The 288,358-nt window shown below is 40.1% G+C and overlaps 3 protein-coding genes, 1 long non-coding RNA gene and 1 pseudogene across 9 annotated transcripts; 2 read left to right on the plus strand and 3 right to left on the minus strand.

Moving 5' to 3' along the window:
* The first annotated feature begins 77,913 nt into the window (after positions 1-77,913).
* Positions 77,914-90,660, plus strand: LOC139952218 (coiled-coil-helix-coiled-coil-helix domain-containing protein 7-like). The gene is made up of 3 exons (XM_071951278.1): positions 77,914-78,185; positions 88,317-88,415; positions 88,872-90,660. Exons 1-3 carry the CDS (start codon positions 78,075-78,077, stop codon positions 88,962-88,964), a joined length of 303 nt encoding a protein of 100 aa, XP_071807379.1. The 5' UTR covers positions 77,914-78,074; the 3' UTR covers positions 88,965-90,660.
* Positions 90,661-93,430: 2,770 nt separating this feature from the next.
* On the minus strand, positions 93,431-93,940 carry LOC139952690 (uncharacterized; the record flags this gene model as incomplete). The annotated part of the gene is made up of 1 exon (XM_071951892.1): positions 93,431-93,940. A coding segment is annotated over one exon (510 nt), but the record flags the coding sequence as incomplete, so codon positions are not given.
* Positions 93,936-94,973, minus strand: LOC139952394 (uncharacterized; annotated as a pseudogene).
* Positions 94,974-99,692: 4,719 nt separating this feature from the next.
* On the minus strand, positions 99,693-209,329 carry LOC139952051 (harmonin-like). 6 transcript variants are annotated; one of them, XM_071950977.1, is made up of 15 exons: positions 209,095-209,328; positions 198,151-198,218; positions 164,694-164,837; positions 154,189-154,330; positions 153,564-153,672; positions 151,987-152,069; positions 150,433-150,606; positions 144,067-144,183; positions 134,833-134,885; positions 132,167-132,341; positions 124,272-124,385; positions 123,222-123,378; positions 120,843-120,952; positions 115,399-115,460; positions 99,693-100,987 (listed from the first exon to the last, which is right to left on the minus strand). In XM_071950977.1, the coding sequence occupies exons 1-15, from the start codon at positions 209,137-209,139 to the stop codon at positions 100,975-100,977; spliced, it is 1,566 nt and encodes a 521-aa protein (XP_071807078.1). In that variant the 5' UTR covers positions 209,140-209,328; the 3' UTR covers positions 99,693-100,974. The 6 variants fall into 6 exon arrangements, with proteins under 6 accessions (XP_071807078.1, XP_071807080.1, XP_071807084.1 ...); XM_071950979.1 differs by lacking the exons at positions 198,151-198,218; positions 209,095-209,328 and adding exons at positions 166,494-167,358; positions 167,812-167,971; XM_071950983.1 differs by lacking the exon at positions 198,151-198,218 and having other exon boundaries at positions 209,095-209,327.
* A 2,666-nt stretch (positions 209,330-211,995) lies between these two features.
* LOC139952660 (uncharacterized) lies at positions 211,996-215,521 on the plus strand. Its single transcript, XR_011787906.1, has 3 exons — positions 211,996-212,798; positions 213,475-213,603; positions 214,142-215,521. It is a non-coding gene; the product is annotated as an uncharacterized lncRNA (long non-coding RNA).
* Positions 215,522-288,358: the final 72,837 nt, after the last annotated feature.

The following is a 288,358-nucleotide window of genomic DNA, read 5'->3' on the forward strand; positions in this document are numbered from 1 at the left end:
AAAACAAGATGGCCGCTCTTCCCTTTTTCCTGCCCGGGGAATAACCTTTTTAATTTTCGAGGCACCCCGAAAAGCCGAATTAGCGTGATTACTTCTTGCGGATACCCCACCCGAGTGTGCCCGTGCAAATTTGAACCCCGTCAATGTTTTACTTTGGCGGTAATCGACGATTTTTGGTCAAATTATGACGTCACTTTTGCACCAAAAAGTTGTATTTCCCTAGGTTTTGCAAATTTTGCATGACTCCACACAGGAAAGTTGTTCATGATGCTCAACTTGGTCGATTTGCACCGTCAAAACGCGATTTCCAGAGTTGACTATTAGAAAAACAAGATGGCCGCTCTTCCCTTTTCCCTGCCCGGGGAATAACCTTTTTAATTTTCGAGGCACCCCGAAAAGCCGAATTAGCGTGATTACTTCTTGCGGATACCCCACCCGTGTGTGCCCGTGCAAATTTGAACCCCGTCAATGTTTTACTTTGGCGGTAATCGACGATTTTTGGTCAAATTATGACGTCACTTTTGCACCCAAAAGTTGTATTTCCCTAGGTTTTGCAAATTTTGCATGACTCCACACAGGAAAGTTGTTCAGGATGCTCAACTTGATCGATTTGCACCGTCAAAACGCGGTTTCCAGAGTTGACTATAAGAAAAACAAGATGGCCGCTCTTCCCTTTTCCCTTATCGGGGAATAACCTTTTTAATTTTCGAGGCACCCCGAAATCCGAATTAGCGTGATTACTTCTTGCGGATACCCCACCCGAGTGTGCCTGTGCAAATTTGAACCCCCTCAATGTTTTACTTTGGCGGTAATCGACGATTTTTTGTCAAATTATGACGTCACTTTTGCACCAAAAAGTTGTAATTCCCAAGGTTTTGCGAATTTTGCATGACTCCACACAGGAAAGTTGTTCAGGATGCTCAACTTGGTCGATTTGCACCGTCAAAACGCGATTTCCAGAGTTGACTATTAGAAAAACAAGATGGCCGCACTTCCCTTTTTCCTGCCCGGGGAATAACCTTTTTAATTTTCGAGGCACTCCGAAAAGCCGAATTAGCGTGATTACTTCTTGCGGATACCCCACCCGAGTGTGCCCGTGCAAATTTGAAGCACGCCAATGATTTACTTTGGCGGTAATCGACGATTTTTGGTCAAGTTATGACGTCACTTTTGCACCAAAAAGTTGTAATTCCCTAGGTTGTGCGAATTATGCATGACTCCACACAGGAAAGTTGTTCAGGATGCTCAACTTGGTCGATTTGCACCGTCAAAACGCTATTTCCAGAGTTGACTATTAGAAAAACAAGATGGCCGCTCTTCCCTTTTTCCTGCCCGGGGAATAACCTTTTTAATTTTCGAGGCACCCCGAAAAGCCGAATTAGCGTGATTACTTCTTGCGGATACCCCACCCGAGTGTGCCGGTGCAAATTTGAAGCACGCCAATGATTTACTTTGGCGGTAATCGACGATTTTTGGTCAAGTTATGACGTCACTTTTGCACCAAAAAGTTGTAATTCCCTAGGTTTTGCGAAATTTGCATGACTCCACACAGGAAAATTGTTCAGGATGCTCAACTTGGTCGATTTGCACCGTCAAAACGCGATTTCCAGAGTTGACTATTAGAAAAACAAGATGGCCGCACTTCCCTTTTCCCTGCCCGGGGAATAAACTTTTTAATTTTCGTGGCACCCCGAAAAACCGAATTAGCGTCATTACTTCTTGCGGATACCCCACCCGAGTGTGCCGGTGCAAATTTGAACCCCGTCAATGTTTTACTTTGGCGGTAATCGACGATTTTTGGTCAAATTATGACGTCACTTTTGCACCAAAAAGTTGTAATTCCCAAGGTTTTGCGAATTTTGCATGACTCCACACAGGAAAGTTGTTCAGGATGCTCAACTTGGTCGATTTGCACCGTCAAAACGCGATTTCCAGAGTTGACTATTAGAAAAACAAGATGGCCGCTCTTCCCTTTTTCCTGCCCGGGGAATAACCTTTTTAATTTTCGAGGCACCCCGAAAAGCCGAATTAGCGTGATTACTTCTTGCGGATACCCCACCCGAGTGTGCCGGTGCAAATTTGAAGCACGCCAATGATTTACTTTGGCGGTAATCGACGATTTTTGGTCAAGTTATGACGTCACTTTTCCACCAAAAAGTTGTAATTCCCTAGGTTTTGCGAATTTTGCATGACTCCACACAGGAAAGTTGTTCAGGATGCTCAACTTGATCGATTTGCACCGTCAAAACGCGGTTTCCAGAGTTGACTACTATAAAAACAAGATGGCCGCTCTTCCCTCTTACCTGGCCGGGGAATAAACTTTTTAATTTTCGTGGCACCCCGAAAAACCGAATTAGCGTGATTACTTCTTGCGGATACCCCACCCGAGTGTGCCCGTGCAAATTTGAACCACTTCAATGTTTTACTTTGGCGGTAATCGACGATTTTTGGTCAAATTATGACGTCACTTTTGCACCAAAAAGTTGTATTTCCTTAGGTTTTGCAAATTTTGCATGACTCCACACAGGAAAGTTGTTCAGGATGCTCAACTTGGTCGATTTGCACCGTCAAAACGCGATTTCCAGAGTTGACTATTAGAAAAACAAGATGGCCGCTCTTCCCTTTTCCCTGCCCGGGGAATAACCTTTTTAAATTTCGAGGCACCCCGAAAAGCCGAATTAGCGTGATTACTTCTTGCGGATACCCCACCCGAGTGTGCCCGTGCAAATTTGAACCCCGTCAATGTTTTACTTTGGCGGTAATCGACGATTTTTGGTCAAATTATGACGTCACTTTTGCACCAAAAAGTTGTATTTCCCTAGGTTTTGCAAATTTTGCATGACTCCACACAGGAAAGTTGTTCAGGATGCTCAACTTGATCGATTTGCACCGTCAAAACGCGGTTTCCAGAGTTGACTATAAGAAAAACAAGATGGCCGCTCTTCCCTTTTCCCTGCCCGGGGAATAACCTTTTAAATTTTCGAGGCACCCCGAAATCCGAATTAGCGTGATTACTTCTTGCGGATACCCCACCCGAGTGTGCCTGTGCAAATTTGAACCCCCTCAATGTTTTACTTTGGCGGTAATCGACGATTTTTGGTCAAATTATGACGTCACTTTTGCACCAAAAAGTTGTAATTCCCAAGGTTTTGCGAATTTTGCATGACTCCACACAGGAAAGTTGTTCAGGATGCTCAACTTGGTCGATTTGCACCGTCAAAACGCGATTTCCAGAGTTGACTATTAGAAAAACAAGATGGCCGCTCTTCCCTTTTTCCTGCCCGGGGAATAACCTTTTTAATTTTCGTGGCACCCCGAAAAGCCGAATTAGCGTGATTACTTCTTGCGGATACCCCACCCGAGTGTGCCCGTGCAAATTTGAACCCGTTCAATGTTTTACTTTGGCGGTAATCGACGATTTTTGGTCAAATTATGACGTCACTTTTGCACCAAAATGTTGTAATTCCCAAGGTTTTGCGAATTTTGCATGACTCCACACAGGAAAGTTGTTCAGGATGCTCAACTTGGTCGATTTGCACCGTCAAAACGCGATTTCCAGAGTTGACTATTAGAAAAACAAGAAGGCCGCACTTCCCTTTTCCCTGCCCGGGGAATAAACTTTTTAATTTTCGTGGCACCCCGAAAAACCGAATTAGCGTCATTACTTCTTGCGGATACCCCACCCGAGTGTGCCGGTGCAAATTTGAACCCCGTCAATGTTTTACTTTGGCGGTAATCGACGATTTTTGGTCAAATTATGACGTCACTTTTGCACCAAAAAGTTGTAATTCCCAAGGTTTTGCGAATTTTGCATGACTCCACACAGGAAAGTTGTTCAGGATGCTCAACTTGGTCGATTTGCACCGTCAAAACGCGATTTCCAGAGTTGACTATTAGAAAAACAAGATGGCCGCTCTTCCCTTTTTCCTGCCCGGGGAATAACCTTTTTAATTTTCGAGGCACCCCGAAAAGCCGAATTAGCGTGATTACTTCTTGCGGATACCCCACCCGAGTGTGCCGGTGCAAATTTGAAGCACGCCAATGATTTACTTTGGCGGTAATCGACGATTTTTGGTCAAGTTATGACGTCACTTTTGCACCAAAAAGTTGTAATTCCCTAGGTTTTGCGAATTTTGCATGACTCCACACAGGAAAGTTGTTCAGGATGCTCAACTTGATCGATTTGCACCGTCAAAACGCGGTTTCCAGAGTTGACTACTATAAAAACAAGATGGCCGCTCTTCCCTCTTACCTGGCCGGGGAATAAACTTTTTAATTTTCGTGGCACCCCGAAAAACCGAATTAGCGTGATTACTTCTTGCGGATACCCCACCCGAGTGTGCCCGTGCAAATTTGAACCACGTCAATGTTTTACTTTGGCGGTAATCGACGATTTTTGGTCAAATTATGACGTCACTTTTGCACCAAAAAGTTGTATTTCCTTAGGTTTTGCAAATTTTGCATGACTCCACACAGGAAAGTTGTTCAGGATGCTCAACTTGGTCGATTTGCACCGTCAAAACGCGATTTCCAGAGTTGACTATTAGAAAAACAAGATGGCCGCTCTTCCCTTTTCCCTGCCCGGGGAATAACCTTTTTAAATTTCGAGGCACCCCGAAAAGCCGAATTAGCGTGATTACTTCTTGCGGATACCCCACCCGAGTGTGCCCGTGCAAATTTGAACCCCGTCAATGTTTTACTTTGGCGGTAATCGACGATTTTTGGTCAAATTATGACGTCACTTTTGCACCAAAAAGTTGTATTTCCCTAGGTTTTGCAAATTTTGCATGACTCCACACAGGAAAGTTGTTCAGGATGCTCAACTTGATCGATTTGCACCGTCAAAACGCGGTTTCCAGAGTTGACTATAAGAAAAACAAGATGGCCGCTCTTCCCTTTTCCCTGCCCGGGGAATAACCTTTTAAATTTTCGAGGCACCCCGAAATCCGAATTAGCGTGATTACTTCTTGCGGATACCCCACCCGAGTGTGCCTGTGCAAATTTGAACCCCCTCAATGTTTTACTTTGGCGGTAATCGACGATTTTTGGTCAAATTATGACGTCACTTTTGCACCAAAAAGTTGTAATTCCCAAGGTTTTGCGAATTTTGCATGACTCCACACAGGAAAGTTGTTCAGGATGCTCAACTTGGTCGATTTGCACCGTCAAAACGCGATTTCCAGAGTTGACTATTAGAAAAACAAGATGGCCGCTCTTCCCTTTTTCCTGCCCGGGGAATAACCTTTTTAATTTTCGTGGCACCCCGAAAAGCCGAATTAGCGTGATTACTTCTTGCGGATACCCCACCCGAGTGTGCCCGTGCAAATTTGAACCCCGTCAATGTTTTACTTTGGCGGTAATCGACGATTTTTGGTCAAATTATGACGTCACTTTTGCACCAAAATGTTGTAATTCCCAAGGTTTTGCGAATTTTGCATGACTCCACACAGGAAAGTTGTTCAGGATGCTCAACTTGGTCGATTTGCACCGTCAAAACGCGATTTCCAGAGTTGACTATTAGAAAAACAAGATGGCCGCTCTTCCCTTTTCCCTGCCCGGGGAATAAACTTTTTAATTTTCGAGGCACCCCGAAAAACCGAATTAGCGTGATTACTTCTTGCGGATACCCCACCCGAGTGTGCCGGTGCAAATTTGAACCCCCTCAATGTTTTACTTTGGCGGTAATCGACGATTTTTAGTCAAATTATGACGTCACTTTTGCACCAAAAAGTTGTAATTCCCAAGGTTTTGCGAATTTTGCATGACTCCACACAGGAAAGTTGTTCAGGATGCTCAACTTGGTCGATTTGCACCGTCAAAACGCGATTTCCAGAGTTGACTATTAGAAAAACAAGATGGCCGCTCTTCCCTTTTCCCTGCCAGGGGAATAAACTTTTTAATTTTAATGGCACCCCGAAAAACCGAATTAGCGTGATTACTTATTGCGGATATTCCACCCGAGTGTGCCGGTGCAAATTTGAACCCCGTCAATGTTTTACTTTGGCGATAATCGACGATTTTTGGTCAAATTATGACGTCACTTTTGCACCAAAAAGTTGTAATTCCCTAGGTTTTGCGAATTTTGCATGACTCCACACAGGAAAATTGTTCAGGATGCTCAACTTGGTCGATTTGCACCGTCAAAACGCGATTTCCAGAGTTGACTACTAGAAAAACAAGATGGCCGCTCTTCCCTTTTACCTGGCCGGGGAATAAACTTTTTAATTTTCGAGGCACCCCGAAAAACCGAATTAGCGTGATTACTTCTTGCGGATACCCCACCCGAGTGTGCCCGTGCAAATTTGAACCCCGTCAATGTTTTACTTTGGCGGTAATCGACGATTTTTGGTCAAATTATGACGTCACTTTTGCACCAAAAAGTTGTATTTCCCTAGGTTTTGCAAATTTTGCATGACTCCACACAGGAAAGTTGTTCATGATGCTCAACTTGGTCGATTTGCACCGTCAAAACGCGATTTCCAGAGTTGACTATTAGAAAAACAAGATGGCCGCTCTTCCCTTTTCCCTGCCCGGGGAATAACCTTTTTAATTTTCGAGGCACCCCGAAAAGCCGAATTAGCGTGATTACTTCTTGCGGATACCCCACCCGTGTGTGCCCGTGCAAATTTGAACCCCGTCAATGTTTTACTTTGGCGGTAATCGACGATTTTTGGTCAAATTATGACGTCACTTTTGCACCCAAAAGTTGTATTTCCCTAGGTTTTGCAAATTTTGCATGACTCCACACAGGAAAGTTGTTCAGGATGCTCAACTTGATCGATTTGCACCGTCAAAACGCGGTTTCCAGAGTTGACTATAAGAAAAACAAGATGGCCGCTCTTCCCTTTTCCCTTATCGGGGAATAACCTTTTTAATTTTCGAGGCACCCCGAAATCCGAATTAGCGTGATTACTTCTTGCGGATACCCCACCCGAGTGTGCCTGTGCAAATTTGAACCCCCTCAATGTTTTACTTTGGCGGTAATCGACGATTTTTTGTCAAATTATGACGTCACTTTTGCACCAAAAAGTTGTAATTCCCAAGGTTTTGCGAATTTTGCATGACTCCACACAGGAAAGTTGTTCAGGATGCTCAACTTGGTCGATTTGCACCGTCAAAACGCGATTTCCAGAGTTGACTATTAGAAAAACAAGATGGCCGCACTTCCCTTTTTCCTGCCCGGGGAATAACCTTTTTAATTTTCGAGGCACCCCGAAAAGCCGAATTAGCGTGATTACTTCTTGCGGGTACCCCACCCGAGTGTGCCCGTGCAAATTTGAAGCACGCCAATGATTTACTTTGGCGGTAATCGACGATTTTTGGTCAAGTTATGACGTCACTTTTGCACCAAAAAGTTGTAATTCCCTAGGTTTTGCGAATTATGCATGACTCCACACAGGAAAGTTGTTCAGGATGCTCAACTTGGTCGATTTGCACCGTCAAAACGCGATTTCCAGAGTTGACTATTAGAAAAACAAGATGGCCGCTCTTCCCTTTTTCCTGCCCGGGGAATAACCTTTTTAATTTTCGAGGCACCCCGAAAAGCCGAATTAGCGTGATTACTTCTTGCGGATACCCCACCCGTGTGTGCCCGTGCAAATTTGAACCCCGTCAATGTTTTACTTTGGCGGTAATCGACGATTTTTTGTCAAATTATGACGTCACTTTTGCACCCAAAAGTTGTATTTCCCTAGGTTTTGCAAATTTTGCATGACTCCACACAGGAAAGTTGTTCAGGATGCTCAACTTGATCGATTTGCACCGTCAAAACGCGGTTTCCAGAGTTGACTATAAGAAAAACAAGATGGCCGCTCTTCCCTTTTCCCTGCCCGGGGAATAACCTTTTTAATTTTCGAGGCACCCCGAAATCCGAATTAGCGTGATTACTTCTTGCGGATACCCCACCCGAGTGTGCCTGTGCAAATTTGAACCCCCTCAATGTTTTACTTTGGCGGTAATCGACGATTTTTTGTCAAATTATGACGTCACTTTTGCACCAAAAAGTTGTAATTCCCAAGGTTTTGCGAATTTTGCATGACTCCACACAGGAAAGTTGTTCAGGATGCTCAACTTGGTCGATTTGCACCGTCAAAACGCGATTTCCAGAGTTGACTATTAGAAAAACAAGATGGCCGCTCTTCCCTTTTCCCTGCCAGGGGAATAAACTTTTTAATTTTCGTGGCACCCCGAAAAACCGAATTAGCGTGATTACTTCTTGCGGATACCCCACCCGAGTGTGCCGGTGCAAATTTGAACCCCGTCAATGTTTTACTTTGGCGATAATCGACGATTTTTGGTCAAATTATGACGTCACTTTTGCACCAAAAAGTTGTAATTCCCAAGGTTTTGCGAATTTTGCATGACTCCACACAGGAAAGTTGTTCAGGATGCTCAACTTGGTCGATTTGCACCGTCAAAACGCGATTTCCAGAGTTGACTATTAGAAAAACAAGATGGCCGCTCTTCCCTTTTTACTGCCCGGGGAATAACCTTTTTAATTTTCGAGGCACCCCGAAAAGCCGAATTAGCGTGATTACTTCTTGCGGATACCCCACCCGAGTGTGCCCGTGCAAATTTGAACCCCGTCAATGTTTTACTTTGGCGGTAATCGACGATTTTTGGTCAAATTATGACGTCACTTTTGCACCAAAATGTTGTAATTCCCAAGGTTTTGCGAATTTTGCATGACTCCACACAGGAAAGTTGTTCAGGATGCTCAACTTGATCGATTTGCACCGTCAAAACGCGATTTCCAGAATTGACTATTAGAAAAACAAGATGGCCGCTCTTCCCTTTTTCCTGCCCGGGGAATAACCTTTTTAATTTTCGAGGCACCCCGAAAAGCCGAATTAGCGTGATTACTTCTTGCGGATACCCCACCCGAGTGTGCCGGTGCAAATTTGAAGCACGCCAATGATTTACTTTGGCGGTAATCGACGATTTTCGGTCAAGTTATGACGTCACTTTTGCACCAAAAAGTTGTAATTCCCTAGGTTTTGCGAATTTTGCATGACTCCACACAGGAAAATTGTTCAAGATGCTCAACTTGGTCGATTTGCACCGTCAAAACGCGATTTCCAGAGTTGACTACTAGAAAAACAAGATGGCCGCTCTTCCCTTTTACCTGGCCGGGGAATAAACTTTTTAATTTTCGAGGCACCCCGAAAAACCGAATTAGCGTGATTACTTCTTGCGGATACCCCACCCGAGTGTGCCCGTGCAAATTTGAACCCCGTCAATGTTTTACTTTGGCGGTAATCGACGATTTTTGGTCAAATTATGACGTCACTTTTGCACCAAAAAGTTGTATTTCCCTAGGTTTTGCAAATTTTGCATGACTCCATACAGGAAAGTTGTTCATGATGCTCAACTTGGTCGATTTGCACCGTCAAAACGCGATTTCCAGAGTTGACTATTAGAAAAACAAGATGGCCGCTCTTCCCTTTTCCCTGCCCGGGGAATAACCTTTTTAATTTTCGAGGCACCCCGAAAAGCCGAATTAGCGTGATTACTTCTTGCGGATACCCCACCCGTGTGTGCCCGTGCAAATTTGAACCCCGTCAATGTTTTACTTTGGCGGTAATCGACGATTTTTGGTCAAATTATGACGTCACTTTTGCACCCAAAAGTTGTATTTCCCTAGGTTTTGCAAATTTTGCATGACTCCACACAGGAAAGTTGTTCAGGATGCTCAACTTGATCGATTTGCACCGTCAAAACGCGGTTTCCAGAGTTGACTATAAGAAAAACAAGATGGCCGCTCTTCCCTTTTCCCTTATCGGGGAATAACCTTTTTAATTTTCGAGGCACCCCGAAATCCGAATTAGCGTGATTACTTCTTGCGGATACCCCACCCGAGTGTGCCTGTGCAAATTTGAACCCCCTCAATGTTTTACTTTGGCGGTAATCGACGATTTTTTGTCAAATTATGACGTCACTTTTGCACCAAAAAGTTGTAATTCCCAAGGTTTTGCGAATTTTGCATGACTCCACACAGGAAAGTTGTTCAGGATGCTCAACTTGGTCGATTTGCACCGTCAAAACGCGATTTCCAGAGTTGACTATTAGAAAAACAAGATGGCCGCACTTCCCTTTTTCCTGCCCGGGGAATAACCTTTTTAATTTTCGAGGCACTCCGAAAAGCCGAATTAGCGTGATTACTTCTTGCGGATACCCCACCCGAGTGTGCCCGTGCAAATTTGAAGCACGCCAATGATTTACTTTGGCGGTAATCGACGATTTTTGGTCAAGTTATGACGTCACTTTTGCACCAAAAAGTTGTAATTCCCTAGGTTGTGCGAATTATGCATGACTCCACACAGGAAAGTTGTTCAGGATGCTCAACTTGGTCGATTTGCACCGTCAAAACGCTATTTCCAGAGTTGACTATTAGAAAAACAAGATGGCCGCTCTTCCCTTTTTCCTGCCCGGGGAATAACCTTTTTAATTTTCGAGGCACCCCGAAAAGCCGAATTAGCGTGATTACTTCTTGCGGATACCCCACCCGAGTGTGCCGGTGCAAATTTGAAGCACGCCAATGATTTACTTTGGCGGTAATCGACGATTTTTGGTCAAGTTATGACGTCACTTTTGCACCAAAAAGTTGTAATTCCCTAGGTTTTGCGAAATTTGCATGACTCCACACAGGAAAATTGTTCAGGATGCTCAACTTGGTCGATTTGCACCGTCAAAACGCGATTTCCAGAGTTGACTATTAGAAAAACAAGATGGCCGCACTTCCCTTTTCCCTGCCCGGGGAATAAACTTTTTAATTTTCGTGGCACCCCGAAAAACCGAATTAGCGTCATTACTTCTTGCGGATACCCCACCCGAGTGTGCCGGTGCAAATTTGAACCCCGTCAATGTTTTACTTTGGCGGTAATCGACGATTTTTGGTCAAATTATGACGTCACTTTTGCACCAAAAAGTTGTAATTCCCAAGGTTTTGCGAATTTTGCATGACTCCACACAGGAAAGTTGTTCAGGATGCTCAACTTGGTCGATTTGCACCGTCAAAACGCGATTTCCAGAGTTGACTATTAGAAAAACAAGATGGCCGCTCTTCCCTTTTTCCTGCCCGGGGAATAACCTTTTTAATTTTCGAGGCACCCCGAAAAGCCGAATTAGCGTGATTACTTCTTGCGGATACCCCACCCGAGTGTGCCGGTGCAAATTTGAAGCACGCCAATGATTTACTTTGGCGGTAATCGACGATTTTTGGTCAAGTTATGACGTCACTTTTGCACCAAAAAGTTGTAATTCCCTAGGTTTTGCGAATTTTGCATGACTCCACACAGGAAAGTTGTTCAGGATGCTCAACTTGATCGATTTGCACCGTCAAAACGCGGTTTCCAGAGTTGACTATTAGAAAAACAAGATGGCCGCTCTTCCCTCTTACCTGGCCGGGGAATAAACTTTTTAATTTTCGTGGCACCCCGAAAAACCGAATTAGCGTGATTACTTCTTGCGGATACCCCACCCGAGTGTGCCCGTGCAAATTTGAACCACTTCAATGTTTTACTTTGGCGGTAATCGACGATTTTTGGTCAAATTATGACGTCACTTTTGCACCAAAAAGTTGTATTTCCCTAGGTTTTGCAAATTTTGCATGACTCCACACAGGAAAGTTGTTCAGGATGCTCAACTTGATCGATTTGCACCGTCAAAACGCGGTTTCCAGAGTTGACTATAAGAAAAACAAGATGGCCGCTCTTCCCTTTTCCCTGCCCGGGGAATAACCTTTTAAATTTTCGAGGCACCCCGAAATCCGAATTAGCGTGATTACTTCTTGCGGATACCCCACCCGAGTGTGCCTGTGCAAATTTGAACCCCCTCAATGTTTTACTTTGGCGGTAATCGACGATTTTTGGTCAAATTATGACGTCACTTTTGCACCAAAAAGTTGTAATTCCCAAGGTTTTGCGAATTTTGCATGACTCCACACAGGAAAGTTGGTCAGGATGCTCAACTTGGTCGATTTGCACCGTCAAAACGCGATTTCCAGAGTTGACTATTAGAAAAACAAGATGGCCGCTCTTCCCTTTTTCCTGCCCGGGGAATAACCTTTTTAATTTTCGTGGCACCCCGAAAAGCCGAATTAGCGTGATTACTTCTTGCGGATACCCCACCCGAGTGTGCCCGTGCAAATTTGAACCCGTTCAATGTTTTACTTTGGCGGTAATCGACGATTTTTGGTCAAATTATGACGTCACTTTTGCACCAAAATGTTGTAATTCCCAAGGTTTTGCGAATTTTGCATGACTCCACACAGGAAAGTTGTTCAGGATGCTCAACTTGGTCGATTTGCACCGTCAAAACGCGATTTCCAGAGTTGACTATTAGAAAAACAAGATGGCCGCACTTCCCTTTTCCCTGCCCGGGGAATAAACTTTTTAATTTTCGTGGCACCCCGAAAAACCGAATTAGCGTCATTACTTCTTGCGGATACCCCACCCGAGTGTGCCGGTGCAAATTTGAACCCCGTCAATGTTTTACTTTGGCGGTAATCGACGATTTTTGGTCAAATTATGACGTCACTTTTGCACCAAAAAGTTGTAATTCCCAAGGTTTTGCGAATTTTGCATGACTCCACACAGGAAAGTTGTTCAGGATGCTCAACTTGGTCGATTTGCACCGTCAAAACGCGATTTCCAGGGTTGACTATTAGAAAAACAAGATGGCCGCTCTTCCCTTTTTCCTGCCCGGGGAATAACCTTTTTAATTTTCGAGGCACCCCGAAAAGCCGAATTAGCGTGATTACTTCTTGCGGATACCCCACCCGAGTGTGCCGGTGCAAATTTGAAGCACGCCAATGATTTACTTTGGCGGTAATCGACGATTTTTGGTCAAGTTATGACGTCACTTTTCCACCAAAAAGTTGTAATTCCCTAGGTTTTGCGAATTTTGCATGACTCCACACAGGAAAGTTGTTCAGGATGCTCAACTTGATCGATTTGCACCGTCAAAACGCGGTTTCCAGAGTTGACTACTATAAAAACAAGATGGCCGCTCTTCCCTCTTACCTGGCCGGGGAATAAACTTTTTAATTTTCGTGGCACCCCGAAAAACCGAATTAGCGTGATTACTTCTTGCGGATACCCCACCCGAGTGTGCCCGTGCAAATTTGAACCACGTCAATGTTTTACTTTGGCGGTAATCGACGATTTTTGGTCAAATTATGACGTCACTTTTGCACCAAAAAGTTGTATTTCCTTAGGTTTTGCAAATTTTGCATGACTCCACACAGGAAAGTTGTTCAGGATGCTCAACTTGGTCGATTTGCACCGTCAAAACGCGATTTCCAGAGTTGACTATTAGAAAAACAAGATGGCCGCTCTTCCCTTTTTCCTGCCCGGGGAATAACCTTTTTAATTTTCGAGGCACCCCGAAAAGCCGAATTAGCGTGATTACTTCTTGCGGATACCCCACCCGTGTGTGCCCGTGCAAATTTGAACCCCGTCAATGTTTTACTTTGGCGGTAATCGACGATTTTTTGTCAAATTATGACGTCACTTTTGCACCCAAAAGTTGTATTTCCCTAGGTTTTGCAAATTTTGCATGACTCCACACAGGAAAGTTGTTCAGGATGCTCAACTTGATCGATTTGCACCGTCAAAACGCGGTTTCCAGAGTTGACTATAAGAAAAACAAGATGGCCGCTCTTCCCTTTTCCCTGCCCGGGGAATAACCTTTTTAATTTTCGAGGCACCCCGAAATCCGAATTAGCGTGATTACTTCTTGCGGATACCCCACCCGAGTGTGCCTGTGCAAATTTGAACCCCCTCAATGTTTTACTTTGGCGGTAATCGACGATTTTTTGTCAAATTATGACGTCACTTTTGCACCAAAAAGTTGTAATTCCCAAGGTTTTGCGAATTTTGCATGACTCCACACAGGAAAGTTGTTCAGGATGCTCAACTTGGTCGATTTGCACCGTCAAAACGCGATTTCCAGAGTTGACTATTAGAAAAACAAGATGGCCGCTCTTCCCTTTTCCCTGCCAGGGGAATAAACTTTTTAATTTTCGTGGCACCCCGAAAAACCGAATTAGCGTGATTACTTCTTGCGGATACCCCACCCGAGTGTGCCGGTGCAAATTTGAACCCCGTCAATGTTTTACTTTGGCGATAATCGACGATTTTTGGTCAAATTATGACGTCACTTTTGCACCAAAAAGTTGTAATTCCCAAGGTTTTGCGAATTTTGCATGACTCCACACAGGAAAGTTGTTCAGGATGCTCAACTTGGTCGATTTGCACCGTCAAAACGCGATTTCCAGAGTTGACTATTAGAAAAACAAGATGGCCGCTCTTCCCTTTTTACTGCCCGGGGAATAACCTTTTTAATTTTCGAGGCACCCCGAAAAGCCGAATTAGCGTGATTACTTCTTGCGGATACCCCACCCGAGTGTGCCCGTGCAAATTTGAACCCCGTCAATGTTTTACTTTGGCGGTAATCGACGATTTTTGGTCAAATTATGACGTCACTTTTGCACCAAAATGTTGTAATTCCCAAGGTTTTGCGAATTTTGCATGACTCCACACAGGAAAGTTGTTCAGGATGCTCAACTTGATCGATTTGCACCGTCAAAACGCGATTTCCAGAATTGACTATTAGAAAAACAAGATGGCCGCTCTTCCCTTTTTCCTGCCCGGGGAATAACCTTTTTAATTTTCGAGGCACCCCGAAAAGCCGAATTAGCGTGATTACTTTTTGCGGATACCCCACCCGAGTGTGCCGGTGCAAATTTGAAGCACGCCAATGATTTACTTTGGCGGTAATCGACGATTTTCGGTCAAGTTATGACGTCACTTTTGCACCAAAAAGTTGTAATTCCCTAGGTTTTGCGAATTTTGCATGACTCCACACAGGAAAATTGTTCAAGATGCTCAACTTGGTCGATTTGCACCGTCAAAACGCGATTTCCAGAGTTGACTACTAGAAAAACAAGATGGCCGCTCTTCCCTTTTACCTGGCCGGGGAATAAACTTTTTAATTTTCGAGGCACCCCGAAAAACCGAATTAGCGTGATTACTTCTTGCGGATACCCCACCCGAGTGTGCCCGTGCAAATTTGAACCCCGTCAATGTTTTACTTTGGCGGTAATCGACGATTTTTGGTCAAATTATGACGTCACTTTTGCACCAAAAAGTTGTATTTCCCTAGGTTTTGCAAATTTTGCATGACTCCACACAGGAAAGTTGTTCATGATGCTCAACTTGGTCGATTTGCACCGTCAAAACGCGATTTCCAGAGTTGACTATTAGAAAAACAAGATGGCCGCTCTTCCCTTTTCCCTGCCCGGGGAATAACCTTTTTAATTTTCGAGGCACCCCGAAAAGCCGAATTAGCGTGATTACTTCTTGCGGATACCCCACCCGTGTGTGCCCGTGCAAATTTGAACCCCGTCAATGTTTTACTTTGGCGGTAATCGACGATTTTTGGTCAAATTATGACGTCACTTTTGCACCCAAAAGTTGTATTTCCCTAGGTTTTGCAAATTTTGCATGACTCCACACAGGAAAGTTGTTCAGGATGCTCAACTTGATCGATTTGCACCGTCAAAACGCGGTTTCCAGAGTTGACTATTAGAAAAACAAGATGGCCGCTCTTCCCTTTTCCCTTATCGGGGAATAACCTTTTTAATTTTCGAGGCACCCCGAAATCCGAATTAGCGTGATTACTTCTTGCGGATACCCCACCCGAGTGTGCCTGTGCAAATTTGAACCCCCTCAATGTTTTACTTTGGCGGTAATCGACGATTTTTTGTCAAATTATGACGTCACTTTTGCACCAAAAAGTTGTAATTCCCAAGGTTTTGCGAATTTTGCATGACTCCACACAGGAAAGTTGTTCAGGATGCTCAACTTGGTCGATTTGCACCGTCAAAACGCGATTTCCAGAGTTGACTATTAGAAAAACAAGATGGCCGCACTTCCCTTTTTCCTGCCCGGGGAATAACCTTTTTAATTTTCGAGGCACTCCGAAAAGCCGAATTAGCGTGATTACTTCTTGCGGATACCCCACCCGAGTGTGCCCGTGCAAATTTGAAGCACGCCAATGATTTACTTTGGCGGTAATCGACGATTTTTGGTCAAGTTATGACGTCACTTTTGCACCAAAAAGTTGTAATTCCCTAGGTTGTGCGAATTATGCATGACTCCACACAGGAAAGTTGTTCAGGATGCTCAACTTGGTCGATTTGCACCGTCAAAACGCTATTTCCAGAGTTGACTATTAGAAAAACAAGATGGCCGCTCTTCCCTTTTTCCTGCCCGGGGAATAACCTTTTTAATTTTCGAGGCACCCCGAAAAGCCGAATTAGCGTGATTACTTCTTGCGGATACCCCACCCGAGTGTGCCGGTGCAAATTTGAAGCACGCCAATGATTTACTTTGGCGGTAATCGACGATTTTTGGTCAAGTTATGACGTCACTTTTGCACCAAAAAGTTGTAATTCCCTAGGTTTTGCGAAATTTGCATGACTCCACACAGGAAAATTGTTCAGGATGCTCAACTTGGTCGATTTGCACCGTCAAAACGCGATTTCCAGAGTTGACTATTAGAAAAACAAGATGGCCGCACTTCCCTTTTCCCTGCCCGGGGAATAAACTTTTTAATTTTCGTGGCACCCCGAAAAACCGAATTAGCGTCATTACTTCTTGCGGATACCCCACCCGAGTGTGCCGGTGCAAATTTGAACCCCGTCAATGTTTTACTTTGGCGGTAATCGACGATTTTTGGTCAAATTATGACGTCACTTTTGCACCAAAAAGTTGTAATTCCCAAGGTTTTGCGAATTTTGCATGACTCCACACAGGAAAGTTGTTCAGGATGCTCAACTTGGTCGATTTGCACCGTCAAAACGCGATTTCCAGAGTTGACTATTAGAAAAACAAGATGGCCGCTCTTCCCTTTTTCCTGCCCGGGGAATAACCTTTTTAATTTTCGAGGCACCCCGAAAAGCCGAATTAGCGTGATTACTTCTTGCGGATACCCCACCCGAGTGTGCCGGTGCAAATTTGAAGCACGCCAATGATTTACTTTGGCGGTAATCGACGATTTTTGGTCAAGTTATGACGTCACTTTTGCACCAAAAAGTTGTAATTCCCTAGGTTTTGCGAATTTTGCATGACTCCACACAGGAAAGTTGTTCAGGATGCTCAACTTGATCGATTTGCACCGTCAAAACGCGGTTTCCAGAGTTGACTATTAGAAAAACAAGATGGCCGCTCTTCCCTCTTACCTGGCCGGGGAATAAACTTTTTAATTTTCGTGGCACCCCGAAAAACCGAATTAGCGTGATTACTTCTTGCGGATACCCCACCCGAGTGTGCCCGTGCAAATTTGAACCACTTCAATGTTTTACTTTGGCGGTAATCGACGATTTTTGGTCAAATTATGACGTCACTTTTGCACCAAAAAGTTGTATTTCCCTAGGTTTTGCAAATTTTGCATGACTCCACACAGGAAAGTTGTTCAGGATGCTCAACTTGATCGATTTGCACCGTCAAAACGCGGTTTCCAGAGTTGACTATAAGAAAAACAAGATGGCCGCTCTTCCCTTTTCCCTGCCCGGGGAATAACCTTTTAAATTTTCGAGGCACCCCGAAATCCGAATTAGCGTGATTACTTCTTGCGGATACCCCACCCGAGTGTGCCTGTGCAAATTTGAACCCCCTCAATGTTTTACTTTGGCGGTAATCGACGATTTTTGGTCAAATTATGACGTCACTTTTGCACCAAAAAGTTGTAATTCCCAAGGTTTTGCGAATTTTGCATGACTCCACACAGGAAAGTTGGTCAGGATGCTCAACTTGGTCGATTTGCACCGTCAAAACGCGATTTCCAGAGTTGACTATTAGAAAAACAAGATGGCCGCTCTTCCCTTTTTCCTGCCCGGGGAATAACCTTTTTAATTTTCGTGGCACCCCGAAAAGCCGAATTAGCGTGATTACTTCTTGCGGATACCCCACCCGAGTGTGCCCGTGCAAATTTGAACCCGTTCAATGTTTTACTTTGGCGGTAATCGACGATTTTTGGTCAAATTATGACGTCACTTTTGCACCAAAATGTTGTAATTCCCAAGGTTTTGCGAATTTTGCATGACTCCACACAGGAAAGTTGTTCAGGATGCTCAACTTGGTCGATTTGCACCGTCAAAACGCGATTTCCAGAGTTGACTATTAGAAAAACAAGATGGCCGCACTTCCCTTTTCCCTGCCCGGGGAATAAACTTTTTAATTTTCGTGGCACCCCGAAAAACCGAATTAGCGTCATTACTTCTTGCGGATACCCCACCCGAGTGTGCCGGTGCAAATTTGAACCCCGTCAATGTTTTACTTTGGCGGTAATCGACGATTTTTGGTCAAATTATGACGTCACTTTTGCACCAAAAAGTTGTAATTCCCAAGGTTTTGCGAATTTTGCATGACTCCACACAGGAAAGTTGTTCAGGATGCTCAACTTGGTCGATTTGCACCGTCAAAACGCGATTTCCAGGGTTGACTATTAGAAAAACAAGATGGCCGCTCTTCCCTTTTTCCTGCCCGGGGAATAACCTTTTTAATTTTCGAGGCACCCCGAAAAGCCGAATTAGCGTGATTACTTCTTGCGGATACCCCACCCGAGTGTGCCGGTGCAAATTTGAAGCACGCCAATGATTTACTTTGGCGGTAATCGACGATTTTTGGTCAAGTTATGACGTCACTTTTCCACCAAAAAGTTGTAATTCCCTAGGTTTTGCGAATTTTGCATGACTCCACACAGGAAAGTTGTTCAGGATGCTCAACTTGATCGATTTGCACCGTCAAAACGCGGTTTCCAGAGTTGACTACTATAAAAACAAGATGGCCGCTCTTCCCTCTTACCTGGCCGGGGAATAAACTTTTTAATTTTCGTGGCACCCCGAAAAACCGAATTAGCGTGATTACTTCTTGCGGATACCCCACCCGAGTGTGCCCGTGCAAATTTGAACCACGTCAATGTTTTACTTTGGCGGTAATCGACGATTTTTGGTCAAATTATGACGTCACTTTTGCACCAAAAAGTTGTATTTCCTTAGGTTTTGCAAATTTTGCATGACTCCACACAGGAAAGTTGTTCAGGATGCTCAACTTGGTCGATTTGCACCGTCAAAACGCGATTTCCAGAGTTGACTATTAGAAAAACAAGATGGCCGCTCTTCCCTTTTCCCTGCCCGGGGAATAACCTTTTTAAATTTCGAGGCACCCCGAAAAGCCGAATTAGCGTGATTACTTCTTGCGGATACCCCACCCGAGTGTGCCCGTGCAAATTTGAACCCCGTCAATGTTTTACTTTGGCGGTAATCGACGATTTTTGGTCAAATTATGACGTCACTTTTGCACCAAAAAGTTGTATTTCCCTAGGTTTTGCAAATTTTGCATGACTCCACACAGGAAAGTTGTTCAGGATGCTCAACTTGATCGATTTGCACCGTCAAAACGCGGTTTCCAGAGTTGACTATAAGAAAAACAAGATGGCCGCTCTTCCCTTTTCCCTGCCCGGGGAATAACCTTTTAAATTTTCGAGGCACCCCGAAATCCGAATTAGCGTGATTACTTCTTGCGGATACCCCACCCGAGTGTGCCTGTGCAAATTTGAACCCCCTCAATGTTTTACTTTGGCGGTAATCGACGATTTTTGGTCAAATTATGACGTCACTTTTGCACCAAAAAGTTGTAATTCCCAAGGTTTTGCGAATTTTGCATGACTCCACACAGGAAAGTTGTTCAGGATGCTCAACTTGGTCGATTTGCACCGTCAAAACGCGATTTCCAGAGTTGACTATTAGAAAAACAAGATGGCCGCTCTTCCCTTTTTCCTGCCCGGGGAATAACCTTTTTAATTTTCGTGGCACCCCGAAAAGCCGAATTAGCGTGATTACTTCTTGCGGATACCCCACCCGAGTGTGCACGTGCAAATTTGAACCCGTTCAATGTTTTACTTTGGCGGTAATCGACGATTTTTGGTCAAATTATGACGTCACTTTTGCACCAAAATGTTGTAATTCCCAAGGTTTTGCGAATTTTGCATGACTCCACACAGGAAAGTTGTTCAGGATGCTCAACTTGGTCGATTTGCACCGTCAAAACGCGATTTCCAGAGTTGACTATTAGAAAAACAAGATGGCCGCTCTTCCCTTTTCCCTGCCCGGGGAATAAACTTTTTAATTTTCGAGGCACCCCGAAAAACCGAATTAGCGTGATTACTTCTTGCGGATACCCCACCCGAGTGTGCCGGTGCAAATTTGAACCCCCTCAATGTTTTACTTTGGCGGTAATCGACGATTTTTAGTCAAATTATGACGTCACTTTTGCACCAAAAAGTTGTAATTCCCAAGGTTTTGCGAATTTTGCATGACTCCACACAGGAAAGTTGTTCAGGATGCTCAACTTGGTCGATTTGCACCGTCAAAACGCGATTTCCAGAGTTGACTATTAGAAAAACAAGATGGCCGCTCTTCCCTTTTCCCTGCCAGGGGAATAAACTTTTTAATTTTAATGGCACCCCGAAAAACCGAATTAGCGTGATTACTTATTGCGGATACCCCACCCGAGTGTGCCGGTGCAAATTTGAACCCCGTCAATGTTTTACTTTGGCGATAATCGACGATTTTTGGTCAAATTATGACGTCACTTTTGCACCAAAAAGTTGTAATTCCCAAGGTTTTGCGAATTTTGCATGACTCCACACAGGAAAGTTGTTCAGGATGCTCAACTTGGTCGATTTGCACCGTCAAAACGCGATTTCCAGAGTTGACTATTAGAAAAACAAGATGGCCGCTCTTCCCTTTTTCCTGCCCGGGGAATAACCTTTTTAATTTTCGAGGCACCCCGAAAAGCCGAATAAGCGTGATTACTTCTTGCGGATACCCCACCCGAGTGTGCCCGTGCAAATTTGAACCACGTCAATGTTTTACTTTGGCGGTAATCGACGATTTTTGGTCAAGTTATGACGTCACTTTTGCACCAAAAAGTTGTAATTCCCTAGGTTTTGCGAATTTTGCATGACTCCACACAGGAAAGTTGTTCAGGATGCTCAACTTGATCGATTTGCACCGTCAAAACGCGGTTTCCAGAGTTGACTACTATAAAAACAAGATGGCCGCTCTTCCCTCTTACCTGGCCGGGGAATAAACTTTTTAATTTTCGTGGCACCCCGAAAAACCGAATTAGCGTGATTACTTCTTGCGGATACCCCACCCGAGTGTGCCCGTGCAAATTTGAACCACGTCAATGTTTTACTTTGGCGGTAATCGACGATTTTTGGTCAAATTATGACGTCACTTTTGCACCAAAAAGTTGTATTTCCTTAGGTTTTGCAAATTTTGCATGACTCCACACAGGAAAGTTGTTCAGGATGCTCAACTTGGTCGATTTGCACCGTCAAAACGCGATTTCCAGAGTTGACTATTAGAAAAACAAGATGGCCGCTCTTCCCTTTTCCCTGCCCGGGGAATAACCTTTTTAAATTTCGAGGCACCCCGAAAAGCCGAATTAGCGTGATTACTTCTTGCGGATACCCCACCCGAGTGTGCCCGTGCAAATTTGAAACCCGTCAATGTTTTACTTTGGCGGTAATCGACGATTTTTGGTCAAATTATGACGTCACTTTTGCACCAAAAAGTTGTATTTCCCTAGGTTTTGCAAATTTTGCATGACTCCACACAGGAAAGTTGTTCAGGATGCTCAACTTGATCGATTTGCACCGTCAAAACGCGGTTTCCAGAGTTGACTATAAGAAAAACAAGATAGCCGCTCTTCCCTTTTTCCCTGCCCGGGGAATAACCTTTTTAATTTTCGAGGCACCCCGAAATCCGAATTAGCGTGATTACTTCTTGCGGATACCCCACCCGAGTGTGCCGGTGCAAATTTGAAGCACGCCAATGATTTACTTTGGCGGTAATCGACGATTTTCGGTCAAGTTATGACGTCACTTTTGCACCAAAAAGTTGTAATTCCCTAGGTTTTGCGAATTTTGCATGACTCCACACAGGAAAATTGTTCAAGATGCTCAACTTGGTCGATTTGCACCGTCAAAACGCGATTTCCAGAGTTGACTACTAGAAAAACAAGATGGCCGCTCTTCCCTTTTACCTGGCCGGGGAATAAACTTTTTAATTTTCGAGGCACCCCGAAAAACCGAATTAGCGTGATTACTTCTTGCGGATACCCCACCCGAGTGTGCCCGTGCAAATTTGAACCCCGTCAATGTTTTACTTTGGCGGTAATCGACGATTTTTGGTCAAATTATGACGTCACTTTTGCACCAAAAAGTTGTATTTCCCTAGGTTTTGCAAATTTTGCATGACTCCACACAGGAAAGTTGTTCATGATGCTCAACTTGGTCGATTTGCACCGTCAAAACGCGATTTCCAGAGTTGACTATTAGAAAAACAAGATGGCCGCTCTTCCCTTTTCCCTGCCCGGGGAATAACCTTTTTAATTTTCGAGGCACCCCGAAAAGCCGAATTAGCGTGATTACTTCTTGCGGATACCCCACCCGTGTGTGCCCGTGCAAATTTGAACCCCGTCAATGTTTTACTTTGGCGGTAATCGACGATTTTTGGTCAAATTATGACGTCACTTTTGCACCCAAAAGTTGTATTTCCCTAGGTTTTGCAAATTTTGCATGACTCCACACAGGAAAGTTGTTCAGGATGCTCAACTTGATCGATTTGCACCGTCAAAACGCGGTTTCCAGAGTTGACTATAAGAAAAACAAGATGGCCGCTCTTCCCTTTTCCCTTATCGGGGAATAACCTTTTTAATTTTCGAGGCACCCCGAAATCCGAATTAGCGTGATTACTTCTTGCGGATACCCCACCCGAGTGTGCCTGTGCAAATTTGAACCCCCTCAATGTTTTACTTTGGCGGTAATCGACGATTTTTTGTCAAATTATGACGTCACTTTTGCACCAAAAAGTTGTAATTCCCAAGGTTTTGCGAATTTTGCATGACTCCACACAGGAAAGTTGTTCAGGATGCTCAACTTGGTCGATTTGCACCGTCAAAACGCGATTTCCAGAGTTGACTATTAGAAAAACAAGATGGCCGCACTTCCCTTTTTCCTGCCCTTTTTAATTTTCGAGGCACTCCGAAAAGCCGAATTAGCGTGATTACTTCTTGCGGATACCCCACCCGAGTGTGCCCGTGCAAATTTGAAGCACGCCAATGATTTACTTTGGCGGTAATCGACGATTTTTGGTCAAGTGATGACGTCACTTTTGCACCAAAAAGTTGTAATTCCCTAGGTTGTGCGAATTATGCATGACTCCACACAGGAAAGTTGTTCAGGATGCTCAACTTGGTCGATTTGCACCGTCAAAACGCTATTTCCAGAGTTGACTATTAGAAAAACAAGATGGCCGCTCTTCCCTTTTTCCTGCCCGGGGAATAACCTTTTTAATTTTCGAGGCACCCCGAAAAGCCGAATTAGCGTGATTACTTCTTGCGGATACCCCACCCGAGTGTGCCGGTGCAAATTTGAAGCACGCCAATGATTTACTTTGGCGGTAATCGACGATTTTTGGTCAAGTTATGACGTCACTTTTGCACCAAAAAGTTGTAATTCCCTAGGTTTTGCGAAATTTGCATGACTCCACACAGGAAAATTGTTCAGGATGCTCAACTTGGTCGATTTGCACCGTCAAAACGCGATTTCCAGAGTTGACTATTAGAAAAACAAGATGGCCGCACTTCCCTTTTCCCTGCCCGGGGAATAAACTTTTTAATTTTCGTGGCACCCCGAAAAACCGAATTAGCGTCATTACTTCTTGCGGATACCCCACCCGAGTGTGCCGGTGCAAATTTGAACCCCGTCAATGTTTTACTTTGGCGGTAATCGACGATTTTTGGTCAAATTATGACGTCACTTTTGCACCAAAAAGTTGTAATTCCCAAGGTTTTGCGAATTTTGCATGACTCCACACAGGAAAGTTGTTCAGGATGCTCAACTTGGTCGATTTGCACCGTCAAAACGCGATTTCCAGAGTTGACTATTAGAAAAACAAGATGGCCGCTCTTCCCTTTTTCCTGCCCGGGGAATAACCTTTTTAATTTTCGAGGCACCCCGAAAAGCCGAATTAGCGTGATTACTTCTTGCGGATACCCCACCCGAGTGTGCCCGTGCAAATTTGAACCACTTCAATGTTTTACTTTGGCGGTAATCGACGATTTTTGGTCAAATTATGACGTCACTTTTGCACCAAAAAGTTGTATTTCCCTAGGTTTTGCAAATTTTGCATGACTCCACACAGGAAAGTTGTTCAGGATGCTCAACTTGATCGATTTGCACCGTCAAAACGCGGTTTCCAGAGTTGACTATAAGAAAAACAAGATGGCCGCTCTTCCCTTTTCCCTGCCCGGGGAATAACCTTTTAAATTTTCGAGGCACCCCGAAATCCGAATTAGCGTGATTACTTCTTGCGGATACCCCACCCGAGTGTGCCTGTGCAAATTTGAACCCCCTCAATGTTTTACTTTGGCGGTAATCGACGATTTTTGGTCAAATTATGACGTCACTTTTGCACCAAAAAGTTGTAATTCCCAAGGTTTTGCGAATTTTGCATGACTCCACACAGGAAAGTTGGTCAGGATGCTCAACTTGGTCGATTTGCACCGTCAAAACGCGATTTCCAGAGTTGACTATTAGAAAAACAAGATGGCCGCTCTTCCCTTTTTCCTGCCCGGGGAATAACCTTTTTAATTTTCGTGGCACCCCGAAAAGCCGAATTAGCGTGATTACTTCTTGCGGATACCCCACCCGAGTGTGCCCGTGCAAATTTGAACCCGTTCAATGTTTTACTTTGGCGGTAATCGACGATTTTTGGTCAAATTATGACGTCACTTTTGCACCAAAATGTTGTAATTCCCAAGGTTTTGCGAATTTTGCATGACTCCACACAGGAAAGTTGTTCAGGATGCTCAACTTGGTCGATTTGCACCGTCAAAACGCGATTTCCAGAGTTGACTATTAGAAAAACAAGATGGCCGCACTTCCCTTTTCCCTGCCCGGGGAATAAACTTTTTAATTTTCGTGGCACCCCGAAAAACCGAATTAGCGTCATTACTTCTTGCGGATACCCCACCCGAGTGTGCCGGTGCAAATTTGAACCCCGTCAATGTTTTACTTTGGCGGTAATCGACGATTTTTGGTCAAATTATGACGTCACTTTTGCACCAAAAAGTTGTAATTCCCAAGGTTTTGCGAATTTTGCATGACTCCACACAGGAAAGTTGTTCAGGATGCTCAACTTGGTCGATTTGCACCGTCAAAACGCGATTTCCAGGGTTGACTATTAGAAAAACAAGATGGCCGCTCTTCCCTTTTTCCTGCCCGGGGAATAACCTTTTTAATTTTCGAGGCACCCCGAAAAGCCGAATTAGCGTGATTACTTCTTGCGGATACCCCACCCGAGTGTGCCGGTGCAAATTTGAAGCACGCCAATGATTTACTTTGGCGGTAATCGACGATTTTTGGTCAAGTTATGACGTCACTTTTCCACCAAAAAGTTGTAATTCCCTAGGTTTTGCGAATTTTGCATGACTCCACACAGGAAAGTTGTTCAGGATGCTCAACTTGATCGATTTGCACCGTCAAAACGCGGTTTCCAGAGTTGACTACTATAAAAACAAGATGGCCGCTCTTCCCTCTTACCTGGCCGGGGAATAAACTTTTTAATTTTCGTGGCACCCCGAAAAACCGAATTAGCGTGATTACTTCTTGCGGATACCCCACCCGAGTGTGCCCGTGCAAATTTGAACCACGTCAATGTTTTACTTTGGCGGTAATCGACGATTTTTGGTCAAATTATGACGTCACTTTTGCACCAAAAAGTTGTATTTCCTTAGGTTTTGCAAATTTTGCATGACTCCACACAGGAAAGTTGTTCAGGATGCTCAACTTGGTCGATTTGCACCGTCAAAACGCGATTTCCAGAGTTGACTATTAGAAAAACAAGATGGCCGCTCTTCCCTTTTCCCTGCCCGGGGAATAACCTTTTTAAATTTCGAGGCACCCCGAAAAGCCGAATTAGCGTGATTACTTCTTGCGGATACCCCACCCGAGTGTGCCCGTGCAAATTTGAACCCCGTCAATGTTTTACTTTGGCGGTAATCGACGATTTTTGGTCAAATTATGACGTCACTTTTGCACCAAAAAGTTGTATTTCCCTAGGTTTTGCAAATTTTGCATGACTCCACACAGGAAAGTTGTTCAGGATGCTCAACTTGATCGATTTGCACCGTCAAAACGCGGTTTCCAGAGTTGACTATAAGAAAAACAAGATGGCCGCTCTTCCCTTTTCCCTGCCCGGGGAATAACCTTTTAAATTTTCGAGGCACCCCGAAATCCGAATTAGCGTGATTACTTCTTGCGGATACCCCACCCGAGTGTGCCTGTGCAAATTTGAACCCCCTCAATGTTTTACTTTGGCGGTAATCGACGATTTTTGGTCAAATTATGACGTCACTTTTGCACCAAAAAGTTGTAATTCCCAAGGTTTTGCGAATTTTGCATGACTCCACACAGGAAAGTTGTTCAGGATGCTCAACTTGGTCGATTTGCACCGTCAAAACGCGATTTCCAGAGTTGACTATTAGAAAAACAAGATGGCCGCTCTTCCCTTTTTCCTGCCCGGGGAATAACCTTTTTAATTTTCGTGGCACCCCGAAAAGCCGAATTAGCGTGATTACTTCTTGCGGATACCCCACCCGAGTGTGCACGTGCAAATTTGAACCCGTTCAATGTTTTACTTTGGCGGTAATCGACGATTTTTGGTCAAATTATGACGTCACTTTTGCACCAAAATGTTGTAATTCCCAAGGTTTTGCGAATTTTGCATGACTCCACACAGGAAAGTTGTTCAGGATGCTCAACTTGGTCGATTTGCACCGTCAAAACGCGATTTCCAGAGTTGACTATTAGAAAAACAAGATGGCCGCTCTTCCCTTTTCCCTGCCCGGGGAATAAACTTTTTAATTTTCGAGGCACCCCGAAAAACCGAATTAGCGTGATTACTTCTTGCGGATACCCCACCCGAGTGTGCCGGTGCAAATTTGAACCCCCTCAATGTTTTACTTTGGCGGTAATCGACGATTTTTAGTCAAATTATGACGTCACTTTTGCACCAAAAAGTTGTAATTCCCAAGGTTTTGCGAATTTTGCATGACTCCACACAGGAAAGTTGTTCAGGATGCTCAACTTGGTCGATTTGCACCGTCAAAACGCGATTTCCAGAGTTGACTATTAGAAAAACAAGATGGCCGCTCTTCCCTTTTCCCTGCCAGGGGAATAAACTTTTTAATTTTAATGGCACCCCGAAAAACCGAATTAGCGTGATTACTTATTGCGGATACCCCACCCGAGTGTGCCGGTGCAAATTTGAACCCCGTCAATGTTTTACTTTGGCGATAATCGACGATTTTTGGTCAAATTATGACGTCACTTTTGCACCAAAAAGTTGTAATTCCCAAGGTTTTGCGAATTTTGCATGACTCCACACAGGAAAGTTGTTCAGGATGCTCAACTTGGTCGATTTGCACCGTCAAAACGCGATTTCCAGAGTTGACTATTAGAAAAACAAGATGGCCGCTCTTCCCTTTTTCCTGCCCGGGGAATAACCTTTTTAATTTTCGAGGCACCCCGAAAAGCCGAATAAGCGTGATTACTTCTTGCGGATACCCCACCCGAGTGTGCCCGTGCAAATTTGAACCACGTCAATGTTTTACTTTGGCGGTAATCGACGATTTTTGGTCAAGTTATGACGTCACTTTTGCACCAAAAAGTTGTAATTCCCTAGGTTTTGCGAATTTTGCATGACTCCACACAGGAAAGTTGTTCAGGATGCTCAACTTGATCGATTTGCACCGTCAAAACGCGGTTTCCAGAGTTGACTACTATAAAAACAAGATGGCCGCTCTTCCCTCTTACCTGGCCGGGGAATAAACTTTTTAATTTTCGTGGCACCCCGAAAAACCGAATTAGCGTGATTACTTCTTGCGGATACCCCACCCGAGTGTGCCCGTGCAAATTTGAACCACGTCAATGTTTTACTTTGGCGGTAATCGACGATTTTTGGTCAAATTATGACGTCACTTTTGCACCAAAAAGTTGTATTTCCTTAGGTTTTGCAAATTTTGCATGACTCCACACAGGAAAGTTGTTCAGGATGCTCAACTTGGTCGATTTGCACCGTCAAAACGCGATTTCCAGAGTTGACTATTAGAAAAACAAGATGGCCGCTCTTCCCTTTTCCCTGCCCGGGGAATAACCTTTTTAAATTTCGAGGCACCCCGAAAAGCCGAATTAGCGTGATTACTTCTTGCGGATACCCCACCCGAGTGTGCCCGTGCAAATTTGAAACCCGTCAATGTTTTACTTTGGCGGTAATCGACGATTTTTGGTCAAATTATGACGTCACTTTTGCACCAAAAAGTTGTATTTCCCTAGGTTTTGCAAATTTTGCATGACTCCACACAGGAAAGTTGTTCAGGATGCTCAACTTGATCGATTTGCACCGTCAAAACGCGGTTTCCAGAGTTGACTATAAGAAAAACAAGATAGCCGCTCTTCCCTTTTTCCCTGCCCGGGGAATAACCTTTTTAATTTTCGAGGCACCCCGAAATCCGAATTAGCGTGATTACTTCTTGCGGATACCCCACCCGAGTGTGCCGGTGCAAATTTGAAGCACGCCAATGATTTACTTTGGCGGTAATCGACGATTTTCGGTCAAGTTATGACGTCACTTTTGCACCAAAAAGTTGTAATTCCCTAGGTTTTGCGAATTTTGCATGACTCCACACAGGAAAATTGTTCAAGATGCTCAACTTGGTCGATTTGCACCGTCAAAACGCGATTTCCAGAGTTGACTACTAGAAAAACAAGATGGCCGCTCTTCCCTTTTACCTGGCCGGGGAATAAACTTTTTAATTTTCGAGGCACCCCGAAAAACCGAATTAGCGTGATTACTTCTTGCGGATACCCCACCCGAGTGTGCCCGTGCAAATTTGAACCCCGTCAATGTTTTACTTTGGCGGTAATCGACGATTTTTGGTCAAATTATGACGTCACTTTTGCACCAAAAAGTTGTATTTCCCTAGGTTTTGCAAATTTTGCATGACTCCACACAGGAAAGTTGTTCATGATGCTCAACTTGGTCGATTTGCACCGTCAAAACGCGATTTCCAGAGTTGACTATTAGAAAAACAAGATGGCCGCTCTTCCCTTTTCCCTGCCCGGGGAATAACCTTTTTAATTTTCGAGGCACCCCGAAAAGCCGAATTAGCGTGATTACTTCTTGCGGATACCCCACCCGTGTGTGCCCGTGCAAATTTGAACCCCGTCAATGTTTTACTTTGGCGGTAATCGACGATTTTTGGTCAAATTATGACGTCACTTTTGCACCCAAAAGTTGTATTTCCCTAGGTTTTGCAAATTTTGCATGACTCCACACAGGAAAGTTGTTCAGGATGCTCAACTTGATCGATTTGCACCGTCAAAACGCGGTTTCCAGAGTTGACTATAAGAAAAACAAGATGGCCGCTCTTCCCTTTTCCCTTATCGGGGAATAACCTTTTTAATTTTCGAGGCACCCCGAAATCCGAATTAGCGTGATTACTTCTTGCGGATACCCCACCCGAGTGTGCCTGTGCAAATTTGAACCCCCTCAATGTTTTACTTTGGCGGTAATCGACGATTTTTTGTCAAATTATGACGTCACTTTTGCACCAAAAAGTTGTAATTCCCAAGGTTTTGCGAATTTTGCATGACTCCACACAGGAAAGTTGTTCAGGATGCTCAACTTGGTCGATTTGCACCGTCAAAACGCGATTTCCAGAGTTGACTATTAGAAAAACAAGATGGCCGCACTTCCCTTTTTCCTGCCCTTTTTAATTTTCGAGGCACTCCGAAAAGCCGAATTAGCGTGATTACTTCTTGCGGATACCCCACCCGAGTGTGCCCGTGCAAATTTGAAGCACGCCAATGATTTACTTTGGCGGTAATCGACGATTTTTGGTCAAGTGATGACGTCACTTTTGCACCAAAAAGTTGTAATTCCCTAGGTTGTGCGAATTATGCATGACTCCACACAGGAAAGTTGTTCAGGATGCTCAACTTGGTCGATTTGCACCGTCAAAACGCTATTTCCAGAGTTGACTATTAGAAAAACAAGATGGCCGCTCTTCCCTTTTTCCTGCCCGGGGAATAACCTTTTTAATTTTCGAGGCACCCCGAAAAGCCGAATTAGCGTGATTACTTCTTGCGGATACCCCACCCGAGTGTGCCGGTGCAAATTTGAAGCACGCCAATGATTTACTTTGGCGGTAATCGACGATTTTTGGTCAAGTTATGACGTCACTTTTGCACCAAAAAGTTGTAATTCCCTAGGTTTTGCGAAATTTGCATGACTCCACACAGGAAAATTGTTCAGGATGCTCAACTTGGTCGATTTGCACCGTCAAAACGCGATTTCCAGAGTTGACTATTAGAAAAACAAGATGGCCGCACTTCCCTTTTCCCTGCCCGGGGAATAAACTTTTTAATTTTCGTGGCACCCCGAAAAACCGAATTAGCGTCATTACTTCTTGCGGATACCCCACCCGAGTGTGCCGGTGCAAATTTGAACCCCGTCAATGTTTTACTTTGGCGGTAATCGACGATTTTTGGTCAAATTATGACGTCACTTTTGCACCAAAAAGTTGTAATTCCCAAGGTTTTGCGAATTTTGCATGACTCCACACAGGAAAGTTGTTCAGGATGCTCAACTTGGTCGATTTGCACCGTCAAAACGCGATTTCCAGAGTTGACTATTAGAAAAACAAGATGGCCGCTCTTCCCTTTTTCCTGCCCGGGGAATAACCTTTTTAATTTTCGAGGCACCCCGAAAAGCCGAATTAGCGTGATTACTTCTTGCGGATACCCCACCCGAGTGTGCCGGTGCAAATTTGAAGCACGCCAATGATTTACTTTGGCGGTAATCGACGATTTTTGGTCAAGTTATGACGTCACTTTTGCACCAAAAAGTTGTAATTCCCTAGGTTTTGCGAATTTTGCATGACTCCACACAGGAAAGTTGTTCAGGATGCTCAACTTGATCGATTTGCACCGTCAAAACGCGGTTTCCAGAGTTGACTATTAGAAAAACAAGATGGCCGCTCTTCCCTCTTACCTGGCCGGGGAATAAACTTTTTAATTTTCGTGGCACCCCGAAAAACCGAATTAGCGTGATTACTTCTTGCGGATACCCCACCCGAGTGTGCCCGTGCAAATTTGAACCACTTCAATGTTTTACTTTGGCGGTAATCGACGATTTTTGGTCAAATTATGACGTCACTTTTGCACCAAAAAGTTGTATTTCCTTAGGTTTTGCAAATTTTGCATGACTCCACACAGGAAAGTTGTTCAGGATGCTCAACTTGGTCGATTTGCACCGTCAAAACGCGATTTCCAGAGTTGACTATTAGAAAAACAAGATGGCCGCTCTTCCCTTTTCCCTGCCCGGGGAATAACCTTTTTAAATTTCGAGGCACCCCGAAAAGCCGAATTAGCGTGATTACTTCTTGCGGATACCCCACCCGAGTGTGCCCGTGCAAATTTGAACCCCGTCAATGTTTTACTTTGGCGGTAATCGACGATTTTTGGTCAAATTATGACGTCACTTTTGCACCAAAAAGTTGTATTTCCCTAGGTTTTGCAAATTTTGCATGACTCCACACAGGAAAGTTGTTCAGGATGCTCAACTTGATCGATTTGCACCGTCAAAACGCGGTTTCCAGAGTTGACTATAAGAAAAACAAGATGGCCGCTCTTCCCTTTTCCCTGCCCGGGGAATAACCTTTTAAATTTTCGAGGCACCCCGAAATCCGAATTAGCGTGATTACTTCTTGCGGATACCCCACCCGAGTGTGCCTGTGCAAATTTGAACCCCCTCAATGTTTTACTTTGGCGGTAATCGACGATTTTTGGTCAAATTATGACGTCACTTTTGCACCAAAAAGTTGTAATTCCCAAGGTTTTGCGAATTTTGCATGACTCCACACAGGAAAGTTGTTCAGGATGCTCAACTTGGTCGATTTGCACCGTCAAAACGCGATTTCCAGAGTTGACTATTAGAAAAACAAGATGGCCGCTCTTCCCTTTTTCCTGCCCGGGGAATAACCTTTTTAATTTTCGTGGCACCCCGAAAAGCCGAATTAGCGTGATTACTTCTTGCGGATACCCCACCCGAGTGTGCCCGTGCAAATTTGAACCCGTTCAATGTTTTACTTTGGCGGTAATCGACGATTTTTGGTCAAATTATGACGTCACTTTTGCACCAAAATGTTGTAATTCCCAAGGTTTTGCGAATTTTGCATGACTCCACACAGGAAAGTTGTTCAGGATGCTCAACTTGGTCGATTTGCACCGTCAAAACGCGATTTCCAGAGTTGACTATTAGAAAAACAAGATGGCCGCACTTCCCTTTTCCCTGCCCGGGGAATAAACTTTTTAATTTTCGTGGCACCCCGAAAAACCGAATTAGCGTCATTACTTCTTGCGGATACCCCACCCGAGTGTGCCGGTGCAAATTTGAACCCCGTCAATGTTTTACTTTGGCGGTAATCGACGATTTTTGGTCAAATTATGACGTCACTTTTGCACCAAAAAGTTGTAATTCCCAAGGTTTTGCGAATTTTGCATGACTCCACACAGGAAAGTTGTTCAGGATGCTCAACTTGGTCGATTTGCACCGTCAAAACGCGATTTCCAGGGTTGACTATTAGAAAAACAAGATGGCCGCTCTTCCCTTTTTCCTGCCCGGGGAATAACCTTTTTAATTTTCGAGGCACCCCGAAAAGCCGAATTAGCGTGATTACTTCTTGCGGATACCCCACCCGAGTGTGCCGGTGCAAATTTGAAGCACGCCAATGATTTACTTTGGCGGTAATCGACGATTTTTGGTCAAGTTATGACGTCACTTTTGCACCAAAAAGTTGTAATTCCCTAGGTTTTGCGAATTTTGCATGACTCCACACAGGAAAGTTGTTCAGGATGCTCAACTTGATCGATTTGCACCGTCAAAACGCGGTTTCCAGAGTTGACTACTATAAAAACAAGATGGCCGCTCTTCCCTCTTACCTGGCCGGGGAATAAACTTTTTAATTTTCGTGGCACCCCGAAAAACCGAATTAGCGTGATTACTTCTTGCGGATACCCCACCCGAGTGTGCCCGTGCAAATTTGAACCACGTCAATGTTTTACTTTGGCGGTAATCGACGATTTTTGGTCAAATTATGACGTCACTTTTGCACCAAAAAGTTGTATTTCCTTAGGTTTTGCAAATTTTGCATGACTCCACACAGGAAAGTTGTTCAGGATGCTCAACTTGGTCGATTTGCACCGTCAAAACGCGATTTCCAGAGTTGACTATTAGAAAAACAAGATGGCCGCTCTTCCCTTTTCCCTGCCCGGGGAATAACCTTTTTAAATTTCGAGGCACCCCGAAAAGCCGAATTAGCGTGATTACTTCTTGCGGATACCCCACCCGAGTGTGCCCGTGCAAATTTGAACCCCGTCAATGTTTTACTTTGGCGGTAATCGACGATTTTTGGTCAAATTATGACGTCACTTTTGCACCAAAAAGTTGTATTTCCCTAGGTTTTGCAAATTTTGCATGACTCCACACAGGAAAGTTGTTCAGGATGCTCAACTTGATCGATTTGCACCGTCAAAACGCGGTTTCCAGAGTTGACTATAAGAAAAACAAGATGGCCGCTCTTCCCTTTTCCCTGCCCGGGGAATAACCTTTTAAATTTTCGAGGCACCCCGAAATCCGAATTAGCGTGATTACTTCTTGCGGATACCCCACCCGAGTGTGCCTGTGCAAATTTGAACCCCCTCAATGTTTTACTTTGGCGGTAATCGACGATTTTTGGTCAAATTATGACGTCACTTTTGCACCAAAAAGTTGTAATTCCCAAGGTTTTGCGAATTTTGCATGACTCCACACAGGAAAGTTGTTCAGGATGCTCAACTTGGTCGATTTGCACCGTCAAAACGCGATTTCCAGAGTTGACTATTAGAAAAACAAGATGGCCGCTCTTCCCTTTTTCCTGCCCGGGGAATAACCTTTTTAATTTTCGTGGCACCCCGAAAAGCCGAATTAGCGTGATTACTTCTTGCGGATACCCCACCCGAGTGTGCCCGTGCAAATTTGAACCCGTTCAATGTTTTACTTTGGCGGTAATCGACGATTTTTGGTCAAATTATGACGTCACTTTTGCACCAAAATGTTGTAATTCCCAAGGTTTTGCGAATTTTGCATGACTCCACACAGGAAAGTTGTTCAGGATGCTCAACTTGGTCGATTTGCACCGTCAAAACGCGATTTCCAGAGTTGACTATTAGAAAAACAAGATGGCCGCTCTTCCCTTTTCCCTGCCCGGGGAATAAACTTTTTAATTTTCGAGGCACCCCGAAAAACCGAATTAGCGTGATTACTTCTTGCGGATACCCCACCCGAGTGTGCCGGTGCAAATTTGAACCCCCTCAATGTTTTACTTTGGCGGTAATCGACGATTTTTAGTCAAATTATGACGTCACTTTTGCACCAAAAAGTTGTAATTCCCAAGGTTTTGCGAATTTTGCATGACTCCACACAGGAAAGTTGTTCAGGATGCTCAACTTGGTCGATTTGCACCGTCAAAACGCGATTTCCAGAGTTGACTATTAGAAAAACAAGATGGCCGCTCTTCCCTTTTCCCTGCCAGGGGAATAAACTTTTTAATTTTAATGGCACCCCGAAAAACCGAATTAGCGTGATTACTTATTGCGGATACCCCACCCGAGTGTGCCGGTGCAAATTTGAACCCCGTCAATGTTTTACTTTGGCGATAATCGACGATTTTTGGTCAAATTATGACGTCACTTTTGCACCAAAAAGTTGTAATTCCCAAGGTTTTGCGAATTTTGCATGACTCCACACAGGAAAGTTGTTCAGGATGCTCAACTTGGTCGATTTGCACCGTCAAAACGCGATTTCCAGAGTTGACTATTAGAAAAACAAGATGGCCGCTCTTCCCTTTTTCCTGCCCGGGGAATAACCTTTTTAATTTTCGAGGCACCCCGAAAAGCCGAATAAGCGTGATTACTTCTTGCGGATACCCCACCCGAGTGTGCCCGTGCAAATTTGAACCACGTCAATGTTTTACTTTGGCGGTAATCGACGATTTTTGGTCAAGTTATGACGTCACTTTTGCACCAAAAAGTTGTAATTCCCTAGGTTTTGCGAATTTTGCATGACTCCACACAGGAAAGTTGTTCAGGATGCTCAACTTGATCGATTTGCACCGTCAAAACGCGGTTTCCAGAGTTGACTACTATAAAAACAAGATGGCCGCTCTTCCCTCTTACCTGGCCGGGGAATAAACTTTTTAATTTTCGTGGCACCCCGAAAAACCGAATTAGCGTGATTACTTCTTGCGGATACCCCACCCGAGTGTGCCCGTGCAAATTTGAACCACGTCAATGTTTTACTTTGGCGGTAATCGACGATTTTTGGTCAAATTATGACGTCACTTTTGCACCAAAAAGTTGTATTTCCTTAGGTTTTGCAAATTTTGCATGACTCCACACAGGAAAGTTGTTCAGGATGCTCAACTTGGTCGATTTGCACCGTCAAAACGCGATTTCCAGAGTTGACTATTAGAAAAACAAGATGGCCGCTCTTCCCTTTTCCCTGCCCGGGGAATAACCTTTTTAAATTTCGAGGCACCCCGAAAAGCCGAATTAGCGTGATTACTTCTTGCGGATACCCCACCCGAGTGTGCCCGTGCAAATTTGAAACCCGTCAATGTTTTACTTTGGCGGTAATCGACGATTTTTGGTCAAATTATGACGTCACTTTTGCACCAAAAAGTTGTATTTCCCTAGGTTTTGCAAATTTTGCATGACTCCACACAGGAAAGTTGTTCAGGATGCTCAACTTGATCGATTTGCACCGTCAAAACGCGGTTTCCAGAGTTGACTATAAGAAAAACAAGATGGCCGCTCTTCCCTTTTCCCTGCCCGGGGAATAACCTTTTAAATTTTCGAGGCACCCCGAAATCCGAATTAGCGTGATTACTTCTTGCGGATACCCCACCCGAGTGTGCCTGTGCAAATTTGAACCCCGTCAATGTTTTACTTTGGCGGTAATCGACGATTTTTGGTCAAATTATGACGTCACTTTTGCACCAAAAAGTTGTAATTCCCAAGGTTTTGCGAATTTTGCATGACTCCACACAGGAAAGTTGTTCAGGATGCTCAACTTGGTCGATTTGCACCGTCAAAACGCGATTTCCAGAGTTGACTATTAGAAAAACAAGATGGCCGCTCTTCCCTTTTTCCTGCCCGGGGAATAAACTTTTTAATTTTCGTGGCACCCCGAAAAACCGAATTAGCGTGATTACTTCTTGCGGATACCCCACCCGAGTGTGCCCGTGCAAATTTGAACCACTTCAATGTTTTACTTTGGCGGTAATCGACGATTTTTGGTCAAATTATGACGTCACTTTTGCACCAAAAAGTTGTATTTCCTTAGGTTTTGCAAATTTTGCATGACTCCACACAGGAAAGTTGTTCAGGATGCTCAACTTGGTCGATTTGCACCGTCAAAACGCGATTTCCAGAGTTGACTATTAGAAAAACAAGATGGCCGCTCTTCCCTTTTCCCTGCCCGGGGAATAACCTTTTTAAATTTCGAGGCACCCCGAAAAGCCGAATTAGCGTGATTACTTCTTGCGGATACCCCACCCGAGTGTGCCCGTGCAAATTTGAACCCCGTCAATGTTTTACTTTGGCGGTAATCGACGATTTTTGGTCAAATTATGACGTCACTTTTGCACCAAAAAGTTGTATTTCCCTAGGTTTTGCAAATTTTGCATGACTCCACACAGGAAAGTTGTTCAGGATGCTCAACTTGATCGATTTGCACCGTCAAAACGCGGTTTCCAGAGTTGACTATAAGAAAAACAAGATGGCCGCTCTTCCCTTTTCCCTGCCCGGGGAATAACCTTTTAAATTTTCGAGGCACCCCGAAATCCGAATTAGCGTGATTACTTCTTGCGGATACCCCACCCGAGTGTGCCTGTGCAAATTTGAACCCCCTCAATGTTTTACTTTGGCGGTAATCGACGATTTTTGGTCAAATTATGACGTCACTTTTGCACCAAAAAGTTGTAATTCCCAAGGTTTTGCGAATTTTGCATGACTCCACACAGGAAAGTTGTTCAGGATGCTCAACTTGGTCGATTTGCACCGTCAAAACGCGATTTCCAGAGTTGACTATTAGAAAAACAAGATGGCCGCTCTTCCCTTTTTCCTGCCCGGGGAATAACCTTTTTAATTTTCGTGGCACCCCGAAAAGCCGAATTAGCGTGATTACTTCTTGCGGATACCCCACCCGAGTGTGCCCGTGCAAATTTGAACCCGTTCAATGTTTTACTTTGGCGGTAATCGACGATTTTTGGTCAAATTATGACGTCACTTTTGCACCAAAATGTTGTAATTCCCAAGGTTTTGCGAATTTTGCATGACTCCACACAGGAAAGTTGTTCAGGATGCTCAACTTGGTCGATTTGCACCGTCAAAACGCGATTTCCAGAGTTGACTATTAGAAAAACAAGATGGCCGCACTTCCCTTTTCCCTGCCAGGGGAATAAACTTTTTAATTTTCGTGGCACCCCGAAAAACCGAATTAGCGTCATTACTTCTTGCGGATACCCCACCCGAGTGTGCCGGTGCAAATTTGAACCCCGTCAATGTTTTACTTTGGCGGTAATCGACGATTTTTGGTCAAATTATGACGTCACTTTTGCACCAAAAAGTTGTAATTCCCAAGGTTTTGCGAATTTTGCATGACTCCACACAGGAAAGTTGTTCAGGATGCTCAACTTGGTCGATTTGCACCGTCAAAACGCGATTTCCAGAGTTGACTATTAGAAAAACAAGATGGCCGCTCTTCCCTTTTTCCTGCCCGGGGAATAACCTTTTTAATTTTCGAGGCACCCCGAAAAGCCGAATTAGCGTGATTACTTCTTGCGGATACCCCACCCGAGTGTGCCGGTGCAAATTTGAAGCACGCCAATGATTTACTTTGGCGGTAATCGACGATTTTTGGTCAAGTTATGACGTCACTTTTGCACCAAAAAGTTGTAATTCCCTAGGTTTTGCGAATTTTGCATGACTCCACACAGGAAAGTTGTTCAGGATGCTCAACTTGATCGATTTGCACCGTCAAAACGCGGTTTCCAGAGTTGACTACTATAAAAACAAGATGGCCGCTCTTCCCTCTTACCTGGCCGGGGAATAAACTTTTTAATTTTCGTGGCACCCCGAAAAACCGAATTAGCGTGATTACTTCTTGCGGATACCCCACCCGAGTGTGCCCGTGCAAATTTGAACCACGTCAATGTTTTACTTTGGCGGTAATCGACGATTTTTGGTCAAATTATGACGTCACTTTTGCACCAAAAAGTTGTATTTCCTTAGGTTTTGCAAATTTTGCATGACTCCACACAGGAAAGTTGTTCAGGATGCTCAACTTGGTCGATTTGCACCGTCAAAACGCGATTTCCAGAGTTGACTATTAGAAAAACAAGATGGCCGCTCTTCCCTTTTCCCTGCCCGGGGAATAACCTTTTTAAATTTCGAGGCACCCCGAAAAGCCGAATTAGCGTGATTACTTCTTGCGGATACCCCACCCGAGTGTGCCCGTGCAAATTTGAACCCCGTCAATGTTTTACTTTGGCGGTAATCGACGATTTTTGGTCAAATTATGACGTCACTTTTGCACCAAAAAGTTGTATTTCCCTAGGTTTTGCAAATTTTGCATGACTCCACACAGGAAAGTTGTTCAGGATGCTCAACTTGATCGATTTGCACCGTCAAAACGCGGTTTCCAGAGTTGACTATAAGAAAAACAAGATGGCCGCTCTTCCCTTTTCCCTGCCCGGGGAATAACCTTTTAAATTTTCGAGGCACCCCGAAATCCGAATTAGCGTGATTACTTCTTGCGGATACCCCACCCGAGTGTGCCTGTGCAAATTTGAACCCCGTCAATGTTTTACTTTGGCGGTAATCGACGATTTTTGGTCAAATTATGACGTCACTTTTGCACCAAAAAGTTGTAATTCCCAAGGTTTTGCGAATTTTGCATGACTCCACACAGGAAAGTTGTTCAGGATGCTCAACTTGGTCGATTTGCACCGTCAAAACGCGATTTCCAGAGTTGACTATTAGAAAAACAAGATGGCCGCTCTTCCCTTTTTCCTGCCCGGGGAATAACCTTTTTAATTTTCGAGGCACCCCGAAAAGCCGAATTAGCGTGATTACTTCTTGCGGATACCCCACCCGAGTGTGCCGGTGCAAATTTGAAGCACGCCAATGATTTACTTTGGCGGTAATCGACGATTTTTGGTCAAGTTATGACGTCACTTTTGCACCAAAAAGTTGTAATTCCCTAGGTTTTGCGAATTTTGCATGACTCCACACAGGAAAGTTGTTCAGGATGCTCAACTTGATCGATTTGCACCGTCAAAACGCGGTTTCCAGAGTTGACTACTATAAAAACAAGATGGCCGCTCTTCCCTCTTACCTGGCCGGGGAATAAACTTTTTAATTTTCGTGGCACCCCGAAAAACCGAATTAGCGTGATTACTTCTTGCGGATACCCCACCCGAGTGTGCCCGTGCAAATTTGAACCACGTCAATGTTTTACTTTGGCGGTAATCGACGATTTTTGGTCAAATTATGACGTCACTTTTGCACCAAAAAGTTGTATTTCCTTAGGTTTTGCAAATTTTGCATGACTCCACACAGGAAAGTTGTTCAGGATGCTCAACTTGGTCGATTTGCACCGTCAAAACGCGATTTCCAGAGTTGACTATTAGAAAAACAAGATGGCCGCTCTTCCCTTTTCCCTGCCCGGGGAATAACCTTTTTAAATTTCGAGGCACCCCGAAAAGCCGAATTAGCGTGATTACTTCTTGCGGATACCCCACCCGAGTGTGCCCGTGCAAATTTGAACCCCGTCAATGTTTTACTTTGGCGGTAATCGACGATTTTTGGTCAAATTATGACGTCACTTTTGCACCAAAAAGTTGTATTTCCCTAGGTTTTGCAAATTTTGCATGACTCCACACAGGAAAGTTGTTCAGGATGCTCAACTTGATCGATTTGCACCGTCAAAACGCGGTTTCCAGAGTTGACTATAAGAAAAACAAGATGGCCGCTCTTCCCTTTTCCCTGCCCGGGGAATAACCTTTTAAATTTTCGAGGCACCCCGAAATCCGAATTAGCGTGATTACTTCTTGCGGATACCCCACCCGAGTGTGCCTGTGCAAATTTGAACCCCCTCAATGTTTTACTTTGGCGGTAATCGACGATTTTTGGTCAAATTATGACGTCACTTTTGCACCAAAAAGTTGTAATTCCCAAGGTTTTGCGAATTTTGCATGACTCCACACAGGAAAGTTGTTCAGGATGCTCAACTTGGTCGATTTGCACCGTCAAAACGCGATTTCCAGAGTTGACTATTAGAAAAACAAGATGGCCGCTCTTCCCTTTTTCCTGCCCGGGGAATAACCTTTTTAATTTTCGAGGCACCCCGAAAAGCCGAATTAGCGTGATTACTTCTTGCGGATACCCCACCCGAGTGTGCCCGTGCAAATTTGAACCCCGTCAATGTTTTACTTTGGCGGTAATCGACGATTTTTGGTCAAATTATGACGTCACTTTTGCACCAAAATGTTGTAATTCCCAAGGTTTTGCGAATTTTGCATGACTCCACACAGGAAAGTTGTTCAGGATGCTCAACTTGGTCGATTTGCACCGTCAAAACGCGATTTCCAGAGTTGACTATTAGAAAAACAAGATGGCCGCTCTTCCCTTTTCCCTGCCCGGGGAATAAACTTTTTAATTTTCGTGGCACCCCGAAAAACCGAATTAGCGTGATTACTTCTTGCGGATACCCCACCCGAGTGTGCCGGTGCAAATTTGAACCCCGTCAATGTTTTACTTTGGCGATAATCGACGATTTTTGGTCAAATTATGACGTCACTTTTGCACCAAAAAGTTGTAATTCCCAAGGTTTTGCGAATTTTGCATGACTCCACACAGGAAAGTTGTTCAGGATGCTCAACTTGGTCGATTTGCACCGTCAAAACGCGATTTCCAGAGTTGACTATTAGAAAAACAAGATGGCCGCTCTTCCCTTTTTCCTGCCCGGGGAATAACCTTTTTAATTTTCGAGGCACCCCGAAAAGCCGAATAAGCGTGATTACTTCTTGCGGATACCCCACCCGAGTGTGCCCGTGCAAATTTGAACCACGTCAATGTTTTACTTTGGCGGTAATCGACGATTTTTGGTCAAATTATGACGTCACTTTTGCACCAAAATGTTGTAATTCCCTAGGTTTTGCGAATTTTGCATGACTCCACACAGGAAAGTTGTTCAGGATGCTCAACTTGGTCGATTTGCACCGTCAAAACGCGATTTCCAGAGTTGACTATTAGAAAAACAAGATGGCCGCTCTTCCCTTTTCCCTGCCCGGGGAATAACCTTTTTAAATTTCGAGGCACCCCGAAAAACCGAATTAGCGTGATTACTTCTTGCGGATACCCCACCCGAGTGTGCCCGTGCAAATTTGAACCCCGTCAATGTTTTACTTTGGCGGTAATCGACGATTTTTGGTCAAATTATGACGTCACTTTTGCACCAAAAAGTTGTATTTCCCTAGGTTTTGCAAATTTTGCATGACTCCACACAGGAAAGTTGTTCAGGATGCTCAACTTGATCGATTTGCACCATCAAAACGCGGTTTCCAGAGTTGACTATAAGAAAAACAAGATGGCCGCTCTTCCCTTTTCCCTGCCCGGGGAATAACCTTTTAAATTTTCGAGGCACCCCGAAATCCGAATTAGCGTGATTACTTCTTGCGGATACCCCACCCGAGTGTGCCTGTGCAAATTTGAACCCCGTCAATGTTTTACTTTGGCGGTAATCGACGATTTTTGGTCAAATTATGACGTCACTTTTGCACCAAAAAGTTGTAATTCCCAAGGTTTTGCGAATTTTGCATGACTCCACACAGGAAAGTTGTTCAGGATGCTCAACTTGGTCGATTTGCACCGTCAAAACGCGATTTCCAGAGTTGACTATTAGAAAAACAAGATGGCCGCTCTTCCCTTTTTCCTGCCCGGGGAATAACCTTTTTAATTTTCGAGGCACCCCGAAAAGCCGAATTAGCGTGATTACTTCTTGCGGATACCCCACCCGAGTGTGCCGGTGCAAATTTGAAGCACGCCAATGATTTACTTTGGCGGTAATCGACGATTTTTGGTCAAGTTATGACGTCACTTTTGCACCAAAAAGTTGTAATTCCCTAGGTTTTGCGAATTTTGCATGACTCCACACAGGAAAGTTGTTCAGGATGCTCAACTTGATCGATTTGCACCGTCAAAACGCGGTTTCCAGAGTTGACTACTATAAAAACAAGATGGCCGCTCTTCCCTCTTACCTGGCCGGGGAATAAACTTTTTAATTTTCGTGGCACCCCGAAAAACCGAATTAGCGTGATTACTTCTTGCGGATACCCCACCCGAGTGTGCCCGTGCAAATTTGAACCACGTCAATGTTTTACTTTGGCGGTAATCGACGATTTTTGGTCAAATTATGACGTCACTTTTGCACCAAAAAGTTGTATTTCCTTAGGTTTTGCAAATTTTGCATGACTCCACACAGGAAAGTTGTTCAGGATGCTCAACTTGGTCGATTTGCACCGTCAAAACGCGATTTCCAGAGTTGACTATTAGAAAAACAAGATGGCCGCTCTTCCCTTTTCCCTGCCCGGGGAATAACCTTTTTAAATTTCGAGGCACCCCGAAAAGCCGAATTAGCGTGATTACTTCTTGCGGATACCCCACCCGAGTGTGCCCGTGCAAATTTGAACCCCGTCAATGTTTTACTTTGGCGGTAATCGACGATTTTTGGTCAAATTATGACGTCACTTTTGCACCAAAAAGTTGTATTTCCCTAGGTTTTGCAAATTTTGCATGACTCCACACAGGAAAGTTGTTCAGGATGCTCAACTTGATCGATTTGCACCATCAAAACGCGGTTTCCAGAGTTGACTATAAGAAAAACAAGATGGCCGCTCTTCCCTTTTCCCTGCCCGGGGAATAACCTTTTAAATTTTCGAGGCACCCCGAAATCCGAATTAGCGTGATTACTTCTTGCGGATACCCCACCCGAGTGTGCCTGTGCAAATTTGAACCCCGTCAATGTTTTACTTTGGCGGTAATCGACGATTTTTGGTCAAATTATGACGTCACTTTTGCACCAAAAAGTTGTAATTCCCAAGGTTTTGCGAATTTTGCATGACTCCACACAGGAAAGTTGTTCAGGATGCTCAACTTGGTCGATTTGCACCGTCAAAACGCGATTTCCAGAGTTGACTATTAGAAAAACAAGATGGCCGCTCTTCCCTTTTTCCTGCCCGGGGAATAACCTTTTTAATTTTCGAGGCACCCCGAAAAGCCGAATTAGCGTGATTACTTCTTGCGGATACCCCACCCGAGTGTGCCGGTGCAAATTTGAAGCACGCCAATGATTTACTTTGGCGGTAATCGACGATTTTTGGTCAAGTTATGACGTCACTTTTGCACCAAAAAGTTGTAATTCCCTAGGTTTTGCGAATTTTGCATGACTCCACACAGGAAAGTTGTTCAGGATGCTCAACTTGATCGATTTGCACCGTCAAAACGCGGTTTCCAGAGTTGACTACTATAAAAACAAGATGGCCGCTCTTCCCTCTTACCTGGCCGGGGAATAAACTTTTTAATTTTCGTGGCACCCCGAAAAACCGAATTAGCGTGATTACTTCTTGCGGATACCCCACCCGAGTGTGCCCGTGCAAATTTGAACCACGTCAATGTTTTACTTTGGCGGTAATCGACGATTTTTGGTCAAATTATGACGTCACTTTTGCACCAAAAAGTTGTATTTCCTTAGGTTTTGCAAATTTTGCATGACTCCACACAGGAAAGTTGTTCAGGATGCTCAACTTGGTCGATTTGCACCGTCAAAACGCGATTTCCAGAGTTGACTATTAGAAAAACAAGATGGCCGCTCTTCCCTTTTCCCTGCCCGGGGAATAACCTTTTTAAATTTCGAGGCACCCCGAAAAGCCGAATTAGCGTGATTACTTCTTGCGGATACCCCACCCGAGTGTGCCCGTGCAAATTTGAACCCCGTCAATGTTTTACTTTGGCGGTAATCGACGATTTTTGGTCAAATTATGACGTCACTTTTGCACCAAAAAGTTGTATTTCCCTAGGTTTTGCAAATTTTGCATGACTCCACACAGGAAAGTTGTTCAGGATGCTCAACTTGATCGATTTGCACCGTCAAAACGCGGTTTCCAGAGTTGACTATAAGAAAAACAAGATGGCCGCTCTTCCCTTTTCCCTGCCCGGGGAATAACCTTTTAAATTTTCGAGGCACCCCGAAATCCGAATTAGCGTGATTACTTCTTGCGGATACCCCACCCGAGTGTGCCTGTGCAAATTTGAACCCCCTCAATGTTTTACTTTGGCGGTAATCGACGATTTTTGGTCAAATTATGACGTCACTTTTGCACCAAAAAGTTGTAATTCCCAAGGTTTTGCGAATTTTGCATGACTCCACACAGGAAAGTTGTTCAGGATGCTCAACTTGGTCGATTTGCACCGTCAAAACGCGATTTCCAGAGTTGACTATTAGAAAAACAAGATGGCCGCTCTTCCCTTTTTCCTGCCCGGGGAATAACCTTTTTAATTTTCGAGGCACCCCGAAAAGCCGAATTAGCGTGATTACTTCTTGCGGATACCCCACCCGAGTGTGCCCGTGCAAATTTGAACCCCGTCAATGTTTTACTTTGGCGGTAATCGACGATTTTTGGTCAAATTATGACGTCACTTTTGCACCAAAATGTTGTAATTCCCAAGGTTTTGCGAATTTTGCATGACTCCACACAGGAAAGTTGTTCAGGATGCTCAACTTGGTCGATTTGCACCGTCAAAACGCGATTTCCAGAGTTGACTATTAGAAAAACAAGATGGCCGCTCTTCCCTTTTCCCTGCCCGGGGAATAAACTTTTTAATTTTCGTGGCACCCCGAAAAACCGAATTAGCGTGATTACTTCTTGCGGATACCCCACCCGAGTGTGCCGGTGCAAATTTGAACCCCGTCAATGTTTTACTTTGGCGATAATCGACGATTTTTGGTCAAATTATGACGTCACTTTTGCACCAAAAAGTTGTAATTCCCAAGGTTTTGCGAATTTTGCATGACTCCACACAGGAAAGTTGTTCAGGATGCTCAACTTGGTCGATTTGCACCGTCAAAACGCGATTTCCAGAGTTGACTATTAGAAAAACAAGATGGCCGCTCTTCCCTTTTTCCTGCCCGGGGAATAACCTTTTTAATTTTCGAGGCACCCCGAAAAGCCGAATAAGCGTGATTACTTCTTGCGGATACCCCACCCGAGTGTGCCCGTGCAAATTTGAACCACGTCAATGTTTTACTTTGGCGGTAATCGACGATTTTTGGTCAAATTATGACGTCACTTTTGCACCAAAATGTTGTAATTCCCAAGGTTTTGCGAATTTTGCATGACTCCACACAGGAAAGTTGTTCAGGATGCTCAACTTGGTCGATTTGCACCGTCAAAACGCGATTTCCAGAGTTGACTATTAGAAAAACAAGATGGCCGCTCTTCCCTTTTCCCTGCCAGGGGAATAAACTTTTTAATTTTCGTGGCACCCCGAAAAACCGAATTAGCGTGATTACTTCTTGCGGATACCCAACCCGAGTGTGCCGGTGCAAATTTGAACCCCCTCAATGTTTTACTTTGGCGATAATCGACGATTTTTGGTCAAATTATGACGTCACTCTTGCACCAAAAAGTTGTAATTCCCAAGGTTTTGCGAATTTTGCATGACTCCACACAGGAAAGTTGTTCAGGATGCTCAACTTGGTCGATTTGCACCGTCAAAACGCGATTTCCAGAGTTGACTATTAGAAAAACAAGATGGCCGCTCTTCCCTTTTTCCTGCCTGGAGAATAACCTTTTTAATTTTCGAGGCACCCCGAAAAGCCGAATTAGCGTGATTACTTCTTGCGGATACCCCACCCGAGTGTGCCCGTGCAAATTTGAACCCCGTCAATGTTTTCTTTGGCGGTAATCGACGATTTTTGGTCAAATTATGACGTCACTTTTGCACCAAAATGTTGTAATTCCCAAGGTTTTGCGATTTTTGCATGACTCCACACAGGAAAGTTGTTCAGGATGCTCAACTTGGTCGATTTGCACCGTCAAAACGCGGTTTCCAGAGTTGACTATAAGAAAAACAAGATGGCAGCTCTTCCCTTTTCCCTGCCCGGGGAATAACCTTTTTAATTTTCGTGGCACCCCGAAATCCGAATTAGCGTGATTACTTCTTGCGGATACCCCACCCGAGTGTGCCGGTGCAAATTTCAACCCCCTCAATGTTTTACTTTGGCGGTAATCGACGATTTTTGGTCAAATTATGACGTCACTTTTGCACCAAAAAGTTGTAATTCCCAAGGTTTTGCGAATTTTGCATGACTCCACACAGGAAAGTTGTTCAGGATGCTCAACTTGGTCGATTTGCACCGTCAAAACGCGATTTCCAGAGTTGACTATTAGAAAAACCAGATGGCCGCTCTTCCCTTTTTCCTGCCCGGGGAATAACCTTTTTAATTTTCGAGGCACCCCGAAAAACCGAATTAGCGTGATTACTTCTTGCGGATACCCCACCCGAGTGTGCCGGTGCAAATTTGAAGCACGCCAATGATTTACTTTGGCGGTAATCGACGATTTTTGGTCAAGTTATGACGTCACTTTTGCACCAAAAAGTTGTAATTCCCTAGGTTTTGCGAATTTTGCATGACTCCACACAGGAAAATTGTTCAGGATGCTCAACTTGGTCGATTTGCACCGTCAAAACGCGATTTCCAGAGTTGACTACTAGAAAAACAAGATGGCCGCTCTTCCCTTTTACCTGGCCGGGGAATAAACTTTTTAATTTTCGTGGCACCCCGAAAAACCGAATTAGCGTGATTACTTCTTGCGGATACCCCACCCGAGTGTGCCGGTGCAAATTTGAACCCGTCAATGTTTTACTTTGGCGGTAATCGACGATTTTTGGTCAAATTATGACGTCACTTTTGCACCAAAAAGTTGTTATTCCCAAGGTTTTGCGAATTTTGCATGACTCCACACAGGAAAGTTGTTCAGGATGCTCAACTTGGTCGATTTGCACCGTCAAAACGCGATTTCCAGAGTTGACTATTAGAAAAACAAGATGGCCGCTCTTCCCTTTTTCCTGCCTGGAGAATAACCTTTTTAATTTTCGAGGCACCCCGAAAAGCCGAATTAGCGTGATTACTTCTTGCGGATACCCCACCCGAGTGTGCCCGTGCAAATTTGAACCCCGTCAATGTTTTCTTTGGCGGTAATCGACGATTTTTGGTCAAATTATGACGTCACTTTTGCACCAAAATGTTGTAATTCCCAAGGTTTTGCGATTTTTGCATGACTCCACACAGGAAAGTTGTTCAGGATGCTCAACTTGGTCGATTTGCACCGTCAAAACGCGGTTTCCAGAGTTGACTATAAGAAAAACAAGATGGCAGCTCTTCCCTTTTCCCTGCCCGGGGAATAACCTTTTTAATTTTCGTGGCACCCCGAAATCCGAATTAGCGTGATTACTTCTTGCGGATACCCCACCCGAGTGTGCCGGTGCAAATTTCAACCCCCTCAATGTTTTACTTTGGCGGTAATCGACGATTTTTGGTCAAATTATGACGTCACTTTTGCACCAAAAAGTTGTAATTCCCAAGGTTTTGCGAATTTTGCATGACTCCACACAGGAAAGTTGTTCAGGATGCTCAACTTGGTCGATTTGCACCGTCAAAACGCGATTTCCAGAGTTGACTATTAGAAAAACAAGATGGCCGCTCTTCCCTTTTTCCTGCCCGGGGAATAACCTTTTTAATTTTCGAGGCACCCCGAAAAGCCGAATTAGCGTGATTACTTCTTGCGGATACCCCACCCGAGTGTGCCGGTGCAAATTTGAAGCACGCCAATGATTTACTTTGGCGGTAATCGACGATTTTTGGTCAAGTTATGACGTCACTTTTGCACCAAAAAGTTGTAATTCCCTAGGTTTTGCGAATTTTGCATGACTCCACACAGGAAAATTGTTCAGGATGCTCAACTTGGTCGATTTGCACCGTCAAAACGCGATTTCCAGAGTTGACTACTAGAAAAACAAGATGGCCGCTCTTCCCTTTTACCTGGCCGGGGAATAAACTTTTTAATTTTCGTGGCACCCCGAAAAACCGAATTAGCGTGATTACTTCTTGCGGATACCCCACCCGAGTGTGCCGGTGCAAATTTGAACCCGTCAATGTTTTACTTTGGCGGTAATCGACGATTTTTGGTCAAATTATGACGTCACTTTTGCACCAAAAAGTTGTAATTCCCAAGGTTTTGCGAATTTTGCATGACTCCACACAGGAAAGTTGTTCAGGATGCTCAACTTGGTCGATTTGCACCGTCAAAACGCGATTTCAAGAGTTGACTATTAGAAAAACAAGATGGCCGCTCTTCCCTTTTCCCTGCCCGGGGAATATCCTTTTTAATTTTCGAGACACCCCGAAAAGCCGAATTAGCGTGATTACTTCTTGCGGATACCCCACCCGAGTGTGCCCGTGCAAATTTGAACCCCGTCAATGTTTTACTTTGGCGGTAATCGACGATTTTTGGTCAAATTATGACGTCACTTTTGCACCAAAAAGTTGTAATTCCCAAGGTTTTGCGAATTTTGCATGACTCCACACAGGAAAGTTGTTCAGGATGCTCAACTTGGTCGATTTGCACCGTCAAAACGCGATTTCCAGAGTTGACTATTAGAAAAACAAGATGGCCGCTCTTCCCTTTTTCCTGCCCGGGGAATAACCTTTTTAATTTTCGAGGCACCCCGAAAAGCCGAATTAGCGTGATTACTTCTTGCGGATACCCCACCCGAGTGTGCCCGTGCAAATTTGAACCCCGTCAATGTTTTACTTTGGCGGTAATCGACGATTTTTGGTCAAATTATGACGTCACTTTTGCACCAAAATGTTGTAATTCCCAAGGTTTTGCGATTTTTGCATGACTCCACACAGGAAAGTTGTTCAGGATGCTCAACTTGGTCGATTTGCACCGTCAAAACGCGATTTCCAGAGTTGACTATTAGAAAAACAAGATGGCCGCTCTTCCCTTTTCCCTGCCCGGGGAATAAACTTTTTAATTTTCGTGGCACCCCGAAAAACCGAATTAGCGTGATTACTTCTTGCGGATACCCCACCCGAGTGTGCCGGTGCAAATTTGAACCCCGTCAATGTTTTACTTTGGCGATAATCGACGATTTTTGGTCAAATTATGACGTCACTTTTGCACCAAAAAGTTGTAATTCCCAAGGTTTTGCGAATTTTGCATGACTCCACACAGGAAAGTTGTTCAGGATGCTCAACTTGGTCGATTTGCACCGTCAAAACGCGATTTCCAGAGTTGACTATTAGAAAAACAAGATGGCCGCTCTTCCCTTTTTCCTGCCCGGGGAATAACCTTTTTAATTTTCGAGGCACCCCGAAAAGCCGAATTAGCGTGATTACTTCTTGCGGATACCCCACCCGAGTGTGCCGGTGCAAATTTGAACCCCGTCAATGTTTTACTTTGGCGGTAATCGACGATTTTTGGTCAAATTATGACGTCACTTTTGCACCAAAATGTTGTAATTCCCAAGGTTTTGCGAATTTTGCATGACTCCACACAGGAAAGTTGTTCAGGATGCTCAACTTGGTCGATTTGCACCGTCAAAACGCGATTTCCAGAGTTGACTATTAGAAAAACAAGATGGCCGCTCTTCCCTTTTCCCTGCCCGGGGAATAAACTTTTTAATTTTCGTGGCACCCCGAAAAACCGAATTAGCGTGATTACTTCTTGCGGATACCCAACCCGAGTGTGCCGGTGCAAATTTGAACCCCGTCAATGTTTTACTTTGGCGATAATCGACGATTTTTGGTCAAATTATGACGTCACTCTTGCACCAAAAAGTTGTAATTCCCAAGGTTTTGCGAATTTTGCATGACTCCACACAGGAAAGTTGTTCAGGATGCTCAACTTGGTCGATTTGCACCGTCAAAACGCGATTTCCAGAGTTGACTATTAGAAAAACAAGATGGCCGCTCTTCCCTTTTTCCTGCCCGGGGAATAACCTTTTTAATTTTCGAGGCACCCCGAAAAGCCGAATTAGCGTGATTACTTCTTGCGGATACCCCACCCGAGTGTGCCGGTGCAAATTTGAAGCACGCCAATGATTTACTTTGGCGGTAATCGACGATTTTTGGTCAAGTTATGACGTCACTTTTGCACCAAAAAGTTGTAATTCCCTAGGTTTTGCGAATTTTGCATGACTCCACACAGGAAAATTGTTCAGGATGCTCAACTTGGTCGATTTGCACCGTCAAAACGCGATTTCCAGAGTTGACTACTAGAAAAACAAGATGGCCGCTCTTCCCTTTTACCTGGCCGGGGAATAAACTTTTTAATTTTCGTGGCACCCCGAAAAACCGAATTAGCGTGATTACTTCTTGCGGATACCCCACCCGAGTGTGCCGGTGCAAATTTGAACCCGTCAATGTTTTACTTTGGCGGTAATCGACGATTTTTGGTCAAATTATGACGTCACTTTTGCACCAAAAAGTTGTTATTCCCAAGGTTTTGCGAATTTTGCATGACTCCACACAGGAAAGTTGTTCAGGATGCTCAACTTGGTCGATTTGCACCGTCAAAACGCGATTTCCAGAGTTGACTATTAGAAAAACAAGATGGCCGCTCTTCCCTTTTTCCTGCCTGGAGAATAACCTTTTTAATTTTCGAGGCACCCCGAAAAGCCGAATTAGCGTGATTACTTCTTGCGGATACCCCACCCGAGTGTGCCCGTGCAAATTTGAACCCCGTCAATGTTTTCTTTGGCGGTAATCGACGATTTTTGGTCAAATTATGACGTCACTTTTGCACCAAAATGTTGTAATTCCCAAGGTTTTGCGATTTTTGCATGACTCCACACAGGAAAGTTGTTCAGGATGCTCAACTTGGTCGATTTGCACCGTCAAAACGCGGTTTCCAGAGTTGACTATAAGAAAAACAAGATGGCAGCTCTTCCCTTTTCCCTGCCCGGGGAATAACCTTTTTAATTTTCGTGGCACCCCGAAATCCGAATTAGCGTGATTACTTCTTGCGGATACCCCACCCGAGTGTGCCGGTGCAAATTTCAACCCCCTCAATGTTTTACTTTGGCGGTAATCGACGATTTTTGGTCAAATTATGACGTCACTTTTGCACCAAAAAGTTGTAATTCCCAAGGTTTTGCGAATTTTGCATGACTCCACACAGGAAAGTTGTTCAGGATGCTCAACTTGGTCGATTTGCACCGTCAAAACGCGATTTCCAGAGTTGACTATTAGAAAAACAAGATGGCCGCTCTTCCCTTTTTCCTGCCCGGGGAATAACCTTTTTAATTTTCGAGGCACCCCGAAAAGCCGAATTAGCGTGATTACTTCTTGCGGATACCCCACCCGAGTGTGCCGGTGCAAATTTGAAGCACGCCAATGATTTACTTTGGCGGTAATCGACGATTTTTGGTCAAGTTATGACGTCACTTTTGCACCAAAAAGTTGTAATTCCCTAGGTTTTGCGAATTTTGCATGACTCCACACAGGAAAATTGTTCAGGATGCTCAACTTGGTCGATTTGCACCGTCAAAACGCGATTTCCAGAGTTGACTACTAGAAAAACAAGATGGCCGCTCTTCCCTTTTACCTGGCCGGGGAATAAACTTTTTAATTTTCGTGGCACCCCGAAAAACCGAATTAGCGTGATTACTTCTTGCGGATACCCCACCCGAGTGTGCCGGTGCAAATTTGAACCCGTCAATGTTTTACTTTGGCGGTAATCGACGATTTTTGGTCAAATTATGACGTCACTTTTGCACCAAAAAGTTGTAATTCCCAAGGTTTTGCGAATTTTGCATGACTCCACACAGGAAAGTTGTTCAGGATGCTCAACTTGGTCGATTTGCACCGTCAAAACGCGATTTCAAGAGTTGACTATTAGAAAAACAAGATGGCCGCTCTTCCCTTTTCCCTGCCCGGGGAATATCCTTTTTAATTTTCGAGACACCCCGAAAAGCCGAATTAGCGTGATTACTTCTTGCGGATACCCCACCCGAGTGTGCCCGTGCAAATTTGAACCCCGTCAATGTTTTACTTTGGCGGTAATCGACGATTTTTGGTCAAATTATGACGTCACTTTTGCACCAAAAAGTTGTAATTCCCAAGGTTTTGCGAATTTTGCATGACTCCACACAGGAAAGTTGTTCAGGATGCTCAACTTGGTCGATTTGCACCGTCAAAACGCGATTTCCAGAGTTGACTATTAGAAAAACAAGATGGCCGCTCTTCCCTTTTTCCTGCCCGGGGAATAACCTTTTTAATTTTCGAGGCACCCCGAAAAGCCGAATTAGCGTGATTACTTCTTGCGGATACCCCACCCGAGTGTGCCCGTGCAAATTTGAACCCCGTCAATGTTTTACTTTGGCGGTAATCGACGATTTTTGGTCAAATTATGACGTCACTTTTGCACCAAAATGTTGTAATTCCCAAGGTTTTGCGATTTTTGCATGACTCCACACAGGAAAGTTGTTCAGGATGCTCAACTTGGTCGATTTGCACCGTCAAAACGCGATTTCCAGAGTTGACTATTAGAAAAACAAGATGGCCGCTCTTCCCTTTTCCCTGCCCGGGGAATAAACTTTTTAATTTTCGTGGCACCCCGAAAAACCGAATTAGCGTGATTACTTCTTGCGGATACCCCACCCGAGTGTGCCGGTGCAAATTTGAACCCCGTCAATGTTTTACTTTGGCGATAATCGACGATTTTTGGTCAAATTATGACGTCACTTTTGCACCAAAAAGTTGTAATTCCCAAGGTTTTGCGAATTTTGCATGACTCCACACAGGAAAGTTGTTCAGGATGCTCAACTTGGTCGATTTGCACCGTCAAAACGCGATTTCCAGAGTTGACTATTAGAAAAACAAGATGGCCGCTCTTCCCTTTTTCCTGCCCGGGGAATAACCTTTTTAATTTTCGAGGCACCCCGAAAAGCCGAATTAGCGTGATTACTTCTTGCGGATACCCCACCCGAGTGTGCCGGTGCAAATTTGAAGCACGCCAATGATTTACTTTGGCGGTAATCGACGATTTTTGGTCAAGTTATGACGTCACTTTTGCACCAAAAAGTTGTAATTCCCTAGGTTTTGCGAATTTTGCATGACTCCACACAGGAAAATTGTTCAGGATGCTCAACTTGGTCGATTTGCACCGTCAAAACGCGATTTCCAGAGTTGACTACTAGAAAAACAAGATGGCCGCTCTTCCCTTTTACCTGGCCGGGGAATAAACTTTTTAATTTTCGTGGCACCCCGAAAAACCGAATTAGCGTGATTACTTCTTGCGGATACCCCACCCGAGTGTGCCGGTGCAAATTTGAACCCGTCAATGTTTTACTTTGGCGATAATCGACGATTTTTGGTCAAATTATGACGTCACTTTTGCACCAAAAAGTTGTAATTCCCAAGGTTTTGCGAATTTTGCATGACTCCACACAGGAAAGTTGTTCAGGATGCTCAACTTGGTCGATTTGCACCGTCAAAACGCGATTTCCAGAGTTGACTATTAGAAAAACAAGATGGCCGCTCTTCCCTTTTTCCTGCCCGGGGAATAACCTTTTTAATTTTCGAGGCACCCCGAAAAGCCGAATTAGCGTGATTACTTCTTGCGGATACCCCACCCGAGTGTGCCCGTGCAAATTTGAACCCCGTCAATGTTTTACTTTGGCGATAATCGACGATTTTTGGTCAAATTATGACGTCACTTTTGCACCAAAAAGTTGTAATTCCCAAGGTTTTGCGAATTTTGCATGACTCCACACAGGAAAGTTGTTCAGGATGCTCAACTTGGTCGATTTGCACCGTCAAAACGCGATTTCCAGAGTTGACTATTAGAAAAACAAGATGGCCGCTCTTCCCTTTTTCCTGCCCGGGGAATAACCTTTTTAATTTTCGAGGCACCCCGAAAAGCCGAATTAGCGTGATTACTTCTTGCGGATACCCCACCCGAGTGTGCCGGTGCAAATTTGAACCCCGTCAATGTTTTACTTTGGCGGTAATCGACGATTTTTGGTCAAATTATGACGTCACTTTTGCACCAAAATGTTGTAATTCCCAAGGTTTTGTGAATTTTGCATGACTCCACACAGGAAAGTTGTTCAGGATGCTCAACTTGGTCGATTTGCACCGTCAAAACGCGATTTCCAGAGTTGACTATTAGAAAAACAAGATGGCCGCTCTTCCCTTTTCCCTGCCCGGGGAATAAACTTTTTAATTTTCGTGGCACCCCGAAAAACCGAATTAGCGTGATTACTTCTTGCGGATACCCAACCCGAGTGTGCCGGTGCAAATTTGAACCCCGTCAATGTTTTACTTTGGCGATAATCGACGATTTTTGGTCAAATTATGACGTCACTTTTGCACCAAAAAGTTGTAATTCCCAAGGTTTTGCGAATTTTGCATGACTCCACACAGGAAAGTTGTTCAGGATGCTAAACTTGGTCGATTTGCACCGTCAAAACGCGATTTCCAGAGTTGACTATTAGAAAAACAAGATGGCCGCTCTTCCCTTTTTCCTGCCCGGGGAATAACCTTTTTAATTTTCGAGGCACCCCGAAAAGCCGAATTAGCGTGATTACTTCTTGCGGATACCCCACCCGAGTGTGCCCGTGCAAATTTGAACCCCGTCAATGTTTTCTTTGGCGGTAGTCGACGATTTTTGGTCAAATTATGACGTCACTTTTGCACCAAAATGTTGTAATTCCCAAGGTTTTGCGATTTTTGCATGACTCCACACAGGAAAGTTGTTCAGGATGCTCAACTTGGTCGATTTGCACCGTCAAAACGCGATTTCCAGAGTTGACTATTAGAAAAACAAGATGGCCGCACTTCCCTTTTTCCTGCCCGGGGAATAACCTTTTTAATTTTCGAGGCACCCCGAAAAGCCGAATTAGCGTGATTACTTCTTGCGGATACCCCACCCGAGTGTGCCGGTGCAAATTTGAAGCACGCCAATGATTTACTTTGGCGGTAATCGACGATTTTTGGTCAAGTTATGACGTCACTTTTGCACCAAAAAGTTGTAATTCCCTAGGTTTTGCGATTTTTGCATGACTCCACACAGGAAAGTTGTTCAGGATGCTCAACTTGATCGATTTGCACCGTCAAAACGCGGTTTCCAGAGTTGACTACTAGAAAAACAAGATGGCCGCTCTTCCCTCTTACCTGGCCGGGGAATAAACTTTTTAATTTTCGTGGCACCCCGAAAAACCGAATTAGCGTGATTACTTCTTGCGGATACCCCACCCGAGTGTGCCCGTGCAAATTTGAACCACGTCAATGTTTTACTTTGGCGGTAATCGACGATTTGTGGTCAAATTATGACGTCACTTTTGCACCAAAAAGTTGTATTTCCCTAGGTTTTGCAAATTTTGCATGACTCCACACAGGAAAGTTGTTCAGGATGCTCAACTTGGTCGATTTGCACCGTCAAAACGCGATTTCCAGAGTTGACTATTAGAAAAACAAGATGGCCGCTTTTCCCTTTTCCCTGCCCGGGGAATAACCTTTTTAATTTTCGTGGCACCCCGAAAAACCGAATTAGCGTGATTACTTCTTGCGGATACCCCACCCGAGTGTGCCGGTGCAAATTTCAACCCCCTCAATGTTTTACTTTGGCGGTAATCGACGATTTTTGGTCAAATTATGACGTCACTTTTGCACAAAAAAGTTGTAATTCCCAAGGTTTTGCGAATTGTGCATGACTCCACACAGGAAAGTTGTTCAGGATGCTCAACTTGGTCGATTTGCACCGTCAAAACGCGATTTCCAGAGTTGACTATTAGAAAAACAAGATGGCCGCTCTTCCCTTTTTCCTGCCCGGGGAATAACCTTTTTAATTTTCGAGGCACCCCGAAAAGCCGAATTAGCGTGATTACTTCTTGCGGATACCCCACCCGAGTGTGCCGGTGCAAATTTGAACCCCGTCAATGTTTTACTTTGGCGGTAATCGACGATTTTTGGTCAAATTATGACGTCACTTTTGCACCAAAATGTTGTAATTCCCAAGGTTTTGCGAATTTTGCATGACTCCACACAGGAAAGTTGTTCAGGATGCTCAACTTGGTCGATTTGCACCGTCAAAACGCGATTTCCAGAGTTGACTATTAGAAAAACAAGATGGCCGCTCTTCCCTTTTCCCTGCCCGGGGAATAAACTTTTTAATTTTCGTGGCACCCCGAAAAACCGAATTAGCGTGATTACTTCTTGCGGATACCCAACCCGAGTGTGCCGGTGCAAATTTGAACCCCGTCAATGTTTTACTTTGGCGATAATCGACGATTTTTGGTCAAATTATGACGTCACTTTTGCACCAAAAAGTTGTAATTCCCAAGGTTTTGCGAATTTTGCATGACTCCACACAGGAAAGTTGTTCAGGATGCTAAACTTGGTCGATTTGCACCGTCAAAACGCGATTTCCAGAGTTGACTATTAGAAAAACAAGATGGCCGCTCTTCCCTTTTTCCTGCCCGGGGAATAACCTTTTTAATTTTCGAGGCACCCCGAAAAGCCGAATTAGCGTGATTACTTCTTGCGGATACCCCACCCGAGTGTGCCCGTGCAAATTTGAACCCCGTCAATGTTTTCTTTGGCGGTAGTCGACGATTTTTGGTCAAATTATGACGTCACTTTTGCACCAAAATGTTGTAATTCCCAAGGTTTTGCGATTTTTGCATGACTCCACACAGGAAAGTTGTTCAGGATGCTCAACTTGGTCGATTTGCACCGTCAAAACGCGATTTCCAGAGTTGACTATTAGAAAAACAAGATGGCCGCACTTCCCTTTTTCCTGCCCGGGGAATAACCTTTTTAATTTTCGAGGCACCCCGAAAAGCCGAATTAGCGTGATTACTTCTTGCGGATACCCCACCCGAGTGTGCCGGTGCAAATTTGAAGCACGCCAATGATTTACTTTGGCGGTAATCGACGATTTTTGGTCAAGTTATGACGTCACTTTTGCACCAAAAAGTTGTAATTCCCTAGGTTTTGCGATTTTTGCATGACTCCACACAGGAAAGTTGTTCAGGATGCTCAACTTGATCGATTTGCACCGTCAAAACGCGGTTTCCAGAGTTGACTACTAGAAAAACAAGATGGCCGCTCTTCCCTCTTACCTGGCCGGGGAATAAACTTTTTAATTTTCGTGGCACCCCGAAAAACCGAATTAGCGTGATTACTTCTTGCGGATACCCCACCCGAGTGTGCCCGTGCAAATTTGAACCACGTCAATGTTTTACTTTGGCGGTAATCGACGATTTGTGGTCAAATTATGACGTCACTTTTGCACCAAAAAGTTGTATTTCCCTAGGTTTTGCAAATTTTGCATGACTCCACACAGGAAAGTTGTTCAGGATGCTCAACTTGGTCGATTTGCACCGTCAAAACGCGATTTCCAGAGTTGACTATTAGAAAAACAAGATGGCCGCTCTTCCCTTTTCCCTGCCCGGGGAATAACCTTTTTTTATTTTCGAGGCACCCCGAAAAGCCGAATTAGCGTGATTACTTCTTGCGGATACCCCACCCGAGTGTGCCCGTGCAAGTTTGAACCCCGTCAATGTTTTACTTTGGCGGTAATCGACGATTTTTGGTCAAATTATGACGTCACTTTTGCACCAAAAAGTTGTATTTCCCAAGGTTTTGCAAATTTTGCATGACTCCACACAGGAAAGTTGTTCAGGATGCTCAACTTGATCGATTTGCACCGTCAAAACGCGGTTTCCTGAGTTGACTATAAGAAAAACAAGATGGCCGCTCTTCCCTTTTCCCTGCCCGGGGAATAACCTTTTTAATTTTCGAGGCACCCCGAAATCCGAATTAGCGTGATTACTTCTTGCGGATACCCCACCCGAGTGTGCCTGTGCAAATTTGAACCCCCTCAATGTTTTACTTTGGCGGTAATCGACGATTTTTGGTCAAATTATGACGTCACTTTTGCACCAAAAAGTTGTAATTCCCAAGGTTTTGCGAATTTTGCATGACTCCACACAGGAAAGTTGTTCAGGATGCTCAACTTGGTCGATTTGCACCGTCAAAACGCGATTTCCAGAGTTGACTATTAGAAAAACAAGATGGCCGCTCTTCCCTTTTTCCTGCCCGGGGAATAACCTTTTTAATTTTCGAGGCACCCCGAAAAGCCGAATTAGCGTGATTACTTCTTGCGGATACCCCACCCGAGTGTGCCCGTGCAAATTTGAACCCCGTCAATGTTTTTACTTTGGCGGTAATCGACGATTTTTGGTCAAATTATGACGTCACTTTTGCACCAAAATGTTGTAATTCCCAAGGTTTTGCGAATTTTGCATGACTCCACACAGGAAAGTTGTTCAGGATGCTCAACTTGGTCGATTTGCACCGTCAAAACGCGATTTCCAGAGTTGACTATTAGAAAAACAAGATGGCCGCTCTTCCCTTTTCCCTGCCCGGGGAATAAACTTTTTAATTTTCGTGGCACCCCGAAAAACCGAATTAGCGTGATTACTTCTTGCGGATACCCCACCCGAGTGTGCCGGTGCAAATTTGAACCCCGTCAATGTTTTACTTTGGCGGTAATCGACGATTTTTGGTCAAATTATGACGTCACTTTTGCACCAAAAAGTTGTAATTCCCAAGGTTTTGCGAATTGTGCATGACTCCACACAGGAAAGTTGTTCAGGATGCTCAACATGGTCGATTTGCACCGTCAAAACGCGATTTCCAGAGTTGACTATAATTAGAAAAACAAGATGGCCGCTCTTCCCTTTTCCCTGCCACGGAAAAAAAAATTTTAATGTTCGAGCTCCCGAAAAGCCGAATTAGCGTGATTACTTCTTGCGGATATCCCACCCGATTGTGCCGGTGCAAATTTGAAACCACGCCAATGTTTTACTCTGGCGGTAATCGACGATTTTTGGTCAAATTATGACGTCACTATTGCACAAAAAAGTTGTAATTCCCAAGGTTTTGCGAATTTTGCATGTCTCCACACAGGAAAGTTGTTCAGGATGCTCAACTTGGTCGTTTTGCACCGTCAAAACGCGATTTCCAGAGTTGACTATTAGAAAAACAAGATGGCCGCTCTTCCCTTTTACCTGGCCGGGGAATAAACTTTTTAATTTTCGTGGCACCCCGAAAAACCGAATTAGCGTGATTACTTCTTGCGGATACCCCACCCGAGTGTGTCGGTGCAAATTTGAACCCCATCAATGTTTTACTTTGGCGGTAATCGAAGATTTTTGGTCAAATTATAACGTCACTTTTGCACAAAAAAGTTGTTATTCCCTAGGTTTTGCGAATTGTGCATGACTCCACACAGGAAAGTTGTTCAGGATGCTCAACTTGGTCGATTTGCACCGTCAAAACGCGATTTCCAGAGTTGACTATTAAAAAAAACAAGATGGCCGCTCTTCCCTTTTCCCTGCCCACGAATAAACTTTTTAATTTTCGAGCTCCCGAAAAGCCGAATTAGCGTGATTACTTCTTGCGGATACCCCACCCGAGTTTGCCGGTGCAAATTTGAACCCAATCAATGTTTTACTTTGGCGGTAACCGAAGATTTTTGGTCAAATTATGACGTCACTTTTGCACCAAAAAGATGTAATTCCCTAGGTTTTACGAATTTTGCATGACTCCACACAGGAAAGTTGTTCAGGATGCTCAACTTGATCGATTTGCACCGTCAAAACGCGATTTCCAGAGTTGACTAATAGAAAAACAAGATGGCCGCTCTTCCCTTTTCCCTGCCAGGGGAATCAACTGTTTAATTTTCGAGCTCCCGAAAAGCCGAATTAGCGTGATTACTTCTTGCGGATACCCCACCCGAGTGTGCCGGTGCAAATTTGAACCACGCCAATATTTTACTTTGGCGGTTATCGACGATTTTTGGTCAAATTATGACGTCACTTTTGCACCAAAAAGTTGTAATTCCCAAGGTTTTGCGAATTTTGCATGACTCCACACAGGAAAGTTGTTCAGGATGCTCAACTTGGTCGATTTGCACCGTCAAAACGCGATTTCCAGAGTTGACTATTAGAAAAACAAGAAGGCCGCTCTTCCCTCTTCCCTGCCCGGGGAATAACCTTTTTTAATTTTCGTGCACCCCGAAAAGCCGAATAAGCGTGGTTATTTCTTGCGGATACCCCACCCAAGTGTGCCGGTGCAAATTTAAACCACGCCAATGTTTTACTTTGGCGGTAATCGACGATTTTTGGTCAAATTATGACGTCACTTTTGCACCAAAAAGTTGTAATTCCCAAGGTTTTGCGAATTTTGCATGTCTCCACACAGGAAAGTTGTTCAGGATGCTCAACTTGGTCGATTTGCACCGTCTAAACGCGATTTCCAGAGTTGACTATTAGAAAAACAAGATGGCCGCTCTTCCCTTTTCCCTGCCCGGGGAATAAACTTTTTAATTTTCGAGCTCCCGAAAAGCTCAATTAGCGTGATTACTCTTGCGGATACCCCACCCGAGTGTGCCGGTGCAAATTTGAAGCACGCCAATGTTTTACTTTGGCGGTAATCGACGATTTTTGGTCAAGTTATGACGTCACTTTTGCACCAAAAAGTTGTAATTCCAAAGGTTTTGCGAATTTTGCATGACTCCACACAGGAAAGTTGTTCAGGATGCTCAACTTGGTCGATTTGCACCGTCAAAACGCGATTTCCAGAGTTGACTATTAGAAAAACAAGATGGCCGCTCTTCCCTTTTCCCTGCCCGGGGAATAACCTTTTTAATTTTTGAGGCACCCCGAAAAACCGAATTAGCGTGATTACTTCTTGCGGATACCCCACCCGAGTGTGCAGGTGCAAATTTGAAACACGCCAATGTTTTACTTTGGCGGTAATCGACGATTTTTGGTCAAATTATGACGTCACTTTTGCACCAAAAAAGTGTAATTCCCAAGGTTTTGCAAACTTTGCATGTCTCCACACAGGAAAGTTGTTCAGGATGCTCTCTTTGGTCGATTTGCACCGTCAAAACGCGATTTCCAGAGTTGACTATTAGAAAAACAAGATGGCCGCTCTTCCCTTTTACCTGGCCGGGGAATAAACCTTTTAATTTTCGAGCTCCCGAAAAGCCGAATTAGCGTGATTACTCTTGCGGATACCCCACCCGAGTTTGCCGGTGCAAATTCGAACCCAGTCAATGTTTTACTTTGGCGGTAATCGACGATTTTTGGTCAAATTATGACGTCACTTTTGCACCAAAAAGTTGTAATTCCCTAGGTTTTGCGAATTTTGCATGACTCCACACAGGAAAGTTGTTCAGGATGCTCAACTTGATCGATTTGCAGTGTCAAAACGCGATTTCCAGAGTTGACTATTAGAAAAACAAGATGGCCGCTCTTCCCTTTTCCCTGCCCGGGGAATAACCTTTTTAATTTTTGAGGCACCCCGAAAAGCCGAATTAGCGTGATTACTTCTTGCGGATACCCCACCCGAGTGTGCCGGTGCAAATTTGAAGCACGCCAATGTTTTACTTTGGCGGTAATCGACGATTTTTGGTCAAGTTATGACGTAACTTTTGCACAAAAAAGTTGTAATTCCCAAGGTTTTGCGAATTTTGTATGACTCCACACAGGAAAGTTGTTCAGGATGCTCAACTTGGTCGATTTGCACCGTCAAAACGCGATTTCCAGAGTTGACTATTAAAAAAAACAAGATGGCCGCTCTTCCCTTTTCCCTGCCCAGGAATAAACTTTTTAATTTTCGAGCTCCCGAAAAGCCGAATTAGCGTGATTACTTCTTGCGGATACCCCACCCGAGTTTGCCGGTGCAAATTTGAACCCAATCAATGTTTTACTTTGGCGGTAACCGAAGATTTTTGGTCAAATTATGACGTCACTTTTGCACCAAAAAGATGTAATTCCCTAGGTTTTACGAATTTTGCATGACTCCACACAGGAAAGTTGTTCAGGATGCTCAACTTGATCGATTTGCACCGTCAAAACGCGATTTCCAGAGTTGACTAATAGAAAAACAAGATGGCCGCTCTTCCCTTTTCCCTGCCAGGGGAATCAACTGTTTAATTTTCGAGCTCCCGAAAAGCCGAATTAGCGTGATTACTTCTTGCGGATACCCCACCCGAGTGTGCCTGTGCAAATTTGAACCCCGTCAATGTTTTACTTTGGCGGTAATCGACGATTTTTGGTCAAATTATGACGTCACTTTTGCACCAAAAAATTGTAATTCCCAAGGTTTTGCGAACTTTGCATGTCTCCACACAGGAAAGTTGTTCAGGATGCTCTCTTTGGTCGATTTGCACCGTCAAAACGCGATTTCCAGAGTTGACTATTAGAAAAACAAGATGGCCGCTCTTCCCTTTTACCTGGCCGGGGAATAAACTTTTTAATTTTCGAGCTCCCGAAAAGCCGAATTAGCGTGATTACTTCTTGCGGATACCCCACCCGAGTTTGCCGGTGCAAATTTGAACCCAATCAATGTTTTACTTTGGCGGTAATCGACGATTTTTTTCAAATTATGACGTCACTTTTGCACCAAAAAGTTGTAATTCCCTAGGTTTTGCGAATTTTGCATGACTCCACACAGGAAAGTTGTTCAGGGTGCTCAACTTGATCGGTTTGCAGTGTCAAAACGCGATTTCCAGAGTTGACAATTAGAAAAACAAGATGGCCGCTCTTCCCTTTTCCCTGCCCGGGGAATAAACTTTTTAATTTTCGAGCTCTCTCTAGTTGGTAAGACACTGCCTTAGAATTGCAAGGGTCGTGGTTTCGAATCCCACCCGAGTAACATGCCTGTGATATTTTTTTCACAGGACTCGGGAAAGTACTGAGTATACAGTGCTAACACACATCGGTGTATGGGTAAAAAAAAGACTATACTTTCATGTTGGCAACCTTACATGTTGTTTGTCATCCGTGCTTTTCCCGGTGTTTATATAGCAGTTGTTGCTTGGCACCCTGAAGTGCCTTCTATTTTCTTGCTACTCGATAGACGAAATTTGTCTTAGCACATGATGTTTTTGGATAATTTTGACCATAGCTGCACTCTCTTGTTGATCACATTTGACAACCAGGCGTGGCACCCTAGACGCATTAGAGAGGCCATCGAGATCCACAAGCATGACACCGTACCCCAAGACATCGGCTTCCACATCAGCGACATCTGGCTCCCCCTTCTCCCGACCAATGGACATTCTATATCCACGGTCACCCCCTAGGCCCCAACATTAGACTGCTTTGGGTCATCTATACCCTCAGTCACCTAGGCCCCACACCCTCACTATCCCCTGTGCTTGTTCCTACTGACACGGTTCAGTGAGCACACCCCCCCCCCCACACACAACACCACAGGTTTCACCACGCATCATCGAGTTCACTTCCCGCCTACATTTCCCGCCTTCGTGCATCACCGCTGATCCACCCCCCTAGTACTTAAGCAGCATGCAGCATCAGAGTCCAGCATTCTCCAGAAGACGATCAGAGCATATTGATCGAAACGTCGAGTTAACCCAACGGTTCTTTTCAGAACCACCCCAACTCATTTAGAGATTGTTATTACATGGTGTTACCGCAAACTCTTCTATAAACCTTTTTATCACAACTCTATGCAGCCAATCCACCTGCAGCATCAGAGTCCAGCTTTCTCCAGCGATCAGAGCATACTGATCGAAACGTCGAGTTGAAACCAACGGTTCTTTTCGGAACCACCCCAACTCAATAAAGATAGTCATTACATGGTGTTACCGCATACCTTTCTATATCGTATTTCCACCATGCAAAGTTTCAAATCCTACAAAACTGATTCTATTAAGCTCCGGATTTACGCATGCTTCATCGCACATGAAAAGCGCTTTATATAAAGAACCTCTAAGCATTTTAGTGTGCGGGTCTTTTGTATTTTGTTTCTTTGTATTTCTAACTTAACTTATTTTGTAACTTAGTTTTTATATTGATTGTGTATACTTGTAATTTGGCCGGTGGATGTCAAGTTTCTATGTTTTTTAACGTGGACAATAAAATAATTCTCTAATTATCTTCTCAATATGAGCTCAAATTTTCACAGGTTTGTTATTTTATGTAAATGTTGAGATACACCAAGTGAGGAGACTGGTCTTTGACAATTACCTATAATAGTGTCAGTTGTCTTTAAACCGTGTTTGTATTCTGTTGAAGTTTGGCTGATATGACATTTCCCGATTTACTAATTTTGGCGGCCATCTTGGATCTCTAGTTTAAAACCCCGATAAACAAGAGATCCAAGAATTAGTAAATCGGGAAATGTCATATATCAGCCAAACTTCAACAGAATACAAACACGGTTTAAAGACAATTGATACTATTTCACAAACTCTTCCTAACTTAAGACTAATCTTAGGACTTAGGACGAGTCCCAACCCTGCACTCATGCAGACCTCAAGATTAATCCTAAGTTAGGACGAGTTACTCGTCTTAACATAAGACGAGTCCTACTCTTTGTGAAATCGACCCTGTATCCTCACTTGGTGTATCTCAACATGGTAGGAATGCTGAGATTTGAAAAAGTTGCTGGCTTTGCGATGCGAGAAGAGTGTGTGATGTACGGTGGCCCACAACTGTCACGGCAAAACAAAAAGCGCCACGGCAAAACAAAAATTCCCACGGCAAAACAAAAAGCGCCACGGCAAAACAAAAAGCGCCACGGCAATACGCAAAAGCGCCACGGCAATACGCAAAGAGCCACGGCAAAACAAAAAGCGCCACGGCAAAACAAAAAGCGCCACGGCAAAACAAAAAGCGCCACGGCAAAACAAAAAGCGCCACGGCAAAACAAAAAGCGCCACGACAAAACGAAAAGCGCCACGGCAAAACGAAAAGAGCCACGGCAAAACGCAAAGAGCCCCGGCAAAACGAAAAGCATGCGGGTTAAAGTTTGAAAGGAGTCGCGGTGATTCATGGGATATGATATAATGGTCAGCACGCGCAGTGTGCAGTTGATCTTTAGGCCCACGTAATGTGTACACACGTTCAGGTCCCACAGTTCCAAGCCAACTCGGTCCCAAGTCAACTCGGTCCCAGGTCAACTCTGTCCTTCGACCAACCTTTATGTTTTTAAAATCATTTTATTGTAGTTTCGTGTAAGTTAACTTGATAATATTATTATGTTCGTGTAAGTTTACTTACTTTTTTGTAAGTTAACTGGAAAGTTTTGTTTAGTATTATTTTTTTTTGTCACCTGGCTGGAAATAGAATTTTTTTTTCTTTCAAACATAAGAGTATATGCTTACAAACAGTAAAACATTTTTTTAGTAATTGTTTGTCACGATTTATATGTTTAAAAAATATATAAAGTTGATGGGGGCTGACTCCGCCTACCCCTTTTGTGACGTCAATCGAGGCAGACTTTGCCTGCAATGCGTATAGTAAACACACGTGCAAAGTACATGTACGTCCAAGTCGTGAATTGGTACATTTCAAAAAGTGTTTTTCTGCATTCAGCAGCAATACACCTGGTCGGCATTGCCGGAAAAAAAACATTTTTATTTTTTTTGAAACGTACAAACTCACGACTTGGTCCGTACATGTACTTTTGCAATTGTGTTTACTCTACGCATTACAGGCAAAGTCTGCCTCGATTGACGTCACGAACAGCGCCCTCTCGGGTCGGGGTCTACTCTTAAATTTGTAAATAACATAAGAACTGTTTTTTTTTAAACCTTAGTTAACTGTTTATTCACACCCCACTCATCAAAACACATATATTAGTGACAAAAGCTTTATTTTGAAAAAATACCACTTCCAGGTGACTTTAACCAAACATCAATTTTCTCATAAATCGTACATTGAACTCATTGTTTTTCAGTTGAAATTTATTCGCCCAACACAATTATTCACTAGTGAAACAAACACATGTTGAATATAAATGAGACGCTATTGAAGGTATCGAATATACCCTGGAGATCGGTACACACTCATCTCGTTTAATGTACAAAGTCAAAGGACGTCAAAGAACTTTCCGTCAACCATACGGACCGAGTTGACTTGGGACCGAGTTGACTTGGGACCGAGTTGACTCATAATCATAATTATAGCATTCACCGTTAAAGCCATTGGACACTTTCGGTAAACAGTATTGTCCAAAGGCCCACACACTTCGTGTATCACAACTTATATATAAAATAACACACCTGCGAAAATTAAGGCTCAATCGGTCATCGGAGTCGGGAGAAAATAACGGGAAAACCCACCTTTGTTTCCGCACGTTTCGCGGTGTAATGACACGTGTTCAAAATAAATCCGAAATTCTCGACGACGAGAATTGACAATTGTTTTACAAAAAGTAAAGCATTTCATGGAATAACATTTCAAGAGAAGTCTTTCACCATTATCTTCTATAAACCCTGTAAGTTATTTGTAAATATGTGAACTTTTTTTTCTGTTCCGAAAGTGTATAATTGGCTGACGTTAAAGCCATTGGACACTTTCGGTAAAAAACAGTATTGTCCAAGGCCCACACTTCGTGTATTACAACTTAAAGATAAAATAACAAACCTGTGAAAATTTAGGCTCAATTGGTCATCGGAGTCGGGAGAAGATAACGGGAAAACCCACCCCTTCTTTCCGCACGTTTCGCCGTGTCATGACATGTGTTTAAAATCAATCCGTAATTCTCGATATCGAGAATTAATATTGTTTTAATGTTTTCTCAAAAAGTAAAGCATTTCATGGAACAATATTTCTTGAGAAGTCTTCACCTTTACCTTATGTAAACCCTGTAAGTTATTTGAAATCTTCCGAAAGTGTCCAATGGCTTTAAAAACAAAAAAGGAAGAAAAGAAATAGAAAGGAAATGCCCTCCTGCAGTAACTGCGGGAATGAACTCGAGAGTGCAGAATTTTTTTAGGTGTTCGGGCCAACAGCCCGAAACACCTCTTATTTTTGTTCGTTTTTTTTTTCTTTTTAGGTGTTCGGGTATTGAACCCGAACACCTCTTATTTTTGTTCGGTTTTTTAGGTGTTCGGGCCAACAGCCCGGAACACCTCTTATTAGGTGTTCGGGCAACAGCCCGAACAACTCATTGATTTTGTTCGTTTTATTTTTTATTTTATTTTTTTGGGGGGGGTTTTCTTATTCTTCTCGCTGTCGATTGTCCGCAAGAAAAAGCATAGTTGCGAAGCTTGTATTAAGTTGAAACTTTGCACACAGGTAGACAATAACCAGTAGATGATGCAAAAGTTGTTACGTCACGATGACGTCATCAGTTGACGAGATACACTCATTCAAAGTTTATTATTTCAAAAAATCATAACTTTAGATCTACATGAGGGATTTTTACAATCCATACATCATCGGAAAGGGCAATTAAAACTCCGTAAACACCTCACAGACATGACCCCATTTTTATTTTGTCTTCCGGCTCAAACGAGAGGTTGAAAATATCAAAATTCATGTATAAAGAACTACAAAATTCCCCCATTGATTGCGCGTAAAGATTTTACGATTACATGTACACTTACTTTGTCACCACGTGTAAGCATGCGGTGCATTGCGGTCACCATGTGTTAGTATGCGGTGCATTGAGGAGCATAGTCACTCTCTGCACCGCGTTTTGATCGTTTTAGTCTGCGTTCGAGGCGTTCTCAACATAATGTCAGTTTTCTTCAAAAGTAATTAGTTTTATAAACGACCATACTGCGTTGATAACACCGGTTCTCGTCCGGTCACTGAGGTTAAGCAAAAACGGGCCCAGTCAGTATTTGGATGGGAGACCACGTGGCGACCAATATTTGTACTGTTTATTTTTGTATTTATTGTTTTCTTCTCCTATAAATAGCCTCCTTTGTAGTCTGTTTTTAAGGCGTTTTCAACATACATTTCCTTTCCGGCTAGTTAGTCTCTTCTCCAGTCGTCATTATGCATTAAGCTCCTAAATCCTCAACCACAAAAGTTATTTTGACAATCTATACATCATATGAAAGGGCTTTACGTATGTAGTCTGCTTTCAAGGTGTTTTCAACAAACACTTCCTTTCCGGTTAGTTAGTCTTTTCTCCAGTCGTCATTATGCATAGTTCCTATGTCCTCAACCACAAAAGCTATTTTGACAATCTGTACATGATATGAAAGGGCTTTACGTACGTAGTCTGTTTTCATGGCTTTTCAACAAACATTTCCCTTCCGGTTAGTTAGTCTCTTCTCCAGTCGTCATTATTCATCAGTTCACATTTCCTCAACCACAAAAGCTATTTTGAAAATCTATACATCATATGAAAGGGCTTTACGTACGTAGTCTGTTTTCAAGGCGTTTTCAACAAACATTTCCTTTCTGGTTAGTTAGTCTCTTCTCCAGTCGCCATTATTCATCAGTTCACGTGTCCTCAAACACAAAATCTATTTTGACAATCTATACATCATATGAAAGGGCCTCACGTATTCCACAAAAATGGGTATGTTGGTGACCTTCTCTTGACTTGTTGACCTTTTTAAACTGGAAGAGCCTGTAAAATGCTTTAAAAAGGCATTATTTAAAGGCTTTTAGGTTGAAATGTACACTTTTTGATGCTTTTTCCATAAAATCTTTACACATCGAGAAAACGCTTTGGTTTTGATTTCTTTGTAATTTGACGGGATACTTACAATACTTGTTTCATTTATTCAAACACTGACCCAACAACAGCCGAACACCTAGTGTTTGTTTTTACAAACACTATATCTAGTTTTTGTTCGTTTTTTTTTTTCTTTTTAGGTGTTCGGGCCAACAGCCCGGAACATCTCTTATTTTTGTTCGTTTTTTTTCTTTTTAGGTGTTCGGGTATTGAACCCGAACACCTCTTATTTTTGTTCGGTTTTTTTTACTTTATCTTCTTCTTCTTCTTCTTCTCAGCGTCCCTTGTCCGCTAACAAAAGCGCCTTTCCCAAATTTGTATGAACTTGAAACTTCACACATAGTTAGCGATTTATTAGGAGAAGAAACCGTGTGAGTTACGTCATGATGACGTCATCAATTCTTGAGTTATGAATATTCAAAGTTTATTAATTCAAAAAATCATAACTTTTGATCTACATGAGGGATTCTTACAATCGAAACATCATCGGAATCGTCATTGAAAACTCCGTAAACGCCCCACAGACATGACCCCATTTTGATGTTGTCTTCCGGCTCAAAAGAGAGGTTGAAAATTTCAAAATTCACGTCTAAAGAACAACGTAAATCCCCATTGGTATGTGCATAAACATTGCACGTAGGCATACACACAACGTGTAGTGTGTTAGTGGTGCAGCAGAGCACGCTCTAGTGATCATCCATTCTGCTTATTAGCGGCGATTGTCCGCTAAAAAAATCACACTTCCCAAGCACATATAAAGTTGAAACTATACACATAGTTAGATATGTATAAGGAGAAGAAACAGTTTGAGTTGTGTCACGATGACGTCATCAATTCTTGAGTTATGAATTTTCAAAATTTATTATTTCAAAAAATCATAACTTTTGATCTACAAGATGGGTTGTTACAATCGACACATCATCGGAAAGTTCGTTAAAAACTCCGTAAATGCCTCGCAGACGTGATCCCATTTTGAGCTCGTCTTCTGGTTCAAAATCGAGTTCGAAAATTCACAATTTCTTGTATAAAGAACTACGAAATTTCCCCACTGGTTGTGCGTAACACTTGTGGCGTACACGTGTAGTGTATTAGGCATAATTTATTTGGTGGCATGCTGCCAAGTTTGTTGTACTCTGTGCCATAGCGTGATACGCATAGAGCTATATAGCTATGCAGAACGCTGCGAAAACGATTTCATTTCAATCTTCAGCATCAAATTGTCCAAATGTTACCCTTCTGATGGCTTAGTGGTCAATGTGGAATTGAAGACGAAGTTTCGCTGAGATGGCCACCTACTTCAGTGATTCATGGGACTTTTAACAAAATGACGAACATTGGTCATGTTTTGGTTAAACACCGAGAAGAATAGAGACGTTACATCGATCGACCACTCCCCCCGGGTGAAGGGCGTTTTGGGCCCACGGAATTCACGTCAGTATTACGATATCTATTACTTCTTGAACTTAGCATAATCATCAATTGTTTTGATTATTTGTTAAAACAACTATCCAAGTTATTTTGAGTTAAATATTTTGAAGAAAAAAAATCTCTGGAATAACATAAGCCCTTTCGAACTTTCTCTAGTAGGAAAGGACGTTACGTAAACTAATCTATTTCTACCTCCATGCACAGACATGGATGTTACAATACAAAACATTCAAAGAAAACAGAATGGTTAAAGCATAAGGCCCAAGCAATTAGGAGTGGTCTTGCTAAAAAAACTGCCGGATTAAACAAAACTTTAGTACAAACAAATCAATAAAACAATCCAGATTTTCATCGTCTTCTTCTCTTCGTCCCTTGCCTCGAACAAAAGCACACTTCCCAAACTCGTATGAACTTGAAACTTCGCACATAGTTAGATATGCATTAGGAGTGGAATAATGTGTTAGTTAGGTCATGATGACGTCATCCATTCTTGAGTAATAAAAATTCAAATTATTATTTCAAAAAATCATTATTTTTGATCCACGTTTTCTTTTTTTTACTTCTTTTTTAAAATATTATCAATAGAGCGCGAAAAAGCTTCATGAAGAATAGTCTTCGTTCAAGGCGGTTAAAAAGTACATGCCCCTTACAGTATTTTCTTCAGTCGTCAGCCAATATTTCCTTAGTTCATATTTCCTAAACTACATAAGCTGTTTTGACAATCTGTACATCATATGAAAGGGCTTTACGTACTTGACAGAAATGGATATGTTTGTGAACTTTTGTTGACCTTTTGACCTGTTTAAACGGGAAGTGACTGTGAAATGATTTGAAAGGGCGTGGTTGATTGTCTTATAGGTCGAAATAAACATCCTTTGATGCTTTACCATCACACCATACAAGTTTGGCAAAGGTCTGGTTTAAAACAAATATTACCGATGACGTCACCAAACATACACTTTTACTAGATGACGTAATCATGTGGTTTTGACAGTTTTTGTAATTTGAATCATTTATTACAAATCTTGAGAACAAAGCAAGGTATAGTATTTGTTTTTTAATCCAGGCTTTTACTCCCAGAAACCGAACAACTTGAGTTTGTTCACAAACTCTCAATCTCTAGTTCTTCATACTTCTTCTTCTTCTTCTCCACGTCCCTTGTCCGCTAACAAAAGCGCCTTTCCCAAATTTGTATGAACTTGAAACTTCACACATAGTTAGCGATTTATTAGGAGAAGAAACCGTGTGAGTTACGTCATGATGACGTCATCAATTCTTGAGTTATGAATATTCAAAGTTTATTAATTCAAAAAATCATAACTTTTGATCTACATGAGGGATTCTTACAATCGAAACATCATCGGAATCGTCATTGAAAACTCCGTAAACGCCCCACAGACATGACCCCATTTTGATGTTGTCTTCCGGCTCAAAAGAGAGGTTGAAAATTTCAAAATTCACGTCTAAAGAACAACGTAAATCCCCATTGGTATGTGCATAAACATTGCACGTAGGCATACACACAACGTGTAGTGTATTAGCGGTGCAGCAGAGCACGCTCCAGTGATCATCCATTCTGCTTATTAGCGGCGATTGTCCGCTAAAAAAATCACACTTCCCAAGCACATATAAAGTTGAAACTTCACACATAGTTAGATATGTATAAGGAGAAGAAACCGTTTGAGTTATGTCACGATGACGTCATCAATTCTTGAGTTATGAATTTTCAAAATTTATTATTTCAAAAAATCATAACTTTTGATCTACATGATGGGTTGTTACAATCGACACATCATCGGAAAGTTCGTTAAAAACTCCGTAAATGCCTCGCAGACGTGATCCCATTTTGAGCTCGTCTTCTGGTTCAAAATCGAGTTTGAAAATTCACAATTTCTTGTATAAAGAACTACGAAATTTCCCCATTGGTTGTGCGTAACACTTGTGGCGTACACGTGTAGTGTATTAGGCATAATTTATTTGGTGGCATGCTGCCAAGTTTGTTGTACTCTGTGCCATAGCGTGATATGCATAGAGCTATATAGCTATGCAGAACGCTGCGAAAACGATTTCATTTCAATCTTCAGCGTCAAATTGTTCAAATGTTACCCTTCTGATGGCTTAGTGGTCAATGTGGAATTGAAGACGAAGTTTCGCTGAGATAGCCACCTACTTCAGTGATTCATGGGACTTTTAATTATGTGAAAAAATAACAGTACAAAATGACGAACATTGGTCATGTTTTGGTTAAACACCGAGAGGAATAGAGACGTTACATCGATCGACCACTCCCCCCGGGTGAAGGGCGTTTTGGGCCCACGGAATTCACGTCAGTATTACGATATCTATTACTTCTTGAACTTAGCATAATCATCAATTGTTTTGATTATTTGTTAAAACAACTATCCAAGTTATTTTGAGTTAAATATTTTGAAGAAAAAAAATCTCTGGAATAACATAAGCCCTTTCAAACTTTCTCTAGTAGGAAAGGACGTTACGTAAACTAATCTATTTCTACCTCCATGCACAGACATGGATGTTACAATACAAAACATTCAAAGAAAACAGAATGGTTAAAGCATAAGGCCCAAGCAATTAGGAGTGGTCTTGCTAAAATAAACTGCCGGATTAAACAAAACTTTAGTACAAACAAATAAATAAAACAATCCAGATTTTCATCTTCTTCTTCTCTTCGTCCCTTGTCCTCGAACAAAAGCACACTTCCCAAACTCGTATGAACTTGAAACTTCGCACATAGTTAGATATGCATTAGGAGTGGAATAATGTGTTAGTTAGGTCATGATGACGTCATCCATTCTTGAGTAATAAAAATTCAAATTATTATTTCAAAAAATCATTATTTTTGATCCACGTTTTTTTTTTTTTTACTTCTTTTTAAAAATATTATCAATAGAGCGCGAAAAAGCTTCATGAAGAATAGTCTTCGTTCAAGGCGGTTAAAACATACATGCCCCTTACAGTCTTTTCTTCAGTCGTCAGTCAATATTTCCTTAGTTCATATTTCCTAAACTACATAAGCTATTTTGACAATCTGTACATCATATGAAAGGGCTTTACGTACTTGACAGAAATGGATATGTTGGTGAACTTTCGTTGACCTTTTGACCTGTTTAAACGGGAAGTGACTGTGAAATGATTTGAAAGGGCGCGGTTCATTGTCTTTTAGGTCGAAATAAACATCCTTTGATGCTTTACCATCACACCATACAAGTCTGGCAAAGGTCTGGTTTAAAACAAATATTACCGATGACGTCACCAAACATACACTTTTACTAGATGACGTAATCATGTGGTTTTGACAGTTTTTGTAATTTGAATCATTTATTACAAATCTTGAGAACAAAGCAAGGTGTAATATTTGTTTTTTAATCCAGGCTTTTACTCCCGGAAACCGAACACCTTGAGTTTGTTCACAAACTCTCAATCTCTAGTTCTTCATACTTCTTCTTCTTTTCTTCTTCTTCTTCTGAACGTCCCTTGTCCGCTAACAAAAGCGCCTTTCCCAAACTCGTATGAACTTGAAACTTCACACATAGTTAGCGATTTATTAGGAGAAGAAACCGTGTGAGTTACGTCATGATGACGTCATCAATTCTTGAGTTATGAATATTCAAAGTTTATTAATTCAAAAAATCATAACTTTTGATCTACATGAGGGATTCTTACAATCGAAACATCATCGGAATCGTCATTGAAAACTCCGTAAACGCCCTACAGACATGACCCCATTTTGATGTTGTCTTCCGGCTCAAAAGAGAGGTTGAAAATTTCAAAATTCACGTCTAAAGAACAACGTAAATCCCCATTGGTATGTGCATAAACATTGCACGTAGGCATACACACAACGTGTAGTGTATTAGCGGTGCAGCAGAGTCACGCTCCAGTGATCATCCATAGAGCGCGAAAAAGCTTCACAAACTACATAAGCTATTTTGACAATCTATACATCATATGAAAGGGCTTTACGTACTTTACAGAAATGGAGATGTTGGTGAACTTTCGTTGACCTTTTGACCTGTTTAAACCGGATGTGACTGTGAAATGATTCGAAAGGGCGTTGTTTATTGCCTTTTAGGTTGAAATATACATCCTTTGATCCACAGCATACAAGTCCGGCAAAGGTCTGGTTTAAAAGACATACTTGCTAAGCTCACATAAACTTGAAACTTCACACATCGTTAGATATTCATTAGTAGATGAAACCGTTTTAGTTTCGTCATGATGACGTCACCAGGTGTCGAATTACAAGGTTTTTAGGTTCAAAAAGTGACCACTTGCTTTTCGCTATATGTCTTCGAATTTTACAGTTATGATATTTATAATTACGCATCTGATAGATCAAGACTGGGACTACATTTGAAAAGTTGACGTCAAAATCGTATGACTCCTCCTTCCGTTCGTACCGGAAGGTCAAAGTTTGCAATTGTATATTTTTCTTCAAAAATACATCTCCGTCCCTTGCCCTCTAACAAAAACACACTTCTCAAACCTGTATGACCTTCTAACTTCACACATAGTTAGATATTTATTAGGAGAAGAAACCGTTTGAGTTACGTCACGATGACGTCATCAATTCTTGAGTTATGAATTTTCAAAGTTTATTATTTCAAAAATTATAACTTTTGATCTACATGATGGGTTGTTGCAATCGACACATCATCGGAAAGTTCGTTAAAAACTCCGTAAATGCCTCGCAGACATGATCCCATTTTGATCTCGTCTTCTGGTTCAAAATCGAGTTTGAAAATTCATAATTTCATGTAAAAAGAACTACGAAATTTCCCCATTGGAAATTGCAAATTAAAACCTAAAGCCAATCTCACACAAAAATATTGCATTTGTGAAGAAAAAAAGGAGTCGTTAAAAACTGTGACCAGGTTTAACTATAAAAATTAACGACACGTTGTAGAAAAGTCATCGTTATGTTTATGGTTCAATGTTTTTGAACTACGTCATCACGTAACGCCCAACCGAACACCGTATTTTTGTAATTAACAAAAATTTTATGTCTAGTTGATACTTATTCTTCTTCTTCTTCTTCTTCTTCTTCTGTACGTCCCTTGTCCCTCTACAAAACATCTTTCTAAACATCGTATGAACTTGAAACTTCACACATAGTTAGATATTTATTAGGAGAAGAAACCGTGTGAGTTACGTTATGATGACGTCATAAATTCTTGAGTTATGACTATTCAAAGTTTATCAATTCAAAAAATCATAACTTTTGATCTACATGAGGGATTCTTACAATCGAAACATCATCGGAATCGTTATTGAAAACTCCGTTAACGCCCCACAGACATGACCCCATTTCGATGTTGTCTTCTGGCTCAAAAAAGGGGTTGAAAATTTCAAAATTCACGTCTAAAACAGAACGTAAATCCCTATTGGTATGTGCATTAAACATTGCACGTAGGCATACACACAACGTGTAGTGTATTAGCGGTGCAGCAGAGTCACGCTCCAGTGATCATCCATAGAGCAAGAATAGTCTTCGTTCAAGGCGGTTAAAACATACATGCCCATTACAATCTTTTCTACAGTCGTCATTATTTCCTAAGTTCATAAATTATTTTCTAAACTACATAAGCTATTTTGACAATCTATACATCATATGAAAGGGCTTTACGTACTGTACAGAAATGGATATCTTGGTGAAATGTCGTTGGCCTTTTGACCTGTTTAAACCGAAAGTGACTGTGAAATTATTTGAAAGGGCGTTGTTTATTGCCTTTTAGGTTAAAATCATGGAGGAATAAACAAATGTACATCCTTTGATGCTTTACCATCACAGCATACAAGTCTGGCAAAGGTCTGGTTTAAAACAAATATTACCGATGACGTCACCAAACATCTTTTACTAGAGTAATGCATGTTGTTTTGACAGTTTTTGCAATTTGAATAATTTATTACAAATCTTGAGAACAAAGCAAGGTGTAATATTTGTTTTTTAATCCAGGCTTTTACTCCCGGAAACCGAACACCTCGAGTTTGTTCACAAACTCTCAATCTCTAGTTGTTGTTAATGTGGAAAAGGAGGTGGAAGAGGTGGATAATTTTAACAGATTTTAAGTGACGCACTTAGTTTAGGCTAGCCTAACTTAACTGATGTTTTAAATTTAAATTTTAGTATTTTTTATAAATATGTTCTTTTGTTCGTTTTAATTTTATGTTGTATGCAAGTGAGCCTTTTTTCGAGTTGATAACAATGATTTGTACTACTACGTACTATAGTAGTACTATATATATAGTAGTATACAAAAAAGTTAAATAAGTTTAGAACAGAGTGGTCCACTACTAGCTGCTGGTTAGTACAAAAGTACTCTCCGTATTTTTAGCATATGTTTAGGAACACTGACTGACCACCACAGCTAGAAACGTCATGGTCCAAACTCCAATTGTCGTATCATGGAAACGTCTCATGAACAGTCACAAGGGCTAAAGCCCTAGAAAATGACACACTTGTCTGTACTGCCACTGGTGTACTGACATAAACCAACACGATTTCCGACAACACATTACGTGGGCCTAAAGATCAACTGCACACTGCGCGTGCTGACACTTATATCCTATCCCATGAATCACCGCGACTCTTTTCGACCTTTAGTCTGGTCCCCTGCCCAAAGATTCCTTGACGTCTCTTGTTAAAAATCTTAGGTCAGGTATCACCCACGGTTAAAAATAGAGCATGACGCAACCTGTCAGGGTCGGGGGGTCATCTCCAGGGAAACCATGTCTGCACGTACTAGTAGTTGCGATAACGTAACCCTCCTCCCAACGGCCGCCAGGCCGGAGGAAAATCTGGTTCAACACGTATAATTTCGACAGCTAGTCACCAGATTTTGCCCCATTTTTACCAATTTAAAAATCATGAAACTTAATCCTCAATCAATTCAATGTCTAATGAACACTCAAGTCAAAACACCTTTGAAAAAATATTTTTGAAGAAAAAGGACAAAAACTTACCAGATCCCGGAGCGATTTCCCAGGTTTATATTTTGAACTTGTCGCATCGCTTTGCAAGCGCTTTATTTAGGCACAACGCCTGCATTGGCAATAACTGGCTCAAAAACTCCTGGATCTACGGCCGACAGGACTGACATTACGAGTCCGTACCGAACATGAACGATACTGTCCGAATGTTGACGACAACACGTTCGGAACATTTCGGATAACTTCGAAAGAGGAGGAATTCCTCCTTTTTGGTCACGTGATTTTGGGTGATACCGGACCCTAAATTCGACAGAGCCTAGTCGGAGATTTTTGGGTCTGCGAACCAGACTATTCGACCTTTAACCCGCATGCTTTTTGTTTTGCCGTGGCTCTTTGCGTTTTGCCGTGGCTCTTTGCGTTTTGCCGTGGCGCTTTTTGTTTTGCCGTGGCGCTTTTTGTTTTGCCGTGGCGCTTTTTGTTTTGCCGTGGCGCTTTTTGTTTTGCCGTGGTGCTTTTTTGTTTTGCCGTGACAGTTGTGGGCCACCGTAGTACTGCTTTTTGACGAATGGTGCTCGGCCTTTACTGCGCTAGGAGAAAAAATGTCGGTCTTGGGGGGGGGGGGGGGGTATAGTCGGATGCTAGTTATCTCTACGACGGTGTCCTGACGTTGTTTGTGTGCATTATTGGTTCGTTGGTTTCTAGTCTCACACATGCACACGACATAAAACTACGTAATTACGATATAAAATTACGTAATCATGATGACTGTACATCCTAAAACAACGTTTTAACTGTTATGGAATCAGTCATGGGAGACTCGAAGGAAGTGATTTGGAAGCGACGCGGCGGTGGTCCGAAGACCAATGCGAAGAGGTGGACTGATCAGGACAACAACCCATGTGTTTCAGTGAGTTAGCTGTTTTTAACTATTGTCGTCGGATCGGGACGCACTAAAACCGACAACTCGCGACCCCTACCCTGACGACAACTAACACGACAATTTTCTTTTAAATACACTTTAAAAACATTTGAACATAGCTCTGCAGTGGTACTGTGGTAGGACGTCAGTCAGTCATCATGTCAGTTGGTGCATAGAGTAAGGAATGGTTGGTGCCACTTTTGCGTGCAACGGCAATGAACGGAGGAGTCCAACCTGGGCTAATTAACATAAGATAAGTCATTGGTAAATGAAAGAGTACCCTGGTGTCATGTGTTTTCAGTAGGATAACAGGAAAATTGTTCACAATCAAACACTAAAAAAAAAAATTTCAAATCATCTATCCAATTTTTTAACAATAACACTTACACTTCATGGTGTGTTGAAATTTGTAAAGTTTTGGTTTTACGTTGCGAGAGACAGTCCGCCATTAACAGTGCTTATGCATGCACGACATTGGAGCAACGTCATATGTTTTCACACCTTTCATTGGTTGGTATTTTGTTGAATATTCAGAAGCTAGTATTATGGCGTGCAAAATAAATCTAAAGTATTATTCAATTACTACTTAACAAATTTAATTACATTTTTGTCCTAAGGCATTTTGGCTACTATATTAGAATCCAGAGATATCATAACCCAGCAGGCACAAGTTGGTCATAGTAACGTTAAACCGACGTCACATCCCGACGTCGGATGACGGTCGGCTCATGGTTCTATGTGAAAGTTTGTAGGACGTCTGTTACCGACCATTACCGACGTCTGTTACCGACCATGATATAACGTAATTTTTCCGACCACAAACCGACGTCGACAGACGGTCAATAAATAAACGTCATTTAGACGTCGGCAAATTTCCCAAAACATGACGTCAAATCCCGACGTCGGATGATGGTCGGTTCATGGTTCTATGTGAAAGTTTGTAGGACGTCTGTTATCGACCATTACCGACGTCTGTTACCGACCATGATACAACGTAATTTTTCCGACCACAAACCGACGTCAACAGACGGTCAATAAATAAACGTCATTTAGACGTCGGCAAATTTCCCAAAACATGACGTCAAATCCCGACGTCGGATGATGGTCGGTTCATGGTTCTATGTGAAAGTTTGTAGGACGTCTGTTATCGACCATGATACAACGTAGTTTTTCCGACCACAAACCGATGTCGGCATATTGTCAATTAATGACATCGTTTAGATGTCATTGGAATACCCCAAACCTGACGTTACATTATCTACGTTTATTATTTATTAGTTAATTGATTTTTAATTATTAACATTATCAATTAATACAATGCATACTTACATACAATCCGCTTGATCTCCCTTCGTTGACCTCTAGTCACCGCACCTATTATACTATTCAATGGTACTGCATGTGTATATATACCGATCGGTTTCAAGAATTTTGCATTCATGGGTGTTATAGATTGTAATTAAAACTTTGTAGTTTTAATTAATATTTTGGAATTAAGCTGTCAAATTTAGTTCACACATTTAAGTTATTACAAAATCTATTGATATTTAACACATGCAAAACAAAACATGTGTTTGTAGTATCTAATTACCGCTTAATTTGTTGTATAATTGTTGCAGTATGTAACCACATCTAAGTCTGACCTCAAAATTTGCATAATATGCAAATGATGTCGTGACGGTAAATTGCCGTCACAAGCTAACCATAATATGACGAAATACTGATGTACATATTATGACGTCATAATAACGTCACAGGTTGACCAAAATATAATGACGCTACTAACTGGTTATGATACAAACAATAATATGACGTTTGTTTATGGTCGGCTTATGGTAATACAATTATGGTTACAAAGGGACATACAAAAAACGTCTATGCAACGTCTGCTCAATGACGTTACTATCTGGTTAAAATACAAACATTAATGCGACGTCTTATTATGGTCAGACTGTTGTAATAAAACGATGGTTAGACTATGACAATAAAACTACGTCTAAGCAACGTCTGATCAATGACGTTACTATTAAGTTATAAATCTACCTAAAATGTAACGTTCATTTTCGGTTACATTTTAGTTATTATAGTCATGACCATCTTACGACGTCCATACGACGTTATTAATTTACGTTTGATTCTTGTCGCCAATCTGACGTTGTATTTTAGTCACTTTTTGGTAATCTGACGTCGTGACTCAAAATCAACCATAATATGACGTCAGAAAGACGTCGTGTGCCTGCTGGGAAGGCATGAAAGTAAAACACCCCACCCCCCTTGAAACACACACATATCATAACAATCCGTTTTCCCCCATTTCAGACTAGTTATGTTTGGTTTTAGGAGATCAGAAACCAATCTATGATATTTTCTCTTTAAATGTAGACTTATTGATATTTATTACGCTTATCGGAATTTTTTACAGTCGTGCAGTAAATCAAAAAAAAATTGTGTCATTTTCACTTAAAATATTTTAATATTTTCCCCATATTGGCACACTATAGAATCCCAAATAGTAACCACCTCACGTGATCCATCCAGTGACTAAAGCAGAATGAAACTCAATCTAGCAGATAGTAATTTTGTTTTGAACTTTCGAGGTTGGATGATGTTTCTTTGACTCATTTGAATGTTGGCATAATAATGCACTAGTGATTAGTACCAAAAATCAATCATTTTATAAATGTTTGAGCATAACCAACGACAGGAACTTTTTTTCTCAGCATGATGATGAAAATACAGACTGTGAGTAAACTGCATAGCTTCCGTCATCGTTGCAGCTTGCACAATCTAGTAGTAAACGGGAATCAAAATTGGGGGTCCGAAAACATATGAGGGTCGATAACTTATGACGCTACGATATGTACTCATAATATACATCTACAAAATCACCTTTCCAAACTGTTGAAAAAATTGTTTTTTACCCCGAATTAGTATTACGACTGTTTTTATAACGACCGTAGTCACATGTAGTATCTGCCGATGTACTTGGATCACCATTTAGGGGTACCGCCATTAAAGGAACACGTTGCCTTGGATCGGTCGAGTTGGTCTTTGAAAAGCGTTTTTTGACCGTTTATTATAAAATGCATATGGTTAGAAAGATGATGTAAAAGTAGAATACAATGATCTACACAAATATGCCTCGAAATTGCGTGGTTTTCTTTTTACCTCGTCCAATAACACGGTCGGCCATTTATGGGAGTCAAAATTTTGACCCCCATAAATGGCCGATCGTGATAGTTCGCAACGTAAAAAGAAAACCGTGCAATTTTGAGAGATACTTGTGTGGATCATTATATTCTACTTTTAAAACATCTTTCTAACCATATACATTTAATAACAAACGGTTTCAAACGCTTTTTATAGACCAACTCATCCGATCCAAGGCAACGTGTTCCTTTAAAGCCATTGGACCCTTTCGGTACAGAAAAAAAAAAAAAAGTTCACAGATTTACAAATAATTTACAGGGTTTACAGAAGGTATTGGTGAAAGACTTCTCTTGAAATATTAGTCCATGAAATGCTTTACTTTTTGAGAAAACGGTAAAACAATATAAATTCTCGTTAACGAGAATTACGGATTTGTTATAAACACATGTCATGACACGGCGAAACGCGCGAAAACAGGAGTAAGTTTTCCCGTTATTTTCTCCCGACTCCGATGTCCGATTGAGCCTAGATTTCCACAGGTTTGTTATTTGATATAGAAGTTGTGATACACGAAGTGTGGGCCTTGGACAATACTGTTTACCGAAAGGGTCCAATGGCTTTAATTATACCGCAGTGTGGACTTTTTTTGTGGTAATACAAAATGCAAGACGATCATATGGCCATGTGGGTAGCGTGTGCGACCTGTCCATGTGTTGGCATCAGTTCACACAATTCTCCTGTAAAACGAATTTAAGTTTATTTTAAGGATCATTACAAATTTTGTATTATTTATTGTATTGTTTTTGAAAAAATTGCAGTACATGTACATGTAGTATTAAAATGATTATGATAAAAAAAAAGACAACTCAGCCCTCAGAAAGAGTTAGAACTTACCCCTGCAGTGTAATCGTCCCAAAAGTACGTCGAAAGACAACGGGGCGGATACTACCGGTCGTTTCTAACTCAGGGTAAAATTTTACATTCAAATGGTTTTTTAAAGTGTATAAAATTTGTTGTCGTCGGGGATCGTGAGTGTTTTGGTATTTAGTGTGACTGGTCGACGACCCCTAACTTACTCAAGGTCCGTGCTTTCGTCAGGCTTTATTATGGCTTTTTATGCATAGAATAAAGTTTCCCGTCGTACGTGAAGCTCAAATGTTTAAAAATGATTAATTTATGGTAAAGATCACTAAAGTGCATTAATATTATAATCAATATGAGTCAAAGAAACAACATCCATCCTTGAAAGTTCCTAACAAAATTATCGTCTGCTAAAGATCAAGTTTCATTTATCTTCAGTCACTCGATAGATCACGTCTGGTTGCTATTCTATGGCGTGCCAATATGGGTCAAAAATGAAAAATATCTTAAGTGAAAATGATTTTTTTCTTTTTTTTTTCTTGATTAACTCCAGCGTAATAAATTCTGAAATTACTGGAACCGCCTGGAAGAAAACGTCGATCAAGCTGATCGAGTCAGACGACGCTTTCAAATTCCTCCTTAGTCACAGTCCTCTCTCCTCCGATTGAACAATATACAACATCCTCTCTCTCACCCTTTGCGTTAATGCAAGTTTTGGTTTCTGCGACGTAAAGACATTTAAAACTAACAGTTATGGGGTTTTTTTTTCTCTCCTAGAACTACGAGGTTCATTCCGCTATCGTCTCCACGAAGACGATAGCATAATGAACCTCGTAGACTTTCTAGAAGTATCTTTTCTTCGGAAACAAACATGGCTGGTCTAAAATGGGGAAAAACAGAAGATTATGTTCAAAGTGTTTGTGCCGGGAAGGATGGGGGCGGGGGGGGGGGGGGGGGCGGGGTTGTCGTACTGTCATGCCCAGTGATTCATTCATCATTGGGTTATTCTTTAAAAACAAAATTCCCATGGCGACCAGAGGTGGAATTACAGGAAACTATACAGAGATTGAAAATTAGATAAAAATTACGACATTTTGGTTTTAAAGGTAGTGGACACTATTACACATATTGACTGGCAATGAGGTAACTAGTGTACGTCTATTCCCCCGAGGGACTTTGAGTGACCAGAAGAGTGACCTACATGTATTTCCCAAGGCCGAAGGCCGAGGGAAATAGGCCCCTCTTTTGTAGTTGCTGTTCACGGTCCAAGTCAAGAGAGGGCGCTGTAACCAGGCACTATTTTCAAAGACTTGAGCCCGGCGGGTCCTTATTCCCGCAAAATACGCGCACGCGATCACTACCCACATGACCGTGTTTCAGCCAACCAGAATACAGAACAAGCAAGAGGTGTGTTATAATGGTAATTACTCAAAATAATTATTACCATAAAACCTTACTTGGTAACGAGTAATGGGTAGCTGTTGATACTATAAAAAATTGTGAGAAACGGCTCCCTCTGTAAGTAAAGGTACTGGTAGTTTTCGAGAAAGAAGTAATTTTCCACGAATTTGATTTTGAGACCTCAGAATTAGATTTTGAGGTCTCCTTTTCGATTGCTGTGGCCATTGATTGGGTTCTGAAGAAAGCTACGAAGGATCGAGGAATCATTTGGACTGTCCGACCTTGATTTTGCTGATGATATTGCAGCATTGTCCAAGAGTACCCAGGGTCTCCAGACTGTAATGGACTCCATCAGTGATGCCTCAGCTGGACTGGGTCTTATGATCTATCTATCTATCTAGCCTATGAGTTTTTCAAATTTCACCCAATCTAACTGTGTTCTTCTTCGGACTTCTCCTTCCATTTCGTGATCAGGGTGATGTTTTTACCAAGGTATGTAACTATTCACCTTCTCGATTGTCGTTTGTTATTGTTTTGTCTTGTAGCTTGTTGCTAATCATTTTGACTCTCTGCACTCAACTCTTGAATCATTATCTGCAGCTCATCGGAATCGTGACTGACAAGCATGATGTCATCTGCAAGCCTTAAATGAGTTACATTAGATGTTCCCCATTTATTGCAATTCCTTTTGATTGCCAATCCAGGTTTCTGAATACATCCTCCATGGCTGCTGTAAAGAGTTTGGGAGAAATTGGATCACCCTGTCTGACACATTTAAGGATTTTGAAAACACTGGTGGTAGTGTTCTCCAAATAAATTCTGGCACTTGGATCTTTGTATAGCTTTGATGAGACGGATATATTTGCCATCACTGATCTGTTTCTCCAATGCATCAAGAAGTGACTGATGGTCTAGACTCTCAAATGCTTTCTCATAGTCCACGAAGCCTAGGAAGATGTTAAAACAATATTCGTTGGCCTTTTCAATTATCTGGCTTAAGGTGTGTAGATGGTCTGATGTCCTAAATCCTCCTCGAAACCCTGCCTGTTCTTTAGACTGAATATCATCAAGCTGTCTCTGGACTCTTGCAAGAATGATTCTGGTGAAGACTTTAGGTAGAAGACTGATTGGTCTGTAATTCTTGATGTCTTTCATGTCCCCCTTTTTGACTAATATGATGACCTTGGATTCATTCAACCGGGTAGGAACTTGTTCCAGTTGAAGGATCCTGTTGAACAACTCCTCTCCTCCCAACTTTAGAATGTCAGAAGTTACCTGGTCCTCTCCAGGAGCCTTTCCTTTCTTCATGGGGTTTAGAGCATTCTGCACTTCTTTCTTCAATAATGGGTGGTACACTACCAGCCTCTTTGTTCCAGTCTTCTGTTCTCCAGTCTGGTCTATCGATGTACTGCTCTCTATAGAACTCTTCCATGGTTTCTGTGATTTTTGTTTTTTCAGTAACTTCTGTCCCATCTTTTGTTTTCAGTGATAATAACAGCTTTTTCCTCCATTTAGTTTTTTTATTGATGATTTTTGGCCCTCTATTGCTCTCCAACACCTCTTTCACCATCTTGGTCCTGTGTTGTCGTTTTTGCTGCCGTCTCGGCTTGCGGAGCGTCTTGTTTATTTCTGTATACTCGATCTGGTTTTTTGCTGATGTCTGTCTGAAGGGTTTGAGAACACCTGACATTCTCAATGGGCAAGATTAAGTTGATGTAGTGGATGACTTTACCTACCTGGGAAGTTCCATCAACAGCCAGGGATCAATGGATCATGAAATGTATAGCTGCAGAATAGGTGAAGCCCCGCAGCCTTCAACCAGCTTAATAAGATCTGGACAAGCAAGAAGTTCTCTCTTCAAACCAAAGCTTCGCTTTTACAATTCCAACGTGCTATCTACTTTACTCTATGGCTGCGAAACTTGGTACTTAAAATCGAGTCAAGAGAAGAAACTTGATGCCTTCGACTCAAGATGCCTAAGGAAGATCTTGGTCATTAAGTGGAATGACTTCGTCAGCAACGAGGAGGACAGAGAGCGATCACAACAAACTCTAGTGTCCAGTACAATCTGTGGGCGGCGCATGAACTGGCTGGGCCATGTTTCGCGGCTCCCCCCCCCCCACCTCTTTGAGACTCGCAATCAAGTCCTGTGGTGGAACCGCCGGGAAGAAGGAGGAGAGGTCGATCTAAAATGAACTTGCACCAGACCATCTAGCGGGAGCTTCATAGGGTCAACAAAGGCTGGAGCTGGCCGTTCTGCCTGGAGAGCGTTGACTGCCTCATGCATCGGACGACCCAGGAGCCCCTTAGTCTAAGTAAGTAAGTGAAATCAAGCATCTGAAAGCACACAACTTGGTGTGACAAGGGTGTTTTTCTTTTCATAGTTATCTCGCAACTTCGACGACCAAGCGAGCTCAAATTTTCACAGGTTTGTTATTTTATGCATATGTTGATATACACCAAGTGAAAAGACTGGTCTTTGACAATTACCAATAGTGTCCACTGTCTTTAACTATGTTATGAACAACCTTATATAAATGCCAGTCACATAACAGCCCCGATCTATGGGCGCGGGAGAATAGTTTGTGTTTCTTATTTATGAGTTTTTAAAGTTCTGGTGTGATCCATGGAGAAAATCTTGACCGTCGCCTTGACATTGTAGGAATTGATTCGCACACGGCAGCAATGAGTAGGTCCGTGAAGATTTCTGCAAATGAGTTGATGTCATTAGGGTCCATAAATGCAGACCAAGGGATGAGATGAAGCAATCTTCCAAGATGATCAAAGTCCCCACGGTGAACTGTAGAAAAGAGCGAAGAATGCCGGACGAGGAGGGGGTTGCTTGACCGAAACGCAAAGTGTACTGCAAAATGGTTGGTTTCCACTGGACTGGGGGCAGTAGAAACGGAAGCGAATCTATAAGGACGGTTTTAGAAAACCAAGTCAATGATAAAACCAGCAGTGGGATTTACGAGGTGGGGGTGCATTACTGATGTAACGAGCTGCTCCAAGACGAACTCGGTAGCAATATCAAATAGTCGGGAACGATTAGGGCTAGATTGATTAGTGGGGTTGACGTCTACATTAAAGTCACCCAAGACAATACCCCCATCCAAGTCATTCATACTCACAGAGAATACCAACTAGCCATGATTCAGTAGAAATCTTTTCTGACATCCACATCAGTTCAGTGTCACCATGTTCAAGTTGTTTAAGCCTACATGTACATGGTGACAAGGACCCATTGATAGCAGCAAGTACACCACCTCCATGGCGTCCATGACAACGATCTTGCCGATGGATGACGTAATCTTCAGGCAGGCCAAGAATACGTTCATTGTCATGAGGTGTTAGCCACGTCTCAATGAATAGAAGGATGTCCGGTAGAAAATTAGCATATAAATACCACTCGAGCTGGGGTCCTTTGTTCCAGATGCTACGAGTGTTACATAAAATGCCAGTAATGTTATTTCGTTTAGGCCGATCATTCATGTTTTGATCAGGATGTTGAAGAGGAGAATGAGGCCCAGGGTTAAGTTCAATGTCACCACCAGCAATCAGGCCATATAACAGCATGTAGACAAGGCCATGACTGGTTATTGGCTGTTTAGGTTTCCCGCCGCACAAATGATGGAGATTACCTTTTGATAGCAGAGCCGATCCATACCCTAGACGGTTATGCAAAATAATGTCTGTAAATTTCAGGAAGGTCTTGGGGTTGAACTTGCCCAGGATAACAACGAATGGATCAAGGGTGTCATGATGACAATCAGATGTGTTTTCAGATTCAACAGCACGGTAGAAAGACGAAAACAGAAACAAAATACGGAGAGCCAAAACAAGAGACGTGTTGTTCGCCATTTTGGTCATGCGCAATCTGGGTGCTGTTCAATTCTTACCTACGTCTGGGTAACATACCTGCTTTGTGGCGGCAAGCCAACATTACTCCTGTGTTCAAAATGGGCGACAAGTCTTTTGTTACAAATTATCGGCCAGCTAGTTGCACTCACCTTGGTATTGTGCAAAGTTTTGGAAAAGGTTGTCTCTTCAGCCATCATTGAACACACGAGTATGTTTGGCTTGCTGAACAACCGTCAACACGGTTTCACCAAAAGTAGAAGTTGTGTTACTCAATTTGTTAATGTTTGGCACGAGTGGGCTTCCACCATTGATCGCCCGTGTCCTCTTCGAATTAGCATTCTTCTTCTATTTCAAGTGGTGTCCTCGGTCAATGATATTACCGCTGAGGTTTCTCCAGGTCTTCCTGTCCCCCATGCATGTGGACACTTCCCCAGCTGTCACAAATCCAGTGTCCTTTTTCAGCAGATCGACATAGGTCAGGTGGCCTCGACCTCTTTGGGCTTGACCTTGCTTGGGCTCCCAGAGCACAAGCTGAACAACAAAGCATTACCTGAATTAAAAAGTGCAAGGTCTATCCTGCCTCCTGTACAGCTCAGAGTCCTACATGCTATACCATAGACACATTCACTGCCTGTCCAGGGTCTTCCTACGGCACCTTAGAACCATCCTTGGTATCAATAGTGTGACCATGTGACAATGTTCACTTTTTACTTATTACAACCACCAATAATGCTTGAGACCTGAGCAATAAAAGTGCAATATGAAAATAATGTGAAACTTAGTTGTTATTGGTTTTGTTTGTGAAATGAATGTACAATTTTTTTGTTTTATTTTTTTTGTTTATAGGAAGCAAATGCATCATATGAGTGTCTCCATGAAACCAACTTTGACAGAAAGTTGTGCCAGACATATTTTGTTAATTATCAAAATTGTCAAAAGTTTTGGGTAAGCACCATACAATGTCTGTGGGGTCATTCCATGTCAAATCAACCAATAGGGGTATGGGTCACCTCTCATATTTGGCTGAAAATTCATTGAAATTCACTGTCTCTCAGTGAACTAATATAATTTGGTGACCCGCGATTGTGTTTGTTCGGGACTAGTGCCCGGGTCTTTTAATTTAGTGACTGGTTACAGCGCCCTCTCTTGACATGAACCATGAACAGCAACTAAAAAACTTCCTTTCTTTTCCAAATTTCTTTTCTTATTTCACATTTAAGACCTTCGGCGTCGGGAAATAGGTCCCTCTTCTGGTCAATCAAAGTCCCTCGGGACAAGACGTATACTACCTCATTGAGGTAACTACATAACATGTACCTCGTTGCCAGTCAATATGCGTATATTATTTTACTAAATTTTGCTATAATTAATATTGAAATTTATTTCTCAATTATCCAACAGCTGAATATTCAAAGAGAGAGGAGGAAACTTGGGATTAAACCATCACTTCCACCAGCAGAGGAAAGAAACAGAATTATTCAAGAGAGACAGTAATATTGAACCATGTACTGCCTGTGAGTACTGGTGGCAGGCCTGGGATTAAGCAAACGGAAGAATCAGAGACCAATTGCTTGAACCACACATTGGACAGCTCAGGGATTTGTTGAAGTGCCTCCATTGAACTCCTTCAAGTTGAGTTGTTTCATGCTGTAAGATTTAACCAACACAGGATGGTGGTTTTCACACATTGTCCAACGACTGTAAATGTACATGTAGTTTTACTGCCTGAAAAATGAGCATGTAGTGGAGTATGTCAATTTGGTTTTACCCCTATACACCGATACGTGTTAGCACTTTCCAGAGCTCTGTGAAAAAACCACAGGCATATTATTCAGGTGGGACTCGAACTCGCGACCTTTGCAATTCTAGAGCAGTGTCTTACCAACTAGAACATTGAGTTTGCCCGGTAGCAAGAGGCATTTTGAATCCTATACAATTTCATAGATGGAAATTTGCATTGGGGATAAAGAATATTTGGTTTTACCAATACATGTGTATATACACCAATGTGTGTTAGCACTTTCCCTGAGCTCTGTGAAAACAAAATATGCCTTTAATTTTTTGTTCACAGAGATTGGGGAAAGTACTGAGAATACAGTGCTAACACACATCGGTGTGTATTTAGTATACTTTATAACACACCTCTTGCTAGTTCTGCATTCTGGTTGGCTGAAACATGGTCACATGGGGTAAACTATTATACACATATTGACTGGCAATGAGGTAACTAGTGTACGTCTATTCCCCCCGAGGGACTTTGAGTGACCAGAAGAGGGACCTATTGTTGAATCGCTTTTTATGGTTTAATTGTTGGCTTAAAACATTAATTAGTAAAACCCTGAAAAATTATTTTCTTATTTCATATTTTAGACCGAGGTTTGGTCAATAGTGCATGTCTATTCCCCGTATACATGGTATAGGTCCCTCTTCTATTATTGCCAGCCAATTATGTTCCGAGTCCCAGTCGTGACACTTGTGTCCTTAAGCAAGGCACTTAACCATGCTTCGTCCTTCGGTTGGGAAGTAAGGCTGTGGTCCCGTTTGTTGTGTAACGCAAGTAAAAGAACCCAGTGCACTTATCAAAAAGAGAAGGGGTTCGCACATAGCGCTATGTAAACCATTACATAGTGCTATGTAAAAGGAGTAGATCTCCTAATTCAAACTTAGTCCCCTGTACCTAGCATGGAAAAGCTGTATGTTAAAGCGCCTTGAGCGTCACAGAGTGACAGAGAGTTTGGTCAGAATGCCCTTCATCCAAATTAATTCAATATACATGTATATGCTAAACATTCTCATCAAAATAATTTATAGTTTTGGCCTGGCTCAATCTTGCCCCTTTGAATTTTGATAAAGTCGAGGCCAAATTGGCATGCCCTAATTCCCTATATTAGTCAAGGCCTGGTGTTGACCTCACTCATCCAAACTTTCAACAGTTAGTGTATTTATAAGTGAGTTTCTGCCTAGTACAAAGTGTGTGGTAGCACAACAGGTGCTTATACATGTAAGAGTGTCGTGACATGCTGATATAAACTAGCAAATACGTGTAATAGTTAAACATCCATGTGTTGACTGAATTACAGAAAATATTGACTCCTCTGATTTTGTTATACTGTGGTTTCCATAATAAGCATCTAATCCCTATTTGTGTGTTGCACTACTAATAAACGAGGAGAAGTACAATGCAAACTGACATTTATTATGAGTGATTGGTTTATCGAGACTTAATAATTCTAAGGTTTTTATAACTCAAAACAGTGGGGTTCTTTTGGGCTTTTTAAACCATTAGGATCTCCAGTACATGTATATAATATCAATAACATTTTTTTGGGGAAGGTCAATCCTTTGAGTCTAGGAGATGCTAAGGCCAAGACCAAGGCCTTGCATATAGCGAGGCTGAGACCATTAAGTCTGCAACGCCATTAAATTTAGGGCAATTAAGTCCGTTTTAAATTAAAGGCAGTGGACACTATTGGTAATTACTCAAAGTAATTATTAGCATAAAACCTTTCTTGGTAACGAGTAATGGGGAGAGATTTTGAGAAAGAAGTAATTTTCCACGAATTTGATTTTGAGACCTCAGATTTAGAATTTGAGGTCTTGAAATCAAGCATCTGAAAGCACACGACTTCGTTAGCCCTATATAAGACTCTTTCTCTGTACACAGATACAGAGTCCTAACTATTGAGGCCCGTTCCTGGGGCGGAAAATTTTCAAAGCTTCATAACTCAAATCTTACCTGCAACAAGCTACTAATTTCAACAGATTCACATTCCATGGCGGCATACATTTTTCTGCGGTGGGTTTTGGTCGTCATACATTCTTCACAAATCCGTCATTTTCGTGAAATAATGCAGCTCCCAACGTAAAAAAATTCCCGTTTTGATCGTTTTCTCACAGTGTTGTCTGTTGGCGGGTGTACGCGTGTACATTCGCGTGCAAGACGCAAGATGCAAGACGCATGTATTCTGGCTCACCGTATCTTGACTGCACAGCGTTCAACACGCAAACACACTGCAAGATTTGGGCGTCTTGCGTACACACGGCAGACTGTGAGAGTACGAACAAAAAATTGAATTTCTTAACATTGGGAGCTGCATTATTTCATGAAAATGACGGATTTGTGAGGAATATATGAGGACCAAAACCCACCGCAGAAAAATGTATGCCGCCATAGAATGTGAATCTGTTGAAATTAGTGGCTTGTTGCAGGTAAGATTTAAGTTATGAAGCTGCGAAAATTTTCTGCCCCAGAAATGTACCCTGATGTCCAGGACGTCACTGTAGTACAAAACGAAAGTGTAAGGCTGCCAGGGCTAACAACTTTGTGAGACAAGGGTGTTTTTTCTTTCATTATTATCTCGCAATTTCGACGACCGATTGAGCTCAAATTTTCACAGGTTTGTTATTTTATGCATATGTTGAGATACAGCAAGTAAGAGGACTGGTCTTTGACAATTACCAATAGTGTCCAGTGTCTAATATACTGCTGTTTGGGAATGGTTCTCTAAACCTCCGATGATAAATTACTCCTTGACGCTACAGAATTGTCGTTGACAAATCACACGACCATTTATTCTGGCAAACAATACTCAATTGAACAATATACATGATTGGACAGATAATTAATTTATACACATGTAGGCCATTATCTGTCAAACTGTAGTCTGTACAATTGTCTTACCAACAATAGTTGCAGTTAACAGCAGCAACTACAGTTGAAGTAAATAACATCAATACTTTGAAGTAAACAACACTTGCATGTAACCATTGTGGCAACAACATTGATTTATGGTGATTACTGTAATAGAGCTATTACAGTAATCACCATAAATCAATGTAAACCCTTGGCATTTGTGTAACCAACTTAACTACCTCATCAGTGGATAGGTCATTGCCATGAGCACGGCTAGAACAAGCAATGCACTCAATATTGCCCACAAAACTTCCAGAAAATGTTGACATGGAAACGACATTACACCTACAGTCAGACAGTGTACTTTTATAAAGCATCCTAGCATGCTCTTAGGCATGTAGGGCTACTAGCAGGTCACAAATGTACACGTACATACAGTTCACATGATGAATTGGTACTACAAATTTCATTCTTTCCATACACCTGTATTCGCAGGTTGCCCTGAAATACTTCTGTCATACTCAACACCAAACTTGTGACCGACTTCCTCAACCAGTTCAAAGCATGTTGTCTAACAAGCAACAATGTGAATGCACCCTTGGTTTCCTCTACCCAATGCTTCTAGAAATCATCCTACATTTTACCTCTAAATCACATGTTAGTCCTCAACTCTAGCACAAGAGGATTAAGTGTAATTCCTTTTTTTTATTTTTTTAGAAGGGGCTGTTTGTTATGTCGCAAATTCTTTCTGGCAATGTTAATTAAAAATTTTAGGAAAATATATTTCTTTTAACATATTTACTTTGATGAATCACATTTCCTGTGTAAAAGTGCTTGACGAATAAGGCGCAGTACCCTTACAATACAAAAATAAGACTTGAGTATTAACAGATAAGAGTGCATGAGACGCAACACAACTTTTACACGCACATCTGTAGATACATGTGTAGGATGCAGTTAATTTTGTTTACCTTTAAAACTCAGATAAGACATGTCTTATAGTATATAGAAGAGTTTGCGGTAACACCATGTAATAACAATCTCTAAATGAATTGGGGTGGTTCCGAAAAGAACCGTTGGATTAACTCGACGTTTCAAAGGTATGCTCTGATCGTCTTCTGGAGAATGCTGGACTCTGATGCTGCATGCTGCTTAAGTACTGGGCATCGGATCAGCGGTGATGCACGAAGGCGGGAAATACAGGCGGGAAGTGTACTCGATGATGCGTGGTGAAACCTGTTGTGGAGCCTTGGGTGGTGTGTGGGGGTGTGTGCTCACTGAACCGTGTCAGTAGGAACAAGCACAGGGGATAGTGAGGGTGTGGGGCCTAGGTGACTGAGGGTATAGATGACCCAAAGCAGTCTAATGGTTGAGGCCTATGGGGTGACCGTGGATATAGAAGATCCATTGGTCGGGAGAAGGGGAGCCAGATGTCGCTGATGTGGAAGCCGATGTCTTGGGGTACGGTGTCATGCTTGTGGATTTCGATGGCCTCTCTGATGTGTCTAGGGTGCCACGCCTGGATTGGAGCGATGATTTCTGCTGCTTCCCAGTTCACTCGGTGGTCAGTGATGTGGGAATGCTTGACAATGGCGGATTTATCGAAGTCCCCCCTCCTTCCGTGTGCTCGGTGTTCCTTAAGTCTAGTGGGAAGGTTACGCCCGGTTTCCCCGACATAAACCTTACCACATTCGCATGGAATGCGATAGACTCCGGCACGGGTGGAGGGGTCCTTCTTGTCCTTGTGCGATTGGAGAGAGCCATGGAGTTTCTTCGGAGCGGAGTGATACACCTTGATTCCTGCTTGCTTGAAGATGCGTTGGAGGCGATGAGAGGGGGGACCTAGGTATGGTAAACTAACTGTGGGTGTGTGTGTTTGACCTTGGGTATAGGAGACCCTTTGGTCGGCGGGACGGGCTTGCTCGTCTTGACTTGCTTGGCGTTGTATCCATTCCGCTGTAGAGAAGTGGTGATGTGCTGCAACTCATGCTGGAGGCTATCCGGATCACAAATGGTATAAGCCCGTTGAACCAGCGCACGGTTGACTGACGACTTGATAGCTGGATGATGGAAAGACCGCTGATGTAGGTAACGGTCGGTGTGGGTGGGTTTCCGGTAAATGCTGTGATGAAGGGTGCCGTCTTGGTTTCTTGTGATGAGAACATCCAGAAAGGGTAACTTTCCGGAATGTTCTTGCTCCATAGTGAACTTGATACTGGAGTGTTGTTGGTTGAGGTATTGCAGGAATTCATGGAGAGAGTCCTGACCGTGGGGCCACACGACAAAGGTGTCGTCCACGTAGCGGAGCCACAGGCTGGGTCGGAGGTCAGCGGAGAGGAGTGATGAGGACTCGACTCTTCCATGAATATGTCAGCTAGAACCGGGGATATAGGGGATCCCATGGAGGTCCCAGCTGTCTGCTCGTAGTACTTGCCCTGGAATTGAAAACAACTGGAGGAAACGCATGTGTAAAGCAAATCATGAATTTGGTCAGGTGAAAGACCAGTACGATCAGGGAGGGATGGGTCATGTGATAATCTCTCCTTGGCCAAGAAGCAAGCTTCATCTGTGGGCACGTTGGTGAAAAGAGATTCCACATCAAAACTTACCAAGATATCAGTGGGTAGTAGGGTTAGGTTGCGGGTAATGTCAACAAACTGGGTGGAATAGGAAACATGGTGTTCAGTGAGACCCACCAGGGGTCGAAGTACTTTAGCTAGGTACTTGGCAGTGTCGTACATGTAGGTGGGGGAACCCCTCAAGGCAACTATGGGGCAGAGGGGAACTTCCGGCTTGTGAATCTTGGGATTGCCGAAGAACCTGGGACAGGTGGAGCTGGATGGGCGGAGCCTACAATAGAGTGGGACGGAGAGAGCTCCAGACCAGTGGATGGAAAGGAGTTTGCTGGCAACCCTCTTCTCGATGCTAGGGGTGGGGTCCTTGGGGAGGGGGCGGTATGAACCAGATGATAAAATGTTGCTTACCTTGTCAGTGTACTCCGTGCGGTCCATGATGACAGTGGCATTCCCTTTGTCAGCAGGCAAGATGTGAATGGATTCGTACCGGCGAAGTTCCCAGAGGGCTGCCTGCTCAACCTTGGAAAGGTTGGACTTGGCTGGTTTCGCCTTCCGCAGAACCTCGTTAATCTCGATCCGGACATCAATCTTCTCCGTCTTACTGAGGTGTTTGAGGGCTCGCTCTGTAACTGGATAATTTCTTCGGTGGGGATGGACTTGGGGGGCTGGGCAAAGTTCATACCCAGGGACAGGACGCTGGTCTCGGTTTCCGTGATGCTCCGGTTGCTAAGGTTAACTACGGTGTGTTCCTGAAAAGCGCGTTGACTACGGAGGTGAACTGGTGGCCGTAAGGATATAGGAGATCCTGTGGGTTGCCCAGGGACGCGATTGAATAGAGATATAGGAGATCTCATCTTCTTGGAGGGTGCGCGATTGAAGTGAGATATAGACGATCTCTGCTTCTGGTGGTATAACTTGTGGAATTTGGCTATCTGCTTCCTGCGGGCGGTCGCGAAGGCATGCTGGATGAACTGGAGAGGGCGCTGATCTTGGAGAAATCTCTCGGGTGTAGGGAGGATTGCAGTTCCCGCTCGGTGTGAGTGATGTCATGATCTAGACCAGCTAGAGATGATCTGGTAGATGATATCCGCTCCTTGAGAAGGGCAGAACTGGCGGCTTGAAGGATGGACGATGAACGGCGGCTGCGGACTGGATCTTGGAGGCGGAGTCCTTGCGGCAACAGGTTTGAGTCTCGGCAACGTTTAAGGAAGGCTAGGTTATTTATGAGTTTAGAACTTCTTACCGACATCCGTTCATATAACCTAACCGCCTTAAGGATAAGCTCCCCGTAGAGCGAAGATAAGTAGGATTTGAAACTTTGCATGGTGGAAATAAGATATAGAAGAGTTTGTGGTAACACCATGTAATAACAATCTCTAAATGAGTTGGGGTGGTTCTGAACAGAACCGTTGGATTAACTCGACGTTTCGATCAGTATGCTCTGATCGTCTTCTGGAGAATGCTGGACTCTGATGCTGCATGCTGCTTAAGTACTGGGCGGCGGATCAGCGGTGATCCATGGCCGTCTGCACTCAGTGGAAATGTTAAAGTTTTTGGTGTAAGTTTCAGTCTTATAGTCTTACATGTACATTGCAGGAAATCACTGTATCCTAGCAGCCTCACACTCTTTTAACTTATTAAACAAATGCTGGCCCCCACATTGTTTGACCACCAATCATGAAGCACACATTCTCACATCAGAAAGCTTGAGTATAAAATTTGATTTTACAAACTTTTTTTACCTTTTTAAATTTTTTGTACAGGCTTGAGTGTGTTTTTGGTGAGCTGCTTTAGCAGAATGCGAGCCTATGCAATACCTATTTTGTCCGGCCGGCCGGCCGTCTGCACTCAGTGGAAATGTTAAAGTTTTTGGTGTAAGTTTCAGTCTTTGAGTTGAGTTGTTTTTGGTATGTAAAAGCCCAAATGAGATTGTTATATATACTTGCCAGTCATTTTTTGTAATTTTCAGCTATGTTTTACAATAGTGTTGAAGTTTTTGGAATAATTTTTTTTAAAAGTTTTTGGAATACAAAAAATTTCAGGATCTGGATTTTAAAGAACAAACTCAAACTTAAATCTTGAAGTTTTGAAATAATTTGTTAAAACAAAAATCAATCTTTCTGTCACTGGTTCCAGTTGAACGAGCTGATCAACAATGAAAAAACCTTAAATGGTCATAACTCCTTGTTGCAATGATGTACTGATTAGAAACTTAAATCAAATATTGATACATATGAAAAGATAAAACTCAAAGAGTGCATCACTGGTTCCAGTTGAATGAGCTGAAACAATGAAAACCTTAAATGGTCATAACTCCTTATTGCAATGATGTACCGACTTAAAGGAACCTTACAGAATTGATAAAAAAACAGAAATTGTGAAGATCACAGATTTACATGAAACTTACATGGTCTTATGATGACTAGCGGGATGTCGCGCGCACGACAACCCCGCTAGAAATCATTGTATATAAACAAAATGCTGCAAATGTAGCGTCGTTGGTGGGGGGTAAGTGAAGGGCAGGGTCACAACACAATTCACCTTGCTTTTGTGAAATCGTATACACTTGCCCGTGTTTCTTTCGGTTTCTCACTATTTGTCGATCTCCCCATATGATATTTTCCAGTTTGCGGGTCCCGCAAGTGGTGCTTTACCAGTCCCGTTTATTTCCCGTTTTTTTTTTTTTCTAAGTTCAGTTTATTACTATTTTTTTCCATTTCCGTAGGCCTATCATATCCCCGGCCCGGTTAATTTGTTTGCCATTCCCAGTCCTGTTATACCCCGCTGCGGCAGCCGCTAGAAATCATTGCGAATATAATTCTGCAAGTAGCGTGGTGGGGGTGGTAAGTGGAGGGACACTCTGAGTCATGACGGACCTGTTAGTGCTTTGTGAAATTAGAAACCGTACACTTTCCCGTCTTTTAAGAAAGATGTTTCAAAAGATGTGTCAAGAATCGAGTTGTGGCGCCAGGTACATTGTAAATCTGCCTTGCTTGAGGGATATTGAGCAATGATTGAGAATATGGTGAATAGTTTCTCCGTTACCGCACAATTAACAATTAGTTTTGAGCTTTTGCCCCATGTCTTAAGATTAGTAAAGGTTGGCAGGATGTCAATTGAAGCACAGACTGCAAAACTCAGGACACCCCTTGGAAGAACATGAATTATGGATTTCCAAGTTTGGTCAGCATTTTCTGTCTCAATAAGTTTCAGAAGATTGCACTGTTGGACAAGTGGTTTGATGTAATTTCGCCAAAACAACACGATCGGTGGTTACAAGATCTTTGACCATTTGTTTGAACTTTGGCCAACCCATTTCACTCTGAATCTCGGCAGCAACTTGGTTGTACATGTATTTTTCGTGCCAATGACTCGAACCGTGTTTATTATTTTTCCGCTTCCATTTTGACTCCCTGGCAACCTTACATTTAAAAGCATTAACTACACGACTATCAGCTTTAACCATGCATTGGGCATGAGCCAGTGTATGTGATTCCATGTACATGCAAGTGGCAGAAAGATTAAGCCCGTCTGGGCTATGGATCACAGCTGGGGTTGGCCTTTTGATGGAAGACCAAGCATAGCCTTGATAGTATTGGTGTGGAAATGATCAAGTTTTTCCAGCTGAGTACCAGCTGAGTTCATGGACAGTCAACATGTACATATCTCAGAGATGGGGTGGCATACTGAGTAAAAGACCTTTAGTTTAAACTCATCCCATATCATACACTTATGGATGTTTTCAATAGTACCTTCAAGTTGAAAAATATCATGAATTTCCTTGGATTTACCCTTAAATGTGATATTACTACGGAGGAATTTTTCTGGCGCATCATTCAGGGACTTGAGGACAACATCACCAATAGCAAAGGTACACGCTTCAGCTTTGCCACCAGGGATGGAGTTGGACTTGCATTTGACCGGCTTAAGCGTGAGCCCCATAGATCGAGTGATATCATTGATTTCATTCATGATTGTTTGATGTCTTCTTTTGTGAGACGCAGCAAGACAAAATCATCAGAAAATGGGAGGATTATGCAACGACTTCCCTCTAGATCATAACCATATTTTTCTTTTTTTTCACTTTTTAGCAAATTTCAAGTTTTTCCGGTATTGGGTTTCATGAAATCTGGAAGTGCTTTGTTTACATTTATTTTCCTCAAGTTTTTTTACGGAAGTTGTGCATTTGAACAGCCTGGTTAAATAAGGGAATCAATGTGTGGTGAAGAGGTTTCAACTAGTGGTTTAATCCCAATGAGGCCTGGTTCTTGATAATTTTACCGAGACGAAGTCGAGGTAAATTATCAAGAACCAGGCCTTGGCGGGTTTAAACCACTAGTTGAAAACCGATTCAACACACTTTGATTCCCATTCATAAATACCTTTTCGGTCAAAAAACATCAACACTTATGGTCAAAAAATAAAATAAATTATTATTATTGTTATTATTATTTATTCGACCAATACAAGTTACAACAGTCAAGTTACAATAACACAAGACAGAACATTAACGGAAAAACATTTATAAAAAAGCAAGAAATTGCTTGTCATTGTTCGCTTGATTTTAAACTTATTTTTATATCTTGTTGTTTTTGCTGATTATCTATATTTTAAATGTTTCTCTGTATTAGCGCCATGGAGCATTGTTTTCGATGGATATGGCGCTATATAAATGTTTACTATTACTATTACTATTATCATTACCATTACCATTACCATTACCATTACCATTACCATTACCATTACCATTATCATTATCATTATCATCATCATTATCATTATCATTATCATTATCATTATCATTATCATTATCATTATCATTATCATTATCATTATCATTATCATCATCATCATCATCATCATCATCATCATCATCATCATCATCATCATCATCATCATCAATATCATTATCATTATCATTATCATCATCATCATCATCATCATCATCATCATCATCATCATCATCATCATCATCATCATCATCAATATCATTATCATTATCATTATCATTATCATCATCATCATCATCATCATCATCATCATCATCATCATTATTATTATAATTATACATATAAGAAATAAGGAAAATAAATACAGAATTAAATAAAAGAATAAATAAGGTTAAATTAAAAATTATAATTTTTCAATGATTTCTTTTAACACAACACCCCTCCAGCTATGAAATGGTAAGACCCAGTCAAGGCCCTTGGGTAAACAACTCTTTATAAGGGAATGCTGTGCGCGTCGCGCATATCGCGTGATGTGGCACAACTGTCTCCGCCGTTGATCTCGACCAATAGGAATGAAGAAACTGTCTTGCACAGGTGCAAGCTCGCGTGTCACGGCAATGTTTCAACACTTTTTACTAGTCATAACAAAGGTGTATACACACCCACGTGACGCGCGCTCTCCACCAATAGGAATAACGAAACTGTCCAAGGTATTTATGAATGCCTTTTTATCTTCCTTTGGAGCGTTTTTTCCAAATGCCTTTTTAGGAGTGCATTCCTGGCTGATCTTGCTTTTTTCAGGGCCCTTGAGTCATGAGCGATGAATATAGCTCGTGAGTTTTCCTCTTTAACGAATTTCAGTATAGAAACTAGAAACTCAGAAAGAGTTGATGTAAACCAATCACCTGCTTGGGCTGGAGTGATGTCCCAGGAAGAGACTTTGAAATGCAGTGGACCTAGTAGTGCCTTCACCTCTTGGTTGTATTGTGTCCAGGTGTTCGGCATTAAGGAAGGGCGGTAGCTCAAACACAAAGCGGCTTTCACATGGAACAATAGCTATCGACACAATAGTCATCCCCATGTAGACTAGTGTAGATTTAACACTGGGGGGTTTTCCCACTGGTGGAATCATGATGTTGTTCAATGACAGAACTAATGATGAAAAATAGGTGTCAAAATCTACCTTGTACAGTTCCGAAAGATAAATTCGAGTTCAGCACAATCCTGGTTATACTAGAAAACGGTGGTTATGTCGTTTCATGAAAACAGGGTGGCCACAGGTTCCCAAGCAAAATTTGCAGGAGCTGTTAATGGGAGCAGCTACATGTATCTAAGATATTGCTGACCGCAAAGGAAAGTTCTAATGTGATGTTTTTTTAGGTAAGGAATCCAGTAATAAACGCTTCATCTACCAGCCTAAACAACAGTTTCCTTATTCTGCTGCATTACTTCATCCAAAGCTTAAAATGGCACACTTCAAGTTTCTCTTTGATTTAATAGTTGAAGCCCTGACGTTATCAAAGGACTCAAGTCTTTACAAGTTGATGCAGTTGATCACAGGTCACTTAGAAAAACGTTCTGTCGCACAAACAAAACACAAGTAAAAAAAAAACAATTAAAGATGAAATCTTAAAAAGAATATTGAGACAGAATGATGTATGAATGAATGGACTGTACTATAACTGCCTCTTCATCATTCCTCCATGGAGACAGATGGTTGATGTATGAATGAATGAATGGACTGTACTATAACTGCCTCTACATCACTCCTCCAAGAAGACAGATGGTTGATTCATGAATGAATGGACTGTACTCTAACCGTCTCTACATCATTCCTCCATGGAGACAGATGGTTGATTTATGAATGAATGCACTGTACTCTAACTGCCTCTTCATCATTCCTCCATGGAGACAGATGGTTGATGTATGAATGAATGGACTGTACTCTAACTGCCTCTTCATCATTCCTCCATGGAGACAGATGGTTGATTTATGAATGAATGCACTGTACTCTAACTGTCTCTACATCATTCCTCCATGGAGACAGATGGTTGATGTATGAATGAATGGACTGTACTCTAACCGTCTCTACATCATTCCTCCATGGAGACAGATGATTGATTTATGAATAAATGGACTGTACTCTAACCGTCTCTACATCATTCCTCCATGGAGACAGATGATTGATTTATGAATGAATGGACTGTACTCTAACCGTCTCTACATCATTCCTCTATGGAGACAGATGGTTGATTTATGAATGAATGGACTGTACTCTAACCGTCTCTACATCATTCCTCCATGGAGACAGATGATTGATTTATGAATAAATGGACTGTACTCTAACCGTCTCTACATCATTCCTCCATGGAGACAGATGATTGATTTATGAATGAATGCACTGTACTCTAACTGCCTCTACATGTACATCATTCACTTATGGAGACAGATGGTTGATGTATGAATGAATGCACTGTACTCTAACTGCCTCTTCATCATTCCTCCATGGAGACAGATGGTTGATTTATGAATGAATGGACTGTACTCTAACCGTCTCTACATCATTCCTCCATGGAGACAGATGATTGATTTATGAATGAATGCACTGTACTCTAACTGCCTCTTCATCATTCCTCCATGGAGACAGATGGTTGATTTATGAATGAATGCACTGTACTCTAACTGTCTCTACATCATTCCTCCATGGAGACAGATGGTTGATGTATGAATGAATGGACTGTACTCTAACCGTCTCTACATCATTCCTCCATGGAGACAGATGATTGATTTATGAATAAATGGACTGTACTCTAACCGTCTCTACATCATTCCTCTATGGAGACAGATGGTTGATTTATGAATGAATGGACTGTACTCTAACCGTCTCTACATCATTCCTCCATGGAGACAGATGATTGATTTATGAATAAATGGACTGTACTCTAACCGTCTCTACATCATTCCTCCATGGAGACAGATGATTGATTTATGAATGAATGCACTGTACTCTAACTGCCTCTACATGTACATCATTCACTTATGGAGACAGATGGTTGATGTATGAATGAATGCACTGTACTCTAACTGCCTCTTCATCATTCCTCCATGGAGACAGATGGTTGATTTATGAATGAATGGACTGTACTCTAACCGTCTCTACATCATTCCTCCATGGAGACAGATGATTGATTTATGAATGAATGCACTGTACTCTAACTGTCTCTTCATCATTCCTCAATGGAGACAGATGATTGATGTATGAATGAATGCACTGTACTCTAACTGCCTCTTCATCATTCCTCCATGGAGACAGATGGTTGATTTATGAATGAATGGACTGTACTCTAACTGCCTCTTCATCATTCCTCAAAGAAGACAGATGATTGATGTATGAATGAATGCACTGTACTCTAACTGCCTCTTCATCATTCCTCCATGGAGATATGGTTGATGTATGAATGAATGCACTGTACTCTAACTGCCTCTTCATCATTCCTCCATGGAGACAGATGGTTGATTTATGAATGAATGCACTGTACTCTAACTGTCTCTACATCATTCCTCCATGGAGACAGATGGTTGATGTATGAATGAATGGACTGTACTCTAACTGCCTCTTCATCATTCCTCCATGGAGACAGATGGTTGATTTATGAATGAATGCACTGTACTCTAACTGTCTCTACATCATTCCTCCATGGAGACAGATGATTGATTTATGAATAAATGGACTGTACTCTAACCGTCTCTACATCATTCCTCTATGGAGACAGATGGTTGATTTATGAATGAATGGACTGTACTCTAACCGTCTCTACATCATTCCTCCATGGAGACAGATGATTGATTTATGAATAAATGGACTGTACTCTAACCGTCTCTACATCATTCCTCTATGGAGACAGATGGTTGATTTATGAATGAATGGACTGTACTCTAACCGTCTCTACATCATTCCTCCATGGAGACAGATGATTGATTTATGAATGAATGCACTGTACTCTAACTGCCTCTACATGTACATCATTCACTTATGGAGACAGATGGTTGATGTATGAATGAATGCACTGTACTCTAACTGCCTCTTCATCATTCCTCCATGGAGACAGATGGTTGATTTATGAATGAATGGACTGTACTCTAACCGTCTCTACATCATTCCTCCATGGAGACAGAGGATTGATTTATGAATGAATGCACTGTACTCTAACTGTCTCTTCATCATTCCTCAATGGAGACAGATGATTGATGTATGAATGAATGCACTGTACTCTAACTGCCTCTTCATCATTCCTCCATGGAGACAGATGGTTGATTTATGAATGAATGGACTGTACTCTAACTGCCTCTTCATCATTCCTCAAAGAAGACAGATGATTGATGTATGAATGAATGCACTGTACTCTAACTGCCTCTTCATCATTCCTCCATGGAGATATGGTTGATGTATGAATGAATGCACTGTACTCTAACTGTCTCTACATCATTCCTCCATGGAGACAGATGGTTGATTTATGAATGAATGCACTGTACTCTAACTGTCTCTACATCATTCCTCCATGGAGACAGATGGTTGATTTATGAATGAATGCACTGTACTCTAACTGTCTCTACATCATTCCTCCATGGAGACAGATGGTTGATGTATGAATGAATGGACTGTACTCTAACCGTCTCTACATCATTCCTCCATGGAGACAGATGATTGATTTATGAATAAATGGACTGTACTCTAACCGTCTCTACATCATTCCTCTATGGAGACAGATGGTTGATGTATGAATGAATGCACTGTACTCTAACTGCCTCTTCATCATTCCTCCATGGAGACAGATGGTTGATTCATGAATGAATGGACTGTACTCTAACCGTCTCTACATCATTCCTCCATGGAGACAGATGATTGATTTATGAATAAATGGACTGTACTCTAACCGTCTCTACATCATTCCTCTATGGAGACAGATGGTTGATGTATGAATGAATGCACTGTACTCTAACTGCCTCTTCATCATTCCTCCATGGAGACAGATGGTTGATTTATGAATGAATGGACTGTACTCTAACCGTCTCTACATCATTCATTCATGGAGACAGATGGTTGATATATGAATGACTGGACTGTACTCTAACTGTCTCTACATCATTCCTCCATGGAGACAGATGGTTGATTTATGAACGAATACACTGTACTCTAACTGCCTCTGCATCATTCCTCTCCATGGAGACAGATGGTTGATGTATGAATGAATGGACTGTACTCTAACTGCCTCTTCATCATTCCTCCATGGAGACAGATGGTTGATTTATGAATGAATGGCTGTACTCTAACTGCCTCTTCATCATTCATCCATGGAGACAGATGGTTGATTTATGAATTAATGGACTGTACTCTAACTGCCTCTTCATCATTCCTCCATGGAGACAGATGATTGATGTATGAATGAATGCACTGTACTCTAACTGCCTCTACATCATTCCTCTATGGAGACAGATGGTTGATGTATGAATGAATGGACTGTACTCTAACTGCCTCTTCATCATTCCTCCATGGAGACAGATGATTGATTTATGAATGAATGGACTGTACTCTAACTGCCTCTACATCATTCATTCATGGAGACAGATGGTTGATATATGAATGAATGGACTGTACTCTAACTGCCTCTTCATCATTCCTCCATGGAGACAGATGGTTGATTTATGAATGAATGGACTGTACTCTAACCGTCTCTACATCATTCATTCATGGAGACAGATGGTTGATATATGAATGACTGGACTGTACTCTAACTGTCTCTACATCATTCCTCCATGGAGACAGATGGTTGATTTATGAACGAATACACTGTACTCTAACTGCCTCTGCATCATTCCTCTCCATGGAGACAGATGGTTGATGTATGAATGAATGGACTGTACTCTAACTGCCTCTTCATCATTCCTCCATGGAGACAGATGGTTGATTTATGAATGAATGGCTGTACTCTAACTGCCTCTTCATCATTCATCCATGGAGACAGATGGTTGATTTATGAATTAATGGACTGTACTCTAACTGCCTCTTCATCATTCCTCCATGGAGACAGATGATTGATGTATGAATGAATGCACTGTACTCTAACTGCCTCTACATCATTCCTCTATGGAGACAGATGGTTGATTTATGAATGAATGCACTGTACTCTAACCGTCTCTACATCATTCCTCTATGGAGACAGATGGTTGATTTATGAATGAATGCACTGTACTCTAACTGCCTCTACATCATTCCTCCATGGAGACAGATGGTTGATTTATGAATGAATGCACTGTACTCTAACTGCCTCTGCATCATTCCTCCATGGAGACAGATGGTTGATTTATGAATGAATGCACTGTACTCTAACTGCCTCTTCATCATTCCTCTATGGAGACAGATGGTTGATTTATGAATGAATGGACTGTACTCTAACTGTCTCTTCATCATTCCTCAATGGAGACAGATGGTTGATTTATGAATGAATGGACTGTACTCTAACCGTCTCTACATCATTCCTCTCCATGGAGACAGATGGTTGATTTATGAATGAATGGACTGTACTCTAATTGCCTCAACATCATTCCTCCATGGAGACAGATGGTTGATTTATGAATGAATGCACTGTACTCTAACTGTCTCTACATCATTCATTCATGGAGACAGATGATTGATGTATGAATGAATGCACTGTACTCTAACTGTCTCTTCATCATTCCTCAATGGAGACAGATGGTTGATGTATGAATGAATGGACTGTACTCTAACTGCCTCTGCATCATTCCTCCATGGAGACAGATGGTTGATTTATGAATGAATGCACTGTACTCTAACTGTCTCTACATCATTCATTCATGGAGACAGATGATTGATTTATGAATGAATGGACTGTACTCTAACTGTCTCTTCATCATTCCTCAATGGAGACAGATGGTTGATTTATGAATGAATGGACTGTACTCTAACCGTCTCTACATCATTCCTCTCCATGGAGACAGATGGTTGATTTATGAATGAATGGACTGTACTCTAATTGCCTCAACATCATTCCTCTCCATGGAGACAGATGGTTGATTTATGAATGAATGCACTGTACTCTAATTGCCTCTACATCATTCATTCATGGAGACAGATGGTTGATGTATGAATGAATGCACTGTACTCTAACTGCTTCTACATCATTCATTCATGGAGACAGATGGTTGATGTATGAATGAATGGACTGTACTCTAGCTGCCTCTACATCATTTATTCGTGGAGACAGATGGTTGATTTATGAATGAATGGACTGTACTCTAACTGCCTCTACATCATTCATTCATGGAGACAGATGGTTGATGTATGAATGAATGGACTGTACTCTAACTGCCTCTTCATCATTCCTCCATGGAGACAGATGATTGATTTATGAATGAATGGACTGTACTCTAACTGCCTCTACATCATTCATTCATGGAGACAGATGGTTGATATATGAATGAATGGACTGTACTCTAACTGCCTCTTCATCATTCCTCCATGGAGACAGATGGTTGATTTATGAATGAATGCACTGTACTCTAACCGTCTCTACATCATTCCTCCATGGAGACAGATGATTGATTTATGAATGAATGCACTGTACTCTAACTGCCTCTTCATCATTCCTCCATGGAGACAGATGGTTGATTTATGAATGAATGCACTGTACTCTAACTGTCTCTACATCATTCCTCCATGGAGACAGATGGTTGATGTATGAATGAATGGACTGTACTCTAACCGTCTCTACATCATTCCTCCATGGAGACAGATGATTGATTTATGAATAAATGGACTGTACTCTAACCGTCTCTACATCATTCCTCTATGGAGACAGATGGTTGATTTATGAATGAATGGACTGTACTCTAACCGTCTCTACATCATTCCTCCATGGAGACAGATGATTGATTTATGAATAAATGGACTGTACTCTAACCGTCTCTACATCATTCCTCCATGGAGACAGATGATTGATTTATGAATGAATGCACTGTACTCTAACTGCCTCTACATGTACATCATTCACTTATGGAGACAGATGGTTGATGTATGAATGAATGCACTGTACTCTAACTGCCTCTTCATCATTCCTCCATGGAGACAGATGGTTGATTTATGAATGAATGGACTGTACTCTAACCGTCTCTACATCATTCCTCCATGGAGACAGATGATTGATTTATGAATGAATGCACTGTACTCTAACTGTCTCTTCATCATTCCTCAATGGAGACAGATGATTGATGTATGAATGAATGCACTGTACTCTAACTGCCTCTTCATCATTCCTCCATGGAGACAGATGGTTGATTTATGAATGAATGGACTGTACTCTAACTGCCTCTTCATCATTCCTCAAAGAAGACAGATGATTGATGTATGAATGAATGCACTGTACTCTAACTGCCTCTTCATCATTCCTCCATGGAGATATGGTTGATGTATGAATGAATGCACTGTACTCTAACTGCCTCTTCATCATTCCTCCATGGAGACAGATGGTTGATTTATGAATGAATGCACTGTACTCTAACTGTCTCTACATCATTCCTCCATGGAGACAGATGGTTGATGTATGAATGAATGGACTGTACTCTAACTGCCTCTTCATCATTCCTCCATGGAGACAGATGGTTGATTTATGAATGAATGCACTGTACTCTAACTGTCTCTACATCATTCCTCCATGGAGACAGATGATTGATTTATGAATAAATGGACTGTACTCTAACCGTCTCTACATCATTCCTCTATGGAGACAGATGGTTGATTTATGAATGAATGGACTGTACTCTAACCGTCTCTACATCATTCCTCCATGGAGACAGATGATTGATTTATGAATAAATGGACTGTACTCTAACCGTCTCTACATCATTCCTCTATGGAGACAGATGGTTGATTTATGAATGAATGGACTGTACTCTAACCGTCTCTACATCATTCCTCCATGGAGACAGATGATTGATTTATGAATGAATGCACTGTACTCTAACTGCCTCTACATGTACATCATTCACTTATGGAGACAGATGGTTGATGTATGAATGAATGCACTGTACTCTAACTGCCTCTTCATCATTCCTCCATGGAGACAGATGGTTGATTTATGAATGAATGGACTGTACTCTAACCGTCTCTACATCATTCCTCCATGGAGACAGAGGATTGATTTATGAATGAATGCACTGTACTCTAACTGTCTCTTCATCATTCCTCAATGGAGACAGATGATTGATGTATGAATGAATGCACTGTACTCTAACTGCCTCTTCATCATTCCTCCATGGAGACAGATGGTTGATTTATGAATGAATGGACTGTACTCTAACTGCCTCTTCATCATTCCTCAAAGAAGACAGATGATTGATGTATGAATGAATGCACTGTACTCTAACTGCCTCTTCATCATTCCTCCATGGAGATATGGTTGATGTATGAATGAATGCACTGTACTCTAACCGTCTCTACATCATTCCTCCATGGAGACAGATGGTTGATTTATGAATGAATGCACTGTACTCTAACTGTCTCTACATCATTCCTCCATGGAGACAGATGGTTGATTTATGAATGAATGCACTGTACTCTAACTGTCTCTACATCATTCCTCCATGGAGACAGATGGTTGATGTATGAATGAATGGACTGTACTCTAACCGTCTCTACATCATTCCTCCATGGAGACAGATGATTGATTTATGAATAAATGGACTGTACTCTAACCGTCTCTACATCATTCCTCTATGGAGACAGATGGTTGATTTATGAATGAATGGACTGTACTCTAACCGTCTCTACATCATTCCTCCATGGAGACAGATGGTTGATGTATGAATGAATGCACTGTACTATAACTGCCTCTACATCACTCCTCCATGGAGACAGATGGTTGATTTATGAATGAATGGACTGTACTCTAACTGCCTCTTCATCATTCCTCCATGGAGACAGATGATTGATGTATGAATGAATGCACTGTACTCTAACTGCCTCTACATCATTCCTCTATGGAGACAGATGGTTGATTTATGAATGAATGCACTGTACTCTAACCGTCTCTACATCATTCCTCTATGGAGACAGATGGTTGATTTATGAATGAATGCACTGTACTCTAACTGCCTCTACATCATTCCTCCATGGAGACAGATGGTTGATTTATGAATGAATGCACTGTACTCTAACTGCCTCTGCATCATTCCTCCATGGAGACAGATGGTTGATTTATGAATGAATGCACTGTACTCTAACTGCCTCTGCATCATTCCTCCATGGAGACAGATGATTGATGTATGAATGAATGCACTGTACTCTAACTGCCTCTTCATCATTCCTCCATGGAGACAGATGGTTGATTCATGAATGAATGCACTGTACTCTAACCGTCTCTACATCATTCCTCCATGGAGACAGATGGTTGATTTATGAATGAATGCACTGTACTCTAACTGCCTCTGCATCATTCCTCCATGGAGACAGATGGTTGATTTATGAATGAATGCACTGTACTCTAACTGTCTCTACATCATTCATTCATGGAGACAGATGATTGATGTATGAATGAATGCACTGTACTCTAACTGTCTCTTCATCATTCCTCAATGGAGACAGATGGTTGATGTATGAATGAATGGACTGTACTCTAACTGCCTCTGCATCATTCCTCCATGGAGACAGATGGTTGATTTATGAATGAATGCACTGTACTCTAACTGTCTCTACATCATTCATTCATGGAGACAGATGATTGATTTATGAATGAATGGACTGTACTCTAACTGTCTCTTCATCATTCCTCAATGGAGACAGATGGTTGATTTATGAATGAATGGACTGTACTCTAACCGTCTCTACATCATTCCTCTCCATGGAGACAGATGGTTGATTTATGAATGAATGGACTGTACTCTAATTGCCTCAACATCATTCCTCTCCATGGAGACAGATGGTTGATTTATGAATGAATGCACTGTACTCTAATTGCCTCTACATCATTCATTCATGGAGACAGATGGTTGATGTATGAATGAATGCACTGTACTCTAACTGCTTCTACATCGTTCATTCATGGAGACAGATGGTTGATGTATGAATGAATGGACTGTACTCTAGCTGCCTCTACATCATTTATTCGTGGAGACAGATGGTTGATTTATGAATGAATGGACTGTACTCTAACTGCCTCTACATCATTCATTCATGGAGACAGATGGTTGATGTATGAATGAATGGACTGTACTCTAACTGCCTCTTCATCATTCCTCCATGGAGACAGATGATTGATTTATGAATGAATGGACTGTACTCTAACTGCCTCTACATCATTCATTCATGGAGACAGATGGTTGATATATGAATGAATGGACTGTACTCTAACTGCCTCTTCATCATTCCTCCATGGAGACAGATGGTTGATTTATGAATGAATGGACTGTACTCTAACCGTCTCTACATCATTCATTCATGGAGACAGATGGTTGATATATGAATGACTGGACTGTACTCTAACTGTCTCTACATCATTCCTCCATGGAGACAGATGGTTGATTTATGAACGAATACACTGTACTCTAACTGCCTCTGCATCATTCCTCTCCATGGAGACAGATGGTTGATGTATGAATGAATGGACTGTACTCTAACTGCCTCTTCATCATTCCTCCATGGAGACAGATGGTTGATTTATGAATGAATGGCTGTACTCTAACTGCCTCTTCATCATTCATCCATGGAGACAGATGGTTGATTTATGAATTAATGGACTGTACTCTAACTGCCTCTTCATCATTCCTCCATGGAGACAGATGATTGATGTATGAATGAATGCACTGTACTCTAACTGCCTCTACATCATTCCTCTATGGAGACAGATGGTTGATGTATGAATGAATGGACTGTACTCTAACTGCCTCTTCATCATTCCTCCATGGAGACAGATGATTGATTTATGAATGAATGGACTGTACTCTAACTGCCTCTACATCATTCATTCATGGAGACAGATGGTTGATATATGAATGAATGGACTGTACTCTAACTGCCTCTTCATCATTCCTCCATGGAGACAGATGGTTGATTTATGAATGAATGGACTGTACTCTAACCGTCTCTACATCATTCATTCATGGAGACAGATGGTTGATATATGAATGACTGGACTGTACTCTAACTGTCTCTACATCATTCCTCCATGGAGACAGATGGTTGATTTATGAACGAATACACTGTACTCTAACTGCCTCTGCATCATTCCTCTCCATGGAGACAGATGGTTGATGTATGAATGAATGGACTGTACTCTAACTGCCTCTTCATCATTCCTCCATGGAGACAGATGGTTGATTTATGAATGAATGGCTGTACTCTAACTGCCTCTTCATCATTCATCCATGGAGACAGATGGTTGATTTATGAATTAATGGACTGTACTCTAACTGCCTCTTCATCATTCCTCCATGGAGACAGATGATTGATGTATGAATGAATGCACTGTACTCTAACTGCCTCTACATCATTCCTCTATGGAGACAGATGGTTGATTTATGAATGAATGCACTGTACTCTAACCGTCTCTACATCATTCCTCTATGGAGACAGATGGTTGATTTATGAATGAATGCACTGTACTCTAACTGCCTCTACATCATTCCTCCATGGAGACAGATGGTTGATTTATGAATGAATGCACTGTACTCTAACTGCCTCTGCATCATTCCTCCATGGAGACAGATGGTTGATTTATGAATGAATGCACTGTACTCTAACTGCCTCTTCATCATTCCTCTATGGAGACAGATGGTTGATTTATGAATGAATGGACTGTACTCTAACTGTCTCTTCATCATTCCTCAATGGAGACAGATGGTTGATTTATGAATGAATGGACTGTACTCTAACCGTCTCTACATCATTCCTCTCCATGGAGACAGATGGTTGATTTATGAATGAATGGACTGTACTCTAATTGCCTCAACATCATTCCTCCATGGAGACAGATGGTTGATTTATGAATGAATGCACTGTACTCTAACTGTCTCTACATCATTCATTCATGGAGACAGATGATTGATGTATGAATGAATGCACTGTACTCTAACTGTCTCTTCATCATTCCTCAATGGAGACAGATGGTTGATGTATGAATGAATGGACTGTACTCTAACTGCCTCTGCATCATTCCTCCATGGAGACAGATGGTTGATTTATGAATGAATGCACTGTACTCTAACTGTCTCTACATCATTCATTCATGGAGACAGATGATTGATTTATGAATGAATGGACTGTACTCTAACTGTCTCTTCATCATTCCTCAATGGAGACAGATGGTTGATTTATGAATGAATGGACTGTACTCTAACCGTCTCTACATCATTCCTCTCCATGGAGACAGATGGTTGATTTATGAATGAATGGACTGTACTCTAATTGCCTCAACATCATTCCTCTCCATGGAGACAGATGGTTGATTTATGAATGAATGCACTGTACTCTAATTGCCTCTACATCATTCATTCATGGAGACAGATGGTTGATGTATGAATGAATGCACTGTACTCTAACTGCTTCTACATCATTCATTCATGGAGACAGATGGTTGATGTATGAATGAATGGACTGTACTCTAGCTGCCTCTACATCATTTATTCGTGGAGACAGATGGTTGATTTATGAATGAATGGACTGTACTCTAACTGCCTCTACATCATTCATTCATGGAGACAGATGGTTGATGTATGAATGAATGGACTGTACTCTAACTGCCTCTTCATCATTCCTCCATGGAGACAGATGATTGATTTATGAATGAATGGACTGTACTCTAACTGCCTCTACATCATTCATTCATGGAGACAGATGGTTGATATATGAATGAATGGACTGTACTCTAACTGCCTCTTCATCATTCCTCCATGGAGACAGATGGTTGATTTATGAATGAATGCACTGTACTCTAACCGTCTCTACATCATTCATTCATGGAGACAGATGGTTGATATATGAATGACTGGACTGTACTCTAACTGTCTCTACATCATTCCTCCATGGAGACAGATGGTTGATTTATGAACGAATACACTGTACTCTAACTGCCTCTGCATCATTCCTCTCCATGGAGACAGATGGTTGATGTATGAATGAATGGACTGTACTCTAACTGCCTCTACATCATTCATTCATGGAGACAGATGGTTGATTCATGAATGAATGGACTGTACTCTAACCGTCTCTACATCATTCCTCCATGGAGACAGATGATTGATGTATGAATGAATGGACTGTACTCTAACTGCCTCTGCATCATTCCTCCATGGAGACAGATGGTTGATTTATGAATGAATGGCTGTACTCTAACTGCCTCTTCATCATTCATCCATGGAGACAGATGATTGATTTATGAATGAATGGACTGTACTCTAACTGCCTCTGCATCATTCCTCCATGGAGACAGATGGTTGATTTATGAATGAATGGCTGTACTCTAACTGCCTCTTCATCATTCCTCCATGGAGACAGATGGTTGATTTATGAATGAATGGACTGTACTCTAACTGCCTCTTCATCATTCCTCCATGGAGACAGATGGTTGATTTATGAATGAATGGACTGTACTCTAACTGCCTCTACATCATTCATTCATGGAGACAGATGGTTGATTCATGAATGAATGCACTGTACTCTAACTGCCTCTTCATCATTCATCCATGGAGACAGATGGTTGATGTATGAATGAATGGACTGTACTCTAGCTGCCTCTGCATCATTCCTCCATGGAGACAGATGGTTGATTTATGAATGAATGGACTGTACTCTAACTGCCTCTTCATCATTCCTCCATGGAGACAGATGATTGATGTATGAATGAATGCACTGTACTCTAACTGCCTCTACATCATTCCTCCATGGAGACAGATGGTTGATTTATGAATGAATGGACTGTACTCTAACTGCCTCTTCATCATTCCTCCATGGAGACAGATGATTGATGTATGAATGAATGCACTGTACTCTAACTGCCTCTACATCATTCATTCATGGAGACAGATGGTTGATTCATGAATGAATGCACTGTACTCTAACTGCCTCTTCATCATTCATCCATGGAGACAGATGGTTGATTCATGAATGAATGCACTGTACTCTAACTGCCTCTTCATCATTCCTCCATGGAGACAGATGGTTGATTTATGAATGAATGGACTGTACTCTAACTGCCTCTTCATCATTCCTCCATGGAGACAGATGATTGATGTATGAATGAATTCACTGTACTCTAACTGCCTCTACATCATTCATTCATGGAGACAGATGGTTGATTCATGAATGAATGCACTGTACTCTAACTGCCTCTTCATCATTCATCCATGGAGACAGATGGTTGATTTATGAATGAATGCACTGTACTCTAACTGCCTCTTCATCATTCATCCATGGAGACAGATGGTTGATTCATGAATGAATGCACTGTACTCTAACTGCCTCTTCATCATTCATCCATGGAGACAGATGGTTGATGTATGAATGAATGGACTGTACTCTAGCTGCCTCTTCATCATTCCTCCATGGAGACAGATGGTTGATTCATGAATGAATGGACTGTACTCTAGCTGCCTCTTCATCATTCATCCATGGAGACAGATGGTTGATTCATGAATGAATGGACTGTACTCTAACTGCCTCTTCATCATTCCTCCATGGAGACAGATGGTTGATTCATGAATGAATGGACTGTACTCTAACTGCCTCTGCATCATTCCTCCATGGAGACAGATGATTGATTTATGAATGAATGGACTGTACTCTAACCGTCTCTACATCATTCCTCCATGGAGACAGATGATTGATTTATGAATAAATGGACTGTACTCTAACTGCCTCTTCATCATTCCTCCATGGAGACAGATGGTTGATTTATGAATGAATGCTGTATACATGTACTCACACTTCCTCTGCATCATTTCCTAAAGGAGACACAGCTGTTATAAGTCGCACCACCTCAGTACCCTGTGTTTTGGAAACAGTCACTTACTATTATTTGTGTTATTTATTGGTTGTTATAGTTAATCTACTGTTCTTTATTTTGTTGTTGTTGTTATTATTATTGGTGCTTTGGTTGTTTCAGTTTTTGCTGCTGTTTGTTGTTGCTGTTATAATTTGTTTTATGTTATTATTATTTGATCATTACAAAGGGAGTTCTTTAACCATGCTCGGGCCTTTATTATACGGCAACGACCCTGCATGTTTTAAAGCCCGTTAAAGAACGAGTCACTACTCTTTTATTCCTATTCATAAATGCCTTTTTGATTAATACATGTTAGGTATAATAAATTAAGAAACTCTCTAAAACATATCCGTTTCCGACGTGCTTGAGCTTGGTATGTATATATATGACGTCCGTGTGTTGCATTGTTATGACTGGGACGTCTGTTTCTGACAGTTTCCAGTTCCGTTCGTGCGCATATAGTCATGGTGCAAGGCGTTCTCGTTTTCCTTTCACACACAGCGTGGCCAACTCTCCAACAGCGACGGATCGCTCATAACAAGAAACGTCTTGCACCAAGACTAGCGCGTAGTATCCGACTACAACCTGTAAGAAACAGAGCTCCAGCTGGTCATTATCAACTGTTTAAACACCTCCACTACACGTGACGCGCTCTCCACCATTAGGAATAGCGAAACTGTCTGAGGTATTTATGAATATAGGTTTTCACGGCCAATTTCAGCAAAAAAACATTCAACTTCATTTAGAGTTCCTGCCTGTAAGAATGTACCAAGTGGTGATTCATTGGTTCTCAGATCTTCTCTAAAAAATTAGAGTGATACATCATCATACATGTACCAAAGGATAAATCCAAAGCATGTGTTTGCTGACGCTTTCAGTTTTTGAGTTATATCAAAGTTTTTGCCAAAAAGTCCTCGTGAAACGAATAGTGCATTCCCTGTAAACACAAAAACGTCCCAACAAAAGTAAAACATTTTTTTAAACCTCCAGTTGGGCTTATAACAAAAGTGTAATTATAAAAATTTGGGATCTCGTTGGCGCGTTACTTTATGCGGACCTGAACCTTTGACGAAAAGTGCCCTCGTGCCAATTTCAACGCCTCATAACTCAATGCGCCTATAAGATCCCATGAATTAAACAAGTTCACATGAAAGAGCTTGTATCCCTAATAGTGCTGGGCGAATAGTGAAATTTTGTTATTCGGATACCGCTGGCCAACTATCCGAAATTAACCGGATATTCAAATGTTCGCCGCTAGAGGGCGCTATTTAAAAATATATATATATATATATTAAAAATTTGCCGCTAGAGGGCGCTGTTCGTTTGTGAATGAGATCTTATGGGCGGATTGATATTAGTTTTAGACAGTGTCACTCGGTTCATTCATAAAAATGACCGGATCTAATTTAAAGATGGCGATTTGCCTTTTTCTTTTGATCGTGATTGACTCTACGTGAAGGAAAACTTTTGTAATCTTTGAACAAAATACGTCGGAAATGTCATTGTATTAACTCTTCCTGGAGGTGAGCATAGTTAAATACTTAATTTATGCTGTTTTGTGCTGTCTTATAAGAAGTTTCATAAGGATTCAGACAAAACATTCATATCAGTTGTCGCCAGACGTCCGCGGATATTCGGATATTAAAGAATATCTGGTTACTTGGTTGTAATTACAGAACTATCCGGTTTAAAAATAGGTATTCGCGCCCTATGCGGATATCCAGTTAAGAAAAAAAAGCCATTCGCGATTACGGATAGGAAAACCTATTCGATATAACCGGATATTCGAATAATTCGCCCAGGCCTAATCCCTTAAACAAATTTAAGTGCAAAGTGCGTGGGATCTCATTGGTGCAGAGAGATAGTAGAGGTCAAAGTTCAAATTTTACCAATATGTTTACCAATATGTCTCCGAAACTTCGCGCGCCAACATCAAAAAAATGTTTTTATGGCAACCGGGTGTTGGAACAGTTTTCATCTAATGACAAATAAAAAAAAGAATCTTGGGATCTCTGCAATTTGCCTGTCAAATTTTTTTTTTTAAAGTATATTGCCATTCTACACATTTTGGCCTAGAATTGGCACAACATTCAATTTTCTCATCACTGTAAGTATCTGTGCCAACAAGATCTCATCAATGTTTTCTCGTATTTGGTTAAGTTGAGTGTTCCTAAACAGGTTTCAATGGGAAACTTTAGACTATCTGCCATTCCCAGGTCAAAACTGCAGTTGAACCCAGTAAACTGGGGTCAACTGGTTCAACTGGATAGTGACCAACTCGTCCATTTTCCATATTAACCAACTGGTTTGGACTAGGTTTAACTGTGTTCAACTAGGTTTAAATTATAAACCAGTTGGTGTCTGTCCATTTTCCATATTAAACCAACTGGTTTTAACTATATTTAACTAGTTTATCAACTAGTTCCAGTTAAACACAGTTTAACTAGGTTCAACTAGAATTTTGACCTGGGTCACCAAGAGAGGGCGCTCTTCACCAGGTAATGTCAACAACTTAGGAATAGGAGAAGCGTGGTGACGGTCACTGACAGCAAATACCTTGTGTTTTACGTGTTTTTGATTTTGTATTTAGATTTAGCCAAACTGTATTTTGTTTTTCATAACACAATGCCAGCATAAACCGCACTGTTCTGGAACAGGACGTACCGGACACGAGTTCCCCAAGGATAACAAGCGGTATGCATGAGTTTTTGGGAGTGTTTCTTCTAGGGTAATTAGCAAAAATTCCAAAATGCTGACCTACAAAAAAATTGAGAAGAAATCTGAAGTTTAGTGTAGAGAAGTTTAGTGTAGTTTTCAAGAGGCTGAGAGACTTCTAAATATTTTTTGAGTATTTTTGAATTTTTGGCATTTACCATTGTTTGCTATAGGAGTTGTGCACCCTTACCTGGTAGGTCTGCTGCCCTCTAGTGGCAGAGCTTTCAAAAAGTCTCCCATTGAACAATACTCGGGATCATGTTGGCCCACCAATATAACAAAGGTCAAAGGTCATATGAAACTACACATGCCTATTTCGGGCGATTTTGCATCGTCTAGAAATCCATGCGCCAATATGAGCTTATTAAATTGTCTGCATTTAATGATCAAATAGATTCTCAGCAACACATAAAAAGCAAACACCAAATAGGATTTGAGTGGTGCTAACAAATGTTACAGATCAAAGGTCACAATACGTGGCTACTTATGCATTGCTGTGGCAACCGAAAGTGAGAAATATCCCCCAATTTCAAAATGTTGGCAAACCATGAAGGGGATGGGTCTCCAAAACAATTTTTTTTTCAGATATAGATTGGATTTGTTTTCACAAATGGTGTTAGTTTAATGTTGGTGAGTAACTGTTGCCAAGGTCAAAGGTTACAAAGAATATGGGTGTTTTTGATATTTTCTTTGCTTTAGCCGTTATATATTGTTTGCACTGGTATGTTGTTTTCTTTGTTTTTCTGTTAATTTCGGGACCATTTTGAATTAGAAGTTAACAAATGTTTTAAAGGAAACAAAAGCTTACAATTATAAGGGGTCATTATACAATTTAAAAACAACTTAATGTTATTCTCGAATGCTTCAATTAGTCTGCCCCTACATGTATCTACATTATCCACTGCTCTACATTATCCACTGCTCTGTACCGTTTACAGGCAGCCACCCTTTCATTCAAAATTGCTTAGGCCTTTACTTGGAGATGCCAAACTAGTGTAGAAATAAGTTTTCCCACAAGTATCTGTGTTTGAATAGGCAGCTATACGAGTCAGAAAGCACATATATGTAAGAATTTGAATTTGAATGCAAACATTTGGAAAATGTTTGCTCATACTCATAACAAAATTGCTGCTGGCTTTTACGAAATTTAATGATTCTTGCGGCCTAGTGAAATTGAAAATACTCCTTTTGACTTTTGAATGCTGATACAACGGAGCATTTGTTTTCAAACGCAATTGAATGAGCCGGGAGTTACACTGTAAAATGAATGGATTTTTGTTGAAATTGGCCGTCCTGGGAAACCTTTATTATTATCATTATTGTATTTACTTTTGGGGATATTGGGGTTGTTTGTTGTATTGCTGACAATGTTTCCATTGCGGAAATCAGACTAGCAGTCAGGATTTTATGGGTACTGACTTTGACGTTATTTTAGACAGAAATAGTTATTTTGGACTATTGGTAAATGAACACCATGTACATGTACACATATAAACTTTATAACAAAAGAGCGTAAATCATGTTGAATGCCTCAAAATCAAGTATCAATGTAATTGTGGACATAGAGCAAGGACCTTAATGCGCTACATGTATGCTGTGGAGAAGCACACTATTGTAATGCAAAGTACAAACATTTTTAAAAATCATTCATGATATTGAATGAGTGACCACCTGTGACTTCAAAGCAAACAGTCATTTGTACATGTACATGTAGCTGTGCACAGCCCCAATCATGGGTACACATTTGTTCCCCATTTTGTGAACAAGTTTTAAAACCACTGATGTAGCAGTTATCTCAATGTCATTTACATCAAATAACAATCGCTGTGTCGATGATGAATAACAAGTGTTTTGAGTTTCTCAAAATCCAAGATCTTCAAAGAGTTACTCAAACTACATGCATTTATCTGCTGTTCGTTTGGTGTCTTAGTGACCAAAAGTGTACATGTGAATGTGGCTGTGCACAGCTTCTTCTGACGCAAAGCTTGCTGTAATCATGGAGGAAGGAAGAGAAGGAGCTCGAACGAAGGGACTTCAAAAGTCGAACGTGCGGTACCGCAGTCGTTTAACAACACCTCGTAATCACCGACATACCTTATACAGACAATGGGCGACCTGGCGTATGTGAGTTTGCGCGTGCGCACTTGGTTCTTCACTCAACCATGGTGTCGTATGTCGTATGGATATAATACAGAAAAAAACAACTTTTTTGAGACCTGATAGAAATTGTGTACACTTGTGCCCACCAAATCGAAAAACACAATTGAATACCAACCACCCTCGTGTGCTAATACCCAAATTTTGAACCACCGCTAGTGACCGTAAAGTCACAAAAAATGTAAAAATATGCCATGATGTTTCAGTGAAACACCACAAACGGTAAATGAAAACGTGTATATTCACAATTCTTGTCTCCAATGATTCAACTTTACACGAAGGCAACGGTGCAGAGCAGCGGTACCACACGTTCTGTACAAAGAGATCTAATCCTGCTCGTTAATCGGCGGTCCAGCTGGAGGTCTCCTATCTTTTTCCACTAATCAGACAGGGGCATTGTCAGGGTATTCTTTTGTTACTCTGCGGTTTTGCGGGTCGTTCGAGCTCCTTCTCTTCCTTCCTCCATGCTGTAATCAAACATGTGAGTATAACGAGTAGAAATCAAAACTCACATCCATGTTAGTCATTGCCTCTTTCAAGATATCTTGAGCAGACTTTAACGAGATATCCACCATACTCTTTCCATCCACCATCATCAATTGATCGCCTTTCAAAATTGCACCTGTCATCATAGTAAGAAATGAGACAAATCAGTGGTTTATGTAAGAAGTTCTCATGATATTATCAGGGGCACATGTACATGTATGAAGAGATTATAAAGCTTGCATTGGAAGTGTTTTATTCTTCCCTCTTAGATTTTGTATTCCTCTCATGGAGGAAGGAAGAGAAGGAGTTCGAACGGCCTGCCAAACCGCAGAGTAACACACAAGATGTTGCCTGGCCGAACCCAAAACGTAACTCAACCCATGCTCAGTCTAGTATTCTCTGACCTGGGCTGTGAAATTAAAGACTAAAGAAATGTCACTCATGGAAAAGAATGTACTAAATGGTCATTACATGTGTCACATCAAGTATCTGAACAAAAGGAACTGGTTCAATGGGTTTTGCCAAACAAAGTATACCAGGGATGCATGAATGTAAAAGTTTGATAAAGGAACACGAATTGAAAGGATACTAGCTGTCAATCTCAATAGTCACTGACCTGGACTAGTCCACATCCTGAGCACTCAACAATACAGTTGTATTTTCACTACAATTATGTACACCTTTTGATGCATTACCAATACAGAATACAACTCTGGCAAAGGTCTAGCTGGTTTAAAAAAGTAATACCGATGATGTCACCAAATGTAAGAGCGCCTTCTAGCAGCAGATTAAAAACATCTCAAAATACACATCTACTATATGTATATGTCTGTGGCAGAGTTTATAATTGTTTCAAAATTGGTATATATAACCTCATTCATAATAGTAACTTAGTGAAGTCTTAGCTTGATGACGTCATCCTTTTGAAAAGGTGCACTTTTCAAAGCTGTATTTCTGCCAAACCAAAAGTTTGACTGAGGTGAAACTTGGTGAATTGTTAGTCAAGGACATTCTTCTTGAACTCAAAATGACGTCATGATGTTGTTTTGACTATTTTTGCAATTTTGATAATTTATTACAAACCTTGAGAACAAAGCAAGGTGCAACATTTGTTTTTTGCACCAAACTCTTATTTTACTCCCAGAAACCGAACACATAGTTTGTGTCAAGACAAACTCTCAATGTCTAGTTTGTGTCAAGACAAACTCTCAATGTCTAGTTTGTGTCAAGACAAACTCTCAATGTCTAGTTTGTGTCAAGACAAACTCTCAATGTCTAGTTTGTGTCAAGACAAACTCTCAATGTCTAGTTTGTGTCAAGACAAACTCTCAATGTCTAGTTTGTGTCAAGACAAACTCTCAATGTCTAGTTTGTGTCAAGACAAACTCTCAATGTCTAGTTTGTGTCAAGACAAACTCTCAATGTCTAGTTTGTGTCAAGACAAACTCTCAATGTCTAGTTTGTGTCAAGACAAACTCTCAATGTCTAGTTTGTGTCAAGACAAACTCTCAATGTCTAGTTTGTGTCAAGACAAACTCTCAATGTCTAGTTGTGTCAAGACAAACTCTCAATGTCTAGTTTGTGTCAAGACAAACTCTCAATGTCTAGTTTGTGTCAAGACAAACTCTCAATGTCTAGTTTGTGTCAAGACAAACTCTCAATGTCTAGTTTGTGTCAAGACAAACTCTCAATGTCTAGTTTGTGTCAAGACAAACTCTCAATGTCTAGTTTGTGTCAAGACAAACTCTCAATGTCTAGTTTGTGTCAAGACAAACTCTCAATGTCTAGTTTGTGTCAAGACAAACTCTCAATGTCTAGTTTGTGTCAAGACAAACTCTCAATGTCTAGTTTGTGTCAAGACAAACTCTCAATGTCTAGTTTGTGTCAAGACAAACTCTCAATGTCTAGTTTGTGTCAAGACAAACTCTCAATGTCTAGTTTGTGTCAAGACAAACTCTCAATGTCTAGTTTGTGTCAAGACAAACTCTCAATGTCTAGTTTGTGTCAAGACAAACTTCTCAATGTCTAGTTTGTGTCAAGACAAATTCTCAATGTCTAGTTTTACATATTTTGACTCTTGTATTCACAATTAAACAGCAGCTTAAAATGACTTGAACACATGTTTGTGCTTATTAAAACATTTTTGTTTATTCTATAATACAAACCTGAGATCAAACTCTTTTTTTCAATACAATTTAACACCTTTATGCTGGCCTGGTCCAGAAACCAACTCATATAAGAGGCCAACATAGAAGGTTATTTTATGTAAATTTACAGTTCCATGTACATCACTGCAAATAAAACATGTACACTAACAAATGCATCTACACAAATGGTCATCATTAAAAATCAAAAATCAAAGTACATCTATAAAACAATAAAACTAAGGGCTAAAAATTAGTTACCACTTTGCTGAGCTGCTCCATCTGCATAGATTTCTGAGACAACAATCCTTCCAGCAAGAGGTGAACCAATGCCTCCTTCAATAAGCATCTGCAATGGTCTGTCCTTTACAATCTCAACCTTACAAAGTGTTCGTCCATCAATCACTCTGGAGCTAAACTACAAAATCAAAAAACAATATGACACAAAAACCAATTTCAGAAAGTTTATATCTTTTTATTCAGTTACTTCAAGGCAGTGGACACTATTGGTAATTACTCAAAATAATTATCATCATAAAACCTTTCTTGATTACGAGTAACGGGAAGAGGTTGATAGTATAAAACATTGTGAGAAACAGCTCCCTCTGAAGTGATGTAGTTTTTGAGAAAGAACTAATTTTCCACGAATTTGATTTCGAGACCTCAAGTTTAGAATTTGAGGTCTCGAAATCAAGCATCAGAGCACACAACTTCGTGTGACAAGGGTGTTTATTTCTTTCATTAATATCTCGCAACTTCGACGACCGATTGAGCTCAAATTTTCACAGGTTTGTTATTTTATGCAAATGTTGAGATACACCAACTGTGAAGACTAGTCTTTGACAATTACCAATAGTGTCCACTGGCTTCAAGCATCAAACTAAGTTTTAAAACAATAAAAAATGATGAATGATGGCTGTTTATTGCTTCATGAAGTACTTTAATCTTAAATGAAATTTACAAATTTAATCAAGTGAAAAAAATAGGTCACATGCAGTTTACATTTGAATTTGATTTAGAGACCTCAGAATTAGATTTTGAGGTCTTGAAATCAAGCATCTGAAAGCACACCACTTCGTTTGACAAGGGTGTTTTTTTTTCTTATTACTATTATCTCGCAACTTCGACGACCAATTGAGCTCAAATTTTCACAGGTTTGTTATTTTGTGCATACATGTATGTTGAGATACACTAAGTGAGAAGACTGGTCTTTGACAATTACCACTTGTGTCCAGTGTCTTTAGTGGACATAGCTTTTGTGTTTGTGGTATCATGCAATATGATTGAAACATTTTGAGCAGAAGATAATACCAGAGTATAAGGATCTTTGCTCCACCAAGGTCCTTGTCCATAGTGTGGTTGCTGCAGGGCTGAACCTTTGCTATCTCCCGTCTTTTTCTCAACACTAAAACCTCTGTACCTCTCCTGAAAATAATATCAATTACATAATATACATGTACCATAGTAAATGAATGGTACTATAATGATCAATTATTAATATTAATAACAAATGATGGTAATCACCAAGAGAACAAAAACAACAAATTGTACTGATATCTTCACAGCATATTATTTATATTATATAGTGATTTTGACCCCAAAATGTTGATGAATATTGAAGATATTTACATGAAAAGAAAATTTGGCTCTATACTGACCAAAAAAACCTGTGAAGTATGGCGTATGTGTGTGGCTAATTCATGGAGCGGCTTACAGTGGCATATTAGGAGTTCTATCGACGAAATCCTCTCATGGAATAAACATACATGTACAGATACCTTGCAATGCAAAATCTCAAAAAATATAGGTGTTATGAACAGATTGAAATTGTTTCTACCAAAATCCATCCTATTAATGTTATAAAATTCCTTTATCCTTTCCTATCTTAATTATTCAATACTCAGCTGGGGTAGCTCAAATTCACAATGTACGAAATTGTTTCTTTAACAAAAGAAAGCTGTTCGAATTGGTACAAAGTCTAGATTTCTAGAACACACAACTCCTCTGTTTGCAGAACTACGGGTGCTTAAGTTGGCTGACTGCTAAGCTTAAATTTAGGTAAATTCATGTACAAATATAAATGTGGTATATTGCCTGCCAATTTCAACGATTGTTTTACCCTATCTTTATCAGTACATTAACATAACACTCGTGGTGCATCAAAGGGTGATTTTCATATTACCTTCAACCGAACTTCATATTCTAAAAACAGTCTTATTTCAAATGATATGGTATTTTGGAACAACCTCCAAACCAGCATAAAGCAATCCCTCATGCTTGAAAGTTTCTCAAGGAAAATTAAAATGTCTTTCTTAAAATGTACATGTATTTACAAGGCCAAAAGTGATAACTGTCAAGTCATTGTAATCATCTTGTTGAGCTCAAACCAATGTAACTGGCTGGTCTCGTCCGTCCGTCTGTCCTTGTCTAGTCCTAGTCATGTCTGTCCCAGGGTAAATTTTTAAAAAGCCACATGCTTCAATTTTTCCCTGCATCTTGGTAATAATTTAACGGAGTATAGCCATGTTATAATTATGTCTCAATTCTGTAGACATTATGATTGAATTGCATTTGATGCTTTTGTTGTTGCAAATATTGAAATAAATGTCTAAACACATACTTACTCATGTTTACATTGTGGCATGGCTTATTCATGGTACAGCTTATACACGGTGGCATGTATATATGATGACATGGCTTGTTCATGGTATGGCTTTCATGGTGGCATGGCTTATTCACAGTACGACTTATACACGGTAGCATATTCATGGTATGGCTTATATGATGACGTGGCTTATTTATGGTATGGCTTACATGGTGGCATGGCTGCATGGTACGGCTTACACGCGGTGGCATGGCTCATTTTACGGCTAATACGGTGGCATGGCTTATTCGGTACGGCTTGTAATTAACTGTCAACGGAGGATCATGTGCAGGATCGAGAGTGTGGTCTATTATGAAACAGGTCACAGGTCAACTGAAACTACTGTATTCCATTTGTGACATCTCCTTTTCCTTCATGTTTTTTAAAACACATTAAACAATTTTTTTTTAAGTGTAATGTACATGTAAGCTACACAATTTTCCAACTGTCCAGAGAGCTCATAATTGATAGTTCTTGTAGTTGCAATACATGTGATGTCTATGAGCGAAAGCTGAAAGTTCAATCAACTAAAATACTTTCTCCTTTTTTGTTTAGGAAAACAAACCAAAAAAACGGTCAATCGCCTTTTTTTTGGGGGGGGGGGGCGAAACAGCATTTTTTATATTTTTTTTTAAATGGATGTGAAAAGTCACATAGTAGAGGACCAGATTTAGACTATTGAGTCACACTAATTGCAAAAGTTTGTTTTATTGTTGATTCTTGTTTATTGGGTGGTTATTAATGACATATCCAAAATCGGACAAGAGTTTCAAGCCAGAAGTGACCTAATTTGCATATTTAAATTAGGTGGTAATTAGCAATCTAAAGGTCAATCTTCAGCCAAAGTCAGAATACACCTTGATTTTCGGCCATTCAACATGGTTGCAAAGAGTCTCAAAGTGTGACAATCAAAATAACTACACCCAACATTTGATGACCAAGGTACCACTCATACAGGGTTTAATTGCAGACCAAAGTGTACAATGACTATGTACATGGAAACCTGATGATCTGGGGGGAGGGGTGAAGGTTTGCTACCAGAGAAAAGGGACAACAATCCAGCTCTGGTCGATTTTTGAAACACATGAAGTTGATACCTTGACCTTTGACCTAGCTGGTTAGGTAGCTAGGTCATTTGAATGAATTTTATTTCATGGAATGTCATTGATAGAGGTCGATTGGTACAGGGGGAATTCATTCATGGTATTTATTACAATGTCATTATATGCCATGCTATGCCATGCAAACGCATTTGAGTGGAGAAAACCAATTAAACGCATGTTTAACCCCTTGACCTTTGACCTAGTTATTTGGAAAGGGTCAATCGAGTATACAAATATGTTTTTTAGATTCTAAAGGTCAGGTTTCTATTCACCTCTAACACAAACCTTGTTCATAAAATGAATAGTTTTAGAGATAATTGACCTTAAAGATTGCTAATTACCCCCTAGTTTAAATATGCAAATTAGGTCACTTCTGGCTTGAAAATCTTGTCCGATTTTGGATATGTCATCAATAACCATCCAATAAACAAATCAACCATAAAACAAACTTTTGCAATTTGTGTGACTCAACATGAACAAAATGTCTAAATCTGGTCCTCTATAGGCTGGTGGGTTGTGGTGGGCTAGGGGTTTGGGCATTGACTTTGGAGGGGTGGAGTGTTCTTCTGGGGGTTTTGCTGCTGGGGTGTTTGCTTTGGTTGCAACTGATGTTGTTATCTGACAAGGTTACAATGGTCTGAATCTGCTGGAGTGCGATGAAGAGGTTTGTTAGCTTCATGCCTGGCAAGACGCAGATCTCTTCTATTTCTTCTGTATTTGCAGCCATTGTGTTGGACCACATAAGAGCGAGGTGTTGAGTGATGATCAACGACTGTTTCTGGGAACCAGAGCTTTGAACCAGGCAGTGGGGGACTTTTGGAATGGATCTCCAGAGATGAGTGCTGGAAGGTTCCAACCAGTTTTCCTGCGTAGTAGTACTATTGTCTGATTTTTTCATGGTTGAAGCAATGCTTTACCTCTGGGTTGGTAAATAGCTTCGGTTGTAGTAGTGACTTTGATGTACTACATGTAGCTTGTTATGGGTTGGTGTCCCATCAGTAGTTGGACTAGAGATAAGTTGCAGCTGGCTAACGGTGTTGTACAATAATCGAGAAGAGCCATGCATCTGTCTGGGCACTTCTTCCATAAGCATTTCACTGTTTGTACTGCCCATCCTGCTTCACCATTTCACTGTGGAAAGGTGATGAAGTGATGTGGTGAGTTTCATAGTCCTTGCAGAAATTGTTGAGCTTTGATAAAGAGTACTGAGTTCCATTTTCTATTCTCAATTTCTCTGGAATACCATGACGACAGAACTGTGTCTTCAGTGTATCTACGAAGGCTGCTTTGTTCATATATCGGGCAATAAGTCTACCTCTATTGATTTTGAGTAATAGTTGATGGTGACGATGTACGGCTGCCGCTCAAAATCAAATAATATGTCACAGGCTAGTTCGCTCCATGGTATGTCAGGAACCTTGGAAGGCTTCATCAGTTCTGCATGTTGATGGTTCTGGTTTGAGTTACACAGATGACAGTCTTGAACAAGGTTTCAAGTTTGTTTAAATTTCATCTCTTTAAGTCCAGAATTGTCTGATGGAGTGCAGAGTTTCATCCTTTGTGTTAGGCCATCCCTGATGAGGATTATGGAATGCAGCTCATATACATGTACATGTAGCTCGTCCACTGTGTGCACTTATGGAACTGTGCGTATCGTACTGGCCTTACTACAATGAAGTCAGTCATGTTTACTACTACTGGTTTTTATGTCTGATGGCTCGGACTCTGGTAGATTAGCACGATTGAGTGCGTCAGAATTTGTAGTAAGTTAGATAATAATGTATAACATAATAATATAATAATAAAGACTTGTTGTGCATGTGATATATTTGCTTTGGCCCACTTGGTCTTCTTATTCATTGGTGCAAGATTGTGCTAAGGAGAACTCTTGAGAGTAAATTCTGCCCAAAATTCTACGATGGTATGTACATATACACATTGACTTTCCGTTGTTGTTTGCCAACTCGTGTAGCGTCCACATTATACTGTCGTGTTATGTGACTGACCTTCCGATGAACTATGGCGTCTGTGAATGCACTCATCGGTAGGATCGTCCCTTTTGACCGTTCCGAGGAGGACTGGCATACATATGTAGAGCGCTTAGATCAGTATTTTGAGGCCAATAACATCAAGGACCAAAAAAGGTTCCTGCTTTTATTAGTTTAATTGGGCCCAAAACTTATGGACTGTTGAAGAATCTTCTCGCTCCGGAAAAACCAAGCACCAAGTCATACAAAGAATTGGTTGACATTTTGGGGAAGCACCTTGCCCCCAAACCACTTGTCATTGCAGAGAGATTTCGCTTCCACAAGCGTGATCAGCGGGAAGGCGAGTCTGTCACTGCATACCTTGCAGAATTGAGGCGGTTGACCGAATATTGTAAATTTGGAGACTATCTTAACGATGCACTTCGTGATCGTCTTGTGTGTGGTCTGCGAGCCGGAAACATCACTAAACGTCTGCTTGCAGAGGCAAAGCTCACACTCAAGAAAGCCATTGACATTGCTACAGCTATGGAAGCTGCAGCAAAGGACACAGTTGAATTTCACCAGCAATTTAAACCAGAGTCAACCGTTCATAAATTTGTGTCAAAGAAACCAACGTCTTCCACTGCATGTTTTCGCTGTGGAAGGGCGGGACATTCCCCGAATCAGTGTACATATCCACCCTGCTAGGTGTTCAAGGCACAGTGAAACAAAACAAAACAAAACGAAAGAAAACAGACACAACAAAATTAGTCCTTGAAAACCTGTGTCATAACATAAATTTTGAGAAGAGATTTATATTTGTGGTACAAAGACAAGATCTAAGATTAAGTGGGAGAGAGTTCCAGATGCATGGTGCATCTGAAGAAAAAGACCTGTCACCCCAGGTGACCCTTGTGGCACAGAGTAGTTCAAAACAACAGGGTCTGATATCGCAATGCCGATACACACATGCTGATGAGTTCTATTGGCGAGATACGATTTGCACCGTGTTAGCGCTGTGTCCTCTATGCCAAGGTGATTCTGGAGCCAAGCGATAAGGATGTTGTGATCAACAGTGTCACGGGCAGCACTCAAATCTAGCAGGAGTAGTCAGGTAGTATGTACATGTAGGTTACCTTTGTCCATTGCATAAAGAATATCGTTGCTCACACCGACTAGTGCAGCTTCTGTCCGATGGAAAGGCTTGTATGCTAACTGGAACACGTCGGACAGGTTTAAAGTATGAATGTGGCGTTTGCACAGATTACTTCTATTTAATTGTTAAATGGTTTGAAAAAAAATTATGTTCTAAATGTTAAGGAGCTAGATTATCTTATGGCAAACATGAGGAAACATAAAAACATTTAGGAGTCTGTTGATATTGATGACTTGGTACTCAATTGTCATTACATGTACTTGGAACACAAGTTGTCAGGAAATGTCAACATTTATTCTTATAATGCAAATTAAACCCATTTAGTGTCCGTCAGTGTATTAATTTTTACCAGATGATAGAATACAAATATTGAGTGGCTCAAAGTGGAATGGGAGGAATATTATTGCAAGCTAAAATTTGGACTGTTCCAAATTTTACCGAGCGATACTATTCCTTCCATTCCACGAATTAAAGCCACTCAATATTTGTTTTATATAACTTACATATACATATAGATCCTTGTCATTTGATGTATTTTAAAAGTATAACATTATGAAAAATCACACAAATTACTGACAACCAAAAATCATATAGCGCCGCATAGCGGCAATAATGCACAAATCGGATCACAACCTTTTGCACAGATGCTCCTTTGTTTTAGCAGCGGCGCGGCGGCGCTGTACTGCTCAAAAACATTGGGAACAAGGATGATCCTAACTGTTGAATGGGAAATACTATTCCCATTAGCGAATACATGTAGGTGTTTTTGATCACCAGTGTGCGGATGGGAGTAATATGAATGTCACGTGAAGTAAGTTCCACCAATCAAATGACAAGGATCTGTATGCCAGTTATATATATTATAATTAAAAATATTCTTTGCTCATCCATCATTGGTCTTGTGTCTACCAGTGATCCTCCGAAATTGATTTCTGTTGTAAGATCAGTAGAGAATTGATAACTGGTACTATCCTGCCATATCAATTAGAGCAGCAGTTTATTTCTAGTTGCTTTAATCCAATCTGACGATTGATGGTAGGATAAGTGGTTATTGATTGTTTTATCCTCAAAAGTTTGAGTTTTTAACCGAATCTAGGTCGCTTTAGTGTTGATTCATTTCCGTTTTTCATTTTAAAGTATTAACTTTTAATTGCTGAATACATGTACATCCTTATCTTATTAATCTGTACGTTTCCTGCTCTTTTTCTGTTGCTTGTCACAATCACAACAGAACCTTACTAAAATGTTTATTACAGAAAATCTGTATCAATTCACCTTCAATTTTTTTCCTGATTTAGTTTGAATCTTTTTTTGAGTGTTAAATAATAAGCATCTACATGTATGCTTATAGGCATTTATACTGCTCTTTTCTAAAATAATGATCAAAAATGCATAACAAAAGAAAATTATAAATGAAAACAAGCGAGAGCAAAACTTACTTTTTAGGTATAAATTAGCTTCAAAGAATCATGGTCACTAATTGGGAGACTGTTCCAAAGTTCAGCAGCAGAGTGTGATAAGGCGTGTTTGCCATTAGTTAATCTGGACTCATGAGTGTTACATGTAAGCCAGGTTTTATAGGAAGAAGAACGGAGTCCTTGACGATGGATTTGGCACAGATGAAACATATCAGAGAGATAAGGTGGGGCAATGCCATCCAAACATTTAAAAACAAATGTAGAGTTTTGAACTGGATGCGTTTCTCCATGGGAGAGTAACAGTTAACAGTGAGAACAAGTTTGGCAGCTCTGTATTGAATACATGAGGTGTTTAAGATTTGCTTTGGTGATTCCAGATAACAGGGTACAATAGTCTAGGCGAGAAGTGACAAGTCAGCCAACCCCATGGTGACAAATATCTTGATCTGTGTATTTTGGAATCCTTGCAATGTTGTGCAGATGAAAGTTAGTAGAGCTACATACTACATTACCTTGAGATGGCATTTACATGACGGTGTCAAACATGACACCCAAATTCCGAATACTAGTTGAGAGGTCCATAGAGTTTCCAATGTTTAGAGAAACAACTTCAACATGTGACAAGTTGTTCTTAGAGGCAGCGACAAAGAACTCTGTTTACTCAGGCTTTCTCTTTTATGTTAGAAAAAGGTGTCTTAATCAGGAAAGAAACAACTTGAACTTGGGAAATATGCATGAAATAATTTAACCACTTATATGTACATGTACATGCGCACACAGACATTCAAGCCTAAGAAAAGACTTGGCTTACAGTTGTTATGATCAAAATATTATCTTGTATTTGAAAACATAAATTCCAAATGGTAAATCCACAGAATGAAACGGACAATCAATTGAGATAAAAGTTGAGATAATTACCGATTTACTGGTGGCTTTGAATGACCAGTTGCTACTCAGACTTTCTTTGCCTTTGTCGTCTTTATTATCCTCTGTAGACTTGGCTGGTGCTTTATCTTGGGATGCATTTACTTCACATATTGCTTGATTTTCACCTGTCTCTGGTGATTGTTTAGGAATTGATGATACATCAGCTCTGTACCAAACACAAAATAGTAAATTGTTGGTAATGTTTAGTAATGGAGCTGAAAATGGATACCGTAAGTTGACCAAAAAAAGGGTTTTAATACACAACAAAAGAGTTCAAGAACTTACTCCGCGATAGTACAGTTTATTACGATCCTATAAGCTAAAGGTGTGGTCCCAGCCTATTTCTATACCATCCGCCTGGGTAATATTTAATAAGCAGGACTCCCAAACAAGTCTCCCAAACACCCGAACAATCTACTCTGCGGTAGTAGAATAAAGCAAGACAGTTCTCTAAGAATAAACTCTACCCGCAAGTAGATACACATATGGTGTTACCGACAACCAAATACATATTGACACCTCGCAATGCCTCAAATCCTATAACAAAAGAGTTGTTCTTCCTGCCACTCACAGGACAAAGAAGCCATTTAAGAAACATGGACAATTTGAGTTGAATACTGGATTGACTCTTAAAGGGAAGGTACACGTTTGGTAATTACTCAAAAACTTACTTGGTAACGAGCATGTGAGAGCTGTTGATAGTGTAAAACATTGTGAGAAACGGCTCCCTCTAAAGTAGCATAAATTTTGAGAAAGAGGTAATTTCTCACTAAAATAATGCAAGACTGTCTTTTATTCCTATCTGGAAGCACACAAATTCGTCTGAAAAGTCGTTTTTCTCTCACCATTTTCTTGCAACTTCAATGACCAATTGAGCTAACATTTTCACAGGCTTGTTATTTTATTCTTTATATGTTGCTATACAACAAGTGAGAAGACTGGTCTTTGACAATTACCAAAGGTGTACCTTCCCTTTAAGACCTGTCCGCAAAGGACTTAATTTGGGTAAACTAACCGAGCCAATGGGTAACTTACCCATTTTAAGTCCAATTCGAACAGCCCAGGAAGTTTTCCTCCCAGGTAGATTACCCGACCCGAATGGGTAGTTTAACCGAGCCAAAGGTGCCTGGTTAAATTGACCAGGTTATATAGTTTAACCGAGCCGAAAAGTTCAATGGGAACACGATCAGGGTAAAAGCCGTCCCGGTAAAAAGCCACATCCGGTCCCCGATCTACCTGCAGCGCCACGTGATTGTGTGATGACATATCGTATGCGTGCATTGTGTACACGGACGGAAGCTCGGTTGCACTCAATGCATTCTAGCTGTCATGCACCCCTATCAAAGGTCACTGTGATAGCACCCTCTTGCGTTTTTCTAAAGTAAGTTAAATATGTGTTTTACCGATCGTGTCGGTTAGTTTACCAACGTCAATAATCCAAGTGCAGACGCTGGTAAGTTTCCCCTTTTGGAATGTTAACCACTGTCTCGGTAAAACGTTAGTCCAATGCAAACATGGCTTCAAAGTCTTTCATGGACCTACGGAACGCAAGAATGAACCTATGTTTTTTTACACAATTACTTCTTCTGGGTGTAGGAGTCCTGTTTATTTATTTGTTTATAATTAAATTTATTTATAAATTTTATATTGTACAGTGTAACATTAATTTTTAAACTGAAAACTTTCAAATGTTTTTTATACATTTTGTTTAAATGCAAGTCGCCAGACACACAAGGCCTAAAGGCCACTTCAAGGTGTGGGCTACAATTGCTTTTTTTCCAGAGGCCGTTGCCACCTACTCCTAGGGCTGAAACTGGGTTTCACAGTCCATGCGGATGTAGGCTTGGGTATCATCAGTCCGAATCCTGGCCAGTAGAGCAGAAAGCACTACCTCCTCAGTTTTACGTAGCAATTTGTCCAAACACATGTGAGCAAGTACTAAATGCATATCATCTGAAACAATTAAATATAAACTCTGTTGTGAGCCTTGACCTCCAAAAACTGAATATGAAATATACATATTTCCATAACAATTACCAAAACTATAAACTAAAAGTGGCTACACTGAATTACTTATATAATTAAATATACTATTTTTGAGGGGAAAACACGCAAAAACAAAAACAAACGGACATCTCAAACCCATAGAGATGGAGAAAATCAACAAAGAGAAATAACCAGGCATTTGTAGAGGGGTGGCTGTGGGTGAAGGAAAAAAAAACAAGAAGCCTGAATGGCGTGTTGTGTGTTTTGTTGTAATGGCGAAGCTAACGAATGTAGGGAACTTTCCTCCAATCAGAGGCGTTGATGTAGTGGCGAGTTCGCGTTGTTTAAACCAAGCTGCACTTTGTATTACTGCTTGTAAACAACACTGTAAGGGATGCATGCATGGTTCCCCTGTTCTATAAACCTGATTAAGTATGCACTTAACCTTTCTTTGAGTGCCCTTTTATCAGTGAACGATACTAAACTTTACCTTATGTGAACCTGAACGAGAGAACTTTATGGTAAGGGAGCATGCCTGTTGGGTACCACTTGTTGGAGGATTGTAGGGCATTTATGCCTGCAGTACATGTAGATAGTTCACAAGTACAAGTTTGACAAAGCTCCATGGGTTTCAATTACACTAGCTGATCAAGGAGTAATAAAGTACTCACCCTGCCAAAAAGTACTTTGATTTTTCTAATGGAAGTGCATCAGAATCCATTACCTGAAATACAACAGATTGATAAGGATTTGGTTTAGACATTAAATTGGTATTCAACCCATAGCGCACTGCGGCGTACCGCGTGATCTTCCTCTTTTCTCGCTTATCTTGTGGAATCCCCCGCAGATACGTCAGATGACTGAAGGACAGCCATCAGAGTGTGATCGCTGAGGCGGGAACCTGGTTAATAACCCACTCCGGTCACCAGTACTGTATTGCACAGAGCCAGGGAGCCCGAGAGGCCAGAACCCACCGAGCCGTGAAGCCTAGCCACAATGGGCTGCCCCGTGCTCTCGGTATGGTGCTCTTTGGTTATTTATGCTCTTGTTTGCAGCTATTTTTAATGTGTATATACCTTTAGGTTTTGAAAAGAGTTACTTTAAATGAAAAAAATGTACACTTTCTTGCAAACAGCACCTTGGGGTCCAGTCATGGATGTAAGGCGCTTTATAAGCGTTGTTTATTAATATTATTATTATTATTAACATGGTGGTAACCCGCCCCTTGCTAGAACCAGCCTTACGTTTTCCAACCCCACTATCCTTGGTTGACGCCGGGGACGGAGTACTATGCTCTTGTTTGCAGCTATTTTTAATGTGTATATACCTTTAGGTTTTGAAAAGAGTTACTTTAAATGAAAAAAATGTACACTTTCTTGCAAACAGCACCTTGGGGTCCAGTCATGGATGTAAGGCGCTTTATAAGCGTTGTTTATTAATATTATTATTATTATTAATATGGTGGTAACCCGCCCCTTGCTAGAACCAGCCTTACGTTTTCCAACCCCACTATCCTTGGTTGACGCCGGGGACGGAGTACTCGGCCCCGCGACATCACCAGTGAGGCTGCCAGCACACGCAGCCGCCAGTGGCTGTGGGTGCTGGTCGATAGACTGGGTCGGCAATGCAACGTTGCCAACACAGCCTACCAAGGATTCAGACGGTCCGAGGGGGTGTAATTTCTGTGGGTTTTGACACCCTGGGAGCTGCCAAAACGCTTCATAATTCTACTCACAGAGCAACGACAACAACACAAAAACTACAACAGTTCCAAGAACTGATAATCTTTACTATAACTACGCTTAAATTGCATGGGCGCCGCCATTGTTTTCAGGGCGCCGCCATTGTTTTTACGTCAAGTGGTGCCCGCACCCAGCTAAAATGATGCGTCCCAGGGTCAATTTCAGGGTACCCGTGGTTTGGGGGGTTGTGTTGTTTGTGACATCACAGTCAAAGCGCGAGCGTGTAGTACTTTCGGGGTTGGTTACCCTAGGGTTGTCAGGGGTCTGCGTTGTTTACACCCGTCAGGCGTCCTTTGTGATGTCACAGTCATAGCCAAGCGTCTGGTAACTTTGTCTTCATTCAGGGTCTTTAGCATGGTCTTGGTGGGTTTTCCGGGGCCGCGCCTGTCTTGACTTTATTGGCTGGTAGCTCTAGGTGCCGTATACAGTGACCAGCAAGTCGCAACCGGCACTCCTTGATCTTCTCGCTCAGTGGGGGGATGTTGCCATAGAGCTCCAGGATGGTGATGTGATCCCTCCAGGAGACATTCTGTGCCATCCGTAGCATCCTGGTGTAGCAACCATTGATAGATTTGGTCAACGCCTTTGATGAGCGTCCAAGACTAACACCCATACAGCAGGATGGTTTCTATTGCCACATGAAAGAATCTCAGCTTAAAACCATTGGGGAGCTGAGATGTCCAGATCTTCTTCATGTCATGGAGGGCTTTCCATGCAAGCACCTTTGATGTCTTTCTCTCTGCTCTGCATCCTGGAGCCGGCCCAAGGTACTTGAAGTCGTCCACCTCCTTTATGGATTAACCTCAGTTTGTAATAGACACCGATGCTTCCGATTTCGCAATAGGGGCAGAATTATTACAAATTCAAGACGGAGTAGAACGGGTTTTGGGATATGGGAGTTATGTTCTTTCCCCAGCTCAGCGAAAATACTGTGCTACTCGTAAAGAGTTGGTAGCAGTAGTACGGTTTACGCGTCAATACAGACACTATATCCTTGGCCGTAAATTTTACATTCGTACGGACCAATAGCCTTGTTTGGTTAATGCGCTTCAAAACTCTTTCAGGAATGCTGGCAAGGTGGATTGAAGAGCTTAGTCAGTATGATATGACCATACATGTACTTCACCGAAAAGGGGAAAAACACATGAACGCTGATGCACTGTCCCGCATCCCTAATGACACAGCAAACTGCAATTGCTATTTCGCGGGCTGCGTTGAAGAAAATCTCCCGTGGCGGCTGTAAGCATTGCTCCCGTATCCATAAACAGTGGAAACAGTTTGAGGACGACGTCGATGACGTCATCCCACTGGCAGTAAGGCAAATCAAGTCTCACCCAAATTCACATATCACCGAGCACAGGGATCAGAGCTCTAGCGACCAGCTGATACTGGACGTGGCAATGGCCCCTGTATTGGACACAGTACACGATCGGGATGAACCAAACCAACTCAACCAGTTTTTACTGGATGCAGGGAAAACTCCATCGAAGGAACCGTCACTATTCACAAAATATTCTCACCACCAATTAAGGGCTCTGCAGCTGGGGGACCCTGACTTGAAATATTTGGTAAAATGGAAGGAAGAATCGAGGCAAAATCAATTTGTTCCAACCCAACACGAATTACAACTATTGTCACCTGCGGAAAAATACCTTTGGTCCAACGCTCCACTCCTACAGCTGTCAGAGGGAGTTTTGTACTACAGGTGGGCTGATACAACCGGTGATAAATTGCTTATGCTAATTGCCTCTAAAAGGTGAAGCCCTCCAACTTTGCCATGACACCAAGTTAGCCGGGCATTCGGGAATAACTAGAACCTTACAGAAATTACGACAAACATCATTCTGGTATAAAATGAAAGACGATGTTGCCCTTCACGTGAAGACATGCAAAGAATGTAATACGTATAAAAAACCATCACTCAAAGCCAAGGCACCAGCCGAAAGAATTCACCTTGACATATTGGGGGGTTAGCTTTGAAAAATCTCACGCATAGCTGGCCTCTGGACTTGGCATCTCTGGATCCCGGGTTGTGGTTTCCGGGATCCCGGTTTAAAACCGGGATTCCCGGTGGGATAATATTCACATCCGGGATCTCGGTTGGAAGAACTGGGATTCCCGGCGGGATAATATTCACATTCGGGATCCCGGTTGGAAGAACCGTGATTCCCCGTGGGATTATTCACTTCCGGGATCCTGGTTGGAAGAACTGGGATTCTGGGTGGGTTACTTCACATCCGGGATTCCGGTTGGAAGAACCGGGATTCCCGGTGGGATAATATTCACATCTGGGATCCTGGTTGGAAGAACCGGGATTCCAGGTGGGATAATATTCACTTACGGGATCTTGGTTGGAAGAACTGGGATTCCCGGCGGGATAATATTCACATTCGGGATCCCGGTTGGAAGAACCGTGATTCCCCGTGGGATAATATTCACTTACGGGATCCCGGTTGGAAGAACCGGGATTCTGGGTGGGTTACTTCACATTCGGGATCCCGGTTGGAAGAACCGGGATTCCCGACGGGATAATATTCACATCCAGGATCCCGGTTGGAAGAACCGGGATTCCCGGGTGGGATAATATTCACATCCGGGATCCCAACTTTTTTTCTTTTTTTTATAAAGCATTATTCTGTTGTGCTCATCGGTAGTTGTTTGTGCGTAAGCAGCTCAATTTAATTGGGCCCAGGAGCAACGAGGCAATTGTATGGTGCCCTCTGTTAAGTGCTTCTAGCTTGTATTTTTTTTGCTTTCTTTTTCTATAATTAGTTAAAAAAAATCCCCATCAACTTTGTAAATAATTAATCAGTGATGTAAAAAAAAAAAAAAAACACTTAAGGGGGAAGAGTGTTGTGATTGTTGTTATTGTTGTTAGTGTCTATTGTGACAATTATGCAATAAACCAGTCGGGCGTGACCGGTGGCTGGGCAGCACCCAGCGGCCTGGCCATGCGGCAGTCCGTTGTCAATCCAGTCAAGCTGTCACTTGGTTCTATTTATTAGTCCTCCGTGTAGACAAGGCCAACACGACTCACCATTGGTTTAGGTAAGCACTGAACTACAACAAACCCTCAGGAAACCGCTCAATACTGGTTGTTAGCGTTAGGGTTATTATTATTATATATTACCTTTGCCAGGTGTTTTGTTCTAGTGAAGCACTTTGAATTAACATTTATTAGTTTTGTCTGAGGCTCTGGCCCCTGAATGAGTGTTGCATCAAATCCATGTCAATCTTGCTGCAAAGAAGGCAATTAATAACAAAACATAGCATAAAATTTCAAGCAGACAATTGAAACACATTATCACAATTTACTTTGATTATTGTCTGTAATATATCAACACTAGAGGGCGCTATTTCCACAACCCTGGTAAGATTGTCATTGAGTTTGTCTGATGAATAAACGTGTATCTGGAAGTTATACTCTGTGAAGATATCCACTCATTTCATGGTGGCAGCGCGGTAACAAACCCCGTCACTAATGCCAGATTAATACCAACAATTCGTGGACATGACAAGGTATTGGTGAGTGACAAATAAACACGTAGTTGCTTCGTTCTGTACTGTATTGCCGATAAACGTTAGTGCATGTACATCTGCGGTGCACAATACTGCAGTGTTTACTTCGTCGCCATTTTGAATTTATTCAGTGCTAAACTCTGTGTACAACATGACTGACTCAATCACACCCCGTATGTCTTGGGATGACCCGGATTTGCCAAGTGCTATACAGATTTTTCGTCAGCAATGTGAACTATACTTTTCTGTGAAGAATGTAAAAGCAGAAAAACAGGTGGACCATATCCTTCTGTTCATGGGTTCAACAGGACTTCGCAAATATAATTCCTGGAGCCTAACTGATGCTGATGCTAAAAATGCAAATGTAGTCTGGGATCGCTTTGTTGCACAGCTAACTCCACGCACAAATTTCTGTGTCGCTCGTCTCTACTTACACAAGTTTCGTCAGAATGATCAAGAGACAGTTGATGATTTCATGTCACGATTGAAGCTACACGCTCAAACATGTCACTTTCGCGATGATAAAGAATTCGCTGACAGAATCATTGAACAATTTATCGCCGGTACCAAGCATGCAGATTTGCAAAAGAAACTGTTGGCTGAAGATGACAAGTTAAGCATTGATCAGTGCTTAGACATTGCTCGCACCCATGAGGCATCCTTGTCACACATGGAACAACTTACCAACGTGAACCAGGCCAATCCATCAGTTGATGTCATGCAACGTCAACGTACGTGTCGGAATTGTGGACGTGCCCATTCCTTCAAATCACGAGAGTTATGCCCTGCATTTGGTACCACATGTAATTGCTGTGGCAAGCAAAATCACTGGAGTAGTGTGTAAATCACAGGATCCACGGCAGAACAAAAGTCAGCAAGCACGTGGCAGAGGCCGCCAGCGTGGTACAAATTCTGGTCGTTCTCGCTCACAATATGGATCCCGGTCACAACAGAACACATCCAGGCGTGACATGCACATGCTGGATGATACAGCTTTCCCGAGTGGAGACACAGATAGTCAGTACGACCAACTAACCCTTGATATTGTTATCTCAGATATCTCTCCTAGTTCCACGGATAGAGATGAAGCGTACACATACGTACAACTCAAACAGAACACAGAACGTCGTATCATCAACTTACGCGCTAAGATTGATACTGGTGCTCAAACGAATACCATTCCCATTCGCATGTATCGCCGAATGTACCCTACGACACTCGATTCCAACGGATTTCCACGCAAGGAACAATTGGCTTTCTCCTCGTCAATTCTCAAGGCCTATAATGGAACTCAGATCAAGCAATATGGCACGTTACAACTCCCATGCAAGTATGGCAAGTCAGAGTGGCACACTTCGCTATTCCACATATGCGAGACGGATGGTCCCGCAATCATTGGCCTACGCACAGCACTTCGTTTGAACATTGTTGCTCTCAATTGCTCTGTTGAGTCTGATGCCTCGCCAGTTGAGACACAACGCTGTCAGCCAATCGCTTCGATTCAAGATCTCAAGTCCAAATACCCCGAACAATTCGATGCTATCGGTAACTTTAGTGGTGCATATCACATTGTTCTTCGTGATGATGTGCAGCCTGTCATACACGCTCCTCGTAAGTGCCCCATTCACATCCGTGATGAGTTGAAAGCGGAACTTACTCAAATGGAGGCACAGGGTGTTATTCGCAAGGTGACCGAGCCCACTGATTGGGTAAGTAGCATTGCAGTGTCACGTAAAGCTAATGGACAGCTACGCATATATGCTTGGATCCAACTGATCTAAACAAATCGATCAGGCGATGCCATCATAAGACACCAACTGTTGAAGAAATCACTCACAAGCTTGCTGGTGCAAAGGTTTTCAGTAAGCTCGACGCAAAACATGGCTACTGGTCAGTTCACCTTGACGAAGCTAGTTCGCTACTAACCACATTCAACAGCCCCTTCGGACGCTTTTGTTACAAACGTATGCCATTTGGGTTGAATGTCAGTCAAGATGTTTTTCAACACCGTATGGATCAAATACTCGAGCAATGTGATGGTGTTATCGGAATCGCAGATGACATTATCGTTTTTGGAGACTCGGAACAGTCTCATGATCGCAATCTTCATCGTCTAATGACAGTCGCTGCTAAAACTGGGTTAAAGTTCAACAGCAGCAAATGCACCATCAAGGATCCACACGTCCTCTTCTTTGGCATGATATACGATGTCAATGGTGTCCACCCGGATCCTTCAAAGGTCAAAGCGATCAAAGCCATACCACCTCCGACAGATCCGACAAAGCTCAGAGAGTTTCCAACCTTGCGGTATTTTGACCCCAACAAACCCACAGTAATACAAGTGGATGCATCCCTACGCGGATTGGGTGCTACGCTCATGCAAGATGGCGCCCCGGTGGCGTATGCTTCAAAGGCACTTAGCGATCATGCAGAGACTCGATACGCCAACATTGAACGTGAAATGCTCACAGTTGTTTTCGGCTGCGAAAGGTATCATACCTATCTACGTTTACGGTAAACATTTCACAGTTGAGAGTGATCATAAGCCATTACAAATGATCCATCAGAAGCCGTTGACTTCTGCACCACCACGCCTACAGAGAATGCTCATGCGGCTCCAACCCTATGATTTGACCCTGCACTACCGTCCAGGGAAAGACGTTCCCATCGCTGATAGTTTGTCACGCTCACCAACACGAGACAATGTGCACATTCCATTGGACGTGCAAATACACCATGTTCAATTTTCTATGGAGCGCATCACGGAGCTTAAACGCGAAACTCAGCAAGATGCAACGCTACTGCAGCTCATTGATATTATATCGCGTGGATGGCCAGACAGAATGAAAGAGCTCCCCACTTCTCTGCGACCGTATTGGTCATTTCGCGATGAACTCACCGTCGATAATGGTGTAATCATGAAGGGACCTCGCGTTGTTGTGCCAATGTCAATGCACAAATACGTGAGGGACACCAAGGCATAACGAAAACGACACTACGAGCAAAAGACTGTGTTTATTGGCTAACCATCAATCAGGACATTGATAATGTTGTTAGTAATTGCCCAACATGCCAAGAACACCAATGCTCCCAACCCAAGGAACCACTGCTTCAGCACGAGCTCCCGACACGCCCATGGCAGTTCCTCGGGACTGATCTTTTCCACTTCGATGGACAGGACTATCTCGTCATCGCGGACTATTATTCGAAATTCCCTTATGTTCGCAAGATGCCCACAAGCTGCTCCAGTCGCGCAGTAATTGATGCTACACAGCAAGTGTTTTCCGAGCAAGGCATTCCCGAGAAAGTCATTAGTGACAATGGCCCACATTTCAGTTCGGAGGCATACAGATCATTCACTACCGATTGGGGTTTTACACATGTGACTTCTTCTCCTCACTTCCCCCAGTCGAACGGTTTTGTTGAGAGAGCCATACAAACCATCAAGCGCACTATGACTAAAGCTAAATCTAGTGGACAAAACATCAATATGGCACTCTTATGTCTTCGTACTACTCCGATTGATAGCAAACTCCCCAGCCCAGCAGAACTACTTTGTAACCGCAAAGTGAAAAGCAATCTTCCCATCGTCATTAAGAATACATTGCCACACAAGAATCAGATCTACAACCGCCTCGCTGAGAGACAAGATAAACAGAAAACTTATCACGATCGGTCTGCACATGACCTACAGCAACTCCAACCAGGCCAACTTGTCAGTGTACAGAATACTCGTACCGGTCTATGGACACCAGCTAAAGTCAAACAACGCTGTGAGGAACCGCGTTCATATTTGGTCGTCACACCAAACGGTCGCGAGCTACGTCGTAACCGCCGTCACCTTCGCGATATTGAACCAGTAAGGAAACGCGTCACTTTTGAAGGTGTCCAACCCCAGATCACTCCTACGCCTATCGCTCGCATGACTAACGGTTTCACACGATCTGGAAGACAGGTCAAACCACCGGACAGACTTGATTTATAAACAATACATTCATAAGGAAACCACCCAGCGAGATGAACATTTGTTGAACATTACTAATCTACAGATTCGGTATAGTCCAGTGAGACTAGTGATTTTTATTTTTTATTTTTATTGCTGATTCTTGTTATAAAACTTATCCCTTTTGGCTATTTTCTGTCCAAAAAAAAAAAACAAATAAATAAATAAATAAATAAGTTTGTTGTTACAAAAACATTTGTTATTACTCCATGCACATTTATGTCAAGCTCTGGTTTTTTACAAGGATTTTTTTTATCACACAAACCAACATATATTGTGCTTACATTTCTGGTGTTTTCAAAACAAGTTTTTGTTTTCAAAAAGGGGGATGTAATATATCAACACTAGAGGGCGCTATTTCCACAACCCTGGTAAGATTGTCATTGAGTTTGTCTGATGAATAAACGTGTATCTGGAAGTTATACTCTGTGAAGATATCCACTCATTTCATTGTCAACATTTGATGGTTTCATGAAGGTCGCTATCTTTGATCAACCTCTAAACTAGATCTGTAGAAAATTGATGTTGCAAAAATATCACAATTCAAATCTGATCACAATCCAAATCTACAAGTACAACCAAAATACCCATGGAAGATAAGTAACTGATGGTTATCCTGTTTGAAGTATATAGCAACTAACCTTCTTAGATCGAAGAGAAATGGTCAGCTGGCTACTTGATTTAAGCTCCATCACTGCTGCATCATGGGTAATATTCAAGAAGTTTGTACCATTGACATCAAGAATCTGATCACCAACCTACAAAGTCAGTCAATCAGAAATACAGGATTAGAGGGTGAACTTCAATTTATTGCCCATACAGGTGAGTTGTTCAGGGGTTTCCAGTCTCCAATACAGAGAACAGAAGTTTGACTTGCAGGAATCTGACTTTTTTGTCTAACATTTACTGATTTTATTAATCAACCCTTCAATCATGAAAATAGCAAAAAAAAAAACACAATTCAAATATTTGTTTAACAAAACACTTCCATCCCCTTTGCCTCTGATATTTAGGTGGATAATCACATCCTGTCAATTAATTAACCCTCCAGCCAGAGATAAAAACACTTGCTTTCGCGAAACATGAAGAGTTTGAAATCTTCTTTATGATGTGCATATTTTTAGGTAGAATTTTGTGCGTTGGATAATTTACCACCAGTTTAAACTTTATAAACCCTACAGGATAAGCAGACATTGTGCCCAAGTAACTGCTTTTATTAGAACTTGATACATGTAATATCCCACAATGTTTCTGATTGGGTGCACTGCTAATGGGAAATTTTGGTAATCATCACCATGTTTCCCAGATTCAAATAAAAGTATCTTGTAAATTTGTAGTCTTGTCAAACAGATTTGACCAACCAAAAATTGGCTCACCAAGATACATGTACTTCTAGCTGTTATCATTTTGTTTCCTGTTGATCATGAGTTTAGATCAACAGAAAGTACTCACTGCACGTACCATCTTGGTGTTATGAATTTAGTCAAGTGATTCTATGTTTATCAATTTGTACCTTCAGGGCCAAAAACAATACAGAATCTGCATGATACAATGTTCTATGCAAATAACTAGGAAAAAATGTTTTCTTGGGACGCCAGCTTTGTTTCCATGCAGCAAAAGAAATAGAACACAATAAAATATAAAAAAACCAAGCCAGTACGTTTCTTGACATTTGTCACATGTAGAACAGAGTGGGACCAATTCACAAAGACCAATCCACAAACCAAGTTTGGTGTTGACATGACGTATATGTACTTATCAAGATATACATGTAGCTCAGACAACATTTCCTTTGCTTTAGCCATAATGACAATTTTGTAGGTGTTCGGGTATCCGGCCCATACACCTATGTAAGTTGTTCGGGCAACAGCGCGAACATCTCTTTGTTATTGTTCGTTTTTTTTGTGTGTTTTTTTTCTTCGTCTTCTTCTCAGAGTCGATTGTCCGCAAGAAAAAACATAGTTGCAAAGCTTGCATTAAGTTGAAACTTTGCACACAGATAGACAATAACCAGTAGATGATGCAAAAGTTGTTACGTCCCGATGACGTCATCAGTTGTTGAAAAATATACTACTCCAAAGTTTATTATTTAAAAAAATCATAACTCAAGAAGTGAAGAAGCTATTTCAACAATTCATACCTCATCAGAAAGGTCTTGCAAAGAGCTTTAAACGCTCCACAGACATGACCCCACTTTGATCCATCAACCGGTTCAAATCGGACATTGAAAATTCAAAAAATCATATTGATAGAACTATACATGTAAAACGTGTGTAGTGTCACGCTCCAGTGCTCATGCATATCCTATATAGTCTGCGTTCAAGGCGTTTTCAAAATACATTCTCCCTTTCAAGTAGTTAGTGTCTTCTACAGTCGTCAGCATTTCATAAGTTCATATTTCCTAAAGCACAAAAGCTATTTTGACAATTTATACATTATATAAAATGGCTTCACATAATTCATAAAAATGGATACATGTTGGTGAACTTCTCTTGACCATTTGACCTTTCTAAACCGGAAGTGCCTGTAAAATGCTTTAAAAAGGCATTATTTAAAGGCTTTTAGGTTGAAATATACGCTTTCAGATGCTTTATCATAATACACATCGATAAAACATTTTCGTTTTGATTACTTTGCATTTTGACAAGCTATTAAGAACACTTTTTTTATTGATTCACCACTGATCCAACAACAGCCGAACACCTAGTTCGATTTTGTTTTTCTTCCTTTTCATACTTCTTCTTCTTCTCAGCGTCCCTTGTCAGCTAACAAAAGCACCTTTCCCAAACTCGTATGAAATTGAAACTTCACACATAGTAAGATATTCATTAGGAGAGGAAACCGTGTAAGTTACGTCATGATGACGTCATCCATTCTTGAGTTATAACATTCAAAGTTTATTTCAAAAAATCTTAACTTTTGATCTACATAACTTTTGATCTACATTGGCCCGAGACTATGGTGCTCGATATTGGATCGTGTACATGTACGCGCAGTTTACTGGCGGGTTTGAAATCTAGACTATACTGGCGAGCAACTATCGTCTTGGCTATAGACTGTGCAAGTCTCGCGAGAAATTGAACTTCCGGGACCATTGTGGTCCCAACCTAATGGAGTTTTACGTTGGGGAGATTTTGTTCTGTCAATAATTTTAGTTTAACATAAGTTATGACTCTAAAAATTGAATATGTTCTTGGGAATGAAAAAATAAGTGATTAAAAACAGAAAAGTAAAATCAATTCAACAAGTTAACGAAGAAAACTAAAGAAAAAAACTTGACCTCCAGTTTCCGGTTTACTCTAAACAATTAAGAATATTACCCAATTGACGTTCCCATTATCGCTGAACCTATGTGATAATCGCACCAATTGGACGTGATTCACAAACGGGGTTTATTAAAAAAAAACATCCTGGTCGATGTCGAACAGCGATCCTCGTCCCGATAAATGTAAAATTTTTACGTTAATTTAAACAAAACAATTATTATGTACACAAATTAAAATAATAATTATACAAAAAGTACGTTTAAAATAATAATCTTTAAGAATTTAAAAAAAAATAACAATTTCAATACAATTTGGTTTTGTACAAAAACATACTTTTTTTCGAATTAAGTTCTCGTTTTCGCTACGTGCGAGACTTGCACAGTCTATTTTGCAGCGCTGCGTGCACTGTGGGCGTTGCCCTATTAAGTAAATAAGGACAATGTGTAATGCATATTCAAATATGCGAACAACATGGCAGCTCCCAGCAGCAGAAGTCTGGCCATGGTCGGTTGTCAAAACGCTTGATAGTTTGACTGGTTTGTCGAACCATAAGGCTGTATTTAATGTCCGAACGAACGAAATGAAGGGATTTCAATTCTACATCTCCCTTTCCCAGAAAAAATTATAGTCGTTATTCTAAAGGTTATAAGTACATGTATTAGACTACAGAAAACAGAAAAATTGATACAGTTCAGTTAAAATTATGTCTCAAGGGCCAACACAAATTACTTGTTCTTAAAATTTATTTCTTTATTGCCTAACACAAATTTTTCACAGAACTGTGGTTATTAAAATGACCAAGTTTGAGAACAGGCTAAACAAGAAATACCCCAGAAAAGCCTGACCGACTAGTGAAATTCGCTACTCAACTATTTGTGCCTCAAATTGTTGTGACATCAACATTAGTCGTGAATTTTCAATGCCCAAAATGCATTGCGGCGTACTATTTGCTGCAGGTGCAATATTAGAGGACCAGATTTAGACTTTTGAGTCACACTAATTGCAAAAGTTTGTTTTATGGTTGATTCTTGTTTATTGGGTGGTTATTGATGACATATCCAAAATCGGACAAGAGTTTCAAGCCAGAAGTGACCTAATTTGCATATTTAAATTAGGTGGTAATTAGCAATCTTTAAGGTCAATTTTCTCTAAACTATTCATTTTATGGACAAGGTTTGTGTTAGAGGTGAATAGAAACCAGACCTTGAGAATCTAAAAAACATATTTGTATACTCGATTGATCCTTTCCAAATAACTAGGTCAAAGGTCAAGGGGTCAAACCTGCGTTGAATTGGTTTTCTCCACTCAAATGCATTGTATGTGGTACCATGATAGTGTAATAAATAATTAATTAATTCTTTGAGTTGAATGATTCCACCCTGTCCCAAATGACCTATATAGTCATCATCTAGGTCAAAGGTCAACGTGTCAGCAGATTTAAAAAGACCACTTGCCTGCAATGCGCCCTGAACAGCACAGCTTATTTCAACGCGGTTTAACATCCGCATGTGCAGACTGGAGTGTATCAGAAAATTTGCCAAAGTACTCGATTTTATATTTGGTTTGTCATGGAACTCAGAAAGTAGTAAAGAAAGGATTTGACTGTCCTATAATGAAGCTCAGCTACATAAGTCGCGACTATCAAATCATGATTTTTCAACAAATCAAACAATCGTGCTGCCAAGACTACTACAAAAATAGTCAAGACTTCCTGTTTGGTGAACCGATTGTATCACTCACGACTATTCATGGCAACATAATTTACTTATGAAACACAATCAGACATCAGTGACACATTTCCTTCAATCCTTTCAGCACGAAATGATTTACCATATTGCCCCTGCGGAACAAAAAATGTTGCATTGCATCTTGCGAATTAAAAATTAGTCGCTACTATTTGATGTGCGACTAGTTGAGTAGTAAACTTCACTAGTCGCTCAGGCCTACTGATGTGTGGTTGTGTTTGGTAGGTACATTATGTTGTCGTGAATAGCCGTGACTGTGAGCAACACAAATGGTTCAGCAAGCAGAAAGTCACAACTATTTTTGTAGTTGTGGTGGCTTGATTTACCGAGTAGTTGAATAATTGCAGTCGCAACTCAACTAAGCAATAAATAGTCGCGATTTTGACATCATGCACAATGCGTACGACTAGTCGCCCATCACAGCCTTTCCCAAAGCAGCATTTAAAGTGCACAGTTATCACAGCAGTTATACACAATACTGTTTGTACTATGTACTTGTGTGAGCAGCTGAGCCTACGACCGCTCTTCTACATTGTTGGGTGCAATACAGTTTTCATCTGATTATCTGATTATTAAAGAACTGATGAAGTTATCGCAACACAGACAGTCAGCAGAGGGAACTAGCTGGTATATTTTGACATAGTCGTTAATTCATTGCCATCTGGTTAGCAGATCTGTAGCTTCTGCTTAAACTTGTTCAACTTCAGCATTCACAATTGCGAACATTATTCCTATTTTCTAACGATTCCTCCTCCACGACTATCACAGAACTGCCAATACCATGTCATGCATGTTGACATTGCTGAAACGTAAACTCATATAACAAGCATGACCCTGGGTCACAGAATACATTTTGCTAATAATAATTGTAAACTTATAACGTACACAAATCTGTCTCAATAAAGACACCCAAGGTGCACAAAAAGGAAAATTAATGTAACATTTCCCAGAAAACTAGAAACTGATTTAGTACGCTTGAACAAATATGTCTTTAAATAGTCCAGACTTGAAGCACTGCATGGAATTAGAAGTATAAATATCTCTTGGAAGAGATAACTCCTGGAGCAGCCACACAGAATGAGCCGTCTCCCCACGAGCGTCTAGCTCTGGTTTCAGAGAGCCTGTTAGTGTCAGAAGAGCGAAGACCAGAGCGTACAGGTATATGGTTATGTACATGTAGAAGCTCAGAGGAGTAGATTGGAGCTGGACCGTTTAGTGCTTTTTATGTAGTCATGGAGAGTTTGTAGTTGAGTCGTTGATTTACCGGGAGCCAGTGTAGAAAAGGCGAGTATAGATACATGGTAAGTAACCGGATGTGAATTATTCTACTTGTCACAGTACCAGTGTCGGCATACATGTACATGTTTTCGGTGACCTGTCAAAATATGCATTACGGTGGAGTCTGTTGACGATCGTCAGAGTTGTTGGAATAATGATCGTTTCCCATGGCTTCCAAAGATAAACAGACTAGAGGTATCCTTGTCCAAAATTCAAAGAGAACTTGTTTTAAAATTCATAAAATTATTTGACAAGTCTTACTTTGAACACATAGTATTTGTTTCTACAAACACTAAATTCTAGTAATTATTTGTTTTCGTTTTTGAAAACTGCTTGCATTATTACATGTGGCCTAGTTTAAAAAAACTTGTATGTGAATCAAAATTTGTTTGAACCCCAAAATAGTTAAGGGCAATATAGTTTACATGTGTTCACCTCCCACAACAACATAATTTCAGTCTTTTTAATTTTTTAAGAATCTCATCCCTGGGGGGGGGGGGGAGCACTCCCTAAGAATAATAATACAAATTGTTACAAATTGTGTGAATGTCAAACGCCTTGACATGCTGCAATGTTTTATTACTCATTGACATTTTTAAATGTTGGCAGCTACGTGCAGGGAGGCAGACCTTTTTTAACAAGTTTCTGGAAATTTAAGTTAACACCACTCGTACATGAACATGTATTCCAATAATATCAAGCAATAATTGCATTTTACCTGTAAGCCCATTTTTTGAGCCAACGACCCGTTAGTGATTGTTAGGATGAATATGCCAGGCTCATTATTCTGTCCAGTTCCAATCCCACAACCCAACTTCTTGCCAGTCTGAAGATTGACAAATACTTTACGATCTGTCTCTTTACTAACTTCATTGCTAGTCTCCAATTCAACCTGTAAATTCAGAAAGAATGTTAAACATTAAAGGAACACGTTGCCTTGGATCGGACGAGTTGGTCAAAACAAAAGCGTTTGTAACCGTTTTGTATATAATGCATATGGTTGGAAAGATGTTTTAAAAGTAGAATACAATGATCCACACAAGTTTGCCTCGAAATTGCGTGGTTTTCCTTCTACTGTGAGAACTAACACGGTCGGCCATTTATGGGAGTCAAAATTTTGACCCCCATAAATGGCCGACGTGTTAGTCAACGAGGTAAAAGGAAAACCACGCAATTTCGAGGCATGTTTGTGTGGATCATTGTAGTCTACTTTTACAACATCTTTCTACCCATATGCATTTTATAAAAAACGGTTACAAACGCTTTTCAAAGACCAACTCGACCGATCCAAGGCAACGTGTTCCTTTAAGTTGCTAAAATGCACTTGATTTTGAAAAGGATATGTACTGTAAAATATTTCAACAAGAATATAACATAATAATTTGGACAACATGGTATGAAGAACAGTACACCAGAGAAAATTGCTTCTTGCATTTCGTCTATGAATATAATTTTGGGGCATTGAAATATCATTTCAAGAGATGGCAACAAAATATTTTTTTAGAGAAAAACACAACAAAAAACCTTTACATAGACAGGCTTCATAACACATCCAAAAAGGCACACAAAGAACATTGAACCTGGATAAGGTGACCTGGGGTCCATTTCACATTTAGAGTAAGGACTAGTCCTAACTTAGGACTAATCCTAGGAGATATTAAAAACTTAAGGCTAGTCCCAAGTCGAGATACATGTAAGACTAGTCTGAACTCTTTGTGAAATCCACCCATGGATTCTCCGTGAAAGTTTACCATTTTCCTAAACCTTTTGCAACTCATAAATAATTTTGAACCAAATTTTGTAATAATGGAGTATGACTATTTATCCCTTCCAAATGCTGATAGTTACAAAATGATTAATTCTTTGTGTCTTTCATTTAAATGCCCCGTCTGAGCACAACTTTTCACAATGAGGCCTACCATGCAAGCGTATGGGATGGCGCACAAACAAAAAACACACAGCTTGTGTATTCATGTATATCTCGCGGCACAGCCTGTTGCCGCTTGTGACCTGTTCACAGCTGCTTAAAAAGGGGTTACAAAAGAACATAAAACTCATAAACTTGCTTATTCATCAGATTGGCTGCCAGTCAGCCAATCAAAACATCAGAAACAAAAGCGAATTGAATCTACAGTTCCTGTGACAAAACTATTCAACCTTTTTCAATTTGTTCACTTTTGAAAAATAAAATGTTCTAATTATTCCAAAATGTATGACACAGTGAACAGCCATAGACACCTGCTGACTGCGTTTCAAAATGAACATTGCATACCTGAGAGTGATTCTGGTTTCTGCCGACAAGCCTCCATGTAATTTGATCACTTCTTTCTGTTTTCTCAGGTAGCATACCAACACCTACCAACAGAATGATATACCATTACTCATTCACTCGGAATAAACCATTAGCTTTCGGAGAATTATCTGAGCCAATCTCATGGAAGTCACAAGATTAGTACACTACATGTACACCTGTACTTCCAGTCGTTCTGTTTTGCATTCTTCCATGCACTCAAAAAAAGCAAATATCCATGTCAAAAACTAAGCTTAAATTTGAGTGCACTTTGTGATTGACTTTACAGACCTTTACAATTTGTATCTACAGTCGACTCCCGTTATTACGAGCTCGCATATCAATGCATTAAAATATGGATTATACGAGCACGGTAGTAGCGAGAACACGGTTATAACGAGGTAATTTGGGCGACCCATTACGAGCAAAACATTGTTTTAAACCCTTTTAAAACAAGAACAATACAAAAACCAACAAAGAAAATACCTGTACAGCCTGTAAAGTCGTTATTTGTGGCTTCTAAGACATACAACACCTGTACAACAGAGGTGTAAAGTGGACGCTATGCTAGCAACACTAATCCGAAACCGGGAGTCACTAGTCATCAGCAAGCACGGTTGTTAATTCCAAACTCTGAACAATGGTGGGATTAGGAAGCTTGCATGGTTCAAACAAGCGAGAAGTCTTTAGAAAAGATACTGATCCACTGAGTTTATAAGCACATGAAGCATTTTCAGACGAAAAAAATTACCCGCAACCTACAAGCAAAACAAGTTGCGTGATCAATACTATTTAATGCAAAAGCAAGATTTTACCTGGTATCCCACTTGGCACAGGTGTTTACCAATGAAAATCAAGATTATATTTTTTGCTAGCTGCAGATAGATGTATTGCATGGCACACACATGCATGAGATATGACATGGAACAGCAAGATCTTCCCCTGGTGTCTCGCGTTAGCAATGAACCATCTATCAATACACTGCTGGTTACCAATGAAAATCCAACTTTAATTTTATTGACTGATACGTCCGCAGTTTTTCACAGCGTGTGCAATATGCATTGCAGCAGCAAGATTTTCCCTGTCTCGCGTTAGCAATGAACCATCCAGCATTGAACGGGTGGTTACCGATGAAAACCAAGTATTGGCAATAAACTGCCTGCGACCAAAGTTTTGCACGGGATCGGAAACTTCACAAAACAATAACGCAAGTTAAAATCTCACAAATTTTCAATCATGTAAAATGTAAATTGATTTTAAATCTAAACTGACTTATTAAAACAGTTTTATAGCCTAATTTTGTGCTGTTTGTGCTGTACATCACGCAGCTCTGCCATGCATCTGTGTACACACGTGCGGCCATTATGTCATGTAATACATGTATGCACGTACACGTGTTGTGCACAATGCACAATTATGACGTATGTATCTATATTTAGCGCGCTGCGTTTAAGACGAGTTTCGGATAATACGAGGAAAATGGGCCAATCCGGCGGACCTTGTATTAACGGGAGTCGACTGTATATCTACATATAAAAAAAGGAATTTATTTTACTAACGTCTGACTTTCAGTTTGACGATTTTGCTGATAGACAAGGCAGCTATTACTTCACTGTGTGTAGCTCGCTTAATGTTATAACCATTCACACGAACTATTTCATCACCAACCTGCAAACAAAATTTAAAACTTGATTCTATAAACATGAATTTTTAAGTCTGTCACAAATTTACTTCAGTTAGAAGAATTATTTTCCACATGGTTTTGATGTGGGTATGAGACAGTGTCACAAATTTGTTGCTGCACAAAGAAAAACTTCATCATTTAAACTATACACAAAAATACATTCCTTGTGTAAGATAATAGCTAAAGTTAGACAAAATGTCAGCTTTAATAAACAGGTTTGTTTGAACATTTTTCAATTTGCAGAGGACTTACTTAAATAAACTTTAACTTTCTGTCCTACAATATAAACCACTGGTTAATTTTCATTCAGTCTTGCAAACAAACCAAGTTAAATTGGTATCCAGCAATTCTTAAACCCACTAAGGTCGCCAACTAAGGTCACTCAACAAAGTCAGTTAGAATGTTACACACAAGTTGTAGGAAAAAACACTAACAAAATATTTCTGTATTTTCAATTTTTGTTTTGATGTTGATTGAAGCAAACTGATTATTTGCCATACCTTGAGTCCTTTCTGTGAAGCCCATGACTTGGATGTTACCTTGGAAACAAACACACCAACATCAAACTCGACCCCACCTCTCAAGGAAAAACCAAGACTCTCAGATCCCTGGCGATCAAAGTGAATGCTTCTCATTTTTTTGCTGTAACAAGATAGTTTAATGTAGTTACATTTACTAATGTAAACAAAATTATAAAATTACTGATGAAAGTGGTCACATTGTTTTGGGGATAAATGTTTCACTAGGGTTGCATATATGTTTCTCTAATACATGTAAGTTGTACAATGTATGAACCCCAAAGCCAACAACATATCAAAACTACACAACAGAAAGATAGCTCTTCCAATATAAAACAAATTCAAAATAATTACAGCATAGAGCAAAAGACAGCTATACGTGATGCGACAAGCAAAGTGAGTCGTTTGTCGACCCTTGTCAATTTTTATTTCTATTAACACCTGAAAAGAGCAAAAACTATGCTTTAATAAGGGAATCAATGTGTGGTAAAGAGGTTTTAAACCCCACCCACAGAAGCGTGGGTGGGTCTCTGATTGATTACTTACCTGTAGAGCGAATACTACAAACTTGTGCATTGTTCCTTATGCCGGAAGGCAATAAACCAAGAGTTTTACACACAATAGGGCCTCAAAAGCCCTGTCACCAACGCCCTGTGACATGCTCACATGTTAAGCATCCTCAAGTATAAATACTGAAGAACTGAGTGTATGGGGGAAGAAGGGAGGGTGCTCTACAGGTAAGTATTTGATGGTAGACCCACCCACACTACTGTGGGGTAGGGGTATACTTCACTCTACTTACCTGTAAAGCGAATGCTACAATTGCATAGACTCGCACCGAGAAAGTGGTGGGTATACGCGATGTCCACAGGGGCGTAGGACACGGGGAGTGCCTAAGAAACCCAAAAGGCCTATGGTCCTACCAGAAGACCAAAAGGCAGGCTCCATAACAGAAGACCCCAATTCAATTAACAGTTCAGCCCAGATGCGTGGCACCGCGATATTGCAGGCTGACGAGCATGACCCTGGGCGCCCACGATTCTTGCGCAAAAAATTAGGGGGTATCGCCATTATGTTAAAAAAACATAATAGCAGAGATGCTAACATTGAATTTTAAAAAAGAGTTAGCATCTCCCAAAAGTTAGGGGCGAGCGCAGCTTGGGCTCCCTAAACTGATGTACAATGCTAATTGGCTCATTTTCAGGCATTGTTGTGAAATCACTTACCTGTATGCATCAACAGAAGATGCAGCTACAAATGTTTATAATGGCCAGTGAAAAAAACCCTGATTTCCCTCATCTTCTGACTTTGTTTCAAAATAAATGTAACATAAAAAAGGGTGGCCTTACCTAAATGTTATTGTTTTAATGATCAGAAATGAAACAACAAGCTATTGGGAGAGAAAAAAAAAAAAAAAAAAAGTGTCCGGATTTTGGGCAAAAAATACGTGTCCGGATTTTGGGCTTTGTCTGGACATCGGCGCTATAATTACTAGTAAGAAAGCATGGAAACTGTCTAGCTTAGATCTATCAGGCCACTCAGTTGAAGGTATTTTTGTTCAGAAGGTCTCCTTTTTTTGTCGCCATTATTTCGTACTTTTTTGCCAAGCTTGGATGAAGTACATGTACAGACAGCGTGGGCACAATAATACAGGCATGAGAATGGGTGATGATAAAAAAACAGGAAAAAATTCAGTTGATTGGAAATGTCAATATTCCATCATTTTCGCGCGCAGCGTGAAGTCCCTTACGGCCGGGGTTCAGGGCCCGCTTAAGGGCCCTGGGAGCTCTGGGTATTTAGAAGCTCTGTGGTGGTCTCTGATGCATTTCTGACACCTATTTTTCCAGGTAGAAGTGACCTACCTTTGTGTGATTTTTCCTTCTTTTTTTTTTAATAATAGGTTTAAAAGAAAATAAGGAATGTAAAGCTCAAACAATTCAAACATTTTTGGGTTCGCCTGCGATTTTTTTACAATTCCGGAGAAAGAAAGGAAAAAAAAACAAAAAAACAATAGTAATAATATTTTTATTTTTTTGACGATCTTATCCCTTATTTCTGCCCTTGAAAATGCTTTTTTTCTCATTAACAACCATTTTTATAGGTTCTTGATTTGAAATTCGGTTGTGTAAAAGAAATTCTTTTGCAATTAAATGTTTGTGATTTTAACGATCTGTCGGCGACGCACATTTTAAAATAATAGGCCTACATATTTGGCGAGAGCGATGTGTTTTTGAGAAAGAGGTTGTTATTCAGCATAGGGTATAACTGGAACGAGGTTGAGATTAGACCCCAACATAGAAATAGAACCAATGAAGAAAGCACGTCGTCCGGACGTACAGTGTGTTCGCTGGTTCCCAATATATCTTTCGCTGGTTGTGAGGCAATAACAGGTACCAGTTTTCCATGGCCTGCCGGCGATCTCAGATTCGTGCCGCGCCGCTCATTGGTTCGTGTACAAACCTGCACGGACGTACACAGTACACAGTACACATGGTGCAAACACGTGCATTGTTTTTTCAGTAGACTTTCAAAAGTCTCCACACGTGTTATCTTTGCTGCAGCAGCAAGTGCATTACACGCAAACATTATTGAACCGTACCACTATAAACGAAGCAAGGAATGAGGCAAGTTTATACATCCGTCTCTGCTGCTGCATGCATGCGCGATGCCAGGAAGACCACAAGCCGTAAACTGGGCCAGTTGCTGGACGGCAATTTATTGTTTAGTTAGGTGCCGTTTTTTCATGAACACCGTACGTGTGGATCCGCGATAATAACAATTACAAAGGTAAACTGACATTGTCTGACTAAAGAAGAGGGATTAGAGAAATCCAAATGTATACCCCTAAAAACCTACCCCCCGAATTTTATAGCAAATTCACATCGAACTCGGAGACCACAATTTTGAAAGGAAAAAAAACGGAATTCCGGTTTAAACCGGAAGATTCTCATGCCTGATAATAGTGGATACGTGAGGAATGAGGTTACTGTGACACGTTAGCTCACACACAACCTCATTCCCCACGCACATGTGCACTATTCCCCATCGTGTAATAGAGATCAATGGGTACGATCTTGCAGCAATGCACTAGCGTAAAAAATGCACACTCAGCAGGCCAGCCAGCGGGGGGAGGGCATGCAACAATACGTCCACTATACACAAAGGTTTGAGACACGTTCATTGTTCGAGTGAATTCGCCGCTATTATTCAACACTGCGTTCTAAAATTAAAAGTGTTTTTTCTTTTCTGTTGCAATTACTTTGATATTTTGCTTAATTTTTATTTCCACTTAATAGTTCATTCGTTGTTTGCATGTGTATTGTACGATTTAATAAAATTATATGGGGCGGCTTGTTTAGCGTGTTTTATTGAGTATTATCGTAGCGTCGTAGTCACGGCTCGAAATCGTATTTGCTACGCCCAAATCGTGTATGTTGGTATCTCTGTAATAGGTACATGTACACCTCATTTAATTTCAAATGCACACAAAATAATGCATGAGAGGAAAGTGGACTCACCAGTTAGCGTTTCTGGGAAACTTGACTGGCCGTCTTCAGCACCTCCCTTCCAGCTCTGCCATCTGCCTGGAGGACGTCCTTCAGGTAGAGTTCGGAGAAGGTATTACGGTACTTTAATTAGGCCCCTTGGTAGTAGCCGCTAAAGGTACACCTATAAAAAGTGCCCATAAGGCGGCCAGCTCCCTAACTTCATGCGCTTAGATGGGGCCCTTGGTTGCCAGCCAGCCAGCCATGTAGCGGATGGCAGTTGCAATCCAGCGTGAGATAGTAAACTGCGACGCCGGTCAAAAGGGCTAAATAAAGTATGACCCATACGAAGCGATCTCATACAGCTAATGAACCACTTGAGTGCCTGGACCACAGCTTATCCTTTGCCTCTGATGAAAAGGACTTAATGTCCATGACGAAAATGTCTGGAAACTGGTCAAGGGGACCAGGCAAACGCCGCCTGGTTCCCATCAAACGTGTCCTGCCTCCACCGACAACGAGTGTAACTCACTACGCCGTCGGGAAGTAGCAACAGCCAAGAGGAACGGCACCTTGACGGAGAGCTGCAACAGTGTTGAGCAGTCTATTGTTTGGTAAGAAGGCTTCGTCAAAGTTGATAGTACATTCACACTAAAGAAAACCCAGGACATGACAAGTTTGCGTACTAGGGGATGGGTAACAAACATCCCCTTGATCAGTTGGCTGATGGCCGGGTTTTTCGAGACAAGAACGACCGTCCGGAAACCCGGGTTGGATTGCGGCAATGGCGGGCCGGTAATTCCTTCCCAAGCCCATTGAGAGGCCGCTGTCCAAGAGGTATACCAAGAAATCCAGGCATAGTCGGCTGTTGTACACCTTCCTGCATTTAGGCTCGGCGTGACAGGGCTGCGATTGTTGCAGCCCGTCGCAAAAGGCCTGCTGAGCAGAGGGATTGCGTGACAGCACCCAGCATAGCATGTCAGGTGAAGATCCCCCGGAGCCGAGTGAAGGAGATCCGCTCGCCCCATTAAGATCACCAGGCGGTGGACCAGGAGCATGATGAGTCGTGGAAACCACGGCTGGCGGGGCTCCTGCTCAATCTTGGTCAGCACTCGAGAGACTAGTGAGATGGTGCGACTTCTGAAAAAGGTTTTAGGGGCACTGTGGGTAACCATACTTTTTAATACATTTCAGGTGTGCTGATTCCAAAAAATAAAATAAAAATAAACAATATGCAAATACGTTGCCACCATTACAAAACATCATTTCTCTTCAATATCTCTGTAACTAGTCAAGCAAACATAATAAACGTGTTTTTACCGACAAAGCTCAACCTCTATGGTGGTCATCAGGGGTGCATGGTCTTGGAGTTTATATATAGTCAACTCTGTCTTTGTATCATTGAGTGGAAGCTCTTGTGCCAGGGCTGTGGAGTTAAAGAGGAGACTGATACTGCCAGGCCGGGGGGGGGGGGGGGGGGGAGTTCACTGTCATACTGTCACGCCAAGACCATGCTAACATCGCTCCTGTCCACTCCCTGGACTGGGAGTACATGTAAATGCTTTGCCATAAGATTTACCGCTGGTTTCCTTTAAAGACTATAATGTGACTTGGGGGCACCACTCCTCTGAGGACTACCCTGGCGGTTGAGGGCATAGCCCTCATCTGCCCTTGTCTGCACTAGGATGTACATGTACATACATGTAACAACAATAATAATAACTAGAAATAGTGATTGTAAACAATCACACCGCTGTTCCTGTTATTAATTGTTTTCTAAGGCACAATAAAACACACACATTACAACTTTATGACATGAGGTTACCTGGTCTTGATTCTGATACTGAATGGAAAGGAGCTTTAAAACAATAATAAAAGGTCAACATGAGGTCATGGCCATCATTTTGAATAAATTTAACCCAGGGCTTACATTCCTATTGCTCCACTCCGTGGGCCCATAGAATTAAGCTTCCATTACACAGATTCTCAGAATGCTAATTTTACTTTCGATTTTTGACCATTATTTACGATTTGTATCCATAATCTTTTTTGTCATATAAAATACTCATGAATAATTGTAAACAAAAATGTTTAAATTTGGTTCAGCCGATTAGCTTTTCTACGACTGGAAATAAATCTAACTCAGAAGGACACATGATTATTCTAACCACTTTGAGGTTCAAACTATCCTGCAACTGTACGTTTTTTTGAAAAATGCTCAAAAACGGCTAAAATTGATGATTTTTTTTTAGAGACTGCTCTTCAGTATTCCTGGAAGACCTTTGAAGTCAAATCTTAGTCTATTTTTTAGCCAAAATACCAGTGTACCAGTTCAACCAGTGTACCCCTGTTTGATCAGCAGAGTATGGGTTTGAATCCCGGTTGTGACACTTGCTACATAAAGTTGGAGAGGTGCTTTCTACCAGCCAGGTTTCTGATTGACATGGTACCCAAGCCTACATCCATATGGACTGTAAAGGGGGTAACCCGGAGAACGCCTAGCCGTTGGTGAGGTGCAAGCCAGCCGTGTCCCTACAGACTGTACCTGTGGGGTGACCGAGTCAGTAGGAGCCTGTCCGCTGTCTGCTGTCCTCAAGGCGTCCTGTAAGTGAGGCCGTAGGTTTTGGAATGCCTCCAAGAACTCCTCCCTTGAGATCGAATCACCACCCTTTTTGCGGAGGAACCACTCGAGCTTGAATATGAGCTATGGGAATGTTGGTTTTAGTACGCCCCTGAGTAGACTCAGATGTAATATCAGAGACCCTCGGAACGCAGTGCTCAGAAGGCGCCCCATGGGGACTGTTCCCAGTGGCCAATCGCCTGTTCAGCTGAGAGCGCCCCAAGCCCGATAGCAGAGGCGAGACTGCCTGGTCGAGGCGGCTGTACAAAATAGGCCATCCTAAGGCACTGCGGTATGCGCATACATGTGCGCTCGGGTGGTCCGGGTGCATCGAGGCTCTTTGGAGGGGTAATTCCTCTGGCCAGGGTGCAGCGAGTCGTACTGTGGAGGGGTAATTCCTCCTGCTGTGAATGCCCCGTATTCAGGCCTGGGCGCAGCGAGCTGTGGAGGGGTAATTCCTTGGGCTGAAAAGGCCCCGTATTAAGGCCTGGGTACACCCAGCCGTACTGTGGAGGAGTAATTCCTCCCGTTGTGAATGCCCCGTATTGGTCTGGGTGCACTGAGTGGAAGGAGTAATTCCTCCCGCTGTGAATGCCCCGTATTCAGGCCCGGGCACAGCGAGCCGTGGAAGGGTAATTCCTCCGGCTGTGAATGCCCCGTGTTCAGGCCCAGGCACAGCGAGCCGTGGAAGGGTAATTCCTCCGGCTGTGAATGCCCTGTATTCAGGCCTAGGCACAGCGAGCCATAGAGAGATAATCCCTCCGAATGTGAATGCCCTGTATTCAGGCCTAGGCACAGCGAGCCATAGAGAGATAATCCCTCCGGCTGTGAATGCCCTGTATTCAGGCCTAGGCACAGCAAGCCATAGAGAGATAATCCCTCCGGCTGTGAATGCCCTGTATTCAGGCCTAGGCACAGCGAGCCATAGAGAGATAATCCCTCCGAATGTGAATGCCCTGTATTCAGGCCTAGGCACAGCGAGCCATAGAGAGATAATCCCTCCGAATGTGAATGCCCTGTATTCAGGCCCAGGCACAGCGAGCCATAGAGAGATAATCCCTCCGAATGTGAATGCCCTGTATTCAGGCCTAGGCACAGCGAGCCATAGAGAGATAATCCCTCCGAATGTGAATGCCCTGTATTCAGGCCCAGGCACAGCGAGCCATAGAGAGATAATCCCTCCGGCTGTGAATGCCCTGTATTCAGGCCTAGGCACAGCGAGCCATAGAGAGACAATCCCTCCGGCTGTGAATGCCCTGTATTCAGGCCTAGGCACAGCGAGCCATAGAGAGATAATCCCTCCGAATGTGAATGCCCTGTATTCAGGCCTAGGCACAGCAAGCCATAGAGAGATAATCCCTCCGAATGTGAATGCCCTGTATTCAGGCCCAGGCACAGCGAGCCATAGAGAGATAATCCCTCCAAATGTGAATGCCCTGTATTCAGGCCTAGGCACAGCGAGCCATAGAGAGATAATCCCTCCGGCTGTGAATGCCCTGTATTCAGGCCCAGGCACAGCGAGCCGTGGAAGGGTAATTCCTCCGGCTGTGAATGCCCTGTATTCAGGCCTAGGCACAGCGAGCCATAGAGAGATAATCCCTCCGAATGTGAATGCCCTGTATTCAGGCCTAGGCACAGCGAGCCATAGAGAGATAATCCCTCCGGCTGTGAATGCCCTGTATTCAGGCCTAGGCACAGCGAGCCGTACTGTGGAGGAGTAATTCCTCCGGCTGTGAATGCCCTGTATTCAGGCCCAGGCACAGCGAGCCGTACTGTGGAGGAGTAATTCCTCTGTGTGTGTGTGTGTGGGGGGGGGGGGGGGCTGGTAGTTGACCCCAAAATGCAAAGAATTTAGCAAAAATATTTGACAAAGTATTTAGTTTAAATAATATTAAGTTTTATCACTACAAATGAGAAAAATAAGTCTCAAACGTGTGATGATTATTTTATCATTATGTTTTTGCAAAATTGTTTCCGTCACAGCTGTGCAGGACTAAGAACACTTTATGGCTGCATAGTATGAATGTGGCAACAGGCACTGAAGAAAATGAGATTGAATATTTTCGTTTGTTGGAAAAACAATTTACGACAGGTTGGATTGGATATTTCTTCTCAATAAGTTCTTGGTTTGTACACCTTAGGCCGATGAAATCTTCTCTGAAATCTTGTCTTGAAATTGTAAAATCACGAAAAAGCAAGAAGAGGTCAAGCTACCCTGCAAGTAGCCCTGGCGGCCTTACACTTTCGCATTGTACTACAGTGATGTCCTGGACATCGGGGTACATTTCTGGGACGGAAAATTTTCACAGCTTCATAACTCAAATCTTACCTGCAAGAAAGCACCAATTTCAATAGATTCACATTCCATGGGAGCATATGTTTTTCTGCGATGGGTTTTGATCGTAAGTTATTCTTCACAAATCCGTCATTTTCATGAAATAATGCAGCTCCCAACGTTAAGGAATTCCCATTTTTGTTCGTACTCTCACAGTCTGCCGTGTGTACGCAAGACGCACGATGCGCAAATTTTGAATTGTGTTGCGTGTTGCTGTGCAGTCAAGATACGGTAACCAAGAATTCATGCGTCTAAGCTTGCATCATGCGTCTTGCACGCGAATGTGTACGCCGACGCACAACAACAGACAACACTGTGAGAAAACGATCGAAACGGGAGTTTTTTAACGTTGGAAGCTGCATTTTTTCACGAAAATGACGCATTTGTGAGGAAAATATGAGGACCAAAACCCACCGCAGAAAAATGTATGCCGCCATGGAATGTGAATCTGTTGAAATTAGTGGCTTGTTGCAGGTAAGATTTACGTTACACAGAGATGCCAACATTGAATTTAAAAAAAGAGTAGCATCTCCCAAAAGTTAAGGGCGAGCGTGGCTTGGGCTGGGCTCCCTAAACCGATCTTTCTATTACTCTCTACAATGCTAATTAGCTCATTTTCAGGCATTGTCATGAAATAACAATTACCTCTGTATGCACCACCAGAACAGCTACAAATGTTTATAATGGCCAGTGAAAAAAAAACTGAGAAAAAAAAAAAATTCCCTCATCTTTTGACTTTGTTTAAAAAAAAAACCATAACATAGGGAGGCCTTACTTAAATGTTTTTGTTTTAATGGGTCAGAAATGCAACAACAAGCTATTGGGAGAGAGAAAAAAAAAAAAAAACAAAAAAAAAAACAAAAGGTGTCCGGATTTTGGGCAAAAAATACGTGTCCGTACTCTGGGCATTGTCTGGACATCGGCGCTACAATTACTAGTAAGAAAACATGGAAACTGTCTAGCTTAGATCTCACAGGCCACTCAGTTGAAGGTATTTTTTTCTAGAAGGTCTCCTTTTTTGTCGCCATTATTTCTTACTTTTTGTGCCGAGCTTCGATGAAGTACATGTACAGACAGCGTGGGCACAATAATAGTGGATACATGAGGAATGAGGTTACTGTGACACGTTAGCTCACACACAACCTCATTCCCCACGCACGTATGCACTATTCCCCATGGTGTAATAGAGATCAATGGGTACGATCTTGCAGCAATGCACTAGCGTAAAAATACTCGTCCGGCCAGCCAGCGGGGGATCAGAGGGCACGCAACAATCATTACGTCGAGACACGTACATTGTTCGAGTGAATTCACCGCTATTATTCAACACTGCGTTCTAAAATTAAAAGTGTTTTTTCTTTTCTGTTACAATTATTTTCATTTCCACTTAATAGTTCATTCGTTGTTTGCATGTATTGTACGATTTAATAAAATTTTATTGGGCGGTTTGTTTAGCGTGTTTTATTGAGTATTATCATAGCGTCGTAGTCACGGCTCGAAATCGTATTTGCTACGCCCAAATCGTGTATGTTGGTATCTCTGCGTTACGAAGCTTTGAAAAGTTGCCGCCCCAGAAACGGGCCTTAATAGTTAGGACTCTGTATCTGAGTACAGAGGAAGAGTCCTACATATAGGGCTACCCTGTAAGGATCTTGCAGCACTGCAGTAACACAAGTAAAAGGTTATTGTTACGTATACGTATTTAGGCAATTGCTAGTTAAGGTGGCATTTGCTTGCAAGAAACGAGCTTTTGCTTTTTCCTAAAACTAGAGCTTTGGCTTGCTAGCAACCGCCTATTTTTATGTGTAAAAATGTAAGCAAAAGCATAACAAAAAAGCAATTGCTACTTTTTATGAATTCGGCCCAATGGTTAAACCCATCGAGGCCTGATTCTTGACTTTGTCTCAGTAAAACTATCAAGAACCAGGCTTCGGCAGGTTTAAACCACTTGTTTAAAACCGATTCTACCTTTAACTTATGTGATTAGCCTTTTCTCACTGACACTGTTAACATTGTCTGACTTGCACATTCTATGTAATAAAGTTACCTAGGTAATGAAGGGATTAGCTGATTGTAGAGAGCCTGTTGAGATGGCTGGATGAAAGGACGCACTTGATCAAACAATACAACTCGATGTGGATGGCTAACCACTGATCCCAAGCAATCCACAAACTTTGACACTTCATGATTCCTATAGATTAAAAACAGAAATTGCAACATGGTTTAAACATCAAAAGATGTGAAGATGGTCTTCATCCATGGACCAATCTCATTAAGGAATTATTCCTGCAGTAGGTCCTTAAACTTTGTTTCTGGCTTTTCCCAAGGTCTTAAAAAGACGAATTTTGTTTACCTCTCTTTTGTTAAAGGTATTTTATTAATGAAAAAAGTAAGGACCCAGTCTTCACTGTGTGGTAATGACCTTGGTTTGGTGCACTGTGTTAGATAGCGAGCCGTGCAAGCCGTGTTAGATTTCCTTCTTCTTTTAGAATAAAAAATTTGATTGAGCCTGCACATAAACGACGCAATCGTAAAAAGTTCACTCAAAGGTGCCGCGAAAACGCTTACCACATTGTGATCACACAAAACACAACGCACAATCACAGAGTACACAATGCCGTCTTTGTTAATTTGTATGCAATAAAAAATGAAGAAACATTAAACCCTAGACGCTTTTCGAAACAATACCCTGGTGTGAGAGGAAACGCCATCTAATGATAAACAAACGCGATAGCAGACAATTATACAATGTACAAATGCCTTGAGAATGAAGAGTCGACGTGTTAGTGCATGCTCGGAAGAAAAGGAGCATTTCCCAAAAGTTGCAATAATAACCTTGTTGGTGCGCGAGCTAGAACCATACAACATTGTCATCGCTGGTATAGGCATGCACGTTCTGTCAACGCACAGCGTGGTAAAAATGGAGCAGTTCCTTATTAGAACTGGCGTGTTTTACGAAAAACATGCTTCTTCATTGCTCAACATGAAAAATTTAGGACACACTGGATGAACAAAAAGAGTACATGGTGTAGTTTATTGTATATTTGTCAGATGATATCTTCCTGATTTTGTTTTGTTCTATTGTATATTTAGTGTTTCAAACCCATTTGTTCTGCAGGGTGAATCGCGCGAAGTGAAATGACAGGATGGAAGACGCAATATTTTTTATCTCAAGCACGGTTGTGTGAACAATTTTTTTAACTCAAATTCCCTTTTTTATGAAACAGACGGTTTTGTTTGCAAAAGATGTCGTAAAGCACCTGGCTTTTCTTTGCTTACAATAAAGTTGTAAAATTTATTTTAATTTTGTTCTCGGTCGATAATAATCAGATAACTGTCAAGCTAGCACTGAAGTCTCATGTTGCGTTGCCTGCTGTGTTTGTGTTTTATTCTAAACCTTTTAGTTTTTACAATGAAAAAAAAAGGGTATGGTCATAGTTTGGGTTTTGTAAACATAATGTTAGCTCGGTGCCTAGTAGGCCTTCATGTTTATGAAAGCAACTTAAATCATTGCAATAAAGAACAATGATAAACTAGACATGATTGCATTTATACACAAATGCAACGCTGTTTCGTTAATAAAATTTCCAAAATCAAGTTACTCAACTTAATTTGAAATACTTTTTGTATTCCAAGCAGATGACCTATCTAGCCTATTTATATTATTTTTTTTTTAGATTATACCAAGTTCAGTTAGCAATTCATGACTTAAAGGTACAAAAATTTATGTGATCGTGATGTCAACTCATTCCACAATTTACAAGAACTTGCCAATATCTAATAACCTACTAAGTTTCAACATAATCGCATCATTACCTTGGGAGTTATTTGACTTCAAAAAGTGTACCTTTAAGGCTGCGTCTCGTGACCCCCCATGACATCATTGCTCTGAAACTGTTATGCCTGCCTGACAGTTAATGTGTGTGTAAACTTTGAAGTGATTAAACAGAACTCCACCACACACTTGCACTGATGGCAACGTCCATTTTAAAGATGTGTACTGACGGAGCTCCACTTTCACACACATCCATAGGACCGAAGGGGAAAGGGCTGATGAGGGCCCCGGCCAACATGAAGCCAAACTCAGCTACTGTACATCGAGTGAGGTTCAATAGTCTGGACATCAACGAAAGCAGCAAACAATCTGGAGATTCATTGGACTTCCATTTAGACAGTTAGAGGATTTTTCTTCAGCTTTCGACACTATTGACCACAACACTCTCACACAGCGCTTCAAGAGTTGCTATGGCATTGACAGCACTGCACTAGATTGGCTAGTGTCATATCTTGAGAATCGTGAATCAATTGTTGTCAATGGTGTTCTCTCCCAGGCCTATCCCCGTCCTCGTGGTGTACCTCAGGGGTTGGTTATGGGACCTCTTGAATTCATACTTTATACCGGTCCTCTGAGTAAGGTCATCAGTGCTCATCGCGACATTCAATACGTTTTGTATGCTGACGACACACAACTCTACGTCATTCTTAACCCAAAGGAGCATCACAAAGCTATCAATTCCTTGCAAAACTGTATCAGTGATCTACAATATTGGGATATGACCAACAAGCTCAAGTTCACCTCTACTAAGACAGAGCTCATACACATCACCTTACAGTTCCGGAAATCAGACAATCTACCGGTAATGAGCATTGGTGGTGATGCTGTCACCGTCTCTGAGTAAGCTCGTGACCTCGGGGTCATTCTTGACAGCCACCTACAGTTGGATAAACACATACATGTACACATTATTGTTTGCCGTGCAGCATCTTTTGGTATTTATAAGATCGGGAAACTCCGCAACTACCTTGACGTCAAATCAACAGAGCGCCTAGTCCATGCTCTCACCACATCCCTTCTTGACTATTGCAATAGTTTATTGTATGCCTTGCCAGCTAATCACATCGCCCCATTTCAACGTGCACAAAACACATGGTCATGAGAGTAAAGTGTTATGATCGTATAGCACCGGTTCTTCGTTCTCTACATTGGCTACCTATTCTCAAGCGGATTCAGTTCAAAATTCTTCTCCTTGTTTACAAAGCAATACATGGCTTTGCTCCCACATACATCGACAGTCTCATCTCACAAAAGTTGCCTTCTTCATCCATGAGCCTTCGATCAACATCCAACATTAATCTTCAACTTTCCAATGGTCCACGCTAAATACCTGCTATGGTCATAGAGCATTCTCAGAAGCTGCACAAACTTGCTGGAACAAGCTCCCTCTTCACATCCGTCACTCATCCTCAGTCAGCTCATCCAAGTCTTAGTTGAAAACACATCTTTTCAAACAATGCCAAAGCGCTTTAAAACGCCTGTGGAAAGAGCTAATACAAATGTTATTTATTTATTTATATTTTATTTGTTTTACTAGGATTGATTGTTAGTCCATGCCTTCCATACAGATGTCTCAACTCTCCTTAGAAGCTCATGTGCCTGTTGGATTTCCTCAGACAGCAGAGGATGGTATTAGCAATACTATTAATAATTTAGATAATCCACACACTGTTATTTGTGGAGACTGGAACTTGGTTTTAACAGGACAATATTGATTGTATTAACTACGTGAATATCAATAACCAGTTAGCTAAGAAAAGAGTTCTCAGTCTTTGTGGTGAGTAGTGCTGGGCGAATAGTGAAGTTTTGGTAATCGGTTACCGCTGGCCAACTATCCGAAATTAACCAGATATTCAAATAGTTTTTTTTGCCGCTAGAGGGCGCTAGTAAAAAAAATTTAAAAAAAAAAATTTAAAAAAAAGACCTTGTGGGCGGATTGATATTGGTTTTAGACAGTGTCACTTGGTTCATTCATAAAAATAACCATATCTAATTTAAAGATGATGATTTGCTATTTCTTTTCATCGTGATTGACTCTACCTGAAGGAAAACTTTCGTAATCTTTGAACAAATTACGTCAGAAATTTCATTGTTTTAACTCTTCACGGAGGTGAGCATATTAAATACTTAAATTATGCTGTTTTATGCTGTCTTAATAGAAGTTTCTTAAGGATTCAGACAAAACATTCCTATCAGTTGTCACCAGACGTCCGCGGATATTCGGATATTAAAGAATATCCGATTACTTGATTGTAGTTACAGGACTATCTGGTTTATAAATAGGTATTCGCGCCCATTGCGGATATCCGTTTAAGAAAAAAAAGGCATTCGCGGTTACGGATAGGAAAACCTATTCGTTATTAACCGGATATTCAAATTATTCGCCCAGGCCTAGTGGTGAGCATGATAATAATAATAACATACAAATGCTTCCTACAGTCAGTCCAGTCATGTCAACACAACAATTTAACATATTTTACAAATTTATTTATCAAATTAATTTTTCTCTCAAATGACAATTTTAAAATTGTGTACCAATGTCACAAGCTGGCCTCCTTATTTAAAGAACAACCCACGTACCAAAGAATTAAGAACTGCTTACAAACATGTAACAAAAGACTTCTAAGAAATTAACCAACTACATGTACGAGGGTGCAATAAAACACCTGAAGGGACAATATAAACAGGCAAGGGCAAACCTGGAATTAACTAACTTGAATAATAACACAATGGATTTTCTACCCCTACCACACCATAAAATCTAAAAATCTGCATGAGATGAAGAGAGAGCAAATTCAAGCAGGGGGCATCCCTAAAACACTGAAGTAATTTTCTTCACTTACTTGCATTACTTCACCACGGAAATAATCCCAATCATTAACCACAAAAAACAACTTCCCGCGCTTAGAATAATTAATTTGACCCCCCATTCCATCGACATGTCCTTTGCCGTGGGATGTTGAAAAGTAATTCCACCTCATTCACATTATGCTTGCCTACCAGGCCATGGAGCGTGGCAGGAATATATTTGTTTTTAAACTGCGTGCTGTGCCCATCTGACCATTGTTTACAGTGTATTGGGCTTGGAAACACGCGTTACATTGGTAACATGCCTTACAGTTTTCGGAGGCTCATTGTGAAGCGGTGGTTAAGAATTCATCTAAGTTTTTACTGTTTTTACATGAGCCCTTATTAGTAGGAGGAAAATTAAAAGTTGCAGCATTTGAAACCAGGTTGTTTAGTAATTATATTTAAAAGGGTGTGTTTTGGTAACACGCGTTACGCTCTCTGAGAGTACCTCAAACCAAGTGTTGACACAAGTGTACATTGAGTTGTATTGAAATTTTACATATTTTTTCTGAAAGAATACTGCCCATACTTGCTCTCATTTATACTTTGTTAGAGAAAATTGATACTGACTATAAAAATAGGCCAAATTGATAAAACCATAAAAAACATTACTTTTTTCCAACCAAAGTGCACTATTGGAAAAGTAATTTTTTTCACAGTTAACAATATCCGAACAAAAAAAAAACATTCCCCTGACACTTGGACATGTTTGGAATGATATAAAGATAAAAATTCAATTCTGGGAGCAATTTCATTTTTCTAAGAAAATTCCACCTTTTCATGGAATCGCCCTTAAATAAAAATGTTTTCCATTACTCGAACGTCTCAACATGGCAATTTATTAAACAGACGGGTAGGACATTGTTTTAAACCTTTTGTTAATGAGGTTACAAAACTGCAATTTAATAAACAGACAGAGTCTGACAACTTTCTTTCCCGAAACATTGGCAACTTTTCCCTAAACAACGGCAATTTTCCCCCAAAACTTGAATGTTACACAACGGCAATTTATTAAACAGACGAGTCGGACATTCTTAATATTTATAATACATTTTTTTCCCAATACTCGAATGTTACAAAACGGCAATTTATTAAACAGACGGAGTTTGGACAATCTTAACATTTAAATAAAAATGTTTTCTATTACTCGAACCTCTCAGAACGGCAATTTATTAAACAGACGGGTCGGACATTCTTAACATTTAAATATAAATGTTTTCCAGTACTCGAACATCTCAAAACTGCAATTCATTAAACAGACGGTTGGCTTATCTTTGCATTTAAACATTTTCCCCCAAATCTCGAATGTTACACAACGGCAATTGATTAAACAGACGGGTCGGACATTGTTAATATTTACCGGTAAGCAATTTGTTTTTCCAGTACTCGAATGATACAAATTCCCAATACTCAAACGTCTCAAAATGGCAGGGGATCACGTTCAGGGGATGCTACTTTTTGTTTCAGATATCAATATTAACCACACAAAGGGAAAATGGATAAATTTTGAAATGAGGGGATCACCTGGCTGCCGCTTCCCAGGTTGTATCGTAATTTGGGTGTGATCCCTGGCTACACGGCAGTTAACGGTTGCATTGCTTCTGACTGGCACCCCCGAACAAAGATCTTGACAAAATAGGGACACTGCCAACATAGGGCTAGATAGCTCAGTTGGTAGAGCCCCGGCACGTTTATTCGGAGGTCGTTGGTTCAAATCCCACTCTAGTCAATTCTTTGTTTAACCCCTAAAATCAGTTTAAATAGTTGTTACTTTCTTAGAGGTTATCAATATAAACCACGAAGAGGTTGTTACAGCTCTTAATCTGTTGTAGTGTGGTCACCCATCCAGAATACATTAATCAGATAGCAGCCTGGCAGCGAATACATTAATCAGATAGCAGCCTGGCAGCGAATACATTAATCAGATAGCAGCCTGGCAGCGCAAGGAGCATGTGTTCTCCCTTCTCAAGTTTTGATTTTCTTCAGAATGTAATTTTGCCTGTTTTATGTATCTACTGCTTTATGGACTCGGTAAGCATAAACTTCCATTATACAATTGTTCCACGCTGTGACGGGATCAATGGCGTTTTGTACACCCGAGTGCCTGGGGTGCCATTTGCCACCGAGGGTGTACAAAATTCCCCCCCCACAGTAGTGTGGATGGGGTCTACGAACGAATACTTACCGGTAGAGTCGAATTACTAATTTGCATTTCCCTATGCCGCGAGGCAGAATGCTAAGACTTTTAGACACAATAGCGCCCTCCACCGTCCTACCCATAACGCCCCGCGACATGCCCGTCACGGAGTCGTCCTCTTTTCGATGAGCCCTACTAAATGTAAGCACCCAAGGACCGAGTATGTGGGGAAGGAGGGAGGGATACTCTACCGGTTCGTAGACCCCATCCACATTACTGTGGGGGGGGAGTCTACTTCACTCTACTTACCGGTAGAGTCGAATTACTAATTTGCATAGACTCGCACCGAGGAAAAGGCGGTGGGTATACGCGGTGCTACTGCATGTCTTAAGTGGGGGGGGGGGGCGTAGGACCCCGGCGCGCTCAAAATTCAGAGAACGCTTCGCGGCCGCTAGGCCCGATAGTGGTCCATGCCCAAAACGTACAGGGGGTATCGTCCCACATTATAAGTATTGTTAGCACTGTATTACCGTAGAAAAACTCACCTAAACACGTGACTGCCGAGGTGGAGCTTGTCCTGGCTTTGCAGCTCGGCTGGCCGCCTGTAAAACCGCTCTACCCGCTCTCCCATCCACCTGTAGAATGTCCTTCAGGTAGCAGTCAGAGAACGTGGACGGGCTCTTCCAGGAGGCCGCCCTTGTAATATCACTCATGGAGACCCCTTTAAAGAAAGCCCATGAGGCCGACACTCCCCGTACTTCGTGGGCATGAACTGGACCATCGGACGCTGGCCATCCGCCCGGCACCGAGCGGATGGCTGTGACTATCCAACGCGCGATTGTATCGCGGGACGCTGGTCGGAATGGTGGAACCGTGGACACGAACAGCTGTTCGTGGCCGGTTCGGATTGACTTTGTGCGATCGATGTACCACTTTAGGGCCCGTACCGGGCACCAAAGCTTGTCCCCCGCGACCGCCGAAAAGGTTTTAAGGTCGGGAACAAAAATATCCGGGGGTTCGAAAGCACTGGATTGATTTTTGGCTAAAAACCCCGCCGCAGGGACCAGGCGGACACCTCCGGGTTCCCACCGGATGTGCCCCGCCGCCACCGTAAGGGAGTGCAGCTCGCTACGTCGGCGAGACGTAGCGACCGCTAACAAAAAGGCCACTTTGACCGTTAGATGTAATAGCGTGGCCCCACTCAGTGGCTCGAAAGGGGGTTTTGCTAGTGCTGACAGCACGCTAAAGAGGTCCCAGGATGGGACCAGTTTGCGCACCGGGGGACGGGTGACAAACATCCCTAGTCAGCTGTCCAATCGCCTGGTTATCTGAGACTGTCGAGCCGTCGGTGAATCCTCCGTGGACTGCAGCAATGGCCGAACGGTAATTTTTCACCGTGGTCGTTGCCAGCCCGCTATCAAAAAGATATAGGAGGAAATCCCCGACTTCCTCTACAGAATTATCGGCGGGATGAATAGCTCGCCGCCTACACCATTTAAAGAAATGGCGTAGTCGGCAGTCATAAACTCTTCGGGTTGAGGCCCTTCGGGACTGGGCGGCAACTTCCGCAGCCCGTCTCGAAAGGCCCGCTGCTCTGAGGGATCTTGTGACAGCACCCAGCACGTCAGGTGCAGGTCCCTCGGAGTCGGATGCACTACTCTGGACCCGGGCTGGTATATGAGGTCCGGGCGCTGTGGGAGAACTACCGGCCTGTGTACCAGGAGCCTGACCAGCCGTGGGAACCAGGGCTGTCGGGGCCAAAAAGGGGCGATCAGGAGAACTTTGCAGTGATCCTGCTCGATCTTTGTCAGCACCCGTGAAATGAGGGAGATGGGCGGGTAGGCGTATGCCAACAGCCCCTCCCATCGCATAGTCAGAGCGTCGATCCGCCATGCCCCGGGGTCGGGGCCCCTGGCGCAGTAGATCGGCAGTTGATTGTTCGTCCGAGAGGCGAACAGATCCACATGAGGTCGGTCGATAAGCAGGAAGAGCGACTGGGCCACACAGGGGCGGAGGGACCATTCTGTCGGGACGATCCAGCCCCGGGAAAGAGCGTCGGCCGTGACATTCTCCTTCCCCGAGATGTACACCGCCGACAGGGCGATCCCCTGCTGTATGCACCAGTGGATCAGGTCCCACGCTAGTGCACACAGCCGGGCCGACCGGGTGCCCCCCTGGTGATTGATATACGCTACCACTGTAGCGTTGTCGGAGCGCACCAGGACGGCCTGCCCCACTAGCTGTGCCCGGAAATGCTGGAGGGCATTCCGGACCGCCAGCATTTCCAGGACATTGATGTGGGTCGAGTGGTGTTCCGGGCCCCACACCCCCGCTATCTGGCGGGGGTCGAGGGTCACCCCCCCAGCCGTACAGAGACGCGTCGGTGACGACGGTCGCTGATGGTCGGGGCGGGCGGAACACCCGACCACGTGTAAGGTTGGCGTCCTCCACCCACCATTGAAGGTGGGGGGTCAGCCACGGCGTGGTAGGCACCGGGAGGTTGACCGAATGACGGCTGGGCCGAAAGTAGGAGAGGAGATGGAGCTGGATAGGTCTCATCCTCTACCATGCTGGCCATAAGACCGAGTAACTTGAGCCAGGCTACCGCTGGCGCCACCGTAGCCCCCAGGAAAAGGGCCACGCACTGCTGTAAGTTCTGTACCCGTTCCGCCGAAGGGCGGGCTAGCCCCCTCTGAAGGTCGAGAGCCGCACCGAGAAAGGTGGGCACCTGAGAAGGGATCGGGTGCGATTTCTCGGAGTTGATGAGGAACCCCAGGCTGGACGTGAGGCGCCAAGTAAGTGTAAGCGCCGCGTCCGTTGCCTCCCGTGATCGGCCCACAATCAGCCAATCGTCGAGGTATTGAAAAATCAGCAGTCCTCGTCTCCGAAGTGCTGCCCCGATCGCCCGTACCACTCGGGTGAAAACCCGAGGGGAGGTCGACAGCCCAAAGGGGAGCACCCCAAATTCGTATAGCGTTCCGTTGTAGAGGAAGCGCAGGAATTTACGGTGTTCAGCCCTGATGGGGACATGGAGGTAAGCGTCCCGAAGGTCCAAGCTCGCCCCCCATGCGGGCGTTTCGATTGATTCGAGGATTGCCCGCAGCGTTTCCATGCGGAAGCGCTTTGGGCGGATAAATCGGTTTAGGGGCTTTAAATTCAGGATCGGCCGCCAAGCGTCCGCCTCCTTCTTGGGAACTAAGAAGAAAGTGGACATGAACCCCGTCCGTGTCCCCTGGTCGGGGACAACGCGTATTGCCCGCTTGAGGAGAAGGGAACTGATCTCCCCTTCGAGGGCACGGCGCTTGAGAGGGTCGGACGGGGTGGGCGTTGGCCGAACCAGCATGTCCAACGGGGGGGTCCTCGTGAACTCGAGTGCGTAGCCGTACTCGATCGTCTCGAGGACCCATCTGTCGGACGTGATCTGAGCCCAGGACCCCAAAAATTCCTGAAGGCGGCCTCCCACGGGTCCGTCGGCGGGAGGTCGCCTGGAGACCGGGAGGTCACTTCCGCCACGCCCCGGGATACCGGGGGGCGGACGCACGAAAACCACGGCCCGGCTGGGCCCGCTGTTGGCCTTGGGCCGGCGTGCGTGCGTTCGGTGGTCCTTGGTTCCCACGAAAACCGCCACGGGCGGGTCTCTGTGGGCGCCTACGTGGAATCACAAAGGAGGCTTGTTTGCCTTTCCTTGCCGCCGGTACAGAGGTCCGCGGCTTCCTTAAGTTGATTTTATCCGTGGCCTTGAGGCGTCTGGCTTCGGCCTCCATGGACTCCTGGAATTTCCCTGCAAATAGGTCTCGTCCCGTTAGGGGGAGCGCATCAAGTCGTTTGCGAGCCCCGACGGACGGGAGGAACAGAGCGTCTAGGACGTTTGCCCTACGTGCAGATGTTGCTAGGGTGGAAACCCTCGTAAACTGATCTAGGACCGTGCGCAGGCCATTATCCAGGCAGTGGAGGGCCGCCACCATCATGTCCGCTGGGATTGCCGAGTCCTCGTCGCCGGCAAGCGTGAGGTACTCGGACAGAAGGAGCAAAAAAGACGATGTTCGCATGCCAAAGCGTGATGCTGAGTCTATCTTCCTGGCTGCTTCTTCCAACTTCCCCCGCGCCTTGTCGGCGAAGGGAAGTTTAGAAGAGGTTGCCCCCCTGTCTGCGGTCAGCTTGTCTGCCGCCGAGTCCGGCAGGACTGGGGTCGAGAAATATTTATCGAAATCCCCGGGGGGAAATCGGTAATATAAATCCGCCCGCTTGGGGTAGGCTGTCCAAGAGGATGCCGACATAATGCCTTCGATGCGGTCAGCGCATACCCGGTCTAGCGGCATCGCCGGGAAAACAATCCCACTCCTCGGAGCGGGGCCAGTCCTTCTCTTAAAAGACCGTCGTTCCTCGGGGGCGTCCCCCGCTTCCTCGGCGGGGAGACCTAACACCCGGGCCATGTCCCTTTGGACAAGGCGCAATTCAGTTTCGGCAATCGAAAGCCGTTGAACTGCCGTGGTCAACTCGTCCTCTTCCGGGGACGAGTCGCCGGACCCGGGGGGGTCGGATACACTCACCGGGGCGTTTGACCTTCGACTGGGTCGACCCACGCACACTGACCGAAGAGGGGGAGCGGGAAGCAACCCCTCTTTGATCGGTGGGTAATCCGGCCGACGCAGCCGACAGAGGCTGCGTGGGCCGGCTGGAGGACTGCAAGCCGGGCGACGGAGTGTCGCCGGTGCAGCCCCCCGAGAGCTCCGACTGTCCCGGGGAAATGGACGTAACCCCAGTAGCGACAGCCGAAGCCCTCCCCAGTTTCTTAACACTACTCATTATTTATCAACGAAATCAAACTATAGTTTATTTCACAACTCACTACAACAACAACAACTACAACTCTACAATTATCAAGTCTTTTTAAGCACTCTTAGCGAGGAAAGGTTTAGTTATAACGGTTGAACTGTGAAACAGATTTAAAACACAACCTCACCCACTCGCGGCTAAGAGAAAAGAGGACGACTCCGTGACGGGCATGTCGCGGGGCGTTATGGGTAGGACGGTGGAGGGCGCTATTGTGTGTAAAAGTCTTAGCATTCTGCCTCGCGGCATAGGGAATATGCAAATTAGTAATTCGACTCTACCGGTAAGTAGAGTGAAGTAGACCCATGGAACCAGTCACAGCGTGCAACAATTGTTTTGTTATACCTTGGTAACACTGTTATTCCTCTTCTCGAAGTTCTGTTGTCATCTTCAAACATACAAACATGATAAAGACGGAGCTAATGCATAGTTTAATCATGGTTTAAAAAGCAGACTAACAGTTCAATCAAGAAAAAATTCTTCACCTGTTCTCCCGAATCCCCGTGTGTTTCATACAGCGCTGGAAATCGACCAACGGTGGGAACGATCGAGGTGATGTAATGTTACCTGGAGCGCTGTGCATTACGCGTAGCGCACATCTTTAGCCATGATACATTTGTTGCATGGCACGTGATTGGTTCTCGACCGATCAAACTTCACAATTTGTACAGAGGTATAACAATTACTATTGTATAAATCGTTTATCATTTGTCAGTTGTAATATTTCTGTGTTTCTTTGTAAGTTCATTTCCTAAGTATGTTGTTTAAAGATTCTGTCTAGGACGTTACTTTTCTTAAACCTTGAACTGCATTTTTAAAGACCATGTGGGCAATTCCACGTCATGGACATTACGTTTGGAGACATTTTTAGAACTTTGTTGGTCAGTTAAACACACCAAGTGGCTTTGATTTATAGTTTTGTGTTTGACACTAGTATCTTGTGTCCTAGTAAGTCAAATGATACTATGTATTTGGAAAAGTTCGAATTAATTAAGGAGTCAGAGCATTGCTAACGAGCGTCATGGACATTACGAAAAATGGAAGTGGGTTTTGGGTACAACACACGTAATTCAAAAACTCTGTGAAGTTCAAAATTTTTAGAATACCTTTTTATTTTCTTAACAGGGAAGTAGTTAGGATGAAAAGTGATAATATTTTGTTAAAAACCTGTCAACTTTCTTGTCACACGTCTTAATAGAGCGTCATGGACATTACATTTTGGGTTATTTTTGGCGTCATGGACAATAATACGTCAAACTTGTAAAATGATGCATCATGCTTTTACCCTGAATTTGTAAACCCATGTGCTGCCTTGCTGCTAGTATGTGTTTTAAACTATATTGAATGTCCCTGTCTTAATGTTTAACCTCTTCCAAACATTTTTAAGAATCCAAACTCCCCCAGAGTCTCACTTAAACCCCGCCCCTCGGTAAGTCCCCTTTTTGCACTTTTCGTCCACATCTAACCAGGCTGGCTTTTGCCTTGGAGTAGTAACCTTTCTTTTCTAATTATCTTTCACATAATTCCCTTTTATGTGTTTCTCACAAGGTGATTGTTCATCTTGAGTAATATGCTGAACATCTTGCGTCAACATTTTATGACGACAGTAAATGGAAATTAAACATCAAAGGTTTCTGTAATTTTCAAAGTTGATCTGGATACTGCTATGTTCAAGACTGGGTGAACAATTCCCAGAAGGTCAGTTAAAATGAGTTGGGATGACTTCTTGGGAGGAACAGGCCAAACGTAACTGCTTCCTTGGTTTTCCAAGTACGAGACAGTCAATGAGGTCATCCTCTACATGTTCAAACTAGATTGACATGCAAAACAAGAACGGAGAACAACAAATGAGGGAAAGATTGGCTGCATGGGGCTTTTGTCACAATCATGTTTCCAGATTTTGTCTTGTTTTCTCTCTATAACTTTTCTGCCTCTCTACTCAAGTCTTAGCCAATCTGAAATTATGTAACAATAAAAAACTACTTTATGTGTCAGGCATGCAACTGCCCGTTGAAAAAAAAAAGAGGAAAATTTTCAAAGGCACTAATGCAAGTGCGGAGCGAGGCAGCCGAAACGTAACGGGACATGATACCCACAATGGTACCCTAGAAAATGTTGAGGTTTATTATGCTCTTAGGTGCATTTTTAGCATGTACTAGGCTTATTTTACATGATTGTAGCTGTACACTGTTAATGCCAGGCATATGTTAGGCTAAACAAAAAACGTCATTCCAGGGGCTCACCCGGGTCAGCCCCAGTGCCCTGCTTGTGGAACGGGTAACTTGAGGCTGACGTCACCATGAGAGTGCAAGTGTGATTGTTCGATTAGCTCTTGTCAGGGGCGGCTCACCCGAATGAGCACCGCAAGGTCGACACTGGGAAGCTAATCGAACACACCCAATGTTTACACACATACGCCGCATTCCCTTTCACCGTGACACAAGTACTTTTGGGGGTTTTTTTAAATGTGAAAAAAAAAAAAAAAAAACGCGGAATTCCGCGGAAACGCAGAAGAGTTGCATGCCTGATGTATCCAAGCTATCCGTAGATGTGTACAAATCTGCATTACGCCTAGGCCTTGAGAAGTCTTCTTTGATGATAAAGTGTGTTTAAATGTCCTACATTCATTTAAACATGTCTCACCAACAGTTCACATATATTTCAGTATGTACAATGTCACTTGAATGTTTTTAGGAAAGAACAGTTCCATGAGAAAACTCACCTGAAAATCTCGGATTCGGGCTGTCAGTTTGTAGAATCTGTGCACTATGTTGCCACTGAACGCGCTACCTAAACATCCAGCTTGAAAAAAAAATCTGATGAGGTCTATGACATGTGTTCTCTTTGGCGGTTGAAACTTGCATTAAGAAAAGTGTTATTTTGTCATTTCAACTTGGTTTCAGTTGGTTCCACCGATGTTTATCCTGGGGGTGGGGTTGTCTGGCGGGCCCTATGCAGCAAAACTTTTGTCTGGCGATTGATACTGGTACTAAGAATAGTAAATTATTTGCACCGCTGTGTTCGTCCTGGGCTCCGGTCTCTACATGGATTGAGGACTGGGTAGAAAAGGTTCTAAACGTAGAAACCAGAACCGGGAGCGAAAAGGGGTAGGGTGGGTTGGGTAAAAAAAAATCCCCAAAACCCAAAACCCAAATACAAAAAAGGGGGTCCGCCGGACAGTCCCACCGCTATTGACGCCCTCACCTTAGCCCAGCCAGAATCGCGACTGACAAAGAGTCAGTCGCCCTCAACGCCCACAGCGGTGCAAATAGTAAATTATTTGCACCGCTGTGTTCGTCCTGGGCTCCGGTCTCTACATGGATTGAGGACTGGGTAGAAAAGGTTCCTCACCCGCACCCAGGATTGCATGCCACTACCCCCCACTTTCCCCAATCTCTCATCCAACTCTCACATTGTCGCTGCCTGCCCTGCTGGAGATTTAAAAGCCTTCGCAGCCTTGAAGCCGGAGTTCAGGGCCTATAGAACTCCCCAGCCTGGTCTGCTGGCGATAGCCGCTCCTTTCCTTCATCCTCAATGGCCTTCCTTATTAAAAAAACCGTGGTGCGGCGCCAGGTTACTCTATCCATCTATCCAAGTGTGGTGTCTGTACGCTCACTGTGTCACCCATCCGCAGTGATCCATCACTTCCTGGTCCGTGGCTCCCTGCAACCCCAGAGTGGCTGCTACTCCCGCCCTTCCACCGTAGGGTCTTAAGACGCGGTCACCCAGATCTGACGAAGCTGAGAAGTATAGTTTGAGGCGATTCGTGGGGCCGTTTCCTGTGAACGGCTTGTTAGTCAACGATGTCACTCGCTTGTTAGTGAAAGATGTCACTCACACCCACAGCCAAAAGGTCCACTTTTTCCAAAATTTCCGCAACCCAAGGCATGAACCTGTGTTCGACCCTTTGAGTCTCGATCCGCTAAAAACTTAGCCACACCCTCTGGGGTCGCTGAATCAAGCCCTCGCCGTCAGTGAAATAGCCTGAGCTATGATTGCTCCAAAGAAAGGTCGACAAACTGCTTATCAAACTCCTTTTCTGCGTATTGAATGTCAAACTTGTCAAAACGATCGTCCAACTCTTTAAGACTCTCCTTGACCCGGTCGAGCTTGAGAGACAAGGAAAGGAAAGAAAACAGTACGGTTACCAAAACCTGTTTGGGGTAAAAGGAACCTGAGCGAAATATCTAAATCCACGTGCACTCCGGTACGCAAGACCAAAACTGACCTGAGTCATCTTTGCAGTCGTCTCTGTGATGTCATACTCCCCCAAACCGTTAAATGAACCTAACCTACTAGGTCTGACTGAGTTATACAATCATTGGAGAGAAAATACAAACTTTATCCCCTGACACTTGGTTTACAAACGATTACCCACCGAGGCAAGAACTCTCAGCAACTCCTCTACTCCTGCACCGCCAGCCTTGCTGATGTCGTTTACACCTCCATTTATGCTCAACCTGACAACCAGCGACGCTGGCCAACCAAATCCCCTCATACCCTTGAACATCAAATCAGATACTAGAAGCACTGGGTGTTGAGCGGCAAACGAACCTCCCTCGAAACCCGACTATCCGCAGGGAAACGACACTCACATGCCAAAAGCTCAAATCGAAGGCCCTCTGAGTTTTTACCATATCCTCGCCTTGACGGAAATATCAGGACGCCCGTCTGACCGAGTTCTGCTCTAGGCGAAAAGACCGTGTCGCAAAATACACTAAACGCGGCCAACAGGACCTTGGATGGTGGTGCTTCGGCACTACTATTGTCACCGACACACTCCCCATTCGATGAAAAGCTTGATCAGAGCTGGAATGAGCACAAAGGGAGGGAAAACATACAGCTGCTCACCCTGAGGGCATGACTGTGCAAACACGTTTATCCCTGACGAGCCTGGAACTGGGAATCTTCCTATCGGAACATTGGAGAGCAGTGTCGTGAGACCCCATGAAAACCCCGAACTTCCACCGAGCTCCCTTTGCAGGAAGTGCCACATCGACGCTGTAAGACGAGCGTCCGCTCTAGAAAGCTCCCTGTATGGAAAATCTGCCTGGTTCTCCCCACTTGGGACCCACTCCAACTTTAGGCCGAAATTAGCTTCTAGGAGAGACTTTGTGAATCTACCTGCACATCGACTCTTCTGTCCAAGAGTGTATATATTTCTGACAGTAAAACAAAATACAAAGCCAGTGCCTCTTTGTAACAGATGTCTGTTATAAATTGCACATTAGATGACCAATAAACGCCGAAGGTGATGGCGTTTTGACGGGGAAGCGACAAATACCCACCCCATTTATGATCAGAGGCATCCGACGCCAACCTTACTGTCACTGGTGCCGCTCTTTCCTCCATGGGATAGGCTCTGAAAATGAGTCGACAAAACGCCAAAAGATCACCTCATCGCGCACCGGTTGAGTTAAATGAACAGGTGTGACCTCATCCAACTCGACCATAAAGGAGCAACACTCCCAGACAAAAGGGAAGTAGCAATGAACACTAAAATGAAGCTTGGCATTTTCCGACAAAGTGCTGCATCTTTTTCAAAAGCACCGAACCTGCTTTCAACATGTCCTCCCTAACATGAGCGAATGAGCACTTCTTCTTATCCGGGATCCAGAAAGAAACCCTAGACCCAAATGCATCATCCATGAAACCGGCTGCAATTGGCTCTTCTTCAGGTTGATGAAGTATCCAAGTGACTGCATGTTAAAGACTACATACAACGCTCTAGCAGCCTTTTGACTCGAGTCGCTTATCGAGCCCTGCAAACAAACAAAACAAACATTCTGCTGTTAGGAACAAGACTTCCCCTCTCCACCACACTCTCCAATGAACCGTTTGACGATCCAAACTTCTGTGTGAATGCCCCTGTTTTTTAACCAGGTTGAGAGACAAAACCCAAGTGAGGAATATATGTAGGCACTGTTTTTGAAACCGAACGCGAGAGTAGTGTCAACAAAATAGAATCCCGCCCACTCGAAGCCACAGAAGGTCCTAGACCTCTCATTTAGAAGGCTTTGTTTGTATCCCTGAGCGTCGTCGATTCCCGAGAACTTTCCACCTCGACTAATCGATTCCACAGTATCCCCCAATGGAACTAATTTGAAAGGTGTATCCGTACACCAGATGTTTGGCCCCTTCATTGACAAAACTAGTCTGATTTGGGGAGGTTCGATGGTGAGCGCATTGACACACCTCGGCGGTTTCGTGCTTTTTACCGCCCCAAAAGCTCCACTGACCCTTCTACAAGGCGCTTCGAAATTGTCTCATTAATGAAAGGGGTGAATTCCTTGCAAATAGGGGCGTTAATAGAAAAGTACATGGGTGGAAGGATGGCCGAGTCAAAGGTTCTACCCCGGTATTTCCCTCTAAAGGGTTGGGAAAACTCAAACAAGTCTACGCCCTGACGCAACCATCGCCCTATCTGATGGCCGGCGTGAGGGCACTCAGTCAATATGTCATTCCACGCCTGGGGATAATCGTGCAGACCTTCCAGCTACAAAATAAATCTGGGTCTCGAAACCGCAGGGCTTGAAAATTAGGCCGGCAAACACCTGGAAGAACTTTAGCAGGACTTGGCTCTGATCCATCGGGGGGCCCTGCAACAACTCATGATATATCTACCCAGAAACACGAACCTCTGCGCCACCTTGCAGCCTGAGCTGCAACATGGTCAAAGGGGTAGCATGATGAGCGCTCCCACACATAATTCCCAATATCTTCAAGAACCGCCTATACTCCTAGGTTTAATAAAAAGAGAAACCGTTCAAAGCACAGCTTGTAAAACATTTTTTCCAACGGCCAATGACCGATCCATAAAGTATATAAAAAGGAAACAAAACTCGGACAATAAATAATGAATACATCTCACATAGAAATGTCATTTTTTAACTGCCAACCGCTCAAATTGTTTTATTTGACACACTAAACCACAACACTACAAAACGACTCGGTGTTCTACGTGCAACTTTTTTTTTTTTTTTTTTTTTTTTTTTTTCTTTCTTTTTAGTAAGTATGGGGCGAGCCATTCCTCGAACAAACCTGAATATCTAATGATTCCCCACTTTAGAACATGCACATAGAAAACCCAAATATCATCCCGCTCCCTTCCCCCGACGTACGTTGACTAAAAGTCCACCATGCCGAACCGGCTCAAGAAAACTTAGAGTATTTCCTTGCAGTCTCGATAAAAATTTACCCCTTTTTCGGCAACAGAAACAGACATCCGTGTCTCTCGGCACATACAACTGCTTCTCTTTGATGAACTCGGAGACGTAAAGAGACGTACTTACGAAGGAGAGCCATAACATAAGCTACGTTACGATCGTAGAGCCATAAAGCTACGTTACGATCGTAGAGCCATAACATAAGCTACGTTACGATCGTAGAGCCATAACATAAGCTACGTTACGATCGTAACCGGTCTCATGAAGCCTTGAGCATCTGAAGCCTGCCAGGTTTTGGACTTTTAAAGCCGACTTTGCCTGTATTGAACAAACGTGATACAAGTGCAAACAATCTGCCAAACCTCCTTTAAGAAGCTTCTTTTATTGAGCTCTAGTCTTATAGGACCCCATTAACTGCGCCAGTTTCCTATATTATGGTGCCAAAACCGCTATAAAGGCACTCCCCATTTAGAACTCTCTCAGACCATACTCAATGCATAACCGCAACGCCATTCAGACTAAGGGGTAACTGAGGGGGTACTCCCCCTGAGCCGTACCTATAAATACCGCCCTCCTACCAAGGCTAACTAAGGCCAAAGGCCAAACCAACAGAGGCACCAAACTTTCAGAGTGCACACCTCCAAGTCTATTTCCTAGGGCCTTCCCCTGCTGCCTGCCAAATCGAAAGTGTGGCATTCCCCGTTGCCTTTCCTTTTATTTCTAACTTTATAAGATACGAAAGTCCTGCTCCCCTACTAGCTAGCCTTTTTGGCCGGTAATCCACCCTTCCATTGACCATCATTCTGTCCTCACTATGTTACTCTTAAGGGATCGTAGCCACCCCATGTCTGTAAGATAACAACTTTGAATGGGTATAATTTCCGCTTTTTCGGAGCCTTCCCATAGTTCTTTGCCCTCCTTCTGCTATGTTGCTTGTTTGCTTATACATCTGACGAAGACCCGGTGTGGATTAAAGCTAAGGCCATCTCCCCTACTGGCTCTACACAAGTATATAAACTTATTTTGTACGTCTAAAAGCTTCAAATCATGATCTCTGGATGTAGGCACTCTCCAAATACTAGACCTCATTTTGCCTAGTAGAGATTTTCCAGCGTCCATTGGCCGAATAAACCAAAATACGCCTAAACCTAAGGGGGCACTCCCCGTTTTTCCCTAACTTCCAAGGCCCAAGCAAGGGGGACGCCCCAGTGCCGGCCAAGACCAAAAGAGAGGGGCACTCCCCGTTTAGAAACACCCATTTTCAGGGCTCATTACTCAGGGCACTCCCTCATTACGCAAGGCCTACCCAAGTGGGGCACTCGCCATCCAAAGCGTTTTTTTTTTTTTTTTTTTTTTATAGTATTTATTAATGGGATCACTCCCCGATGAAAAAACCCAAAGATGGTCACTCCCCATTTCAAACACCAAATTTTTTTTTCTCATTTTTTTTTTTTTTTTTTTTTTTTTTTCCCCGGGTTTATTACTTGGGGCTCTCCCCGATGAAAAGCTAAACAAGAAGATGGGCTATTCCGTCCCCAATTAAAACACCAATTTTTCTGGGTTCAATACTGGGGCACTCCCCGAAAGAAAGCTAAACAAAGATGGACACTCCCAATTAAAAACACCCGATTTTCCGGGTTCAATACTTGGTGCACTCCCCGAAGGAGCTAACCAAAGATGGGAACTCCCCATTTAAAACACCCATTTTCCGGGTGTATACTTGGGGCACTTCCGGATATAAAACTAACCAAAGATGGGCACTCCCCATTACATAAACGATTTTGTCGGGTTCATTACTTGGGGCACTCCCCAAAGGAAAACTATCCAAGGATGGGCAATCTTAAACACCCGATTTTCCGGGTTCAATCCTTGGGGCACTCCCAGAAGGAAATCATACCAAAGATGGGCACTCCCCATTTAAAACACACGATTTTCCGGGTTCAAAACTTGGGGCACTCCCCGAAGAAGATGGGCACTCCCCATTTCAAACACCCATTTTCCGTGTTCATACTTGGGGCACTCGCCGAAGGAAAACCAAAGATGGGCACTTCCCATCTTAAACACCCAATTTTCCGGGTTCAATCCTTGGGGCACTCCCAAAAGGAAAGCTAACCAAAGATGGGCACTACCCATTTAAAACACACAATTTTCCGGGTTCAATACTTGGGGCACTCCCCGAAGAAGATGGGCACTCCCCATTTCAAACACCCATTTTCCGGATTCATACTTGGGGCATTTCCGAACATAAAACTAAACAAACATAGGCACTCCCTGTAATGTCTTAATAGACTAACGAATTAAATCAACACTATTAAAAGCAATAATATACGAATTCAATCTCTGCATCAACATGTGCTTTATTCTCTGTTCCTCAGTTTTCCATTCTGCCTCTGTGTGACCTAACACGAGGTCAACTCATTTGCATAACCGAGTGTGATCACGTGAACACTACACTCCCCATTTAAAACACCCGATTTTTGGGGTTCATTACTTGGGGCGCTCCCCAAAGGAAAGCTAAACCAAAGATGGGCACTCCCCATTTAAAACGCACATTTTGGGTTCATACTCGGGGTATTTCCGGATCTAAAGCTAACCAGAGATGGGCCCTCCCCATTTTTTCTTTTCTTTCAGGTTCGTTACTTTGGGGCACTCCCCGATGTAAACCTAACCAACGATGGGCACTCCCCGTTTAAAACACCCATTTTCTTGGTTTATACTTGGGGCACTTCCCGATAGTGCATAAAGCAAACAAAGATGGGCACTCCCCATATTTACACCCAATTTTTCCGGTTTAATTATACTTGGTGCACTCCCCGAAGGAAAGCTAACCAAAGATGGGCACTCCCCCTTTTAAAACGGCCATTGTTTCGGGTTCATTACTTGGGGCACTCCCCGATGTAAAGCTAAACAAAATGGGCAATACCAATTTAAAACACCCACTTACTGTACCATGTTCATTACTATGGGGCACTACCCATGCCTTATGCAAGGCTCACCAAGGATAGGCACTCCCATTTAAATTACAAATGTTTTCCGGGTTTATCTAAAACATGGATGCAAAGCTAACCAAATAAAAGGGGGCTCTCCCCATTGGAGCACTGAACTCCGGACCATTATCTAGGGTACCGATCCGAAGCGCCGAATATTTCGGATCTCAAAAGCTCTGCAGTTTAGCCACAACAAGAAAAAAAATGTTCTACGGCAAAGAACAAAACCTGGCGCCAAGCACGGAATTTTTTAACTAACTAGCACGACCCTCAATGGTGCATAAAGTTATCTCAACACACCACCATCCTCGATGGTTCTCTCTACCCCGATAAAATCAATCTTGTATATCTGTGTGCGCGCTGGCGCTTGCACTTACACACATGTACCCACTCATGCGACACCCATGGGCCCGCAAGCAATCCACCGACCACCATGGACCCTTGATACCACCAAGAAACGTGCCATTGTTAACCTCTCAACGATTTTACAAAGGGTACCATTATGTCCCATACAAATGCACCCAAGCGCAAAAGGACTGGCCGCCATTGTGCCCGGCGGCAAGTGAAACACATGTTCCCTCACATGGGTCTAAATGGTCGAAAATAAGAAAATTTACCATTCCTTCCCGAAAGCATATACTATAGATACTACCTTGGTCCTAAGCCATCGACACCCACCCAGTGGTTTCACCATTGTCGTCCACTCCAGATTTCCCAATGGTAATTCAGGCATGAGGAATAAATCTTTTTAAAACTTTGGGACCTTCTGCCCAAAACGTCCATCCGGTGGACACCAGAATCGCGACTGACAAAGAGTCAGTCGCCCTCAACGCCCACAGCGGTGCAAATAGTGTTATTGGTCATTTCAAATTGGTTACAGGTGGTTCCTCTGATGTAAACCCAAGGGGTTGGGGGTGTCTGGCGGGCCCAATGCAGCAAACGTTAAATTGTCTGGTGGTTGATACTGCTGGTATTAAGAATAGTGTTTCAATAGGCACAATAGGTCATTTCAACTTGGTTTTAGATGGTTCCTCCGATGTTTAACCCTGGGGGTGGGGGTGTCTGTCAGGCCCATGCAGCCAAATTATGAATCTATGGCCACAACTTAAATAGCATACACCTTTTCAGCCCTACAGCTGATGTCATTATTATTGTATGGGCTCATAAAGTATGAAAAAAATAACACAACGACACGCGGCGGTCGTCCAGGGGCGGAGCTCCAAAAAGGGGAGGTTTTAGCATATTGTAGCGGAATATGCATTGCGTGCTAGAGGGAATTTCCCTTTTGCTGGGCGCTGGTGCGCGGGCTGCGGTCCGTGCATCAGATAGCGTTGCGGGTACCCCGCACGGGTATATAAGTGAGTCGCACGTGCTGACTCCGCGCTCTCTCCCAGTTGTTCATTGAGTGTCGCTGCTTGTGTTTCTGCTGCCGGCTGTGTTGCTGCTCGGGGCTGTTCGGTTTAATTGTCCAGGAGCAAGTTGTAGACCAAATTATTGCGTGGAAGTGCCGCCGGACTAGGGTGAGTAGCTGCACCTCGTAAATTAAATCAGTCCCGATGTCCATTCATGATTAATTAATAAGTTTTAGTTATTCTATAGATTGCCTCTCATTTAACAACCAATCAGCCTCAGCACCTAATTAGGAACCTCCAATCAACGCCTAGGAGCACCTACTCAGGGAACAGCTATTTATCCAATATAATAAACCAGTCACGGAAAGCCAACCGACCTGTATTACAACCACCTAATTAGGAACCTCAATTCAAGGCCTATATTAAACACCTATTAAAGAAACAGTTCATAATCTAATAAACCAGTCCAGACAAGGTATATGATCGGTGTAAGGTGCATAATCATGTAAGTGTCAGCCCCTGTATGGTGTGTGGTGTGTGCATGGTGATTAAGCTAGGCGCCTGGGGGTAGATTTCACCCGAAACAAGTCCGCCCCCACCGGTCTCTGTGGTAGCCGCTCATCCAGAGATCGAAGTCTCGAGGTACCCGGCGAGACACCGGGGTGAATCCGCTACAGATGGTGTCAGAAGTGGGATAGGCGCCGTAGTGTAACACCACAGGAAATTCATAAGTAACGCCTACGCCTAGAAGGCGCCAATCACAGAGCACAATCACCTATAGGAGACACAGCTATGAGTTTAATTGACTTTGACGAAGATGAATTGTCGGAAGTCCTGCAGAATAACGCCGATGATTCAAGCGGGGGTAGAGATGAAATAGAGAAGATAAAGGCAGAAATGCGTGAGCTGAAATTGCAAATGCAGCAGACGTTAAGAAGAGATTCGGGGTTCCAGACAAGTGATGCGTCGATGGTTAACCAGTGTAGTAACATACTACTATGGGAATGTCTACGCCTGCGTCTAGTTTGTATTTAGCGCCTACACCAAGGCCCCGCACCACGTTGCGTTCCACACCAGCGCCTCCGCCGACTCCTATCCTTCCACAGGCGGGATGGACGATGTCTTCGTCGAAAAGGAAGTTCATGGATTGCCTCGCGGGAGATGAGTTGCCGGCCTTGGAGCAACAAGGGAAAGAAGCATGCCGAAAGAGAAGCACGCACCCAGGAGCTTCAGTACATTCTGCTGAAAGAATAACGGCAGCTGTAGGCGACCCGTGTCTCCAGGCGAGGGCAACAGTTAAAAAGGTGACTGAGCCAGCAAAGAAAAACCTAGAGTTGGAAGTGACAAGACGGCCGAATATTGTGCCCGATAGGTTCAGTGGGAAGACCCCATGGCGAGACTACAAGCAACACTTCGAGGCCTGCAGATTGGCAAACTGGACAGACAATCAAGCCAAAGTTTTTCTTGCAGCAAGTTTGCAAGGGTCTGCAGTAAAGGTGTTAGGAAATCTGACAAGAGGTGGAAATCACGTCACCTACCAAGAGTTGGTGAGCTTTTTGGAAAAAAGGTTTGGGCCCGGGCAACTCGCCGAGAACCACCTAATGGAGTTGCGTCATAGGCGACAGGGGCAAAGGGAAACATTACAGGCACTTGGTCAGGCAATAAGGGAACTGGCAACATTAGCCTATCCAGAGATTGCAGAAGAAGGGAAAGACCGCCTAGCAAGAGGCCATTTTTCAGATGCAGTTGAGGACCAGGCCGTACGGGAAGGGATTTTCCGGGCGAGGCCAAGCACCCTCGATGAGGCAATAAGGGCAGCAATGGCGACAGAGAACTTTTTGAAAATAAAGGAGCAACGGACGGGCCGTAGACCGAGATACGCAAGAGTCCTCGGAGGTGAGGCAGAGGGTCCTCAGCCAGCGTTAGAAAAGATGTTCAGCGACATACACTGGAGAACAACCCGGGCCATACAAGAGGCGCAAGCTGAAACAAGGGCTTGGATGGCAGCCCAACTTACCCAAATAAAACCTATGGAGAGAGTTCAGAAAAGAGAAAACGAAGACAGTAACGCCTATCAAGGACGGCGACCTTTGGCTGACGTTGTGTGCTACAGGTGTCACAAGAAAGGCCACTACGCACGAGATTGTCAGCAGAAGAATACAGGTGAAAATCAACAGTCGGGAAACGACGTGCAGCCGGCTCAGAGGCCCGAGGGACGGCTGATGACAGGGGATGAGGGTCGAGATACCAAGACGCGCGCCCGGTAGTCATGGAGCACACCGAGACAACTACAGGTTTTCCAAAATTGAGCGCCAAAGAAGGCATGTATGTTCCTGCAATGGTCCGGGGGCAACATGCTAAACTGCTCGTTGACACGGGAGCAACCAACACGTTTCTGACATCTACATTATATTACAAGATTTCATCGGAGCAAAGGCCGCGCCTGACAACGGATGGAACACACATTAAAAATGCAGACGGGACAGTTATAGCAACACTAGGTAGCGCCTGGATGGAGGTGCAGGTGGGATTGACTACACATGCAGTTTATGTGACTTTTGGAACTTTGCCGAAAATGGATGGCATCCTGGGCATGGACTTTTTGCTACCGAATTGCGGAGCACTCAACTTCAAAACACTGCAGTTGTCGGTGAATGGTGAGCAGGTACAGTGCAGTGATGGGATGGGGTCACCCTTTTGTGCGAGAATCGTCGTGGGACGAACGGTTAGGGTGCCGCCTGGACATGAAGCAATTTTACAGGGGCGTGTGCAAAGCAAGGTGAAAGTCAACGGTATAGGGGTAATTGAGCCAGCTGACCGGAATGAAATTGCAGACAAGGGAATGCTTGTGGCACGGATGGTTGTGACAGCAGAACAGGGTGTTCTGCCAATCCGTGTGTTCAACCCGGGTAAAAGAGAATGTGTAGTCCGGAGAGGGACTATGGCTGGTTACCTTACACCTGTAGAGGCGGAAGAAATAGAAGAGACACAAGGTGCAAATGCACAGACGCCGGGATTCCAGGATGTTCCAGAGCACCTTTCAGACTTATTCGAAAGGTGTAAGAAGGAAGTTGACCCAAAATATCATGGAGATGTTGCACAACTTTTGCAGAAGAATCAAGATGTGTTCTCCAGAGGCGATTGGGACCTTGGTAGGACAGACCGAGTCAAGCATCACATCAATACGGGTGACGCAGCGCCTGTAAGACAACGACCAAGGAGATACTCACCAACAGAGCAAGAAGAGATAACACGACAGGTGCATAATCTACTTGAGGGTGGGCAGATAGAACCATCAGACAGCCCATGGGCTTCGAACGTGGTGTTGGTCAACAAGAAAGACGGGACAAAAAGGTTCTGTATTGACTATCGCCGCCTGAACTCTTTAACAATTAAGGACGCATACCCGATACCCCGTATAGACGATACACTGGACACCTTGGCAGGTGCCAAGTGGTTTTCAACGCTGGACCTAGCTGCAGGGTATTGGCAGGTAGAGCTTGACGACGAGGCTAAAAGGAAATCAGCATTTGTGGTCCGTGGGGGTCTTCACTGTTGGCGGGTAATGCTGTTTGGTCTATGCAATGCCCCCTCGACATTTGAGAGGTTAATGGAGCGGGTGTTGGCGGGCCTCCAATGGGATATGCTTCTCGTCTATCTTGATGACGTGATCATCTTTGCCAAAACTGTGGAAGAAGAACTAAAACGGCTTGAGGTGGTTTTTCAACGCCTTCGAGGTGCAGGTTTGAAGCTAAAGCCCAAAAAGTGTGAGCTTTTCAAGCAGCAGGTGTTGTACCTTGGGCATGTCGTATCAAGAGAAGGCATTGCAACTGATCCCGAGAAGATAAGAGTGGTACGGGACTGGCCAACACCAACAAGTGTGACCCAAGTGCAGAGTTTTATAGGACTGGCCTCCTATTACAGACGTTTTGTGAAGGGCTTCGCTGACATAGCCCGACCTCTTCATCGCTTGACCGAGAAAGGTAGAGAGTTTGATTGGGACGACAGTTGTGAAGAGGCGTTTCAGACGCTCAAGGGACTGCTACAGGAGGCACCTATACTTGCGTACCCCAACCCCGCACAAGACTACATCCTCGACACTGATGCAAGCAATGTGGGGATAGGCGCTGTGCTCTCGCAGTTGGTGGACGGGCAGGAAAGAGTTATCGCCTATGGGAGCAGGGCCCTGAGCAAACCTGAGAAAAACTACTGCGTGACACGCAAGGAGTTACTAGCAATTGTGGTCTTTTTGAAGCAATATCGACCCTATATTTATGGACGGAAGATCACAGTACGGACAGATCACGGTGCACTCCGCTGGCTGCTTAACTTTCGAGATCCATTGGGCCAGATAGCGCGTTGGATACAGACGCTGAGCGAGTATGATTATACCATAATTCACAGAGCAGGTCGCTCCCACGGGAATGCTGATGGTCTTTCACGTCGTCCGTGTACACAGTGTGGAATGACTGACAAAGACGAAATGACCAACACCTGCACAGGCGATGAGAACAAGGGAGCCGAGACAACTCCTACGGAAGGGCCAGCTGTTCGAATAGTGACGATAGAGCCAACCGTGACGCATGAGTCATGGAGACACGAGCAGAATGACGACCGCTCAATGGGTTGGATTCTAAAGGCAAAGATTGCCGGTACAGCAAGGCCAGCGTGGTCGGAAATGTCATCGAGTTCACCTTCTTTGAGGTCGTACTGGTTAGTGTGGGACCAATTAGAGATAAGGGGAGGACTTTTGTGTATGAGATGGGAGTCCGATGATGGCCTGCGAATAACGTATCAGGTCCTTGTGCCAAAACCACGCCGAGAGGAGGTAGTTGGTGAATTACATGGAGGACAGACAGGAGGGCACCTAGGTCAGAAGAAAACCTTAGCTAAGGTGCGGCAGAGATTTTACTTGTCTGGTGTAAATGCAGATGTGAGGTCCTTTGTCAGACAGTGTGACACCTGCGCCTCAAAGAAATCGCCTACTAAACGCAGACGGGCTCCGCTGCAGCAGTATGTTGTAGATGCACCAATGCGACGGATGGCATTGGACATCCTTGGGCCCCTCCCAGAGACAGAGCGAGGAAACAAGTATGTGTTAGTGGTAGGTGACTATTTCAGCAAATGGATAGAGGCGTACCCAATACCGGACAAGAAGGCGGAGACGGTAGCTCAAAAGTTGGTTATGGAATATGTGTGTAGATTTGGAGTCCCCGTTGAGCTACATTCGGATCAGGGGCGGAAATTTGAATCCCAGGTGTTTGGAGAGATGTGTAAGGTGTTAGGGATCCATAAGACTCGTACAACGCCTTACAACCCGAAATCTGACGGGATGATAGAACGTTTTAACAGGACATTGATCGGGATGGTTGCTGTGATGATAGAACCCCATTAGCGCCAGCGTAATTGGGATGAAAAGGTTGCACTTGCGACATTCGCCTACCGAGCAACGCCACATGAGTCTACGGGTGAGACACCCAACATGCTGATGCTAGGGAGAGAAGTGTTCCTACCACTAGATTTAACGACGAGATTTGATGCAGATGATGAGGAGGACGATATCGAAAGCGACTACGCCTACCGGTTGAGGGAAGGCATTCGTTTTGCTCACGATCGAGCCAGGGAGCATTTGAAACAAAGTGCAAGGCGGCAAAAGAAGTATTATGATCAAAAGACAAGCCCAACAACGTTGGAGACAGGGCAGTTTGTTTGGTTGCATAATTCAACGAAGAAGAAGGGACTGTCGCCTAAACTACAGCGAAGGTGGGAAGGCCCATATCTTATCCTGAAGAAGCTGTCTGAAGTCACCTTCAGAATTCAGAAAGAGCCAAGGGGTAAGAAGAAGGTTGTGCATTTTGACCGGCTAAAGCCTTATGTGGGACGAGAGCTGGTTGGTTGGGAAAGTTTGGAACCACCTGTGACACCTGTCCAAAGGCGTCGGGAAGAGCCACTGGTGGAGGAGGACGTTATCGGTGGGGTAGAGGAGAACCACGAGGACAGTGTAGTGTCGGAAACGCCGGAACCGATGGAATCGGTGCAGGAGAAAACAGAAACTGTAGACGACCAAGAGGAGGACCAAGTAGAAACACCTGCACCTAAACAGGGGAGAAGGAACCCACCTAGGCATCGCCGTAGGCATCAACGTTACCTATAACTTTGAGTAGAGGGCAGGGAAACCCGGGGAAGTCCTACCACTGAGGCGTCGTTGTGTGGGAGGAGAGTGTTAGAGTTGGGGCGTATACACCTTATATATTATTGAAGTTAGCAGTTATAAAATGAGAACTTACACGGAATTCTTTGTGTGTGTTTTGACAGGGAGTCATGGGGAAGGAGACACCAGTGAAGAAAGCGGTACCGAAGGACCTGGACGAAGTGGACACGGTCGATTGTCCAAAATGTCATGATGTGTTCCTACATAAGAGGAGTCTAGAGCGCCACTTGACAGTTGAGCACGGACCAAAGGTGTTTTATTGGTGTGGGAGGTGCGACCACAGGAACAACCGGCGTGACAACCTTCGGGCGCACTATCGGGATTGCCACTCGGCAGCAATTGAAGAAGTTGACCAGATACGAGCGGAGTCGTACGGGTCCAGAGAGAGGGCAAGGCATTCCAAGTGCGAGGGGACAAGCCGCCACCACAAGAGAAGTAAGTCAAGCCTTTCCGGGCAAAGAAGCCACCCCAGTCCTGCCAGTGAGAGGAAACGAGGCAGGGAGGACGCCGGTTCCGAGTTGAAGTCGTCAAAGGAACCACATGGTGGAAGAGCTTCTGCAACGGTGTCAAGGGCACCTGATGAGGTGCCGGCAGTTGACAGCAGTGGCCACAGGGACGCGCCTGTGAGCCAGGACCGCCAGGAGACTACTGCGACGGAGAGCGAGAACCCTGTGCCGATAGAAGTGTCGGAGCAGACCGTTGAGACGCAGGAGGCGGCAGAGATTGCGTTGTCGGCAACACCTACAAGGTGGGAGGAAGAGGATGTAGTCCCGCCAATCGGAACTCAACCAGTCCCAGAGATACCTGCTGGAAAGCCCAAGGGCATGCTGCGGATTATTCACCAGACGCAGGGAGGAGCAGCTACTGCAGAGGAACCTGTGGGGGTGCCTGTTGAAACACTACCAATGAGTAACACGCCATTTCAACTAGGACGACTTCTTCCCGGCCAGTTGGTGAGATGGAAAGAGACGAGAGAAAGTTATATCTACCGGTCCACGGACAACAAGATCATCAAAGGAGAAACAACGAGGGAGTTCGACGTGGTGTACATAAGACCCTGCAATAAGCCAAAGGACACCGAACCACCTGCACCGGGAGGACACCTGTGTAGGCTGGTCCGAGTGAATGGCGAGCAACCAGGGACGCCACTGGCATATGGCGAGATAGCGGATGCCATGGTTGGGAATGTACAGAGTGTCACCGAAACAACCACGCGGGAGGTTTTCAGCGAGGGGAGGAAAATCACCAAGGACAAGACCAAGCAAGTTTTCGGTTGCGCCTTCGAGGCAGGAGTGGCGATGTACAAGCCGAAGTAGAGACTTCCGGTTTTGGCACCTTGACAGGACTGTTTAAGTGTTTTTGCATTTTACCGTCTAGGGCCTACTTTGCGGAAGGTGTTGTTGTTTATAAAGACATATACCAGGGTGAAGGTTCACCTTTTTCGAGATGAAAACAGATATTTATTGTTTTATACAGAGTGTTATATAAAGTTTACGTAAGAACCATTTCTATTGTATAAGAAAAGAGAAATGTATTTTGTGCTTAAAGGCCTATTTAGGTCAGTTTTGTTTTTGGTTAACAAGTGTCAGCCCCTGTATGGTGTGTGGTGTGTGGGGAGGGGGTGTCCGGCAGGCCTAATGCAGCAGAAAATTTTTCTGGCGGTTGATATTTTTTACATATCCACTTGGTTTCATGTGGTACCTAGAATCTTTGATTCAGCCCATTATTTTGCCTCTTTGCTGGGGGTCCATGCGCCACAGGCAGCAGGGGGTCCCTGGCAGACATCCATATATCTGACTATGTCAGGTTATCGACTAAATGTTCCTGTACTCAAATATTGGTACCTCATTCCTTTAACCAAAGTGCCAGTCTGCCGGTCTTTAAGCTTAAAACGCTGAAAACACAGTCAATTTGAAGAGAAGGTGCTTAATTTTTTAGGGGGTCATCCTCTAAGATGAAAAAGATTTATGAGCAAAATCTAAGACGAAGTGAGTTGGCACGGAATTAATAGATAAAACACTTGACAAAGAAGGATGCAAATTTGTATTTATTCTTGATGGGCCACCTCAATTTTCGTCTTGTAAGAGGCACCTAGATGAGAAAATTGTACACTTACACAGGGCACCATAACAGGCCTAGGGCACCACATCAATCGCTGTGGGTGCTGATTTTTTTTGGTTATTTCCAGGCCCTGCACTTGTAAAATGTCACAATTTAGGCTGGTCCCTTATCATGACTTCATATTTGCATGTCTAAGACCCCAGTCAGAAACTTTAAAGACCTGCTTGAACGAAAATGTTAAGTCGTAAACTTTGCTGAATTTCACTTAAGGCATCTTCTTTGAAATATGGACCATTTTACAACCTCAAATGTCATTTTTCAAAAAAATAATTTTTGACCTTTTGAGATATTTCAAATAATTGTATACATATTAAGGTTTATTAAAATGTTCATACATGTATAAGGATAGAGCAGTTAATTTTAATTGTGTTGTGATCATTTTAAAAGTGTAGAGTCTGCAGCAGTAAAACCTGTGGTAATATATATTTAATTAAAAACTAGCTTAAGTAAATCACAAGGAACATTCATTGTTTACTATAATGAGGTCCAACAGATGTACTTTCAAATAAAATCAGTAAAAAATCAACAAAACACCAAACACAGAAAATATAAGCCTGACAGAGGAGGGCTTAAGGTTGACAGAAAAACAAAGCAAATATTGTCTGTAATTTTTTTTTTTTCTGGCACAAGACTACTGTAATTTCGCTGATTATTGCAGCCTATCATACCTAATATCTATCAAAAATAAAAACTTTGTCAAGCGTCCACTTTTTTTTTTTAGGTAAAAAACGTCAGTTTCGAACGTAATTTTTGACAGATTTTAAGTGACGATCGCCAATAAATGACAGATTTGCATGACGTTCCGGAAAATAGACGGACTTCATTGCAAAATGACGTTCCAGACTTTATTACCTTCGCGCAATCCACATCAAACGTACCTGAACGGAAGTTGATTTAGTTTCCAAAAACTAGCGTTCTGAAGAAAGTATTTCCGTTGTAAATCATCTGAAAGACGTTTTGGTTTTTCGTCTGGAGCTGTCCGATGGATTGTCGAATGGCAGTAAATGTTGACGTCATTTTGTTGACAGAATTATTTTGCCCGAGTATAAGATCGCGCAGAAAAACATGTGCTGATCGCGCAATCCGTAAAAACACTGAGGGTGCCTGACTACAAGCAGACGTTTGAGGGGGTACGTCTCGTGTCAAAGGTCAACTTACAGGCCGATCAGAAAATTCATGAACGTCGCGCGGAAGTAAATGACAGACAAGGAAAAATTACACCGCTGAAGATTTGAAAAACTGATTACTCTGATAATGTAGTTGACCAGGTATCGCAGCAATCATTGTCACAAAATAACCATTATTTAAACATGTTTTCTTTGTAGGTGTTTAAGGCAATTGTACAGCCATCCGTTGGAAAATTATAAATACTTACATTTGATTAAAGGGTGGCTGCAGTGCTTTTTTATTCATTTAAACCTGAAATATTTTTTTTGGATTTTTTTATTAAATGCGCAAGTATTTTTAAAATGGTTTTCACAAGAGATGAGGGGAACCCACCCCGCCCCTAAAAAGGAGCCTTCATTTGCATTAATGTGACCTCATGTCGGTAACCCGAGCCGCTGGGCCCCCTGGCTGTGTGCATATAGAGACATGTGCACTGTATGGCCTGGTACCTCTAGGTGCTTGTAGTTAGGGATCAGACTCTTTTTGCCGACGATATGTTTGAATTCCCGACGTGACGTCGATGGTGGGGGGGGGGGCAGTAACAATCCACAAAAGGGGGGCATGACTTATTGGCTAATTACTCAAGTCAGATATGTCGGGAATAAACAAAACACATTTCATTGATGTTCAATACATATATCAGAAATAAATGACAACAAAATTACTATTTTATTTGAATTCACTGCAGCATCCCTTTAAATGTCGGGATTCTAATCAAAACTTTTTATCACCCAGACCAACATGACTAAACTCAAGATGATCAAAATAGTCCACTCCAACTTATGACAAAAACATAGGCCCTGTCATGAAAACAAATGATAAATAAATACATTTATTGTACTCACGTCTGGTAGTCTCTTAAATACTGGAACAACAAGTCTCTTTCAGATTCAGCCTCAATCAACTCCTTTATCTTTAACACAAAATATTCATAAATACTTTGAATTTATAGGAAAAAGTTTTTGTTATATGGTGGACAAATTGTATGTGGTCATTGTTGAAGTTAAAGTGTCAGGAAGTGAATCGCAAAGAGCCCATCAAAATGTGAGAGTCACTTGGGGACCATGCCAGTGGTTGAATGATTTGACATTGACCCAGTTGTCTTGGTTTTGCCTGGAAACATTCTTTACAGGGACAGTTTATGCATTGTAAGGACAACATTTTTGGCAATCCTGTTTATATTGGGCCTATCCTATGTCTTTCTCACAATTCCCCTGGATTACAAACATTAATCATCTTGAAGATGATTCCCAGATATTGCTAAAATACAGATAAATTTGTCTTACTCTTTGCAAAGAAAAAACTTGAAGTGATTAGGAATGTTATGGGAAACAAGCTTGACAAAACTCTTCTTGTTTATTTTTGCACCCATTTATAAATATAAAAAAATGTCAAATGGTCTCATTAGTGTGGACAGACCCACCTCTGACACCAGGATTCTGTACAATCATGGAGGAAGGAAGAGAAGGAGCTCGAACGAAGGGACTTCAAAAGTCGAACCCGTGGTACCGCATCGTTTAACGACACCTCTAATCACTCACATACCTTACACAAACAATGGGCGACCTGGCGTGCGTGAATTTGCGCGTGCGCACTTGGTTCTTCGCCAAACTGTGGCGTCGTGTGTCGTATGGATATAATAGAGGAAAAACTACTTTTTTGAGACGCGATAACATTTTTTGACGCTACTGTACACCTTAACGATTAACACAATTGAATACCAACCACCCTCGTGTGCCTATACCCAAATTTTGATCCACCGCTATTGACCGGAAGATCACAAAAATTGTAAAAATATGCCATGATGTTTCAGCGAAACACCACAAACGGTAAATGAAAACGTGTATATTCACAATTCTTGTCTCCAATGAAAGCAACGGTGCAGAGCGGCGGTACCACACGTTCTGTACAAAGAGATCTAATCCTGCTCGTTAATCGGCCGTCCAGCTGGAGGTCTCCTATCTTTTTCCACAGGTCAGACAGGGGCATTGTCAGGGTATTCTTTTGTTACTCTGCGGTTTTGCGGGTCGTTCAAGCTCCTTCTCTTCCTTCCTCCATGGTAAAATTTAGAACATTTTGAAAAGAGACAATTCAATAGATCTTAGAGAGTATCAATTGTGCTTTTCTAAATGGGCAGTTCCATGGGGTCGAATGTACATTTCGCACACTTTAACAGTGTGTATGATTAAAGTAATATAAATAAATAAAAATTTATAAGGTAGTCATACAAATGTATAAGGTAGTCACTAAAGTTATTTTATCAAAAATTATTCATCCATATCTTTGGGTAGATGCAATTCGCCCAAAACACCATGGTGTTGGAAGTACTCAGAGAAATGCCTTTTTATGAAAACCAATATTTGTAGTACAAACTCTGTGATGTGTTTGAACTTTAATGCAATTTTTTCTTATTTATGGATTCATCAAACCTCTGTTAATAGGCCTACACTTCACGATAAGACATTTTTTTGTTATAAACTAATGATGTAATCTGCCAATTTGGTGTTGTATGATCAGATTATTTAAATCATTATTTGTTGAAAAAAAAGTGGTTTAATTGTCAAATTTTACCGCGTTTTGAGATCAATAGAAACAATGTGCACGTGTAATGCAACTTGTACTATGCATCCTTAAATGCATTGCTGTGGCAACCCAAATGGGCAAAAGGCCCCATGCAGTTTCAAAATGTTGCCTAATGAAAGATATGTCTGCAAAACAACATTTGGTCAAATACATTGTAGATTGGACTTGTATTTATCAAGTTTAAAGTTGTTGGTGGGTAACTGTTGCCAAGGTCAAAGGTCACCAAGAATGTTGGTGTTTATTTGATTCCATATTTTTTTGTCAAGGACCAACTTTGGAACCTCGCCAACATTTTACTTAATGAATCTAGGCCCTTAAAGAAGAGCTCTATCCTACTTGGGGGTAACCACCTGTACAGTAAACAACTATAGTGCAAAGTCAAGCTTTTCTGATATTTATTATTTAGTACCAAGCCTACATCCGTATGGACTGCAACTTAAGGGGTAACACTGTTTCAGCCCTAGGTGGCAACGGCCTCTGGAAAAAAACAATGGGAGACTTTGTGAAAGCTCTGCCACTAGAGGGCAGCAGACCTACCAGGTAAGGGTGCACAACTCCTATAGCAAACAATGGTAATATGCTAAAAATTCAAAAATACTCAAAAAATATTAAGAAGTCTCTCAGCCTCTTGAAAATTAAATCAGATACATTGTCATACAACTAAACTTCAGATTTCTTCTCATTTTTTTGGTAGGTCAGCATTTTGGAATTTTTGCTTATTACCCTAGAAGAAACACTCCCAAAACCTCATGCATACCGCTTGTTATCATTGGGGAACTCGTGTCCAGTACGTCCTGTTCCAGAACAGTTTGGTTTATGCTGGCATTGTGTTATGAGAAACAAAATACAGTTTGGCTAAATCTAAATACAAAATCAAAAACATGCAAAACACAAGGTATTTGCTGTCAGTGACCGTCACTCATGCTTCTCCTATTCCTAAGTTGTTGACATCACCTGGTGGAGAGCGCCCTCTCTTGGTGATTGGCAGATAGTCTAAAGTTTCCCATTATAGCCCACACCTTGAAGTGGCCTTGTGTGACTGGCGACTTGCATAAAAACATGATTGAAAATAGGGAGATTAAAAATTCACTATTTTGGTGTCGGAAAAGTAAGTTTCCTAAAACATTGAATCATAAAAAATTTGAAAGAAAAATTTACTTCCATCATTGTGCTGTTACTATAGACGACTTCAAACAGGTACAAAACCAAAACAATAATTAGGCAAAACACTATTTTTTGAGCCAATTTCACTATAGTTCAAGTATTTTTTCAGTTGAAAATTGCATCTGAGCCGCTGAAGATTTTTTAGTAACAGATTATATTTTATTAAAATTCATACAATAGCTACAAAATGATTTCTCATTTGCCACATTAGTGTCATTTTGAAATTTTGGCACTGAGGTTTACATTTCCATGGAAACTGCCCATAAACTTTAAAATTGTCTGTCCATATGGTTGAAATAGGGAGATTAAAAAGTTCACTGTTTTGGTGTCATGGGCACTTGTCTAAAATATTGAATCATAGAATTTTTTCAAAGAAATTTAATTACCTTTTTTTTCCAGCCTTGTGTAGTTACTATAGTAGGCCCTATTAGGCCTACATACTTCAAACAGGTACAAAACCAGGACAAACACATTTTAATCCAAGGGTAAAAACTCACACTAATTTTTCAGGCATTATTTTTGTGCCAATTTCACTATTTTTCAAGTATTTGTTCAATTGAAAATAACAGTTGAGCTGCTGAATATTTTTTAAGAACAAATTATATTTTAACTAGACATGTGTTGTTTGTAAATTACAAACAAACGGTGTTCGGTGTGTTTTTATAATTTGGTTGTAACCCTTTCCCGATCTGTTGGAAGCACTGTATACTCAGTACTTTTGCAAGTTTTGTAAAAAAACAAAAAAATGAAAACATAAAATAAAAACACTTAAAAAACAAATACTGCACCTTGCTTGTCAAGATTTGTAATAAAAGATCAAAATTGCAAATATTGTTAAAACAACATGATGACGTCATTTCGTGTTCAAGAAGTTAAGGTTCTTGACTTACAATACGCCAATTTTCACCTCAGGTGAACTTTTGGTTTTCGCTTTGAAAAGTGCACCTTTAAAGCAATACCACGTGAAACATGATGACCCCATCAAGCTAAGACGCCAAAGATATGTTGCTATTATGAAGGAGATTGATTGTATACCTTTTTGAAACACATGTTCTAAACTCTGACACAACATCTAGTACAAGTGTTTTTTAGATGTTGTTAATCTGCCGCTAGAGAGCACACTTATTTTTTTGGTGACTCGGATCAGTATTATTATTTTTTAATAAGACTTTTGCCAGACTTGTATTATGTGATTGTATAGCATCAAAAGGTGCACATTTCAACCTAAGAGCCATTAAATAACACTTGTTCAAAGCAAGTTACAGTCACTTCCGGTTAAGACAGATCAAAAGGTCAAGAAAAGGACACCAACATATCCATTTTTGTGAAGTTTGTAAAACCCTTTCGTATGATGTATCGATTGTCAAAATAGCTTAAAAATGTGGTTGAGGAAATATGAACTTATGAAGTATTGACGACTGAAGAGCAGACTAACTAACGGAATGGGAAATGTATGTTGAACGCATCGAACTCGGACTATACCGAAACTACATCACGCGCTATATGGGGACGGATTAGCACGTATGCAAACACTACACGTGTACGCTACTCGTGTTGAATGCGTAAAATCTTTACATACGACCAATGGGGACATTTTGTAGTTCTTTATGCATGAATTTGTGAATTTTCAACCTCGATTTTGAATCGAAAGACAAGATCAAAATGGGGTCATGTCTGTGAGGCGTTTACAGAGTTTTTAACGACCTTTCCGATGATGTATCGATTGTAAAAATCCATCATGTAGATCAAAAGTTACGATTTTTGAAATAATCAACTTTGAATACTTATAACTCAAAAACGGATGACATCATCATGACGTAACTTCAACGGTTTCTTCTCCTAATGAATATCTAACCATGTGTGAAGTTTTAAGTTCATACGAGTTTGGGAAAGGTGCTTTTGTAAGCGGACAAGGAACGCTGAGAAGACGAAGAAGAAGAACTAGACTTAATTTTTTGTCATAACAAAAACAAGGTGTTCGGCATCCTGGAGTACAAAAATACAAGCCTAGTGGAAATTACAAAGCGACAATTCCAAGAAGTAACGCATATTCAAAGCATTTTACATGCACTTCCGGTTTAGACAGGTCAAAAGTTCAAGAGAAGGTCAACAACATACCCATTTTTGTGAAGTACGTAAAGCCCTTTCATATGATGTATAGATTGTCAAAATAGCTTTTGTGGTTAAGGAAATAGGAGCTGATGAGTAATGACGACTGGAGAAGAGACTAACTAACTGGAAGAGAAATGTTTGTTGAATGTTGAAACGCCTTGAAAACAGACAACGTACGAAAAGCCCTTTCATATGATGTAGGCCTATATATTGTCTAAATAGCTATTGTGGTTGAGGACATACATGTAAGAACTTGTGAATAAGGACGACTGGAGAAGAGACTAACTAACCGGAAGGGAAATGTTTCTTGAAAACGCCTTGAAAACATACTATAAACGAAGCTATTTATATAAAAAAGTAAATAAAAAAGAAAGAAAAAAACATTAACTGACCAAGCGGATCTCCCATCCAAGTACAGAATGGGCCCGATGTTGCTTAACTTCAATGATCGGACGAGAACCATAGTAATCAACGCAGTATGGTCGTAGTCAAAACAAACAATGTGTTTTTGACGAAAATATTCAAAAAAATCCAATTTGAACCAGAAGACAAGGTAAAAATGGGGTCATGTCTGCGAGGCTTTTACAGAGTTTTTAACGACCTTTTCGATGATGCATCGATTGTAAGAATCCATCATGTAGATCAAAAGTTATGATTTTTTGAATTAATAAACTTTGAATTTTTATAACTCAAGAATGGATGACATCATCATGACGTAACTAAAACAGTATTCCACTCCTAATGCATATCTAACTATGTGCGAAGTTTCAAATTCATACGAACTTGGGAAGTGTGCTTTTGTTAGTTTTTGTCATACTGCCGTGAGTTCGGCGGGAGTGGTCGATCGATGTCACGTCACTGCTTCTCGGTGTTTGATCAAAACATGACCAATGTTCGTCTTTTTCTGCTGTTATTTTCTCACATAATTAACAGTCCCATGAATCACTGAAGTAGGTGGCCATCTCAGCGAAACTTCCCTTCAATTCAACATTGACCACTAAGCCATCAGAAGTGCAAAATTTGAACAATTTGACGCCGAAGATTGAAAGTAAATCGTTTTCGCAGCGTTCTGCCATGTGCCCAGCCAGCTCTATGCATATATGCCGCATGGCACAGAACTTGGCACCGCGCCACCAATGAAGGCCTATATAATGCACATGTCCATACACCAAAAAAACGTGTGACTGCATCGCGTACAATGTACACATAAAATCTCTAAGTAGTATGAAGAAAAAGAAAGAAAAAAACAAACAATAATAAGAGGTGTTCCGAGCTGATGGCCCGAACACCTAATAAAATATCGTACAAAAGAAGGGTTTTCAAGGTTTCCCTAAAATCGTGGCAAACCTTTTACCTCTCTGTGCACGATGTAAAATGTTTGTGGTTTGACTTTCCAAGTAAAGTCTCCTCTCCCTTGACCAAAACTAAGAAACATGTAAGGCTCCACTGGTTAGTTGCACTTGTAATTTTATGCAAAAAGTCTGGTGTTTTAGGCATTTCTACAATGTGAGAAATATATAAAGCCTCGTTCGCCCTGTGTAACTCGCCATATTGGAAGATTTACAAGTCTCAACCCTTAAGGGCGCTATTTATACATGAAAGTGGCAATGTGCACAATGGGGCACATATCTTACAGTTCCTCCCCACTAAATTTGAAAATTCAGAGTTATATATGCACATAATTTTTCATCATGAAAACCCTGTATAAATGAAGGCATGTTTAATTGTGACTTTGAGAATTGGAAAATAAACTGCAGACAAACAAACAATTGAATGTGTAAGTTGCCTGCTATGCTTCGACAATGGGAAACCATACAGGAAAAACTCAGAACGGAGACAAATGGGGACCAGTTGAAAATTTCTCTGTCCATCAAGTTTTAAAAAAAAATGTTTGCATACCTCTTATTTGAAACAAATAAGGTAATTAAGGCATCAGGGGTCGATTTCACAAAGAATTAAGGACTTGTCTTATCTCGACTCGAGTAAGGACGAGCATGGATTTAATGGAGGTATAATGGAGGTATAGATGGGACAAGTAATTCGTCCTAACCTAGGATTAATCTTATTAAAGGTCTGCATGGTACAGTGCAGGGTTGGGAATCGTCAGATTAGTCTTAAGTTAGGAAGAGTCATTGTGAAATCACTACCTCCATGGTGAAATCGACGGCTGTTGATAATATAGGCCTATAAAAAAAGTATATGGGTGAAAATTCACAAAGCCGCTATAACTACGTTCAATTTGGGTCAAAAATTCAAAATGATTCAGAAAAATCATTCCAACTCAGTCAGATAGTCCAATTGTTCCAATTTATTAATTGGGTATTGTCGGGGCTACAACTATTTCGAATATTTAGCAACACATACTTAAAGCTCAACAACTTGTAAACAGTAAGCAGTTAATATACGAAACAATAAGACCATTTTGAAAAACCTCTTCAATGTTAACTGCTAATGTTTTTACCACCTTGTTACAAATATGCTCTGCAACATTTTTGCCGAAATACGTACTATATATATGGCTGTTTTACGAAAAAATTATGTTATCTGCGTGAATTTCAGAGGTTTTTTTCATGACAAGCGCACATATTTTGAAGTGTAACTGAACAACAAAATGGAGGAAGGAATAGAAGGAGCTCGAACGAAGGGACATCAAAAGTCGAGCGTGCGGTACCGCGGTCGTTTAACAACACCTCGTAATCACCCACATACCTTATACAGACAATGGGCGAACTGGCGTATGTGCGTTTGCGCATGCGCACTTGGTTCTTCACTCAACCATGGTGTTGTATGTCGTATGGATATAATACAGAAAAAAACAACTTTTTTGAGACCTGATAAAAATTGTGTACACTTGTGCTCACCAAATCGAAAAACACAATTGAATACCAACCACCCTCGTGTGCTTATACCAAAATTTTGAACCACCGCTATGGACCGGAAAGTCACAAAAAATGAAAAAATATGCCATGTTTCAGTGAAACACCACAAATGGTAAATGAAAACGTGTGTATTCACAATTCTTGTCTCCAATGATTCAACTTTACACAAAGGCAACGGTGCAGAGCGGCAGTACCGCACGTTCTGCACAAAGAAATCTAATCCTGCTCGTTAATCGGCCGTCCAGCTGGAGGTCTCCTATCTTTTTCCACTGGTTAGACGGGGGCATTGTCAGGGTATTCTTTTGTTACTCTGCGGTTTTGTGGGTCGTTCGAGCTCCTTCTATTCCTTCCTCCATGCACATACTAACCTACTGATCATTCATACAATCATTGAAGTTTAGAGTGTATTTGGTTTAAAAGATACAATTTCTTTGGGTGCACAATTTCGGACATAACTTTGGACAATGTGGACATTTTGGACATTTAACTCTTTGTAGACATTACATAGTTTTACATGGATATATGACACTATGAGACACCTTTTTTGTATTTAACTGATGGCTTGGTACATAAATAATTGTAAATCATGATGTGGGATCTCTTTCTTTCAGTCATATCATTATATTATAGACATAACTTTGAAATTTATCATATTTAGGACATGTCCAATGTCCATTTTTGTGAGTACTCGGGGAAGTTATTTGAATAACTCTTATTGTAGCATCGCAGTTTGTTCAATACGAATCTAGACAGCAGATGGTCTACTATTACAAGATATTCCCCAAAAATAACATTAAGCTGCCTTACCTAATACAGATTACGGAGTGTAGCAAGTTAAAGGCCTTTTCAGTGAAACCATGTCAAAACCATCTTCAAAGTAAAAAGTAGGTAAAAAGACAACCAATTTAAACTCAAAAGACATTTTAACACCAAGTAACTGCCAATAACATCATATAATACAGACAAATTTAACTTGAACACAGTTTGTCTTTCATTTTGGTTGATCTGGATGACAGCTAAATACCCATGCTTTAACAATAATGCCAGCTTTTGTTAAATTTGTGACACATCATCATCACTCCACTTAGCCTGGGTGCGCCCCTTTGAATCATTATTATAGGGTTTGGAATTGAGATCACCATGTTTAGGGATGCCCATGATGACTTCCACTCCTTGTCCTCTCCAGTTGGCCAAACAAAGTAACCCTTTTTTGACAACCTGAGTTTGAAAAAATGAAAGAAACTTTGGTTTAAGAGGAAAGCAATAACAATATGACCTTAATTTTACTTATAATTAATAAGCAATTTAAGTCACAATCTCAGATACAGAAACAGTCTATACAGATCTTACCTGGTTCCTTTTGTAACAAAATTTACATCTGCTCTTTGTTTTCTAAGCCTACAAAAACATGCAAGGAATCTCTTGAAAAAAGTTTAAATTTAGGTATTATGATTGTTTCAAGACAACAAAATTATCACTTACCTATTCACTGCAGCAGAAGTGTTGTATACAGTGTGCTATGTGCGTGCAGAAGTAGTGCTTGTTGTACATAGTTTACTGTAGTCTATGCATACTGTGTACATGTATCATCAAATACAGGTTGCGTACTATTACAGAAATGTAAGCCAAACCCACCCAGACACACACTCCTGTGGAAGTTTAACAATTTATCTTTTTCATTACCTACATGTAGAATAGAGCCATGGCCCACAATTTGTATCATGTCCACTGTTTTAAGTTATGTCCGGAACATAATTATGTCCACTCAAGGAAAAGTTAATTTTGAACAAAACACTTTAAATTTCAGCATTACTTTGGGATAATTGGCGCAAATAAATTAGCTACACATTATTTGACAAGTCAATACCACTTGTTTCATTTATTAACTTGAATGATTTCTTTACTAGGGGTACATGTTATAAAGAGAAATGTATTATTTCGGACATAACAAAGTTGTGGAATGTGGACGGAAATATGCATCCGATCGCTGTTTTTAGCCCTTGTCACACTTAAACCGGCGCATCTGCGATTATGAAAACAATTGCACTTAGTGCTGCATGGGCTAAACAACCTTGGGAAAATGTTAAACTTTCTGGTGTCCTATTTTACTAATTGATAGAAACTAGTATCAAGAAAATACCTTAAAATTGGATGGAAAATAGTTATGTCCAAAATGGCTCACTAATGACCCTGTTGTGCTTTTACCAGACATAAATCATTGAAGCTATTGTTATTATCAGTAAGGCATTTCTCCATTCTATCATCATGTAACATGCAGTGATGGCTTTGCCAACGTCTTTAGGCAACTTAAATATAGTTTTCTGATTGAACAAATTTCCGTCCACAAATCGGCCTTTTACCAACATTCTGAAAATCTTGCCAAGCAACTATGAGAACGTTGTTGCTACTGTAGGTACCTCTAGGTGGGTACTCACAGTGGTGCTTTAGTTATCTTGACATGGTGTTTAATTTATGTGCTACACTGCTAAAAGAGCATTCTATCTAGCTAATTAGTGCAGTTTAGTGAATTTTCACTCATATGGCATCATTATTTTTTTCCAATTCAAAGATGAAGCCATAATAGGTTGAAAACAGGACAGTGATGTGGGATACATTACAATCAGCTACAAAATAATGTCCCATTTGTCTGGGTTTTTTTTTTTCCCCATTTACGCGTATGGCCAAGGTCAATCCCTCATCGAACTCCTTCTGATCGTATGTTATCCGAGACATCGTTGGAACTTGTTGGAATCATTTCACTCCCTTCCGATCCCAGGTCAAAATTTCTGTTGAACCTTAGGCCTATAGTTAAAACTGGGTTTAACTGGAGCTAGTTGAAAACCAGTTGAAAACCAGTTGGTTTAATATGGAAAACGGACAGAACCAAACTGGTTTACTTCTAGTTGAACACAGTTAACCCAAGTCCAAACCAATTGTCAATATGGAAAATGGCAAGTTTGGTCACTATCCAGGAACCAGTTGTCCCCAGTTATTAAACTGGGTTCAACTGGTTAAAATAATGTCAATCAGAGGACAACCACGAAAACTTACCTTCAATTGGAATGCGTGGCTACCACTCGTCTCTTCCATTTTCATCTTGAGAGGGTTTAATTGTTTCAGATTCGCAGAGCCGGTTCTTGACCAAAACGTCGATCTGTTCACAAACTGTGCACAGCTAGCTAGCTTCACAAGTCGCTAGCGCTATCTTTAGTTCGATGCACTGCACGCAGATTTATAACCTCAGTTCAGTGTGTACGGGCGGGACGCGGGGGGATGGGTGGGACAACCGCGACCTATATTATTACTATTACAGAAGGTGCAAAGTCCACCACCAGATAAAACTATCAGTATAAGCAATACAACTAAAAGGAGCATAGTCCTGTGTTGATAACTGCTATCCATGCTATAAAGCATACCAAATTCATAAGAATACATTGACGAAAACCTTTTTATGGGAACAAGCATATAAATGTCATTGGCAGGTAAAGTTTCTAAAAACATTGGAGTCATGAATAAATTGATATTCTTTTTAATAATAATTTTTTCAATACAACACATTAAAACGGGAAGATACAGATCCGACAAGGCTGTCGGCCTGACGGCCTCCGCATGCGATTAGTGGTGTACGAGTGCGATGATTTGTGTGAACAGTATTCGTGCGATGTGACAGTGTGTGTACGGGTGGGTCATTCGGTGTGATCGCACACACCATGCACAGGGTATACGGCGGGTGGGTTTACAGCTGCGTCTTTTCGGAGCGAATAATGCGACTGCCTTGAGCAAGGCTAGATTGGGAATTGTATTTAAAATGAATGAGGATCTGAAGCTCCAAAGATTCATAACATTTATAAGATTCTATACTTTTATTGTTTGGGTTGTTTTTTTCTTTGAGTCTTTATTTGTTTGTTTCTCCTTTTATTTGAGTCTCAATTTTTTTTATTATCTGTGTCTTGCCATTTGTTTCTTTTTGTCCATGCCCTTTAAACTTCTTTTAAGTGTAGTTATTTTGACTTGTTTGTTTGTTGATGTTTTGGTGTATAGTTTGGTAATTCCCCATATGGGATAGAATTATTGGTATAATGTATGTTTCTTGGTATCGATGTTAAAGTTTAGTTGTGGATGTGGTGTTGTAGGCCCATATTATTTTAGGTTTTTTTTTTCTCTTCATTTCGTTCTTTTTGTAAACTGTTAATTAGTGTCAGAAAAATGGTAGTGTTCGGGTGTAATTGGTTGTCACAAGGTAGTTGTTCATTTGTGTATTTACCTTTTTGGGTATTACTATGCTAAAGATTGAAATATGAAGTACATTATAATATAAAGTATATAAACATAAAGAGGCGTATGAGACCATGTCAATCTATCCTGGACGAATACAAAGTAAACTTATTATCCACATAAATGTGGATTATTTTGTCCCCAACTTTTGAGCATAGTGTTAATTCAATCGGCTCTGTTATTGTTATTGTAGTAATTTTGTTAACTCAACTGCACACGTATTTCCCCGCTAAGCCAATGTAATGGTAATTACCTAGCCGACTAAAATATAACGCACTGCTATATACACACTTATTGTATTGTATACCTGAGCGCATAATAATTCACGTGCTCGCGGATAATAGTCAAGTGTCTCCACATTGCATACCAATCAGGATGTCTTTGTCTTAGAGCAAATCAGACAAAAACATTTTTATAACCTGATGAATTTGGCATTAGTGGTATTTTGGTTCCCTTCTCAACAAATCAGGTACCTCCACGAACAAATCCATAGTCACCGTCAATAGCCGCGCCGAGCTACTCGACCAATGGCTCGTAAGAGGCTGGTATAATATCCTCCTCAACAATAATCATCGGTACTAAATAGCAGAGGAGATATCCGACTAAAAAGGCTTGAATAGTCTCAGCCAATACCAGAGTTCATCCGACTAGAAAAGGAAGAAAGTAAACAGCTTTGCTTTGTGGAATTATTTGTTGCTTTGTTTCCAATAACGCTGCGATTTTAGAATCTCGGACCCTTTACTTATTGATCGCGATTTATGGAGCGTCACGTCCCACGATACATAGCGTTGTTGTAGCAGTAAATTACATGGGAAAGCTTAACAGTCAGACAAAAGAAAGCTGATCGAATTATTAGTAAAAACTATGTGGATCACACTACCACAGCTGTTTCATAGCCTTATAAAGTTCCTTGTTAACGATTTGTACAATTTTAGTTTAGGTAAATTCATGTATAAATACAAAAGTGGCTCTTTATTGCCTAACGAATTTAAAGGAACACGTTGCCTTGGATCGGTCGAGTTCGTCCATGAAAAGCGTTTGTTATAAAATGCACATGGGTAGAAAGATGTTGTAAAAGTAGAATACAATGATCCACACAAACATGCCTCGAAATTGCACGGTTTTCCTTTTACCTCGTCGACTAACAAGGTCGGCCATTTATGGAAGTCAAACTTTTGACTCCCATAACTGGCCGACCGTGTTAGTTCGCACAGTAAAAGGAAAACCACGCAATTTCGAGGCAAATTTGTGTGGATCATTGTATTCTACTTTTACAACATCTTTCCAACCATATGCATTTTATAGAAAACGGTTAAAAACGCTTTTTATAGACCAACTCGTCCGATCCAAGGCAACGTGATCCTTTAATGATCTTTTTACGTGTTCATCAATCCATACATATTCAACTCGTGCAGTTTCAACAGGTGATTTGTATACAAAATTCAACCGAACAACGTTTTCCAAAAACAACATGTACATCTCGCACGTGGCACGCTATTAAGGAACAACCAATTAACTCTGATATTAAAAAGTCTCGTTCACTTAATTCATTCTCAAAAAAATTGAAAGAGCACCTCTTGAATATGTATTTGTAACTGTAGTACATGTATATATACACAATTGTATAAACTGTGGTGTCGATAAGACCCTTCCAATATGTAAATTGCACATATAGACCGTGGGATGATGCTCCAAATTCTGCTTTTCAGTGCTCTACCCTACACAACTACTTACATTTGGTCTCAAAATTTGAAGAAAATTCAACTTACCACCCAAAAAAAGTCGTCAAGCACAAAACTTGCACAGTATGGATTTATTCGCGAAATGAAGCACAATAATACAGCGAGAATAAATGGCTGAACGTGCAACAACAAAATAGATGACTTATAAGCTCGGCCAATCATAGCGCATATGACATGCATGCGGATGTGTAGACCAATGAAAGAGCTTGTTTCGAAGTCCTGTGGTTTTGTGGCCCTTTTCGAAACGACGGCGCCTGCGTTGGATTCAGCTTCAGGTTCCCTTATCTCGTCTGAAGCCCTGACTGAGCGCGTACGCAAAGTACGCACAATTGCCAAAACAACCGCGGGGCCAAGCTAGCATGCGGAGCCGAAGCCGTGGTTTCGAGAAGGATTGCAGAAAGATGTCGTCTACGCTTCTCAGGAAACTTCGTCCTGTGTGAAGGGAAGAAAGTTGCGAAGATCGGCTCGTTTTATGTTACATGAAAACAACATAAATTTAATCCGAGCTAGTTCGGGAAAATAGTTATCGCTGGCAGGAGTTCGTTGGCCCAGCAGTGGTTAGGAAAAACATCATGATCATCATGACATGTGAAAATGTGTATGCTTGGAGTTTGGACGCCATGGATGGATGACATGACAGCGACCTACAAAAGACAAGACCTTCCGATCCAATTTCACCAGAAAGCACAGCGGCAGCTGCTGGTTGGAGTACCGTGGATGTACTAGTGGAAGTTGAAGGTATTTAGGCAACATTTCTTTCCAGAATAAGTTGTGCTTCAATTCGAAGCAAAGCAGTTAATCATTTTTTTTAAATTTTTTATTCAAGTCATGAAGTTAAACAAAATGAAATGCTCCGATCTCTCAAATATATGAAACGAAATCAGAGTCACGATCACATGATGAGGATACACATTTTGGTGATGAATCATGATGATGACACACATCGGTTTAAGTTATTTACTTAATACTTGAATTAATAACAAAAAACATACATCATATTCATACATGCACTGTTACAATTAGTAATTACAATTACATGTACAGACTACAGTATGAAAAATCAAAAAACATTAAGTATTCAATGCACTAGGCCGATTAAAAATTTACACGATTCAGGAAAAATTAAATTGGCCCTTACTTACTAAACTAAAACACTGAAGTGGAGGAAGGGCAAGGGTACATACACGTACCCCAAGACCCCCATACTAATCACGTGATGAAGTATGCTTGAATAATAATAAATAACATCCCCATCTTTATTCTTAAAATTCTAGAGGCAAACAACCAGATTTCTTTGAGATGTGGTATTAAAATTAAAATTTTGTATTTAAACTAAGGGGAACAAGCCTAATTTTGTTTTCAAATAAGATGAGTAAACTAGGGCCTCATTTATTTGTATTTCTTTTCTTTTCAGTATGACATGTCCGCTCTGGGTTAGTGGTATATCAACACTTTTCGCTGACAATGAAGCGTGCAGGTAGTAGGACAAACAAAGAAAGGCAGAAACTAATCTGAGAAAGCTAAAGAAGAACAAAAATTGAAGGTAAAAAAAAATAACTTGTTCATTACTCTCGTCCACCAGAAGAAATACTGTGCGTAACCTTCTAACCTTTTTTTCTTTTGTTTTCAGGAAAACGAGAGAAAAAACTCAAATGAATATATGGTTAACTGTTGGTATTTGTGAACAGGACCAGTATCCCTACTATTAAATAAAAAAATCTATATATAAAATCTGTGTAAACTTTTGCAAGAATTTGCTACAAGATAATGAAAAGTTCAAAGTATTGGGTAAAAATGTCCTCTTTATATCAAAAGCTTTCCGGTGCTCTTTATCATACGTTTTGTATGGATTGACCTTTAGTAGTTGGGCACAAGTTGACTAGGGTATGAGGGCATGCCACTTGGATATGAGAAATTCATACTGCCTAAATAAACTTTGGATTGGATGTGTACTACAATTAAGGAACAATGAGTTGATCTACCTTCACCAAAACTGTACATGTTTGCTTTTCCTACAAATTGTTTTTATTTTGTGTACTGTCTGTTCAGTCATCGAGTATGCTTTTATAATTCGCTTGCAGAACGCGAGAATAGTGATGCCATTAGCAACGAGACAACTGAAGGTGAACCACGATCAAAAGGTTGCTACGCTCTGACACTGGTGATTCTGAAACGCCTCAGCTGAACGTGCTCCCCGAACAGTGTATCATGCAGATTGAAGAAGAAAGTATGTAAAGGAAAATATCACACAGCAGATGTTCCTGTCAACAAATCAATTTCCCCTGCACAGACTTATGCTTTTGTGCCAGTTGCGGAGTGGCTACAAAGGACTCGGACGGGGATGTTTATTCTGATGATAACTAATTTAAACAAAATGTTGTCTGAATCATCATTTTCAATAGAAAAGTAGAAAAAACAAGAAGAGAATTCTGCACAAGTACAATGTGTAAAAAGTAAGCTTTTGGCTTACCAAAATATAAACCTTAAAATAAATGTGGAACAATTTATTTGAGAATTGAATTAACCCATCAGTTACTGTGGTACCAGAAAGACAGTTTGGGAACTAGATTTATATTATTTTCATTCAATTTTGTAAAATCTTTATATCTTTGAAATTGTTAACGGCCCTGTCACACCATGGTGTATCGCCTTAACGTATGCCGGCGTATAGGCCTACAGAAACTAGTTCGAGCATTTTAAAAGTTCAAGAGTGCCCAACTTCCCAGAATCGCATCCATAGCGTACTGAACGTATACAAAGCGTATGACTAATGAATTGATAGCGTATCACTAACTTAAAATGAAGTTATGTATGTTACATGTGGATACGTGAGAATACGTCAAGACTTTTTGGGGATACGCCAGGCATAGGTTATACGGCACATAAACGGATTTATTATTGTTTTAAATTGAATTGTGTGGGGGAATTTAAAAGGGCCTTTTCAAGAAAGTAACATAATTCATCATGATAACAATGAGTATTGTACTAGAAATGTGTCATTATGATATGAAGAGAAGAAATTAAAAAAATCTGAATGTCAACAATATCCTTTTTTTGTCAAGTTCATTCATTCAATCGATTACAATTTAATTAAGGCCTGTCTAAGCTCTGAAAACTTAGTAAATGACCAAAATGAGGCCCAGAAAGTTTGTTAGTGACATTAATTTGAAACAATTGAAATAACTCAATTGGGGAAATGATTGATGTCCAGGGATGTTAAATAATTAATTAATTTGGGAGAAAAGAGCTGAAAACCTGTAAATGAAAGCAAAATAAATAAGCCAGTATATTTTCCCCATTCGTTTGTGCACTTGGTGATTTGCCCATAGAGTTTGTGCATAGTTCTCCAGTTTTGACCAATAGAGGGCGCTATTTTTCTATAATTATTTTCTAATTAAAATAACTCATTACTGTGCAAGTTTTGCCCTTGACGACTTTCACATGTTATTCAGGACTTCCATAAGAACATCTGGGGAAAAATTCAGGTAGTTGCAGAGGGTAGACCACAAAACTCGAAAACTAGAGCCCTTTTTGATGATCATCCCACGGTCTAATAGCACGTGTGCACTAACGTTTTGGTTGGCAGAACGAGGGAACATCGCGCTGTTTTGAAACACGACTAATGGCGTTTGCTAACCAACAGGGTCTGTACGCATGCGTGAATGTAATTAGCATATTTCATGGGAAGGGTCTGTACGCATGCGTGAATGTAGTTAGCATATTTCATGGGAAGGGTCCATTATTTTTATTCAACCAGTAGCTTCAGGACACACATGTTTCTTAGTACAGAATTAATCTCAGCTCAATCTGAGCGAATTAAAAATTTATCATCTCAGATAACGCTTAGATTCAACCATTAGCTTCAGAACACCCACGTTTCTTAGTACAGAATCAATCTCGGCTCAATCTGAGCAAATTGAAAAATGAGTCATATCAGATCTCGCTTAGATTCAACCAGAAGCTTCAGGACACTCATGTTTCTCAGTACAGAATTAATCTCAGCTCAATCTGAGCAAATTGAAAAATTGATCATCTCAGATCTCGCTTAGATTCAATCAGTAGCTTCAGAACACCACTGTTCCTTAGTACAGAATTAATCTCAGCTAAATCTGATCAATTTTCAAAATTGACCGTCTCAGATCTCGATTAGATTCAACCATTAGCTTCAGAACACCCATGTTTCTTAGTACAGAATAAATCTCAGCTCAATCTGAGCAAATTGAAAAATTAGTCATCTCAGATCTCGTTTAGAATCAACCATTAGCTTCAGAACACCTATTGATCATCTCAGATCTCGCTTAGATTCAACCAGAAGCCTCAGGACACTCATGTTTCTTAGTACAGAATTAATCTCAGCTCAATCTGAGCAAATTGAAAAATTGATCATCTCAGATCTCGCTTAGATTCAACCATTAGCTTCAGAACACCAATGTTTCTTAGTACAGAATAAATCTCAGCTCGAGCTGATCAATTTTTAAAAATTTATCATTTCTGATCTCGCTTAGAATCAACCATTGGCTTCAGAACACCCATGTTTCTTAGTACAGAATTAATCTCAGCTCAATCTGAACAATTTGAAAAATTAGTAATCTCAGATCTCGCTTAGATTCGACCATTAGCTTCAAAACACCCATGTTTCTTAGTACAGAATATTTATTCAGCTCGATATGATCAATTTTTAAAAATTGGTCGTCTCAGATCTCGCTTAGATTCAACCAGTAACTTCAGGACACTCATGTTTTTTTAGTACGAATTAAAACTCAGCTCAATCTGAGCAAATTCAAAATTGATCATCTCAGATCTCGCATAGATTCAACCATTAGCTTCAGAACACCAATGTTTCGTAGTACAGAATATATCTCAACTCGATCTGATCAATTTTTAACAAAATTTACATTTCAGATCTCGCTTAGATTCAACCGTTAGCTTCAGAACACCCATGTTTTTAAGTACAGAATTAATCTCAGCTCAATCTGAACAAATTAAAAATTGATCATCTCAAATCTCGCTTAGATTCAACCAGTCGCTTCAGAACACCCATGTTTCTTAGTACAGAATTAATCTCAGCTCAATCTGAGCAATTTTTAAAAATTGATCATCTCAGATCTCGCTTAGATTCAACCAGTAGTTTCAGAACACCCATGTTTCTTAGTACGGAATCAATGTCGGCTCAATCTGATCAAATTGAAAAATTGATCATCTCAGATCTCGCATAGATTCAACCAGTAGCTTCAGAACACCAATGTTTCTTAGTACAGAATTAATCTCAGACCGATCTGGTCAATTTTTAAAAGATTTACATTTCAGATCTCTCTTAGAATCAACCCTTAGCTTCAGAACACCCATGTTTCTTAGTACAGATTAAATCTCAACTCGATCTTATCAATTTTTAAAAGATTTTACATTTCAGGTCTTGCTTAGAATCAACCATTAGCTTCAGAACACCCATGTTTCTTAGTACAGAATTAATCTCAGCTCAATCTGAACAATTTTAAAAATTGATAATCTCAGATCTCGCTTAGATTCAACCATTAGCTTCAGAACAACCATGTTTCTTAGTACAGAATTAATCTCAGCTCAATCTGAGCAAATTGAAATATTGATCATCACAGAAAATGTATCATCTCAGATCTCGCTTGGATTCAACCATTAGCTTCAGAACACCCATGTTTCTTAGTACAGAATTAATCTCAGCTCAATCTGAACAATTTTAAAAATTAGTCATCTCAGATCTCGCTTAGATTCAACCACACATGTTTCTTAGCACAGAATTAATCTCAGCTCAATCTGATCAAATTGAAAAATTGATCATCTCAGATCTCGCATAGATTCAACCAGTAGCTTCAGAACACCAATGTTTCTTAGTACAGATTTAATTTTAGCTCGATCTGATCAATTTTTAAAAAATTTACATTTCAGATCTCGCTTAGAATCAATCTTTAGCTTCAGAACACCCATGTTTCTTAGTACAGAATAAATCTCAACTCGATCTTATCAATTTTTAACAAATTTACATTTCAGATCTCGCTTAGAATCAACCATTAGCTTCAGAACACCCATGTTTCTTAGTACAGAATTAATCTCAGCTCAATCTGAGCAATTTTTAAAAATTGATCATCTCAGGTCTCGCTTAGATCCAACCAGTAGCTTCAGAACGCTAATATTTGAATCTGAGCGAGATCTGAGATGACCAATTTTTAAAAATTGCTCAGATTGAGCTGAGATTTATTCTGTACTAAGAATCATGAGTGTTCTGAAGCTACTGGTTCAATCTAAACGAGATCTGAGATGACTAATTTTTTTAATTTGCTCAGATTGAGCCGAGATTGATTCTGTAATAATAAACATGGGTGTTCTGAAGCTAGTGGTTGAATCTAAGCGAGATCTGAGATGATCAATTTTTAATTTGCTCAGAGCTCGGATTGAGCTCAGATTCAGAACACTCATGTTTCTTAGTACAGAACTAATCTCAGCTCAATCTGAGCAAATTGAAAAATTGATCATCTCAGAAAATGTATCATCTCAGATCTCGCTTAGATTAAACCAGTAGCTTCAGAACACCCATGTTTCTTAGTACAGAATAAATCTCAGCTCGAGCTGATCAATTTTTAAAAATTTATCATTTCTGATCTCGCTTAGAATCAACCATTAGCTTCAAAACACCCATGTTTCTTAGTACAGAATATTTATTCAGCTCGATCTGATCAATTTTTAAAAATTGCTCGTCTCAGATCTCGCTTAGATTCAACCAGTAGCTTCAGGACACTCATGTTTCTTAGTACAAAATTAATCTCAGCTCGATCTGAGCAATTTTTTTAATTTGATCATCTCAGATCTCGCTTAGATTCAACCAGTAGCTTCAGAACACTCATTTTTCTTAGTACAGAATTAATCTCAGCTCAATCTGAGCAAATTTTAAAAATTGGTCATCTCAGATCTCGCTTAGATTCAACCATTAGCTTCAGAACACTCATGTTTCTTAGTACAGAATTAATCTCAGCTCAATCTGAGCAATTTTTAAAAATTGGTCATCTCAGATCTCGCTTAGATTCAACCATTAGCTTCAGAACACTCATGTTTCTTAGAACAGAATTAATCTCAGCTCAATCTGAGCAAATTGAAAAATTTATCATCTCAGATCTCGCTTAGACTGAACCAGTACCTTCAGAACACCCATGTTTCTTAGTACAGAATCAATCTCAGCTCAATCTGAGCAAATTTTAAAAATTGATCATCTCAGATCTCGCTTAGATTCAACCATTAGCTTAAAAACACCCATGTTTCTTAGTACAGAATCAATCTCGGTCAATCTGAGCAAATTGAAAAATTGATCATCTCAGATCTCGCTTAGATTCAACCATTAGCTTAAAAACACCCATGTTTCTTAATACAGAATAAATCTCAGCTCAATCTGAACAAATTGAAAAATTAGTCATCTCAGATCTCGCTTAGATTCAACCAGAAGCCTCAGGACACTCATGTTTCTTAGTACAGAATCAATCTCGGGCAATCTGAGCAAATTAGAAAATTGATCATCTCAGATCTCGCTTAGATTGAACCAGTAGCTTCAGAACACCCACGTTTCTAAGTAGAGAATCAATCTCGGTCAATCTGAGCAAATTTAATAATTAATAATCTCAGATCTCGCTTAGATTCAACCAGAAGCCTCTAGACACTCATGTTTCTTAGTACAGAAATAATCTCAGCTCAATCTGATCAATTTTTAAAAATTGATCATCTCAGATCTCATCTCAGATCTTGCTTAGATTCAACCAGTAGCTTAAAACACCCATGTTTCTTAGTACAGAATAAATCTCAGCTCAATCTGAACAAATTGAAAAATTAGTCATCTCAGATCTCGTTTAAAATCAACCAGTAGCTTCAGAACACCCATGTTTCTTAGTACAAAATTTATCTCAGCTCAATCTGATCAATTTTTAAAAAATGATCATCTCAGATCTCGTTTAGATTCATTCATTAGCTTCAGAACACCCATGTTTCTTAGTACAGAATAAATCTCAGCTCAATCTGAACAAATTGAAAAATAAGTCATCTCAGATCTCGCTTAGATTCAACCACTAGCTTCAGAACACCCATGTTTCTTACTACAGAATTAATCTCAGCTCAAATCTGAGCATATTAAAAAATTTACTTTTCAGATCTCGCTAAGAATCAACCATATACTTTAGAACACCCGTGTTTCTTAGTACAGAATTAATCTCAACTCAATCTGAACAAATTAAAAATTGATCATCTCAAATCTCGCTTAGATTCAACCAGTAGTTTCAGAACACCCATGTTTCTTAGTACAGAATTAATCTCAGCTCAATCTGAGCAATTTTTAAAAATTGATCATCTCAGATCTCGCTTAGATTCAACCATTAGCTTCAGAACACCAATGTTTCTTAGTACAGAATTAATCTCAGCTCGATCTGAGCAATTTTTTAAAATTGATCGTCTCAGATCTCGCTTAGATTCAACCATAAGCTTCAGAACACCCAAGTTTCTTAGTACAGAATTAATCTCAGCTCAATCTGAACAATTTGAAAGATTAGTCATCTCAGATCTCGCTTAGACTGAACCAGTAGCTTCAGAACACCCACGTTTCTTAATAAAGAATCAATCTCAGCTCGAGCTGATCAATTTTTAAAAATTGATCATCTCAGATCTCGCTTAGAATCAACCAGTAGTTTCAGAACACCAATGTTTCTTAGTACGGAATCAATGTCGGCTCAATCTGATCAAATTGAAAAATTGATCATCTCAGATCTCGCTTAGATCGAACCATTAGCTTCAGAACACCACTGTTTCTTAGTACAGAATTTATCTCAGCTCAATCTGAACAATTTTAAAAATTGATCATCTCAGATCTCGCTTAGATTCAACCAGTAGCTTCAGAACACCCACATTTCTAAGTAGAGAATCAATCTCGGTCAATCTGAGCAAATTGAAAAATTAATCATCTCAGATCTCGCTTAGATTCAACCAGAAGCCTCAAGACACTCATGTTTCTTAGTACAGAATTTATCTCAGCTCAATCTGAACAATTTTAAAAATTGATAATCTCAGATCTCGCTTAGATTCAACCATTAGCTTCAGAACAACCATGTTTCTTAGTACAGAATTAATCTCAGCTCAATCTGAGCAAATTTTAAAATTTAACCATCTCAGATCTCGCTTAGATTCAACCAGTAGCTTCAAAACACCAATCTTTCTTAGTACAGAATCAATCTCGGCTCAATCTGAGCAAATTAAAAATTGATCATCTGAGATCTCGCTTAGATTTAACCAGTAGCTTCAGAACACCAATGTTTCTTAGTACTAAATTACGCTCAGCTCAATCTGAGCAAATTAAAAATTGATCATATGAGATCTCGCTTAGAATCAACCAGTAGCTTCAGAACACCCACGTTTCTTAGTAAAGAATTAATCTCAGCTCAATCTGAACAAATTGAAAAATTAGTCATCTCAGATCTCGCTTAGATTCAAGCAGAAGCCTCAGAACATGAGTGCATGTCTCTTAGTACAGAATCAATCTCAGCTACTGTTCTGAAGCTACTGGTTCAGTCTAAGCGAGATCTGAGATGACTAATTTTTCAAATTGTTCAGATTGAGCTGAGATTAATTCTGTACTAAGCAACTTGGGTGTTCTGAAGCTACTGGTTGAATCTGAGCGAGATCTGAGATGATCAATTTTTTATTTGCTTAGATTCAGCTGAGATTGATTCTGTACTAAGAAACATGAGTGTTCTGAAGCTAATGGTTGAATCTAAGCGAGGTTTGAGATGATCAATTTTTAATTTGTTCAGATTGAGTTGAGATTAATTCTGTGCTAAGAAACATGTGTGTTCTGAAGCTCACGGTTGAATCTAAGCGAGGTCTGAGGAGACTAATTTTTCAATTTGTTCAGATTGAGCTGAGATTAATTCTGTACTAAGAAACATGGGTGTTTTGAAGCTACTGGTTCAATCTAAGCGAGATTTGAGATGATCAATTTTTAATTTGTTCAGATTGAGCTGAGATTAATTCTGTACTAAAAACATGGGTGTTCTGAAGCAACTGGTTGAATCCAAGCGAGATCTGAGATGATACATTTTCTGAGATGATCAATATTTCAATTTGCTCAGATTGAGCTGAGATTAATTCTGTACTAAGAAACATGAGTGTCCTAAAGCTACTGGTTGAATCTAAGCGAGATTTGAGATGATCAATTTTTATTTTGCTCAGATCGAGCTGAGATTGATTCTGTACTAAGAAACATGAGTGTCCTAAAGCTACTGGTTGAATCTAAGCGAGATCTGAGACGATCAACTTTAAAAAATTGCTCTGATCGAGCTGAGATTAATTCTTCACTAAGAAACATTGGTGTTCTGAAGCTACTAGTTGAATCTAAGCGAGATCTGAGATGATCAACTTTTAAAAATTGCTCAGATTGAGCTGAGATTAATTCTGTACTAAGAAACATGGAAGTTCTGAAGCTACTGGTTGAATCTAAGCGAGATCTGAGATGATACATTTTCTGAGATGATCAATATTTCAATTTGCTCAGATTGAGCTGAGATTAATTCTGTACTAAGAAACATGAGTGTTCTGAAGCTACTGGTTCAGTCTAAGCTAGATCTGAGATGACTAATTTTTCAAATTGTTCAGATTGAGCTGAGATTAATTCTGTACTAAGCAACTTGGGTGTTCTGAAGCTACTGGTTGAATCTGAGCGAGATCTGAGATGATCAATTTTTTATTTGCTTAGATTCAGCTGAGATTGATTCTGTACTAAGAAACATGAGTGTTCTGAAGCTAATGGTTGAATCTAAGCGAGGTTTGAGATGATCAATTTTTAATTTGTTCAGATTGAGTTGAGATTAATTCTGTGCTAAGAAACATGTGTGTTCTGAAGCTCACGGTTGAATCTAAGCGAGGTCTGAGGAGACTAATTTTTCAATTTGTTCAGATTGAGCTGAGATTAATTCTGTACTAAGAAACATGGGTGTTTTGAAGCTACTGGTTCAATCTAAGCGAGATTTGAGATGATCAATTTTTAATTTGTTCAGATTGAGCTGAGATTAATTCTGTACTAAGAAACATGGGTGTTCTGAAGCAACTGGTTGAATCCAAGCGAGATCTGAGATGATACATTTTCTGTGATGATCAATATTTCAATTTGCTCAGATTGAGCTGAGATTAATTCTGTACTAAGAAACATGAGTGTTCTGAAGCTACAGGTTCAGTCTAAGCGAGATCTGAGATGAACAATTTTTTATTTGCTTAGATTCAGCTGAGATTGATTCTGTACTAAGAAACATGGGTGTTCTGAAGCTACTGGTTGAATCCAAGCGAGATCTGAGATGATACATTTTCTGTGATGATCAATATTTCAATTTGTTCAGATTGAGCTGAGATTAATTCTGTACTAAGAAACATGAGTGTTCTGAAGCTACTGGTTAAGTCTAAGCGAGATCTGAGATGATCAATTTTTTATTTGCTTAGATTCAGCTGAGATTGATTCTGTACTAAGAAACATGAGTGTTCTGAAGCTAATGGTTGAATCTAAGTGAGATCTGAGATGACTAATTTTTCAAATTGTTCAGATTGAGCTGAGATTAATTCTGTACTAAGAAACATTGGTGTTCTGAAGCTACTGGTTGAATCTAAGCGAGATTTGAGATGATCAATTTTTAATTTGTTCAGATTGAGCTGAGATTAATTCTGTACTAAGAAACATGGGTGTTCTGAAGCTACTGGTTCAATCTAAGCGAGATTTGAGATGATCAATTTTTAATTTGTTCAGATTGAGCTGGGATTAATTCTGTACTAAGAAAAATGAGTGTTCTGAAGCTACTGGTTGAATCTAAGAGAGACCTGAGATGATTAAATTAAAAAAATTGCTCATATCGAGCTGAGATTAAATCTGTATTAAGAAATATTGGTGTTCTGAAGCTACTGGTTCAATCTAAGCGAGATTTGAGATGCTCAATTTTTATTTTGCTCAGATCGAGCTGAGATTTATTCTGTACTAAGAAACATGAGTGTCCTAAAGCTAATGGTTGAATCTAAACGAGATCTGAGATGGTTAATTTTTCAAATTGTTCAGATTGAGCTGAGATTAATTCTGTACTAAGAAACATTGGTGTTCTGAAGCTACTGGTTGAATCCAAGCGAGATCTGAGATGATCAACTTTTAAAAATTGCTCAGATTGAGCTGAGATTAATTCTGTACTAAGAAACATGGGTGTTCTGAAGCTACTGGTTCAGTCTAAGCGAGATCTGAGATGACTAATTATTCAAATTGTTCAGATTGAGCTGAGATTAATTGTGTACTAAGCAGCTTGGGTGTTCTGAAGCTACTGGTTGAATCTGAGCGAGATCTTAGATGATCAATTTTTTATTTGCTTAGATTCAGCTGAGATTGATTCTGTACTAAGAAACATGAGTGTTCTGAAGCTAATGGTTGAATCTAAGCGAGATCTGAGATGACTAATTTTTCAAATTGTTCAGATTGAGCTGAGATTAATTCTGTACTAAGAAACATTGGTGTTCTGAAGCTACTGGTTGAATCTAAGCGAGATTTGAGATGATCAAATTAAAAAAATTGCTCAGATCGAGCTGAGATTAATTCTGGACTAAGAAACATTGGTGTTCTGAAGCTACTGGTTCAATCTAAGCGAGATTTGAGATGATCAATTTTTATTTTGCTCAGATCGAGCTGAGATTTATTCTGTACTAAGAAACATGAGTGTTCTTAAGCTAATGATTGAATCTAAGCGAGATCTGAGATGACTAATTTTTCAAATTGTTCAGATTGAGCTGAGATTAAATCTGTACTAAGAAGCATTGGTGTTCTGAAGCTACTGGTTGAATCTAAGCGAGATCTGAGATGATACATTTTCTGAGATGATAAATATTTCAATTTGCTCAGATTGAGCTGAGATTAATTCTGTACTAAGAAACATGAGTGTTCTGAAGCTACTGGTTGAATCTAAGAGAGACCTGAGATGATTAAATTAAAAAAATTGCTCATATCGAGCTGAGATTAAATCTGTATTAAGAAATATTGGTGTTCTGAAGCTACTGGTTCAATCTAAGCGAGATTTGAGATGCTCAATTTTTATTTTGCTCAGATCGAGCTGAGATTTATTCTGTACTAAGAAACATGAGTGTCCTAAAGCTAATGGTTGAATCTAAACGAGATCTGAGATGGTTAATTTTTCAAATTGTTCAGATTGAGCTGAGATTAATTCTGTACTAAGAAACATTGGTGTTCTGAAGCTACTGGTTGAATCTAAGCGAGATCTGAGATGATCAACTTTTAAAAATTGCTCAGATTGAGCTGAGATTAATTCTGTACTAAGAAACATGGGTGTTCTGAAGCTACTGGTTCAGTCTAAGCGAGATCTGAGATGACTAATTATTCAAATTGTTCAGATTGAGCTGAGATTAATTGTGTACTAAGCAGCTTGGGTGTTCTGAAGCTACTGGTTGAATCTGAGCGAGATCTGAGATGATCAATTTTTTATTTGCTTAGATTCAGCTGAGATTGATTCTGTACTAAGAAACATGAGTGTTCTGAAGCTAATGGTTGAATCTAAGCGAGATCTGAGATGACTAATTTTTCAAATTGTTCAGATTGAGCTGAGATTAATTCTGTACTAAGAAACATTGGTGTTCTGAAGCTACTGGTTGAATCTAAGCGAGATTTGAGATGATCAAATTAAAAAAATTGCTCAGATCGAGCTGAGATTAATTCTGGACTAAGAAACATTGGTGTTCTGAAGCTACTGGTTCAATCTAAGCGAGATTTGAGATGATCAATTTTTATTTTGCTCAGATCGAGCTGAGATTTATTCTGTACTAAGAAACATGAGTGTTCTTAAGCTAATGATTGAATCTAAGCGAGATCTGAGATGACTAATTTTTCAAATTGTTCAGATTGAGCTGAGATTAAATCTGTACTAAGAAGCATTGGTGTTCTGAAGCTACTGGTTGAATCTAAGCGAGATCTGAGATGATACATTTTCTGAGATGATAAATATTTCAATTTGCTCAGATTGAGCTGAGATTAATTCTGTACTAAGAAACATGAGTGTTCTGAAGCTACTGGTTGAATCTAAGCGAGATTTGAGATGATCAATTTTTAATTTGTTCAGATTGAGCTGAGATTAATTCTGTACTAAGAAACATGGGTGTTCTGAAGCTACTGGTTGAATCCAAGCGAGATCTGAGATGATACATTTTCTGTGATGATCAATATTTCAATTTGCTCAGATTGAGCTGAGATTAATTCTGTACTAAGAAACATGAGTGTTCTGAAGCTACTGGTTCAGTCTAAGCGAGATCTGAGATGATCAATTTTTTATTTGCTTAGATTCAGCTGAGATTGATTCTGTACTAAGAAACATGAGTGTTCTGAAGCTACTGGTTCAGTCTAAGCGAGATCTGAGATGATCAATTTTTTATTTGCTTAGATTCAGCTGAAATTGATTCTGTACTAAGAAACATGAGTGTTCTGAAGCTAATGGTTGAATCTAAGTGAGATCTGAAATGTAAATTTTAAAAAAAATGATCAGATCGAGTTGAGATTTATTCTGTACTAAGAAACATTGGTGTTCTGAAGCTAATGGTTGAATCTAAGCGAGATCTGAGACGATCAATTTTAAAAAATTGCTCAGATCGAGCTAAGATTTATTCTGTACTAAGAAAAATGAGTGTTCTGAAGCTACTGGTTGAATCTAAGCGAGATCTGAGACGATACATTTTTAAAAATTGCTCAGATGGAGCCGAGATTGATTCAGTACTAAGGAACATGGGTGTTCTGAAGCTACTGGTTGAATGTAAGCGAGATCTGAGATGATCAATATTTCAATTTGCTCAGATTGAGCTGAGATTGATTCTGTACTAAGAAACATGAGTATCCTAAAGCTACTGGTTGAATCTAAGCGAGATCTGAGACGAGCAATTTTTAAAAATTGATTAGATCGAGCTGAGATTTATTCTGTACTAAAAAACCTTGGTGTTCTGAAGCTACTGGTTGAATCTGAGCGAGATCTGAGATGATCAATTTTTTATTTGCTTAGATTCAACTGAGATTAATTCTGTACTAAGAAACATTGGTGTTCTGAAGCTACTGGTTGAATCTAAGCGAGATCTGAGATGATCAATTTTTAAATTTGCTCAGATTGAGCTGAGATTAATTCTGTACTAAGAAAAATGAGTGTTCTGAAGCTACTGGTTGAATCTAAGCGAGATCTGAGATGATTAAATTAAAAAAATTGCTCATATCGAGCTGAGATTAATTCTGTACTAAGAAACATTAGTGTTCTGAAGCTACTGGTTCAATCTAAGCGAGATTTGAGATGATCAATTTTTAATTTGTTCAGATTGAGCTGAGATTAATTCTGTACTAAGAAAAATGAGTGTTCTGAAGCTACTGGTTGAATCTAAGCGAGACCTGAGATGATTAAATTAAAAAAATTGCTCATATCGAGCTGAGATTAAATCTGTACTAAGAAACATTGGTGTTCTGAAGCTACTGGTTCAATCTAAGCGAGATTTGAGATGCTCAATTTTTATTTTGCTCAGATCGAGCTGAGATTTATTCTGTACTAAGAAACATGAGTGTCCTAAAGCTAATGGTTGAATCTAAACGAGATCTGAGATGACTAATTTTTCAAATTGTTCAGATTGAGCTGAGATTAATTCTGTACTAAGAAACATTGGTGTTCTGAAGCTACTGGTTGAATCTCAGCGAGATCTGAGATGATCAACTTTTAAAAATTGCTCAGATTGAGCTGAGATTAATTCTGTACTAAGAAACATGAGTGTTCTGAAGCTACTGGTTCAGTCTAAGCGAGATCTGAGATGACTAATTTTTCAAATTGTTCAGATTGAGCTGAGATTAATTGTGTACTAAGCAGCTTGGGTGTTCTGAAGCTACTGGTTGAATCTGAGCGAGATCTGAGATGATCAATTTTTTATTTGCTTAGATTCAGCTGAGATTGATTTTGTACTAAGAAACATGAATGTTCTGAAGCTAATGGTTGAATCTAAGCGAGATCTGAGATGACTAATTTTTCAAATTGTTCAGATTGAGCTGAGATTAATTCTGTACTAAGAAACATTGGTGTTCTGAAGCTACTGGTTGAATCTAAGCGAGATTTGAGATGATCAAATTAAAAAAATTGCTCAGATCGAGCTGAGATTAATTCTGGACTAAGAAACATTGGTGTTCTGAAGCTACTGGTTCAATCTAAGCGAGATTTGAGATGATGAATTTTTATTTTGCTCAGATCGAGCTGAGATTTATTCTGTACTAAGAAACATGAGTGTTCTGAAGCTAATGGTTGAATCTAAGCGAGATCTGAGATGACTAATTTTTCAAATTGTTCAGATTGAGCTGAGATTAAATCTGTACTAAGAAGCATTGGTGTTCTGAAGCTACTGGTTGAATCTAAGCGAGATCTGAGATGATACATTTTCTGAGATGATAAATATTTCAATTTGCTCAGATTGAGCTGAGATTAATTCTGTACTAAGAAACATCAGTGTTCTGAAGCTACTGGTTGAATCTAAGCGAGATTTGAGATGATCAATTTTTAATTTGTTCAGATTGAGCTGAGATTAATTCTGTACTAAGAAAAATGAGTGTTCTGAAGCTACTGGTTGAATCTAAGCGAGATCTGAGACGATACATTTTTAAAAATTGCTCAGATGGAGCCGAGATTGATTCAGTACTAAGAAACATGAGTGTTCTGAAGCTAATGGTTGAATCTAAGCGAGATCTGAGATGACTAATTTTTCAAATTGTTCAGATTGAGCTGAGATTAAATCTGTACTAAGAAGCATTGGTGTTCTGAAGCTACTGGTTGAATCTAAGCGAGATCTGAGATGATACATTTTCTGAGATGATAAATATTTCAATTTGCTCAGATTGAGCTGAGATTAATTCTGTACTAAGAAACATGAGTGTTCTGAAGCTACTGGTTGAATCTAAGCGAGATTTGAGATGATCAATTTTTAATTTGTTCAGATTGAGCTGAGATTAATTCTGTACTAAGAAACATGGGTGTTCTGAAGCTACTGGTTGAATCCAAGCGAGATCTGAGATGATACATTTTCTGTGATGATCAATATTTCAATTTGCTCAGATTGAGCTGAGATTAATTCTGTACTAAGAAACATGAGTGTTCTGAAGCTACTGGTTCAGTCTAAGCGAGATCTGAGATGATCAATTTTTTATTTGCTTAGATTCAGCTGAGATTGATTCTGTACTAAGAAACATGAGTGTTCTGAAGCTACTGGTACAGTCTAAGCGAGATCTGAGATGATCAATTTTTTATTTGCTTAGATTCAGCTGAGATTGATTCTGTACTAAGAAACATGAGTGTTCTGAAGCTAATGGTTGAATCTAAGTGAGATCTGAAATGTAAATTTTAAAAAAATTATCAGATCGAGTTGAGATTTATTCTGTACTAAGAAACATTGGTGTTCTGAAGCTAATGGTTGAATCTAAGCGAGATCTGAGACGATCAATTTTTAAAAATTGCTCAGATCGAGCTAAGATTTATTCTGTACTAAGAAAAATGAGTGTTCTGAAGCTACTGGTTGAATCTAAGCGAGATCTGAGACGATACATTTTTAAAAATTGCTCAGATGGAGCCGAGATTGATTCAGTACTAAGGAACATGGGTGTTCTGAAGCTACTGGTTGAATGTAAGCGAGATCTGAGATGATCAATATTTCAATTTGCTCAGATTGAGCTGAGATTAATTCTGTACTAAGAAACATGAGTATCCTAAAGCTACTGGTTGAATCTAAGCGAGATCTGAGACGAGCAATTTTTAAAAATTGATTAGATCGAGCTGAGATTTATTCTGTACTAAAAAACCTTGGTGTTCTGAAGCTACTGGTTGAATCTGAGCGAGATCTGAGATGATCAATTTTTTATTTGCTTAGATTCAACTGAGATTAATTCTGTACTAAGAAACATTGGTGTTCTGAAGCTATTGGTTGAATCTAAGCGAGATCAGAAATTATAAATTTTTAAAAATTGATCAGCTCGAGCTGAGATTTATTCTGTACTAAGAAACATTGGTGTTCTGAAGCTACTGGTTGAATCTAAGCGAGATCTGAGATGATCAATTTTTAAATTTGCTCAGATTGAGCTGAGATTAATTCTGTACTAAGAAAAATGAGTGTTCTGAAGCTACTAGTTGAATCTAAGCGAGATCTGAGATGATTAAATTAAAAAAATTGCTCATATCGAGCTGAGATTAATTCTGTACTAAGAAAACATTAGTGTTCTGAAGCTACTGGTTCAATCTAAGCGAGATTTGAGATGATCAATTTTTATTTTACTCAGATCGAGCTGAGATTTATTCTGTACTAAGAAACATGAGTGTCCTAAAGCTACTGGTTGAATCTAAGCGAGATCTGAGACGATCAATTTTAAAAAATTGCTCTGATCGAGCTGAGATTAATTCTGTACTAAGAAACATGGGTGTTCTGGAGCTACTGGTTGAATCTAAGCGAGATCTGAGATGATACATTTTCTGAGATGATCAATATTTCAATTTGCTCAGATCGAGCTGAGATTAATTCTGTACTAAGAAACATGAGTGTTCTGAAGTTACTGGTTCAGTCTAAGCGAGATCTGAGATGACTAATTTTTCAAATTGTTCAGATTGAGCTGAGATTAATTTTGTACTAAGCAACTTGGGTGTTCTGAAGCTACTGGTTGAATCTGAGCGAGATCTGAGATGATCAATTTTTTATTTGCTTAGATTCAGCGGAGATGGATTCTGTACTAAAAAACATGAGTGTTCTGAAGCTAATGGTTGAATCTAAGCGAGATCTAAGATGACTAATTTTTCAAATTGTTCAGATTGAGCTGAGATTAATTCTGTACTAAGAAACATTGGTGTTCTGAAGTTATTGGTTGAATCTAAGCGAGATTTGAGATGATCAATTCTTAATTTGTTCAGATTGAGCTGAGATTAATTCTGTGCTAAGAAACATGTGTGTTCTGAAGCTACTGGTTCAATCTAAGCGAGATTTGAGATGATCAATTTTTAATTTGTTCAGATTGAGCTGAGATTAATTCTGTACTAAGAAACATGGGTGTTCTGAAGCTACTGGTTCAATCTAAGCGAGATTTGAGATGATCAATTTTTAATTTGTTCAGATTGAGCTGAGATTAATTCTGTACTAAGAAACATGGGTGTTCTGAAGCAACTGGTTGAATCTAAGCGAAATCAGAAATGATCAATTTTTAAAAATTGATCAGATCGAGCTGAGATTAATTCTGTACTAAGAAACATGGGTGTTCTGAAGCTAATGGTTGATTCTAAGCGTGATCTGAAATGTAAGTTTTTTAAAAATTGATAAGATCGAGTTGAGATTTATTCTGTACTGAGAAACATGGGTGTTCTGAAGCTAAAGATTGATTCTAAGCGAGATGTGAAATGTAAATTTTTTAAAAATTGATAAGTTCGAGTTGAGATATATTCTGTACTACGAAACATTGGTGTTCTGAAGCTACTGGTTGAATCCAAGCGAGATCTGAGATGATACATTTTCTGTGATGATCAATATTTCAATTTGTTCAGATTGAGCTGAGATTAATTCTGTACTAAGAAACATGAGTGTTCTGAAGCTACTGGTTCAGTCGAAGCGAGATCTGAGATGATCAATTTTTTATTTGCTTAGATTCAGCTGAGATTGATTCTGTACTTAGAAACATGAGTGTTCTGAAGCTAATGGTTGAATCTAAGCGAGACCTGAGATGATTAAATTAAAAAAATTGCTCATATCGAGCTGAGATTAATTCTGTACTAAGAAACATTGGTGTTCTGAAGCTACTGGTTCAATCTAAGCGAGATTTGAGATGCTCAATTTTTATTTTGCTCAGATCGAGCTGAGATTTATTCTGTACTAAGAAACATGAGTGTCCTAAAGCTAATGGTTGAATCTAAACGAGATCTGAGATGACTAATTTTTCAAATTGTTCAGATTGAGCTGAGATTAATTCTGTACTAAGAAACATTGGTGTTCTGAAGCTACTGGTTGAATCTAAGCGAGATCTGAGATGATCAACTTTTAAAAATTGCTCAGATTGAGCTGAGATTAATTCTGTACTAAGAAACATGAGTGTTCTGAAGCTACTGGTTCAGTCTAAGCGAGATCTGAGATGACTAATTTTTCAAATTGTTCAGATTGAGCTGAGATTAATTGTGTACTAAGCAGCTTGGGTGTTCTGAAGCTACTGGTTGAATCTGAGCGAGATCTGAGATGATCAATTTTTTATTTGCTTAGATTCAGCTGAGATTGATTCTGTACTGAGAAACATGAGTGTTCTGAAGCTAATGGTTGAATCTAAGCGAGATCTGAGATGACTAATTTTTCAAATTGTTCAGATTGAGCTGAGATTAATTCTGTACTAAGAAACATTGGTGTTCTGAAGCTACTGGTTGAATCTAAGCGAGATTTGAGATGATCAAATTAAAAAAATTGCTCAGATCGAGCTGAGATTAATTCTGGACTAAGAAACATTGGTGTTCTGAAGCTACTGGTTCAATCTAAGCGAGATTTGAGATGATCAATTTTTAAAAATTGCTCAGATTGAGCTGAGATTAATTCTGTACTAAGAAACGTGAGTGTTCTGAAGCTACTGGTTCAGTCTAAGCGAGATCTGAGATGACTAATTTTTCAAATTGTTCAGATTGAGCTGAGATTAATTGTGTACTAAGCAGCTTAGGTGTTCTGAAGCTACTGGTTGAATCTGAGCGAGATCTGAGATGATCAATTTTTTATTTGCTTAGATTCAGCTGAGATTGATTCTGTACTAAGAAACATGAGTGTTCTGAAGCTAATGGTTGAATCTAAGCGAGATCTGAGATGACTAATTTTTCAAATTGTTCAGATTGAGCTGAGATTAATTCTGTACTAAGAAACATTGGTGTTCTGAAGCTACTGGTTGAATCTAAGCGAGATTTGAGATGATCAAATTAAAAAAATTGCTCAGATCGAGCTGAGATTAATTCTGGACTAAGAAACATTGGTGTTCTGAAGCTACTGGTTCAATCTAAGCGAGATTTGAGATGATCAATTTTTATTTTGCTCAGATCGAGCTGAGATTTATTCTGTACTAAGAAACATGAGTGTTCTGAAGCTAATGGTTGAATCTAAGCGAGATCTGAGATGACTAATTTTTCAAATTGTTCAGATTGAGCTGAGATTAAATCTGTACTAAGAAGCATTGGTGTTCTGAAGCTACTGGTTGAATCTAAGCGAGATCTGAGATGATACATTTTCTGAGATGATAAATATTTCAATTTGCTCAGATTGAGCTGAGATTAATTCTGTACTAAGAAACATGAGTGTTCTGAAGCTACTGGTTGAATCTAAGCGAGATTTGAGATGATCAATTTTTAATTTGTTCAGATTGAGCTGAGATTAATTCTGTACTAAGAAACATGGGTGTTCTGAAGCTACTGGTTGAATCCAAGCGAGATCTGAGATGATACATTTTCTGTGATGATCAATATTTCAATTTGCTCAGATTGAGCTGAGATTAATTCTGTACTAAGAAACATGAGTGTTCTGAAGCTACTGGTTCAGTCTAAGCGAGATCTGAGATGATCAATTTTGTATTTGCTTAGATTCAGCTGAGATTGATTCTGTACTAAGAAACATGAGTGTTCTGAAGCTACTGGTTCAGTCTAAGCGAGATCTGAGATGATCAATTTTTTATTTGCTTAGATTCAGCTGAGATTGATTCTGTACTAAGAAACATGAGTGTTCTGAAGCTAATGGTTGAATCTATGCGAGATCTGAGATGACTAATTTTTCAAATTGTTCAGATTGAGCTGAGATTAATTCTGTACAAAGAAACATTGGTGTTCTGAAGCTACTGGTTGAATCTAAGCGAGATTTGAGATGATCAATTTTTAATTTGTTCAGATTGAGTTGAGATTAATTCTGTGCTAAGAAACATTGGTGTTCTGAAGCTCACGGTTGAATCTAAGCGAGGTCTGAGGAGACTAATTTTTCAATTTGTTCAGATTGAACTAAGATTAATTCTGTACTAACAAACATGGGTGTTTTGAAGCTACTGGTTCAATCTAAGCGAGATTTGAGATGATCAATTTTTAATTTGTTCAGATTGAGCTGAGATTAATTCTGTACTAAGAAACATGGGTGTTCTGAAGCTACTGGTTGAATCCAAGCGAGATCTGAGATGATACATTTTCTGTGATGATAAATTTTTCAAATTGTTCAGATTGAGCTGAGATTAATTCTGTACTAAGAAACATTGGTGTTCTGAAGCTACTGGTTGAATCTAAGCGAGATTTGAGATGATCAATTTTTAATTTGTTCAGATTGAGTTGAGATTAATTCTGTGCTAAGAAACATGTGTGTTCTGAAGCTCACGGTTGAATCTAAGCGAGGTCTGAGGAGACTAATTTTTCAATTTGTTCAGATTGAACTGAGATTAATTCTGTACTAAGAAACATGGGTGTTTTGAAGCTACTGGTTCAATCTAAGCGAGATTTGAGATTATCAATTTTTAATTTGTTCAGATTGAGCTGAGATTAATTCTGTACTAAGAAACATGGGTGTTCTGAAGCTACTGGTTCAATCTAAGCGAGATTTGAGATGATCAATTTTTAATTTGTTCAGATTGAGCTGAGATTAATTCTGTACTAAGAAAAAAGAGTGTTCTGAAGCTACTGGTTGAATCTAAGCGAGACCTGAGATGATTAAATTAAAATAATTGCTCATATCGAGCTGAGATTAAATCTGTACTAAGAAACATTGGTGTTCTGAAGCTACTGGTTCAATCTAAGCGAGATTTGAGATGCTCAATTTTTATTTTGCTCAGATCGAGCTGAGATTTATTCTGTACTAAGAAACATGAGTGTCCTAAAGCTAATGGTTGAATCTAAGCGAGATCTGAGATGATCAATTTTTCAAATTGTTCAGATTGAGCTGAGATTAATTCTGCACTAAGCAACATTGGTGTTCTGAAGCTACTGGTTGAATCTAAGCGAGATCTGAGATGATCAACTTTTAAAAATTGCTCAGATTGAGCTGAGATTAATTCTGTACTAAGAAACATGAGTGTTCTGAAGCTACTGGTTGAATCTAAGCGAGATCTGAGATGATCAACTTTTAAAAATTGCTCAGACTGAGCTGAGATTTATTCTGTACTAAGAAACATGAGTGTTCTGAAGCTAATGGTTGAATCTAAGCGAGATCTGAGATGACTAATTTTTCAAATTGTTCAGATTGAGCTGAGATTAATTGTGTACTAAGCAACTTGGGTGTTCTGAAGCTACTGGTTGAATCTGAGCGAGATCTGAGAGGATCAATTTTTTATTTGCTTAGATTCAGCTGAGATTGATTCTGTACTAAGAAACATGAGTGTTCTGAAGCTAATGGTTGAATCTAAGCGAGATCTGAGATGACTAATTTTTCAATTTGCTCAGATCGAGCTGAGATTAATTCTGTACTAAGAAACATGAGTGTTCTGAAGTTACTGGTTCAGTCTAAGCGAGATCTGAGATGACTAATTTTTCAAATTGTTCAGATTGAGCTGAGATTAATTTTGTACTAAGCAACTTGGGTGTTCTGAAGCTACTGGTTGAATCTGAGCGAGATCTGAGATGATCAATTTTTTATTTGCTTAGATTCAGCGGAGATGGATTCTGTACTAAAAAACATGAGTGTTCTGAAGCTAATGGTTGAATCTAAGCGAGATCTAAGATGACTAATTTTTCAAATTGTTCAGATTGAGCTGAGATTAATTCTGTACTAAGAAACATTGGTGTTCTGAAGTTATTGGTTGAATCTAAGCGAGATTTGAGATGATCAATTCTTAATTTGTTCAGATTGAGCTGAGATTAATTCTGTGCTAAGAAACATGTGTGTTCTGAAGCTACTGGTTCAATCTAAGCGAGATTTGAGATGATCAATTTTTAATTTGTTCAGATTGAGCTGAGATTAATTCTGTACTAAGAAACATGGGTGTTCTGAAGCTACTGGTTCAATCTAAGCGAGATTTGAGATGATCAATTTTTAATTTGTTCAGATTGAGCTGAGATTAATTCTGTACTAAGAAACATGGGTGTTCTGAAGCAACTGGTTGAATCTAAGCGAAATCAGAAATGATCAATTTTTAAAAATTGATCAGATCGAGCTGAGATTAATTCTGTACTAAGAAACATGGGTGTTCTGAAGCTAATGGTTGATTCTAAGCGTGATCTGAAATGTAAGTTTTTTAAAAATTGATAAGATCGAGTTGAGATTTATTCTGTACTGAGAAACATGGGTGTTCTGAAGCTAAAGATTGATTCTAAGCGAGATGTGAAATGTAAATTTTTTAAAAATTGATAAGTTCGAGTTGAGATATATTCTGTACTACGAAACATTGGTGTTCTGAAGCTACTGGTTGAATCCAAGCGAGATCTGAGATGATACATTTTCTGTGATGATCAATATTTCAATTTGTTCAGATTGAGCTGAGATTAATTCTGTACTAAGAAACATGAGTGTTCTGAAGCTACTGGTTCAGTCGAAGCGAGATCTGAGATGATCAATTTTTTATTTGCTTAGATTCAGCTGAGATTGATTCTGTACTTAGAAACATGAGTGTTCTGAAGCTAATGGTTGAATCTAAGCGAGACCTGAGATGATTAAATTAAAAAAATTGCTCATATCGAGCTGAGATTAATTCTGTACTAAGAAACATTGGTGTTCTGAAGCTACTGGTTCAATCTAAGCGAGATTTGAGATGCTCAATTTTTATTTTGCTCAGATCGAGCTGAGATTTATTCTGTACTAAGAAACATGAGTGTCCTAAAGCTAATGGTTGAATCTAAACGAGATCTGAGATGACTAATTTTTCAAATTGTTCAGATTGAGCTGAGATTAATTCTGTACTAAGAAACATTGGTGTTCTGAAGCTACTGGTTGAATCTAAGCGAGATCTGAGATGATCAACTTTTAAAAATTGCTCAGATTGAGCTGAGATTAATTCTGTACTAAGAAACATGAGTGTTCTGAAGCTACTGGTTCAGTCTAAGCGAGATCTGAGATGACTAATTTTTCAAATTGTTCAGATTGAGCTGAGATTAATTGTGTACTAAGCAGCTTGGGTGTTCTGAAGCTACTGGTTGAATCTGAGCGAGATCTGAGATGATCAATTTTTTATTTGCTTAGATTCAGCTGAGATTGATTCTGTACTGAGAAACATGAGTGTTCTGAAGCTAATGGTTGAATCTAAGCGAGATCTGAGATGACTAATTTTTCAAATTGTTCAGATTGAGCTGAGATTAATTCTGTACTAAGAAACATTGGTGTTCTGAAGCTACTGGTTGAATCTAAGCGAGATTTGAGATGATCAAATTAAAAAAATTGCTCAGATCGAGCTGAGATTAATTCTGGACTAAGAAACATTGGTGTTCTGAAGCTACTGGTTCAATCTAAGCGAGATTTGAGATGATCAATTTTTAAAAATTGCTCAGATTGAGCTGAGATTAATTCTGTACTAAGAAACGTGAGTGTTCTGAAGCTACTGGTTCAGTCTAAGCGAGATCTGAGATGACTAATTTTTCAAATTGTTCAGATTGAGCTGAGATTAATTGTGTACTAAGCAGCTTAGGTGTTCTGAAGCTACTGGTTGAATCTGAGCGAGATCTGAGATGATCAATTTTTTATTTGCTTAGATTCAGCTGAGATTGATTCTGTACTAAGAAACATGAGTGTTCTGAAGCTAATGGTTGAATCTAAGCGAGATCTGAGATGACTAATTTTTCAAATTGTTCAGATTGAGCTGAGATTAATTCTGTACTAAGAAACATTGGTGTTCTGAAGCTACTGGTTGAATCTAAGCGAGATTTGAGATGATCAAATTAAAAAAATTGCTCAGATCGAGCTGAGATTAATTCTGGACTAAGAAACATTGGTGTTCTGAAGCTACTGGTTCAATCTAAGCGAGATTTGAGATGATCAATTTTTATTTTGCTCAGATCGAGCTGAGATTTATTCTGTACTAAGAAACATGAGTGTTCTGAAGCTAATGGTTGAATCTAAGCGAGATCTGAGATGACTAATTTTTCAAATTGTTCAGATTGAGCTGAGATTAAATCTGTACTAAGAAGCATTGGTGTTCTGAAGCTACTGGTTGAATCTAAGCGAGATCTGAGATGATACATTTTCTGAGATGATAAATATTTCAATTTGCTCAGATTGAGCTGAGATTAATTCTGTACTAAGAAACATGAGTGTTCTGAAGCTACTGGTTGAATCTAAGCGAGATTTGAGATGATCAATTTTTAATTTGTTCAGATTGAGCTGAGATTAATTCTGTACTAAGAAACATGGGTGTTCTGAAGCTACTGGTTGAATCCAAGCGAGATCTGAGATGATACATTTTCTGTGATGATCAATATTTCAATTTGCTCAGATTGAGCTGAGATTAATTCTGTACTAAGAAACATGAGTGTTCTGAAGCTACTGGTTCAGTCTAAGCGAGATCTGAGATGATCAATTTTGTATTTGCTTAGATTCAGCTGAGATTGATTCTGTACTAAGAAACATGAGTGTTCTGAAGCTACTGGTTCAGTCTAAGCGAGATCTGAGATGATCAATTTTTTATTTGCTTAGATTCAGCTGAGATTGATTCTGTACTAAGAAACATGAGTGTTCTGAAGCTAATGGTTGAATCTATGCGAGATCTGAGATGACTAATTTTTCAAATTGTTCAGATTGAGCTGAGATTAATTCTGTACAAAGAAACATTGGTGTTCTGAAGCTACTGGTTGAATCTAAGCGAGATTTGAGATGATCAATTTTTAATTTGTTCAGATTGAGTTGAGATTAATTCTGTGCTAAGAAACATTGGTGTTCTGAAGCTCACGGTTGAATCTAAGCGAGGTCTGAGGAGACTAATTTTTCAATTTGTTCAGATTGAACTAAGATTAATTCTGTACTAACAAACATGGGTGTTTTGAAGCTACTGGTTCAATCTAAGCGAGATTTGAGATGATCAATTTTTAATTTGTTCAGATTGAGCTGAGATTAATTCTGTACTAAGAAACATGGGTGTTCTGAAGCTACTGGTTGAATCCAAGCGAGATCTGAGATGATACATTTTCTGTGATGATAAATTTTTCAAATTGTTCAGATTGAGCTGAGATTAATTCTGTACTAAGAAACATTGGTGTTCTGAAGCTACTGGTTGAATCTAAGCGAGATTTGAGATGATCAATTTTTAATTTGTTCAGATTGAGTTGAGATTAATTCTGTGCTAAGAAACATGTGTGTTCTGAAGCTCACGGTTGAATCTAAGCGAGGTCTGAGGAGACTAATTTTTCAATTTGTTCAGATTGAACTGAGATTAATTCTGTACTAAGAAACATGGGTGTTTTGAAGCTACTGGTTCAATCTAAGCGAGATTTGAGATTATCAATTTTTAATTTGTTCAGATTGAGCTGAGATTAATTCTGTACTAAGAAACATGGGTGTTCTGAAGCTACTGGTTCAATCTAAGCGAGATTTGAGATGATCAATTTTTAATTTGTTCAGATTGAGCTGAGATTAATTCTGTACTAAGAAAAAAGAGTGTTCTGAAGCTACTGGTTGAATCTAAGCGAGACCTGAGATGATTAAATTAAAATAATTGCTCATATCGAGCTGAGATTAAATCTGTACTAAGAAACATTGGTGTTCTGAAGCTACTGGTTCAATCTAAGCGAGATTTGAGATGCTCAATTTTTATTTTGCTCAGATCGAGCTGAGATTTATTCTGTACTAAGAAACATGAGTGTCCTAAAGCTAATGGTTGAATCTAAGCGAGATCTGAGATGATCAATTTTTCAAATTGTTCAGATTGAGCTGAGATTAATTCTGCACTAAGCAACATTGGTGTTCTGAAGCTACTGGTTGAATCTAAGCGAGATCTGAGATGATCAACTTTTAAAAATTGCTCAGATTGAGCTGAGATTAATTCTGTACTAAGAAACATGAGTGTTCTGAAGCTACTGGTTGAATCTAAGCGAGATCTGAGATGATCAACTTTTAAAAATTGCTCAGACTGAGCTGAGATTTATTCTGTACTAAGAAACATGAGTGTTCTGAAGCTAATGGTTGAATCTAAGCGAGATCTGAGATGACTAATTTTTCAAATTGTTCAGATTGAGCTGAGATTAATTGTGTACTAAGCAACTTGGGTGTTCTGAAGCTACTGGTTGAATCTGAGCGAGATCTGAGAGGATCAATTTTTTATTTGCTTAGATTCAGCTGAGATTGATTCTGTACTAAGAAACATGAGTGTTCTGAAGCTAATGGTTGAATCTAAGCGAGATCTGAGATGACTAATTTTTCAAATTGTTCAGATTGAGCTGAGATTAATTCTGTACTAAGAAACATTGGTGTTCTGAAGCTACTGGTTGAATCTAAGCGAGATTTGAGATGATCAAATTAAAAAAAGTTGCTCAGATCGAGCTGAGATTAATTCTGTACTAAGAAACATTGGTGTTCTGAAGCTACTGGTTCAATCTAAGCGAGATTTGAGATGATCAATTTTTATTTTGCTCAGATCGAGCTGAGATTTATTCTGTACTAAGAAACATGAGTGTTCTGAAGCTAATGGATGATTCTAAGCGAGATCTGAGATGACTAATTTTTCAAATTGTTCAGATTGAGCTGAGATTAAATCTGTACTAAGAAGCATTGGTGTTCTGAAGCTACTGGTTGAATCTAAGCGAGATCTGAGATGATACATTTTCTGAGATGATAAATATTTCAATTTGCTCAGATTGAGCTGAGATTAATTCTGTACTAAGAAACATGAGTGTTCTGAAGCTACTGGTTGAATCTAAGCGAGATTTGAGATGATCAATTTTTAATTTGTTCAGATTGAGCTGAGATTAATTCTGTACTAAGAAACATGGGTGTTCTAAAGCTACTGGTTGAATCCAAGCGAGATCTGAGATGATACATTTTCTGTGATGATCAATATTTCAATTTGCTCAGATTGAGCTGAGATTAATTCTGTACTAAAAAACATGAGTGTTCTGAAGCTACTGGTTCAGTCTAAGCGAGATCTGAGATGATAAATTTTTAAATTTGCTCAGATTGAGCTGAGATTAATTCTGTACTAAGAAAAATGAGTGTTCTGAAGCTACTGGTTGAATCTAAGCGAGATCTGAGATGATTAAATTAAAAAAATTGCTCATATCGAGCTGAGATTAATTCTGTACTAAGAAACATTAGTGTTCTGAAGCTACTGGTTCAATCTAAGCGAGATTTGAGATGATCAATTTTTATTTTACTCAGATCGAGCTGAGATTTTTTCTGTACTAAGAAACATGAGTGTCCTAAAGCTACTGGTTGAATCTAAGCGAGATCTGAGACGATCAATTTAAAAAAATTGCTCTGATCGAGCTGAGATTAATTCTGTACTAAGAAACATGGGTGTTCTGGAGCTACTGGTTGAATCTAAGCGAGATCTGAGATGATACATTTTCTGAGATGATCAATATTTCAATTTGCTCAGATCGAGCTGAGATTAATTCTGTACTAAGAAACATGAGTGTTCTGAAGTTACTGGTTAAGTCTAAGCGAGATCTGATATGACTAATTTTTCAAATTGTTCAGATTGAGCTGAGATTAATTTGTACTAAGCAACTTGGGTGTTCTGAAGCTACTGGTTGAATCTGAGCGAGATCTGAGATGATCAATTTTTTATTTGCTTAGATTCAGCGGAGATGGATTCTGTACTAAGAAACATGAGTGTTCTGAAGGTAATGGTTGAATCTAAGCGAGATCTGAGATGACTAATTTTTCAAATTGTTCAGATTGAGCTGAGATTAATTCTGTACTAAGAAACATTGATGTTCTGAAGCTATTGGTTGAATCTAAGCGAGATTTGAGATGATCAATTCTTAATTTGTTCAGATTGAGCTGAGATTAATTCTGTGCTAAGAAACATGTGTGTTCTGAAGCTACTGGTTCAATCTAAGCGAGATTTGAGATGATCAATTTTTAATTTGTTCAGATTGAGCTGAGATTAATTCTGTACTACGAAACATGGGTGTTCTGAAGCTACTGGTTCAATCTAAGCGAGATTTGAGATGATCAATTTTTAATTTGTTCAGATTGAGCTGAGATTAAATCTGTACTAAGAAACATGGGTGTTCTGAAGCAACTGGTTGAATCTAAGCGAAATCAGAAATGATCAATTTTTAAAAATTGATCAGATCGAGCTGAGATTAGTTCTGTACTAAGAAACATGGGTGTTCTGAAGCTAATGGTTGATTCTTAGCGAGATCTGAAATGTAAATTTTTTAAAAATTGATATAACGAGTTGAGATTTATTCTGTACTAAGAAACATGGGTGTTCTGAAGCTAAAGATTGATTCTAATCGAGATGTGAAATGTAAATTTTTTAAAAATTGATAAGATCGTGTTGAGATATATTCTGTACTACGAAACATTGGTGTTCTGAAGCTACTGGTTGAATCCAAGCGATATCTGAGATGATACATTTTCTGTGGTGATCAATATTTCAATTTGTTCAGATTGAGCTGAGATTAATTCTGTACTAAGAAACATAAGTGTTCTGAAGCTACTGGTTCAGTCGAAGCGAGATCTGAGATAATCAATTTTTTATTTGCTTAGATTCAGCTGAGATTGATTCTGTACTAAGAAACATGAGTGTTCTGAAGCTAATGGTTGAATCTAAGTGAGATCTGAGATGACTAATTTTTCAAATTGTTCAGATTGAGCTGAGATTAATTCTGTACTAAGAAACATGGGTGTTCTGAAGCTACTGGTTCAGTCTAAGCGAGATCTGAGATGATCAATTTTTTATTTGCTTAGATTCAGCTGAGATTGATTCTGTACTAAGAATTATGAGTGTTCTGAAGCTAATGGTTGAATCTAAGTGAGATCTGAGATGACTAATTTTTCAAATTGTTCAGATTGAGCTGAGATTAATTCTGTACTAAGAAACATTGGTGTTCTGAAGCTACTGGTTGAATCTAAGCGAGATTTGAGATGATCAATTTTTAATTTGTTCAGATTGAGCTGAGATTAATTCTGTACTAAGAAACATGGGTGTTCTGAAGCTACTGGTTCAATCTAAGCGAGATTTGAGATGATCAATTTTTAATTTGTTCAGATTGAGCTGAGATTAATTCTGTACTAAGAAAAATGAGTGTTCTGAAGCTACTGGTTGAATCTAAGCGAGACCTGAGATGATTAAATTAAAAAAATTGCTCATATCGAGCTGAGATTAAATCTGTATTAAGAAACATTGGTGTTCTGAAGCTACTGGTTCAATCTAAGCGAGATTTGAGATGATCAATTTTTAATTTGTTCAGATTGAGCTGAGATTAATTCTCTACTAAGAAACGTGGGTGTTCTGAAGCTACTGGTTGAATCCAAGCGAGATCTGAGATGATACATTTTCTGTGAAGATCAATATTTCAATTTGCTCAGATTGAGCTGAGATTAATTCTGTACAAAGAAACATGAGTGTTCTGAAGCTACTGGTTCAGTCTAAGCGAGATCTGAGATGATAAATTTTTAAATTTGCTCAGATTGAGCTGAGATTAATTCTGTACTAAGAAAAATTAGTGTTCTGAAGCTACTGGTTGAATCTAAGCGAGATCTGAGATGATTAAATTAAAAAAATTGCTCATATCGAGCTGAGATTAATTCTGTACTAAGAAACATTAGTGTTCTGAAGCTACTGGTTCAATCTAAGCGAGATTTGAGATGATCAATTTTTATTTTACTCAGATCGAGCTGAGATTTATTCTGTACTAAGAAACATGAGTGTCCTAAAGCTACTGGTTGAATCTAAGCGAGATCTGAGACGATCAATTTAAAAAAATTGCTCTGATCGAGCTGAGATTAATTCTGTACTAAGAAACATGGGTGTTCTGGAGCTACTGGTTGAATCTAAGCGAGATCTGAGATGATACATTTTCTGTGATGATCAATATTTCAATTTGCTCAGATTGAGCTGAGATTAATTCTGTACTAAGAAACATGAGTGTTCTGAAGCTACTGGTTCAGTCTAAGCGAGATCTGAGATGATCAATTTTTATTTTGCTCAGATCGAGCTGAGATTGATTCTGTACTAAGAAACATGAGTGTCCTAAAGCTACTGGTTGAATCTAAGCGAGATCTTAGACGATCAATTTTAAAAAATTGCTCTGATCGAGCTAAGATTAATTCTTCACTAAGAAACATTGGTGTTCTGAAGCTACTAGTTGAATCTAAGCGAGATCTGAGATGATCAACTTTTAAAAATTGCTCAGATTGAGCTGAGATTAATTCTGTACTAAGAAACATGGAAGTTCTGAAGCTACTGGTTGAATCTAAGCGAGATCTGAGATGATACATTTTCTGAGATGATCAATATTTCAATTTGCTCAGATTGAGCTGAGATTAATTCTGTACTAAGAAACATGAGTGTTCTGAAGCTACTGGTTCAGTCTAAGCGAGATCTGAGATGACTAATTTTTCAAATTGTTCAGATTGAGCTGAGATTAATTCTGTACTAAGCAACTTGGGTGTTCTGAAGCTTTTGGTTGAATCTATGCGAGATCTGAGATGACTAATTTTTCAAATAGTTCAGATTGAGCTGAGATTAATTCTGTACTAAGAAACATTGGTGTTCTGAAGCTACTGGTTGAATCTAAGCGAGATTTGAGATGATCAATTTTTAATTTGTTCAGATTGAGTTGAGATTAATTCTGTGCTAAGAAACATGTGTGTTCTGAAGCTCACGGTTGAATCTAAGCGAGATTTGAGATGATCAATTTTTAATTTGTTCAGATTGAGCTGAGATTAATTCTGTACTAAGAAACATGGGTGTTCTGAAGCTACTGGTTGAATCCAAGCGAGATCTGAGATGATACATTTTCTGTGATGATCAATATTTCAATTTGTTCAGATTGAGCTGAGATTAATTCTGTACTAAGAAACATGAGTGTTCTGAAGCTACTGGTTAAGTCTAAGCGAGATCTGAGATGATCAATTTTTTATTTGCTTAGATTCAGCTGAGATTGATTCTGTACTAAGAAACATGAGTGTTCTGAAGCTAATGGTTGAATCTAAGTGAGATCTGAGATGACTAATTTTTCAAATTGTTCAGATTGAGCTGAGATTAATTCTGTACTAAGAAACATTGGTGTTCTGAAGCTACTGGTTGAATCTAAGCGAGATTTGAGATGATCAAATTAAAAAAATTGCTCAGATCGAGCTGAGATTAATTCTGTACTAAGAAACATTGGTGTTCTGAAGCTACTGGTTCAATCTAAGCGAGATTTGAGATGATCAATTTTTATTTTGCTCAGATCGAGCTGAGATTTATTCTGTACTAAGAAACATGAGTGTTCTGAAGCTAATGGATGATTCTAAGCGAGATCTGAGATGACTCATTTTTCAAATTGTTCAGATTGAGCTGAGATTAAATCTGTACTAAGAAGCATTGGTGTTCTGAAGCTACTGGTTGAATCTGAGCGAGATCTGAGATGATACATTTTCTGAGATGATAAATATTTCAATTTGCTCAGATTGAGCTGAGATTAATTCTGTACTAAGAAACACTGGTGTTCTGAAGCTACTGGTTGAATCTAAGCGAGATTTGAGATGATCAATTTTTAATTTGTTCAGATTGAGTTGAGATTAATTCTGTGCTAAGAAACATGTGTGTTCTGAAGCTCACGGTTGAATCTAAGCGAGGTCTGAGGAGACTAATTTTTCAATTTGTTCAGATTGAACTGAGATTAATTCTGTACTAAGAAACATGAGTGTTTTGAAGCTACTGGTTCAATCTAAGCGAGATTTGAGATGATCAATTTTTAATTTGTTCAGATTGAGCTGAGATTAATTCTGTACTAAGAAACATGGGTGTTCTGAAGCTACTGGTTGAATCCAAGCGAGATCTGAGATGATACATTTTCTGTGATGATCAATATTTCAATTTGTTCAGATTGAGCTGAGATTAATTCTGTACTAAGAAACATGAGTGTTCTGAAGCTAATGGTTGAATCTAAGTGAGATCTGAGATGACTAATTTTTCAAATTGTTCAGATTGAGCTGAGATTAATTCTGTACTAAGAAACATTGGTGTTCTGAAGCTACTGGTTGAATCTAAGCGAGATTTGAGATGATCAATTTTTAATTTGTTCAGATTGAGCTGAGATTAATTCTGTACTAAGAAACATGGGTGTTCTGAAGCTACTGGTTCAATCTAAGCGAGATTTGAGATGATCAATTTTTAATTTGTTCAGATTGAGCTGAGATTAATTCTGTACTAAGAAAAATGAGTGTTCTGAAGCTACTGGTTGAATCTAAGCGAGACCTGAGATGATTAAATTAAAAAAATGGCTGATATCGAGCTGAGATTAAATCTGTACTAAGAAACATGAGTGTTCTGAAGCTACTGGTTCAGTCTAAGCGAGATCTGAGATGATCAATTTTTTATTTGCTTAGATTCAGCTGAGATTGATTCTGTACTAAGAAACATGAGTGTTCTGAAGCTAATGGATGATTCTAAGCGAGATCTGAGATGACTAATTTTTTAAATTGTTCAGATTGAGCTGAGATTAAATCTGTACTAAGAAGCATTGGTGTTCTGAAGCTACTGGTTGAATCTAAGCGAGATCTGAGATGATACATTTTCTGAGATGATAAATATTTCAATTTGCTCAGATTGAGCTGAGATTAATTCTGTACTAAGAAACATGAGTGTTCTGAAGCTAATGGTTGAATCTAAGCGAGATTTGAGATGATCAATTTTTAATTTGTTCAGATTGAGCTGAGATTAATTCTGTACTAAGAAACATGGGTGTTCTGAAGCTACTGGTTGAATCCAAGCGAACTCTGAGATGATACATTTTCTGTGATGATCAATATTTCAATTTGCTCAGATTGAGCTGAGATTAATTCTGTACTAAGAAACATGAGTGTTCTGAAGCTACTGGTTCAGTCTAAGCGAGATCTGAGATGATCAATTTTTTATTTGCTTAGATTCAGCTGAGATTGATTCTGTACTAAGAAACATGAGTGTTCTGAAGCTACTGGTTCAATCTAAGCGAGATTTGAGATGATCAATTTTTAATTTGTTCAGATTGAGCTGAGATTAATTCTGTACTAAGAAACATGGAAGTTCTGAAGCTACTGGTTGAATCTAAGCGAGATCTGAGATGATACATTTTCTGAGATGATCAATATTTCAATTTGCTCAGATTGAGCTGAGATTAATTCTGTACTAAGAAACATGAGTGTTCTGAAGCTACTGGTTCAGTCTAAGCGAGATCTGAGATGATCAATTTTTTATTTGCTTAGATTCAGCTGAGATTGATTCTGTACTAAGAAACATGAGTGTTCTGAAGCTAACGGTTGAATCTAAGTGAGATCTGAGATGACTAATTTTTCAAATTGTTCAGATTGAGCTGAGATTAATTCTGTACTAAGAAACATTGGTGTTCTGAAGCTACTGGTTGAATCTAAGCGAGATTTGAGATGATCAAATTAAAAAAATTGCTCAGATCGAGCTGAGATTAATTCTGTACTAAGAAACATTGGTGTTCTGAAGCTACTGGTTCAATCTAAGCGAGATTTGAGATGATCAATTTTTAATTTGCTCAGATCGAGCTGAGATTTATTCTGTACTAAGAAACATGAGTGTTCTGAAGCTAATGGATGATTCTAAGCGAGATCTGAGATGACTCATTTTTCAAATTGTTCAGATTGAGCTGAGATTAAATCTGTACTAAGAAGCATTGGTGTTCTGAAGCTACTGGTTGAATCTGAGCGAGATCTGAGATGATACATTTTCTGAGATGATAAATATTTCAATTTGCTCAGATTGAGCTGAGATTAATTCTGTACTAAGAAACATGAGTGTTCTGAAGCTACTGGTTGAATCTAAGCGAGATTTGAGATGATCAATTTTTAATTTGTTCAGATTGAGCTGAGATTAATTCTGTACTAAGAAACATGGGTGTTCTGAAGCTACTGGTTGAATCCAAGCGAGATCTGAGATGATACATTTTCTGTGATGATCAATATTTCAATTTGCTCAGATTGAGCTGAGATTAATTCTGTACTAAGAAACATGAGTGTTCTGAAGCTACTGGTTCAGTCTAAGCGAGATCTGAGATGATCAATTTTTTATTTGCTTAGATTCAGCTGAGATTGATTCTGTACTAAGAAACATGAGTGTTCTGAAGCTACTGGTTCAATCTAAGCGAGATTTGAGATGATCAATTTTTAATTTGTTCAGATTGAGCTGAGATTAATTCTGTACTAAGAAACATGGAAGTTCTGAAGCTACTGGTTGAATCTAAGCGAGATCTGAGATGATACATTTTCTGAGATGATCAATATTTCAATTTGCTCAGATTGAGCTGAGATTAATTCTGTACTAAGAAACATGAGTGTTCTGAAGCTACTGGTTCAGTCTAAGCGAGATCTGAGATGATCAATTTTTTATTTGCTTAGATTCAGCTGAGATTGATTCTGTACTAAGAAACATGAGTGTTCTGAAGCTAACGGTTGAATCTAAGTGAGATCTGAGATGACTAATTTTTCAAATTGTTCAGATTGAGCTGAGATTAATTCTGTACTAAGAAACATTGGTGTTCTGAAGCTACTGGTTGAATCTAAGCGAGATTTGAGATGATCAAATTAAAAAAATTGCTCAGATCGAGCTGAGATTAATTCTGTACTAAGAAACATTGGTGTTCTGAAGCTACTGGTTCAATCTAAGCGAGATTTGAGATGATCAATTTTTAATTTGCTCAGATCGAGCTGAGATTTATTCTGTACTAAGAAACATGAGTGTTCTGAAGCTAATGGATGATTCTAAGCGAGATCTGAGATGACTCATTTTTCAAATTGTTCAGATTGAGCTGAGATTAAATCTGTACTAAGAAGCATTGGTGTTCTGAAGCTACTGGTTGAATCTGAGCGAGATCTGAGATGATACATTTTCTGAGATGATAAATATTTCAATTTGCTCAGATTGAGCTGAGATTAATTCTGTACTAAGAAACATGAGTGTTCTGAAGCTACTGGTTGAATCTAAGCGAGATTTGAGATGATCAATTTTTAATTTGTTCAGATTGAGTTGAGATTAATTCTGTGCTAAGAAACATGTGTGTTCTGAAGCTCACGGTTGAATCTAAGCGAGGTCTGAGGAGACTAATTTTTCAATTTGTTCAGATTGAACTGAGATTAATTCTGTACTAAGAAACATGAGTGTTTTGAAGCTACTGGTTCAATCTAAGCGAGATTTGAGATGATCAATTTTTAATTTGTTCAGATTGAGCTGAGATTAATTCTGTACTAAGAAACATGGGTGTTCTGAAGCTACTGGTTGAATCCAAGCGAGATCTGAGATGATACATTTTCTGTGATGATCAATATTTCAATTTGTTCAGATTGAGCTGAGATTAATTCTGTACTAAGAAACATGAGTGTTCTGAAGCTACTGGTTAAGTCTAAGCGAGATCTGAGATGATCAATTTTTTATTTGCTTAGATTCAGCTGAGATTGATTCTGTACTAAGAAACATGAGTGTTCTGAAGCTACTGGTTCAGTCTAAGCGAGATCTGAGATGATCAATTTTTTATTTGCTTAGATTCAGCTGAGATTGATTCTGTACTAAGAAACATGAGTGTTCTGAAGCTAATGGTTGAATCTAAGTGAGATCTGAAATGTAAATTTTAAAAAAAATGATCAGATCGAGTTGAGATTTATTCTGTACTAAGAAACATTGGTGTTCTGAAGCTCAACCATTAGGTTGAATCTAAGCGAGATCTGAGACGATCAATTTTAAAAAATTGCTCAGATCGAGCTAAGATTTATTCTGTACTAAGAAAAATGAGTGTTCTGAAGCTACTGGTTGAATCTAAGCGAGATCTGAGACGATACATTTTTAAAAATTGCTCAGATGGAGCCGAGATTGATTCAGTACTAAGGAACATGGGTGTTCTGAAGCTACTGGTTGAATGTAAGCGAGATCTGAGAAGATCAATATTTCAATTTGCTCAGATTGAGCTTAGATTAATTCGGTACTAAGAAACATGAGTATCCTAAAGCTACTGGTTGAATCTAAGCGAGATCTGAGACGAGCAATTTTTAAAAATTGATTAGATCGAGCTGAGATTTATTCTGTACTAAAAAACCTTGGTGTTCTGAAGCTACTGGTTGAATCTGAGCGAGATCTGAGATGATCAATTTTTTATTTGCTTAGATTCAACTGAGATTAATTCTGTACTAAGAAACATTGGTGTTCTGAAGCTACTGGTTGAATCTAAGCGAGATCAGAAATTATAAATTTTTAAAAATTGATCAGCTCGAGCTGAGATTTATTCTGTACTAAGAAACATTGGTGTTCTGAAGCTACTGGTTAAATCTAAGCGAGATCTGAGATGATCAATTTTTAAATTTGCTCAGATTGAGCTGAGATTAATTCTGTACTAAGAAACATGGGTGTTCTGGAGCTACTGGTTGAATCTAAGCGAGATCTGAGATGATACATTTTCTGAGATGATCAATATTTCAATTTGCTCAGATCGAGCTGAGATTAATTCTGTACTAAGAAACATGAGTGTTCTGAAGTTACTGGTTCAGTCTAAGCGAGATCTGAGATGACTAATTTTTCAAATTGTTCAGATTGAGCTGAGATTAATTCTGTACTAAGAAACATGAGTGTTCTGAAGCTAATGGATGATTCTAAGCGAGATCTGAGATGACTAATTTTTCAAATTGTTCAGATTGAGCTGAGATTAAATCTGTACTAAGAAGCATTGGTGTTCTGAAGCTACTGGTTGAATCTAAGCGAGATCTGAGATGATACATTTTCTGAAATGATCAATATTTCAATTTGCTCAGATTGAGCTGAGATTAATTCTGTACTAAGAAACATGAGTGTTCTGAAGCTACTGGTTCAGTCTAAGCGAGATCTGAGATGACTAATTTTTCAAATTGTTCAGATTGAGCTGAGATTAATTCTGTACTAAGAAACACTGGTGTTCTGAAGCTACTGGTTGAATCTAAGCGAGATTTGAGATGATCAATTTTTAATTTGTTCAGATTGAGTTGAGATTAATTCTGTGCTAAGAAACATGTGTGTTCTGAAGCTCACGGTTGAATCTAAGCGAGGTCTGAGGAGACTAATTTTTCAATTTGTTCAGATTGAACTGAGATTAATTCTGTACTAAGAAACATGAGTGTTTTGAAGCTACTGGTTCAATCTAAGCGAGATTTGAGATGATCAATTTTTAATTTGTTCAGATTGAGCTGAGATTAATTCTGTACTAAGAAACATGGGTGTTCTGAAGCTACTGGTTGAATCCAAGCGAGATCTGAGATGATACATTTTCTGTGATGATCAATATTTCAATTTGTTCAGATTGAGCTGAGATTAATTCTGTACTAAGAAACATGAGTGTTCTGAAGCTACTGGTTAAGTCTAAGCGAGATCTGAGATGATCAATTTTTTATTTGCTTAGATTCAGCTGAGATTGATTCTGTACTAAGAAACATGAGTGTTCTGAAGCTAATGGTTGAATCTAAGTGAGATCTGAGATGACTAATTTTTCAAATTGTTCAGATTGAGCTGAGATTAATTCTGTACTAAGAAACATTGGTGTTCTGAAGCTACTGGTTGAATCTAAGCGAGATTTGAGATGATCAATTTTTAATTTGTTCAGATTGAGCTGAGATTAATTCTGTACTAAGAAACATGGGTGTTCTGAAGCTACTGGTTCAATCTAAGCGAGATTTGAGATGATCAATTTTTAATTTGTTCAGATTGAGCTGAGATTAATTCTGTACTAAGAAAAATGAGTGTTCTGAAGCTACTGGTTGAATCTAAGCGAGACCTGAGATGATTAAATTAAAAAAATGGCTGATATCGAGCTGAGATTAAATCTGTACTAAGAAACATGAGTGTTCTGAAGCTACTGGTTCAGTCTAAGCGAGATCTGAGATGATCAATTTTTTATTTGCTTAGATTCAGCTGAGATTGATTCTGTACTAAGAAACATGAGTGTTCTGAAGCTAATGGATGATTCTAAGCGAGATTTGAGATGATTAATTTTTTAAATTGTTCAGATTGAGCTGAGATTAAATCTGTACTAAGAAGCATTGGTGTTCTGAAGCTACTGGTTGAATCTAAGCGAGATCTGAGATGATACATTTTCTGAGATGATAAATATTTCAATTTGCTCAGATTGAGCTGAGATTAATTCTGTACTAAGAAACATGAGTATTCTGAAGCTAATGGTTGAATCTAAGCGAGATTTGAGATGATCAATTTTTAATTTGTTCAGATTGAGCTGAGATTAATTCTGTACTAAGAAACATGGGTGTTCTGAAGCTACTGGTTGAATCCAAGCGAACTCTGAGATGATACATTTTCTGTGATGATCAATATTTCAATTTGCTCAGATTGAGCTGAGATTAATTCTGTACTAAGAAACATGAGTGTTCTGAAGCTACTGGTTCAGTCTAAGCGAGATCTGAGATGATCAATTTTTTATTTGCTTAGATTCAGCTGAGATTGATTCTGTACTAAGAAACATGAGTGTTCTGAAGCTACTGGTTCAATCTAAGCGAGATTTGAGATGATCAATTTTTAATTTGTTCAGATTGAGCTGAGATTAATTCTGTACTAAGAAACATGGGTGTTCTGAAGCTACTGGTTGAATCCAAGCGAGATCTGAGATGATACATTTTCTGTGATGATCAATATTTCAATTTGCTCAGATTGAGCTGAGATTAATTCTGTACTAAGAAACATGAGTGTTCTGAAGCTACTGGTTCAGTCTAAGCGAGATCTGAGATGATCAATTTTTATTTTGCTCAGATCGAGCTGAGATTGATTCTGTACTAAGAAACATGAGTGTCCTAAAGCTACTGGTTGAATCTAAGCGAGATCTTAGACGATCAATTTTAAAAAATTGCTCTGATCGAGCTAAGATTAATTCTTCACTAAGAAACATTGGTGTTCTGAAGCTACTAGTTGAATCTAAGCGAGATCTGAGATGATCAACTTTTAAAAATTGCTCAGATTGAGCTGAGATTAATTCTGTACTAAGAAACATGGAAGTTCTGAAGCTACTGGTTGAATCTAAGCGAGATCTGAGATGATACATTTTCTGAGATGATCAATATTTCAATTTGCTCAGATTGAGCTGAGATTAATTCTGTACTAAGAAACATGAGTGTTCTGAAGCTACTGGTTCAGTCTAAGCGAGATCTGAGATGACTAATTTTTCAAATTGTTCAGATTGAGCTGAGATTAATTCTGTACTAAGCAACTTGGGTGTTCTGAAGCTTTTGGTTGAATCTATGCGAGATCTGAGATGACTAATTTTTCAAATAGTTCAGATTGAGCTGAGATTAATTCTGTACTAAGAAACATTGGTGTTCTGAAGCTACTGGTTGAATCTAAGCGAGATTTGAGATGATCAATTTTTAATTTGTTCAGATTGAGTTGAGATTAATTCTGTGCTAAGAAACATGTGTGTTCTGAAGCTCACGGTTGAATCTAAGCGAGATTTGAGATGATCAATTTTTAATTTGTTCAGATTGAGCTGAGATTAATTCTGTACTAAGAAACATGGGTGTTCTGAAGCTACTGGTTGAATCCAAGCGAGATCTGAGATGATACATTTTCTGTGATGATCAATATTTCAATTTGTTCAGATTGAGCTGAGATTAATTCTGTACTAAGAAACATGAGTGTTCTGAAGCTACTGGTTAAGTCTAAGCGAGATCTGAGATGATCAATTTTTTATTTGCTTAGATTCAGCTGAGATTGATTCTGTACTAAGAAACATGAGTGTTCTGAAGCTAATGGTTGAATCTAAGTGAGATCTGAGATGACTAATTTTTCAAATTGTTCAGATTGAGCTGAGATTAATTCTGTACTAAGAAACATTGGTGTTCTGAAGCTACTGGTTGAATCTAAGCGAGATTTGAGATGATCAAATTAAAAAAATTGCTCAGATCGAGCTGAGATTAATTCTGTACTAAGAAACATTGGTGTTCTGAAGCTACTGGTTCAATCTAAGCGAGATTTGAGATGATCAATTTTTATTTTGCTCAGATCGAGCTGAGATTTATTCTGTACTAAGAAACATGAGTGTTCTGAAGCTAATGGATGATTCTAAGCGAGATCTGAGATGACTCATTTTTCAAATTGTTCAGATTGAGCTGAGATTAAATCTGTACTAAGAAGCATTGGTGTTCTGAAGCTACTGGTTGAATCTGAGCGAGATCTGAGATGATACATTTTCTGAGATGATAAATATTTCAATTTGCTCAGATTGAGCTGAGATTAATTCTGTACTAAGAAACACTGGTGTTCTGAAGCTACTGGTTGAATCTAAGCGAGATTTGAGATGATCAATTTTTAATTTGTTCAGATTGAGTTGAGATTAATTCTGTGCTAAGAAACATGTGTGTTCTGAAGCTCACGGTTGAATCTAAGCGAGGTCTGAGGAGACTAATTTTTCAATTTGTTCAGATTGAACTGAGATTAATTCTGTACTAAGAAACATGAGTGTTTTGAAGCTACTGGTTCAATCTAAGCGAGATTTGAGATGATCAATTTTTAATTTGTTCAGATTGAGCTGAGATTAATTCTGTACTAAGAAACATGGGTGTTCTGAAGCTACTGGTTGAATCCAAGCGAGATCTGAGATGATACATTTTCTGTGATGATCAATATTTCAATTTGTTCAGATTGAGCTGAGATTAATTCTGTACTAAGAAACATGAGTGTTCTGAAGCTAATGGTTGAATCTAAGTGAGATCTGAGATGACTAATTTTTCAAATTGTTCAGATTGAGCTGAGATTAATTCTGTACTAAGAAACATTGGTGTTCTGAAGCTACTGGTTGAATCTAAGCGAGATTTGAGATGATCAATTTTTAATTTGTTCAGATTGAGCTGAGATTAATTCTGTACTAAGAAACATGGGTGTTCTGAAGCTACTGGTTCAATCTAAGCGAGATTTGAGATGATCAATTTTTAATTTGTTCAGATTGAGCTGAGATTAATTCTGTACTAAGAAAAATGAGTGTTCTGAAGCTACTGGTTGAATCTAAGCGAGACCTGAGATGATTAAATTAAAAAAATGGCTGATATCGAGCTGAGATTAAATCTGTACTAAGAAACATGAGTGTTCTGAAGCTACTGGTTCAGTCTAAGCGAGATCTGAGATGATCAATTTTTTATTTGCTTAGATTCAGCTGAGATTGATTCTGTACTAAGAAACATGAGTGTTCTGAAGCTAATGGATGATTCTAAGCGAGATCTGAGATGACTAATTTTTTAAATTGTTCAGATTGAGCTGAGATTAAATCTGTACTAAGAAGCATTGGTGTTCTGAAGCTACTGGTTGAATCTAAGCGAGATCTGAGATGATACATTTTCTGAGATGATAAATATTTCAATTTGCTCAGATTGAGCTGAGATTAATTCTGTACTAAGAAACATGAGTGTTCTGAAGCTAATGGTTGAATCTAAGCGAGATTTGAGATGATCAATTTTTAATTTGTTCAGATTGAGCTGAGATTAATTCTGTACTAAGAAACATGGGTGTTCTGAAGCTACTGGTTGAATCCAAGCGAACTCTGAGATGATACATTTTCTGTGATGATCAATATTTCAATTTGCTCAGATTGAGCTGAGATTAATTCTGTACTAAGAAACATGAGTGTTCTGAAGCTACTGGTTCAGTCTAAGCGAGATCTGAGATGATCAATTTTTTATTTGCTTAGATTCAGCTGAGATTGATTCTGTACTAAGAAACATGAGTGTTCTGAAGCTACTGGTTCAATCTAAGCGAGATTTGAGATGATCAATTTTTAATTTGTTCAGATTGAGCTGAGATTAATTCTGTACTAAGAAACATGGGTGTTCTGAAGCTACTGGTTGAATCTAAGCGAGATCTGAGATGATACATTTTCTGAGATGATCAATATTTCAATTTGCTCAGATTGAGCTGAGATTAATTCTGTACTAAGAAACATGAGTGTTCTGAAGCTACTGGTTCAGTCTAAGCGAGATCTGAGATGATCAATTTTTTATTTGCTTAGATTCAGCTGAGATTGATTCTGTACTAAGAAACATGAGTGTTCTGAAGCTAACGGTTGAATCTAAGTGAGATCTTAGATGACTAATTTTTCAAATTGTTCAGATTGAGCTGAGATTAATTCTGTACTAAGAAACATTGGTGTTCTGAAGCTACTGGTTGAATCTAAGCGAGATTTGAGATGATCAATTTTTAATTTGTTCAGATTGAGCTGAGATTAATTCTGTACTAAGAAACATGGGTGTTCTGAAGCTACTGGTTCAATCTAAGCGAGATTTGAGATGATCAATTTTTAATTTGTTCAGATTGAGCTGAGATTAATTCTGTACTAAGAAAAATGAGTGTTCTGAAGCTACTGGTTGAATCTAAGCGAGACCTGAGATGATTAAATTAAAAAAATGGCTGATATCGAGCTGAGATTAAATCTGTACTAAGAAACATGAGTGTTCTGAAGCTACTGGTTCAGTCTAAGCGAGATCTGAGATGATCAATTTTTTATTTGCTTAGATTCAGCTGAGATTGATTCTGTACTAAGAAACATGAGTGTTCTGAAGCTAATGGATGATTCTAAGCGAGATCTGAGATGACTAATTTTTTAAATTGTTCAGATTGAGCTGAGATTAAATCTGTACTAAGAAGCATTGGTGTTCTGAAGCTACTGGTTGAATCTAAGCGAGATCTGAGATGATACATTTTCTGAGATGATAAATATTTCAATTTGCTCAGATTGAGCTGAGATTAATTCTGTACTAAGAAACATGAGTGTTCTGAAGCTAATGGTTGAATCTAAGCGAGATTTGAGATGATCAATTTTTAATTTGTTCAGATTGAGCTGAGATTAATTCTGTACTAAGAAACATGGGTGTTCTGAAGCTACTGGTTGAATCCAAGCGAACTCTGAGATGATACATTTTCTGAGATGATCAATATTTCAATTTGCTCAGATTGAGCTGAGATTAATTCTGTACTAAGAAACATGAGTGTTCTGAAGCTACTGGTTCAGTCTAAGCGAGATCTGAGATGATCAATTTTTTATTTGCTTAGATTCAGCTGAGATTGATTCTGTACTAAGAAACATGAGTGTTCTGAAGCTACTGGTTCAATCTAAGCGAGATTTGAGATGATCAATTTTTAATTTGTTCAGATTGAGCTGAGATTAATTCTGTACTAAGAAACATGGGTGTTCTGAAGCTACTGGTTGAATCCAAGCGAGATCTGAGATGATACATTTTCTGTGATGATCAATATTTCAATTTGCTCAGATTGAGCTGAGATTAATTCTGTACTAAGAAACATGAGTGTTCTGAAGCTACTGGTTCAGTCTAAGCGAGATCTGAGATGATCAATTTTTATTTTGCTCAGATCGAGCTGAGATTGATTCTGTACTAAGAAACATGAGTGTCCTAAAGCTACTGGTTGAATCTAAGCGAGATCTTAGACGATCAATTTTAAAAAATTGCTCTGATCGAGCTAAGATTAATTCTTCACTAAGAAACATTGGTGTTCTGAAGCTACTAGTTGAATCTAAGCGAGATCTGAGATGATCAACTTTTAAAAATTGCTCAGATTGAGCTGAGATTAATTCTGTACTAAGAAACATGGAAGTTCTGAAGCTACTGGTTGAATCTAAGCGAGATCTGAGATGATACATTTTCTGAGATGATCAATATTTCAATTTGCTCAGATTGAGCTGAGATTAATTCTGTACTAAGAAACATGAGTGTTCTGAAGCTACTGGTTCAGTCTAAGCGAGATCTGAGATGACTAATTTTTCAAATTGTTCAGATTGAGCTGAGATTAATTCTGTACTAAGCAACTTGGGTGTTCTGAAGCTTTTGGTTGAATCTATGCGAGATCTGAGATGACTAATTTTTCAAATAGTTCAGATTGAGCTGAGATTAATTCTGTACTAAGAAACATTGGTGTTCTGAAGCTACTGGTTGAATCTAAGCGAGATTTGAGATGATCAATTTTTAATTTGTTCAGATTGAGTTGAGATTAATTCTGTGCTAAGAAACATGTGTGTTCTGAAGCTCACGGTTGAATCTAAGCGAGATTTGAGATGATCAATTTTTAATTTGTTCAGATTGAGCTGAGATTAATTCTGTACTAAGAAACATGGGTGTTCTGAAGCTACTGGTTGAATCCAAGCGAGATCTGAGATGATACATTTTCTGTGATGATCAATATTTCAATTTGTTCAGATTAAGCTGAGATTAATTCTGTACTAAGAAACATGAGTGTTCTGAAGCTACTGGTTAAGTCTAAGCGAGATCTGAGATGATCAATTTTTTATTTGCTTAGATTCAGCTGAGATTGATTCTGTACTAAGAAACATGAGTGTTCTGAAGCTAATGGTTGAATCTAAGTGAGATCTGAGATGACTAATTTTTCAAATTGTTCAGATTGAGCTGAGATTAATTCTGTACTAAGAAACATTGGTGTTCTGAAGCTACTGGTTGAATCTAAGCGAGATTTGAGATGATCAAATTAAAAAAATTGCTCAGATCGAGCTGAGATTAATTCTGTACTAAGAAACATTGGTGTTCTGAAGCTACTGGTTCAATCTAAGCGAGATTTGAGATGATCAATTTTTATTTTGCTCAGATCGAGCTGAGATTTATTCTGTAGTAAGAAACATGAGTGTTCTGAAGCTAATGGATGATTCTAAGCGAGATCTGAGATGACTAATTTTTCAAATTGTTCAGATTGAGCTGAGATTAAATCTGTACTAAGAAGCATTGGTGTTCTGAAGCTACTGGTTGAATCTGAGCGAGATCTGAGATGATACATTTTCTGAGATGATAAATATTTCAATTTGCTCAGATTGAGCTGAGATTAATTCTGTACTAAGAAACATGAGTGTTCTGAAGCTACTGGTTGAATCTAAGCGAGATTTGAGATGATCAATTTTTAATTTGTTCAGATTGAGCTGAGATTAATTCTGTACTAAGAAACATGGGTGTTCTGAAGCTACTGGTTGAATCCAAGCGAGATCTGAGATGATACATTTTCTGTGATGATCAATATTTCAATTTGCTCAGATTGAGCTGAGATTAATTCTGTACTAAGAAACATGAGTGTTCTGAAGCTACTGGTTCAGTCTAAGCGAGATCTGAGATGATCAATTTTTATTTTGCTCAGATCGAGCTGAGATTGATTCTGTACTAAGAAACATGAGTGTCCTAAAGCTACTGGTTGAATCTAAGCGAGATCTTAGACGATCAATTTTAAAAAATTGCTCTGATCGAGCTGAGATTAATTCTTCACTAAGAAACATTGGTGTTCTGAAGCTACTAGTTGTATCTAAGCGAGATCTGAGATTATCAACTTTTAAAAATTGCTCAGATTGAGCTGAGATTAATTCTGTACTAAGAAACATGGAAGTTCTGAAGCTAATGGTTGAATCTAAGCGAGATCTGAGATGATACATTTTCTGAGATGATCAATATTTCAATTTGCTTAGATTGAGCTGAGATTAATTCTGTACTAAGAAACATGAGTGTTCTGAAGCTACTGGTTCAGCCTAAGCGAGATCTGAGATGATCAATTTTTTATTTGCTTAGATTCAGCTGAGATTGATTCTGTACTAAGAAACATGAGTGTTCTGAAGCTAATGGTTGAATCTATGCGAGATCTGAGATGACTAATTTATCAAATTGTTCAGATTGAGCTGAGATTAATTCTGTACTAAGAAACATTGGTGTTCTGAAGCTACTGGTTGAATCTAAGCGAGATTTGAGATGATCAATTTTTAATTTGTTCAGATTGAGTTGAGATTAATTCTGTGCTAAGAAACATTGGTGTTCTGAAGCTCACGGTTGAATCTAAGCGAGGTCTGAGGAGACTAATTTTTCAATTTGTTCAGATTGAGCTGAGATTAAATCTGTACTAAGAAACATTGGTGTTCTGAAGCTACTGGTTCAATCTAAGCGAGATTTGAGATGCTCAATTTTTATTTTGCTCAGATTGAGCTGAGATTAATTCTGTACTAAGAAACATGGGTGTTCTGAAGCTACTGGTTGAATCCAAGCGAGATCTGAGATGATACATTTTCTGTGATGATCAATTTTTCAAATTGTTCAGATTGAGCTGAGATTAATTCTGTACTAAGAAACATTGGTGTTCTGAAGCTACTGGTTCAATCTAAGCGAGATTTGAGATGATCAAATTAAAAAAATTGCTCAGATCGAGCTGAGATTAATTCTGTACTAAGAAACATTGGTGTTCTGAAGCTACTGGTTCAATCTAAGCGAGATTTGAGATGATCAATTTTTATTTTGCTCAGATCGAGCTGAGATTTAGTCTGTACTAAGAAACATGAGTGTTCTGAAGCTAATGGATGATTCTAAGCGAGATCTGAGATGACTCATTTTTCAAATTGTTCAGATTGAGCTGAGATTAAATCTGTACTAAGAAGCATTGGTGTTCTGAAGCTACTGGTTGAATCTGAGCGAGATCTGAGATGATACATTTTCTGAGATGATAAATATTTCAATTTGCTCAGATTGAGCTGAGATTAATTCTGTACTAAGAAACACTGGTGTTCTGAAGCTACTGGTTGAATCTAAGCGAGATTTGAGATGATCAATTTTTAATTTGTTCAGATTGAGTTGAGATTAATTCTGTGCTAAGAAACATGTGTGTTCTGAAGCTCACGGTTGAATCTAAGCGAGGTCTGAGGAGACTAATTTTTCAATTTGTTCAGATTGAACTGAGATTAATTCTGTACTAAGAAACATGAGTGTTTTGAAGCTACTGGTTCAATCTAAGCGAGATTTGAGATGATCAATTTTTAATTTGTTCAGATTGAGCTGAGATTAATTCTGTACTAAGAAACATGGGTGTTCTGAAGCTACTGGTTGAATCCAAGCGAGATCTGAGATGATACATTTTCTGTGATGATCAATATTTCAATTTGTTCAGATTGAGCTGAGATTAATTCTGTACTAAGAAACATGAGTGTTCTGAAGCTACTGGTTAAGTCTAAGCGAGATCTGAGATGATCAATTTTTTATTTGCTTAGATTCAGCTGAGATTGATTCTGTACTAAGAAACATGAGTGTTCTGAAGCTAATGGTTGAATCTAAGTGAGATCTGAGATGACTAATTTTTCAAATTGTTCAGATTGAGCTGAGATTAATTCTGTACTAAGAAACATTGGTGTTCTGAAGCTACTGGTTGAATCTAAGCGAGATTTGAGATGATCAATTTTTAATTTGTTCAGATTGAGCTGAGATTAATTCTGTACTAAGAAACATGGGTGTTCTGAAGCTACTGGTTCAATCTAAGCGAGATTTGAGATGATCAATTTTTAATTTGTTCAGATTGAGCTGAGATTAATTCTGTACTAAGAAAAATGAGTGTTCTGAAGCTACTGGTTGAATCTAAGCGAGACCTGAGATGATTAAATTAAAAAAATGGCTGATATCGAGCTGAGATTAAATCTGTACTAAGAAACATGAGTGTTCTGAAGCTACTGGTTCAGTCTAAGCGAGATCTGAGATGATCAATTTTTTATTTGCTTAGATTCAGCTGAGATTGATTCTGTACTAAGAAACATGAGTGTTCTGAAGCTAATGGATGATTCTAAGCGAGATCTGAGATGACTAATTTTTTAAATTGTTCAGATTGAGCTGAGATTAAATCTGTACTAAGAAGCATTGGTGTTCTGAAGCTACTGGTTGAATCTAAGCGAGATCTGAGATGATACATTTTCTGAGATGATAAATATTTCAATTTGCTCAGATTGAGCTGAGATTAATTCTGTACTAAGAAACATGAGTGTTCTGAAGCTAATGGTTGAATCTAAGCGAGATTTGAGATGATCAATTTTTAATTTGTTCAGATTGAGCTGAGATTAATTCTGTACTAAGAAACATGGGTGTTCTGAAGCTACTGGTTGAATCCAAGCGAACTCTGAGATGATACATTTTCTGTGATGATCAATATTTCAATTTGCTCAGATTGAGCTGAGATTAATTCTGTACTAAGAAACATGAGTGTTCTGAAGCTACTGGTTCAGTCTAAGCGAGATCTGAGATGATCAATTTTTTATTTGCTTAGATTCAGCTGAGATTGATTCTGTACTAAGAAACATGAGTGTTCTGAAGCTACTGGTTCAATCTAAGCGAGATTTGAGATGATCAATTTTTAATTTGTTCAGATTGAGCTGAGATTAATTCTGTACTAAGAAACATGGGTGTTCTGAAGCTACTGGTTGAATCCAAGCGAGATCTGAGATGATACATTTTCTGTGATGATCAATATTTCAATTTGCTCAGATTGAGCTGAGATTAATTCTGTACTAAGAAACATGAGTGTTCTGAAGCTACTGGTTCAGTCTAAGCGAGATCTGAGATGATCAATTTTTATTTTGCTCAGATCGAGCTGAGATTGATTCTGTACTAAGAAACATGAGTGTCCTAAAACTACTGGTTGAATCTAAGCGAGATCTTAGACGATCAATTTTAAAAAATTGCTCTGATCGAGCTAAGATTAATTCTTCACTAAGAAACATTGGTGTTCTGAAGCTACTAGTTGAATCTAAGCGAGATCTGAGATGATCAACTTTTAAAAATTGCTCAGATTGAGCTGAGATTAATTCTGTACTAAGAAACATGGAAGTTCTGAAGCTACTGGTTGAATCTAAGCGAGATCTGAGATGATACATTTTCTGAGATGATCAATATTTCAATTTGCTCAGATTGAGCTGAGATTAATTCTGTACTAAGAAACATGAGTGTTCTGAAGCTACTGGTTCAGTCTAAGCGAGATCTGAGATGACTAATTTTTCAAATTGTTCAGATTGAGCTGAGATTAATTCTGTACTAAGCAACTTGGGTGTTCTGAAGCTTTTGGTTGAATCTATGCGAGATCTGAGATGACTAATTTTTCAAATAGTTCAGATTGAGCTGAGATTAATTCTGTACTAAGAAACATTGGTGTTCTGAAGCTACTGGTTGAATCTAAGCGAGATTTGAGATGATCAATTTTTAATTTGTTCAGATTGAGTTGAGATTAATTCTGTGCTAAGAAACATGTGTGTTCTGAAGCTCACGGTTGAATCTAAGCGAGATTTGAGATGATCAATTTTTAATTTGTTCAGATTGAGCTGAGATTAATTCTGTACTAAGAAACATGGGTGTTCTGAAGCTACTGGTTGAATCCAAGCGAGATCTGAGATGATACATTTTCTGTGATGATCAATATTTCAATTTGTTCAGATTGAGCTGAGATTAATTCTGTACTAAGAAACATGAGTGTTCTGAAGCTACTGGTTAAGTCTAAGCGAGATCTGAGATGATCAATTTTTTATTTGCTTAGATTCAGCTGAGATTGATTCTGTGCTAAGAAACATGAGTGTTCTGAAGCTAATGGTTGAATCTAAGTGAGATCTGAGATGACTAATTTTTCAAATTGTTCAGATTGAGCTGAGATTAATTCTGTACTAAGAAACATTGGTGTTCTGAAGCTACTGGTTGAATCTAAGCGAGATTTGAGATGATCAAATTAAAAAAATTGCTCAGATCGAGCTGAGATTAATTCTGTACTAAGAAACATTGGTGTTCTGAAGCTACTGGTTCAATCTAAGCGAGATTTGAGATGATCAATTTTTATTTTGCTCAGATCGAGCTGAGATTTATTCTGTACTAAGAAACATGAGTGTTCTGAAGCTAATGGATGATTCTAAGCGAGATCTGAGATGACTCATTTTTCAAATTGTTCAGATTGAGCTGAGATTAAATCTGTACTAAGAAGCATTGGTGTTCTGAAGCTACTGGTTGAATCTGAGCGAGATCTGAGATGATACATTTTCTGAGATGATAAATATTTCAATTTGCTCAGATTGAGCTGAGATTAATTCTGTACTAAGAAACATGAGTGTTCTGAAGCTACTGGTTGAATCTAAGCGAGATTTGAGATGATCAATTTTTAATTTGTTCAGATTGAGCTGAGATTAATTCTGTACTAAGAAACATGGGTGTTCTGAAGCTACTGGTTGAATCCAAGCGAGATCTGAGATGATACATTTTCTGTGATGATCAATATTTCAATTTGCTCAGATTGAGCTGAGATTAATTCTGTACTAAGAAACATGAGTGTTCTGAAGCTACTGGTTCAGTCTAAGCGAGATCTGAGATGATCAATTTTTATTTTGCTCAGATCGAGCTGAGATTGATTCTGTACTAAGAAACATGAGTGTCCTAAAGCTACTGGTTGAATCTAAGCGAGATCTTAGACGATCAATTTTAAAAATTTGCTCTGATCGAGCTGAGATTAATTCTTCACTAAGAAACATTGGTGTTCTGAAGCTACTAGTTGAATCTAAGCGAGATCTGAGATTATCAACTTTTAAAAATTGCTCAGATTGAGCTGAGATTAATTCTGTACTAAGAAACATGGAAGTTCTGAAGCTAATGGTTGAATCTAAGCGAGATCTGAGATGATACATTTTCTGAGATGATCAATATTTCAATTTGCTTAGATTGAGCTGAGATTAATTCTGTACTAAGAAACATGAGTGTTCTGAAGCTACTGGTTCAGCCTAAGCGAGATCTGAGATGATCAATTTTTTATTTGCTTAGATTCAGCTGAGATTGATTCTGTACTAAGAAACATGAGTGTTCTGAAGCTAATGGTTGAATCTATGCGAGATCTGAGATGACTAATTTATCAAATTGTTCAGATTGAGCTGAGATTAATTCTGTACTAAGAAACATTGGTGTTCTGAAGCTACTGGTTGAATCTAAGCGAGATTTGAGATGATCAATTTTTAATTTGTTCAGATTGAGCTGAGATTAATTCTGTACTAAGAAACATGGGTGTTCTGAAGCTACTGGTTGAATCCAAGCGAACTCTGAGATGATACATTTTCTGTGATGATCAATATTTCAATTTGCTCAGATTGAGCTGAGATTAATTCTGTACTAAGAAACATGAGTGTTCTGAAGCTACTGGTTCAGTCTAAGCGAGATCTGAGATGATCAATTTTTTATTTGCTTAGATTCAGCTGAGATTGATTATGTACTAAGAAACATGAGTGTTCTGAAGCTACTGGTTCAATCTAAGCGAGATTTGAGATGATCAATTTTTAATTTGTTCAGATTGAGCTGAGATTAATTCTGTACTAAGAAACATGGGTGTTCTGAAGCTACTGGTTGAATCCAAGCGAGATCTGAGATGATACATTTTCTGTGATGATCAATATTTCAATTTGCTCAGATTGAGCTGAGATTAATTCTGTACTAAGAAACATGAGTGTTCTGAAGCTACTGGTTCAGTCTAAGCGAGATCTGAGATGATCAATTTTTATTTTGCTCAGATCGAGCTGAGATTGATTCTGTACTAAGAAACATGAGTGTCCTAAAGCTACTGGTTGAATCTAAGCGAGATCTTAGACGATCAATTTTAAAAAATTGCTCTGATCGAGCTAAGATTAATTCTTCACTAAGAAACATTGGTGTTCTGAAGCTACTAGTTGAATCTAAGCGAGATCTGAGATGATCAACTTTATAAAATTGCTCAGATTGAGCTGAGATTAATTCTGTACTAAGAAACATGGAAGTTCTGAAGCTACTGGTTGAATCTAAGCGAGATCTGAGATGATACATTTTCTGAGATGATCAATATTTCAATTTGCTCAGATTGAGCTGAGATTAATTCTGTACTAAGAAACATGAGTGTTCTGAAGCTACTGGTTCAGTCTAAGCGAGATCTGAGATGACTAATTTTTCAAATTGTTCAGATTGAGCTGAGATTAATTCTGTACTAAGCAACTTGGGTGTTCTGAAGCTTTTGGTTGAATCTATGCGAGATCTGAGATGACTAATTTTTCAAATAGTTCAGATTGAGCTGAGATTAATTCTGTACTAAGAAACATTGGTGTTCTGAAGCTACTGGTTGAATCTAAGCGAGATTTGAGATGATCAATTTTTAATTTGTTCAGATTGAGTTGAGATTAATTCTGTGCTAAGAAACATGTGTGTTCTGAAGCTCACGGTTGAATCTAAGCGAGATTTGAGATGATCAATTTTTAATTTGTTCAGATTGAGCTGAGATTAATTCTGTACTAAGAAACATGGGTGTTCTGAAGCTACTGGTTGAATCCAAGCGAGATCTGAGATGATACATTTTCTGTGATGATCAATATTTCAATTTGTTCAGATTGAGCTGAGATTAATTCTGTACTAAGAAACATGAGTGTTCTGAAGCTACTGGTTAAGTCTAAGCGAGATCTGAGATGATCAATTTTTTATTTGCTTAGATTCAGCTGAGATTGATTCTGTACTAAGAAACATGAGTGTTCTGAAGCTAATGGTTGAATCTAAGTGAGATCTGAGATGACTAATTTTTCAAATTGTTCAGATTGAGCTGAGATTAATTCTGTACTAAGAAACATTGGTGTTCTGAAGCTACTGGTTGAATCTAAGCGAGATTTGAGATGATCAAATTAAAAAAAATGCTCAGATCGAGCTGAGATTAATTCTGTACTAAGAAACATTGGTGTTCTGAAGCTACTGGTTCAATCTAAGCGAGATTTGAGATGATCAATTTTTATTTTGCTCAGATCGAGCTGAGATTTATTCTGTAGTAAGAAACATGAGTGTTCTGAAGCTAATGGATGATTCTAAGCGAGATCTGAGATGACTAATTTTTCAAATTGTTCAGATTGAGCTGAGATTAAATCTGTACTAAGAAGCATTGGTGTTCTGAAGCTACTGGTTGAATCTGAGCGAGATCTGAGATGATACATTTTCTGAGATGATAAATATTTCAATTTGCTCAGATTGAGCTGAGATTAATTCTGTACTAAGAAACATGAGTGTTCTGAAGCTACTTGTTGAATCTAAGCGAGATTTGAGATGATCAATTTTTAATTTGTTCAGATTGAGCTGAGATTAATTCTGTACTAAGAAACATGGGTGTTCTGAAGCTACTGGTTGAATCCAAGCGAGATCTGAGATGATACATTTTCTGTGATGATCAATATTTCAATTTGCTCAGATTGAGCTGAGATTAATTCTGTACTAAGAAACATGAGTGTTCTGAAGCTACTGGTTCAGTCTAAGCGAGATCTGAGATGATCAATTTTTATTTTGCTCAGATCGAGCTGAGATTGATTCTGTACTAAGAAACATGAGTGTCCTAAAGCTACTGGTTGAATCTAAGCGAGATCTTAGACGATCAATTTTAAAAAATTGCTCTGATCGAGCTGAGATTAATTCTTCACTAAGAAACATTGGTGTTCTGAAGCTACTAGTTGTATCTAAGCGAGATCTGAGATTATCAACTTTTAAAAATTGCTCAGATTGAGCTGAGATTAATTCTGTACTAAGAAACATGGAAGTTCTGAAGCTAATGGTTGAATCTAAGCGAGATCTGAGATGATACATTTTCTGAGATGATCAATATTTCAATTTGCTTAGATTGAGCTGAGATTAATTCTGTACTAAGAAACATGAGTGTTCTGAAGCTACTGGTTCAGCCTAAGCGAGATCTGAGATGATCAATTTTTTATTTGCTTAGATTCAGCTGAGATTGATTCTGTACTAAGAAACATGAGTGTTCTGAAGCTAATGGTTGAATCTATGCGAGATCTGAGATGACTAATTTATCAAATTGTTCAGATTGAGCTGAGATTAATTCTGTACTAAGAAACATTGGTGTTCTGAAGCTACTGGTTGAATCTAAGCGAGATTTGAGATGATCAATTTTTAATTTGTTCAGATTGAGTTGAGATTAATTCTGTGCTAAGAAACATTGGTGTTCTGAAGCTCACGGTTGAATCTAAGCGAGGTCTGAGGAGACTAATTTTTCAATTTGTTCAGATTGAGCTGAGATTAAATCTGTACTAAGAAACATTGGTGTTCTGAAGCTACTGGTTCAATCTAAGCGAGATTTGAGATGCTCAATTTTTAGTTTGCTCAGATTGAGCTGAGATTAATTCTTTACTAAGAAACATGGGTGTTCTGAAGCTACTGGTTGAATCCAAGCGAGATCTGAGATGATACATTTTCTGTGATGATCAATTTTTCAAATTGTTCAGATTGAGCTGAGATTAATTCTGTACTAAGAAACATTGGTGTTCTGAAGCTACTGGTTCAATCTAAGCGAGATTTGAGATGATCAATTTTTAATTTGTTCAGATTGAGCTGAGATTAATTCTGTACTAAGAAAAAAGAGTGTTCTGAAGCTACTGGTTGAATCTAAGCGAGACCTGAGATGATTAAATTAAAATAATTGCTCATATCGAGCTGAGATTAAATCTGTACTAAGAAACATTGGTGTTCTGAAGCTACTGGTTCAATCTAAGCGAGATTTGAGATGCTCAATTTTTATTTTGCTCAGATTGAGCTGAGATTTATTCTGTACTAAGAAACATGAGTGTCCTAAAGCTAATGGTTGAATCTAAGCGAGATCTGAGATGATCAATTTTTCAAATTGTTCAGATTGAGCTGAGATTAATTCTGTACTAAGCAACATTGGTGTTCTGAAGCTACTGGTTGAATCTAAGCGAGATCTGAGATGATCAACTTTTAAAAATTGCTCAGATTGAGCTGAGATTAATTCTGTACTAAGAAACATGAGTGTTCTGAAGCTACTGGTTGAATCTAAGCGAGATCTGAGATGATCAACTTTTAAAAATTGCTCAGATTGAGCTGAGATTTATTCTGTCCTAAGAAACATGAGTGTTCTGAAGCTACTGGTTCAGTCTAAGCGAGATCTGAGATGACTAATTTTTCAAATTGTTCAGATTGAGCTGAGATTAATTGTGTACTAAGCAGCTTGGGTGTTCTGAAGCTACTGGTTGAATCTGAGCGAGATCTGAGATGATCAATTTTTTATTTGCTTAGATTCAGCTGAGATTGATTCTGTACTAAGAAACATTGGTGTTCTGAAGCGAGATCTGATATGACTAATTTTTCAATTTGTTCAGATTGAGCTGAGATTAATTTTGTACTAAGCAACTTGGGTGTTCTGAAGCTACTGGTTGAATCTGAGCGAGATCTGAGATGATCAATTTTTTATTTGCTTAGATTCAGCGGAGATGGATTCTGTACTAAGAAACATGAGTGTTCTGAAGGTAATGGTTGAATCTAAGCGAGATCTGAGATGACTAATTTTTCAAATTGTTCAGATTGAGCTGAGATTAATTCTGTACTAAGAAACATTGATGTTCTGAAGCTATTGGTTGAATCTAAGCGAGATTTGAGATGATCAATTCTTAATTTGTTCAGATTGAGCTGAGATTAATTCTGTGCTAAGAAACATGTGTGTTCTGAAGCTACTGGTTCAATCTAAGCGAGATTTGAGATGATCAATTTTTAATTTGTTCAGATTGAGCTGAGATTAATTCTGTACTAAGAAACATGAGTGTTCTGAAGCTACTGGTTGAATCTAAGCGAGATTTGAGATGATCAATTTTTAATTTGTTCAGATTGAGCTGAGATTAATTCTGTACTAAGAAACATGGGTGTTCTGAAGCTACTGGTTGAATCCAAGCGAGATCTGAGATGATACATTTTCTGTGATGATCAATATTTCAATTTGCTCAGATTGAGCTGAGATTAATTCTGTACTAAGAAACATGAGTGTTCTGAAGCTACTGGTTCAGTCTAAGCGAGATCTGAGATGATCAATTTTTTATTTGCTTAGATTCAGCTGAGATTGATTCTGTACTAAGAAACATGAGTGTTCTGAAGCTAATGGTTGAATCTAAGTGAGATCTGAAATGTAAATTTTAAAAAAAATGATCAGATCGAGTTGAGATTTATTCTGTACTAAGAAACATTGGTGTTCTGAAGCTCAACCATTAGGTTGAATCTAAGCGAGATCTGAGACGATCAATTTTAAAAAATTGCTCAGATCGAGCTAAGATTTATTCTGTACTAAGAAAAATGAGTGTTCTGAAGCTACTGGTTGAATCTAAGCGAGATCTGAGACGATACATTTTTAAAAATTGCTCAGATGGAGCCGAGATTGATTCAGTACTAAGGAACATGGGTGTTCTGAAGCTACTGGTTGAATGTAAGCGAGATCTGAGATGATCAATATTTCAATTTGCTCAGATTGAGCTTAGATTAATTCTGTACTAAGAAACATGAGTATCCTAAAGCTACTGGTTGAATCTAAGCGAGATCTGAGACGAGCAATTTTTAAAAATTGATTAGATCGAGCTGAGATTTATTCTGTACTAAAAAACCTTGGTGTTCTGAAGCTACTGGTTGAATCTGAGCGAGATCTGAGATGATCAATTTTTTATTTGCTTAGATTCAACTGAGATTAGTTCTGTACTAAGAAACATTGGTGTTCTGAAGCTACTGGTTGAATCTAAGCGAGATCAGAAATTATAAATTTTTAAAAATTGATCAGCTCGAGCTGAGATTTATTCTGTACTAAGAAACATTGGTGTTCTGAAGCTACTGGTTGAATCTAAGCGAGATCTGAGATGATCAATTTTTAAATTTGCTCAGATTGAGCTGAGATTAATTCTGTACTAAGAAAAATGAGTGTTCTGAAGCTACTGGTTGAATCTAAGCGAGATCTGAGATGATTAAATTAAAAAAATTGCTCATATCGAGCTGAGATTAATTCTGTACTAAGAAACATTAGTGTTCTGAAGCTACTGGTTCAATCTAAGCGAGATTTGAGATGATCAATTTTTATTTTACTCAGATCGAGCTGAGATTTATTCTGTACTAAGAAACATGAGTGTCCTAAAGCTACTGGTTGAATCTAAGCGAGATCTGAGACGATCAATTTTAAAAAATTGCTCTGATCGAGCTGAGATTAATTCTGTACTAAGAAACATGGGTGTTCTGGAGCTACTGGTTGAATCTAAGCGAGATCTGAGATGATACATTTTCTGAGATGATCAATATTTCAATTTGCTCAGATCGAGCTGAGATTAATTCTGTACTAAGAAACATGAGTGTTCTGAAGTTACTGGTTCAGTCTAAGCGAGATCTGAGATGACTAATTTTTCAAATGGTTCAGATTGAGCTGAGATTAATTTTGTACTAAGCAACTTGGGTGTTCTGAAGCTACTGGTTGAATCTGAGCGAGATCTGAGATGACTAATTTTTCAAATTGTTCAGATTGAGCTGAGATTAATTCTGTACTAAGAAACATGAGTGTTCTGAAGCTAATGGATGATTCTAAGCGAGATCTGAGATGACTAATTTTTCAAATTGTTCAGATTGAGCTGAGATTAAATCTGTACTAAGAAGCATTGGTGTTCTGAAGCTACTGGTTGAATCTAAGCGAGATCTGAGATGATACATTTTCTGAAATGATCAATATTTCAATTTGCTCAGATTGAGCTGAGAGTAATTCTGTACTAAGAAACATGAGTGTTCTGAAGCTACTGGTTCAGTCTAAGCGAGATCTGAGATGACTAATTTTTCAAATTGTTCAGATTGAGCTGAGATTAATTCTGTACTAAGAAAAAAGAGTGTTCTGAAGCTACTGGTTGAATCTAAGCGAGACCTGAGATGATTAAATTAAAATAATTGCTCATATCGAGCTGAGATTAAATCTGTACTAAGAAACATTGGTGTTCTGAAGCTACTGGTTCAATCTAAGCGAGATTTGAGATGCTCAATTTTTATTTTGCTCAGATTGAGCTGAGATTTATTCTGTACTAAGAAACATGAGTGTCCTAAAGCTAATGGTTGAATCTAAGCGAGATCTGAGATGATCAATTTTTCAAATTGTTCAGATTGAGCTGAGATTAATTCTGTACTAAGCAACATTGGTGTTCTGAAGCTACTGGTTGAATCTAAGCGAGATCTGAGATGATCAACTTTTAAAAATTGCTCAGATTGAGCTGAGATTAATTCTGTACTAAGAAACATGAGTGTTCTGAAGCTACTGGTTGAATCTAAGCGAGATCTGAGATGATCAACTTTTAAAAATTGCTCAGATTGAGCTGAGATTTATTCTGTACTAAGAAACATGAGTGTTCTGAAGCTACTGGTTCAGTCTAAGCGAGATCTGAGATGACTAATTTTTCAAATTGTTCAGATTGAGCTGAGATTAATTGTGTACTAAGCAGCTTGGGTGTTCTGAAGCTACTGGTTGAATCTGAGCGAGATCTGAGATGATCAATTTTTTATTTGCTTAGATTCAGCTGAGATTGATTCTGTACTAAGAAACATGAGTGTTCTGAAGCTAATGGTTGAATCTAAGTGAGATCTGAAATGACTAATTTTTCAAATTGTTCAGATTGAGCTGAGATTAATTCTGTACTAAGAAACATTGATGTTCTGAAGCTATTGGTTGAATCTAAGCGAGATTTGAGATGATCAATTCTTAATTTGTTCAGATTGAGCTGAGATTAATTCTGTGCTAAGAAACATGTGTGTTCTGAAGCTACTGGTTCAATCTAAGCGAGATTTGAGATGATCAATTTTTAATTTGTTCAGATTGAGCTGAGATTAATTCTGTACTAAGAAACATGGGTGTTCTGAAGCTACTGGTTGAATCCAAGCGAGATCTGAGATGATACATTTTCTGTGATGATCAATATTTCAATTTGTTCAGATTGAGCTGAGATTAATTCTGTACTAAGAAACATGAGTGTTCTGAAGCTACTGGTTAAGTCTAAGCGAGATCTGAGATGATCAATTTTTTATTTGCTTAGATTCAGCTGAGATTGATTCTGTACTAAGAAACATGAGTGTTCTGAAGCTACTGGTTCAGTCTAAGCGAGATCTGAGATGATCAATTTTTTATTTGCTTAGATTCAGCTGAGATTGATTCTGTACTAAGAAACATGAGTGTTCTGAAGCTAATGGTTGAATCTAAGTGAGATCTGAAATGTAAATTTTAAAAAAAATGATCAGATCGAGTTGAGATTTATTCTGTACTAAGAAACATTGGTGTTCTGAAGCTCAACCATTAGGTTGAATCTAAGCGAGATCTGAGACGATCAATTTTAAAAAATTGCTCAGATCGAGCTAAGATTTATTCTGTACTAAGAAAAATGAGTGTTCTGAAAGCTACTGGTTGAATCTAAGCGAGATCTGAGACGATACATTTTTAAAAATTGCTCAGATGGAGCCGAGATTGATTCAGTACTAAGGAACATGGGTGTTCTGAAGCTACTGGTTGAATGTAAGCGAGATCTGAGATGATCAATATTTCAATTTGCTCAGATTGAGCTTAGATTAATTCTGTACTAAGAAACATGAGTATCCTAAAGCTACTGGTTGAATCTAAGCGAGATCTGAGACGAGCAATTTTTAAAAATTGATTAGATCGAGCTGAGATTTATTCTGTACTAAAAATCCTTGGTGTTCTGAAGCTACTGGTTGAATCTGAGCGAGATCTGAGATGATCAATTTTTTATTTGCTTAGATTCAACTGAGATTAATTCTGTACTAAGAAACATTGGTGTTCTGAAGCTACTGGTTGAATCTAAGCGAGATCAGAAATTATAAATTTTTAAAAATTGATCAGCTCGAGCTGAGATTTATTCTGTACTAAGAAACATTGGTGTTCTGAAGCTACTGGTTGAATCTAAGCGAGATCTGAGATGATCAATTTTTAAATTTGCTCAGATTGAGCTGAGATTAATTCTGTACTAAGAAACATGGGTGTTCTGGAGCTACTGGTTGAATCTAAGCGAGATCTGAGATGATACATTTTCTGAGATGATCAATATTTCAATTTGCTCAGATCGAGCTGAGATTAATTCTGTACTAAGAAACATGAGTGTTCTGAAGTTACTGGTTCAGTCTAAGCGAGATCTGAGATGACTAATTTTTCAAATTGTTCAGATTGAGCTGAGATTAATTCTGTACTAAGAAACATGAGTGTTCTGAAGCTAATGGATGATTCTAAGCGAGATCTGAGATGACTAATTTTTCAAATTGTTCAGATTGAGCTGAGATTAAATCTGTACTAAGAAGCATTGGTAATCTGAAGCTACTGGTTGAATCTAAGCGAGATCTGAGATGATACATTTTCTGAAATGATCAATTTTTAATTTGTTCAGATTGAGTTGAGATTAATTCTGTGCTAAGAAACATGTGTGTTCTGAAGCTCACGGTTGAATCTAAGCGAGGTCTGAGGAGACTAATTTTTCAATTTGTTCAGATTGAACTGAGATTAATTCTGTACTAAGAAACATGAGTGTTTTGAAGCTACTGGTTCAATCTAAGCGAGATTTGAGATGATCAATTTTTAATTTGTTCAGATTGAGCTGAGATTAATTCTGTACTAAGAAACATGGGTGTTCTGAAGCTACTGGTTGAATCCAAGCGAGATCTGAGATGATACATTTTCTGTGATGATCAATATTTCAATTTGTTCAGATTGAGCTGAGATTAATTCTGTACTAAGAAACATGAGTGTTCTGAAGCTACTGGTTAAGTCTAAGCGAGATCTGAGATGATCAATTTTTTATTTGCTTAGATTCAGCTGAGATTGATTCTGTACTAAGAAACATGAGTGTTCTGAAGCTACTGGTTCAGTCTAAGCGAGATCTGAGATGATCAATTTTTTATTGGCTTAGATTCAGCTGAGATTGATTCTGTACTAAGAAACATGAGTGTTCTGAAGCTAATGGTTGAATCTAAGTGAGATCTGAAATGTAAATTTTAAAAAAAATGATCAGATCGAGTTGAGATTTATTCTGTACTAAGAAACATTGGTGTTCTGAAGCTCAACCATTAGGTTGAATCTAAGCGAGATCTGAGACGATCAATTTTAAAAAATTGCTCAGATCGAGCTAAGATTTATTCTGTACTAAGAAAAATGAGTGTTCTGAAGCTACTGGTTGAATCTAAGCGAGATCTGAGACGATACATTTTTAAAAATTGCTCAGATGGAGCCGAGATTGATTCAGTACTAAGGAACATGGGTGTTCTGAAGCTACTGGTTGAATGTAAGCGAGATCTGAGATGATCAATATTTCAATTTGCTCAGATTGAGCTTAGATTAATTCTGTACTAAGAAACATGAGTATCCTAAAGGTACTGGTTGAATCTAAGCGAGATCTGAGACGAGCAATTTTTAAAAATTGATTAGATCGAGCTGAGATTTATTCTGTACTAAAAAACCTTGGTGTTCTGAAGCTACTGGTTGAATCTGAGCGAGATCTGAGATGATCAATTTTTTATTTGCTTAGATTCAACTGAGATTAATTCTGTACTAAGAAACATTGGTGTTCTGAAGCTACTGGTTGAATCTAAGCGAGATCAGAAATTATAAATTTTTAAAAATTGATCAGCTCGAGCTGAGATTTATTCTGTACTAAGAAACATTGGTGTTCTGAAGCTACTGGTTGAATCTAAGCGAGATCTGAGATGATCAATTTTTAAATTTGCTCAGATTGAGCTGAGATTAATTCTGTACTAAGAAACATGGGTGTTCTGGAGCTACTGGTTGAATCTAAGCGAGATCTGAGATGATACATTTTCTGAGATGATCAATATTTCAATTTGCTCAGATCGAGCTGAGATTAATTCTGTACTAAGACACATGAGTGTTCTGAAGTTACTGGTTCAGTCTAAGCGAGATCTGAGATGACTAATTTTTCAAATTGTTCAGATTGAGCTGAGATTAATTCTGTACTAAGAAACATGAGTGTTCTGAAGCTAATGGATGATTCTAAGCGAGATCTGAGATGACTAATTTTTCAAATTGTTCAGATTGAGCTGAGATTAAATCTGTACTAAGAAGCATTGGTGTTCTGAAGCTACTGGTTGAATCTAAGCGAGATCTGAGATGATACATTTTCTGAAATGATCAATATTTCAATTTGCTCAGATTGAGCTGAGATTAATTCTGTACTAAGAAACATGAGTGTTCTGAAGCTACTGGTTCAGTCTAAGCGAGATCTGAGATGACTAATTTTTCAAATTGTTCAGATTGAGCTGAGATTAATTCTGTACTAAGAAACATTGGTGTTCTGAAGCTATTGGTTGAATCTAAGCGAGATTTGAGATGATCAATTTTTAATTTGTTCAGATTGAGTTGAGATTAATTCTGTGCTAAGAAACATGTGTGTTCTGAAGCTCACGGTTGAATCTAAGCGAGGTCTGAGGAGACTAATTTTTCAATTTGTTCAGATTGAACTGAGATTAATTCTGTACTAAGAAACATGAGTGTTCTGAAGCTAATGGTTGAATCTAAGTGAGATCTGAAATGTAAATTTTAAAAAAAATGATCAGATCGAGTTGAGATTTATTCTGTACTAAGAAACATTGGTGTTCTGAAGCTCAACCATTAGGTTGAATCTAAGCGAGATCTGAGACGATCAATTTTAAAAAATTGCTCAGATCGAGCTAAGATTTATTCTGTACTAAGAAAAATGAGTGTTCTGAAAGCTACTGGTTGAATCTAAGCGAGATCTGAGACGATACATTTTTAAAAATTGCTCAGATGGAGCCGAGATTGATTCAGTACTAAGGAACATGGGTGTTCTGAAGCTACTGGTTGAATGTAAGCGAGATCTGAGATGATCAATATTTCAATTTGCTCAGATTGAGCTTAGATTAATTCTGTACTAAGAAACATGAGTATCCTAAAGCTACTGGTTGAATCTAAGCGAGATCTGAGACGAGCAATTTTTAAAAATTGATTAGATCGAGCTGAGATTTATTCTGTACTAAAAAAACCTTGGTGTTCTGAAGCTACTGGTTGAATCTGAGCGAGATCTGAGATGATCAATTTTTTATTTGCTTAGATTCAACTGAGATTAATTCTGTACTAAGAAACATTGGTGTTCTGAAGCTACTGGTTGAATCTAAGCGAGATCAGAAATTATAAATTTTTAAAAATTGATCAGCTCGAGCTGAGATTTATTCTGTACTAAGAAACATTGGTGTTCTGAAGCTACTGGTTGAATCTAAGCGAGATCTGAGATGATACATTTTCTGAAATGATCAATATTTCAATTTGCTCAGATTGAGCTGAGATTAATTCTGTACTAAGAAACATGAGTGTTCTGAAGCTACTGGTTCAGTCTAAGCGAGATCTGAGATGACTAATTTTTCAAATTGTTCAGATTGAGCTGAGATTAATTCTGTACTAAGAAACATTGGTGTTCTGAAGCTACTGGTTGAATCTAAGCGAGATTTGAGATGATCAATTTTTAATTTGTTCAGATTGAGTTGAGATTAATTCTGTGCTAAGAAACATGTGTGTTCTGAAGCTCACGGTTGAATCTAAGCGAGGTCTGAGGAGACTAATTTTTCAATTTGTTCAGATTGAACTGAGATTAATTCTGTACTAAGAAACATGAGTGTTTTGAAGCTACTGGTTCAATCTAAGCGAGATTTGAGATGATCAATTTTTAATTTGTTCAGATTGAGCTGAGATTAATTCTGTACTAAGAAACATGGGTGTTCTGAAGCTACTGGTTGAATCCAAGCGAGATCTGAGATGATACATTTTCTGTGATGATCAATATTTCAATTTGTTCAGATTGAGCTGAGATTAATTCTGTACTAAGAAACATGAGTGTTCTGAAGCTACTGGTTAAGTCTAAGCGAGATCTGAGATGATCAATTTTTTATTTGCTTAGATTCAGCTGAGATTGATTCTGTACTAAGAAACATGAGTGTTCTGAAGCTACTGGTTCAGTCTAAGCGAGATCTGAGATGATCAATTTTTTATTTGCTTAGATTCAGCTGAGATTGATTCTGTACTAAGAAACATGAGTGTTCTGAAGCTAATGGTTGAATCTAAGTGAGATCTGAAATGTAAATTTTAAAAAAAATGATCAGATCGAGTTGAGATTTATTCTGTACTAAGAAACATTGGTGTTCTGAAGCTCAACCATTAGGTTGAATCTAAGCGAGATCTGAGACGATCAATTTTAAAAAATTGCTCAGATCGAGCTAAGATTTATTCTGTACTAAGAAAAATGAGTGTTCTGAAGCTACTGGTTGAATCTAAGCGAGATCTGAGACGATACATTTTTAAAAATTGCTCAGATGGAGCCGAGATTAATTCAGTACTAAGGAACATGGGTGTTCTGAAGCTACTGGTTGAATGTAAGCGAGATCTGAGATGATCAATATTTCAATTTGCTCAGATTGAGCTTAGATTAATTCTGTACTAAGAAACATGAGTATCCTAAAGGTACTGGTTGAATCTAAGCGAGATCTGAGACGAGCAATTTTTAAAAATTGATTAGATCGAGCTGAGATTTATTCTGTACTAAAAAACCTTGGTGTTCTGAAGCTACTGGTTGAATCTGAGCGAGATCTGAGATGATCAATTTTTTATTTGCTTAGATTCAACTGAGATTAATTCTGTACTAAGAAACATTGGTGTTCTGAAGCTACTGGTTGAATCTAAGCGAGATCAGAAATTATAAATTTTTAAAAATTGATCAGCTCGAGCTGAGATTTATTCTGTACTAAGAAACATTGGTGTTCTGAAGCTACTGGTTGAATCTAAGCGAGATCTGAGATGATCAATTTTTAAATTTGCTCAGATTGAGCTGAGATTAATTCTGTACTAAGAAACATGGGTGTTCTGGAGCTACTGGTTGAATCTAAGCGAGATCTGAGATGATACATTTTCTGAGATGATCAATATTTCAATTTGCTCAGATCGAGCTGAGATTAATTCTGTACTAAGAAACATGAGTGTTCTGAAGTTACTGGTTCAGTCTAAGCGAGATCTGAGATGACTAATTTTTCAAATTGTTCAGATTGAGCTGAGATTAATTCTGTACTAAGAAACATGAGTGTTCTGAAGCTAATGGATGATTCTAAGCGAGATCTGAGATGACTAATTTTTCAAATTGTTCAGATTGAGCTGAGATTAAATCTGTACTAAGAAGCATTGGTGTTCTGAAGCTACTGGTTGAATCTAAGCGAGATCTGAGATGATACATTTTCTGAAATGATCAATATTTCAATTTGCTCAGATTGAGCTGAGATTAATTCTGTACTAAGAAACATGAGTGTTCTGAAGCTACTGGTTCAGTCTAAGCGAGATCTGAGATGACTAATTTTTCAAATTGTTCAGATTGAGCTGAGATTAATTCTGTACTAAGAAACATTGGTGTTCTGAAGCTACTGGTTGAATCTAAGCGAGATTTGAGATGATCAATTTTTAATTTGTTCAGATTGAGTTGAGATTAATTCTGTACTAAGAAACATGTGTGTTCTGAAGCTCACGGTTGAATCTAAGCGAGGTCTGAGGAGACTAATTTTTCAATTTGTTCAGATTGAACTGAGATTAATTCTGTACTAAGAAACATGAGTGTTTTGAAGCTACTGGTTCAATCTAAGCGAGATTTGAGATGATCAATTTTTAATTTGTTCAGATTGAGCTGAGATTAATTCTGTACTAAGAAACATGGGTGTTCTGAAGCTACTGGTTCAATCTAAGCGAGATTTGAGATGATCAATTTTTAATTTGTTCAGATTGAGCTGAGATTAATTCTGTACTAAGAAAAATTAGTGTTCTGAAGCTACTGGTTGAATCTAAGCGAGACCTGAGATGATTAAATTAAAAAAATGGCTGATATCGAGCTGAGATTAAATCTGTACTAAGAAACATGAGTGTTCTGAAGCTACTGGTTCAGTCTAAGCGAGATCTGAGATGATCAATTTTTTATTTGCTTAGATTCAGCTGAGATTGATTCTGTACTAAGAAACATGAGTGTTCTGAAGCTAATGGATGATTCTAAGCGAGATCTGAGATGACTAATTTTTTAAATTGTTCAGATTGAGCTGAGATTAAATCTGTACTAAGAAGCATTGGTGTTCTGAAGCTACTGGTTGAATCTAAGCGAGATCTGAGATGATACATTTTCTGAGATGATAAATATTTCAATTTGCTCAGATTGAGCTGAGATTAATTCTGTACTAAGAAACATGAGTGTTCTGAAGCTAATGGTTGAATCTAAGCGAGATTTGAGATGATCAATTTTTAATTTGTTCAGATTGAGCTGAGATTAATTTTGTACTAAGAAACATGGGTGTTCTGAAGCTACTGGTTGAATCCAAGCGAACTCTGAGATGATACATTTTCTGTGATGATCAATATTTCAATTTGCTCAGATTGAGCTGAGATTAATTCTGTACTAAGAAACATGAGTGTTCTGAAGCTACTGGTTCAGTCTAAGCGAGATCTGAGATGATCAATTTTTTATTTGCTTAGATTCAGCTGAGATTGATTCTGTACTAAGAAACATGAGTGTTCTGAAGCTACTGGTTCAGTCTAAGCGAGATTTGAGATGATCAATTTTTAATTTGTTCAGATTGAGCTGAGATTAATTCTGTACTAAGAAACATGGGTGTTCTGAAGCTACTGGTTGAATCCAAGCGAGATCTGAGATGATACATTTTCTGTGATGATCAATATTTCAATTTGCTCAGATTGAGCTGAGATTAATTCTGTACTAAGAAACATGAGTGTTCTGAAGCTACTGGTTCAGTCTAAGCGAGATCTGAGATGATCAATTTTTATTTTGCTCAGATCGAGCTGAGATTGATTCTGTACTAAGAAACATGAGTGTCCTAAAGCTACTGGTTGAATCTAAGCGAGATCTTAGACGATCAATTTTAAAAAATTGCTCTGATCGAGCTAAGATTAATTCTTCACTAAGAAACATTGGTGTTCTGAAGCTACTAGTTGAATCTAAGCGAGATCTGAGATGATCAACTTTTAAAAATTGCTCAGATTGAGCTGAGATTAATTCTGTACTAAGAAACATGGAAGTTCTGAAGCTACTGGTTGAATCTAAGCGAGATCTGAGATGATACATTTTCTGAGATGATCAATATTTCAATTTGCTCAGATTGAGCTGAGATTAATTCTGTACTAAGAAACATGAGTGTTCTGAAGCTACTGGTTCAGTCTAAGCGAGATCTGAGATGATCAATTTTTTATTTGCTTAGATTCAGCTGAGATTGATTCTGTACTAAGAAACATGAGTGTTCTGAAGCTAATGGTTGAATCTAAGTGAGATCTGAGATGACTAATTTTTCAAATTGTTCAGATTGAGCTGAGATTAATTCTGTACTAAGAAACATTGGTGTTCTGAAGCTACTGGTTGAATCTAAGCGAGATTTGAGATGATCAAATTAAAAAAATTGCTCAGATCGAGCTGAGATTAATTCTGTACTAAGAAACATTGGTGTTCTGAAGCTACTGGTTCAATCTAAGCGAGATTTGAGATGATCAATTTTTATTTTGCTCAGATCGAGCTGAGATTTATTCTGTACTAAGAAACATGAGTGTTCTGAAGCTAATGGATGATTCTAAGCGAGATCTGAGATGACTAATTTTTCAAATTGTTCAGATTGAGCTGAGATTAAATCTGTACTAAGAAGCATTGGTGTTCTGAAGCTACTGGTTGAATCTGAGCGAGATCTGAGATGATACATTTTCTGAGATGATAAATATTTCAATTTGCTCAGATTGAGCTGAGATTAATTCTGTACTAAGAAACATGAGTGTTCTGAAGCTACTGGTTGAATCTAAGCGAGATTTGAGATGATCAATTTTTAATTTGTTCAGATTGAGCTGAGATTAATTCTGTACTAAGAAACATGGAAGTTCTGAAGCTAATGGTTGAATCTAAGCGAGATCTGAGATGATACATTTTCTGAGATGATCAATATTTCAATTTGCTTAGATTGAGCTTAGATTAATTCTGTACTAAGAAACATGAGTGTTCTGAAGCTACTGGTTCAGCCTAAGCGAGATCTGAGATGATCAATTTTTTATTTGCTTAGATTCAGCTGAGATTGATTCTGTACTAAGAAACATGAGTGTTCTGAAGCTAATGGTTGAATCTATGCGAGATCTGAGATGACTAATTTATCAAATTGTTCAGATTGAGCTGAGATTAATTCTGTACTAAGAAACATTGGTGTTCTGAAGCTACTGGTTGAATCTAAGCGAGATTTGAGATGATCAATTTTTAATTTGTTCAGATTGAGTTGAGATTAATTCTGTGCTAAGAAACATTGGTGTTCTGAAGCTCACGGTTGAATCTAAGCGAGGTCTGAGGAGACTAATTTTTCAATTTGTTCAGATTGAACTAAGATTAATTCTGTACTAACAAACATGGGTGTTTTGAAGCTACTGGTTCAATCTAAGCGAGATTTGAGATGATCAATTTTTAATTTGTTCAGATTGAGCTGAGATTAATTCTGTACTAAGAAACATGGGTGTTCTGAAGCTACTGGTTGAATCCAAGCGAGATCTGAGATGATACATTTTCTGTGATGATCAATTTTTCAAATTGTTCAGATTGAGCTGAGATTAATTCTGTACTAAGAAACATTGGTGTTCTGAAGCTACTGGTTCAATCTAAGCGAGATTTGAGATGATCAATTTTTAATTTGTTCAGATTGAGCTGAGATTAATTCTGTACTAAGAAAAAAGAGTGTTCTGAAGCTACTGGTTGAATCTAAGCGAGACCTGAGATGATTAAATTAAAATAATTGCTCATATCGAGCTGAGATTAAATCTGTACTAAGAAACATTGGTGTTCTGAAGCTACTGGTTCAATCTAAGCGAGATTTGAGATGCTCAATTTTTATTTTGCTCAGATCGAGCTGAGATTTATTCTGTACTAAGAAACATGAGTGTCCTTAAGCTAATGGTTGAATCTAAGCGAGATCTGAGATGATCAATTTTTCAAATTGTTCAGATTGAGCTGAGATTAATTCTGTACTAAGCAACATTGGTGTTCTGAAGCTACTGGTTGAATCTAAGCGAGATCTGAGATGATCAACTTTTAAAAATTGCTCAGATTGAGCTGAGATTAATTCTGTACTAAGAAACATGAGTGTTCTGAAGCTACTGGTTGAATCTAAGCGAGATCTGAGATGATCAACTTTTAAAAATTGCTCAGATTGAGCTGAGATTTATTCTGTACTAAGAAACATGAGTGTTCTGAAGCTAATGGTTGAATCTAAGCGAGATCTGAGATGACTAATTTTTCAAATTGTTCAGATTGAGCTGAGATTAATTGTGTACTAAGCAACTTGGGTGTTCTGAAGCTACTGGTTGAATCTGAGCGAGATCTGAGAGGATCAATTTTTTATTTGCTTAGATTCAGCTGAGATTGATTCTGTACTAAGAAACATGAGTGTTCTGAAGCTAATGGTTGAATCTAAGCGAGATCTGAGATGACTAATTTTTCAAATTGTTCAGATTGAGCTGAGATTAATTCTGTACTAAGAAACATTGGTGTTCTGAAGCTACTGGTTGAATCTAAGCGAGATTTGAGATGATCAAATTAAAAAAAGTTGCTCAGATCGAGCTGAGATTAATTCTGTACTAAGAAACATTGGTGTTCTGAAGCTACTGGTTCAATCTAAGCGAGATCTGAGATGATCAATTTAAAAAAATTGCTCTGATCGAGCTGAGATTAATTCTGTACTATGAAACATGGGTGTTCTGGAGCTACTGGTTGAATCTAAGCGAGATCTGAGATGATACATTTTCTGAGATGATAAATATTTCAATTTGCTCAGATTGAGCTGAGATTAATTCTGTACTAAGAAACATGAGTGTTCTGAAGCTAATGGTTGAATCTAAGCGAGATTTGAGATGATCAATTTTTAATTTGTTCAGATTGAGCTGAGATTAATTCTGTACTAAGAAACATGGGTGTTCTGAAGCTACTGGTTGAATCCAAGCGAACTCTGAGATGATACATTTTCTGTGATGATCAATATTTCAATTTGCTCAGATTGAGCTGAGATTAATTCTGTACTAAGAAACATGAGTGTTCTGAAGCTACTGGTTCAGTCTAAGCGAGATCTGAGATGATCAATTTTTTATTTGCTTAGATTCAGCTGAGATTGATTCTGTACTAAGAAACATGAGTGTTCTGAAGCTACTGGTTCAGTCTAAGCGAGATTTGAGATGATCAATTTTTAATTTGTTCAGATTGAGCTGAGATTAATTCTGTACTAAGAAACATGGGTGTTCTGAAGCTACTGGTTGAATCCAAGCGAGATCTGAGATGATACATTTTCTGTGATGATCAATATTTCAATTTGCTCAGATTGAGCTGAGATTAATTCTGTACTAAGAAACATGAGTGTTCTGAAGCTACTGGTTCAGTCTAAGCGAGATCTGAGATGATCAATTTTTATTTTGCTCAGATCGAGCTGAGATTGATTCTGTACTAAGAAACATGAGTGTCCTAAAGCTACTGGTTGAATCTAAGCGAGATCTTAGACGATCAATTTTAAAAAATTGCTCTGATCGAGCTAAGATTAATTCTTCACTAAGAAACATTGGTGTTCTGAAGCTACTAGTTGAATCTAAGCGAGATCTGAGATGATCAACTTTTAAAAATTGCTCAGATTGAGCTGAGATTAATTCTGTACTAAGAAACATGGAAGTTCTGAAGCTACTGGTTGAATCTAAGCGAGATCTGAGATGATACATTTTCTGAGATGATCAATATTTCAATTTGCTCAGATTGAGCTGAGATTAATTCTGTACTAAGAAACATGAGTGTTCTGAAGCTACTGGTTCAGTCTAAGCGAGATCTGAGATGATCAATTTTTTATTTGCTTAGATTCAGCTGAGATTGATTCTGTACTAAGAAACATGAGTGTTCTGAAGCTAATGGTTGAATCTAAGTGAGATCTGAGATGACTAATTTTTCAAATTGTTCAGATTGAGCTGAGATTAATTCTGTACTAAGAAACATTGGTGTTCTGAAGCTACTGGTTGAATCTAAGCGAGATTTGAGATGATCAAATTAAAAAAATTGCTCAGATCGAGCTGAGATTAATTCTGTACTAAGAAACATTGGTGTTCTGAAGCTACTGGTTCAATCTAAGCGAGATTTGAGATGATCAATTTTTATTTTGCTCAGATCGAGCTGAGATTTATTCTGTACTAAGAAACATGAGTGTTCTGAAGCTAATGGATGATTCTAAGCGAGATCTGAGATGACTAATTTTTCAAATTGTTCAGATTGAGCTGAGATTAAATCTGTACTAAGAAGCATTGGTGTTCTGAAGCTACTGGTTGAATCTGAGCGAGATCTGAGATGATACATTTTCTGAGATGATAAATATTTCAATTTGCTCAGATTGAGCTGAGATTAATTCTGTACTAAGAAACATGAGTGTTCTGAAGCTACTGGTTGAATCTAAGCGAGATTTGAGATGATCAATTTTTAATTTGTTCAGATTGAGCTGAGATTAATTCTGTACTAAGAAACATGGAAGTTCTGAAGCTAATGGTTGAATCTAAGCGAGATCTGAGATGATACATTTTCTGAGATGATCAATATTTCAATTTGCTTAGATTGAGCTTAGATTAATTCTGTACTAAGAAACATGAGTGTTCTGAAGCTACTGGTTCAGCCTAAGCGAGATCTGAGATGATCAATTTTTTATTTGCTTAGATTCAGCTGAGATTGATTCTGTACTAAGAAACATGAGTGTTCTGAAGCTAATGGTTGAATCTATGCGAGATCTGAGATGACTAATTTATCAAATTGTTCAGATTGAGCTGAGATTAATTCTGTACTAAGAAACATTGGTGTTCTGAAGCTACTGGTTGAATCTAAGCGAGATCTGAGATGATCAATTTTTCAAATTGTTCAGAATGAGCTGAGATTAATTCTGTACTAAGCAACATTGGTGTTCTGAAGCTACTGGTTGAATCTAAGCGAGATCTGAGATGATCAACTTTTAAAAATTGCTCAGATTGAGCTGAGATTAATTCTGTACTAAGAAACATGAGTGTTCTGAAGCTACTGGTTGAATCTAAGCGAGATCTGAGATGATCAACTTTTAAAAATTGCTCAGATTGAGCTGAGATTTATTCTGTACTAAGAAACATGAGTGTTCTGAAGCTAATGGTTGAATCTAAGCGAGATCTGAGATGACTAATTTTTCAAATTGTTCAGATTGAGCTGAGATTAATTTTGTACTAAGCAACTTGGGTGTTCTGAAGCTACTGGTTGAATCTGAGCGAGATCTGAGAGGATCAATTTTTTATTTGCTTAGATTCAGCTGAGATTGATTCTGTACTAAGAAACATGAGTGTTCTGAAGCTAATGGTTGAATCTAAGCGAGATCTGAGATGACTAATTTTTCAAATTGTTCAGATTGAGCTGAGATTAATTCTGTACTAAGAAACATTGGTGTTCTGAAGCTACTGGTTGAATCTAAGCGAGATTTGAGATGATCAAATTAAAAAAAGTTGCTCAGATCGAGCTGAGATTAATTCTGTACTAAGAAACATTGGTGTTCTGAAGCTACTGGTTCAATCTAAGCGAGATCTGAGATGATCAATTTAAAAAAATTGCTCTGATCGAGCTGAGATTAATTCTGTACTATGAAACATGGGTGTTCTGGAGCTACTGGTTGAATCTAAGCGAGATCTGAGATGATACATTTTCTGAGATGATCAATATTTCAATTTGCTCAGATCGAGCTGAGATTAATTCTGTACTAAGAAACATGAGTGTTCTGAAGTTACTGGTTAAGTCTAAGCGAGATCTGATATGACTAATTTTTCAATTTGTTCAGATTGAGCTGAGATTAATTTTGTAATAAGCAACTTGGGTGTTCTGAAGCTACTGGTTGAATCTGAGCGAGATCTGAGATGATCAATTTTTTATTTGCTTAGATTCAGCGGAGATGGATTCTGTACTAAGAAACATGAGTGTTCTGAAGGTAATGGTTGAATCTAAGCGAGATCTGAGATGACTAATTTTTCAAATTGTTCAGATTGAGCTGAGATTAATTCTGTACTAAGAAACATTGATGTTCTGAAGCTATTGGTTGAATCTAAGCGAGATTTGAGATGATCAATTCTTAATTTGTTCAGATTGAGCTGAGATTAATTCTGTGCTAAGAAACATGTGTGTTCTGAAGCTACTGGTTCAATCTAAGCGAGATTTGAGATGATCAATTTTTAATTTGTTCAGATTGAGCTGAGATTAATTCTTTACTACGAAACATGGGTGTTCTGAAGCTACTGGTTCAATCTAAGCGAGATTTGAGATGATCAATTTTTAATTTGTTCAGATTGAGCTGAGATTAAATCTGTACTAAGAAACATGGGTGTTCTGAAGCAACTGGTTGAATCTAAGCGAAATCAGAAATGATCAATTTTTAAAAATTGATCAGATCGAGCTGAGATTAATTCTGTACTAAGAAACATGAGTGTTCTGAAGCTAATGGTTGAATCTAAGCGAGATCTGAGATGACTAATTTTTCAAATTGTTCAGATTGAGCTGAGATTAATTCTGTACTAATAAACATTGGTGTTCTGAAGCTACTGGTTGAATCTAAGCGAGATTTGAGATGATCAAATTAAAAAAAGTTGCTCAGATCGAGCTGAGATTAATTCTGTACTAAGAAACATTGGTGTTCTGAAGCTACTGGTTCAATCTAAGCGAGATCTGAGATGATCAATTTAAAAAAATTGCTCTGATCGAGCTGAGATTAATTCTGTACTATGAAACATGGGTGTTCTGGAGCTACTGGTTGAATCTAAGCGAGATCTGAGATGATACATTTTCTGAGATGATCAATATTTCAATTTGCTCAGATCGAGCTGAGATTAATTCTGTACTAAGAAACATGAGTGTTCTGAAGTTACTGGTTAAGTCTAAGCGAGATCTGATATGACTAATTTTTCAATTTGTTCAGATTGAGCTGAGATTAATTTTGTACTAAGCAACTTGGGTGTTCTGAAGCTACTGGTTGAATCTGAGCGAGATCTGAGATGATCAATTTTTTATTTGCTTAGATTCAGCGGAGATGGATTCTGTACTAAGAAACATGAGTGTTCTGAAGGTAATGGTTGAATCTAAGCGAGATCTGAGATGACTAATTTTTCAAATTGTTCAGATTGAGCTGAGATTAATTCTGTACTAAGAAACATTGATGTTCTGAAGCTATTGGTTGAATCTAAGCGAGATTTGAGATGATCAATTCTTAATTTGTTCAGATTGAGCTGAGATTAATTCTGTGCTAAGAAACATGTGTGTTCTGAAGCTACTGGTTCAATCTAAGCGAGATTTGAGATGATCAATTTTTAATTTGTTCAGATTGAGCTGAGATTAATTCTGTACTACGAAACATGGGTGTTCTGAAGCTACTGGTTCAATCTAAGCGAGATTTGAGATGATCAATTTTTAATTTGTTCAGATTGAGCTGAGATTAAATCTGTACTAAGAAACATGGGT

This window comes from Asterias amurensis, chromosome 20 (assembly GCF_032118995.1).
Source record: "Asterias amurensis chromosome 20, ASM3211899v1".
In the NCBI taxonomy this organism is placed as follows: Eukaryota; Metazoa; Echinodermata; class Asteroidea; order Forcipulatida; family Asteriidae; genus Asterias; species Asterias amurensis.

What these genes read in the sequence shown, in the direction of transcription:
- LOC139952218 (XM_071951278.1), top strand. Translation starts at nt 78,075, where the DNA reads ATGGAATCAGTCATGGGAGACTCGAAGGAAGTGATTTGGAAGCGACGC. An exon ending in ACAACAACCCATGTGTTTCA is followed by an intron (nt 78,186 to 88,316) that starts GTGAGTTAGCTG and finishes TTTTGTTTATAG; the next exon opens with GAAGCAAATGCATCATATGA. An exon ending in AAAATTGTCAAAAGTTTTGG is followed by an intron (nt 88,416 to 88,871) that starts GTAAGCACCATA and finishes ATTATCCAACAG; the next exon opens with CTGAATATTCAAAGAGAGAG.
- LOC139952051 (XM_071950977.1), bottom strand. Translation starts at nt 209,139, where the DNA reads ATGAAAATGGAAGAGACGAGTGGTAGCCACGCATTCCAATTGAAG. An exon ending in GCAAAGATCCTTATACTCTG is followed by an intron (nt 123,379 to 124,271) that starts GTATTATCTTCT and finishes TTGATTTTGTAG; the next exon opens with TTTAGCTCCAGAGTGATTGA. An exon ending in TGGAGCAGCTCAGCAAAGTG is followed by an intron (nt 120,953 to 123,221) that starts GTAACTAATTTT and finishes CTATGATGACAG; the next exon opens with GTGCAATTTTGAAAGGCGAT.